The sequence below is a fragment of the Scyliorhinus canicula genome, chromosome 20, assembly GCF_902713615.1.
Source record: "Scyliorhinus canicula chromosome 20, sScyCan1.1, whole genome shotgun sequence".
NCBI classification, from domain to species: domain Eukaryota; kingdom Metazoa; phylum Chordata; class Chondrichthyes; order Carcharhiniformes; family Scyliorhinidae; genus Scyliorhinus; species Scyliorhinus canicula.
In genome coordinates, this window is record NC_052165.1 from 57330839 (window position 1) to 57619196 (window position 288358).

At 45.9% G+C, this 288358-nt stretch overlaps 2 protein-coding genes and 1 long non-coding RNA gene across 16 annotated transcripts; 2 read left to right on the forward strand and 1 right to left on the reverse strand.

Moving 5' to 3' along the window:
* Positions 1 to 3178: 3178 nt before the first annotated feature.
* LOC119954628 (protein Wnt-7b) lies at positions 3179 to 118655 on the reverse strand. Of its 4 annotated transcripts, none has more exons than XM_038779968.1 (4): positions 118617 to 118655; positions 109566 to 109792; positions 16320 to 16591; positions 3179 to 8310 (listed from the first exon to the last, which is right to left on the reverse strand). In XM_038779968.1, exons 2-4 carry the CDS (start codon positions 109660 to 109662, stop codon positions 7831 to 7833), a joined length of 849 nt encoding a protein of 282 aa, XP_038635896.1. In that variant the 5' UTR covers positions 109663 to 109792; positions 118617 to 118655; the 3' UTR covers positions 3179 to 7830. The 4 variants fall into 4 exon arrangements, with proteins under 4 accessions (XP_038635896.1, XP_038635894.1, XP_038635895.1 ...); XM_038779966.1 differs by lacking the exon at positions 118617 to 118655 and adding an exon at positions 118063 to 118578; XM_038779967.1 differs by lacking the exon at positions 118617 to 118655 and adding an exon at positions 116575 to 116627.
* A 14-nt stretch (positions 118656 to 118669) lies between these two features.
* On the forward strand, positions 118670 to 130940 carry LOC119954629. The gene is made up of 2 exons (XR_005458279.1): positions 118670 to 119174; positions 130648 to 130940. It is a non-coding gene; the product is annotated as an uncharacterized LOC119954629 (long non-coding RNA).
* Positions 130941 to 194643: 63703 nt separating this feature from the next.
* Positions 194644 to 234942, forward strand: LOC119954625 (zinc finger MYM-type protein 1-like). Of its 11 annotated transcripts, XM_038779952.1 has the most exons (5): positions 194645 to 197236; positions 197770 to 197878; positions 203858 to 203969; positions 213385 to 213478; positions 232011 to 234942. In XM_038779952.1, the coding sequence occupies exon 5, from the start codon at positions 232026 to 232028 to the stop codon at positions 234675 to 234677; it is 2652 nt and encodes an 883-aa protein (XP_038635880.1). In that variant the 5' UTR covers positions 194645 to 197236; positions 197770 to 197878; positions 203858 to 203969; positions 213385 to 213478; positions 232011 to 232025; the 3' UTR covers positions 234678 to 234942. The 11 variants fall into 11 exon arrangements, with proteins under 11 accessions (XP_038635885.1, XP_038635888.1, XP_038635880.1 ...); XM_038779957.1 differs by lacking the exon at positions 203858 to 203969 and having other exon boundaries at positions 194644 to 197236; XM_038779954.1 differs by lacking the exon at positions 197770 to 197878.
* Positions 234943 to 288358: the final 53416 nt, after the last annotated feature.

A 288358-nucleotide genomic window follows, 5' to 3' on the forward strand; every position in this document is an offset into this window, starting at 1 on the left:
TGGTGGTGATTTAATCTCAGGATCAACACACCTCAGGCGAGGGGCAAGGTTGAGAAGGCGGGGCCTTCATGAATAACCTCAGCCAGTATGGGAATTCAACCCATGCTGTTGGCCTTGCTCTGCATCACAAACCAGCTATCCAGCCAACTGAGCTAAACCAGCCAATGCTCGCCTGAGTCATAGGCAAAAGTGCATCGTCCTCATCAGAGAGTTGCTCTATGTCAATGAAGCTGTTCTGGCATTCCATAGTGTGAACGCCATCAGCAGTGAATGGACAGCCTTTCTCATGCCTGTAAAGAGTTTGGTTTTAACATCAGATGATGAGGAGACATTTCTTTTTTTTCTTACTTTATCTGAGTTACAAAGCCAGGTCTTAGAGTGTGGACAGAGGCGAACCCCTAATCCAGCTCCTTGCCTGCTCCAAAAACCAATTCAAATTGAATCCAATTCATGGTCCCCACAAAGGAGACATACCAGATCTGAGCCAAAAGGCTCAATCTACGCTCGATCTTAGCCAAAAGGCCAAGAAGCGATGAGGAGACATTTCTTCACCCAAAGAATGGTGAGCCTGTGGAATTTATTACCACAGGAAGTACATTGAATACATTCAAGAGGTGGCTATATATGGCACTTGAGATGCATGGGATCAAGGGTTATGGGGAGAAAGTAGGATTTAGGCTATTGAGTTGGATGATCAGCCATGATCCTGACTAATGGCGGATCAGGCTCGAAGGGCCGAATGGCAGATCAGGCTCGAAGGGCCGAATGGCCTCCTCCTGCTCCTATCTTCTATGTTTCTTTGTTTCAGCATCAGGAAGACATATGTTATGGTCTAGGGTGTTGCCATACTGCCATCAGCCAACATTGACAGTGTGACATTGAATTTGTTGATGATTCCACATATCTAGGCTCTACAATCTGTTACTTATGCTGAAATTAACACACATCACAAAAGCTGTAGCTATTCTGTCCAAGTTGAATTAGAGTGTGGAACAACAACAACTTTACTGAGGATACCAAACTGTTCATCTACCAAGCCTGCATCCTTAGTATTACCTCTGGTAGTGATACCTACACAGTATATGTCAGGCAGGAGAAACACCTTTGCTATTTCAGACATATTCATAGCATCTCTTGGCAGGACAAGGAACACCAACTGCAAGATCCTGAAGTGTGTTAATTCCATCAGCAGGTACACATTACTAAGCCAACAACATCTGCCCTGGCTCAACCACATTCATTAGATTGATGATGGTTGCTTACCCCAAAGACCTGTACAGTGAACTGGACACTGGGTCAGGACCTGCAGGATGTCCCTATCTCCTGCATGTGAGATATGGTGGACATTGACTCTGACAACTGGGAGATAATCACTAACGACCATTATCTCTGGAGGCTGACTGGAAGGACATTGGAAGGGATGAGCAAAAATGGAAAGCTCAGCTGACCGAGAGGACCCAGAGAAAAACAGGGGCCAGTGAATCGTGCATCTTCTCAGCCCACTGTCTCCCTCTGCAGCCAATGCAGCAAGACGGCCAATGTCAGAGTGCAGCTCTTCAGCCATACCAGGTACTGCTTAACAGAGAGTTGATGGCCAAGGCGCAAACCATCATCTCATGAGATGGAAGGCAGACAAAGAACCAGCTTTTATAACAATAAGAAGGCTTTATGGTAATTTCAATAGATATATTTTTTATTCATATTTTTTTTAACTGAATTCAGATTCCCAAACTACCATTGTGAAATTGGAACTCAGATTCCCTAGATTATTAGCCCAGTAACAAGTACTATATACTGCAGTGTTAAATGTTCTGTTTATTTTACCACAGGAGAAACAGCTCAGTAGAGCCCTTTCTGAGCGGGCCCATTGTCCACACACACATTTTCCAGCAAGGATCACTGGGCGACTTTCAGTAACTGTTTTTCCCTTCCTAATGCAGAGAGATTGAGTAAATTGGTTAACACTCCATTGTGTCAGTTTGCTGTGATGATGACCCTTTCATCTTTGGGTCAAAAGGTTCTTGGTTCAAGCTTCTTACTGGGGGAACATAACCCATGTTGATACTCCCAAGCCGTATTGAAGGAGTGCTGTATTGATGCTATCAATACAATGTTATCCTTTGAATGAAATGTTAAACTAAGTCTCTGTCTGCCTGTTCCGCTGGCTGAGGTGAATGATAAGGATCTATGTCACTCTCTGAAGAAGTGCATGGGAGTTCCCCACTGGTTAGCAGTTTTTCTTCAACCAATATCGCCAGATTGGCTGAGCCTTTATCTGATGGTTATTGTGGCATAGTGCTGGTGCAGAATGTTTGCTTACATAACAATCATGGTACTTCAACAGTTGCATTAACTGTTTACATTAGGTGTTCTGATATGATACTGTATATAAACAATTATATCCGGATCCCTGGCTGAGAGCATGGAACTAGATACCCAAACTTGTCCTCCTGTAGTTGAACCACAATTCAATGCATTTACTCACTCAGCCATTAAAAAAAAATCTTCCTTAACTCTCAGGATTAGGTCCAAATTTGTATTTTCAGTTTATTTGATTTCAAATTGACAAATCCTCATCCAACATGAATTTGGAATGAAACCTCTTGAAAGGGGCAAATCCTTCAGCTTCTGTTGTTTAAAGAAGCAGATGGGTGTATTTCCTATGAGTCACGTCAGGCAAATTGTACATGTAATCTGTATAATTATGAAGGCAACAAACTTCACATTGCTTTGTTCTTTTAGTCTTTCTCGGCTGACACGTGTTCCTCTTTTTAGAGCTGTGCAGGATTCTGCACCACGCACCGCACGAAGAGGGTTTGAGGCGTTTGTGAAAGTGAGATGTGAACGGTAGCGAATTCCTACGTGGGGAATGGTTGAGGGAGAAAGAGGCCAGGGGTGTTTTGAGGGGGCTAATTGGACTTGTTCAGGGATGAGAGATCACTGCAGATCCCTGGCTAGGAGAGCTGTGACTCTGTTTCACCAACCCTGTCACTTTTAATATCTCTCTCTCCCTCTCTCTCTTCAGTCTGGGTTTTATTTAAGCAGCAGACACGTCGTCCCCGCAGTGAATTAGACCAGAAGCATTAGCTTGCAGAATATATGCCAATGAGCTAATGATTCTGACACTTTGACAATACTAGCCTTACAGCAAAGCACCCACACAGCAAAGCCCGTTTTTGTATCTCATATTTTTTTAATGGTGAAATGTTTGTCAGAAAGAAACGGATTTATTTTCTGTCAATCCAGGCTATAATATCAGGGGTTATCCGGTTCCGGTCCTAGGGCTTCAGACAACTAACAAAACACATCTTATTTCTGCTCCGATAGTTCCCTGTTATGCCTTTCAGATACAGGGAAAGTAGTGAAAGCATAAACCAGTTGAATGTGGCAGTGCCGCCTGCCCATTGATTGCTTATGAAGCATCACGTGATATGCCTGCATTTTCGAGCAAAAAAAAAGTGTACCTGTAAAAATGGGAATAACAATTTTAAGAAAAACAAGTTACAAAGAGGTACGTGGTTATTTGCAAGTATATAAATAAAATATCAAATAGAAAAATATTCTCTTTGAAAATATATACTTAAGTTGGGGTTCTAACTGGAGGGAAGCCCATTGCTGAAGCTAGCAATGAGAAACTTTTACATGCCAGGTAAAATACTGCTGTTCAAACAAACCTGCTCTGGGTGTGAGTTAGCAGAATGCTGGAGTATCTCTTGGTTGGTCTATATGTGAGACTAAACTTTAATATCACTTAAATACACACAGTTCCAAAATGTATGATGTAAGCCTTTCACTCATTGTCAAAAGTCTATGTTTTTTTAAATCCAAAGAGCCATCACACAACGCGATCAAAAATTGCAAATCAATTTGGTAGGATTTTAATTTTATTCTGGAGGATTCCAGCTGGGAACATGAATATTCTATCCCAATATGATGGTATGAACTTCAATGACAGGCTGTCCCCTTCACAAATCACTTTAACCCAACAAATTAAATTACCAGCAAACTTGAAGCAGAATATTTGTGTCATGTTCTTTTTGGTAAATATATTTTATAGGTTTCTTTTTATTTTGCAGGTCTTCTGCCATTTCTGCTCAGGCAGGAAACACCAACCTGTTCCCAGGCCTGTGGCTCCAACAAGTCCAGCCTCTAAAGAATTTAATTGGGGTGACTTGTACACCAGTTATTTTTTTCGTCCCCAGCCCAAGTGGGAGGGAGCACGGGCCTCCCCTGAGCACTCATTCTAGATTGGCTGCTCGTGTTTGGTGAATTGGGTCTCACCACACTATGGCACTACTGATTTCATTATAAGCATTAAACTGTTGCAGAAATTCTTGACACCCATGGGGCTGCTTTCTTAACATCTGTGAATCTTGGGAATCTGATATCGTGGGAGTTTTGTAATGTAACTTATTCCCTTTACTTAGTTAAATATTGGGGGAAAAAGGGGAGAAAAATCATTGAATGTCCCTCAGTAGATCCCAAAAGCATAGAAACTAAACGTCAGAGCTTAAAGTAGGTCCAAAAGGTTAGTCTGTTATCCCAATAAATTCTATGGTTGAAGCTGAGGGCAATGTGTAATCCCCACAGCAAGACAACCTATGGAGCTTTTCCACTTAAATTGAGCAGTGCTTCTTCAAATTTACCCAAGAAACGTTAAATTTGCATTCAGAATGTGCCATGTTTTAGTGACTTTGCAACATATATTGGGGTACATTTCTGGGGTACAGTTAATTGGGTGGCTCCCTAAGTAGCTATTACTTTTATGGGAGCCTAGGCAATGGCTTTCAGCCAACAATTTCGACAGGTACAAAACTACAGTAGAGCCCATTCGCAATGTCATTTGACACATGAATTCTCGCTGCAGTTTTTAAAAATCTTTCTAAGGATGCTGAAGAAAACTGTAAAACCTGTTACTGCTCTAGGTGCCATCAACAAACCTAGATCACAAGTTCTTATATTTAGATGAGTCCTGTATCATATGGTATGTATGTGTTTGAGAAAGTATAAAGCTTTTACACAGGATTCACTAATGATTGTGAGTTGTTGCAATCTCCAGCACAAATAGGGTCACAAATATCTGAACCGAATTATTTCTTGTGAGCAAGCAACTGGAAGCAGAGAAAGGACTATTTATAATGTAATATACTTGAATTGAGTTTAGTTTGATATTATCGTTCTCTGATAAGTAGACTTTGATTTTGCAATACCTAAAATTTTTGATTGTTTGTATCTCTTGAAGAGATGCAGGCAATAAAACTCTAATCTCTGGTGCGTTAATACAGAAAGGCCTTACTTCAAATAACTTCACTAGAAAGCGACTGAATGTCTCCTTGAATCATGCTCTCAACCCAAAAGGTTCATGAAAGGTTATTTCCCATTTAGGCATGTACAATAATCCTATATCTATGGTCCAGGTTGGGGTCTACATTCAGCACTTAGTGATTCCCATACTAGATGTCTTTTTGGTCAATTAATTGAAAAGATTGAATTGTAGAAGGCATAGCTGAAGAGGCAGAACTCTGGCTACCTACAGTGGTGAATTGGGTACAAATATAGATATGACTGATGTCCATAATGCAAGAGTGCCAGTCATTTTTAGAAGCATAACCATGGAAGCAGTCTTCCTATTAGCTGACACAGTACGACACTGGCATTAATCGTGCCACTATCCATTATCTATAACAATCAGATGAAGGACAATGTCAAAAGTGAAAAATGCCAGGGATGTAATTTAAAAGAAAGGTATGCTACTTTCAAAATTGAGATTGGACAATGTTTGCACTTGGCCATTGATTAAAGTATGGAAAATGTTTAGACTAAGAGAGGAGGTATAGCTGTCAAATATTAATTTAGAGACAAAGGGCTGGCTTTTTCTGCCCCGCTCACTGCAAAAACACCATGAACGAGAGGCCGACAATGGAGAACTCCATTGACCTCGGGCAGGATTCTCCGGTCGCTAGGTGAACACAGCCGGAGTAACCCGCTCATTGAGTCATCTAATTTCAGTTTCTCAGTTATGCTGCCAGGCACAATGAGCTTCCTGCATAGTATCAAAGCTCTGGAGATGGTTTTCCAGAGAGCACCACATTCAATTCCCAGCTTTTCCTTGACCTCCCAGTTCAAGAGATTTCAATAAAGGAATCCAAACAGTGTCTTAGCAAGGCTTATCTGCTGAGGTGTAGTGCTTTGAGAGCTTATGTCTCAGGGTGAACAAACTGACTGGGTCTTTTCTACTGTCTGACCAATGCACACCTTCCATTGGCCAAACCTGAATTGGCAATTATTTTCCTCTTTGTGACTGAAGAGGCAAAATAGCAATGGGGACCAAAAGAGGGAACCATGGGAAGGATGAAATAAGTTTATCTTGTTGAACCATAGGATTTATGCAGCTTTAGAACTCGAGATTAGTTATTGAACTGTCTGCTCCCATGATGACCCTAAATTGTCAGAGGCACTGTAGGTAAAATGATAGAGCACCTACTGAAACCTACAATTCATTCTATTCCATTTAATGCATGGGGTGAGGGAACAAGCTACATATAGACCAACCAACGGGTAAATTGCATTATAGTCACTGAAATACTTATTGTAATAAAACCAACAGAGCACAATTTTCAGCTATGATCCAGGATGTCCTTTTCTGAAAAATGCAACAGGACCAGGGATAAATAGAAAAACAATACAAATCAAATTAAGTATCAATGTATTAACCAGGGTAATAAGGTTCCCTTATCTATAAAAAAAAAACATTTTTTGTCAATAATCATGGTCAGCCATACCTGTAGCATATAATATCCCTTTATCCCAGCATTCAGGAACTTCCTTTCAAAATAAATTAATTATTTTAAAGAGCATTTGAATCTATGAATACCTTGATGTAAATTTTAAAATTAATTTGTTAATGAGTCCCTCTGTATCAGTCCAGCCATGCTTCTTGTTAGACAATTGATGTATATGCAAAGTAGTGTCAGAGAAATATTGGGAAAATATCCAAATGAATGTGTTATAAGTCAGGAAAGAATCTAACATGTTTACCTTAAAAAAAATTACAAATATTACTACCCGTTAGTGCTTAGTTTTACTTTCATTCTATAACATAAATAAACTTTTCTTTAGGTCTCCAAACAGCTCCAGTGAGACTGGACAAGACACATATTTAGTCATTGTCAAACAAAATGATCTGCACTTCCTCCTGCCTTGCTCTGAATGTGAACACATCATTTCTGGGATGATGCAACTCAGTCATTTCCAGTCCTCAATAGCACTGAACAATGTTTGTGTTCCTTTGCCATCCGTTGACTCTCCTAGTACTCAGTTACTTACTTGGCTTCACACTTTTTTATGTGTGCAAGTATTGTTTTTGTTTTCTCAAAGCATTGGCTTGCGCCATAGTCGAGCAGAATTTCTTGTGGAGAATATGAAAGTGGGGAGAGATTGTAAAGTGCACAGCATTCTGGGAGTTGTAGCTTGTTCACCCACTACTTGCCACACAGATATCAATAATACTGTCCATGAGAATGGACTGCAGCTCCCAGACTGCATTGCATTTGTTGCAGACTTGCATTGGCATTAGATATGTCAAATTGCAACTGATTCCTCTTTTATGATAATCATGAGATGGAAAGGTCAGCCAACTTGTAGCATCCTTTTAAGCAAAGAGTGCATTTTTAAAAGAAGTAGCTATGATACTGATGCTGTGGTAAATTGGCATGAAATTCCATTATTCTTTTGTTGACTCCTTCTCATTTCTTTCCTCTCCATTTCTCTTTCACTGTGTCTCTTTTCCCCCTAGCGTGAAGTGTTTTATTTTCTGTTAGTATTACTTCCTCACTTGCAGGTGAAGACTTCAGTCCTTTCGCTGCACGTGTTGCACTTGACGAAGCAGCACCAATGGAACTTGCAGTTGCACTGCCACACTTTGGTATACTGGTGGGTATTGTAACCTCGACCACAGCACATCAGGTCGCAACCATCTCCATGATAAGAGGTGCGATTACATAATCTTCCCTGTGTGCCTACACTCCCCGTTGAGCTGTCCTCCTCGCAGTAGTTCGGCGATCGCTCTGTATAAACTAGATCTGTGTCCATGGGCTTTCGATAGGTCCTGGGCTTCTTGATTTTAAGAAAGGTGGGCTGTCGTAATCTGGTGGCCCTGACAGCTTCAACATGGACAGCCTCACTGTACTTTTCTTTCAAGATGTATCCAATTTCTCGAAATTTGGGAAGAGTTGTCCAACATGTCTTGGTTGTACACGAACCGGAGACGCCATGACATTTGCATTCCAACTTCATTCTTTCTTCCAAAATCTATTAAAGTTAGAATAACAAGTGTTACGTGTGAATTGTAAAACACTAACATTGCACCCTTTATCAATATCTTGACTTCAGTTTTGCTTTATTTGAGTTTTGGTTCAGTTATAATGGTTGCTCTCCAGCAAATATTGGGGATGCTATTCTTTGATGATAAGGTAACTATTTGCATAATTTGCTTGTTTGTAATTGTATAGAGCTGTAGAATATTATTCGGTTAATGTATTTAAACAAGTCTGCTCTGCCAGTGTATTGTCTTGTTTTTAACTTTGACTTTTGTGTATATTTTTTTTAAATCACCCTCCATAGTTTATCTTTCTAGTTAAGACAAGTCTGACTAATTTGCAGAAAGAAGAGCAATATAATGACCAGGGTACGAGGCATTTAGGTAGATGGATGAAGTGTTCCACTTTGGATTCCAATTACAGGCCTACAGTATTTTAATCTATCTTGTCTTTCTGATGTTGACACACCTGAATTTTCAGTTTTTCTTTAAGGTTCATTGGGAACAATGTAACGGGGAAACAGCAGATGCATTCTGGCCGGGGTTAGAGGGGTCGTTCTAGGTGGGTCAACTCCGCTATCTAACGACACTCTGCTTTTCCTCGGGCCCTGCCGAGGCAGCATCCAGTCGCATTTCCTGTACTGAGGAGCTCCGCTCAGGAAGAGACCGGGATGCCACTCGACCCTAAACTTCCCCCCCCCTCCCCCCCCCCCCCCCCTCCCCACCCCCAGTGCCCCAACTCACCTGTTGGGGGGTCCCCGAGTCCCCGCACCCCACCTCATATGGGCAGGACACCCCTGAACTCGATCCCTGGCGTGGGCAAAGTGCTACCTGGGCACCTTGGCACACTAACCTGGCACCTTGGCAGTGCCACCTGGGAACCCTGGCAGCACGTAGCACTCCCCAGATGGTACTGCCAGGGTATTAGGCTGGCACCCTGCCCAGATACCAACCATTTGGGGCCTCCGACACCTGGGAGACCCCACACAAGTGCTGTCCTTCCTGGTCCCTGTTTGTGGGGACCAGAGCTAAATGGTGCCCGGCTGGGGTCTCCTCGGGGACCAGTTTGATCTGGCATCAACAGTGATAAGCTGACTTAACTCTGCAAGTCTGGATCCCACCCACTGTGGGCGGGATCCATATCGCGACATCTTGCAAGTTCTCGTTAGACCTCGCAAGGCATAATGACCATTGGGAATCCCGGAAAAGGCCTCTCGCGGGATCTACCGGCCGTGTCCCGTCCTGCTTCCGATGGGACATGTTGGTAAATCGCATTCACTAAATCTACTTTATATCTATGAGATTGAGTTCAATCCTCAGGATGCCAGTGTACAGCCACAAGTTTTCTCCTACTTGTTGATTGAAATTCTCTATTCCATTATCACTGTACACAACAATTTCAGTGTATTTGTCCCTATTAGCCCCCTATATTATACAATTACCTGGTCACTGGAGTTTCCTTGCATACGTAATTCCTCCATTCTTTACGTTCATTATGTTAGTTGTGATAAAATGTATATTTGAAACCATCTTAATGTATGTTGGGATTTTCGGAAAAGTCCCCATGAGGGGATATTGTTTAACGGTGGTCAAATTTGATACCTTTTGAAGTTGTCTAGAGGTACCACAGCTCGACTACAAAATAAAGTTGGTTTCCTTTCCCAAACCTGTGAACGATATTCCTTACTGCACTCAGTGGAAATGGTTTTGTTTCCCGCATTAGTTTGCCCTCCATGTTGAAATGAAATGAAATGAAAATCGCTTATTGTCACGAGTAGGCTTCAATGAAGTTACTGTGAAAAGCCCCTAGTCGCCACATTCTGGCACCTGTCTGGGGAGGCTGTTACGGGAATCGAACCATGCTGCTGGCTTGCTTGGTCTGCTTTCAAAGCCAGCGATTTAGCCCAGTGTGCTAAACAGCCACTTGTAGAGTGGCAATTTCATTCTGCAGGCTCAGTGTCTGCCCACCAGCTGCTAAATAGCTACTTAACCCAGCAACAGAATCACGGATCCACAAGAAACTGGGTTTGAGATTCTGCCACTAGAGTTAAAGAGGCCTATTTATCAGTTCAAACTAATCTCCCAGAACCTGAACTAACAAGCTCCACAAGCCGTCCTGTGGTAAATGGCATCAGCAATGGGTTGATCCTTTATGTCTCAGATGTGTTGAGGTACATGATAACCAGTGAGAAAAAGTTTGCGTGCTCCAGTGACTTGACAGACATTTAGACTGCATGACGGGACAGAAAACGAACAAAAGCATGATGCTAAACCTTTAAATTAGATCAACTTGTTCTCTCACATCAAAAAAACCTGCGTCTTCTACACAAGGTGAGCCGGTTTTGCCATTTACTTCAGCGGACTAACTTCCATCTATTTCCCATCCCTTTCCCCTGTTGACAGTTAAGATGTTTCAACTGGTATTCGGAATGATACTTTTTTTTGTTTCTAATTCTTTCTGTTGACGGTCAGGAATGTGGAATATGTCTCGAGGAATGTGATGTTCTCTTTTACTCTGTTCCTTTACTGCTGATCAAGAATCGGATCTTTAATCCACTCATCTCTTTGCCAGGAACCAACGAGCCCTAACTATATTAACATGACCTAATAATACTAGTTGGAATATGTAAATTCCCACTGGAAATAATTGGGCATCTGAAAGAATGGGATAATAAGCTGGTTATACATAAGTTTATTATACATAAGCTAATAAACAGGCTACAAGACCCTTTGCATTTCTTACATATCTGTTGATTGTTTTATAACCGAGAACCTGCCCATGGTATAGTACCATCCAAACTAAATAAATCCCATTGCAAATAAATACAATAGTCAAATACCCACTGTAAAATGATACATGTCCAGTCTGTAATGGGTGTGTAAAGATTGTATTTTTAGCTATTTAAGTACTGAGTGCAAATGTTCATGCTGACATGCACTTAGCTGACATGACAAAGATTAAACAAACATCTGTACATCAGCAAATTGTAATTATAAAACTACACCACAGATCATTTCTCCCGTATCAGATATTGACATTCTGAAAGTTTGGTAAAAAATGTGAAGGTTTTGATTCCATGCTGCTGCATCCAATGTGGGCAAGTCATAATTCACATTGCACAGGGTTATTGTCACACTTGCTGGACAGCTAGCTGTAAATTCGGTTAGCTAACAGATTGACTAGCCAAACCAAAAGTACACAAGCCAAATTCCTGCAAAATCAAAGTTATGCGGCCAGTGGTGAGGAAACCCTCAGCCAAAGAGTAGGCTGGCAGCAAATAGCAATGATGGAGCATTCTATTAGGAGTTCATGAATCTTTTGGGAGGGTTTAAACTAGTATGGCAGGGAGGTGGGAACGGGGGCTGCAGGCCAGCAAGTGTAGAGACTGGGGAAGAGCTTGAGACTAAGGCAAATATAGAAAAGAGGGCGAGCAGGCAGAGGAAAGTCGCTGATCTCAGTGGGTCTGCCGTGCGTTTGCTTCAATGCAAGAAGTATAACAGGTAAGACGGCTGAACTTAGAGTTTGGATTAAAGTGGGGAATTAAGACATTGTTGCTGTTACGGAGACATGGTTAAAGGAGGAATAGGGCTGGCATCTTAACGTTCCGGGATATCGATGTTTTAGACAAGATAGAGGGGGTAGCAGAAAGGGTGGGGGAGTTGCATTACTGGTTAGGCAACATATCACAGATATGATGAGGGAGAATATCTTGGAGGGATCCTGCAGTGAGTCATCATGGGTAGAGCTCACGAAGAAGAAGGGTGCAATCACAATGTTGGGGTTGTACTATAGGCCTCCCAACAGCCAGCGGGATACAAAGGGACAAATATGTAGTCAGATCCATGAAAGATGTGAAAATCGCAGGGTTGTTCTGGTGGGTGATTTTAATTTCCCCCATATTGACTGGGAACCCCTCAGTGGATAGCAATTTGTTAGGTGTGTCCGAGAGGGGTTTTTGAAGCAGTATGTTGATAGTCCAACCAGGGAGGGACTTACTGGACCTAGTATTTGGAAATGAGCCCGGCCAGGTGACCAAAGTTTCAATTGGAGAACATTTTGGCAATAGTGATCATAAGTTTTCAAATATTCATAGATAAGGACAAGAGTGGTCCTCGTGTGAGGGTGCTAAATTGGGGGAAAGCTAACTACAACATAGAATGTGGACTGGGAATGGCTGTTTGAGGGTAAATCCACATTTAATATGTGGGAGTCCACTAAAGACCAGTGGATTAGAGTGCAGGACAGGTATGTCTCTGCGAAAATGAGGGACAGAAATGGTAGGATTAGGGAACCATGATGACAGGGGAAATGGTGATAATAAAATTATCCAGCTTCAATAAAGAAGGTTCAGAGGGGAAGTGAAGAAACAAATAAGAAAGGCAAAAAGAGACTGACAGCAAACATAAAAGGTAATCAAGAATTGTTCAATAGGCATTAACAGTAAAAGAATGTTATAAGCAAGTGGGGCTGGTTAGGGGCTTAAATGAAAATTTATGCATTCATTTTGCATCTGTCTTTAATAAGGAGGGAGGTGACTTCTTCATAAACATAGGGAAAGAAGAGGTATTTGAGACACTTGGGATAAAAATTGATACAGAGTAGGTAGTAGGGCAGCACGGTAGCATTGTGGATAGCACAATCGCTTCACAGCTCCAGGATCCCAGGTTCGATTCCAGCTTGGGTCACTGTCTGTGCGGAGTCTGCACATCCTCCCCGTGTGTGCGTGGGTTTCCTCCGGGTGCTCCGGTTTCCTCCCAAGGTCCAAAGATGTGCAGGTTAGGTGGATTGGCCATGATAAATTGCCCTTAGTGTCCAAAATTGCCCTAAGTGTTGGGTGGGGTTACTGGGTTATGGGGATAGGGTGGAGGTGTTAACCTTGGGTAGGGTGCTCCTTCCAGGAGCCGGTGCAGACTCGATGGGCCGAATGGCCTCCTTCTGCACTGTAAATTCTATGAATTCTATGAATTAGATAAGCTGGCTGTACTTTTTAAAAACTAAATTTAAAGTACCCAATAATTTTTTTCCAATTAAGGGCCAATCAAGGATAGTAGTGGAAAGTTGTGTGTGGAATCAGAGGAGATAGGGGAAGCGTTAAATGGATATTTTTCATCAGTGTTTACACTGGAGAAAGACAGTGTTGTCGAGGAGAATACTCAGGTTCAGTCGACCAGGCTAGATGGAATTGAGGTTCACAAGGAGGAGGTGTTAGCAATTTTGGAAAGTGTAAAAATAGATAAGTCCCCTGGGCCAGATGGAATTTATCCTAGGATTCTCTGGGAAGCCAGGGAGGAGATTGCAGAGCCTTTGTCCTTGATCTTTATGTCGTCTTTGTCGACAGGAATAGTGCCGGAAGACTGGAGTATAGCAAATGTTGTCCCCTTGTTCAAGAAGGGGAGTAGAGACAACCCTGGTAATTATAGACCTGTGAGCCTTACTTCGGTTGTGGGTAAATTGTTGGAAAAGGTTATAAGAGATAGGGTTTATAATCATCTTGAAAAGAACAAGTTGATTAGCAATAGTCAACTCGGTTTTGTGAAGGGTAGGTCATGCCTCACAAACCTTATTGAGTTTTTTGAGAAGGTGACCAAACAGGTGGATGAGGGTAAAGCGGTTGATGTGGTGTATATGGATTTCAGTAAGGCGTTTGATAAGGTTCCCCACGGTAGGCTATTGCAGAAAATAAGGAAGTATGGGATTGAAGGTGATTTAGCGGTTTGGATCAGTAATTGGCTGAAAGAAGACAGAGGGTGGTGGTTGATGGCAAATGTTCATCCTGGAGTTCAGTTCCTAGTGGTGTACCGCAAGGATCTGTTTTGGGGCCACTGCTGTTTGTCATTTTTATAAATGACCTGGAAGAGGGTGTAGAAGGATGGGTTAGTAAATTTGCAGATGACACGAAGGTCGGTGGAGTTGTGGATAGTGCGGAAGGATGTTATAGGATACAGAGGGACATAGATAAGCTGCAGAGCTGGGCTGAGAGGTGGCAGATGGAGTTTAATGCGGAAAAGTGTGAGGTGGTTCACTTTGGAAGGAGTAACAGGAATGCAGAGTACTGGGCTAATGGCAAGATTCTTGTTAGTGTAGATGAACAGAGAGATCTCGGCATCCAGGTACATAAATCCCTGAAAGTTGCCACCCAGGTTAATAGGGCTGTTAAGAAGGCATATTGTGTGCTAGCCTTTATCAGTAGGGGAATTGAGTTTCGGAGCCACAAGGTCATGCTGCAGCTGTACATAACTCTGGTGCGGCCGTTCCTGGAGTACTGCGTACAGTTCTGGTCACTACATTATAGGAAGGATGTGGAAGCTTTGGAAAGGGTTCAGAGGAGATTTACTAGGATGTTGCCTGGTATGGAGGGAAGGTCTTACGAGGAAAGGCTCAGGGACTTGAGATTGTTTTCGTTAGAGAGGAGAAGGCTGAGAGGTGACTTAATAGATACATAAGATAGTCAGAGGGTTAGATAGGGTGGACAGTGAGAGTCTTTTTCCTCGGATGGTGATGACCAACACGAGGGGACATAGCTTTAAATTGAGTGGTGGTAGATATAGGACAGATGTCAGAGGCAGTTTCTTTACTCAGAGAGTAGTAGGGGTGTGGAACGCCCTGCCTGCAACAGTAGTAGATTCGCCAACTTTAACGGCATTTAAGTGGCCACTGGATAGATATATGGATGAAAATGGAATAGTGTAGGTCAGATAGGCTTCAGATGGTTTCACAGGTCGGCGCAACATCAAGGGCCGAAGGGCCCGTACTGCGCTGTAATGTTCTATGTTCTATGTTCTAAGGGGCAATTTAGCGTGGCCAATCCTCCTAACCTGCACATCTTGAGGGTTGTGGGGGTGAAACCCATGCAAACACAGGGAGAATGTGCAAACTGCACACAGATAGTGTGACCTGGGGCCAGGATCAAACCTAGGTCCACAGAGCCGTAGACAGCAGTGCTAACCACTGTGCCACCGTGCCGCCCTATCTTTCTGATTTTGAGGAAAGTCAAAACAAGGTTTTCTTAATAATAATGAGAAGTCCGGCAACATCTATGGAAAGAAATTCAGAGTCAACATGTCAGGTCTGTGACCTGTTATTGAGCAAAGTCACTGAAACATTAACTCTCTATTTCTTTCTCCACAGATGCTGCCTGCCTTGTAATTTCCAGATTTTCTGTTTTTATTTCTGATTTACAGCATCTGTAATACTTTGCTTTTCTTAAATTAAGGCTTCCTTAACTATGCTATGGTGCCAGTTTAGCGGATGACACCACTGTACCAGAAGATTGTGTGTTCAAGCCCCACTTCAGCATTAAAACACGGTATCTAGGCTAAGAATCTAGTAGAGATGCCATATTGTTGGATCTTTCAGTCCTATTTTCAAATAGTTGCTTCTTCCTTGGCCAGATTCCGAACCATCTGCAGATAATTGTCTAGAAATGGCACCATCTGAGTCGCCTCCTTATATTCCTTATGTTCAAGCATTCAATCTCACTTTTTTCTTCAGTTTAAATATCTAGCAGAGATTGTTAAGGGTGGAAACGGGATTTGAAATGTTTCCTTGTTTATTTATGTTTTGGAATATTTACTGTGTCGGTTCAGGTTGTCCGGCACAGATTAACAGAGCTCAAAAGTCTCTCAAATTAGCACTGGAAGTGCTAAGTGAAACTAGTGTGGGAATTCTTAGCCTAGCTGTTGTCAGTCGGGCACCTACAGTTCAATTCTATCCTCAAAATGACTGCAATTGAGACGAATGGTGGGCATTCTCACTAAGAGAGGGCACAAAGATGGCAATGTGAAGATCATGCTGGTACAAGTTCGGAACCAACATTGCTGAAAAAAACCTGAGGGGGACTCGGAAATTTATTTAACCCATGCGTGACCTGGAGTGCAGAAATTTCATCTTAAAATATCTCACTAATTAGCACAAATACACACAAGAAAAAGTCAAGGTATTCATCAGGTGCATGGGAATTGAAGTTCTCCCTGTCCAGTGTCTCAGGTACATAGATTTTACCTTTCTCCCAGCCTCATTGTTATGCAGATTCATCAGCCTCCTGGCATTTTTTTTTATTTCCCTTGCATCTACGAATTTCCTTGAGAACTCGATTCCATATTTGATGTCTGCAGAGCAGCCTCCCCATTTCCAGCCTTCTTCTTGGTTGTAGTAGCCCTGTTTCTCTCGATCACAGCCACAGTTACTCAGGTTTCCTTGACTACACGCAGCAGTCACTGCATGAGCGACACCAGCCGCGGTGATGGCATAAGTGAATGCTGCTTCTCGGCTACCTGTAGGCACAGGATGGCAACCATTAGGACATCAGGCACCTGTGGACTTTTTTGCTGTCCATAAAATCATTTTTACAGCATTAATGAAACAGTGCGTGGGCTGACGGTTCATTTCACCACAGAATTATCAAACCACCAAACAGACCCAAAGGACAAATGGATATTCTTAGTTTGTTATTGGGGTGACCATTCATGGAAGTTCTTGGAATGCACCACCTAAAATGAAACGAAATGTTCTCATTGTTAGAAGAGCAGACATTAATTCAGCTATTTATTCATTTAGGCAAAACAGGCAGCAAGAGCAGTTGAGGCTGAGGTGATTAGGTTCTTGAATAGAAACTAGATAAGTATGTAGCTGCAAAAAGGATAATTGTTTCTCGGGATAGATATAGGCCGGAATTTTTCTGCGCCCGCTCCCCCCACAGCAGGTTTTCCCGTGGCAGAGGAAGCTTGCCGTTGGCCACTGGCAGTATCTTCCGGTTCCACTAAAGACTACAGTGTTTTGAATGGCTTGCCAGCCCTACCACCAGGGAACCTGCGGCGGGGGAGTGGGGGGAGGGGGGGGGGGGCCCACTTTGGCAGGAATGGAAAATCCCACTAACAGGAAGGGCTGCAGAATCCCATACATAGACTCAACTGATCATTCCATGAGTATAATGCATCTAGTGCTTTGGGCAGGGGTAATGTTGCCCTGAGAACAGCAGACCATTCAGTCTTATTGATTGTCAAGATGGATCAATATCCTGGAGTTATTAGCAATCCTCTATGAGGCTCAGAGAATTTTTCTGTGGAATTTCACCTCCGAAGAATAAGAATAAATCTTTGGCGCATAATCTCCAATGGGTTGCATTGTACCTAATGTACAGAAAAACACCTCTCCCCATCTCGCCGACGGCACCCATCACCAGCCCTTCCTTCCACAACCCACTGAGACAATGTGCATCACAGGCTGTACTCTTGTTCCTCCAACAGCGTGTTAAACTGGCATCTGCAAAGACAGCTGTGGTATTGGTCAGGAACATTGTGTAGTATGAAGAAAAAAAAAAAATCAAACCCATGCAAACCAAATATAACAGTAAAGTCTTTTTTGTACATGTCTGTGCAACAGCTATAAACTTGCTGCAGAGAGAACAAGACCTGATTTGCTAAAGATGATCTTGGCTGCGTTCTCACCATGGGGCGCCAATTCAAAGAAATCTCCAAGTATGTCTGCAACGGCAGAATGTCTGTGCGAAAGGAACATTCTTACAAGCTGGGCAAATGGCAACCGCAAGCTAGTGTTTTCTATCTTGCTGACTCCCAAGATTTCATTCTGAGAATACTAATTATATTCAAAAGTTGGAGAGCCTTGGCCATGCTGAAGAAAAAGCAGGTCACCATAAAATACAGAACAATGTACATGGTGGGTAGGGGGGCAAGCATAGAATATCCAATTGGTACTGTGATGAAAGTCAGAAAAGAAATGACCTTCAGTTGAGTTTGAGAGTCAGAGGTTGTGGCTCGAGGCCTTCCGCCCATGAGCTGGCCGGAGAATGTCTGCACGTGCACAGTTCAGGGTTTGCGCACCTGCGCTGGCTGAGAAAGGTTCAAGTTCATTGATTTCACCATCTTTAGGCCAGGAACTGGCCCCACGCACATGCGCAAATATATATGAAACTGCAGATCAGCTGACCTGGAACTGGAACGCAGTTCCAGAGAAGGTGTCCCGGGGAGGAGCACAGGGAGAAGGCCTAAACCAAGAAGGTTCCAAACCATGGAGTGGGACAGAAAGTCCCAGAAGAGTCTCAGGCAGAGACAAAGACAGGGATCAAGATAAATGACAAGAGAGAAGAAGACTCCAAGTTAAAGAAAGAAACAGGTAGCTAAGTGGGCTTGGGAGAAGTCCTGAAGATCCGATGAGGCAGCCGAAGGTTGGTGACTCCTTACTGCGGGCCCTTTGATGTTCTGCTTGGCATAGCTGAAGGTCTGAAATTGTGATGCAAGGTGAAGTTTGATTGAATGTGGAGGTCCAGAAGAAAGAAATCTCAGAGGACAACGTTGAAATCCTGAAGGTGGATCCCTGTTGAAGCCATCCCTGTTGGGCCATGTTTATTTCATGGGTGCCGTTGTTATAAAAGCAGCCCCATGGCTAGCGTTAGGACAAAGACGATTAGTTTGGGATATTTCTGATTAGATGGGGTATAAGGCGGGCTGACCGTGATCCCCGCTTCTATTTGCACTTGACTGTTGCACTCGGGCATCAGGAGGGTAGTCGGGTATTGTAAGGGGAGGCATGGAGCATAGAGTCTCGCTGTATGCAGATGAATTGTTGCTGTACATTTCTAATCCATTGGATTGAATGGATAGGATAATGGGCATAATAGAGAAATTTGGTGCTTTTCCGGGATAAAGATTGAATATGGCCAAAAATATAGCGTTTCCAGTGAACGCCCTGGGGAGAAGGACAGATTTGAGTGCCCTGCCATTTACGTTGGCCAGGAGAAGGTTCAGGTACTTGGGTTTCCAGGTGGCCCATGACCAGGCCGTGATGCATAAATAGAATCTGACTTGCTTGATGGAAGGGGTGAAAGTGGATCTGAAGAGGTGGTATGCCTTCCCACTATCGTTAACAGGGAGGGTGCAGACGGTCAAGATGAACTCCCTGCCGATGTTTTTGTTTGTGTTTCAGTCCCTCCCTACATTCCTGCCAAAGGGCAGCACGGTGGCACAGTGGTTAGCACTACTGTCTCACGCGCCAAGGTCCGAGGTTCGATCCCCGCTCTGGGTCACTGTTCGTGTGGAGTTTGCACATTCTCTCCGTGTTGGCATGGGTTTCACCCCCACAACCCAAAAGATGTGCATGGTAGGTGGATTGGCCACGCTAAATTGCCCCTTAATTGGAAAAAATTAATTGGGTACTCTAAAAAAAAATTTAAACGGTATCAGCTGCCATTATAGTATTTTCAACTTAATCTGGAATCAGCATTAATTTAAAATACAAAGATACCTTTTTTTTCTTTTGTTAAAGGAGCCACAGTCCTTAACACTCTGAATGTGCAATTGAATAGGAGCAACATGTCATACCTGTAGAGTAAAGATTACCCAACTAATTCATACACTTGATTCTGCTTTTGTCATCCAATCATGCAATTATCCCAGTTGTGCACGGTGGCAATGTGCTGAACAGTCGCATGAAAGGTGGCTCTCCCCTGGAAACTTTAACTTAGGTCCTGTTAACCTGAAAATCGGTCATTAAAACCAACAAACTCTCCCCCCTGCCCAACTCCACCCTCACACTGAACTAACAACCACCTGAGGAAATGCCCTCAAATCAGCCAAGGAGCCAGAAAGACAGTAAGAGCAGAAAGAGTCAGGAGAGGAAGATCCAGATCGCAGACAGAAGCAGCGAAGCGGAGCAGGACATGGCGGACCTAGAGGGACCTCCAATGCAAACGCTGGCGCACCCACTGGTAGGGCAGTGGATAGAGCTCCTTATCTAAGAGCTCCTAAAACATAGGCACTCCATTATGTAGGGCCATACTAATCGCTTTGGCCCCCTTCAAGGAGGAGTTGGAGCGGAAATTGGAGACCCAGGAGGCGACAGTGTGGGAATTGGAAAAGTGGCCACTGACCTGAGTAATAGGATCACCTTGTTGGAGGCAGAAGAGGCAAGATGGGTGGGGGGGGGGGGGGGGGGGGCAGGGAGCAGTCAAGGGGAAGGTGAAAGACCAGGAGAACAGGTCTCACCACCAGAGCCTCAGGATTTTCAGACCACCTGAGGGCACAGAGGGCAGAAACCCAACAGAATACGCAGCACAGATGCTAGGAAAGCTGGTTGAGGGAGAATGCTTCCACAACCACCCAGGAGGTGGACAGGGCCCATGGGTCACTTTGGCAGAGGTCCAAAACAGACGTACCCCCGCCGGCAATTGTTACAAAGCTTCACAAATTCCAAGATAAGGAGCGAATCCTGAAGTGGGCAAGAATCACGTGGTGCTGCAAATGGGAAGGGCATACGATCCGCATATACCAAGACATTGGAGCTCACCGGGCCAAGCGCTGGGTGGAGTTCAATGGGTCCAAGGTGGCTTTATTCAAGAACAAGGTGCAGTTCGGATGATGTACCCAACAAGACTCTGGGTGACAAACAGCAATAAGGAACATTATTTTAACATGACGGGAGAAGCAGACTGCTTCTTCCGGAAAAACGGGCTATGAAGACCGTAATAATGAACACACATAGACCATGGATAATGTTTCTTCTTTTTCTAAGCCGAATACCAGCATGTCCTGTGGGGGGGGGGGGGGGGGGGGGGGGGGGGGGGGGGGTGGGGGGGGGGGGAGTGGCATGCTGGGGAAGCACACAGCGGTATGGATGTGGTGAATGTGATTCACACCGGATTATAACCTGTATATACATGTGTCTATATTGTAAGTGCAGTTGCGCTACCTGACCTCCAGGGGGAGTAGCTCTAGGAATGCTCGAGAGTTGTACGGGGCTTCTCCCTTGGGTCCGCCCAGGACTCCTCCCCCAGGAGCTGCTGTGTAAAGATCAGTGCCACAGGGTCAGCCGGCCAGTTCACCGAAAGTTCAACGGCTAACAGGCTGGCTCTGTTGTAAGTATATTAAAACCGCTATTCTAATCCTACAAGCACGTGTCCGTAGAATTGTTGGTTCCAACAATTTAATATACTTAGGAAACAGTCGAAGAAATCATGTAAGCAGCCCTCAAGCCCGGACGCCTAGAACACGACCCACAGGATGCAGAGGCTAAGGAAATTTTTTCCCACTGGCTGAGATGTTTTTAAAGCCTACCTGGCAGAAGCCAGCACCGCCGGAACAACAGAGAAACAAAAACTCAGCCTACTGCACGCGAGGGTAAGCCACAGAACCTCCACACAGCTGAATCCGGCCGGTTCTTACACCGCAGCGCTGGCAATACTGGACAAAATGTATGTTAGGCCCATTAACGAGGTTTATGCACGCCACGTGTTTACGACTCGCCGTCAGTGGCCTACAGAAACGCTTGCCGAATTTGTAAGGAAATTGAACAACCTTTCCAATGACTGTAATTATCAAGCCGTTACCGCGGCTGAACATAGGGAGCTTGCTGTGCGGGACGTTTTCGTAGCGGGCCTTAGGTCTAACTATGTGCGCCAAAGACTGCTAGAAAAGGGGGCCCAGGACTTAGACACTACTGTGGAGGCTGCTAGCACTATGGAAGTTTCCTTCCACAGCCTCACGTCGTTTCCCGCCGACCCCGCAACCCCATGGTGGACCACCGACCAACTGTTCCCCCAGGCCTGTGCCGCACGGCCCCCCAGCTACCGCGCTGCCAAAGCCAGTTACTCTGCTGCCCCAGCCAGCTACTCAGCTGCTCCAGCCTGCCATTTCTGTGGCCAAAGCCAGCACCCGCGGCAGCACTGCCCAGCCCGATCCGCGATCTGCAGCAGCTGCGGGAAGAAAGGCCACTATGCCAGAGTGTGCCTCGCGAAAAGGGCGCCAGTTTGTAACTCCCCTGCAGAGAGAACAAATCGCTCCCAACACCAGCGGGCCCACGGGGCCCGAAACGCTGCGGCCTACGCCCGACTCCGCCCCCTCCCGCCATGTGCGATCCATGGGGGCCGCCATCTTGGCAAACCCCCACCATGCGGCCGGCCACGTGCGACTCATGGGGGCCGCCATCTTCCTCGCCGCTCACCACGTGCGATCCACGGGCCCCATCTGCATCAGCATGCTCAGAAAGCTCATCTGAAGAATACGACTTCCTCGGGCACTCACCACGCAGCCCGCAACTCAACGCGGTCACCCTGGATCAATCCCGCCCCAAGCACCTACGAAGTTCGATGGCGGAGGTCCAGATCAACGGGTACAGCACGCCATGCCTCTTTGACTCCGGGAGCACCGAGAACTTTATACATCCAGAACTGGTAAGACGCTGTTCGCTTTCTATTTTTCCGGTGAGCCAAACTATCGCCCTCGCTTCGGGCTCCCACTCAGTCCAAATCCAAGGATGCACCGTCGCTACGCTCACAATTCGAGGCGCTAGTTATTCTACACTTAAACTTTATGTCGTGCCCGACCTCTGCGCGCCACTCTTATTAGGCCTGGATTTCCAGTGCAACCTCAAGAGCCTCACCCTCAGCTTCGGCGGGCCCCTGCCCCCACTCACTATCTGCAGCCTAGCCACGCTGCGCATCTCCCCCCCCCCCCCCCCTCCTCTCTTCGCCAATCTCACTCCAGATTGCAAGCCAGTAGCTACTCGCAGCAGGCGATACAGCCTACAGAATAGGGTCTTTATCCGATCGGAGGTCCGACGGCTGCTCAGTGAGGGGATCATGGAGGCCAGTAATAGTCCCTGGAGAGCTCAGGTGGTGGTCGTCAAGACCGGGGAAAAATTTTGCATGGTCGTCGACTATAGCCAGACCATAAATCGCTTTACGCTCCTAGATGCGTATCCCCTGCCCAGAATTGCAGACATGGTTAATCAGATCGCCCAATATCGGCTATTTTCCACGGTGGATCTGAAGTCTGCATGCCACCAGCTCCCAATCCGCCCGGAGGACCGCCACTACACGGCGTTCGAGGCCGATGGCCGCCTCTTCCACTTCCTCCGGGTACCCTTCGGCATCACCAACGGGGTTTCGGTGTTCCAATGAGCAATGGACCGAATGGTAGACCAGTACGGGCTGCGGGCCACGTTTCCGTATCTGGACAATGTTACCATCTGCGGCTATGACCAGCAGGACCACGACGCCAACCTCCACCGTTTTCTCCAGACGGCACAGAAATTAAATCTCACTTATAACAAGGAGAAATGCGTTTTCCGCACAAACAGACTGGCCATCCTCGGCTACGTCGTGGAGAACGGAGTCCTGGACCCAGACCCGGACCGCATGCGCCCCCTCTTAGAACTCCCCCTCCCTCATTGCCCCAAGGCCCTCAAACGGTGCTTGGGGTTCTTTTCATACTATGCCCAGTGGGTCCCTCAATATGCGGACAAAGCCCGCCCACTCTTTAAGGCCACACGATTGTCCCTGTCTGCTGAGGCGCGCCAGGCCTTCAGCTGCATCAAGGAGGACATCGCCAAAGCAGCCATGCGGGCGGTGGATGAATCCACTCCCTTTCAGGTTGAGAGCGACGCCTCAGAGGTAGCTCTAGCAGTCACTTTAAATCAGGCAGGGAGGCCCGTTGGATTTTTCTCCCATACCCTATCCGCTTCAGAACTCCGACACTCCTCAGTCGAGAAGGAAACACAAGCCATCGTGGAGGCTGTTCGTCACTGGAGGCACTACCTCGCAGGTAGGAGGTTCACCCTCATCACCGACCAATGATCGGTTGTCTTTATGTTTGACAACTCGCAAAGGGGCAAAATAAAAAATGATAAAATCCTTCGGTGGAGGATCGAACTCTCCACCTATAGTTACGATATTAAATATCGACCGGGGAAGCTCAACGAGCCCTCGGATGCCCTATCCCGCGGGACATGCGCTAGCGCGCAGATCAGCCGTTCACCCCCTGTGAAAAAACTCGAGTACAGCGGGGGTGGTGGCTCACAGAGTTAGTCTGTCCGGTGGACGAATTGTTCTTTTCGATCCGCGGAGCACCGGGGTTGCAGCCTCTTGCGGTGGCTGGGTGGGTGTTGCGAGCTGGGGTACGATAGCAGACTCTGGGGCGGGTCTCGTCCGAACTTTATATATCTCTGGCTCGACCGGAGACTGGGGGCGCTGGGGGCAGGTTGGTTCTGGCACGTGGAACCGGTGGGGTGAGCTTGCAGAATCGGGGGCGCGAGAGGGCGGCAGCATAGGGAACGGTGAACTCTGCCATCCAGGGGTCACCCGGCTCGCCCATTACATCAGAGCTCGAAACCTGCCTTTCTCCAACGAGGAGGTAAAAGCGGTCACCAGGGACTGCCCGATCTGTGCGGAGTGCAAACCGCACTTCTATAGACCAGACAGGGCCCACCTGGTCAAGGCTTCTAGGCCCTTTGAACGCCTTGCGATCGATTTCAAAGGGCCACTCCCCTCCACTAACAAGAACATTTATTTCCTCAACATCATAGATGAGTTCTCCCGATTCCCTTTTGCCATTCCATGCCCTGACATGACCTCCCACACAGTCATTAGGGCCCTGCATAGTGTTTTCACCGTGTTCGGTTTCCCCAGCTACGTGCACAGCGACCGGGGTTCGTCCTTTACGAGCGACGAGCTGCGTCAGTACCTGCTCGACAAGGGCATCGCCTCGAGCAGGATTACCAGCTACAACCCCAGGGGGAATGGACAGGTGGAGAGGGAGAACGCGACGGTCTGGAAGACCGTCCTGCTGACCCTCCGGTCTAGAAAACTCCAAGTCTCCCAATGGCAAGAAGTTCTCCCAGACGCGCTCCACGCAATCAGATCCCTCCTCTGTACAGCTACAAATCAAACCCCTCACGAGCGACTCTTCATTTTTTCTAGGGACACTACCATGGGAGTCTCACTTCCGGCGTGGCTGAGGACACCAGGCCCGGTCCTCCTGAGGAAGCACGTCAGGGGGCACAAAACTGACCCCCTTGTTGAAAAGGTGCGCCTCCTCCATTCCAACCCCCAGTACGCATTCGTGGAGTTCCCGGACGGTCGCCAGGACACAGTATCCCTTCGGGACCTGGCACCCGCTGGATCCAGCCCCCCCTACCCCCGCTAAGGAACCCCTTACTCCGTTCCCTATGCTGCCGCCCTCTCGCGCCCCCGATTCTGCAAGCTCACCCCACCGGTTCCACGCGCCAGAACCAACCTGCCCCCAGCGCCCCCAGTCTCCGGTCGAGCCAGAGATATATAAAGTTCGGACGAGACCCGCCCCAGAGTCTGCTATCGTACCCCAGCTCTCAACACCCACCCAGCCACCGCAAGAGGCTGCAACCCCGGTGCTCCGCGGATCGAAAAGAACAATTCGTCCACCGGACAGACTAACTCTGTGAGCCACCACCCCGACTGTACTCGAGTTTTTTCACAGGGGGTGAATGTGGTGAATGTGATTCACACCGGATTATAACCTGTACATACATGTGTCTATATTGTAAGTGCAGTTGCGCTACCTGACCTCCAGGGGGAGTAGCTCTGGGAATGCTTGAGAGTTGTACGGGTCTTCTCCCTTGGCTCCGCCCAGGACTCCTCCCCCCAGGAGCTGCTGTATAAAGATCAGTGCCACAGGGTCAGCCGGCCAGTTCACCGAAAGTTCAACGGCTAACAGGCTGGCCCTGTTGTAAGTATATTAAAACCGCTATTCTAATCCTACAAGCACGTGTCCGTAGAATTGTTGGTTCCAACGATGGGAAAGGGGACGGTAAGGGCAGAGAGGTCCCAAGGGGGATCAGGGAATAAGGGGAGAAGTTAGGGTGGGTGGATAGAATGCCGGTTACAACAACACGTCGCGCATGGGGACAGCCGGAACATGTTGGCCCCAAACAAAGGGAAACCTCGGCAGGCAGGGACACTCCATAAGGTATTTATGGCTGACCCCGCAGGAGAGGGGGTAGATAATAGTCGCCTGGAACGTCAGGGGACTAGGCAGCCCGGTGAAAAGATCCAGAGTCTTCGCCCACCTGAATGGCCTGAGGCTGACATAGTCTTCCTCCAAGAGATACACCTGAGGGAGAAAGACCGACTGAGGGTAAGAAAGAGTTGGATAGGACAGACCTACTAAGCGTTCTATGGATCGAGGGCTAGGGGATTGGCCATACTGTTCAGCAAAAGGATGGCATTCACTGCGACAAAGACGGTGACAAACCTGGTTGGGGGGGGGGGGGCGCAACCCGGTTGGGGGGGTGGTATGTCATGGTAAGCGGTGTCCTGGAAGGGGCGCCGGTGGTACTTGTGAATATATATGCCTCTAACTGGGATGGCACAGACTTTTATAAAAAAGATCACGGCAGAAATCTCCAACATTATTACCCTCCCCTCCTTTTCATTGAATTTCTTTGCACCTCCTCCCTCTCTCCTTAAACCGCCTGTGTCAGTTCTGTCCTTTGGAGAATTAGAGATAAATGAATACATTCACAGTTTTCTATGATTTAATTTGTAAGACCAAAGCCACGGACTATTGTTAGGTTTGGGAAAAATATGTATTTTCTGTATAATGTCCTCTCACTGGAAGAACAGATTCGATGTGTTCACAGTATTTACCTGATAAAAAAGCAGTACTCGACTTAATGCCTGATTCCAAAGCAAAGATGGTGGGCGGAACTCTGCGGACGCCGACGCTGAAATCGCATCCGCCGATCGGCTGGAGAATCCCCATTTTCGCTGAAATCGGGGACGGTGCCGCTTTTGCAATGCTCCGCCACATCCAGAATGGAGTACTTGGGGAGTACGCTGCACACCGTATGGACGGCCTGAGGACATCACCTGAGGTCCTTCGATGGGCCGACTTCCCGATGGCGTAGGCCGCGTGTGCTCACACTGTTTGGAAACCTCGCGTCGCCAGCACCGCCACAGTCGGGGGGAGCTGTTCTGCGGGCATGGGGGGCTTTGGCGGGAGCTGGGGGCACTGGTGGGGGGTTGGTCTGGGGGTGGCGAGGGGTTGTACATGGGAGCAGTTTTTGGCAGGCCGGGTCCCGCGCGTGGCCACGTCATGTTACACGGGGCGGCACCGCAGGCCGCCACCGTGCGCATGCGCAGCCACGGACCGGGCAATCCTCCAGCCGTGTCCGGTAAAGCCGGGGCCTTTACGCTGCGCAGCTGCTAGCTCCTCACCAGACAGAGGATCGGTGCGGGGTCGGCACCGTTTTCTCTGGACTTATTCTGCAAATCGGAGAATCCAACCCAGTATGGCTAACTTGATGCTGCAAATTGCTTATTTGCACATGGAAGGAATTTCTCGTGCTGTTCATACGCAGCAAATATGTCTACACATTCCAGTTAGTTTTACATGGGAATGCTTCTGGGTGGGAACGAGTTAAAGATCTGCAAATCTTTTGCTGCAACATCTAATAATTCTGGAATGCAAACACAAGCAACAGATAGTCATCAGTGCCGATAGCATCGCCTCAGGCATCACACAAGGTGCAAGATTACAGATAAATCACTGGTTTGAAAAACACATTGAGTTTTAAATTCTAAAAATAACCCCTGGATGACCAAAAAGTAAAATATAACACTGAATTCCATGATTCTTTACAGCTCTCAGTGTTAAACATGCACTATACAAGGGGAAAGACAAAAGCTAGGAAATTACATAGCAATTAGATGACCTCAGTTGTTGGTAAACTTGATAAACATCATACAAGACATTAGTAAGCACTTTTTTTGGCATGTGTTAATTGAGTGCAGTCGGTGTTGATTGTAGAGGGCAGATCATGCTTGAATTATTTAACGACAAGTGAAGAGAAAATCATAGTGTATAGATAAAGGAAATCTAGTAGATGTTGTATATTTTGGTAAAGTGCCACGTAAGAGACTTGTTTTGAAAATTAAAATGAAAGTAACAAGGGTCAAAGGAATGATGCAGAAACAAAGCAATGAGTGGGGTAAATGATTATTCTTTTTTAGGATTGATATGATTTTCCCAGAGCTGTGTCCCCAGGGAAGTGTTCCAAAAACATCACAAGACTATGTTAAGTTCCAGATGCTTTTTTGCTTTTCAGTGTTGAAGTAACATCCTTATTTTAAATTATGAATCTTAAATTTCTTTTAGGGGACACCATCAATTTGATTGTGACTTTTCCCTTCATTCAAAGCTATCCTTCAGTCAGTGAGCAGTCCTGACAATGGAGGTTATTGGTACATCGAACAGCAGCTGACATTTCTGGTATTCATGTCGAATTGTTCACAGCGAGGTGCCATAAGCAACTGAGACGAGTAATGAGTTAATGCCTTTCGCTGATTTTGGTTGCGGGAAGGACAACAGAAAAACTTCCCCTCCTTCTTCAAGGGGTACTGGGGATCTTTCAAATCCACCTGGCACTCAGCAGATATCCCATTTATGCTGTTCACAAGCATCCTTCATCGGGCACTAACTGGTAGAATGAGCTAACACGTTTTAACCAGATTGAAGCAAGGAAAATTCTTCTAACAACTGAGAGGGTTCTGAAGAAATGAGTTTGGGTAACCCAATCAAAAAGAAAAAAACTGCCCCACATCAGCATCAAGTGGGGATAAGTTGGTGAGGTCACAAATGCAGATGAAGGAAATGGCAATGTCGACTGTAACTTTAATTATATCAATAATGTGCGTCTAAGTGTAATTAAAAGGCACAAACTTAAATTAGGCATTTAACTGGTTAATGAATATAAAATTGAATGGATATCTGAGAATGAATTAATGTGAGGAATAACTTTATTTTTTTAAATTAAGAGTACCCAATTCTTTTTTTTTTCCAATTGAGGAGCATTTTAGTGTGGCCAATCCACCTAGCCTGCACATCTTTGGGTTGTAGGGGTGAGACCCACGCAGACACGGGGAGAATGTGCAAATTCCACACAGACAGTGACCTGGGGCTGGGATCAAACCTGGGACCTTGGTGCCATGATGCAGCAGTGCTAACCACTGCGCCACCATGCCACCCAAATGTGAGGAATTTAGATGGTTTATTTATGGAACACTGGTCACCTGAATTTAAATCTCAGGGTTAAAGTTAATCAATAGATTCAGTTGATTCAAGCATGAAATAATGAAGGGTATTCTGGTTGTTTTCTGGTCCAAGGATTCTAATAGTTTATGTGCAAAATAATAGACACCAGGCAGTAAACAGATCAAAGTAATTAGATTTTTTAAAATATACATTACAATAATAGATACTTTGTGTTATGGGTAAACTTAATTAAGGGATTTATGCAGTTTTTTTTGGAATCATAAATATATGTAAGCGAATTACAGGCTACAATTTATTTTATAATTATGAATGCTGGGAAGTGAGTTGGATCAAATCATTAAAATGCATAAGCAGAGGCCATTTAATTCCCTGCACCTGCGTTGCTCACTCTTCAACTGAAGCACTGTACTATAATCCCATTGTCTTTCCTTTCCCTATTCTGACTTAGATTCTTCTTTTGAAATTCATATGGAGTTCCATTTTAATTATATCACAGTCTCTGACTTAGTATCAACTTGTTGTAACGCACATAAAAATGTAAATTTCGCCACACTCCCCTTTGAGAGCTGACTGGTGGTGATTTAACCCGAGAGTCACCATACCTCAGGCGAGGGGTAGCATTGAGAAAGCGGGGCCCTCATGAATAACATTGAGAAAGCGGGGCCCTCATGAATAACCTCGGTCGGTACAGGAATTGAACCCGCGCTGTTGACATCGCTCCGCATCACGAACCAGCTGTCTAGCCAACTGAGCTAACCGACTCCCTTGTCTGGTAATGTAGTCATCATTTTAATAAATAGTCTTGTGAAAACAAATCTTCTAATTTTCTCCTTCTTTGAATGATAACTTTTTTCTATTCTTTCCTTGCATTGAGCACCCCTGGCAAGCCCATCATTTGTTGGTCATCCCTAAATTTACTTAAAAAGGTAATAGTGAGTCACCTTCTTGAACCACTGCAGTCCATCTGCTGTAGGTACCCCCACAGTGCTGTTCGGAAGGGAGTTCCAGGATTTTGACCCAGCAACAGTGAAGGAACGGTGACATAGTTCCAAGTTAGGTTTGTGTATGGGCTGGAGGGAAACTTGCAGGTGGCGGTGTTCCCATGTGATTGCTGCCCTTGTCTTTCTTGGTGGCAGAGGTCACACATTTGGAAGATACAGTCAAAGGACCCTTGATGAAGTGCTATAGTGCATCTTGCATTTATATGGTGCACAATGCTGCCATTGTGCATTGATGGTGGAGGGAGTGAGTGTTTATGATGGTGGACGGGGTACCAATCATGCCTGCTGCTTTGTCCTGGATGGTGTGGTGCTCGAGTATTGTTGGACCTGCACTCTCAGCAACAACCATTTGCATTTATATGGTGCCTTTCTCTAGGAAAACATCTAAAGATGCTTCATGGGAACATGATCAGTCAAAATCTGACACGAAACTCAAGAAGGAGTGATTAGAATTGGTCCCTAAAAGTTCAGTTAAAGAGGTAGGGTTATGGAGGCTCTTTAGCAGGAGAGACAGATGGAAAGATTTAAAATAACAAATTGCAGGTAAATAGGCAGTTAGCATCGCAAAATGTTACTTCTGAGGAGCATTATCAAAGAAAACTTGCCATTGATTCAAATACAGAGATGTTAGAACACGTAACCAAAAGCTTGATCAAAGATGCAAGTGTTAGGGAGAAAATGTGATGAGAAGGTAGCAGTTAACAGGAAAGTAAAGATGGAATTCCACAGTTTAGGACCTGGGCAGCTGTCAGCAGTAGAAATTGGGGAGGACCCAAGATCAGAACTGGAGGAGCACAGAGAACATGGAGGGTTGTAGGGCTGGAGGAAGTCACAGAGATAGGAGGGTAGGGGTTGCAGAGCTTAGAACCTGCCATTATTAGCAGGCAAAGGGAGAGGGGGCTGAATGACAAAATAGCATCGTAAATGTTTACTGTGAGAAGAGGAAACAATTTTTCAAACCATTGCTCTTAACCATGGCCTTTCATTCCTGGTATAATTTCCAGTGAACTTTTCCTGGTGCTTTTCCATGACTCTAATATCTTTCCCTATAAGAGAATATCCAGAACTGCAGACAATGTGCCAATCATGATCAATGTCTTTATACAAAGTTCAGCTTCACTTCAAGCCTGCTTTTATTTTCAGTATCCCTTTGAATTAATTTTACCTACACTCCAACCTATAAAAATCTAATACTTGTAGCTTTCCAATTGTACTTTCTGAAGAGAGATATCTTGATATAGTTTCCAACAGCCAATTTGTCCCCACAGTATTCTCTACAAACAATCTCAGATTGCTGTCCTTTGGGATTTTTGCCTCATCAGTTTACAGCAGGAGATTGGGCCAACGACTGCAGAGGTTTTAAGCCCAACATTTTTGTGCAGTAGTGTATTCATCAGGTACCTGTAATGTGTTGCGATTGCCTTCTATGTAAAAAAGGCTCGCAATAAGTTCCAAGGGAAAAAAACCTTGACACATCAGTTGCCACATTGAAAATCTCATTCTCACCTCTGAGTCAGAAGGCTGTGAGTTGAAACTCCACTTCAGGGTCAGGACTTTTGAGATGGTGGGGATTCCCTTGCCACCATCCAAGAGTCAGTGGGAAATGCATCCTTGCCATTACTGGCTGCCCTGCATCCATTTAATGATTCAAAGAGCACTAATGGACTGGAGAAGGCCCTTCTACCCCTTACTCAGGAAGAAGTCCCACCTCAGAAAGCTGCCAGCCAATCCTTAGGTTCCAATGGTGCCAGAAGCTGCAGTGAACAGGACTGGGACTGCAAGGGATCCCCAGAGTCTAAGTCTTGGGAGTCCCGGGCCAGGTAAGTGCGAGGGCCTCAGGGTGAGGAGGTAGCAGGATGGGCAGAGGGGGAAATGGGGGTTGGTGGAAAGACGAGGGAAGGGAGAACTGGTAGAGGCCAAACCTTGTGGGTAGGGGTGGGTGGAGGGTGGGGGGGGGGGGGTAATTTTGATGGAAGCACCAACCCCCTCCCCACCCGAGGCCTGAGCAGAGTCATTTCCTGGGCTTAGCCCCACCCCTGACCCCTCCAACCACCTTGTAAATTGAGGCTGGGAGGGAAATGGCCCTTAAGTGGTCATTAATTGGTGGCTTAAGGGCCTCCATTGGGGTATGGGCAGGTGAATCAACCTAGGCTTCACCTTTCCCACTGTAAAGTTGTGGAGAGGTTGGGGTGGGTCACAGTACGATGTCAAGGCTATCCAAATAACTTTACAGCACCTCTCACCCCCACTGTGCGACCTGCAAGCCTATCAGCTGGGGAAGTAAATCATTCTGCCTCAGATTCGAACACATACATCAGCTGAGACGTCAGTAGAGGACTGAGAATGCTGTATTTTTGGAGGTGCTATTTTTGATGAGACATTAAAGTAAAGCCTCCAAAAAACAGATCAACTGGTAATTCATTCATGCACAGTGGGGAAGTTGGACAAATTGGCTGTATTTACCTTTGAACAGTGACTACAGTTCAAAAATAACCAATTGATTGCAAAGCTCTTTGAGATATCCTGAGAACGTGATAAGGTGCTTAATAAGCAACAATACTTTCTTTTTTCAAGATCCTAAGTGAACCAGCTCATACTGTTGGTATTCGACAGCCCCAGGCAGTTTTAGCTTTATAATTGACAGATTCTTGAAAGATGTATGATCATTAATTGGAAGGGATTCTGCACTCCACCTCCACTGCTGGTCAGTCCCAGACAGGTCTGATTATCAATTTCTTGGCTGACATTGCCAGTATTCACAGCCCGTCTTGAAATGGAGAATTTGCCATTGATGGATATTTTGAGCGCTTAGCAATAACCTACTTGATTTGAACTGTTCCTTGATCAATATTTACTTTCTTTTTTTTTATATAAATGTTTTTATTGTCCATTTTCACATTTTCCTTCAAAATTTACACCCCGCCCACAGACAGTAAACTGTAACAAATACAAGACCAAACCCCTTAACAATAACAATGATCCCATCCTCCCACCACCCCACACAACCACCCACCTGTCAATATATGCATCCAATAAAACAAACCATCCCACGGTGGAAATAAAAATACAAAGGAGACAAAGAAAAAGGAGTCCAGGACCACCCATAGTCACCATAGAGTCCCCCCCCCCCCCCAGCAACCCCCCCATCCCCTTCCCCCCCAGCTTCCCCCCCCCCCACTCAACGCCATGTACTGTACATGATACCCAAGAGTTGTAAACACCGCCCCCCCCCCCCCCTCCAACTCCTCCCATCCACTACCTCTTGTAAAACTCCTCCCCCAACCTCGGTTCCTTCCCCCAACTTTCCACCCCGGCTAGACCACTCGGACCCTGTTCTGCCAGGCTACGATGGCCGCAGCCCCTCCCCCCACCTCAGTCCCGTTCACTGGCCGGCTTAAACCGGTCAGCGTGGAGGCCCCCGCCCGGGTCCCTTTCCCCTTGCCCAACCCTAGGAAAGCCCAGAAATCCCCTTTTAACACACACACCCCGCATATCCACATACACCCCAAAGAGCCCTCACTTTGAGTGAAAGTCCCATCACTTCACTTGTCCAAATATATACAACATTGGCTCCTTTAGCCCATACACCCAGACGCAGTGAAACAAAAAAGAAGAAAATACAGTCATGAGGTTACATCGGCACATGGCCATTTCTCAGTTCTGCCGCAGTCCTTCTGCCTTCGCAAACCCCTCCGCTGCTTCCGCCGTTCCAAAATAAAAGTCCTTGGGCTTGTAAGTCACCCTCAGCTTCGCTGGATATACAATGTCTCACTGCACCTTGCTAATGTACAGTGCCCTCTTCACCCAGTTGAAATCAGCCCGCCTCCTCGCCAGCTCCACCGTAAAGTCCTGGTATACACGTATACCAGCTCCAGCCCACTGCACCACCTGCTTCTGCTTGGCCCAGCACAGGACCTTCTCCTTCACACTGTACTTACGGAAGCACAGAGTCACTACCCTTGGCAGCTCACTCGCCTTTGGTACAGGCCTCCATGACTGATGAGCCCGATCCAGTTCATATCGGGAGGGATCCTCCCCCTCCCCCAATAGTTTCACCAGCATTGCGGCAAAATACTCAGTCGGCCTCGGCCCTTCAACTCCTTCGGGCAGCCCCACAATCCTCAAATTCTGTCGCCTGGACCTGTTTTCCATGTCTTCCATTTTTCCTCGCAGATCCTTGTTCACCTCCATAACCTTCTGCATCTCCTTCCCCATCGAGGTAAGTTGATCACCATGCTGCAATAATGCCTCCTCCACTTCCTTCAGCGCCTCTCCTTGCTCCGCACCTCCGGCACTGCGCTCGCCACCGCTGTCATCACTGGGGAAATCGCCTCCTCCACCAGCAAACTCAAAACCTCCCTCATCTCCTTCCTCAATGTTTCCATGTATTTTGTAAATTGCCTTTCGAATTCCGCAGCCATCACCTTAGTTATTTCTTCAGCCGTAAGCAATGCGGCCTCCCCTGGGGTGCTCCAGCCTTCATTTTCCTTGGTGACCCCGCGGTGACCTTTCCACTCCCCGACGGACCTTCAGCTGTTTTTTTTTACGGCCATTTTCTTGCTCACCCTCGACATTTTCCTTCACTGTGCCTTCACTGTGCTTCCTCTGTGCCTTCTCCCTGTTTTTGCCGCCTCCGTGGACCCTGGGACCGGGCTTAATGCCCCGAAAATGCCGTTCCCGAACGGGAGCCCTCCATTGCGCGGCCGCCTCCCGCCCGCCGTCACCGGAAGTCCGATATTTTCTTTCTTGAATGAACAATGCCATCCCCTCCTTTTTGAACATCTGCATGCTGCTGTTTCCTGTCCTCACTGCTATCTTGGGAATTTTATCAACTGTGCTTCCGATTAAAACTATCCCTCATGTCTAGTGGTGTAACTCTTCCCTACCTTTGCTGGAATTTTTGCTCTCTCTATTTCTGATGATGTACTTTCTGGAGACACGTCACAAGCCCAGTGGTGCAAATGGCAGCATGCATCCCTTCCCATGAGCTAGAAACTCTGGAGTCAAGTTCCAACCCAAGACTTGATGGCCAAGGGAGGTACATTAATAATGTTGTGTATTAATGTGCAGATCTTTCCAACATATACCGATGGCGGCAGGGGGTAAAATGGGAGGGATTCCTGGTCAGCCACATGATGGAAAGAAAACTGGCACCTGTACCATTACTATTCATAGTTTTGTACTACAACATGCATGTAAAAGTGTATGTTGTCACAGCAACTTGGTCTCCCTGTGGGCTCTGGTTGGTTCAGTTGCCTGGTCCGCTGGTGTGGATCAGATTGGTGCCAATACTACATGGTTTGATCCCCTTTCCAGTTGGGACGGATTCCCAAGGAGCAGTGGGCCTGCTCCTTGCCCTATCCGTGGTGGAGATCACAGTGCTGCCTCCAGGTGGGCTGGACCTGCCTTTGTGCAGAGAACTGACGAAGGAGTTACAAGCCCACTGACCCTTAGCTTGCCTGCAGTATATGGCTTCTTACCCTCCTTCCTCAAAGGACTCTTTCTCACTTTCTTTCAGTTTCTGCATCTGAATTGCATCTGCTGTGGTGACTCTCCCTTCGCCACCAGGGCTCCTTAATATCATTGATCAACAGGGCCTTTCACTGAATGTTACATTTCCCTCCTTGCACTCCCACTCCTCCCTTCTCCTCTCAACTATGACACGTTTCTCTTGGTCCTTACATTCTACCAGAACAGCCCATGTATTGAACAGATTATTTTCCAGTATTGCTGCCATAATCAAGCATATCTTCCCTTCCTCTTGGTATCTTTATTTTATCCAAGCAGATGAATAGATAGTTGTGTTTGTTTGTGTGTGTTATACCGAGCATGGCAGACCACACACAGGTTTAAAAGGGAATCCAGTAGGGCTAAAAGACTGAGGAGTCATAGCTAAGTAAAAAGAGGCTTGCAAAGGTTATTGAGAGGGCAATGGCTGAGTGTATAACTATGTAGGAAGAATAGGGATTGAACAGCTTGGCTGAGAGGCAAGTTAAAGGGAAGGAAGCCCAATGTTGTGGGATGTTGGCAGATGAGAGTAGTATAGATCAGTGTAGGGAGAAATTCAGAGAATGTAGAAGGATTGTTAGAAGAACAAAGTGACAATATTACATCCAAATAATGACAGAAATGAATATAAATAGAGAAAAGAACAAAATCTTTTGGGAAAAGGAATTAAAAACCAGAGGTTAGAGTCACTGGTCTCAGAAAGAAAAGTCATGACGAGTGAAAATATGAATGTGGGCAAAATGTTAAAGGAACTTTTTCAGTTTAGGACTTAGTAATTTTCTCATGGGCTGTGAGCATCACTGGCTGGGCCAGTATTCGTTGCTCTTCTCTGATTGCCCTTGAAAAGGTGGTAGTTAGCCGCCACCTTGAACCACTGCTGACCCTGTGGTGTAAGTACTCACAGTGCTCTAAGGGAGTATCAGGATTTTGATCCAGTGACAGTGAAGGAACAGCGATATAGTTCCAAGTCAGGATGGCGAGTGGCTTGGGGGGTGGGGGTGGGGGTTATCCTGCAGGTGGTGGTGGTTCCCATGCGTCTGCCACCCTGGTTCTTCCAGATGGTAGAAGTCGCAGATTTGGAAGATATTATCTTCTCTAAGGAGACTTCTCAGTTGCAGAGATGGGGCCAGAGGTAGGCAGGCAATCAATTCCCATTACTGGCTGGTTTGCCGACATGGAAAATGCTGGATTCGAGAGTGCGGGTTGGGTAGTGACAGTAAACTAGTGCCTGTAAACCTCTATGTCAATGCCAACTGGTGTTTTCCAATCGGCATGCGGGCCTCTCTTTCTCCTGCCTACGTTGGCAGTGTCCACCTCTGGTGCGACAATCAATTGGCCACATCCTCCAAAAACATTTCCAGGATTTCCATCCGTAATACGTCTGGGTTCCCATGATTATTGATCACGGCTTTGGGCATGAGACCCTGGAAAGAAAATTCAACCCTCTGTGTCAAATAGCTACTTAAGGACTTCCGGTGGTGGCCATAGAGTGAGCAGTCGCACATTTGGTGACGGATTTCTTTCAGTCTTTTCCCCGCCTGAAGGGCGAAGTATTTAGAATCATAGAATTTACAGTGCAGAAGGAGGCCATTTGGCCCATCGAGTCTGCACCCGCCCTTGGAAAGAACATCCCATTTAAGCCCACACTTCCAACCTATCGCCATAACCCAGTAACCCCACCTAACCTTTTTGGACACTAAGGGCAATTTATCATGGCCAATCCACCTAACCTGCACATCTTTGGACTGTGGGAGGAAACCGGAGCACCCGGAGGAAACACGCGCAGACACGGGGAGAACATGCAGACTCCGCACAGACAGTGACCCAAGCCGGGAATTGAATCTGGGAGCCTGGAGCTGTGAAGCAACTGTGCTAACTACTGTGCTACCGTGCTGTCCTATTTGAGGGTAAGAGGGGCAGGAGTGCCTTGGGAAGGGTTTACTCCTCTGGTGTGGCTGGTATATGGATTCAAGGACTAGGAGTGGTGCGAGAGGAAAGAGCTGCAGGAGCAGGAGAGTCTTCGTGGTACACCACAGGATAAGATGGCGGAGGGAAAGGGGGCTGCTCTGCCTACCCAGTGGTCAACGGAGCAGTTGGCAGAGTTCCTCAATAATGAGTTTCAGCAGCGAGAAAGGAGGCCCTGGAAGACCTAGCCAAGATGATGAAACCACTTAAGTCTGGGATTGAGTGAGTAGAGCAGAGGCTAGAGTCCCATGGGCCTGCAGATCCAGAAATGGAATGGAGGAGGTGGGTGGGAGCACAAGGTACAGTTGGCCTCAATGGTGGCTGAGATGGGAGTGATGCGGGGGATCCAGAAGAGGCTGAGGAGAAGGTGGAAGATTTGGAGAATCACTCCAGAAGGCAGAACCTCAGGATTGTCAGGCGGCCTGAAGGTATTGGCCCATCAATTGAGGAAGCAAGAGATGGCAAGGGGGATTGGCAGCGTGAGGGATGATAAGGGTAAAGTGCTGATGGACCCGGAGGAGGTGAATGGCTTGTTGGAGGCAGTTTATAGGAGGCTATACGTGTCGGAGCCTCCGGCTGGGAGAGAGGGGATGCGGCGGTATTTGGACGGGCTGGAGTTTTTCCACAGTAAAGGAGGAGCTGGTTCAGGAACTGGGGCCTCAGTCGGATGGGTGATAGACGAGGATCAAACGGGTTTTGTGAAGGGGAGGCAGTTGACAGCGAATGTGAGGAGGCTGCTTAATGTAATCATGATGCCTTTGGAAGGGCAGGAGGTGGAGGAAGTGGTAGAGATGGATGCGGAGAAGGCATTTGATTGGGTGGAGTGGGAGTACTTATTGGAGGTGCTGGGACTTCGGTCAGGGGTTTGGTGCGGTTTCTGTATTAGCACCGGTTGCGATTGTGTGGATGAACCAAATGAGTTTGGGATTCTTTGGGTTGCATCAGGAGATGAGGCACAGGTGTCCGCTCTCTCAGTTCCTCTTCGCCTTGGCGATAGAGCCGCTGGCGCTCAGGGTGTAGGGTGGGGGGGGGGGGGTTTAGGAGAGAGATTGAGCAGCGTACAGGGCCCCATTGTATGTGGATGATCTGCTGCTGTATATTTCAGTCCCGTTGGGCAGTATCAGAGGCATCATGCAGATTTTAGGGAATTTGGCCGGTTTTCAGGATACTGGCCAGTTTTCGGGGTAAAAGTTGAATATGGGGAAGAGCGAGATGTTCCCAATTGAAGCTAGAGGGCAGGAAAGGAGGCTTGGGGAGTAGCTGTTTACGGTGGTGGGGCTAGCTTTAGATACCTGAGTATCCAGGTGATGCACGGCTGGACGCAGTGGCACAAGTTGAGCCTGGCTCGGCTGGTGGAACAGATGAAAGTGGATTTCCAGAGGTGGGATGTGCTGCCATTGTCACTGGCGGGGAAGTTGCAGACAGTAAAAATGACGGTGCTGCCACAGTTTCTGTCTGTATTCCAGAACCTCCCAATCTTCGTCCCCAAGCTGTTTTTGAAGAAGGTCAATGTGATGATTTCTGGATTCAGGTGGGCAGGGAAAACCCCACGGGTGAGGCGCGGGGGCAAGGGGGGATGGCGCTGACGAACACGGTGAATCACTACTGGGCAGCGAATATTGCTATGGATAGGAAATGGGTTGTGGGGGAGGGGTTGGCTTGGAGTCGGATGGAGACGGCATCGTGTAGGGGAACATATTTGAGGGCTTTGTTGTCGGCACGTCTGCCGTTCTCACCGGCCAGGTACTCCGTGAGCCCAGTGGGGGGTTCAACCCTAAGTGTGTGGGGCAAGTGGAGGCAGCATTTGGGACTGGAGGGTGCGTCAGTGTGGGCATCGATCTGCGACAACCATAGGTTTGCGCCGGGGGGGATTAAATGCAAGGGGCGCAATTCCCCGCTCCCCACGCCGGGTGGGAAAATCGCGGGAGGGCCGGGCGACTCACGCCATGCCCCCCCGGCGCCCCCCGCAATTCTCCCACCCCCCGCTCAGAAGAATCACCGCTCGCCGTTTTTCACGGCGACCGGCGATTCTCCGACCCGGATGGGCCAAGCGGCCTGCCGTTCGCGACCGGTTCACAATGGCGGCAAACACACCTGGTTGCTGCCGTCGTGAACATGGCACCAAACGCTGGTTTGGCGCTTGTGGGGGGTGGAGAGGGGAGTGAGCACCACGGCCGTGCTCGGGAGGGGACTGGCCCGCGATCGGTGCCCACCGATCGTCGGGCCGGCGTCTCAAAGGGACGCACTCTTTCCCCTCCGCCGCCCCGCAAGATCAAGCCGCCATGTCTTGCGGGGCGACGGAGAGGAAGACGGCAACCACGCATGCCCGGCCAAGAATAACGGAGCACCGCTCCTAGCCCCCCGGGTGGGAGTGAATAAGGTGAGAGGAGCGGCCTCCGAGGCCGTCGTGAAACTCGGCCGAGTTCACAACGGCCTTCTCGATTTTCCATGGGAGCGGAGAATTCCGCCCAAGGTTTCAGGCATGGCAGCAGGCAGGGATTGAGCGGTTTGGGAGTCTGTTTATAGGGGGCAAATTTACAAAGTTGGATGACCTGGAGAAAGAGTACAAGGGACATGGGTTTAGGTATCTGCAGGTCAGAGATTTTGTATGGAGAGAGGTGCTGTCCTTTCTTGGCTACTGCCCCTGGGGTTGCAAGACAAGGTGCTGTCGAGGGGTGAGATAGAGGAGGGGAGGGTATCCGATGTCTATAAATTGATGAATTGGGAGGGAGCCCTGCTGGGGTCATAAAGCGAGTGGGAGGAGGAACTGGGAGGGGAGGTGGGGGCCAAGACATGGGCAGAGGCCTTGCAGAGGGTGAATGCGTCCTCGTCGTGTGTGAGGCTAAGGCTTGTTAAGTTTAAAGTGATACATAGGACGCATTTGACAGTAGCAAGGGTGAGTAGATTCTGAAGATGGGGAAGGCGGGATGTTAGAAGGGGGGGTGGCATTAGGGAAGTGGGAGGGGGGGGGCGAAGTGGGTGTTGGTTGTTTATGATGTTGTTTAGTTGTTCTTCCACTTTTGGTTGTTTATATGAAAATGTTTTGCATAAAATATTTTAAACAAACAAATAGCTACTTGAGGACTAAAGCATCGAATAAAAATACTTTTTTGAAAAGGACTATCATGAGGTAGCCATGAAGTGGAGATGCCGGCGTTGGACTGGAGTCAGCACAGTTAGAAGTCTTACCCACCAGGTTGAAGTCCAACATGCTTGTTTCAAACGCTAGCTTTTGGAGCACTGCTCCTTCCTCAGGTGATTCCTCAGATTTACCTGAGGAAGGAGCAGTGCTCCGAAAGCTGGTGTTTGAAACAAACATGTTGGACTTTAACCTGGTGTTGTAAGACTTCTTACTTTGTATCATGAGGTAGACTGAGGTGGACAATAGAATGAACTTTGCTACAATACGAAGGATAAGCTGCAGAATACTGGAACTGCACAGCAAGTTAATCAGCATCTTTGAAGAAAAAAAGCACTTAATTCTGCAGGTACTCTTTATAGGCATTTTAGCAAAGCTCAGAAAAAGGATTCCCATATTCATGAAAGCATTGGAAAATAAGGCAAAAGTAGAGAAAGGGGGGAAATATAAGGTGCAAAAGCAGCAGATTTGAAATTAAAAATAAAAATGCGGTTGAAACACAATGGATTCACTAGTGGCAAATAGAAAAAAAAACAGATTTTTTACAAGCTTAGACCACAGCCAAGATTAACATTACCACTGAACTGGTAGCTGGATACTTGAATAGGTGCCAAGTAATTAAATAGCCTGAGTCAGATGGGGTACAGTCTAGAGTTCTAAAGACAAACTCGCAACACCATTAGCAGAGATACTTAGAGATTGGCTAGAAAATTGAGAAATGGCAAACGGAATGCCCTTGAAAAATAAACTGGGGATTCTGGCTGAGCACAGACCAACTTATTTGACATCAAAACCAGGTAAAATCCTGGAATCAATTATCAGTGACAAGGTGGTTCTTGGAAGTACATTAAAACATTAGCTAGAGTAAGCAAGCTAAAGGAAAACATAGTCAAAGCAATGGAAGGATTTTAAAAATAAAATATCAGAAGACTGGATATGGGGAAGAATATAGGGTTACATTTGGATTTTAGTAATGAGTTTGGTTAAATGTCTCATAAAAAGCTGGAACAAAATATCAGCACTCATGTAATTAGTGTAAGTACACCAAGACAGATGAAACCTTGTCTTAGTAAAAGGTAACAGAGTATCTGTGAATGGGAAGTGATCTGGACAGAGATGTGTGATAAATAGAGTTCCATGGGGCTTAGTGCTATGACTGGAAGTTCTGACTTTTTTAAATAACATTTTTTTTAAATAAAATCTTTATTGTCACAAGTAGGCTTACATTAACACTGCAATGAGGTTACTGTGAAAAGTCCCTCGTCGCCACATTCCAGTGCCTGTTCGGATACATTTAGGGAGAATTCACAATGTCTAAATTACCTAACAGCACATCTTTCAGGACTTGTGGGAGGAAACCGGAGCATCCGGAAGAAACCCTCGCAGACACGGGGAGAACATGTAGATTCCGCGCAGACAGCGATCCAAATCGGGAATCGAACCAGGGACCCAGGTGCTGTGAAGTAACAGTGCTAACCACTGTGCTATCGTGCTGCATTTTTATTAGTAACTTGCAAGAGGTTACTTCAGCATCTCAATGTTTGCAGTTAACTCTAAAATAACAGATGTAGTTACTGCGGTGGAGGACAGGGTGGAGAAATGGGCAGACATTTGGCAATACTAATTTGATATGGATAAAAGTAATGGATTTACGGTCAAGGAATGAATGAAATGATTTCAGCAATAGTCGGAAAATGCTAACTAAGGTATCTGAGAAAAATATCTTAGAGTCATAATAGATCCTCCAAAACATCAAGGCAATTTCTGAGAGCAGCCAAAAAAACCTAGGGGTGTAGGTCAAAAGAAGCAATTTGCCATTATGTGGAGCATTGGTCATCTAGAAAACTGTGTGCAGTTTGGAACATGTACCACAGAAAGGACATAACTGAACTAGAGACATATAAATTAAAACTGCTAAGAAAATATGGGGACATAGATTTAGGGATATGGGATTATTCTTCTTGGACAGGAGAACGGGGTGGGGTTAATATGATTGAGGTGTTCAAAATAGTGAGACTTGGGGATATAAGAGTTCAGTCAGGGTGACTTGGATTAGCATGAGACAGCTGAACAAAGGTGTGAGTTTAGGTACAACAGCATTACATTCAGCAAACAATATATTCATCAGAGTCACTGGTTATCAAATAGCTGAATGAGGGAGGATGTGGAGCAGAATAGCTAAAATATTGTCAAAGCAAAAGTGGGCAAGAGCCTTGATGGGAAACACATTATCGGATACTGCAGCTAGGTGGAGCTAGGTCTTTCCAGCTTTCAATCTCCCTAACTTTACAATGGCATGAAAAGGTTCCAAGGCAGAGAAATAGTGTCAATAACGAGAAGTTAATGGCAATACATATTGCGAGGAAAATGATCATGTGTTAGGAGGACCTTCAACAGAACGTAAGGGAAAGATTGTGGTGCATCATACAGAAACTAAGAGAGCAATAAGTCACTAATCAGTGGCTGAGGAGAAATAGGAATGTGTTTGATGGAGAGCTGCAGTTGGCTTATGCAGTGGATAATATAGAGCCCACAAAACAGAGAGTAACAGAGATTGGAGTGTGATGCACAGCAATTAACAGAGATCAAGGAACCCATTAGAAAGACGATAATAACAAACTGAAGTTACACTCAGGACAACTGACAGCAACAGGGCTGAGATAGATGATAGCTGAGAGGTGAATATGCTCCACAAAGAACAAAGCAGTAACACAAACCACAGCTGATGTTGTCAAGTGTAAATGGGAAGTGCGTAGAAGTTTACCGATGTTGGAATCCAGATATTTTCTTTCAGGCACTTTTCTCCTTCCATATGAATTATGAGCAGTAATTAATCACGCTATGTTTAATGTAATTGATTGTTTTCTGTAATATTCAATAAATGACCATATTACTGCAATATGTTGTACGGTGTAAAGTAACTTTGGATGAACCATAAGATCATGAGAAAACTTGCTTGCCAGCACTACTGATTTTTGAAAAGCAGGGAATATATTTCTGCATAAAAACCATATTAAAATATCTTGGATTCTAGTTTTACACATTACAGGAATTTTTGCTGTTTGACTACCTGGAAACACATCTGTATTATATGCTCTTTATGCAGAAATATTTGCCAGCTTAATGAAAATCAATAGTGCAAGTGGGCAAGCAAGTATTCTCATGAGCAACTGTGTCGCATGACTCATCTGGAGTTATATTATACTGCACGGCATATTGAAGTAATGTGAACGTTTACAGAATATTACAGGAAACAACCTGCCTTCTTTAGTAATTATATCAATCACAAGATGCTTAATTACTGCTCAAATAGCTCAAATGGAAGAAGAAATGTATTTGAAAGATTACTAAAAGCTGGCTGGGTACTTTGTTCTGGATTGCCAGCAGAGGAGGAGTAAGGCTGCAGGTATTGTGTATTGTTTAATGGCACGAGTGCAGTAATGCCACCAGCTGGCTGCTCCTGGCAGATCATTAGGCTCATAGAACCATATGATGTCACAAGGCCACTCAGCCCATTGACTCCATGGAGTCTTTGCCAGTATTTTCTCCACATGTGCTGCTGATGCCTTATACCAGGAGAGGGAACGCCATCAATTAAGGAAATGGGTTTCAAACACTTGTATTCAGGGGGGCTCTCTGCATGAAAAATGTTCAACAAATAGTTTTGATTTGAGCAGGGGATAATAGTGTCATTATTATCCAATGCGAGTGAAAGACTTTGCGGGGTTCATATAATCAACTGATGTTTTTGATGGACACAAGTAGTAAGGGTTACCAGACAGCTTACAAATATATGACTCCTCCACAGTTTCAAATGAACATGGATATTCCATTTGCATCTATACTTGTAGCCATCAATCTACTTTTAACAGTTCTTCACCCAGCTATTTATAATAATAATATAATCGTTATTGTCACAAGTAGGATTACATTAACACTTCAATTAAATTACTGTGAAAATCCCTCAGTTGCCACACTCTGCCGTCTGTTCGGGTACAGGGAGGGAGCATTCCGAATGTCCAATTCACCTGACAGCACGTCTTTTGGGACTTGTGGGAGGAAACCGGAGCACCCGGAGAAACTGATGCAGACACGGGGAGAATGTGCAGACTCCACACAGACAGTGACCAAACCAGGAATCAAACCTGGGACCCTGGTGCCGTGAAGCAATAGTGCTAACCACTGTGCTACTGTGTTATTGGATGTGTTAATTGATACGACATGAGTGTTACTGTAATTTTATTCTGTGCTTGGGTACTTTGATTGGGGTGGGAAGAGAGGAAATAGTTGTCTAAATTTCAGTTTACTTGGGAATGTTCACATTGAAGTTCTAGGATTCCAGTTTGATCCTCCCACAGAAATTAGTTACTGATCTCAGCCATTTAGCGATTAAAAATACTAACTGGCAGACAGAATATGCTCCCTGAAGTGAATGGAGGAACAGTCAGCAAGAGCTATCTGCTTGGGCTCTTGCCTTGTACTTCTAGTTGCCACATTCTGGCGCCTACACTGAGGGAGAATTCAGAATATCCAAATCACCTTACAAGCACGTCTTTCTGGATTTGTGGGAGGAAACTGGAGCACCCGGAGGAAACCCACAGGCACGGGGAGAACGTGCAGACTCCGCACAGACAGTGCCCAAGCCCGGAATCGAACCCAGGACCCTGGCACTGCGAAGCAACAGTTCTAACCACTGTGCTACTGTACCGCGCTGTAACCCATGTCTGCCTGGGTTTCACCCCCACAACCCAAAGATATGCAGGGTAGGTGGATTGGTCATGCTAAAATTGCCCCTTAATTGGAAAATAAATATTCTATTTACCAGAATGTCAATAAAACCCAGGATCTACTCTTTTATACGCTGATATAACTAAGAATGCAGTATCCTCCCCCTGTTTACATCATATCAGAAACCAACATCGTTTTTGATTTAGTTATGAGTAATAAAGCAACAATAGTTAACAATCTTGACAGAAAAGGAGAATTTGGAGAATACTATGCAGAATATAATTGAATATATTACACTGTCGAAAGATATGCAGGTTAGCTGGATTGGTCATGATAATGCGTGGGGTTTTTGAGATGGGGCGGGGGAGTAGGTCTAGGTAGAGTGCTTTTTCAGAGGGTCGGTGCAGACTCGATGGACTGAATGGCCTCTATCAGCACTGTAAGGATTCAATGTAAATCACTATGATTGGCTTCTGTGCTCTCGCTCTTGCCTTGTCACCTGCCATTTTTGAACACAGAGTTTGTACATTTAAAAGACCTTTTGGCTCATGGCCAACCTCCTGTAATCTCTCCTTTTTATGCCAAAGATGCTATATTCCTTTCAGTTGTTCTTTTCAATACATCTGTTAAGTTTAACAGTAAACACATTTGGATATTCCCGCATTGTTCCAACTCGCAAAGAATTGCACATTTCAACACTCATTGACAGCCACACACCTCAGCTGATTTGCAAAAGTTGCCAACTACCAGCTAAACAAAGCCAGTTCTTCAGTTAGCACCCCCTGTTCACTCGATTCCCCAAGAACACTTCGAGAGCAATTGTCCTAACGAAGGTCTGCCCTGCTTTCACAGCTCTTCATTGAGCAGTCCTGCAGATCTGAATGTACCATTAGTTGGAGGCAACCCCAGAGAGCAGCAACAGAGAAGGTAACAAACAGCAAACTTGTTTCATTAAGTCACCCTCCAGCTTCCAGATCACTGGAGATACAACAATTGAAAAATATTCTGATAAACATAGTCACGGCCTGACTGATATGTGATTCCTGCCCAAGAGCAAATTGATTGATTCTTCCTTACTCAATTAGGGATGGATGACAAAAGAGCGGTGCAGTGAGAGATACCGATAGTCATACCCATTGCTGCAACTTTAACACCACTCTGTATTGTGTGGCTCTAAAAATGAGCAGCATCAATTTGCTTCCTGTGAAAAAATGAAATGAAAATGAAATGAAAATCGCTTATTGTCACGAGTAGGCTTCAATGAAGTTACTGTGAAAAGCCCCTAGTCGCCACATTCCGGCGCCTGTTCAGGCAGGCTGTTACGGGAACAGAGTCTGTAGTAGTTACATGGTGAGTGTATTAGACAACACTGTTTTGCAAGACTAGTTGTTGGGACAATATTGACCAAAATTAATTTTCGATAAGGATGCAAAAGAGTATAAAAAGATAATTCAACAAGGACGACACGAATAGTAAAGAGAAAACAATTTTCAGGATAGTAACAAAGAATTTAAAATATCCAGGTAAAATAGGAAGGGGACTCTGTAAAAACAGATTTAGATATGGCAGTAATGGAGAAAAGGGCAAGTCAGAAATGCAAAATGAACAGTCGTGTTCAATCTTCACAGTGGAAAATAGGATACTATACCAGAGGGTCAAGGGAGGCTAGTGATTAGTGAAGAATAGGAAGTAGTATAAACAAATAATTATGCTGGTTAAAATAATGTACTGAAACGTCCAGGTACAGATGGTTTCCACCCAAAGATGTTAAAAGTAATAGTCAAGGAAATTTGAGCTGCAATATTTATAATTTATTCAGAACTCATTGGATTTGCAATTTTTTTTGAGAAAATATTTTATTGAGGCATTTATAATATTAACATTTTAAACAACAGAGAGATCCAACACACGCAAAAACCCCACGGATTTGCAACTGTATTGGAGGATTGTGAAATTGTTTTTTTTTAATTCAGTTTTATGGCTCTGGGCTTCACCTACTATGCCAACATTTGTTGCCCATCCCTCATTGCCCTTGAGACAGTGGCTTTGTGAACCGCTGCAGTCTATGTGGTGTAAGTACATCATTGTACTGATAGGGAACAAATTTCAAGATTTTGACCCAGCAACAAAAATATATATATTTCCAGGTCAGGATGCTGAGTGACTTGGAGGGGATCCTGCAGGTGGTGATGCCCCATATATCTGCTGCTCTTGTCCTTCCAGATGGTAGTGGTTATGGGTTTGGAAGATGCTGTCTAAGGAACGTTGGTGAATTCCTGCAGTGCATCTTGTAGATGGTATGTACTGCTACTACTGAACCTCAATGGTGGAGGGAGTGAATGTTTGTGGAAGGAGTGCCAATCAGGCGGGCTGCTTTGTCCTGGAGAGTGTTGAGCTTCTTGAGCGTTGTTGGAGCTGCACTCATCCAGGTAAGTGGTGAGTATTCCATCACACTCATTTATTGTGCCTTGTTGACAGTGGACAGGCTTTCGGGAGTCAGGAGGTGAGTTACTCGCTGCAGGATTCCTAGCTTCTGACCTGCTCTTGTAGCCACAGTATTTATATGGCTAGTCCAGGTCAGTTTCTGGTCAATGGTAACCCCCTGGATTTTTATGATAATGCCATTGAATGTCAAGGAACAATGATTTGATTCTCTCTTATTGGAGATGGTCATTGCCTGGCACTTGTGTGAATTGAATGTTACTTACCACTTGTCAGCCCAAGCCTGGGTATTGTCCTGGTCATAGAGTTGGACAGCACAGAAAAGGCCCTTCGGCCCATTGAGTCTGGACCGACAATAACGACCCCTAATCTCACGCTAATCCCACTTACTAACACTTGTCCCATATCCTTGGATGTGATGGTGTTTCAAGTGCTCATCCAAGTGCTTTTTACAGGTTGTGAGGTTTCCAGCCTTCACTACCTTCCCAGGTAGTGCATTCCACATTCTCATCACTAATTTATTTTCTCAAATACCCTTAGAATCTCTTGTCCTTCTCCCTAAAGCTATGCTCCCTCAACCAAGGGGAACTGCTGCCTCCTATTTACCCTGTTCAAACCTCTCATAATCTTGTATACCTCAATCATATCCCCCTCAACCTTCTCTTCTCTTAAGAAAACAGTCCAAGTTTATCCAGTCTCCCCTTATAGCTCAGATGCTCCATCCCAGGCAACATCCTGGTGAATCTTCTCTGTACCCCCTCCAATGCAAGCACCTCCTTCCTATAGTGAGGTGACCAGAACTGTACATAGTACTCCAGCTGTGGCTAACCAACATTCTGACCAGCTCCAACATGTCCTCCTTGCTCTTATATTCTATGCCATGACAATATTTGCCTTCTTAACTATCATTTTCAACTGCTCTGTTGCCTTCAGGGATCTGTGAACAAGTACCTCAAGGTCCATCTGTTCCTCTGAGGTTCCTAGTGTCCTGCCATTCATTACGTACCCTCTTGTCCTGTTTCTTCGTCCAAAGTGCATCACCTCATATTTATCATGGTTAAATCTCATCTGCCACTGCTCTGCCCATCTGATCAACCCATCTATGTCCTCCTGTAACCTCCTACCCTCTTCTTCATGGTTAACAATCATGGTGTCACCTGCAAACTTACTTATCATTCCCCCCACATTTTCATCTGTATCATTTATATATATAGAAAACAGAACAATAACGGGCCCAGCACAGATACCTGTGATATGCCGCTGGACACCGGCCTCCAGTTACTCAAACAGCCTACTACTTCTATGGCCCTTTGTGTCCTATTACTGAGCCAATTTCGGATCCATCTCGACAGGTTTCCTAGGATTCCATGTGCTTCAAACTTCTCAAATCGGTCTCCCATGTGGGACCTTGTCAAAGGTTTTGCGAAAATCAATATAAACTACATCAAATGCACTTCCTTCATCTGCACACACAGTTACTTTATCAAAAAAGTCTGTCAAATGTATTAGGCACGACCTCCCTCTGACAAAGCCATACTGATTATCCTTAATCAACCCACGCCTTTACAAGTTGAAATAAATTCTCTCCTACCGAATTTTCTCCAAATTCCCGACTACTGGCGTGAGACTCATCATTCTGTAATTCCCTGGTTTATCTCTATCACCTCTTTTGAAAAATGGAACAATATTAGCTGTTCTCCCATCCTTTGGCACTACCCCCTTGGCCAAAGTGGAATTAAAAACTTGTGTCAGAGCCCTTGCAATTTCCTGCATCGCCTCCCACTGCAGCCTGGGGATGCAATTCATCCGGGCCTGGAGATTTGTCTATTATTAAGCCCGTCAAAGCTTCCAATACCTCCTCATGTCCTACATCAAACTGTTCATGGTCCTCACTGCCCCATTCCTGAATTCTGTACCTACGTGGTCCTCTTCCTTAGTGAAGACCAATGAGAAGTATTCATTTAACACCCTGCGGCTTCACACACACATTGCCGCCTTGGTCCCGAATGACCCCTACTATTTCCCTGGTTAGCCTCTTCGCCTTAATGTATTTACAGAATATCTTAGGGTTCTCTCTAATCTTATTCGCAAGATTTTTATCATTCTCCCGTTTTGCTCTTCTAATTGCTTTCGTAAGTTCCCTCTGGTCTGTCTGCTTCTGTGTCTGAGGTGTCGCAAATGGTGCTAAACATCATGCAATTATCAGCAAACATTCCAACCTCTGACCTTATGTTGGAAGGAAGGTCATTAGTGAAGCAGCTGAAGATGGTTGGGCCTAGGATGCGACCCAAGAATCTCCTGCAGTGGTGTCCTGGGAGGGAGATGACTGACCGCCAACAGCCACAGCCATCTTCCTTTGTGCTAGGTTCCCCCTGATTCCCATTGACTCCGGTTTTGCTAGAGCTCCTTGATGCCTTACTCAATTAAATGCTGCCTTGATGTCGAGGGTAGTCAGTCTCCCCTCACCTCTGAAGTTCAGCTCTTTTGTCAATGTTTGAATCAAGGCTGTAAGGTGGTCAGGAGTTGAGTGACCCTGGCAGAAACTAAACTGAGCGGCAGTGAGTTGGTTATTGCTGAGTAAGTGCCGCTAAGATACTGCTAAGATGGAGGGTGAGAAGGTAAAATCCAACAATAGTGTTTTTTGCTTAAACAAAGGAGATTACAATGGGATGAGAGAAGAGCTAGCTAAGATAGACTGGGAGCAAAGACTTTATGGTGAAACAGTTGAGGAACAGTGGAGAACCTTCCAAGCGATTTTTCACAGTGCTCAGGAAGGGCGGTAGAAAGAGGGAAAATCGACCGTGGATATCTAATAAAATAAGGGAGAGTATCAAATTGAAAGAAAAAGCATACAAAGTGGCAAAGATTAGTGGGCGACTAGAGGACTGGGAAATCTTTAGGGGGCAATAGAAAGCTACTAAAAAAAGCTATAAAGAAGAGTAAGATTGATTATGAGAGTAAACTTGCTCAGAATATAAAAACAGACAGTAAAAGTTTCTACAAATATATAACACAAAAAAGAGTGGCTAAGGTAAATATTGGTCCTTTAAAGGATGAGAAGTGAGATTTAATAATGGGAGATGAGGAAATGGCTGAGGAACTGAACTTGTTTTTTGGGTGGGTCTTCACAGTGGAAGACACAAATAACATGCCAGTCACTGATAGAAATGAGGCTATGACAGGTGAGGACCTTGAGAGGATTGTTATCACTAAGGAGGGAGTGATGGGCAAGCTAATGGGGCTAAAGGTAGACAAGTCTCCTGGCCCTGACGGAATTCATCCCAGAGTGCTAAAAGAGATGGCTAGGGAAATTGAAAATGCACTAATGATAATTTACCAAAATTCACTAGACTCTGGGGTGGATCAGCGGATTGGAAATTGGCAAACGTGACACCACTGTTTAAAAGAGGAGGTAGGCAGAAAGCGGGTAATTATAGGCCAGTGCGCTGAACTTCGGTAGTAGGGAAGATGCTGGAATCTATCATCAAGGAAGAAATAGCGAGGCACCTGGATGGAAATTGTCCCATTGGGCAGACGCAGCATGGGTTCATAAAGGGCAGGTCGTGCCTAACAAATTTAGTGGAATTTTTTGAGGACATTACCAGTGCGGTAGATAATGGGGAGCCAATGGATGTGGTATATCTGGATTTCCAGAAAACCTTTGACAAGGTGCCACACAAAAGGTTGCTGCATAAGATAAAGATGCATGGTATTAAGGGTAAAGTAGTAGCATGGATAGAGGATTGGTTAATTAATAGAAAGCAAAGAGTGGGGATTAATGGGTGTGTCTCTGATTGGCAATCAGTAGCTAGTGGTGTCCCTCAGGGATCAGTGTTGGGCCCACAATTGTCCACAATTTACATAGATGATTTGGAGTTGGGGACCAAGTGCAATGTGTCCAAGTTTGCAGACGACGCTAAGGTGAGTGGTAAAGAAAAAAATGCAGAGGATACCGGAAGTCTGCAGTAGGATTTGGATAGGTTAAGTGAATGGGCTAGGGTCTGGCAGATGGAATACAATGTTGACAAATGTGAGGTTATCCATTTTGGTAGGAATAACAGCAAAAGGGATTATTATTTAAATGATAAAATATTAAAACATGCTGCTGTGCAGAGAGACCTGGGTGTGCTAGTGCATGAGTCGCAAAAGTTGGTTTACAGGTGCAACAGGTGATTAAGAAGGCAAATGGAATTTTGTCCTTCATTGCTAGAGGGATGGAGTTTAAGACTAGGGAGGTTATGCTGCAATTATATAAGGTGTTAGTGAGGCCACACCTGGATTATTGTGTTCAGTTTTGGTCTCCTGACCTGAGAAAGGACGTACTGGCGCAGGAGAGTGTGCAGAGGAGATTCACTAGGTTAATCCCAGATCTGAAGGGGTTGGATTACAAGGAGAGGTTGAGTAGACTGGGACTATACTCGTTGGAATTCAGAAGGATGAGGGGGCATCTTATAGAAACATATAAAATTATGAAGGGAATAGATAGGATAGATGTGGGCAGGTTGTTTCCACTGGCGGGTGAAAGCAGAAATGGGGGGCATAGCCTCAATATAAGGGAAAGTAGATTTAGGACTGAGTTTAGGAGGAACTTCTTCACCCAAAGGGTTGTGAATCTATGGAATTCCTTGCCCAGTGAAGCAGTTGAGGCTCCTTCATTAAATGTTTTTAAGATAGAGATAGATAGTTTTTTGAAGAATAAAGGGATTATGGGTTATGGTGTTCGGGCCAGAAAGTGGAGCTGAGTCCACAAAGATCAGCCATGATCTTGTTGAATGGCGTTTCAGGCCCGAGGGGCCAGATGGCCTACTCCTGCTCCTAGTTCTTATGTTCTTATGTTCTTATTACCATCATAGTGTTCTGCCAGTCAGCCATTTATAAAACATCCAGGATACTTTTTTAAAGAATGTCTTGGGGATAAAAAGTGGAAGGCTCTGAAAGATGAACAACAACCTCGGAAGGACCGTCATCTTCACTGTCTGCACCCGCCCCGCCGCTGACAGAGTGAGCGCATCACACCTCCGAAAGTACCCCCTCATCTGTTCTACCAACCGACCCAGATTCAGCTTGTGCAGCTGCTCCCATTCCCGTGCCACCTGGATACCCAAATACCGATAGCTCCCCCCATCACCTTAAACAGGATCTCTGCCAAACTTTTCTCCTGTCCCCTCGCCTGGATTGCAAAGACATCACTCTTGCCCATATTCAATTTATATTCTGAAAATCAGCCAAATTCCGCTAATATCGCCATTAATGCTTAATACGTTTTCTTAAAGTCAATTATTATTATTTTTTTAAGATTATTTTATTGTCCTCTTTTTTCACATTTTCTCCCAAATTTACACCCAACAATAATCAGTAACGAATGTAATGTCAATCCCCATATCAATAACAACGATCCCATCCTCCCACCAAACCCCCAAACATTAGCCCGCGTGTTAACACAAACAAATGACAAAGAAGAATCAGGAATCACCCATAATCACCATTAACACATACAGTACCCCTCCCCCAACCCGCCCAGCCCCCAAACCCCCTAAAGTTCGATGTGATCCAGTTCTCGAAAGCGCATAATAAATAACGCCCATGAATTGCAGAATCCCTCCATCCTTCCCCTCAGTTGAAATTTTACCTTTTCAACTGTCAAGAATTCCAGCACGTCCCCCCACCACGTCAGGGCACAGGGTGAGGAGGTTGATCTCCACACTCATAGGATCCGCCTCCAGGCGATCAACGAGGCGAAGGCTACAACATTTGCCTCCGCGCCCGTTTCCAACCCCGGCTGGTTCGACACCCCGAATATGGCCTCCCGAGGGCCCGATCCAGTTTCACGTGCACCACTTTAGAGATTACCCTAAACACCTCCTTCCAGTAATCCTCCAGCTTTGGACAGGACCAAAACATATGAATGTGATTTTTTTGGGGCCTCCCCCGTAACGTTCACACACATCTTCTACCCCCTCAAAGAGCTGGCTCATCCTCGCCCTTGTAAGGTGCGCTCTATACACCGCCTTCAGCTGTATCAGCCCCAACCTCGCACACGAGGTGGAAGTGTTTACCCTCTGGAGTACCTCACACCAGAACCCCTCCTCCATATCCTCTCCCAACTCTTCCCCCCACTTTGCCTTGATCCCTTATAGTGGCGCCTTCTCCTCCTCCAAAATCGTCCCGGAAACCGCCGATACTACACCCTTCCCCGAGAAGTCAATTATTTTTATTGGTGTTTCACACATGACTGGCACAGCTGCATTCAGGTCTTAGCAGTGCATCTCTGGGAGGATATGTGGAGAGTGCAGCACGGATTCATCAAAATATACCAGGGCTAAAGAGATGAAATTATGAGGATGGGTCACATAGATTAGGCTTGTATTTGGCTTTTATTCCTTTGCGTATGAAGGGGTTAATTAATTGAATTCTTTGTGATGATTAAACAAAAATGGAAAGCGTAGATACCAAGAAACAATTTTCTCTGATGGGGAAAGTCCAGAACAAGGGACATGGAGCTGGACTGTTCGAGGTAGTGTCAGGAAGCACTTGTTCACACACCGAGTAGTGGAATCAGACGTCCTCTCCCACCAAAGCTTGTTGAAGCAAAGTTAATTGAACATTTCAAGATTGAGAGTGATAAGTTTTGTATCCACAAGGTTGTTGAGGATAACAGTAACCAAGTCAGATAGTTGGAATGAGAATGCCGGTTAGCCATGATTTAATTGCACCACGGAAAAGGTTAAAAGGGCTGAATGGCCTCCTCCTGTTCCAGTGTTTCCATCTGCCAACTGTGACATTCCAGCAGCCTGTTTCTGATGAACAGTTTGTTTGTTTACGGTGTTATGAACGCTTCATCTGGATTACTATATCTGTGTCCCTTTGCTTCTTCATTGTTAATATTTGTACATAAGGACAAATAACAGTATCAGTTCTTCTGTTTCAGTGATTAGCCCTCAGCTTTGGGTATTCATTGATGTCTTTTGGCCAACTTCAATTGTGTATAATGTGGCTCCACACCATAAGAAGGTACGCTCCCTGGGCTGAGGAAATACAATCACAAAGAAAAGCAGGAAAATATAGGACTTTGTGTTCAAGAACACTTTGGGGTGATTTGATAGAAGTGTATAACTTTGTAAGGAGCTGGAATGTTGTGTGTACAGCAAACCCCAGGGGCTGAGGGATCTAGAACAGAGTAAATTAGATGTATGATTAAATCTAAGATTTAGGAGAAAGGGCAGCAGAAGCCCGCTGTGAATGTACTGCCAAAGTTAGTGTTTGAAACTGAGATCACATGAACATTCTGGGAATAGATTGGATAGATGGTTGAAAGAAAAGGAAATAAAGAGTTATGGATATAGAGCAGATACTAAGATGGCAGCTTGTGAGAGGAAGCACTGATCCTATTTCAGTGTTGTCCTATGTAATTGTCATTATGAATCACAAATCAACAACAACAACTTGCATTTATATTGCACCTTTAACATCCCAAGCTGCTTCAGGGAAACAGGATCAGACAAAATTGATACCAAGCCAAAGATGCAAACACTAGGACAGGTAACTAAAAGCTTGATCAAAGAGGTAGGTTTCATTTTAAAGGAGGAGAGAGAATTTATGAGGCAAAGAGGTTTAGGGAGCGAATTCAGATTTAGGACCTAGACAGATAAAGGCACTTTGAGCCGTTCCACAATCTTGTCCCAACAGCAGATGAAGGCAAAGTGGGTTTTAAAATGTAACCAAGGATCATCCATGGAAAATGCTTAAGCACTCAACATCTTAAGCAATGAATACTATTGTGACTGGGATCCATGGCTTACTCTCTGAGTAGTTCCAAATCCCGATGCCGGATGGTCAGATTGTGCTAGAGTGTTGTGACCGTTAGTTGCTTGGCCTCTACCCTTTGACCTTCCCAGTGTGGTTGACCCTTGCTGCCGGTAGAGCTCTTCATGTTACCGGCACACAAGCTCCTTCACAATGCTGAGGTTGCAGACAGCAGAATGAGACAGCAGAATATCAATGAAACCTAATACCATTTCCTAAATACCAGAATATTATGGGCACAAACTATCCAGCTGTAAAAAATGAATAAACTGCAATGCTATGAGGAATTTTTAAAATAAATCAAATGCCTTTAACAACGATGAATAAAACCCAGAGTTACCATGGGCATTGTGTTTGCTGATAAATCTTCAGCATTCAATATGAGCAGGGATGTGTACTTACACTTACCAACTTGTAATACCAGTGCCTCTGAATCAGAAGATTATCACCTCAAACCCCACTCCAGAGGCATGCACATAATCTATGATAATACCTCCGTGACATGCTGAAGGACCTCTGCACATATTTTGAATTGAGACATTCAACTAATGAGTTTTCAGGTGGGGATTACTGGACACAGAATTCCCAGAGAATCCTGGTCAATATCCATTGGCCAAGTCTGAGAGCACAAAGTGTACAAAGTGCACAAGTGCTCGTCACCTTCCTATATGGTGCTGAATTATGGGCCCCTTATCTCTGTTTTACACGCCTTCTAGAGGGCTTCCATTAAGGCTGCCTCAGTATCATCCTCAACATTCACTGGTAGGACTGCACCAAAACACCAAAGTCCTAGAAACAGCTATCCCCATCATCGAGGAGGCTATCCTTCTGCAAAGTTAATTGCATTGGGCAAGTCACATTACCCAGATGTGTATCTAAGATCATGCGGTATGGATAATTGATCACTGGCAAATGGACCGGAGGGGCCCCTCCCAAACGACCGTCATCAATGGGAAACACAAAATGGTGATGCCTGGAGACACTAGATCGGGAGTCTCTGCAGACACCTTTGAGATGGGGTGAAAAACCATCATGGCAGAGAAGGGGAGGAGAAGGAAAGATCAAATTGCCCCCAGCAATTTGACTGCATCTCCACTCGCACCCGCTATGGGAGAATCTCCGAGTCATGGTTAGGCCTCACTAGCCATCTGCAAAAGAGTCTTTTATATGATTACAGCATGGAATATGGAAATTTCCAGCTGTGTTTCCTATTTACAACAGCAACTGTATTTCATTTTGCTGAAAAGTGACATGGGACATCCTCATGATGCAATTGCCATTATAGTATCATGTGAGAGTACCTTGAAGAAATGGGGGTTTATAAAATAGCTGTAGTGAATGTCACTTTAAGAAATGTTTGTCTGCTCAAGTTACTGCAGTGATGTCAGAGTATGAATGGAGCTGTGCTGTCTGTCAGCTTTTAGTTTTGCTTTGAGAAAAGCTTGGGTGTGTCTGTTTTTGCGTTCGTTTTAGTGTTGGAGCTGCAGCCAGCCAAAGAAGGTGTAATGTTGTTCTCTCTGCCATCTATAGACTATCTCTTGATCATTTGGTGACTTCAGAGTGATAACTGTTCTCAGTAGTGAATTTAAACCTGATGTGCTTCTGTTAAAAGGTTTTTTTTGTCTGATGGATGTTAAAAGGAAAGTTTAAGAATTACTTAGTGTTGTATTCTTCGGGGGTTGTATTTGAATTGATGTTTGCTAAGATGTTCACTGTATGTTTTAAAAAGGTTAACTGAGTTCATATAATAAACATTGTTTTACTTTAAAAATTACTTTAAAATTTCTGCTGCATCATACCTGTCGAGTGGGCTGTGTGCTCCCCATGCCAGAATCTATTCAAAGTTGTGGGTCAGGTGAATACCGTGATACACTTTCGAGTCATCTAAACCCTTGCCCATAATAAATTGGGGGCTCAAGGAGGATAAAAGTCTATCTATTGGATTGGCTTAGTGAATTTAAAGACAGTGAGGGGTGAGCATATTGTGGGTGCTTTTCAGGCATAGTATTTCAGTTTAAGTAGGGAGAGTGTTGTGGACAATGGCTCTTTCAGAGGCTCTGAAGTTTTTGGGGGTGGAGACAGTCACACACAGTACCTTATGGACAGACAGTAAAAACAGGCTTTTAGAATTTGCAAAAACATTGCAGTTAACATGACCTGATAAAATGCAATAAGATGAGGTAATTATGGTGGTGGCTAAGCATTTAAAATTGCCTGAGAAACAGTTTAACTCATTGGAAATGGCAAAAATTCAGTTACAGATCATGCAACTTGAACATGAAAAAGAGTTAAAGTGGCTTGAATATGAAAGAGATAGAGAGGAAAAAGAAAAAGAGAGAGAAGGAAGGAAAAAAGAAAGAATAGCCCTAGCAGAACAAAATGAAAGAGAAAGGGAGATACAGTTCAGGGAAAAAAAAAAGAGAGAGAGAGGAAAACGAAAGAGAGAGAGAGTTTGAACTTTGGAAAATTGCCATGAAACATGACAGTCAGTTAAAATTGGCGGACGTAAAGGGAAACGTACAGTTGGAGGATTTGATGAGTATAGTGAGAAAGAGCGTCAAAGTCGAAGGCTTGGTGGGGATCTATTTAAATATGTCCAAGCATTCCCAAGATTTGATGAGAAGGAGGTGGAAGCCTTTTTAATTTCATTTGAGAAGGTAGCTAAACAAATGAAATGGCCACAGGACAAGTGGGTATTACTGATTCAAACAAAGCTGATAGGTAGAGCTAGTGAAGTGTTTGCATCACTACTGGAGGAGGTATCTGGGATGTATGAGGAGGTGAAAAAAATCAATCTTAGGTGCATATGAACTAGTGCCTGAAGCCTACAGACAAAGGTTTAGAAATTTAAGGAAAGAATTTGGTCACACATACATGGCGTTTGAAAGGATCAAACAGAGTAATTTTGATAGGTGGATAAGGGCTTTGAAAATAGACCAAACGTATGAAGCTCTGAGATAAATTATACTTTTGGAGGAGTTTAAAAATTCAATTCCTGATGTAGTGAGAACTCATGTGGAAGAGCAGAAGGTTAAAACTGCGAGGTTGGCAGCAGAAATGGCAGATGATTATGAATTAGTTCATAAATAAAAGCTTGGTTTCCGACATCAGTTTCAGCCTGTGAGGGATAGAAACTAGGGACATGAGAAATACTCAAATGGTAAAGGTAAAGGTGATCTGATGGGAGATAATAAGTAGAGTGTAACTCATATTAGAAAGGAAATCTAGGAGGGTGGAAAAGAAATGAAAAGTTTCAAATGTTTTCACTGGAATAAACTAGGCCATGTAAAGTCACAGTTTTGGTGGTTGAAGAAAAGCACTGGGAAGGCTGATGTGATAAAACAAGATAAGACAGTGGGGTTTGTTAAAGTGATAAAGGAAAGCCCAAGTGAAGTGAAGGAGGTGCAGAAGATTGTACAGCCTGATCAAGAGGTGATTGATAAGACGGTGCCTGATCTCTTTAAAGGATTTACTTGTGTGGGTAAAGTTTATTCATGTGTATCAGGAGGAGCAGATAAAGAAGTCCACAATTGTAAGTGATACGGGAGCTAGTCAATCTTTAATAGTAATAGATGAGGAGTTATGTAGTTTTGGAAGAATGTTGCCAGAAAAGGTGGTAATATGTGGAATTCAGGGTGAGAGTAGTGTTCCATTATATCAGGTAAGGTTGGAAAGTCCAGTAAAGAGTGGTGAAGTGGTAGTAGGAGTAATAGAGAAACTATCTTGTCCAGGAATACAGTTTATTTTCGGTAATGATATAGCTGGATCGCAGATGGGAGTGATGCCTACTGTGGTTGATAAACCAGTGGAAAATCAGACAATTGAATTGTTGAAGGACGAGTATCCTGGCATTTTTCCGGATTGTGTAGTAACAAGGTCGCAAAGTCACATGTTAAGATAACAGGAGAAATCAGAGAGTGAAGATAAAGGTGAAGTGTCATTATCAGAAATGATTTTTGATCGGATGGTTGGAAAAGAACAGGTGAAGGATGAGGCGGATATTTTTAGTTCAGGAAATTTGGCAGATTTACAACAGAAAGATATAGAAATAAAACGGATGTATTAGAAAGCATACACGAAAGAGAAGTCTGAGTGTATACCAGTGTTATTACCGTAAACGTGATGTCTTGATGAGAAAATGGATTCCTTTACATATGCAGGCAGATGAAAAGTGGGCAGAAGTTCATCAAGTGGTATTGCTGGTAGGGTATAGAAAGGAGGTGTTGCGAGTTGCACATGAGGTACCAGTGGGCGATCATTTGGGAGTAAGGAAAACTCAAGCTAAAATACAAAAACATTTGTATTGGCCTGGACTACATAAAGATGTAGTTAAAGTTTGTTGATCATATCACACATGTCAAGTGATAGGGAAACCTCAAGCAGTGATAAAACCAGCGCCCTTAATACCCATTCCAGCATTTGAGGAACCTTTTACAAGGGTCTTAATTGATTGCTTAGGACCGCTTCCTAAAACGAAAAGGGGGAATCAATATCTTTTGACGATAATGGATGTGTCTACTAGGTTTCCAGAGGCCATTCCAGTACGTAATATTACAGCTAAAAAGATTGTGGAGGAGTTACTTAAATTCTTTACTAGATATGGACTGCCCACAGAAATACAATCAGATCAAGGATTAAATTTTACCTCAAGGTTATTCAAAGAAGTTATGGATTGCTTAGGAATAAAACAATTTAAATCAACTGCGTACCATCCAGAATCGCAGAGAGCATTAGAAAGGTGGCATCAGACACTAAAGACAATGTTGAGGGCTTATTATCAAGATTATCCAGAGGATTGGGATAAAGGAATTCCGTTTGTACTGTTTGCAATTAGGAATGCACCTAATGAGTCAACCAAATTCAGTCCTTTTGAACTAATCTTTGGTCATAATGTCAGATTAAATTGATTAAGGAAAAATTGGTGAGTGAGAAATCAGAACTTACGTTATTGATTTACGTGTCAAATTTTAGGGAATGATTAAATAGAGCAGGTGAATTGGCTAGACAGCATTTAAAAGTTGCACAACAATCTATTCAAAGTTGTGGGTCAGGTGAACTCCATGATACATTTTGGAGTTCTCTAAACCCTGGCCCATAATAATAGGAATACAAATTCTTCCTTTACCTTAAAATTGATTCCTGCAAGTAATTCAGAGTCAGAAATGTATGTTTTAATTTGCGATAACCTCATGCTTGAACCCTGTAGAAATAAAGAGGACCTCTAATTCAGAGGAGTCCCCATAATATTTGAAAATAAATGTGTTAACCAATGGGAGGGGAGGAATTTGAACCTCCGAGGATTTTTAAAAATGAAACTGAAGTTGGGAGGGATGTTTGCTGTCGACCAAATAGGTATCACTGATTCAGTTGACGAGTAAGCAGAACCCTCAGGGTACAGTTACGTTTCATAGAATCCCTACAGTGCAGCAGAAGGGGGCCATTTGGCCCATCGACTCTGCACCTACTCTCCAAAAGAGCTCTCTATCGAGCCCCACTTTCCTGCCCACCCTGCCCTATCCCTGTAACCTGACCTGCACATACCTAGACACTAAGGGGGCAATTTAGCATGGGCAATCCATCTAACCTGCACATCTTTGGACTTGGGAATATTTTTTTAAAATGTGAAAATGAACAATGTGCTTCAAGAGTAGTCCAGATACAGTTTACATAGTCTCTCTTCATTTGTGAGAATCTCTTCATGTGTGAGAGCCGCAATGTGTGGTATGCGAGACTGAAATATATGCACAAATGTTATAGAGATGCTAAGGGGTTTGATGTTTGCTGGGGAAACTGCAATTGCTGTGTATTATATTGGAAGATGTTAGTGTCGTTTCTCAATTGCAGAGCTTTTGATAAAGTCATTGTGTGAACAGGCTATTCACTGCAACTCATTAATTCAGCGTTAATCACTATTTTTTTGTCTGTCGAGGGTCACTATCCCAAGCAGCTTTTAGCTCGAGGACCACCCTCAGTAACACTCCTAAATGCTGCTTTATACAGTGATGGGACTCAGGCCTGTGTCTGCCGTTTCTAACATGTTGAGCTATTCAACTCTGCTTCTGAGTGGAGGCCAAACACTTCTCCACAGTAACGGAGTGAAAAAAATAATCAACGCTAAAACCAGTTGTTTAAATTGAATGATTGGCTTTTATGTTGAAATGGGAGCCTTTCATTTGCTGTCTGGCTGTTTTCTCTTTTGTGCTGACTAAGGAGCAAGGGGACAGGAAACAGTACAGATTCCAGTTATGGCGATAACCAAGCGTCTAACTAGATGAAGACTCAAAGAGACAAAGAGCATCAAATCTGCAAATGGACAAGATGAAGGGGAGAGATGCTGTAAGAGGAAGAGCGACATTGTGAATGTTGATACACTGACAATTTAGCTCTTCTAATATGGATCACAAAAGCTGATCTCACACGCACCCTCACACACTCAATGACTCACACACAATCATTCACACAAACACCCAATCATTCACACATACACCCTCACACACACAATCACTCACACAAACACACAATCATTCACACAAATACACCCTCACACACAATTGTCCACGCAAACACCCTCACACACAGAATCATTCACACACACACCCAATCATTCACACATACACCCTCACACACAATCATTCACACAAACACCCAATCATTCACACATACACCCTCACACACAATGATTCACACAAACACCCAATCATTCACACATACACCCTCACACACAATCATTCACACAAACACCCAATCATTCACACATACACCCTCACACACAATGATTCACACAAACACCCAATCATTCACACATACACCCTCACACACACAATCATTCGCACACATACACCCTCACACACAATTGTCCATGCAAACACCCTCACACACAGAATCATTCACACATACACCCAATCATTCACACATACACCCTCACACACAATCATTCACACAAACACCCAATCATTCACACATACACCCTCACACACAACCATTCACACAAACACCCAATCATTCACACATACACCCTCACACACAATCATTCACACAAACACCAAATCATTCACACATACACCCTCACACACACAATCATTCACACACATACTCCCTCACACACAATTGTCCACGCAAACACCCTCACACACAGAATCATTCACACATACACCTAATCATTTACACATACACCCAATCATTCACACATACACCCTCACACACAATCATTCACGCAAACTCCCTCACACACAGAATCGTTCACACACATACACCCTCACACACACAATTATTCACACATACACCCTCAAATACACAATCATTCACACATACACCCTCACACACATACATCCTCACACAGACAATCATTCACACATACACCCTCACACACACAATCACACACATACACACTCACACACACAATCATTCACACACACAATCGTTCACACATACACCCTCACATACACAATCATTCACACATACACCCTCACACACACAATCATTCACACATACACCCTCACACACACAATCATTCACACATACACCCTCACACACATACACCCTCACACACACAATCATTCACACACACACACTCATACACACAATCATTCACACATACTCCCGCACACACACAATCATTCACACATACACCCTCACATACACAATCATTCACACATACACCCTCACACACACAATCATTCACACATACACCCTCACACACACAATCATTCACACACATACACACACAATCATTCACACATACACCCTCACACACACAATCATTCACACACACAATCGTTCACACATACACCCTCACACACATGCACCCTCACACCCACAATCATTCACACATACACCCTCACATTCACCCTCACACACACAATCATTCACACACATACATCCTCACACACACAATCATTCACACACATACACCCTCACACACACAATCATTCACACATACACCCTCACACACACAATCATTCACACATATACACACACCCTCAAGCCCAATCATTCACACACACCCTCACACAAGCATTCCCAAACATGTGCACACAATTATTCACACACTCTCACACACAATCAATTACTCACACACACACCCTCACACACTCAATCACTCACACGCATCCTCACACATCCAATCATTCACACACATACACACTCACACACATTCTTTTTTTAAATAATTTTTTAGATTAGCCAATTATTTTTTCCAATTAAGGGGCAATTTAGCATGGCCAATCCACCTACTCTGCACATTTTTGGGTTGTGGGGGCGAAACCCACGCAGACACGGGGAGAACGTGCAAACTCCACACGGACAGTGACCCAGAGCCGGGATCGAACCTGGGACCTCAGCGCCGTGAGGCGGTTGTGCTAACCACTAGGCCACCGTGCTGCCCTACTCACACACATTCTCACACACTCAGGGTGGGAGTTACCGGCTGTTCACGTCTGTGGGAAATTCTGGTCCAACGCCGGGGTATGGTAGCGAAGGGTTCAGTGCTAGGACCCCAATTGTGCGCAATATAGATTAATGATTTGGACAATGGAATTGCATGCAAAATCTCCAAATTTGCAGACGACACTAAGCTGGGTGGCAGTGTGCACTGTGAGGGGGATGCAAAGAATCTGCCGGGTGACTTGGACAGGCTGGCGGAGTGGGCAAATACTTCAAATGTGGGTAAATGTGAGGTTATCTACCTTGGTGGCAAAACCAAGAAGGCAGATTATTATCTGAATGGTGGCAGTTTAGGAAAAGGGGAAGTGCAACAAGACCTGGGTGTTATGGTGGAACCATCACTGACAGTTGGAATGCAGGTACAGCAGGCGGTGAGGAAAGATAATGGCTTGCTAGCCTACATAGCGAGTGGATTTAAGTGTAGGAGCAGGGATGGCTTGCTGCAGTTATACAGGGCCTTGGTAAGGCCACACCTTGAGTATTGTGTACAGTTTTGGTCCTAGTTTGAGGAAGGACATTCTTGCTATTGAGGGTGTCCAGCGATGGTTCACCAGACTGATTCCCGGGATGGCAGGACTGACATATGAAGAAAGACTGGATCGACTGGGCTTGTACTCACTGGAGTTCAGAAGAATGAGGGGATCTCATGGACACAAATAAAATCCGGATGTGACTGGGCAGGCTAGATGCGGGAAGAATGTTTCAGATGTTGGGGATGTCCTGAACTAGGGGTCACAGCCTAAGAATATAGGTTAAGCCATTCAGGACTGAGATGAGGAAGAACTTCTTCTCTCAGAGAGTTGTGAACTTGTGAAGTTCTCTACCACAGAAGGCTGTTGGGGCCAGTTGGTTGGAAATGTTCAAGAGGGAGCTGGACGTGGCCCTTGCAGCTAAAGGGATCAAGGGGTATGGAGAGAAAGGGGAAAATTAATTTGCATGATCAACCATGATCATATTGATCAGGCAGCACAGTAGCAAAGTGGTTAGCATTGTTGCTTCACAACTCTAGTGTCCCAGGTTCGATTCTCGGCTTGGGTCACTGTCTGTGCGGAGTCTGCACGTCCTCCCTGCGTCAGCGTGGGTTTCCTCCCACAGTCCAAAGATGTGCAGGTTAGGTGAATTGGCGATGATCAATTGCCCTTAGTGTCAAAAACGTTGATTGGGGTTACTGGGTTACAGGAATAGGGTGGAGGTGTGGGCCTAAGTGGGGTTCTCTTTCCTAAGGGCCGATGCAGACTCGATGGGTAGGATTCTCCGACCTCCCCCGCCGTGTCAGAGAATCCCCGGGGGGGCGTGAATCCAGACCCGCCGCTCCGATGATGGCTTCCGTATTCTCCGGCGCCGGTTTTCAGGTGAGGACGGGGATTACGTCACGCCGGTCGGGGGCCGTTGGCAACAGCCCCCCCCCCCCGGCAATTCTCCAGGCCCTGATAGGCCAAGCGGCCGCCGACATGGATTGGACATGGATTGGATCATTCTCACTCACACACTCAATAACTCACACACACACCCTCACAGGGCGGCACGGTAGCACAGTGCTTAGCACTGTTGCTTCACAGCGCCAGGGACCCGGTTTCAATTCCCAACTTATGTCACTGTCTGTGCGTAGTTTTCAAGTTTTCCCGGTGTCTGCGTGAATTTCCTCCGGGTGTTCTGGATTCCCCCTACAAGTCCCGAAAGATGCACTTGTTGAATTGGACATTTTGAATTCTCCCTCAGTGTACCTGAACAGGTGCCGGAGTGTGATGGCTAGGGAATTCTCACATTGCAGTGTTAATGTAGGTGTGTGTGGGGGGTGAGGGTGTGTGACAGTGTGTGTGAGTGTGTGTGGGGGGTGAGGGTGTGTGTGAGTGTGTGTGGGGGGTGAGGGTGTGTGTGAGTGTGTGTGGGGGGTGAGGGTGTGTGACAGTGTGTGTGAGTGTGTGTGGGGGGTGAGGGTGTGTGTGAGTGTGTGTGGGGGGTGAGGGTGTGTGTGAGTGTGTGTGGGGGGTGAGGGTGTGTGTGAGTGTGTGTGGCTGTGTGGGGGGTGAGGGCGTGTGACAGTGTGTGTGAGTGTGTGTGGGGGGGGGGGTGAGGGTGTGTGTGAGTGTGTGTGACTGTGTGGGCTGTCATCTATCATCGCTATATGCTAGGTTCACCTCCACCAGTCTAGCAGCAGCCTGGACTCCTGACTGTACCCACACGATTGACTGATAGTTCTGGAGGCAAATGAACACAGGAAACTTCAATTTATAGTTCAAAGCATCTACACAATAAGTACTTCTGGACTGAATGTGCTCAGGGTAAATTTTCACTGAATTTTATTGCAAACTCATTATTTTTAACCCTCAAAGATAGAGCTATTTTGAGCTGTATTTTGTGTACTCTTTATATTCTAGAATTGATTTACATTCTTGTCCAGAGCCATGGAATCCATTTCTATTTTCCAGATGAGATTCCAGTGCACCAGATGAGTAACAGTTTCCTGTCCTCCAACATTACATCCCATCCACCCCGTTCAAGTGTATGTCTTAACCAGGATTTATAATCCCATTCTGAAAAAATCTCGTGTTAACCTGGAGCTTTCTTTCGCCTGGATTGGTACTTTCTGAGAGACATTAGGGCAGGATTTTCAGCGCGCTCTCGTGATGTGTTTTGTGGAGGCAGCGCACCATTACTCAGCAGCAAGATCTTGTGATCCCGCTAATGTCAACGGGTTTCCCATTGTTCGTTCCCTCCTCCGCCGGGTAACCCACAGTGTGGGGGGTCACTGTTAGCGGTACCAGAAGATCCAGGTGGCAGGAACGACTGGAAACTCCTGCTGATTTGTCACTTGTTTCACCTGTTCTTTAACTTTGGTGAGGGGAGAGCGATAGTGCATGTTTGTTTTCACATCGTGGACCTTGTGATACAGGAGGTTTGTCCCTTCACAACAGAGGCAAAATTCTCCCCTACCCGCGGGGCAGGGGGTCCTGGCATAGTGGAGTGGCACCAACCACTCCGGCGTCGGGCCTCCCCAAAGGTGCGGAATTCTCCGCACCTTTAGGGGCTAGGCCCGCGCCGGAGTGGCTCCCGCTCCGCCGATGGCACCAAAACTGGTGCCAATGGCCTTTGGCGCTATGCCGCCTGGTGTCGGGGCTAGCCGAAAGGCCTTCGCCGGTCCGCGCATGCGCCGGCGTGTCAGCGGCCGCTAACGTCACCACCGGCGCATGCGCGGTGGAGGGGGTCTCTTCCGCCTCCGCCACGGTGGAGGCCGTGGCGGCGGCGGAAGAAAAAGTGTGCCCCCACGGAACTGGCCAGCCAGCTGATCGGTGGGCCCCGATCGCGGGCCAGGCCACCCTGGGGGCACCACCTGGGGTCCGATCACCCCACGATTGCCCCGCCAGGACCCCGGGGGCCTGTTCGTGCCGCCAATCCCGCCGGCACAGAGGTGGTTTAAACCACGTCGGTGGGATTGGCCTTTCAGCGGCGGGACTTCGGCCCATCGCGGGCCGGAGCATCACCGCAGGGGGCATGTCGATCGGCGGGGCGTGATTCCCGCTCCCGATGATTCCCGGGTGGCGGAGAATTCAGGCCACGGCGGGGGCAGGATTTACGCGGCCCCGGGCGATTCCCCGACCCTGCGGGGGGTCGGAGAATTCCGCCCCAGGAACCTGCGCATAGCCCAGATTGATGAAGTGAACATTTCTCTTTGATGCCTCTATTGTCTGAGGATAAATAAATCTGGGCAGTCTCAATGGGCCAAAGAGCCTCCTTCTGTGCTGACTGACTCTATAACCAAGTTACTCAGGTATGTCCCTGTCCTGATTGGCCAGAAACGAGTTTGTTCTTCTGGTTGGGCAGTCTTGTTGGAAGGTTGTTGCAATAAATTTGAGGCAGTACAGTGGTTAGCACTGTTGCCTCACAGCGCCAGGGACCCGGGTTTGATTCCGGCCTTGGATGACTGATGTGTGGAGTTTGCACGTTATCCCCGTGTCTGTGTGGGTTTCCTCCGGGTGCGCCAGTTTCCCTCCACAGCCTAAAGATGTGCAGGTTAGGTGGATTGGCCATGCTAACTTGCCAAAGGTTGGGTGGTGTCATTGGGTTGTGGGGGAGGGAGCCTAGTTAGGGTGCTCTTTCAGCGGCTCAGTGCAGTCTCGATGGTCCGAATGGCCTCTTTCCGCATTGTAGGGATTCTGAATGGAAACGTCACAGCAGCCCTTCTGAGGCTGGGAACATAGTTCTGTGAAAAGAAAGACTTGCATTTATACAGTGCTGTTCACAACAACCACTGTTTGAAAATAAAGGGTTGTCCATTTAAACAGACGAGGTATATTTTTGTTTCTGAGTGTTGCGTGATTTGGAACTCTCTTCCTGGAAAGATGGCTGAGGTAAAATCTTTGAATATCTTTAAGGCAGAAGCAAATTCTTGAGGAAAAGTTATGGGCAGAAGGGTAGGCAGAAATGTGACGGTGAGGTTAAAATTAAATTAGCCATGATCTTATTGAATAGCAGAGCAGAGAGGGGCTGAATGGCCTACTTTGGGCGGAATTCTCCGCTCCTCACGCCGGGTGGGAGAATTGCGGGTGGTCCGCTCTCGCACCTCCCGTGATTCTCCCACCCCCCCAAAATGGCGTGTCGCGTTTTGCGACGCACGGAGAATCGCGGGCCGCCGTTTTTCACGGCGACCGCCGATTCTCCGACCCGGATGGGCCGAGCGGCCTGCCGTTCGCGACCGTTTCACGACACCTGGTCGCTGCCATCGTGAACACGGTGTGAGATGCCCGTTTGGGGCTTGTGGGGGGCCTGGAGGAGACTGAGCACCACGACCGTGCTTGGAAGGGGACAGGCCCGCGATCGGTGCCCACCGATCGTCGGGCCGGCGTCTCAATGGGACACACTCTTTCCCCTCCGCCGCCCCGCAAGATCAAGCCGCCACATCTGGCGGGGCGGCGGAGGGGAAGACGGCAACCGCGCATGCGCGGGTTGGAGCCGGCCAACCTGCACATGCGCGGCTGTCGTCATTAGGCGCGTCGGCCGCGTCATTCTCGGCGCACCGGGCCTTGACGCCAGTGACAAGGCCCCACAGCCGAGTTTCCCGGCGCGGCCCTCCTAGCCCCCCGGCGGGGGGAGAATAGGGGGCAGGAGAGGCCTCCGACGCCGTTGTGAATCTCTCCGGGTTTCACGACGGCGTCGGGCCTTTGGGAGAATTCCGCCCTTTCTGTCTGTGACCAGACATCTGAAAGCGCTTTACAGCCAATGTATTTTTGAAGTGTGCACATTATTGTGGCGTAGCATTAAAACTGTGCTACACTTCACCTGACTTATGAGCATCTGATGATGCACAATCTTAAAAGTGGAAACCTGTTCCATGCTGAGTACAATCGCCCCTTATCTTGAACAGCCTCCTATAAATATGTTTTTAAAACAAACTATTCAGATAGTGGTTTGGACTACAATTGTATCTAGCTGCAGGACATAATATGGAAAAGTGCCAATGGTACCCTGACTGCAGAAACAAAACACCAAACCAGGCCGGCCTTGCGATCGTGTGTCTCTTCAGGTGTGAGTTCTGCTCTTGTTCACTCAAGCAGAATAAAGTTAGTGGCTGAATTATTTGGTACTTTCACTCAGTGAGATAGCTGTGTGTTTAGGCTGTGGCAGGACATTCATGTCCACAGTATAAATAGTTTGATGCCAACATGGAGGAGTGTTGTTTGACCATAAACATAGCTTTATGTTGGGGTAAAGCTGAAACCTACAATTACATTTTTTTTGAACATTAACGATGCAACTACTGAAATGAATGGAACTTTCTTAAATCAGAATCTGAATTCTTCCAGGTATGAATGGAAGCAGTGCTGAACGTTTGTCTTTAAAGCAGGAGATCAAATGGAATCTGGAAGAAAGCTCTGCACTTACTAGTGTCACGCCGAGGAAAACGGGGTAGTTGTGGTTGCTGGAGGCCAATCAACTGGGCTCTATAACGCTGTTACACAGAAGTTCCTCAGGACAATGTCCTAGGTCAAACCACCTTTAGTTTCTTCATCAACAACTTTCCCTCTATCATAAGGGCAGATGTTGGGATCTGTGTCCAATTGCAGAAGACCCTGGACAACATTTAGGCTTGGGCTGGTAAGTGACTAGTAACATTCACATCACACAAATTCCTGGCAATGACCATCTGCAGCAGGAGGGAATTTAACCATCTCCCCCTTAATATTCAACAGCAGCACCATCACTGAACCCCCACCATCAACATCCTGGGGGTTACCAGTGATCAGAAACAGATAGTATAAATACTATGGCTACAAGAATAGGTCGGAGGTTGGAGAGTCTGCAGTGACTAACTCACCTCCTGACTCCCTGAATTCTGTCCACCATTTATAAGGCACAAGTCAGGAAAGTGATGAAATATACTCTCTACTTGCCTGGATGAGTGTGGCTCTAACAAGGTTAAAGAAAGTCCGCACCATCAAGAACAAACCAACCCACTCGATCATCACCACCTTAAATATTTACTCGCTCCATTATCATTGCATAGTGGCATCAAGATGCATTGCAGCAACTCAGCAAGGCTCCTTTGACAGTACCTTAAAACCTGCAACTTCTACCGTCGTAAAGGTAGCAGATGCATGGGAGTGTCGTGTTATTTACCCTGGGGTAACACGGGCTGCAACTGGATGCAGTTGGACTGTAAAGCGTACACCAAACTTAGACGTTGGTTCAATAAGATTTATTGAACTTCTTTAACAATGCACCCAGCTTGCCACTCTACTACACTAAGTGTGCTAACCCTAACTAACTAGACCAGACTAGCTTTGATCCACGTGTAGAAGGTGCTAACTGATATATACACCCTGACTATCACTACAGTAATCACCAGTGGAAAGAGGCGGAGTGCTGATGCCTCATGTGTTTTATAGTGGGCAGCCCCCCTCTAGTGTTCTATCTGGTGAACTGGTTGTGTTCTGTCCTGTGTGTTGATTGGCTAACCTGGGTATCTGTCATGATGTGCATGGTGCATATTATGACAGGGAGCACCACCATCTTCAGGTTTCCCGCAAAGTCACACATCACGCTGGCATAGAAATATATCGCCATTCCTTCACTGTTGCTGGGACAAAATCCTGGAACTTGCTTCCTAACAGCACTGTGTATGTACCTGCACCACATGAAGTGCAGCGGTTCAAGAAGGTGGCTCACCACCACCTCCTCAAGGGCAATTAAGGATGTGAAAATGCTGGCTTTGTTTGTGACCGTCATATCCCATGAAAAAATTTAAGAAAGGAAAGGATGAACAGCCTGGAACTATTTTCTCTAGAGAAGGAAAGGCTGAGAAAGAACCTGTTCGAGGTCTTTAAAATTAGAAAGACTTTCAGTAACGTTGATGGAGAAATTATATTTCCATTTGTACAGGAGACCAAAACTAGTGACCATAAATACAAAAAAGAGGTAGTGGTGTGTCGCAGATCATGGATTCTGAGTTGCTGTGGCAACGCACACTTCTGCATGTATGTTGTAATCTGGAGCTATGGATAGTGGTGATAGAGGCTCCAACTTTCTTTCCATCACATGGCTGACTCGGAATCTCCCCTACTCTTGCCATCTGCCATTGGCATGTGTTGGAAGGATTTGTAGGTTGCCATCAACCTATTTGGGCACGTTATGAGTGCACCTTCCTAGGTATCAATTCCTGGGGATGTCATCAGAGCTGAGCTTCTGACGCAGAGTAGGGACACTACCCACTGCACACAAAACCTCCAAATATAAGAGTTACTACTAAATCCAGTAGAAAATTCAGGAGAAACCGTTTTACTCAGCGAGTGGCCAGGATGTGGAGTTTGTGATCACAAGGATTAGTTGAGATGAATAGTATAGATATAGTTAAAGGGAAGGTAGCTAAGTATTTGAGAGAGATAAGAATAGAAGGATATGCTGAGATGGTAAGTTGAATTGGAATAAGAGTCTCATATGGAGTAGAAATACTGGTACAGTCCAGTTGGGCCAAATGGCCTGTTTCTGTGCTTTAAATTCGTTATCATTCTATAGTCTTGAAAGACGGCTGTTAGGTGAATTGGACATTCTGAATTATCCGTCTGTGGACCCGAACAGGCGTCGGAATGTGGCGACTCGGGGCTTTTCACAGTAACTTCATTGCAGTGTTAATGTGAGCCTACTTGTGACAATAAAGATTATTATTAGAATGTTGGAGGAAGAATTTGCATTCTCTTTTACTATAATCATTCAATGATAGTTTACTGCTGACCCTTTGAGAAAATTTGAACTTACACTTTGAGAATTTGCAAACCTGTTCTCAAGACACAGATGGAGATTAGCACCTGTTGGCCGGCCAATTGCATAATCGGAATAAATTATCTACTGCTCTGGGAAAATACTAAAACCGCACTGAATAAACCAGTAATTTGGTGGATGTGAAAGGTCTGAAGTATTTAAAACCGGTTTTGCCACATTTATTTAGAACAAGTTTACGGCAACTCACTTTAAATCAACAAGGAAGTAGAAATTTGAAACTTGCAGATTCATGACAACTTGATCGTTTCGTGACAACACGATGGTACGGTCAGTTGTAACTGGGCAGCATTGGAACCCTTTGAGATCCACAGTGGAGTCGAACAGGGGCACCAACACTCTGACATATTTGTCTCTTTGCAGCTGTCACTTGCTTTCAAGTCGTCTGCAGAGAGTCTCTACTTACATACCAGAACTGACGGAAAGATATTCAGCCATGTTTGCCTGAGATCCAAGACAAAAGTGGGCATGTCCTCATCAGAGAGTTGCTCTATGCCAATGGTGCCACACCAGCAATCCATAATGAGGAACACTTTCAGTGTCAAATGGTCGGGCTTTCTCAGATTAAAGAGTTTAATTTGACCATGAGTATCAGGAAGTCAAATTTCATGGTCCAGGATGTTGCTGTATCACTATCTATCAGCATTGACAATGTGGTGCTGGAGATTGTTAATAGCTTCACATATCTAGGCTCCAGAATCACAAGCAATCTGTCACTTGATGCTGAAAGCAGCACACGCATCATAAAAGCTGTTATATCCCAGCTGAATAAGTGGTGGATCAACAGCAACCTGACTGGGAACATCAAACAGTGAGTGTACGAAGCCTGGGTCCTCAGTGCATTCTTCTAAGATGGTGAGACCTAGACAGGAGAAACATATGCTGGACAGGAGAAAAGACTGAACAGTTTTCATCTTTATTGTCTATGATGTATCTCTGACATCTCTTGGCAGGACAGGTTTAACAACTCAGAGGTCATGCAGAGCGCTAATTCCATCAGTATATACTCATTGCTAAGTCAACGGTGTTTGCATCAGCTTGGCCATGTTCATCAGATGGGTAACAGCTATATACGTAAAGACATGCTGTATGGTGACCTGGCCACTGGGCCATGACCTCTTGAACAGCCATACCTCCGTTACAAGGAGCTCTGCAAACAAGATATGAAGATGGCGGTCATTGACTCTGTTTCTGGGAGACAGTGACTGATGCCATGATCTCTGGAAACTGCTTGTTTGGAATGGCTTTGGAAGGGGTGCGAAGAAATGGAAATCTTAGCTGGCAAAGAAGGGGACCCAGAGAAAACAGGGGCCAGTGAATTGTGCACCTTCTCAGCCACCGTCTCCCTCTGCAGAAAATGCTGCAGAGACTGCCATGTCAGAGTGGAGCTCCTCAGCCACACCAGGTGCTGCTTAACACAGAGTTCAACACCATACAAACCAACATCTTACAAGACACAAGGCTGCCACTGCCTTGCAGATGGGGCACTGACTGGTTACACTCCCAGGGAAGCTTTGATCTTGTTCTGCCTTCACTGCTCAGGATCAAAAAAGCATGTCAGTGATTGGTGCACCGCAAAAGCAACAATACTTGGCTACTTTCCTCCCTCTGTGACATTCTTGTATTAAATGTCATGCTCCTGGTGATGGATGACCTGCTCCTGCCAATGGTTCCCCATAATAAATTGTTCTAAGTGATGCACTATGGGCAGTACTTGGCTGAGAGATTCATGCTGAAGAATCTAGCTCTACGCATCCCACATCCCCAAACCCAATGGACATCTCCCTTCAGTCCCTTCTAGACACCCAGGAACTAACAAATCCCCTAAACCCAGAGCTTCCACCACACTGTTTACCCCCACCAACCATTAACCCTGCACTTGAGTGAGTGCTGACCTATGTTAGGCTTCGGGGGTAATTAGGGATGGACAACCTAAACTGGCCTTGCCAGTGATACCACATCTCATGAAATTTTAAAAAAATACAGTGAGTGCTTCACTTTATTTCAATGCATCATTCCTCTGATTTGCGACAACATATTTTATTGTGTCTTGCTCTATTTAACATGAAGTTTTAGACAGTCTTTATGCGCTCAGACTGGGGAAGTTTCATGAAGTATACAATGGGCAAATTCCCCATTGACAAATTGCCAGTGCTGTCAATTCTGTAACAATGCAAGTCTGAACTGGTCACTAAATTGGCATTGTGTAAATCTCACATAATGGCTAGTTCTCTGACAAAGTCCAAAGGCAACATAAACAGATCCTAAAACAAACTACAGTTTATTTGTAAAATGACATAAAAGTATTATTTTTCATCATCCAAGCCAGTAAGGATATTCTGTTGTATTATGAATCTTGCTTTGCAGAGTATTTCAGTGTTTTGTGATGTTGCTGATCCAGTGAAGTTTTGGACCTATCCGTTGATGGTTGATTTACATATCAAGCTACCGAATGTGTTAACAATTGTTCCATTCAATACAAAGTTCCTAGTGTAAGGGGAAAGATCCTCCACTATTTAGAACCAGATCAGTTTTGCCATGTCTATACAACTCAACAGTCTATTCATGTGAGCAAACATCAAAATGGCTAAACTTATTTTATTTGTGTAAATTAAGAGATAAAGTAAGGCTTGTCTTTGTGTCTGGAATTTATGAGATGATCTGGAGTATCATGTTCAATTCTGGGAACCGCACTTTAGGAAGTACGTGAAGGATTTGGAGCAGGTATAAAATGGATTTCCTCGATTGGTTCCAAGGATAATGGATTACAGTTACATGGATACAAGAGTTGCTGTTGCTCTTCTTAGATCGCAAAAGGCAAAATGGTGAATTGATAGGAGTATTTAAAATCATGGAGGATTTATATGGGATAAATAAACAGAAATTGGTTCTAATGGTCGAAGGGTCAATCTTGTTCATCCTTCCAGGTGAAGATGACCACATTCATTATCTGGGATGTGTGATAGGGTTTCAGTGGATACATAGGTGTCTGCTAAGGCTGAGCTGGGGTGAATAGGAAGGAGATTGGGGACGATTACATTCTGAACAGGTTATTGGCTTGGGATTTACTCCTTCGGCGAGATTCTCCGCAAATGCGGAGAATCGTAAAGGCTGCCGTGGGACAGGCCGTGACCTTCGGCAGCCTTCACGGCCACTTCCGGAGCCGATTCTCCCCCTGGGCGGGGCTAGGAGCGCGGCCCCGTGCGTCAAGGCCGCACGTCAAGCGTCACGGCGGCTGACGCGGCCGATGACGTCAGCCGCGCATGCACAGGTTGGACAACGCCAACCCGCGCATGCGCAGTTGGCGACTTTTCCCTCAGCCGCCCAGCAAGACGTGGCGGCTTGATCTAGCCGGGCGGCGGAGGGAAAAGAGTGCGTCTGTTTTGGACGCTGGCCCGATGATCGGTGGGCACCAATCGCGGGCCTGTCCCCTCCCGAGCACAGTCGTGGTGCTCCCGTGCCAATCGGGCCTCTAGATGCCCCAAACAGGCATCTGCCGCCCGTTTCACGATGGCAGCGAGCAGGGTGAAACGGACGTGAAGGCCCGGCCACTCGGCCCATCGGCCTCGGAGAATCACCGCTCGCCATAAAAAGCGGGGAGCTGCGATTCGTGGCGTGGGTCGGGCGTTGGGGGGGGGGAGAATAGCGGGAGGGCGTGAAAAATGTTGGGAGGCCCTCCCGCTATTCTCCCACCCGGCGTGGGGGGCGGAGAATCGCGCCCCTTGTATTTTCTCTCTGTATCTGGTCAGATGGCAAAGACGATGAGACGATGATGCAACCATCAATTCACGCGAAACAGAGTGTAGATGTAAACTGTGGCTTTAATCGACTAGAAAAGTGCCTGCCTGCGACTGCTTCTGCTACTGAGAGCCGCCTACAGGGCTACTGCTCTTTATACTTCCCCTCAAGGGGAGGAGCTTGGGGCGGAGCCAACAAAGGCACCAATATGATACATCACAGGTAATACCTTACAATGGTCCATAGGTGGAGCCCTCATGGGCAACAGCGTGGTACAGTTACATATATGGTGAATGGCTACTGCAATACGTTCAGCACATTCACTCCTGGTATCGCAACTGGCCCGGGTGTCGAACTCGTCCATGCGGGCATGGGTAGTGAAGTTGCCGGTGCGGGTACAGACTTGGACTCCGGGAGCGTGTCTTCTGGAGCTTCGTTCCTGTGGGTCGGTGAAGAGGGAATGGGGGGCGGGAGGGGGTGCGGGTGCCATGTAGGGGCGGGGGCGCTGGTCAGCATAGTTTGGGCGGGGTAAGTTGGGGTGGCGGTGGTAGTGGAGTCTGCGGGTGCGAGGTCCCGGAGGGAAACCGTATCCTGTCGGCTGTCGGGTTGTTCTATGTATGCGTACTGGGGGTTGGTGTGAAGGAGCTGGACCCTCTCGACCAGGGGGTCGGACCTATGGCTCCTGACGTGTTTGCAGAGTAGGACGGGTCCCGGTGTCTTCAGCCAGGATGGAAGCGAGGCCCCAGAGGTGGATTTCCTCGGGAAAACAAACAGGCGGTCATGAGGGGTCTCATTTGTGGCCGTGCAAAGGAGGGACCTAATGGAGTGGAGTGCGTCGGGGAGGACCTCCTGCCAGTGGGAAACTGAGAGATTTCTAGACCGTAGGGCCAGGAGGATGGTCTTCCAGACCGTCGCGTTCTCCCTCTCCACCTGCCCGTTTCCCCGGGGGTTATAACTGGTAGTCCTGCTCGAGGTGATGCCCTTACTGAGCAGGTACTGACGCAGTTCGTCTCTCATGAATGACGAGCCCCGGTCACTGTGAACATACGTGGGGAAAACAAACAGGGTGAAGACACTATGTCGGGCTTTAATGATGGTGGCGGCGGTCATGTCGGGGCAAGGGATTGCAAAGGGGAAGGGGGAGAATTCGTCAATGATGTTGAAGAAATATGTGTTGTGGCTGGTGGAGGGGAGGGGCCCTTTGAAATCAATACTGAGGCGCTCAAAGGGCCGGGATGTCTTTACCAGGTGGGCCTTATCCGGACGATAGAAGCGCGGCTTACACTCCGCGCAGATTGGGCAGTCCCTGGTCATGGCTCTGACCTCCTCAGTGGAGAAGGGCAGGTTGCGGGACTTGATGTAGTGGAGAAGCCGGGTGACCCCAGGGTGGCAGAGGTCAGCGTGGATAGCCCGGAGTCGGTCCTCTTCGCGCTGGCACATGTGCCGCGGGACAGGGCATCTGGGGGCTCGTTCAGCTTCCCAGAGCAATATACTATATCATAATTATAGATGGAGAGTTCGATCCTCCACCTCAAGACCTTATCGTTCTTGATTTTGCCCCGCTGCATATTATCGAACATGAAGGCTACCGATCGTTGGTCAGTGATGAGGGTAAACTTCCTACCAGTGAGGTAGTGCCTCCAGTGCCGCAGGCCCTCCACAATGGCTTGGGCTTATTTTTCGACCGAGGAGTGTTGAATTTCAGAGATGGTGAGGATGCATGAAAAAAATGCTACTGGCCTGCCAGCCTGATTGAGGGTAGCGGCGAGGGCGACCTCTGACGCGTCGCTCTCCACCTGGAAGGGGACGGACTCATCCACCGCGTGCATTGCGGCTTTGGCGATGTCTGCCTTGATGCGGCTTCAAGGCCTGGCGGGCCTCGGCCACCAGTGGGAAGGTGGTGGCCTTGATTAGTGGGCGGGCTTTGTCCGCATAGTTGGGGACCCACTGGCCGTAATAGCAAAAGAACCCGAGGAACCTTTTCAGGGCCTTGGGGCAATGGGGAAGGGGGAGTTGCAGGAGGGGGCGCATACGGTCGGGGTCAGGTCCTAGAACCCCATTTTCCACAACGTACCTGAGGATGGCTAGTCTGGTTGTGCGGGAAATGCATTTCTTCTTGTTGTAAGTGAGGTTAAGGGTTTCGGGCGGTTCGGAGAAATCTCTGGAGGTTGGCATCGTGGTCCTGCTGATCATGGCCGCAGATGGTGATGTTGTCCAAGTACGGAAATGAGACCTCATTTGTGATGCCGAAGGGGACCCGGAGGAAGTGGAAGAGGCGGCCGTCTGCCTCAAAGGCCATGTAGTGGCTGTCCTCTGGGCGGATTGGGGGCTGGTGGTATGCAGACTTCAGATCCACCGTGGAGAACACGCGGTAATGTGCGATCTGGTTAACCATGTCTGCGATGCGGGGGAGGGGGTATGCATCAAGGTGCGTGTATCGGTTTATAGTTTGGCTGTAGTCTACAAACATCCGGTTCTTTTCCCCGGTCCTGACTACCACCAGCTCTCCAGGGGCTATTGCTGGCCTCGATGATCCCCTCCCGCAAGAGTCGCTGGACATCGGACCTGATAAAAGTCCTGTCCTGAATGCTCTACCGCCTGCTTCTGGTGGCGCCTGGCTTACAGTTGGCAGTGAGATTTGAGAAGAGCGGGGGAGGGTCGACTTTTAGTGTCGCGAGGCTACATACGATGAGTGGGGGTAGGGGCCTGCCAAATTTCAGAGTTAGGCTCTTGAGGTTACATTGGAAACCCAGTCCCAACAGGAGAGGAGCGCAGAGGTCGGAGAGTACATATAGCTTAAAATCGGCGTACTCGGTGCCCTGTATTGCAAGGGTTGCGGTAGTGCACCCTCGGATCTGCACCGAGTGCAACCCAGAAGCGAGGGAGATGGTTTGGTGCGCCGGGAAGATTGGGAGCGAGCAGGTCTTACCATGTCTGAATGAAGAAAGCTCTCCGTGCTCCCGGAGTCGAACAGGCAAGGTATTTCATGTCCATTTACCCGGATGGTCATCTCTCCGTGCTCCCGGAGTCGAACAGGCAAGGTGTTTCATGTCCATTTACCCGGATGGTCATCTCTCCGTGCTCCCGGAGTCGAACAGGCAAGGTGTTTCATGTCCATTTACCCGGATGGTCATCTCTCCGTGCTCCCGGAGTCGAACAGGCAAGGTGTTTCATGTCCATTTACCCGGATGGTCATCCTGGAGCTCCGGAGGTGTTTGGGTCGTGACTGGTCCAGGGTGGCCGCACTGAGTCGCGGGTAGCCGGCATGGCCGGAGGTGCTGGGGTGGTCCCAAGGTGGCTGCCCCGTCGGTTGCACTTGTCAGGCGCCGTTGCAGATGGCGGCCAATGTGGCGGCCCCACGAGTCGCATATGGCAGGCCGCATGGGCGAGGATGGCCAAGATGGTGGCCCCCATGAATCGCACACTTGAAGAAGCTGCCCCCACGGACAGCACGATTCCGGGGGCGGAGCCGGCAGGCAAGCTGCTACACTGCGGGATCTGTGGGCCTGTGAGTCTGAGGGTCGGGCCTGCGATTTTGAGGGTTTGGACCTGGCCAGGCAAACCTTAGCAAAATGTCCTTTTCTCCCGCAGTCACTGCAGTTCGCATTCCGGGCCAGGCAGCGCTGCCTGGGGTGCTGATGCTGGCCGCAGAAATAGCAGGGTAGCCCCCCGTGTTGGGCGGGCAGCCGCACGGCACAGGCCTGGGGTACTCTTTGGTCAGGGGTCCACGAGGAGGAATGCGTTGAGGCTTTGGAACGCTACTTCTAGGGAGGAGGCTAGCTTTCCCGTCTCTTCCAGGTCCAGGGCACCCTTCTCGAGTAGGCGCTGTCTCACGTAGTTGGACCTGACTCCAGCCACGTAGGCGTCCCGGAATGCGAGGTCCATATGTTGAGAGGCCGTAACGGCCTGGTAGTTGCAACTTCGCGCAAGGACTTTGAGGTCGCGTAGGTACTCCTCCAGCGATTCCCCGGGCGTTGGCGGCGAGTAGTGAGATGCCGCGCATACACCTCATTCACGGGTCTTACGTATAGGTGCTTCAGCATCGCGTGGGCGTCTGCATAGGTGGAAGCTTCCTTGAGTTGTGCAGAGATTTGATGGCTCACCCGGATGTGGAGGAGGCTCAGCTTCTGATCGTCGGAGACGGAAGGCGAGGAGGAGGCGACGAGGTAGGCCTCGAAACAGTGGAGCCAGTGCGATAAAATCCCTTTGGCCTCCACAGCCTGTGGGTCAAGTTCCAGTTGGTCAGGTTTGACGGCAGATTCCATAGTGGTGCTGTAGTCGATTAAATTGATGCGACCATCAATTACATAAGAACATAAGAACTAGGAGCAGGAATAGGCCCTCTGGCCCATCGAGCCTGCTCCGCCATTCAATGAGATCATGGCTGATCTTTTGTGGACTCAGCTCCACTTTCCGGCCCGAACACTATAAGCCTTAATCCCTTTATTCTTCAAAAAACTATCTATCTTTATCTTAAAAACTTTACTGAAGGAGCCTCTACTGCTTCACTGGGCAAGAATTCCATAGATTTACAACCCTTTGGGTGAAGAAGTTCCTCCTAAACTCAGTCCTAAATCTACTTCCCCTTATTTTGAGGCTATTCCCCCCATTTCTGCTTTCACCCACCAGTGGAAACAACCTGCCCACATCTATCCTATCTATTCCCTTCATAATTTTATATGTTTCTATAAGATGCCCCTCATCCTTCTGAATTCCAACGAGTATAGTCCCAGTCTACTCAACCTCTCTTTGTAAACCAACCCCTTCAGCTCTGGGATTAACCTAGTGAATCTCCTCTGCACACCCTCCAGTACATCCTTTCTCAAGTAAGGAGACCAAAACTGAATACAATACTCCAGGTGTGACTTCACGAACACCGTATACAATTGCAGCATAACCTCCCTGGTCTTAAAATCCATCCCTCTAGCAATGAAGGACAAAATTCCATTTGCCTTCTTAATCACCTGTAAACCAACTTTTTGCGACTCATGGACTGGCACACCCAGGTCTCTCTGCACAGCAGCATGTTTTAATATTTTATCATTTAAATAATAATCCCGTTTGCTGTTATTCCTACCAAAATGGATAACCTCACATTTGTCAACATTGTATTCTATCTGCCAGACCCTAGCCCATTCACTTAACCTATCCAAATCCCTCTGCAGACTTCCGGTATCCTTTGCACTTTTCGCTTTAGTGTCGTCTGCAAACTTGGACACATGGCCCTTGGTCCCCAACTCCAAATCATCTATGTAAATTGTGAACAATTGTGGACCCAACATTGGTCCCTGAGGGACACTACTAGCTACTGATTGCCAGCCAGAGAAACACCCATTAATCCCCACTCTTTGCTTTCTATTAATTAACCAATCCTCTATCCATGCTACTACTTTACCCTTAATGCCATGCATCGTTACCTTATGCAGCAACCTTTTGTGTGGCACCTTGTCAAAGGCTTTCTGGAAATCCAGATATACCACATCCATTGGCTCCCCGTAATCTACTGCACTGGTAATGTCCTCAAAAAATTCCACTGAATTAGTTAGGCACGATCTGCCCTTTATGAACCCATGCTGCGTCTGCCCAATGGGACAATTTCCATCCAGATGCTGAAACAGAGAGTAGATGTAAACTGTGGCTTTAATCGACTAGAACAGTGCCTGCCTGCAACTGCTTCTGCTACTGAGAGCCGCCTACAGGGCTACTGCTCTTTATAACTCACCTCAAGGGGAGGAGCCAGGGGCGGAGCCCACAAAGAAACCAATATGATACATCACAGGTAATACCTTACAATGGTCCATAGGTGGAGCCCTCATGGGCAACAGCATAGTACAGTTTCATATATGGTCAATGGTTACTGCAATACGTTCACCACAGACGATTGACAAAAGAACTAGATGTGACAAGGGGGAAACCTTTTCCTGTGCAATGAATGGTCATGAGCTGGAATGTACATTTAACAGGAAACACTTCCAACAGGAAATTGGATAAATATTTGTGGCAGAATGAATTGTCGGGATTATGGGGTAGGATTGGAATTATGGGACTACTAGGATTGCTCTTCAAAATGTGAACTACTACTGGGCAAGGGACATTGCTATTGTCAGGAAATTGGTCATGGGGGAGGGGCCGGCATGGGGGTGGATGGAGGCGGCTTCTTGTCGGGGAACAAGCTTAAGGGCAGACACTCCGTGAGCACAGTGGTGGGGTTGGCCTTAAGCATGTGGGGCAGTGGAGGCGGCATTTGGGACTGGAGGGTGCCTCAGTTTTGGCACCGATCTATGACAACCATAGGTTTGCGCCGGGGGAATTAGATGCGAGGTTTCGGGTTGCCGGCAGGCAGGAATTGAGTGATTCGGTGATCTGTTTGTAGGGGGCAGATTCACAAAGCTGGAAGACCTGGAGGAAGAATATGAGCTGTCCAGGGGGAATAGTTTTAGGTACCTGCAGGTCCAGGATTCAGTGAGGAGAGAGGTGCTGTCTTTTCATGGATTATCGTCCTGGAGTTGCAGGATACTGTCGAAGGAAGAGGTGAGGGGAAGGTACCCGAGGTTTACAAGGAGCCAATGGATTGAGAGGGGTCTCTGGTGGGAGATATAAAGCGTTCATGGGAGTGAGAGCTGGGAAGGGAGGTGGAGGCTCAGACGTGGGCTGAGGCCCTGCGGAGGGTGAATACATCATCGTCATATGCGAGACTAAGTCTCATTCAGTTTAAGGTAATTCATAGTGCACATATGACAGTAACACGGATGACTAGGTCTTTTGAGGGGGTAGAGGATAGGTGTGGGTGGCGCGCGGGGAGCCCTGCGAATCATGTCCACATATTTTGGGCCTGTCCGAAGCTGAAGGGATTCTGGCAGAGTATTGCAGACGTAATGTCCGAATGCTGGGGGTGAAGACGGCCCCGAGTTCAGAGGTAGCAATATTTGGGGGGGGGGGGGGGGGGGGGGGGGGGGGGCGTTGGCTCTCCCGAACCTCATGAATTCTTACTGGGCGGCGAACATAGCTATGGGGCGGAATTCTCTGCTCCCGGGAAAAATCGTGAAGGCCGTCGTGAACTCGGCCGAGTTTCACGACGGCCTCAGAGGGCGCTCCTCTCACCGTATTCACCCCCACACGGGGGGCTAGGAGCGGCGCTCCGTTATTCTCGGTGTCAAGGCGGCGCGCCGAGAATGACGCGACGGTGGTGCCTATGTGACGTCAGCCACGCATGCACAGGTTGGCCGGCTCCAACCCGCGCATGCGCGGCTGACATCACGACGGCTGACGGCTCAAACCCGCGCATGCGCGGTGGCCGTCTTCCCCTCCGCTGCCCCGCAAGACCTGGCAGCTTGATCTTGCGGGGCGGCGGAGGGGAAAGAGTGCGTCGATTTGTGACGCCGGCCCGACGAACGGTGGGCACCGATCGCGGGCCAGTGCCCTCCCGAGCACGATCGCGGGCCAGTGCTCACTCCCCTCTCCGCCCCCACAAGCTTCAAACGGGCCTTTGGCGCCCATGTTCACGACAGCAGCGACCAGGTGTGGTTGCCGCCGTCGTGAAATGGTCGCGAACGGCAGGCCACTCGGCCCATCCGGGTCGGATAATCGCCGGTCGCCGTGAAAAACGGCGAGTGGCGATTCTTCCGGGCGGGGGTGGGAGAATCGCAGGGGCGCCAGGGGGGCGTGAAATGAGTCGCCCGGCCCTCCCGCGATTCTGCCACCCAGCGTGGGGAGCGGAGAATCGCGCCCATGGTTAGGAAGTGGCTAGTGGGGGAGGGGTCGGTGTGGGATGGAGACAGCCTCTTGCAGGTATACGGGTTTGGGGGCATTGTTGACGGTGCGTCCGTTGTTCTCACCGGGGGTGGTGCGGAGAAACCCACGCAAATGTCATCTGTCCTCATATCATCTTATATGACTCTGCCAAATTAACTTTGTATATGCTTTGAAGGGAAGTATTATTATGTTAAAGGGATTACTTTAAAGGTATTATGTGAAAGGTATTATTTAATTGCAGGTTTTGTTATTAATTGAGCAAATTACTATAAACGTGACCATTCTTTTGAGAACTTTTTCTACATGAGATAGTGATTCAAATGCAACCCCAGAATTCTATGGGCAAAAACAAATGTGTCACTTGTGCAGTGCAGAAGTTTGCAAATATTGTTGATCATCTCCTGTTGATCAGTAATTTTCCAGTATTAACAGGCTCAGCAGCTACTTTTTTTTTTGTATTCTGCTCTTTAATACAGTGAATACTTTTTGTCGTGGCAACTTTCTGGGCTGGATTGGCGAATAATCAGAAAATATACACATTCCAGATTTTATGGTTCCATTTTCCTCAATTCCTGTGACATAAAAGACAACAATTTTCAAACTATAGGATTTAATACATTATTGTAAAGCTACAATTTGTTGGTGCATATTTTGGGTTGCCCAGGATCCAATAACCATAGGAGAAGGACTTTCCTGAATGGCTCCTCCCTAAACAAAATATTGAGTCCAAAAAGCTTGTTTTCAGAGGAACTAAATGTATTCTCTGAGTCAAGCAGACCTGGATACACTTCAGAAAGAAACTAATTTATTTTTAAAATTTAGAGTACCCAAATCTTTTTTTCCCAATTAAGGGGCAATGTGGCATGGCCAATCCCACTACCCTAGACGTCTTTGAGATGTGGGGGTGAGACGCACGCAGACACGAGGAGAATGTGCAAACTCCACACGGCCAGTGACCCAGGGCCGGGATCGAACCCGGGCCCTCAGCGCCATGAAACCGTAGTGCTAACCACTGTGCCACTGCCTGCCCCAGAAAGAAGCTAGTTGACCTGAAGAAATCTGCTAAGGTTTCAATGCTAAGTAACAGCCCAAGCTGAATACTACAAAGTGTAACCTGATCATCTGTAAAGCATTCTGTACTAAACCAGTCTAAGCATTCATAGAAACTGTTGTGTGAGAAACTCACTGAATGCAAATCATTCATTGTCTAACTGTAGCATAGATGAAACAAAGCAACAACTTATAATTCCAGCAATGGGTATACAGAATCTTATGAAACTGGATACAGCCAACTAGTAGCATGAGGCATGTTCATATCGCATTAGCTGGCCTGGAGAACAGACACAATCCATACTACCTATACTAGCAAAACTGGTGACCCTTTCTTACTTCTCAGTCCCCTTTATATATTTTTAAAAATTCCTTCACTGTTCTTCTCCTTAACCAGTTATATGTGCTCAGTGCAGTATTATCGTGTCAGATGCAGTATTAATGTTTAGTACATTTCTGATGCATTTGATATAGTGTCATAGTGTATTGAACATTATAATGCTGTATTTAACACTTCAATACTGTAAGTACAATAAGGCCTTAAACACTTTGTCATTTTGAACATTTATACCACACCAAAGAGCAGTAGAGCATTCCATACAATCGATGTAGTCTTGTGTTTAAAATCTTCCATACCATATAATAGTTCTTAACACAATATTGAACTCTTCCAGTGTTTGTTATTATTGGGTACTGTGCAACATAATAAGTATTTTGTGCAGTATATGAATATGAACAGTATTTCATTTGGAGAGCACAAGATCTGGTATAGTATTAGAAGGTTCTGTATATCATTATAGAGCTCCATATAGCTTCTTGCTAATATTGTAGCATTCTGGACATCATGTTAAATTTCAGTACATTTTGGTAGGTTGTTGCAAAATTGTGCTGTATTATGATTCTATATTCTTTTCTACAACATTGTAAGAATTAAGAGTTCAGTCGACATTATGGTTTAATAGTTACTTATACAATTCTATTATGTACAGCATAATAGCATTATGTGTATTTTTACAGGGTACTGTACACTGCTACTGGTTATGCACAGTATTGGAAATATTTCTACAGTGTTGTGAGACTTTGCACAGCACTATTGGATTTTGTACATTATTATGAGGGTCTACACTAAATGATAATATTTTGTATTATAAGATCTGTACATTTTAGGATTCTGTACAGTATTATATTGAATATAATCTAATTAGGGTTTCACAGGTCTGGACAATGAGCGAGTTCAGTACTACACATAGTGTGGACTTCTCAGCACTATTGCAGGGCTCAATACGGCAATGTGTTGTTTTGTACAACACCAGTGCAGTATGTGCTCTGCTGTATTCTACTGTCTGTTATGTTGTTCTATCATATTGTACTGTTATGTACAACCTGATATTTCCTTTTCGCATTTTAAATTTCTGTACATCATTATTGGGTCCTCGAGCCTTGCAAATTTCTCTTTGATATTAGAGATTTCTATACAGCACCTTAAGGTTAAGTGCACGGGGTTCTCTGGAACACTATAGATTTCTGTAAGCTGTTTTCCTTTACAGCTTTGATGTTCTGTTTAGCATTATATGCATATTGTACAGTTAATTAATGCATTATTATATCCAACACAATGTTACAGTCTCTGGTCTAATATTAAAGTACAATGCAATAATGAATACTGTATTAGGACTGCACAATATTATATTGTACAGTAGTTACAGGGATATATACAGGTTTGAATTCCTCTGAAGTATTAGTGTTCAATACAATGTTAGTGTTACAATGTTCAGTCCTATGGTGTAGAATTTTTTTGCAACAATAGAGTTAATTAAATATTTTAATCAGTTGGGGCAGCAAGGTGGCACAGTGGTTAGCACTGCTGCCTGACAGCGCCGAAGTCCCAGCTTCGATCTGGGTCACTGTCCATGTGACGTTTGCGCATTCTCCCCGTGTTTGCGTGGGTTTCACCTCCACAATCCAAAGATGTGCAGGGTAGGTGGATTGGCCAGGCTAAATTGCCCCTTAATTAGAAAAAATTGAATTGGGTACTCTAAATTAAAAATATATATATATTCTAATCAGTTTAGTGTTAGTCTACATAATATTAATTGCACATTACAGTATTACAGGAACCTGTGAAGCATTATATTCAGTGCAGTTTTCAATTTAGATATTTGTGTTTTGATCAGTCCAGTTATATAGTGTATGGTAAAGTAATATAACCCAGTTTATAATATTGCCAGAACATTCAGTATTAATGTAAATAATAGTACTGATATATAGTATGGTACTGTAGTTAAATGTAGAGCGTAAGAGTGTACATTATGATATATTCCAGTTTTCAGTGCAGCATTTAGCTCAGTTGGCTGGATAACTGGTTTGTGATGCAGAGCAAGGCCAACAGCACGGGTTGAATTCCTGTACCAGCTGAGGTTGTTCATGAAGGCCCCGTCTTATCAACTTTGCCCCTCGCCTGAGGTGTGGTTATCCTTAAGTTAAATCACCACCAGTCAGCTCTCCTCAAAGGGGAAAGCAGCCTATGGTCATCTGGGACTATGGTGACTTTACCTTCCTATATAGTACAGTACAGTATAATGTTCCATGTACCATGAGGTTGCATAAGATACAGTGTGTAGTATTTTATACAGATATAACATGGTATGCACAGCACAGTAGCACAGTGATTAGCACTGTTGCTTCACAGCGCCAAGGTCCCAGGTTCGATTCCTGGTTTGGGTCACTGTCTGTGCAGAGTCTGCACGTTCTCTCCGTGTCTGCGTGGGTTTCCTCTGGTGCTCCAGTTTACTCCCACAGTCCCGAAAGATGTGTTATTTGGTCATTTGGACATTCTGAATTTTTCCTCTGTGTACTCGAACAGGCGCCAGAATGTGGTGACCAGGGGTTTTCACAGTAACTTCATTGCAGTGTTAATGCAAGCCTACTTGTGACAATAAAGATTATTACTATTATTATGTGGGTATACCTTTTAGCTTCACCGATTGGTAGTAAATGATGGAAAAGTGAAAATGAGAATTACCCTCAGATTATGTTGTATGATATAAAATATATACTGTATAGAAGCTTAGAATGTGACATACATGTGATAAATTAAACTAATAGTGATGTTACAAATTTTATTCACTTAACCATTCTACTCTCTGATTAATTTTGACTGCTGTATAAAGTTTGGCGAGCAGGTATTAATTGCAATTACAGCACTCTAAAAGCAATTACATAGCTATTATGCCCACAGTGTTCTTATGCCATCTGCTTCTTTACACATTGCAATGCAGTGTATCAAATATTTTTTAAATGATTTTTAAAATAAAGGACCTTTAGAGGAATTTCTGCTCAGTTTGTTGCCAAATGGTTTCTGTGTCATTTGTAAGTATATTAAAACTTGAGTGTTAGTACCTGGTGAGAGAGTTTTTACTGCTAATTAACAGTGCTCGTCACATTGATTACCAAAAGTACTTGACCCCAGTGCCTGCTGAGGTGAAAAAGATTCTGAAATTTCACTGAATTTGTTACTCGATGATTCTCACACCTACACAAGAATACTTGGGATGGATTGGATTTAGCTAGATAGTATATACCGGTAATGCAACAAGAGAAAGAAAATTCAATTCAGTTGATTTCCATTCACCGAGAGCCAAAGATACACATACTAATCTGAAAACTTTTTTCAATGGCTGAAATTTCCCTGTAATTGATCTTGAATTGTGCATTTTTACAGCAAATATTTACAGTCTTTGGGCGCGAGTTACCGGCCTTGACCTCCCAGAATTGGACGCCTGGTAGATCCTGCGAGAGGCCTCTTAAAGACTCCTAATGGTCGTTACATCCTGTGAGATCTAACGAGATCTTGTGAGATGTCGCAACCTGGATCCCATAACTGCTCACTTAATGAACCGCCCCCGAGATCTATCGGCTAGCTGGGCGGCATATAGCACTGGTCCCCACAAAGGAGGACCAGGTGGAACTGAACTTGGGGATGGTCTCTCAGTACCCTGGGTGGTTGGAATCTGGGTATGGGGGTACTGCCAGGCTGGCAGTGCCAAGGTGCCCAGATGGCATTTTTCCCACATCGGAGATCGGGTTAGTGGGAGCCCTACCCATATGAGGGGGATGTGGGGGCTCAAGGACCCCCTAAAAGGTGAGTTGGGGCATTGTGGGTGTCTGGGGGTCGTGTCAGTGGGAGGTCGAGAGATTGGGGCACCGATTCCTCAGTGCAGGAAATGCGACAAGTGCGGCCTTGGCATGGAACTTCACGTTGAGCCAGGAAAAAAATAACAGAATGCCATTCAATAGTGGGGTCCCTCCCACCGCGACAAGCGCTGGAATGACCCCGCTAATCCTGTCCAGAATTCCCGTCAGGAATTTCATGCACATCGTAAAGTTGAAAATTAATTCATTAGGACTACTGGTGCAAAAGAGATTGTTAACACGTGGTTGGGGACGTGATACTTTATCTGATATCTGACCCAGGAAACACTTGACAAGCGTTTGATCCTGATATCAGAGTAGTAAGTGGAAAGATACGTCATTCCCCAGCTCTGACACCCTCACTCTGCCAAGCACTAAGTTGATAGCTCACAAGTAAAACATATGTATCCAGGACTCTGCTTTACTTATGATAGATCGTGCCCTTTGTGACTTTATAGGGACAGATAAAGTTAAATAGATGCACATTAGTGGCAGAGTATATGATATATGTAAAGACAATCCAATTTGCTGTAAGCACCCATAGAAGATCCGTTTGCATTATGTAATGTTCAGTATGTTTTAGCAATTTACTCTTTCAGGTGTTGTATATTTTCCTGTATTGAGTTATTACTGAAATCAGTCAAGTTGCAATAATTTATCTAACCTTCACTTTTATTACACTTGCCTTTGTTACACTCAGCTAGCTGCTGAAAAATATCTATAGAAATTGGGGATCAATACTGTTAACAATTTAAATGTTTCCAATTATTTAAAGTCATGAAATAACTTGGGCCCTGAAATTATTCTGTTGGACCTTGGTACGTGAATGTTTAATGTTTGTGCCTGAACTTCCTGTCTTGCTATTGAACATAATTAGATTAACAGCTCTGATAAAGTAAGGCAAGTTAAATTTCAGACAAGTACATTTAGTCTCAGTGCATGATTATCCCATGGTATAATGTAAGGGTCCTTAAATTTTACCCAGCTGGCAAAACAGTGTAAACCATCCAGCTTCACTGTGGTTTATATGTCCCCATACAGTATCAGGTATATTGTGAGTGTTAGAAAGTGGCAGCCAGTTTCCAATCTAGACTGTTGAGATGAAAATCCCTTCCACAGTTGTTGGGTGCCAGGATTTTCAGTGAAATTATTTTGTCATAATCTCATCACATCTCTTTGTGGAATTTCATGCACATCGTAAAGTTGAAAATTAATTCATTAGGACTACTGGTGCAGTAGAGATTGTTAACATGTGGTTGGGGACGTGATATTTTATCTGGTATCTAACCCAGGAAACACTTGACAAGTGTTTGATCCTGATATCAGAGTTGTAAGTGGAAAGATATGTCATTCCCCAGCACTGACATCCCTCACTCTGCCAAGCATTAAGTTGATAGCTCACAGGTAAAACATATGTATCGGTAAAACCATCTTTATCTGTCAGATTAACTTAAGATAGCCCTGGCCGGCATCATAATCTTGCAGAGCATCTCTTCTTGTCACATTATATAGAGTTGCACAGCAGTAGCTGATTAACAATTGTAAAGGAAGATAGAAGACAGTTAACAAAACTCTAATAAGAATGGTACATTAAAAACTTGATATCTTTGAAGAATCACCACTTTCTGGACAAGGAGAAGATCCTTCGATGGGCGAGGCAGACCAGGAAATGTACCTGAGAAGGGAATGAGCTGCGGGTGTACCAGGACCTGGGAGCCGAGGTGGGTAAAACATATGTATCGGTAAAACCATCTTTATCTGTCAGATTAACTTAAGATAGCCCTGGCCGGCATCATAATCTTGCAGAGCATCTCTTCTTGTCACATTATATAGAGTTGCACAGCAGTAGCTGATTAACAATTGTAAAGGAAGATAGAAGACAGTTAACAAAACTCTAATAAGAATGGTACATTAAAAACTTGATATCTTTGAAGAATCACCACTTTCTGGACAAGGAGAAGATCCTTCGATGGGCGAGGCAGACCAGGAAATGTACCTGAGAAGGGAATGAGCTGCGGGTGTACCAGGACCTGGGAGCCGAGGTGGCGACGAGGAGGGTCAGGTTTAACTGGATTAAGGCTGCCATCTTCAAAAAGGGGGTGAGGTTTGGGGTGTTATACCTGGCCCGCCTGTGGGTTTTTCATAGATTTTCATAGAATTTACAGTGCAGAAGGAGGCCATTCAGCCCATCGAGTCTGCACCGGCTCTTGGCAAGAGCACCCTACCCAAGGTCAACAACTCCACTCTATCCCCATAACCCAGTAACCCCACCCAACACCAAGGGCAATTTTAGAACATAGAACATAGAACAGTACAGCACAGAACAGGCCCTTCGGCCCTCAATGTTGTGCCGAGCCATGATCACCCTACTCAAACCCACGTATCCACCCTATACCCGTAACCCAACAACCCCCCCCTTAACCTTACTTTTTTATTAGGACACTATGGGCAATTTAGCATGGCCAATCCACCTAACCCGCACATCTTTGGACTGTGGGAGGAAACCGGAGCACCCGGAGGAAACCCACGCACACAGGGGGAGGACGTGCAGACTCCACACAGACAGTGACCCAAGCCGGAATCGAACCTGGGACCCTGAGCTGTGAAGCGATTGTGCTATCCACAATGCTACCGTTGCTTTCCAGAAGCGAGAGTTTTATTTCAACATGCCAGAGGAGGTGATGGAATTTATGTGGGACAATGGACTGGGAGGAAGGTGAGGACACAGAACTTTGGGGGAGTTTTGTGTGTTTTTGAAAGTGTTTGGTATTGGGTTTTCAGGGGCAGGTTCTCATGGGAGAGCAACGATGGTGAGCGTGCCTGTTGTTCCTCTTTAGGGATGGATGGCTGGGTTGGTCGGGAGGTAGAGGGGAACTAGAGGGAGGAAGGGCAGTTGGGCATGGACCCCCATGCTAGCTGTGCGGGCTAGTTAATTAAAGTGAGGTGGGGGTTCCCAGGAGGAAGGGCTTGGTTCCTTGTTTCAGGGCTGAGGGGGAGGGTTGCTGCTATGGGTGTGGTTGCTCTGGCGTAGTTGGGAACATATCAATAATGGTGGACATCCAAGGCTGGGCCTGGAAGGTTGCGTGATGCAGGCCAGGGGCTGGCTCAAAAAAGGGATATAGCCGATCGGCACGGGAAGGGGGCTGGTCACATGGAATGTGAGGGGGTTGAATGGGCCTTTAAACTGTCGCGTGTGTTCGCGCATCTGAGAGTTTGAAGGTGGATGTGGCTATTTTGCAGGAGGTGCATCTGAAGTTGGGGAATGAGGTTGAGAAAGGGATGGGTGGGTCAGGTGTTTTATTCAGGGCTGAATATGAAGATGGAGGGGTGGTGGTGTTGGTTAATAAGTGGGTAGCGTTCGGGTTGGGGAGTATTGTGACCGATCCAGGGGAGAGATGCATGATGGTTAGTGGGACGTTGGAGAGGATCCCGATGGTTCGTATAACGTCTTTGCCCCGAATTGGGGTGATGTGGATTTTATGAGGGAGGTGTTAGGGAAGATCCTGGACTTGGACTTGCATCAGCTGATTATGGGGAGGGATTTTAAAATGGTTATAGATCCGAGCTTGGACCGGTCGAGTCCCAAGTCATCAAGGGTGTTGGCAGTGGGAGGCAGCTGAAGGGGTTTATGGAATGCATGAGGGGGGTGGACCCGTGGAGGTTCGGGAGGCCGAGGACAAAGGAGTTTTCAAACTTCTCCCATGTGTACTGTGTGTACTCCCGGATTGATCTCTTTCCGTGCTGGACAAGGCATTGCTGGCGGAGGTGGCCAACTCGCCGTATTCGGCGATTGTGATTTCAAACCATGGGTGGATTTGTGGGTGGTCTGGGAGAGGCGGGGCGTTGTTTGCGGATGAGGAGGTGTGTGAATGGGTGAAAGCAGCCATTTGGGGCTATGTGGAGCTAAATGATACGGTGGGGGGTGGGGTTCCCTCAAGAGTTCTGTAAAACGTCTGGGGCGGACCTGGGGCCACTGCTGGTGAGGGTCTATAATGAAGCAAGGGAGAGGGGACGGCACTTCACCCCACATTGCCGCAAGCTTCCAGCTCCCTATTTTAAAAAAGGGTAAGGATTCAATCATTATTGAATGTGGCGTCAAGCTGTTGGCGAAGGTGTTGGCATCATGAATTGAGGTCTGGACCCGGGGGTGATAGGTGAAAATCAAACGTTTTGTGAAGGACAGGCAGTTGCCGGCGAATGTGGCGACTAGGGGATTTTCACAGTAACTTCATTGTAGTGTTAATGTGCAAGCATACTTGTGACAATAAAGATTATTATTACGATACCTTCGGACGGGAAGTTGGAGGTAGCCGTAGCAATGGACCCGGAGAAAGCATTTGATTGGGTGGAGTGGCCGTATCTGTTGGAGATGCTGGGCGATTCGGGTTCAGGCAGGGTTTATAGATTGGGGCCGGTTGCTGTATAAGGTGGCGGTTGCGAGTGTGCGGACGAACCAAGTGAGTTTCGGATACTTTGGGCTAAATCGGGGGATAAGGCAGAGGTGCCCACTCTCCCCGTCGCTCTTCACTTTGGTGATAGAGCCGCTGGCAATGGCGCTTAGGGTGTCGAAGGACTGAAAGAGGATTGAGTGGGGTGGTGGTGGTGGTGGTGGGGGGGGGGGGGGGGGGGGAGCGTCGAGCACAGGGTCTCATTGTATGCATACTTCTGACCCGGTGGGCAGCATCAGAGACATCATGGGAATCCTGGGAGAGTTTGGCCGGTTCTTGGGCCACAAATTGAATATGGGGAAAAGCCAGGTGTTCCCGATTGAGACTAGAGGGCAGGAAATAGGTTGGGGGAGTTGCCATTTAGGGTGTGGGGGCAAGTTTGTGATATTTTGTATCCAGGTGGCACGGAGCTGGGCGCAGCTGCACAAGCTGTACCTGGCTCGGTTGGTGGATGTGGGTGGATTTTAAGAGGTGGGATATGTTGTCACTGTCGCTGGCAAGGCGGGCGCTGCCAGTAAAAATGACGGTGCTGACAATTTTTCTGTTTGTGTTTCAGAACCTCCCAATCTTCGTCCCCAAGTCATTACAAAGTCCCGAACCTGCAGGTACCTAAAGCCATTCTCCCTGGCTAACTCATACTCTTCCTTCAGGTCCTTTGATTTCACAAATTCTCCCCTATGAACAGATCACCAAAACGCTTAATCCCCTCCTGCCAATATCCCTGAAACCTCGCATCCAGCCCTGCCGGTGCAAACCAATGGTTATTACAAATCGGCGGCCACACCAATTCACCCTCCAGCGGCAGATGCTGCCGCCACTGCCCCCAGCCCCCAGATGCCTACAAGGAGTTGATGCAGTGGGAGGGAGCCCTGGTGGGGGATAGTAAACATAAGTGGAGGGAGGAGCTGGGAGGGATGGGCGGCGAGACATGGGCGGAGGCCTTGTGGAGGTTGAACGTGTTCTCGTCATGTGCGAGGCAAAGCCTCACCCAGTTTAAGATGGTATAAAGGGCTCCTATGACGGTGGCGAGGGTGAGTAGGTTCTGTGTGGGGAAGAGGATAGAAAAAAAGAAAAAGGAGACCCAGCAGCTTACAAGCTTAGGGCAAGACCAAACCATATGCGTATGGTTCGCCAGCCCCTTAGGGCACCATTCACACCTCTCCTCCACCCCTCAAGAAGAACTCATTCATATGTGCCCTGGTCACGTACACTCTGTGCATCACCTTGAACTGGATCAAGCATAACGTTGCACATGAGGAAGTGAAGTTGACCCTGTGAAGAGCCTCACGCCCCATCCCTCCTTCAAAATCTACACCCAGTTCACCCTCCATTTCCCCTTTATTTCTTCCAGCTCTGTCAACAGCATCTACTCATAAATATCCTAAACCTTATCCTCCCCTAACTCAGCCAAAGACAGGGCCCTGTCTGAGAGTGAGGGTGACGTCCCAGGGGATATAAAGAAAGTTGTGAAACTGCAAGTACCTGAATACGTTAACTCTCGGGAGTTGGAACTTCACTAAGACAGAGGGAGGTCATCCCACCTTTTCAAATCAGCCTTCACCCCATCCACCAGGCTGGCAAAGTTAAGTTTATAGAACAAGGCCCAATATGGGCCACCCGGATTTCCAGATAACAGAAGCTAGTCCTGGCTGGGTAAAATGGCAATCTCCCCAGATCAGCTCCTCTCCCTGGGGGTGGGGCTTCCCTGAAAAATATTCACTTGTGCCCAGATTTAGCTTTATCCCAAGAAGGAGCCAAAACTCCTGAACAGCTTCATTATCTCCTCCACATTGGAGAGTGAGTCCATGATATATAGTAACAAATCATCTCCATATGAGGACACTCTGTACTCCCTCCCCCATGCTCTATCCCCCTCCATCTAGTGGATGACCTCAACGCAATGGATAGCAGCGTAATTTCTAAGACAAACAAAAGCGGGCACAATGGAGGACTTCCAGTGGCCGTATATGAGGGGGGGTCGCTCACTAGGTAGCTCTGACCAGAATCCACGTTTAATCCCCCGGGCAGAGGAGCACACCTGGGGGTATTGCCTTTTAGTCTTGCCAGAGGTAGTTTCCGGTGTCTGGGTATCCAAGTGGTCCATGATTGGCTCTTGCTTCATAGGTAAAACTAGACAAGTTTGTGAGTAGGGTGAGGTCTGATTAACAGAAGTGGGATAACCTTCCACTGTTCTTGATGGGCAGAGTCCAGACTGTTGAGATGAACATTCTCCCAACGTTTTTATTTCTGTTTCAATGACTTCCTATTTTCCTTGCTAAGTCTTTCTTTGCCAAGATTAACAATTTAATCACTTCTTTTATTTGGCCGAGTAAGTCACCAAGAATTTGTAGGGTATTCCTTCAGAGGGATCGGCAGTCGAGGTGGGCGGCATTACCCAATTTACTCGCTTATTATTGGGCGGCCGATATTGAGAAGGAGCTGGCGTGGTTGGAGGAGTCAGGTGCCATATGGAGGCAGGTGGAGGCAAGTTTGTGTAAGGGCTCGGGTTTACGAGCTTTGGTTACGGCTTTGTTCTTGTTCTCCCCAGGGAGGTATTACTCAAACTCGGTGGTGCTCCCTACTTTAAGGATATTGAAGCAATTTAGGCAGTATTACAAGCTGAGTGCATAGTCACCATTGGCTCAATCTGCGACAACCAATTGTTTGTGTCCATGGGTTTGGATACAACGTTTAAGTCATGGGAAGGAAAGGGCCTTGAATATTTGGGGGATGTGTTCATGGATTTGGAAGAGCTTACGGCACATTTCAACTGTCAAGGGCATAGCATGTGTCCCGTTCTCCCCCCCCCCCCCCCCCCCCCCAACCCCACCGAGGCTCGAGGGACTTCAGAGTCTGACAACGATCCCTTGTCCGACTTCTGCCTTGTATTGTACTTGCTGGCATTACCACTGTGAGGGGACCCTATCCCATCAAACTGAATGAATTTCCCCTAAAACAATCACCCATAAACTGGGCAAAAGTGGCCAAAATCAAAGTACCACAGTGGGAGGCACTGCATGTATATACCTATATCACCATATATCTACCACCGGAAGTACAACCCTGATGTGTTTTGAAGGGTGAAAAATATGCATGAACTTGGGTATTGCAATTTGTAACATCATCTGAATCCCAGGACTATATTACAGTAAATGATACCTGGGCTACAGGGGTTGAGCTACGAGGAGAGGTTACTCAAATTAGACCTGTTTTCACTAGAATTTAGAAGGTTAAGGGGTGATCTGATCAAAATATTCAACTAACATGGAAAGACAGGGTAGATTATTAAAAAAACTATTTCCACTGATTGATGATTCTCAAACTAGGGGGTGTTGTCTAGAAACTAGGGCGAGACCATTCAGGAGACCACTCAAAGGGCGATAAGAGTTTTGGAACTCTCTCCCACAAACAGCAGTTGAAGCTAGATCAGTTGTTAATATTAAATCTGAGATAGAGATTTCTGTTGAGCAAAAATATTAAGGGACCTGCGCCAAAGGCAAGTATCTGGAGTTTGGTCAATGAGAGCAGCCATGATCTCATTAGCTTTCCAATCACCATTTAGTGTCTGTAGAACTCTTTATTTCCCTTTCCTTCGGACTGAAAGGGATTATGATGCAGTATGAATTTTAAGGACATCATGATCTTTCATCACATTTTCATCTTCCAAGTTACGCTTCCTTGCTATTGGGTTCACTTTTTCTTTATTTATCTCATTACTAACCTTATTTGGAATAATCTGTTTGTAACCTGTTCTTTCTTCCCCCCACTTGTCTTCACCTTTCCAATGTTTTTAATTCATCTGCATTTATGTATTTACAGCAAAAACGTGAGCTACAAATGCTCCTTTAACATAGTGAAACATCCCAACTTGCCTCACAAGTGTGTTAGAAAAATTGACACTAAGAAACATTTGGTGATATTTGGGCAGATGGCCAAAAACTTGGTCAAAGAGGTAGGTCTTTAAGGAGCAACTGAAAGGGGAGAGAGAGCTGGAGAGCTGGGGATGTTTAGGGAGGAAATTCCAGGACCTCTGCAATTGAAGCCGCAGCCAACACTGGTGGAGCATTTAAAATTGGGGATCTCTAGAGGCCAGGGGAGTGCAGGTATTTTGGAGGGTTGCTTGCCGACGGAGATTACAGAGCAGGGAAAGGCCATGGCAAGGGTGATGAATTTAAAATTGAGACATTGCTTGATGAGGAACCAGTGTTCAGCAAGCACAGGGGTGATGGTTGAACAGGACTTGGTGCAAATAAAGATATGGACCACAGATGTTTATAAGGTCTTAATTTATAGAGGATTAAATGTGGAAGTTTGGCTGTGAATGTGTTTGAGTGGTCAAATCTAGAGGTAATAAAGGCATGATGAAGGTTTTTTTTGCAACAGCTAAGCTAAGGCAAGGGTGAAGTTGGATGCAGTTACAGAGATGGATTAGCCAGAGTTAATTATGGCACAGATGTATGATCAGAAACTCATCTCAGGGTCACTTGTGCTGCCAAGGTTGGAAAGAACCTGGTTTAACCTCAGACAGTTGTCAAGGCTAGGGATAGAGTTGGTAGCTCGGGAGTGGAGTGAGGTCTCAAGACATTGACATTGATCTTGCAAATATTTAATTAGAGGAAATTTCTGCTCACCCAATTCTGAATGTTAAACAAGCAGTCTAATAATTTAGCAAAAATTTTTTTTTTTACATAATTTTTATTCAAGTTTTTTAATAACAATAACAATAAAAATATTTCTCCCCGCAATTTAAAACAAACAAGGCGTGTTTCCACACCAAAACAAGAAAATAACTCTCCCCTGCAAAATAAATGATAACAAATAGCAATACGAGAAAGAAGAAAATAACATAACAAACCCACCGCCGCAAAAACAAACCCCCCAACCATCCCCAAACCCCCCCCCCGCCAGTTGCTGCCGAGACCGACCACTCTCTACCCCTTCGCCAGGAAATCGAGAAAGGGCTGCCACCGCCGAAAGAACCCCTGTACCGACCCCCTCAGGGCAAACTTCATCCTCTCCAACTTGATGAACCCAGCCATGTCGTTGACCCAGGTCTCCGAACTCGGGGGGCCGCGTATCCGTCCACTGTAACAGAATCCTGCGCCGGGCTACTAGAGACGCAAAGGCCAGAATGCCGGCCTCTCTCGCCTCCTGCACTCCCGGCTCTGAAGCTACCCCAAAGATTGCGAGCCCCCAGCCCGGCCTGACCCTAGATGTAACCACTCCCGACACAATCCCCGCCACCCCCTTCCAAAACCCTTCCAGAGCCGGACATGCCCAAAACATATGGGTGTGGTTCGCCGGGCCACCCGAACACCTCCCACACCTGTCTTCCCCTCCAAAGAACCGGCTCATGCTTGCCCCGTCATGTGAGCCCTGTACAGCACCTTCAGCTGAATTAGGCTGAGCCGTGCGCAAGAGGAGGAGGAATTCACCCTCCCCAGGGCGTCCGACCACGTCCCATCCTCAATCTCTTCCCCTAGCTCTTCCTCCCATTTCGCTTTGAGCTCATCTACTGAGGCCTCCTCCTCCTTCATCAATTGGTAAATAGCCGAGATCTTCCCTTCCCCGACCCACGTCCTCGAAAGCACCCTGTCCTGCACCCCACTTGGCGGAGCCGCGGAAACTCCTCCATCTGCCTCTTAACAAAGTCCCTGACCTGCATATACCTAAAAGCGTTCCCGGGGGGAGGTTCCACTTCCCCACCAGCTCCTCCAGAGTCGCAAACTTCCCATCCAAGAAGAGGTCCCCAAACTGTGCCAACTCCCAAATTCCCCACCCGTTCTCCCTGGCGCAAAACGGTGATTGCCCCGTATCGGGGCCCAAACTGAGGCCTTCACTTCCCCCCTATGCCGCCTCCACTGCCCCCAGATTTTGAGGGACGCAACCACCATCGGACTCGGGGAATACTTTGCCGGGGGGAGTGGAAGTGGAGCCGTCACCAAGGCCTCCAGACTCATACCCGCACAGGATGCCACCTCCAGTCTCTTCCATGCGTCACCCTCCCCTTCCGTCACCCACCTGCGAATAATCGCCACGTTCGCCGCCCAATAATATCCACACAGGTTGGGCATCCCCAGGCCCCCTACCTCCCTTCTTCGCTCCAAAAATGCCCTCCTTACTCTCGGGGCCTTCCGCGCCCACACAAACCCCAGAATCGACTTATTCACCCTTCTGAAAAAAGCCTTCGGGATCAACATGGGGAGGCACTGGAAAAGAAACAAAAACCCCGGGAGCACCGTCATTTTAACCGACTGGACCCTGCCCGCCAACGAAAGCGGCAGGGCATCCCACCTCCTGAACTCCTCCTCCATCTGCCCCACCAGCCTCGAAAGGTTAAGCCTAAGCATGGCCCCCCAGGTCCTAGCCACGTGGACCCCAAGATACCCAAAGCTCCTCTCAGCCCTCCTCAACGGGAGTTCCCCTATCTCCCTCTCCTGACCCCCCGGGTGCAGGACAAACAGCTTGCTTTTCCCCACATTGAGCTTATATCCCAAAAAGTCCCCAAACTCCTCAAGTATCCTCAGCACCTCTGACATCCCCTCAGCCGGGTCCGTGACATACAGCAGCAGGTCATCTGCATACAGCGACAACCGGTGCTTCCCCCCCCCGCCCCACACAATCCCCCTCCAACCCTTCGATTCCCTCAGCGCCATGGCCAGGGGCTCAATTGCTAACGCGAAGAGCAGGGGAGACAAGGGGCACCCCTGCCTCGTCCCTCTGGAAAGCCGAAAGTCCTCTGACCTCCTCCCATTTGTCACCACACTCGCCACCTGGGAGCTGTACAGCAACCTCACCCAGCTGATGAATCCCTCACCAAACCCAAACCTCCGCAACTCCTCCCACAGGTAACTCCACTCCGCCCTATCAAAAGCTTTCTCCGCATCCATGGACGCCACTATTTCTGACTCCCCAGCCACCGGTGCCATCATCATAACATTCAGGAGCCTCCGCACGTTGGCATTCAATTGTCTCCCCTTTACAAACCCCATTTGGTCCACATGAATCACCGTCGGGGCCACATCCTCCACCCTCCTGGACAGCACCTTTGCCAACAACTTGATCGTCGGGGGCAGAGCCCCCCCCCCCCCCCCCCCCCCCCCCCTCCCTAGCCTCATTCAGGGTCCTCACCAGCAGCGGGCCCAGCAAATCTGAAAATTTCTTATAAAATTCCACCGGGAACCTGTCAGGCCCCGGTGCTTTCCCTGTCTGCATGCTTCCCAACGCCTCCACCAGCTCCTCCAACTCAATTGGGGCCCCCAAACCCTCCACCCGCTCGTCCCCTACTCTTGGGAACTCCAGCTTATCCAAAAAGCGGTCCATCCCGCCTGCTTCCCCAGGGGGTACCGCCCGGTACAGCCCCTCATAAAAGGATCTGAACACCCCATTGATGTCCTTTCCACCCCGCACTAAGTTCCCACCTGCATCCGTGGCTCCCCCAATTTCTCTAGCTGTCTGCCGCTTCCGGAGCTGGTGAGCCAACATCCGACTTGCCTTCTCCCCGTACTCATACACCGCCCCCTGTGCCCTCCTCCACTGCGCCTCCGCCTTACGGGTGGTTAAAATGTCAAACTCCGCCTGGAGACTGCGCCGCTCCCTCAGAAGCCCCTCCTCCGGGGTGTCTGCATATCTCCTATCCACCCTGACCATCTCCTCTACCAGCCTCTCCCTCTCGACCCTCTCCCCCCCTCTTCCTGTGCGCCCGAATAGATATCAGCTCCCCTCTAACTACTGCCTTTAGCGCTTCCCAAACCATCCCAACCTGCATCTCCCCGTTGTCATTGGTTTCCAGATACCCCTCTATACCCCTACGGATCCGCCCGCCCACATACCTCCTCCTCTGCCAAAAGCCCCACATCCAACCTCCACAGCGGGCGCTGATCCTTCCCCTCCCCCAGCTCCAGGTCCACCAAATGTGGAGCATGATCAGAAATGGTTATCGCCGAATACTCTGCCCCCAGCACTCTCGGGATCAGCGCCCTGCTAAGCACGGAAAAGTCAATCCGGGAGTATGTCTTATGAACATGGGAGAAAAAGGAGAACTCCCTACCCACCGCTTCAAAAACCTCCAAGGGTCCACCCCCCCCCCCCCCCCCCCCCCCCCATCTGATCCATGAACCCCCTCAGCACCGAGGCCGCTGCCGGCCTCCTGCCCGTCCTAGACTTCGAGCGGTCCAGAGCCGGATCCAGCACCGTGTTAAAGTCCCCACCCAGAATCAATCCCCCTGTCTCCGGGGGATCAGGCCCAGCATACGCCGCATGAAGCCCGCATCATCCCAGTTGGGGGCATAAACATTAACCAAGACCACCCGTTCCCCTTGAAGTCTCCCACTCACCATCACATATCGACCTGCACTATCCGCCACCACTTTGGACGCGACGAACGACAGGCTCTTACCCACCAAAATTGCCACCCCACGGTTCTTTGCATCAAGCCCCGAGTGAAACACCTGTCCCACCCAACTTTTTCTTAGCCTCACCTGATCCGTAACCCTGAGGTGCGTCTCCTGGAGCATAGCCACATCCGCTCCCAGCCCCCTCAAGTGAGCCAAGACCCGGGATCGCTTCACCGGACCATTCAGCCCCCTCACGTTCCATGTGACCAACCGAACCCGAGGGGCCATCCCCTTCCCTCTACGCCGATCAGCCATAGCCCTTCCTCAACCCACCACATGCCCAGGGAACCCCCCCAAGCCCACTCCCCACGGTGGCAAAACCACCTTCACCATCCATTCCCTCACAGTCCCTGCAGCAACAACCCGGCACCCCCCCCCCCCAAACCCCCCCACCCCCATCCCCAAGCTAAGGCCCCCCTAGCTGTGTTACCCCCAACATTATGCTTCCATGAGTCAGCTGACTTCTGCTGACCCCGGCTACTCCCGCCATAACCACGACCCCCCCCCCCCGGATGCAACACAGCCGCCAATCCCTCCCTCCTAGCGCCGGCCCCGCCCCCAGTTCCTCGGCGCGGGAAGAAAGCCTGCGCTTCCAACCCGAGCCCCGCCCCTCGACCCAACACGCGGGAAAAAGACGGACACATGACCCATCGGGATCCCAAACTACTCCCCAACCCACCAGTGGAAAAAACAAAAACAAACACCACAACAAATAACCAACAGCCCCAAAGAAACCCTGAAAGAACCCAAATAACCATAACTAAAATAGCGAAAACAGCGAAAACAAACAGGAAACAACCATCAGCAAACACAGCCAATATAGGCGAAAGGATACCTAAGAGGGCAAAGCCTCCAAACAAAGTACATTTCCCTCCAGCCCCCCAGTCCTCAGTCTGAATCCAAGTTCTCAGCCTGGACAAAAGCCCAGGCCTCCACCGGAGAGTCAAAATAGAGCTGGCAGTCCTTGTACGTGACCCAGAGGCGAGCCGGCTGTAGAAGGCCAAACTTCACCCCCTTCCTGTGGAGCACTCCCTTCGCTCGATTGAAGCCAGCTCTTCTCCTTGCCACCTCCGCGCTCCAGTCCTGAAAAATCCGAACATCCGTGTTCTCCCACCTGCTGCTCCTCTCCTTCTTCGCCCATCTCAACACGCACTCCCGGTCAACCAAGCGGTGAAAACTGACCAGCACCACCCTGGGCGGTTCGTTCAGCCTGGGCTTCCGCTGCATCACTCGATGGGTGCCTTCCAGCTCCAGGGGACCACGAAACGACCCCGCACCCATCAACGAGTTTAACATTAGGACCACATAGGCCACCAAATCCGAACCTTCCAGCCCCTCTGAGAGGCCCAAAATCCATAGATTCTTCCAGCGGGAGCGGTTCTCCATCTCCTCCATCCTCGCCTGCCATCTCTTGTGCAGTGCCTCGTGCGACTCCACTTTCACTGCCAGGCCCAAAAGCTTATCCTCATTCTCCGAAGCCTTGTGCCGCAGCTCCCGAATCTCCCCAGCCTGAGCCGTCTCAGTCACCACCAGCTTGTCCAGCAAGGCCTTAAACGGCTCCAAAATCTCGGCTTTGAGCTCCTTGAAGGAGCGCTGAAGCAGCTCCTGCTGCTCCCGCGCCCACAGCTGCCACGCTGCTGCTGCTTCCCCGCCTGCCACCATCTTGTTTTTTCTGCCTCTCGCCTTTCTCTGTGGTAATACCGATTTCTGGATCGCTCCACTGTGAGTCCAGTCCATCCACCGGCCGCTGGGCACACTGGCTGTGTTTCCCCCCCGGGGGAAAAGTCGAAACAGCGCTGTTGTGGGCTCTTAAAAGAGTTCGAAAGTCCAAAAAAAGCGGGAGCTGCCGAAAGTGCGGCTTAGCTCCACGTTGCCGCCACCGCAAGTCCCAATTTAGCAACAATTGAGGAGTTAAGAGAAGTGTTCATGAGGTACAGGCTGGGTGTCATTGGTGTATGTGTCAAAACGACTGCTATATTTTGGGATAATGTCGTGAATAGGAAATAGGAAGGGGCCGTGGAGGACATCGGAGGTAATGGTGCAAACATGGGAAGAGAAATCATTCTAAGTGATATTCTGGCTATGATTAATGGAACCACGTGACTGCAGTCTCACCCAGCTGAATGATAATGTTAGAGGCATTGGAGTAGGATGGTGTGTTTGTCAACAGTGTCAAAGGCAGGCAACACGGTGGCGCAGTGGTTAGCACTACTGTCTCACGGCACTGAGGTCCCAGGTTTGACCCCAGCCCTGGGTCACTGTCTGTGTGGAGTTTGCACATTCTCCCTGTGTTTGCATGGGTTTCGCCTCCACAACCCAAAGATGTGTAGAGTAGGTGGATTGGCCACACTAAATTGTCCCTTAATTGGAAAAAATGAATTGAGTACTCTAATTTTTTTCAAAAACAGTGTCAAAGGCTGCATTCAGGTCGTCAAGGATGAGGAGGGTTAGGTTACCTCTGATAGGATGCCATTTATGACTTTGATAAGACAATGATGTGAGTGGAACCTAGATTGGAGGGATTCAAACACGAAGTTCCAGAAAATAAGTGACAACATGTTCAAGGTTTTGGAGAGGGAAAGGAGGTTGGGATGTGGCAGTATTTGCAAGGACAATAGGGTGACCTACATCAGCTATTATCTAATTAGAGAAAAGTTTTGAGCACATCCATCACACTCAAGAGATCAAAATATCAAAAGTATAAAGAAAGGTTTGTTATTTTCTGACTTTGAATTGGGTTTTTTAGCCATTTGTTAATCAGCAAACTTCCCTCGTAATTCAATTATACTGACCACAGAGCTACTTAAACCACTTCATCATAGGGAGTGCCTGAACAGTAGTCTGGAACAGACTACCTGTGAATGGTACCATGGGGAGATAGGTTGATTAAAGAACTGATGCTTTATTATATAGGTTTTGTGGGTCAAATGATTCATAGGTAATCAACCTGAAACATTAGCTATACCCCCTTCTCTGCACACATGGTGCCAGACCTACTGAATATCACCATTATTTTCTGTTTAATTTTCAGATTTCCAGCTCTTGCTGTGTTTTGTTTTTGTTTTTCATGTTTTCTAAGAATGGAAATAAAATACAAGAGAGATGTAAAATGGTCTGCTGATTTGTGGAAAATACGGGAATCTGCATGGACTAAGTAATGCAAGCAAAAATAAGTTCGCATATAAAACCCTTAGCTGGAGATTCCCAAGACACCGTTCTCCGAGTGGCACAGTGTGAGGGATTTTCCATTCATCTGCACATCAAATAAATGTGCTATTGTGCACACACTGGAGTGACTGGAATGCAAAGACCTGCTCGTGCAGAAATTCCTGACTAACACTACCTGGAGGATATTTTGTCATTGATGGTGAGACAAAGCTGCTCTTTCATGAGTGTGTCTCATGTCTCCTCTTTTTAAATGAGAAAAATAACCTGAAGCTGAGCATCAGTGGTGTGACAGAACTGGAAGTTCTGTTTACTCTCTGAGCGTGTGACTCCTGGTGGCACCTTATTATGCCTTTAGATCAATTCCAGGAACCCTGCATGCTACTGAAAGGAAAGGAGAAAGCACAAATTGTGCACCTTTCCATGTTAATGCCCCCTTTTATTTGTTTTTTTCAATGAGAACTTCAAAGGATAATAAAATATTCACCTTATTTATTTTAATGTTAGTAACAGGACTCCAGCTGCCACCAGTTAGTCTAACGACATCCTACTGCTGACATTCAATGTGGCAAAGTGAGAATAAAGCTCTCCTGAATGATGTGTTAAGAGTGTAGTGGAAAGCAGCTGTCCCTGCCAGTTTTGTCACTCGTGGGCTGTTAACATCTCCGTAACATCGTCAAGTGACATGGCGACAACCAGGAATCTGCTCTGAATATAAAAAGTTGCTCTTCATTCAGAAAGTATATTTGTTTAATTAAAATCACCAATGTAACCCGCCCCCCCACCACCATTTACAGACATTCACGTGAGGCAATGGCCTTTTACTTGAGTGTTTAATGTATTGGACTTTAAAAAAGATAATAAGTATCAAATGTTGCATTCTTGTCTTGCATTGAATAACCACAATTATCATTGCCTGATGCTCCTGAGCTCCTATATGTGCAGCAGAGGTTACTTGGAACGAAGACTAAGAGCAGAGATTGATGTTTCAGTGTTCATCTTTGGAAAGGTGTCAGCTTCAATTGGGTGGGCAAATGTTTTAAGTTATTTGCAGGAGGTATCTGTGGTAAATACTTGAGTGTAACCACTGTTTGGCTTTCTTCCAGTGTAGATCTTTCAAAGGGAATGTTTCTGTGAGAACAGAATAGAACATTTCTTGCACATTCACATCAATTTCTTATGATTCATGAGTCAATGAGGCTGACTATTGTGTTAGTTTGAGCAATCTTTTTCCATTTGTTTACCAAATATAGATGCCGCATCTGATATCTTACTTTTATGGTTTTTTTGCAATACTTCTTTAAGCAATTACTCAGCTCAAAGTTTTGCTCTGCAGACACACCAGAAAAACATTTCATTCCTGTCAATGCTCTCTGCTGACACCAGTCAAAGCTGTTCAGTCTTGTGAAATGGAACAGAATAACAACACTAAAATCCAATCTGCATGTTCACAGCACTCACTGTAACCCATGAACATAATTTTAGTAGACGTTAATTGCAAACAATGAAGGCGTTCTGTCAGAATGAAGCTTTGGGACATACAAAGTGCAAAGGAATGGCTTGTATCCCACACTTGTGACACATCTGACATTTTGTATTTGCATATTTCCATTGTTCAAATTTCAATTCTGGCAAAATTATTTCCAAACCCCTCCTCCACTGAATTATAAATAGCTGACAAGAATGGAAGTTCTAATATAATATTAGTGACATCATAAACATCAGGATAAAACAAGTTTCTATCCTTCACCCAACTCCTGCAACGGGTACCACCCCCTGCTCCAGCATTAGAGTGCAACTTCAATTACTCCAGCATATCAATCTTTTTCATAATTTATACTCTTTATTTTACAGGGTAGATTTGTCCAATTAAACCTCCAAACATTGTTTGACCCCTATTAACTGGTGTTAACACATTCCATGGCTGGATGTTACAGAGGGGCAGAGTCTGGCCCACCTGCCACTTCCCAGCAATTCATGGAAGTGGAGGCAAATTCAGGTCCTTAATTACCAATTAATTGGACAGTTAAAGGCCTCAATAGGCCTAAGGGCAGACGGCTTAGTGGGAACTTACCCATCAACTCCCCCCCCCCCCCCCCCCCCCCCCACTTCTTTATTACGGGGAACAGGTCAGGGGTGGGTGGGAAAGAGGTGGGCAGGGCACCTGACATATTTTACATGCCCCCTCTACCCCACACCAGAAACATGCTTGACGGGGAGTTGTAAAATCCAGCACCATGTTTTTAAGTGTAATGATGTCTGCATTGAAATATTCTGACTATTGCAACTTTGTCAGGAACTAATTTTCCATTTACAAATTCTCTACATTCTTAGAAGAGTTTTATGTTTAAACAGAATGTAATATGATAATGGAGGAGCTCTTCTGTTACAAAACAAACAAGATTCACATAAGATATACAAGGTATGATCCTCTCTCTTTGATCAGAAATTGAATACTAATATTAGTCGCATTGTGGTGATTCAGTCAATGGGTGCATTTAACCCGTGACAACAAAAATCAAACACTTTAAGCAATTGTAAATATCATACAAATAAAGCGCACTTGTGGAATATATTTCAAAGCAGTAACATCACATTGGCATAAGGAAAATACATGGTGGAAACAAATTGAAAGAGATGAAAGCTTTATATTGTCTCAACACAACTATACATTGCTGTTTTGCAACACACCACAAGGTCTGACATAAACTACATTTCATTGCACCTGATGCAAATGAAATCTTCCCAAACAGAAACTTCACAACATCAAAAATGCTTTTGCAGTTATTCTTGGAGGTGAGCAACAACCTCTAGTCATCATAGCAGGGAAGGCTGGACATCTATCAGCAGTACAGGAACAGTAGCATGTTTGTGCTGGTATAAAAGAATGTAACCATTTTATTATTATGCCCTGTACAAGGTTAACAAGGTTTAGTCAATACTTTGTTTTGAGTTTTCAGGCCCCTTGTCTAGTTGGATTGGATTTGTTTATTGTCACGTGTACCAAGGTACATTGAAAAGTATTTTTCTGTGAGCAGCTCAACAGATCATTAAGTACATGAAAAGAAAAGGTAATAAAAGAAAATACATAATAGGGCATAATAGTTTTCAGAAGCTTCATTTTTCTTCCTCGCAATTAACACAATGGCAAAGGTAACAGATTATCCTCAGTAACATGAAATCCTGTACACTTGGTGTTCTGTGTTTATGGGGATTTATTTGCAAGAATGGGATTTATATCTGGAATGAGTGTTTACATCATTGGCCTATTGTGCTAATGTCAACTTGAATTGTGGGCATAAACTCAGAGCCTAGATATTAATATTTGATGAATTACCTTCATGATGTTGCAATTTAAGGTTCAAAGAGTTTGTTATTCTTTTGATCACAATAATTGGTATCCGGTCTCCAAACTGATTAATGATGTGCAGGTTAGGTCGATTGGCCATGCTAAATTGCCCCTTAGTGTCCAAAGGGTTAGGTGGGGTTACTGGGTTATGGGGATAGGGTGGAGGTGTGGTCTTAAATAGAGTGCTCTTTCCAAGGGCTGGTGCAGACTGGATGGGCCGAATGGCCTCCTTCTGCACTGTAAATTCTATACAACAATGCTGTGCTGTCTGTGGCAATGCTGAAGTACATTCAGAAATACCGAACTCTTTAAGCAGGTTTACACATTAGGGTCAGAAATTGGAATTTCAGAGGAAGTAGCTGGGAAATTGTAAATGTAGGTGTTGTAAATTGGTGCTGTGTGTGTTATCTGTCTGCATTTTTTGTTTTTCTGAATAATCTTATTGCAAATGTAATTTAGTTAGCACTGCAGCCGATGAGTAATTTTAGTCTGTTCAAAAGTAGATGTGGTATTTGATATTTTCTGCCTTTGAAATGACAGGAGACAGAAACCTGGGAATTACCTCTGACAATATCAGCAGTAAAATGCCCAACACATTTATCCTTACAACTTTAAATCAAACATTAATCTGCTGGTGTTAAAAGATGTATATTTCATTTAAGTGACATTGAAAGCAGTTTCGTAGCAACATGCTAATATTGTCATGGTAATTTTGTAGTCTACAGCTGGTATCATATAATTTCTCGTGCAAGATGAGTGCTAAATTAGATCATTGATAGCAGCATAAGCTGTATAACATAAAATGGATCACTTACTTAATTCCCCAGACCATTTCTGGATACCAGGTAAAAGCTGAGCAATGACTCCCGAGGACAGATGTATGCAGATGTGCAATGAGGGCAGGCTATCTACCAGGGCCGCTCACACTGCAGTGATTTACTGGGAGTCCGGGACATCGCGGGCCTACATCGCAAAGTTGCTCCCTAGTCTGATATGAAAAGTTTACATTGGCACCGAGCTTCATGTTGTTTTTGACTCACCCACTCTGAGCTCCTGCCCGAAGACGGTTTTCTCTCCGAGAGCTGAGCAGTTCCAGCGGCCGTACCTGAACTGATACTGACACTCGTTGATGCCCATCTGCGCCCCTTCCCCGATCACGATGATGGCATCCGGGCGGCTCTGACAGATCGCCCGCTGCCGGGGCGCCAGACCTGGGATCTTGTTGCAAATGATATTCGCTCCCAAGGCGACCACCGAGGACAACGCTCTGAAACAGAGAGAGAGAGAGGGAAAAAAACAAATCACAAACCAGCACAAAGAGTTGACTCAAGTCAAATCGCAACTGAAGCATTAACTCGTGTGACCCCTGCGCAAAATCTTCTCTGCGGTGTTCGCTGGGCTAAATTGGCACCCTCCCACTTCCTGACCTGTTGCAATGGGCGTAAAGCGGCTCAGTTTCCATTCGGGTGATCCTTTTACGGGCGGCCAGAATACGAACGGGTTAAAGGAGAGAACACGTTTCCACCACAATGCTGAGGTTTCCATTCGCTCCCGTCTCAGGAAACTCGTATTCTATCCAATTCCCCGAAGAAAAATAAGCAACCAGTGATATTCTAAAGGATTTGGGTAAATATATAATTAGGCCAGAGAGAGAGAGAGAGAGAGCACATGTGGATTAAGTTTAAACGGATGAAATTGAGAGTGAGATTTCTAACACAAGGAGGGGTGGGACAATGAATATCAGATCCGGAGGTTACAGTGCACCGTGTACCTGCCGCAAACCGGGGCTCAGGCAAACCCTCCCAGTTTAGAGCAATGTGCTTTTTGCTCGTTTCCTCCCTTCTCTGGCGCACAGACATCCAACTTCCTAGTTGGCGGTGTGAATAACATAACCGCAAGTAAGTAGCAGCTAAACCGCAGAGCGGTGCACAGGTAAGGCCAGGCGTCTGAGGAAGACCCATGGACAGAAACATTGCAACCCACAGCACCTTCTCTCCCCAAATGTTCGAACTCTCAGGCTACTCGACGGAGCTACGGTGTAAATCTGAAGTCATCAAAAAAAAAACAATTGTTCTGACTTACAGGTAACTTCCGCTGGTGAGGATAAGAAACATCTGCGGATAATAAACTGATAGGAGCACACTGCGCGATAGAAAGATGATCATGCTCGCTCTCTGCGTCAGCTCCTATCGGTGTTGTTGGTTTTATTAGAGAGATGTTAGATGCTATTTGTGAGCAGGATCCTTGTCCAACTCCCCGGTAATTAGTCTTGACCAGTGTCTTGTCGCTAGATTGGTGTTTTTGCCTCTCTTTCATGACGGAGCAGTTGTTGGGAGTTGCAGTTCGAATGGTTGAGTGTTTTGTGAGAGTTCATCTGCTCTCAGGAGACCGCCTGTTGCAATTGGACAGACAGGCTAATCCCAGCCACTGCAATCCGCCCACTCCCTCTCAAATCACAATGGGGCAAAAATGACAATGGAAATCACTCCGGTCTGCTTATAGGCAGCGAGACAAGCCCCGCAACCTCCGGACTCAACATTTTAAAGGGGGGAAATTAAGAGATTAGACTTGGCTACGGGATACAACTCAGTGAAATTGACTATTTTAAGAGGCAATCGGTTTCAACCTTATTATGGTGACAGAAGTGGAAATTAGAACAGCCATGCGTTATTCCAAAGAATAAGTGACAAAGCAATAGGTCATGCGGGCATATCCCTCGCGCTAACATGGCAGCCCCCAATCTAATTCAGTTATCTGGTTTTGTTTCTGTTTTAAATCTTAGATTGGACGCATTTTGTTTTAAAGAGATAAAGCAAATGCCACCGTTCTGTATGTGAATCCATCGCCACAGGGTTTTTGCCGGCCATTGGGGAAGCAGCATCCAGCTGACGTGCCTCACACTGGGAGACAGCTTTCCAGTCTGCTGGCATCATAATACGCACTGGATCCGTGAAGTCCAGGATGCACTTGAGACGTGGGTTATGACGATGGGGAAATTCTCCAGGTATAACTATTGCCTTAAGCTTACTGTCTACATTTGATAATATGTCTGTGGTTTCAATATGTAATAATAGACTTGTTTGAACCATTTCCCGTTGACTGTGCTGATTGATGTAGGTGGACGAGGAGTAAGCATCATAATGCACGACCTGTAAGATACAGGACAGCAGGTGTAACAGTACCTTCAAAATGTTCAGATGTAACTGGATTGGTGAGGAAAAGGGCTTCTGATGGCGATTACAAGCAAGCAAGGGATGTATAGTGTCTAGAAAATATCCAGTGGAGAGCAATAGGATATGTAATGTATGATCAGTTTGAGGGAAAGAGTGCAAAGTCTCAAACAATAAATGTGCCCTCAAGACAAGGACTGGCTCTTCTATTGTCATTGGGGAGAGATTTCATCAAGTTTTTAAATGAATAAACTCAATCCTTTAATTTGCAAGTATGCTCTTGGTACAGGTAAGGGAAATACGCATTTTAATGAAAATGTTGAGAATTGTGACTGGGTCCTGACAGCACATGCCGAATGTCACTAAAGTGCATCGATACAACTAAAGCTGGGGATTTTACAATTGTGTACTTTGTTTTCCTTTCTCTTCAAAAAAAAGTCGATTTAAATGTTTAAACGAAATCAAGTAGGAAATGTATTTGAACTGCCAAGGTGATGTAAAAACAATTACCACATTTTAAAGAATGGCGCCTTCTTTCTGCTTCATTTCATAAGGAACCTATCTTACAGCAGCACCTAGTTAAAATACCCACCCCACTCGAACTGCTTTCAGCTTTGCGGTAAGCAGAATCCCATAAGAGACACGTAAAAGCTGATTGTAATCCTGGCTCTCTACTGAAGCTAGAAAAAAGGTGTTATACCACTCGAGTTTTGTAAACTGACGCACCAAATATTAAAACGGTTCATTTCACACCAGTTCCAGTTTTGCTCCAGCCAATATAAATCCAAGCTGGCCTCATCAGCAAGCTCTACTTTATTTATGGTGAGCCCACAGTTGCCTCGTTCCCTGAGACGCAGGGATATTGTCACTTCTGCATCACCATAAGAAAGCCGTTTGATCCTGGCAGTCATGCAAACGTCCAGCATCGCCCTGAATGTGATGTTCTGATCTGACTCGATTAAGCTCAGACACCCGCACCTTAGCTAGGATTGCACACTGTGGAGTTTGAAAGCACGTGGGAGTGTAACTTCAGGAAGTCACACACACACACACAAAGGGATACTGACAGAGAAGGGGCACGCACTCCATAAACTGTTGAAATATTTTGAGCTGGTGGCACGCTCCGCCCATATGCCATTAACGCCGAAAATCGCCGAGTATTTGGAACAAGTTTAAGGCAGGGATGCTCAGAGCTACTTGGCCAGTGAAGCCCCTGGGGGAGTGGTTTCCAGACCAGCAGTGCGGTGCAACCCCCCCGACCCAGGGGTGTTCGCAGCTGAAAAACATGGGCTGCTCAACACCATCTGTAAGAAAGATCTCGACAAGGTGAGCAGCTAGCGGTCTGCATCGATCACATTCTACTCCAGGATTTAATCGTTGAGTTGCAGCCGAAACAGAAAGGAGTGCCAAGAGTTGGGGTTACCAGTGGTAACGGCGCGGCGGCACCTTGGTGATGTGGGTTCCATTTCCTCTATTTACTCTTCACGCCAGCCAGTCAACGGTTCGCGCGCTGCCACGTGGCCATGGCAACGCAGGGCGCAATGTAACTGGTTTGGAAGGGTCGATGGGAACCAATTACAATTGTGGTGGGGATTGTGAGGTCATCCCGAGGGGGCGGGGCCATCCGGAACTTCAGCTTCACGTTGGCGGAGGAATGCCTGGCAGGAAGCCAGCTTTCAGAAAGGCAACAGACTGCCTTTCTATAATAACATTATAGTTAATAACATTAATAATTTTAATAACATTAACAGACCTTGTTAATGTTATTGGGCTCTTCGCGGAGGCTTTCTTTTGAAGCAGCATTGGGACCGCCACTGAGCAGAGCTCACCTGCATTCACTGTGCTGCTTGAAATGTATAACCCACTACTCTAAAGCCATCTATGGTGTCATGGTAATGTTATCCCACCTCTTCATTAAATGATGGGCTTTACCCCGCGGTTTAGATGGCTGGATTAATGAGGGTCAACGTACTGCAGTACATAGAACATATAGAACATACAGTGCAGAAGGAGGCCATTCGGCCCCTCGTGTCTGCACCGACCCACTTAAGCCCTATCCCCGTAACCCAACAACCCCTCCCAACCTTTTTTGGTCACTAAAGATGTTAAAAATCTGTGTTTCTATCTGTGACCAACGCGCGGTGTGTTTCAGTTTCCCTGTGTGCTCAGACACTGTCTCTTGATCAGTGTCTATATGTGTGTTTCGGTGCTTGACTGGAGCTGGAGGGTTAACAAATGTTGCCTCCTAAAACTGAGCTACCATTCGTTCAGAAAGACTAACTGCAAAATGAAGGGCTGGAGTCAGATTAGTTGGTGGCATCATTTGAGTATGATATAGGCGCTTCAAGTTGTGATGTTTCAAAAATCATTTCTATTATTAACCTTTTGCTCTGTTGGTGTAAAGTCAACAAACGGCGCAATACAATGATAACAATACAAATAAATGTTTGATTAGACGCATCTGAATTATACGTCAAAGGCCGTAGAAATAAAAGCAAATTATAGCGGATGCTGCAATCTGAAACAAAAGCTGAAAATGCTGGAGAATCTCAGCAGGTCTGACAGCATCTGTGGAGAGAGAAAGGAGCTAACGTATCGAGTCTAAGTGACTGTCAAAGCTTTGACAAAGGGTCACCACCCACTGACTCGAAATGTTAGCTCCCTTCTCTCCCCACAGATGCTGTGTCGTAAAAATAATATACTTGAAATATAACCAATGTGCAATCACAATTTATATTGCTAACAGAATGATAAAACTCGAGATTTGGGTAGGACACAAGTTTCAGACAAAAGAACAGAACGTCAAACGTTAATGTTAGTGAGTGAGCTCCAGTGATTTCTTAATTCCGAACACTGACAATCATGAATTTACTGCGATTGAGGTTACGAGGACATAATGGATCGGTGCCCTTGCAATCTGCAGTCAGGTTTGTAATGTAGGTACGTTTCGTAGGACCACCGAAAGTCACCAATGCAGTTGGCCTCATCAGTAGTTCAGACAGTCAAGGCTCTGCCCACTGTCATTGCTTCACCCAGTCCTGAATATAACCATTAGGTGTAACTGCCCGCTGAACTGGCCGTTAAAGGAACATAGATTTTGCTCCCAAATAACACACGTCTTCCTGTTCATTCTTGTTGCTGGAAAGCCTTGGGGACTTAAGGCATAGTTTTTGGAATGACTGGCACCCAGGTGCAATTGCAGCTGCATTTAACGAATATCTTGTAGTTGATTACTTCTTAGGAGCTGGGCCAGTGATATGTTACTGAATAATATATAGTGGAATGGTTGAAACGACCTTAATTGTTGTACGTCTGAAAACTGACCAGCACCTACAGCTTGCATCTTACTATCCATTTCCCTTAACAATGAAGCCTATTAAAATATTTTTACAGTTTGTAAATGATCGACGTTTTCCAGGTATTGCCCAGAGTGAAACACCTGCAGGTGAGAGACACTGAGCTTTCTGTCCAACAGCCAGAGTACCTGAGGTGCTGTATATGTGTCTGATCTAATTGCTAGTTTAATCTGCACCGTTTAACTGATCTCTTGTCAAGCACAGAATCAATGTTTGGGCCCATTATCACCAATACATAGTTTTAGTAACACGTCTATTAAAACAGATTAAGAACACTTTAAAAACAGTTCAGCAGACCAGGTTATTGCCGTACACTGCCTCTGAAAAGAACAAGTTTAAATGGACTCATAAATAAAGGCTTTTAATTAAACTGCAACAGGTACATCGGTTCAGCATCCTGTTCGTTATGACCTAACCCGGCTAAAACTGGCACAAGTCCCGCAGACTGTCTTTGCTGGGGTGAAGGGGGGGGGGGGGGGGGATTTAATATCTGTTAATTAATATATATTAATTATCCACCAGCCTCCCAGAACAGGCGCCGGAATGTGGCGACTAGGGGCTTTTCACAGTAACTTCATTTGAAGCCTACTTGTGACAATGAGCGATTTTCATTTCATTTCATAATAGCAAATGCGCTTCCGGCGGTGTCAATCGGCGTCAAATAGTAAACTTTATGTCCCAAATGCTGCGCAAACTTGAAATAAAACATAAAATGCTGGAAACACTTAAGGGTCAGGGACGTTCATGTCTATTTTTGTTCACTAAGCCCCGCAACATCCGATCTCGTTATAAAGTTTGAGGTTTGGACGGAAATTAGCGGTATGTCTGCAAACACAACTAAGGTATGTGTTGTTCGTTAAAAAGGCAGTTCTGCGGGTAATCTTTCCTGGGCTGGAGAGTTGTGCCAATCGGTTGAACTCTGTGGACACGAACATATGTGAATGATGAGACTGTCACTGTCCGTGAATCTGTAAACTGCGCGTTTAATGCAAAGTGCACTTGTCCCTCCTAAAGGGGGCTTTCTGATTAATAAGCCGAGTGTGAAGCTAGAAGTCCCTAAATGTGATGCACTTGTCTGACCATCGGACACCAGATCTCTGGACAGAAATCGTGTGCCGCCCGTTGATGGTTACCAAGTGGATGTAAAGTCAGAGCAGATGGTTGAGGAATAGTGTGGGTGCGGCATCATTTGGACACACGCGTGTTACCTGCGCTCAGTGTTTTCTAACGTGTGAGAATTGCGGAACCGGAGGGCATCCCGCCCGAGAAAGCACCAAACGGGGCAAGCTCGCCCCGTGCCCCCTGTGGGCAGAACGTGCTTTCTGGATAGATGCTGGCTCACATTCTACCTGGTGAAGTGACTCCAGGCACCATTGCGGGGGAAAGACTTCACACAAAACGAAATATTTCAACACAACTCTTTAAGGGGCTGGCTCACCCATTCGAAGTGTGCAGTCAGGTTATCTAACCCGGTGCGGTGCACTAAACCCACCGCTGAAAACTCCCAACTATCTTTCAAATACCTCGGGAAGGGAAATGAAGGTAAATGATCCTGCGAGAAGCCGACGACCGAACCACAAATGGAATCGCGTCCTCCGCAAATCGGGCGCAATTGTACCTGCCTCTGCGCTTCTCAAAGCCCTGTGCCAACGACCAACTTCCCTGGTGTGTAAAACACGTGTTAAAATCGCCCACACTGCCGCACTGCGTCATTCAGCCACATCCGCGGCTAGTTGGTGCCTCAATGCTGCTATCAGATTAGACGGAGAGCGAGTGGACACCTTATTGCGGCTCCGAGCTGCCACGGGCAAGGGTTAGCTTTGCGATCAGAAGGCAGTTGTGTTGTCCAGGTGAGAGGAGAGGGGGGGGGGGGGGGAGCGCACACACACACACACACACTCAGGAAGCAACACCTCCCTGGTACCATGGCGAGTGCGCAAACCCCCAACAACTGCCCCCTTCCCCAACCCCAATCATTGCCGGTGCCACGTGGAGTGGCCATTCCAGCTGAAAGTTGGTGCTTTTTGGTTCTAATGTTGAACCGGTTTGCTATACCGAGCGTGGCTCCTTCCTCTCATTTGTTTGGATTGTGAGGGACTGACCCATTCTCACTGTTATTCGCAGAGTCCAGTTACCAGCTGCATCGCCAAGTCGTTTTAAGAGATGGGATTGAGCAGACTCTTCAAAAAAAAAGTTATGCATTCTTCATACAAAATCCCACAACTATGCAGCGGCCGAAAGTATTTGAGTTCAGGGGGGTAACAGGTAGCAGCGCATTCTAACAACCCGGGACTGTTGGGTTAGTGCTGAGGAATGTGGAAATACAACTTAGCCGTGCAACTAATAAGGGCATAGAGGTAAGAAAGTTGGCAAATATTCATAAACGCACAACCTGTTTACTGGGAGTAAAATCTCCGCGTCGAAGTGATTAAACCCCAAAGTCTCATTTGCCAATAGCTGGTATTGTGGTTTGCGGGCACGTTTCCACCACTTTGACCGAGGTTTTAAACAAAATACATTCTGCTCGCTCTTCTGCCTGTCCGCGTTAAACTCCCACTTTGCTCCAATCTGTTGCATCAGAGGAGGGCAGACAAACCAGTTGTCAAATAATTTCAACACGTATCTATGATGGATAGCATCGAAGATTCTGCCCAGGCCTGTAAATTCGTTATGCTTTGGAAACTGGCTGTTGGAGATTTCTTATCAAGCAATTCATTTTTTTCTTCTAATTTTGTTTTGAAAGAGATCCGATATAAAACTCATTCGGTGACGAATGTCACATTTGGAGGGGTTGTGTGTGTGTGTGTGTGTGGGGGGGGGGGGGGGGTCATTACACGTGTGTCACCCAGACACCCCGATATATTTATTGAGATACGGAATGTTTCTATACTAGATAGAAAACACCGCCGTTTGAACAACCCATGACATTGAAGCATCTGGCTGTAATCTGTTTTTCGAACAATGTCAAAATTAATTGCCCCCCTCTCCAAGTTGTCAATTTCTCTACTTACCCTAACTTGACGTAGATGAAGCCCAGACAGAGAAAGACATACAGAATCCACCGTCGAAAGTTCCTGTGCATGTTCTAGAATCAGGGTTTCGCCGGAAAGCCCAAATTGTGCGATCGTGTTGAAATGAAACACCCCCACCCCCCCAAAAAAACACACACTCAAACTCTCAGAACCAGTCTCCCAGTTTGAGCGGTCGGGCGAGACTCAGATCACTGTATAACCTGCTCTCGTGCGCAGTGCCAATGATGGGCCGTTTAGATCCTTCCAATTCCATGAGGATCTCTCTTCCCCATTTGTATTCAGTTCACATAAAGAGAGGGAAACAGACTGACTCCACAGTGTGAGCAAGAGAGGAGAGCAGCGGGTTATTCCAGGTCTGTTCAGGCATTGCATTGCATGTGTTGTTACTTGTCCCGAATTCTCCAGTAACTCTGCTACCTACGATCTGTGTCGAACTGCTGGGCTAGTTGCAGACGGTGGCCGGTTGCCCTTCAGTTTTAAAATATCTCCTCAACTCGCGTCGCGTCGACCTCCGCCTGGCGACATCCATTTACCTGCTGATGGAGGTTGGAACAGAGCAGAGCGACACGGTCGTCACAAAGGAGCGAAATGAGGGAGATGCAGACAAGAGATACGCCTCTAATAAATCAAGATAGGAAAACGGTGTCTAAGCAAGCTGCTGCCCATAGCTCACCAAAACACGTGCTACTTCTCTTCCAAAACCCCTTCGCTGCCAACTAAAAAGATAGAATGTGACAGGTTGTGTTGAGATAAAGGCTATTCTACTGACAAGCGATTCCTGGGATTTCTCCTTCTCCCAGATTTAATTGATTTCATTTAATGCGTTATGGAAACGCCCAAACTACATTTTTAAATTGAAGATGCGGCTTTTTCTCTGAAGTTTCGTAATCGAGTGCAGCAAACCTGGATCTGACATCACAGAGCAACATTTCTGCCTTCAGAGCAGATGCAGAGCGAGACAAAAAGACAAGAAATGTGTGTCCTGGATGGGAATGTCTTACAATCGTCTCACGTCGATTCTCAACACCAAATCATTCCCCAAAGTCAGCACAAGCCTTTTATTAGCGGGGAAGCATCATTTTATTTTGAATGTAAGCTGCACATTTTGTTTCTGTTATTCAGCGAATTTCAGCCCCAAATAAGAGCATTCTGAATGTGACAGGCTGTTTTGTAAAGTGGTGCTGGTGAGGATGTCATTCTCCGAGAGGAATGAATGTCCACAATTGCCCTTGTCCGAAATCAGCAACTTAAATCTACAGCTTGTGTGACGTTGATGTATGGGGGCTTGGGCCAGGACACTCCATATACTTAAATAATCAAGCATAAATTTGACCTAGTCTAAATTTGAGTAGTTTTCCATTAACTACACTTAGAATTCCCTCGCCCCCCCAAAAAAAAACTATCACCGTCTCTGAGAAACAAGTGAGAATCGGACTAAACTGGAGGGAAGCGCATTTGTGGCGAGCTATATTCGTTCAACAATGTGGCACAACCTGGTAACATTGGCATCATTCTCGTGTGGTCGAGATGAAATGGAGGAAGTATTGTTCAAAACCACGCCCCCCCCCCCCCCCCCCCCCCCCCCCAGCTCGCCTTTCCCTATTGATCACGAGGAGGCGGCTCTCCTTATCCAAATGTCTCCTCTTTTCGCAGGTACAGACGGTGAAGGACTTCCTGTGTTCGGCACACACCTTTCCAGAACACCCATTCTCAAGTGGCTTCACAAAGAGAGCTGTGAGGGTGCCAAATATTTCTTAGCCTGTTACTGTCCATCATCTCGTCAGTCTAATGAAAGGTGTCAGTCTGAATACAGACACATGCGTTCTTGCAATTTCTTGAGTGTTGACACACAAATTTCCTGCTAAGAAAAGAGCAAGACCCAATTTCTACCTGGGAGTAAATAATGCCGTCACCTAGGGAACATTATACAATCGTATTGCGTGAAGCAGATAAACCTGCGGATATATTGTGAGAGTCGCCTTATTACGCGCGTGTGCTCGTATCTGTGTGTCTGTGCCTGTATGTGTTTGCCTGAACATAGAACATAGAACATAGAACATAGAACAGTACAGCACAGAACAGGCCCTTCGGCCCTCGATGTTGTGCCAAGCAATGATCACCCTACTCAAACCCACGTATCCACCCTATACCCGTAACCCAACGACCCCCCCCCCCCCCCCCCCCACCTTACTTTTTAGGACACTACGGGCAATTTAGCATGGCCAATCCACCTAACCCGCACATCTTTGGACTGTGGGAGGAAACCAGAGCACCCGGTACCAGGTACCAGGCACCGAGCCTGTGTGTGAGCAAGGCCGTGTTTGTATCTCTGTGTGTGCCTGTATCTGTGTGTGTGCTTGTATCACTGTGTCTACCTGTGCCTGCTGTGTGCCTGTATCTTAGTGTGCGTGCCTGTATATGCCTGTGAATGTGTGCGTCTGCATCTGTGTGAGAATGTGTGTGCTTGTATGAATTTCTGTGCACCTCTACCTGTCTGCATGTCTGTATCTGTGCCTATTTTTGAATGTGTCTGTGCACCTCTGTGTGTGAATGTGTGTCTGTATCTGTGTGTTTGTCAGTATCTCTGTGTGTGTCTGTGTGCATGAATGTGTGTGTACCTCTATCTGTCTGTGTAAATGTGTATCTGTGTGTGAATTAGTGTACCTGTATCTGTTAGTGTGCCTGTATCTAATAATAATAATTGCTTATTGTCACAAGTAGGCTTCAATGAAGTTACTGTGAAAAGCCCCAAGGCGCCACATTCCGGTACCTGTTTGGGGAGGCCGGTACGGGAACTGAGCCCACGCTGCTGGCCATGTCCTGCATTACAAGCCAGCTGTTTAGCCCACTGTGCTAAACCAGCCCCCGTGTGTATGGATGTGTGTGTGTGCAAGTGTGTGTCTGTATCTGTGTGTGTGTCTGTATCTGTGTGTGTGCCTGTATCTCTGTGTCTACCTGTGTCTGCTGTGTGCCTATATCTGTGAGAGCCTGTATCTGCGTGTGCATGTTTGTATATGCATGTTTGAATGAGTGTCTGTATCAGTCTACGTGTGTGTGAGAATGTGTGCTTGTATCTGTGTATGAATTTCTGTGCATCTGTATCTGTGTGAGTGTGTGCCTGTATCTGTATGAATGTGCGTATGTGTGAATGTGTGCACCTCTATCTGTATGAATGTGTACGCCTGTATCTGTGTGTGACTATGTGTCTGCACCTGTGTGTGCATGAGTGTGTGTGGATACCTGTATCAGCCTGTGTAAATGTGTGTGCCTGTATCTGTGTGTGAATGTTTGTGTACCTGTTTCTGTTAGTGTGCCTGTATCAGTGTGTGTGTTTGTATGTATGGATGTGTGTGTGTGCAAGGATGTGTCTGTATCTGTGTGTATGTGAGAATGTGTATGTTGTATCTATGTATGAATTCATGTGCATCTGTACCTGTGTGGATGTGTGTACACCTCTATCTGTGTGCGAATGTGTGTCTGTATCTGTGTGTTTGTCAGTATCTGTGTGTGTGTGTGTGTGTGAATGTGTGTGTACCTCTATCTGCCTATGTAAATGTGTATCTCTGTGTGAATTAGTGTACCTGTATCTTTTAGTGTGCCTGTATCAAATAATAATAATTGCTTATTGTCACAAGTAGATTTCAATGAAGTTACTGTGAAAAGCCCCTAGTCGCCACATTCCGGCGCCTGTTCGGGAGGGCCGGTATGGGAATTGAACCTGCGCTGCTGGCCTTGTCCTGCATTACAAACCAGCTGTTTAGCCCACTGTTTAGCTATGTGCCTATATCTGTGAGAGCCTGTATCTGCATGTGTGTGTCTGTATATGTGTGTGAATGTGTACCTGTGTTTTTGTGTGTGTATGGATGTGTGTGTCTGTATCTGTGTGTATGCCTGTATCTGTGTGTGTGCATGTATCACTGTGTCTACCTGTGTCTGCTGTGTGCCTATATATGTGAGTGCCTGTATCTGCATGTGCATGTTTGTATATTTGTGTTTGTATGTATGTCTATCTGTCTATGTGTGTGAGAATGTGTGTGCTTGTATCTGTGTATGAATTTCTGTGTACCTGTATCTGTGTGAGTGTGTGCCTGTATCTGTGTCTCTGTATGAATGTGCATGTGTGTGAATGTGTGCACCTCTATCTGTGTGAATGTGTATGCCGTTATCTGTATGTGACTGTGTGTCTGCACCTGTGTGTGCGTGTGTGCATGAGTGTGTGTGGATACCTGTATCTGCCTGTGTAAACGTGTGCCTGTATCTGTCTGTGAATGTTTATGTACCTGTATCTGTTAGTGTGCCTGTATCAGTGTGTGTGTTTGTGTGTATGGGTGTGTGTGTGTGTGTGTGCAAGGGTGTGACTGTATCTCTGTGTGTGCCTGTATCCATGTGTGTGCCTGTATCTCTGTGTCTCCCTGTGTCTGCTGTCTGCCTATATCTGTGAGAGCCTGTATCTGCATGTGTGTGTCTGTATATGTGTGTGAATGTGTGTCTGTATCTTTGTGAGTGTGAGAATGTGCATGCTTGTATCTGTGTATGAATTCATGCGCATCTGTACCTGTGTGCATGTGTGCCAACATTGCGTCTCTGTATGAATGCGTGCACACCTCTATCTGTGTGTGAATGTGTGTCTGTATCTGTGTGTGAATGTGTGTCTGTATCTGTGTGTGTGTGTCAGTATCTGTGTGTGTGTGTGTGTGTGTGTGTGCCTGTTTGTCTGAAATCAGTGACTTTGGCCGACCTGTTTCCTACACTGCGTTTCTCTGATTGTACCAGTTACCACTCACTCATTCAAGTCATTTGTATCTGATGTAGGTAAATATCACGCCATCATCTAGCTGTTATCGTAAATTGTTGATCAACTTGAACCTGTAATGCATATCTAACATTTTATACTAGAAACAAAATAGGAACTTGGGCCCCACACATTTTGTCTACCTCAGGTTTACACTTGTTTTTAAAGTATTTATCGCTTCCTTTACTTCAATATTAGTCTGTGTTTGGTCACTCCTTCGCTCTCAGCCTTTACTCTTCTTTCCTTCACACTTTATCTCATTGTTCACCTCCATCATTTTCTCCCCCCCCCCCTTTTCATTTCCTCGCAGCCCTACAATATATTTTATTCGCTTTTTAATCTTTTATTCTTTTCAATGTCTTCACGCCTTCTTGTTTCTCACTAGCTATCCTTTATTCTCTTTCCTCTATCACTGACCTCTTAAGCCATCTCCTTTTCCATCCCACCCAGTTCTTGATTCCCCCCACCCCCCGCCGTTATTTTGCTATTGCTGTGATGACGATTGTGGTGTCAGAATGGTGGGTTTCTTGGGGCCCGGTCTGTCTGCATTCCGAATAATTAATTGATTCATTGATTTCTTTAAATTCTCCTAGTTCTGTTTTCGCACCATATTTACGCAATTCACTAACCCTACTAACATGCACAGTCACACCTGATGCATTATTAAGTAAAAGGGAAGATATGTCTATCAAATATAATTCATTAATAGGTTAGACTCTATCTTCGCATCTGTTCAATCGAAACATGGATGCAAATACTTAAACGTGCTTTGAACTTGGGGAAAGGTCTTCAGCCAGAAGGAGGATTTCTTTTCACACTGGGGCAGGAGAAGACGGTAAGTTTTCTGAAATAACATTTTTGAAATGAAAGGTAATTGAACCGTCTAATGTGCTGTGACAGATCTGTTGTTTGCTCAGATATAAAATGTATCCAGGGATCTAATTTCCCATACAAGCCAAACTCCAGTAACCGCGTTTTGATGTTGGTGGGGGGTTACGAAGAGGATGGAAATTGTTAACTGGAAGTAACACCCTCCTGTGGTGAGCGAACATAATTGCAGCAATCGCACAGTTGACAATTCCACCTGATAGCTCTAACTGTAGGTCAATACTGCCATCTAGCAAACAAGTCACTGAACAGTTTCAATCTCGCCTGACTTCAGTCAGGTGCTTCCTTCAGTAGCTGATTTTAGTCCCAGTCAGAGCAGTACAGTCAGCAGACTGACTGATTAAACGTGTCTCTGTCTGTCTATCGGCTCTGCCAGCAATAGCTTAGTGTTCTCCCCTGACATTTAAAAATGTTGCAGGTTCATGCCCCGCTCCAGGATTCGAGCACAAAAAAAATAAAGGTTGGCCCTCCAGCGCTATGCTATCAAGTGTCCTGTCGTTTAGATGGGACTTTGAATTGGGGCCGGGTCTGCTCTTTCGGGTGAATATAGGAGCCCCCTCCCCCCTCCAACCCCTTCCCCCCAGGGCATTATTTTGAACATGAGCGGGAGAGTTATCCGCAGTGTCCTCGCCAATATCAATCCCTCACCGAACATCCCAGAATGCTGTGTCTGGGGACTTGCTCTGCGCAAATTGGCTGACACATTTCCTTCACGTAAAGCACTATATATGATGTGTTAGGCAGGTTGGTTCCATGTGGACTGCACTCGATGCAGGAAAGCTAGAAACAGATGTCTAACACTGGAGAAGATCCAACACTGTTTTATTCAAGGGTAGAACTGATAAACATATTCAGCTGTGGGTCGACACTATACTGAACTGACTTACTAGCTACCGCATGGTATTTGCACTTGCTAGCTCGTGGACTCTGACTGTCTCAGTGGCTGGGTCCAGAGAGAGCGGGAAACCTAGTGCCCTCTGGCTTTATAGTGGTCGTGTCCTGTCTGGTGATTGGCTGCACTGTGTTGTGTGCTTACTGGTCATCCTGTGTGTCAATCACTGCCTGTCTGCACCTCATTATATACATGAGTGGATATTATGACAATATAAATGCAACTATTTCTTTCTCTGATAGTTGGGAGACCTACTTGCCCCCTACTTACCAGTTACTGCACAGCTGGGTAGGATCAATCCGTCCTCTCAATCTCATTACGATCAGCAACATGTCTCCACAGTACATCGTTTTTCATTGAAAAGTCTCACCACTTCTCTTTCAGAAACCCTGGTGTTACTAATGTTCTTTATCCAAATAATTTTAGACATTTGTTTTGAGCACAGTGACACAAGCCCCCTTCGCCCCTTAACAAAAGCAAAATACTGTGAATGCTGGAGATCTTAAATGTGAACAGAAAATGCAGGAAGAGCTCAGCAGATCTGTGGAGAGAGAAACAGAGTTAACAAGTTCTATTTGACTTCTTCAGAACTGTTTGTTCCTTGCTTCAGCGTTGAAAGACCAGTTTTTCCATCTTCACAGGGCTGCTGAGCACAGGTAACACTTAAACATTTCACTTATTACCAGAGTGGTTTTGTGATTGCACAGACATATCTTCATGAGGGGCAGCAGGGTAGCATGGTGGTTAGCATAAATGCTTCACAGCTCCAGGGTCCCAGGTTCGATTCCCGGCTGGGTCACTGTCTGTGTGGAGTCTGCACGTCCTCCCCCTGTGTGCGTGGGTTTCCTCCGGGTGCTCCGGTTTCCTCCCACAGTCCAAAGATGTGCGGGTTAGGTGGATTGGCCATGCTAAATTGCCCGTAGTGTCCTAATAAAAGTAAGGTTAAGGGGGGGATTGTTGGGTTGCGGGTATGGGGTGGATACTTGGGTTTGAGTAGGGTGATCATGGCTCAGCACAACATTGGGGGCCGAGGGGCCTGTTCTGTGCTGTACTGTTCTATGTTCTATGATATCAAATGCCTTCATTAAAAAAGTTGTGCCCACTTAATTTATTTGCTTTGGGTGCTATTAAGCAATTTCGTCAATTCAAAATTGTTCAGGGACAGTTTTTGAAATGTTCCATTTGTGTGTTGCAACTATTGATTTTGGTGTTTAAATGTTTGAGGATTTGGTGCAAAACTGGAATAGGTGGTCCAGCAGGAAGATGGGCATGCATTTAAAAATAGCATCTTACATTTTTCTAAGACATCCCAAAAATGGCACAATGACCAGATTTGAAGTGCATTGCCTATTCCTATGTAAGCTGGCAAATTCTGGGCAACACAATTCCTTCAGCAGCAATTGGACGAATGGACTGTGAATTTGTTTTTGGTCCTGTTGGTTTGAGAAAAGAATGTTGGTCAGAACACTGAAGAATTTTATCCTCCTCTTCAAATAATGTCAACATTCATCAACTGGAAGCGTCAGAAAAGGCTCAATTTAATGTCTCATCCAAAGAATACCACCAAGACATTCATAGACGTTACAACATGGAAACTGACCATTCTGCTCAACAAGCCTGTGTTGGTGTTTACCCTCCAATTACAAAAATAGTTGTAATCATGTTTACCCATCATGTCCTAATGTTATTTCTACACCTCTTTCTTTATCCATTTACCCAACCTAATGTTGAATGTTACCATAATTTATGTCTTAATTACTAACCTCGGAAGTGAATTCCACAGCTTTATAATTGCATGTGTGAATAAGTTTCTACTGCTCTCCATTCTATCTCTTACATTTAAACTTATTCTTGGTCCCTCAACTACTGAAAACAGTTTCCTTCTATCTACCCAGTCCCATACCCAAATAAGTTCAAATACCTCTATCATATCTCCTGTTAAATGGTAATACAGCAGTTCTTCAACTTAATTTATCTGCTCAGGTTTTATGTGTGAATCATGGTTTCGCCTCTAATTCTTGCCTCTAATTCAGAAGGCTCCCGGATTCAAGTCCCACTCCAGGACTTCAGCACAAAAATCTAGGCTGATGTGCAAGTGCTCAAGGTGCTGCACCTTCAGAGGTGTTCTGTGGGATTCTCCGTCGGCGGATTTATCCGCCCTGCTGGCAGGGCACCCACGTCCGCGCTTTTCCCGATGGCGTGGGGTGGCCCACAATGGGAAGCCCCATTAGCTGGCTGTGGGAACAGAGAATCCTGCTGCTGGCGCGGGTGAAACACTCAGGAAGCGGGGCTGTCTTCCAGGTGAAATATTAAACTGAGAGCCTGTGTGCCCCCTCATGTGGATATAAATGGTATTATCACACTATTTTGAAGAGCAGGAGAGTTATGGATGGTGTCCTGGCCAATATGTATCCATTCATCAACACCACCCACTTGTCTCTTTGCAGGGGTGACTGGCTGTTGTCTCTTCTTGTTCCTGTGTCACACACACACAGACACCCGAGCACCAGCACACACAGATCCAGTCTGCAGTTAGCTTATCTTATTTCCTTGTGTATTCATGAAGGGAACAAACAACATGTCTTTTGCCCCAGAGTCAGTTGTCTAAAATCAGAGAATTTCCAAATTCTCAGAGACAAATCAACAGGAGATGGGCTTTGGGTGTCTGCTGAGATGTGACAATAAGTCTCCGGTGTCTCCCCAATCACAAGAGATTAAAGTTCAGTCTTTTGCATCTTTTCTATCTCCCCTTTCAAGTGTCTCTGCCTGAAGTAGACCTTGACACCCTTCAGATGTGACATTCCATGGTCTCTCTTGGGATCAGTCGGTCAAGTAGAATCACTAGCTACATTTCAAATGTATCTCATTGGTTGTAAAACTTTGGGATGTCCTGAGGTTATAACAGGTGCTTTATAAATACAAGTCTTCACTTTTTTTGAAAGTGAGGCTTGAAAGTAAAACCTTCTGCCTGAGAGGCAAGAGTTCCACAAAGTGAGGTGAATTAATATTTAATACTTGGACAATTGGTACTTTCTGGGAGAGGACTGTGTTTTAAAGCCCAAGGTCTGAGTGCAATGTACATTTCAAACACTGTGAGGGGGTCACATGATGAGCGTAGGAGCAGCTGCATTTTCGCGAGTTCAGGTACTGCCCATCTTTTAATCTTTTTTTATCCTGATGAACATTCCAATATTACTTGTTATTGGAGTGTATGTATGTGCTATATCACTGGAAGATCCTGCCTAGATTTTTGCGATGAAGAGCCGAGTTAAGTCAAAAAATCCTCGATTGAATGAGGCAATCTGAGGCGGCTGGACTGGGGCCCAGGTTATAGTGGTAGTTTTGCTGGTGAGTGAACCTATGCCTCAGTGATGTCAGCATTGTGATGATGGCTGCCATTGTGAATGACGTTTGGAATGATAGTCTCAGCTCTGTGGCACAGGTTGTTGGTGCTCACATTCATGAACAACAAAATATCCTTGAGAGAATAGCAGAAGTGGAGAAGAGAATCCTGTTGCTCGATAGGGGAATCTCCATGGTGAGCTCTCGGTCCTTGGAAAGTCTGTTGTTTATCCTGACCGATTTGGGGAGTTGGAGCCGGACGGAGAGTGTTCATGTGCCTGGCCGAATTTGAGAATCAGCTGCCATGCTTTCGTAATCTTGACTTGAAGGCTGGGCATTTTGTGTTTGACGGAGCACATTGTATCCGGTCTTTGAGGCTTGGGGTTTGTCGGAGACCTGCGTTGTCTTATCATCGATGTTCACTGAGGGGAGTTAAAGGCAGCTGGACACATCGGGTCATCGCCTATATCAGGGCGTAGGTTTATCGGTAACTGGGTGTCGGGACGATGGCATGGCAGAGGTGAAATCACTTCTTTCAATGGGGCTTTGGGAGGATCCTGAATGCTGCTCGGCAATCCAGTCATGGCTTAGAGGATTCCAGATTCCATGGATGTGTTATCATCCTGCAGTTCATTAATAATGCTGAACTTCATTCCCTTGTGATGTGCCATTAATTTTATGTTATTGTCTTTCTTCCTGACAGGGATGTAAGTCATATATGACCACCGAGGCGGTGGTAGCCTGTTGTCCTGTTATGGCAAAAACCATATTGAGTTGGCAATGTGATAGGAAATTTGTGCATAGTCATGCCTTTTTAAAATTCTTTTATGTGCCATAATCCTTGTATTTACAAAGAAGGTGTACATTTTAGATACCTACCCCTCACCTTGTTTTCAGAAAAGTTGAGTGGTATGCCAGCAGAGTGGCGGGTTGGTGTAGTGGTGGGTGGTATACATATGTAAGTTCTCACTACAGATGAGGAAAACTGCAGTTAGAACTATCTGCATCGTGTTTTTAAAATTTTGTTGTTGTTTTGGGTTTAAGGAATCCATGCTTATTTCCTATGAAAGTCCGGACAGGTCATGTATCCGAGAGAGGATGGGGTTCCTTCTGATTCTTCCATGTGGTTGAAGTTGTTGGAGTACAGGGAACTGTGGAATGTTGCTCACCTGGGTGTGGTCCGTTAATCCTTGTTTGACTTTTCTTCAATATTCCTTTGGCTGCATAGGTTGTCACTTGATCGGGTAGGTTAAGGCTGGAGTAACTGTGATTACCTGGGTTGGGCGGAAGATTTGTTGGGTGGAGGAGTGAGTTTCCCTTCCCCGAGTTGTCCTCTTTTTGGGGTTCCTGGTCTGCCACCCCTCTGAGGTAAAGTTCCACTGGAGAGGTAGTGGAGAGCTTGAGTACTGTGGATCGGCACTTTTGGAGTCCTTCTTTCAGTTGGAGGTTAGGCTGAGGAGGGGAAATAGATGCCCAAGTTGACTTCCAGATTGCCCTCCTTTTTGAAGCTGGTGCTCCCCCGGGGAGGCAGTGTTATGTCTGAAATGAGGCTACCCTGCTCTGCCCCAGTATCCATTTTTGTCATGGTGCTGGTCCTTGTCTGGCATCCTTTGGCTAATCCTTGTGTTCCTCTCTTTTGGCGATTAATTTTTCTTTAATTTGGGTAGATAGCGTGCTGATGTAGGTCCCAATTTGGTATATTGTGCCTTTGGGAGGGGTTTCCCTTGCCGTGACTGGAGATGGGGGAGGATCATACCCCTCCTGATTTGATGGGTGTCTCAATGAATATTCCTCTCCTTGTGGTGGGGTCTCCTTGGTCGAGGACAGTGTGAATCTTCTAGTGTTGACAGGGATGGTGTGCTGCCTCTGATGTGTTCAGAGAGGAACGAGGTCGGGAGTGTAGTGAATCCTGGCATGGTGTGGTTTTCCTTGGTTTCTTGCCTCCTGTGTGAGAGGGTGTACACTCCCGAGCCAGGTCTTGTACTGTGGTCGGTATCTTGTTGTTCCCTTTAGCTTGGGAGGTTCCTTCTGGACCGGGATGTCCTGAGAGGTTGAGTGAGGTTTCGAATGAACTGTTTTTTCCCGTCTTGTCTTGTGGTGCGAGGTATGCGCCAGGGAACTTTGTGCTCATGGCTGTATCTTGGTTCCTGTTTCCCTGAGAGCCTCTGCTTTTGGCAGTATTTTTTAAATAATCCTGCCATTGCTAGTCTGTTGGGAGGTGCTGACCACATCGATTATAATCCAAACCAACTGCATGAATACTTGCTGATCTTCTCTGTGTAATTGTGTGGAATTTTGATTATTCTGTGCTGTGCCGGAGATGGGGGTTTGTTGTATCTGGTCTTTATATGTAATATATCCTTTTAGAACTAATCTTCGTGAATTGTTTCTGTAGTTATTGTCTCTGTTATTTGGGGGTTAAAGAATCATTGACTGGTTTCTGCAAAGGTACACACAGGTCTGTATCTGAGAGGGGAACATAGGCATGTGTTATTAATGCCTCTGGTATGACTGGAGCTGGTTGAGATGTGGTCTGGCGCGCTCTTGAGCATGGCCCAAAGATCTTATCCTGGACTCTCGTGGGCGCTGCAGCTGCAGCTTTGGACGTATCCTGACTTGTAGTCTAACACACAATGCTTTGTGCCCTTAGATCTGGTGAAGTGTCGCATTCAGATGGATCCTGGAAAATACCAGAGCATCTTCAAAGGGTTTTCTGGCAGTGTGAAAGAAGATGGTATTCGTGGCCTTGGGAAAGGCTGGGCTCCAACCTTCATTGGCTATTCAATGCAATGGCTGTGCAAATTTGGTTTCTCTGAAGTTTTCAAGAGCGTCCTCTTCTGTTTTTATGTATGCTGAGACATTTATGCTGTATTGTACCAATCTTGATGTTTTGTTGCATTATTTATTATAACGGGAAAAACGTCAATAAAATTTAAAAACAAATTGTGGGGGAATCTGACACGAATGTCTGCTGCTCTGGGTCATGCTGGGGGAGGAACTGCAAGGTGCAGAAGATGAAAGAGGGGAGACTGTGGACTACAACTCGCAGCATGCCCCCAGCTCTGGCATAAAGCGCAGCAAAGGGACAAATGCTTGGTTCCAGGTTCTCCTTGACAGCTGGGGAGATGGTGCAAAAATGTTGCCCATGGGACTGGTTGTGCAGCACGAAACCTGTCCATGGGAGCTGGGGCAGCACGATAAGCCTCAGTGATTCTGGAGCTGAACAGGTAACTGCTCTAGTGCTGTATTTAGCTCCATGCAGCTGGGGCTCTGAAATTTTCCTGGATGTGCTGGGCTTTAGAGAAGCCCAGGTGCAATTGGTAGCTCCATGCAGCTGAGGAGATTGGGGCTCAGAGAAGCCCTGGGGCAAATGTCAGCTCAGTGAAGCTGAAGTGAAGCTGTCTGCTCCATAAAGCTGTCAGTTGGGGCAGAGAGAAGTCCTTGGTGAGCAGTGGCTGTCATCTCAGTACAGCCAGATCGTTGGGATCATGCAGGTGGTTAGATGCTGGGGTGCAGCCTGGCCAACCCAGTAGGATGTAGTCTTGGATAAAATAATTGAGGGGATGGAAGGGAAGCAGTCTTTGGGGATATTTAAGATGGAGTCCAGTTGCCCGACAACTCATTGCAACCAGAAGAAGCAAGAGAACATTCGGGCCAATTTGGGACTGCTGTTGAGGAAGGTCCTTGAAATAGAGGAGCTGAAATCCTAATGAGGAAAATAGGGCGCAATTCTCCGCCCCCCACGACGGGTCGGAGAATAGAGGGAGGGCCTTCCCGACATTTTTCCCACCCTCCCGCTATTCTCCCTCCCCCCCCCCCCCCCCGCCCAACTCACGACACGAATCGCTGCCGCCGTTTTTTTTACGGCCGGCAGCGATTCACAGCTGTTCGATGGGCCGAAGTCCCAGCCCTTTACGCTGTTTTTACGAATGGCAAACACACCTGGTCTGGCCGTTCGTAAAAACGGTGGGAACAACTCGCTTTTTATAACCATGGCACCGATTGGCACGGCCGTGCCAAGGGTGCCATGGGCCCGCGATCGGTGGGCACCGATCGCGGGCAGCGGGCCCGATGCCCGCGCACTATTTGTCCTTCCGCCGCCCCGCAGTATCCATTCGCGGGGCGGCTGAGGGGCATCCCGGCCCGCGCATGCGCGGGTTTCGCGCAAATACGCGATGACGTCATCCGCGCATGCGCGGGTTGGAGTCTTCCAATCCGCGCATGCGCGGCTGACGTCATATGACGCGTCAGCCGGCGCTAACTCCGGCAAGCGGGCTTAACAAAATTCGTTAAGCCCGTGATGCCGGAGCTTACGGCGTCGGGCTGCTAGCCCCGACCGGGGACCAGAATCGGTTCCCGGTCGGGAAGGGGCGCGCTGGCGTCAAACCCGCCCGGGTTTGACGCCAGCCTTACGATTTCTCCCGTTTTGGGAGAATCGCGCCCATAGTGTTTTAAAGAATTGTTGTGACACACCGTGAACACTAATATCTAGGTAGGTTGCTGAGAACACTTGTGAGATCTGTCCTGGTTGTGTCAATCTTTTAATGTGAAGTTTATGGTGTGTCGACCACAGGTTGCCTGTTAATTCATGTTTACCTCATGTTAATTCTATATGTTTTTGTGTTAGATAGATAGTATTGACAGTTTTCTTTGTTGACTCTTGTATAACAAACTTTATTTTGCTTGTTTAAAACTGTGGAATCCTGTGGCTTTATCGCTTTGTAAGTATTTGGGATTTAAAATTGTGTCTACTTTACAAAACCATCCCTCACCAGATTCTAACAATATTGCCTGTCTCGCCGGGATTGTTACAATATATACATTACTCCTTGCACCTGCCTCCTCTCCCCATTCTACTTACCCTTTATATTGATGACTCCACTCCACACAGAAGATCCATTCTACCTACCTTCATGACTTTGCTAAAAATAACATTTAAAATTGTGAAAACAAGGTAAAAATGTTTAAAAATTAGCGTAAGTAACTATTCTATTGTACAGTTAGGAAGAAAATGGTTGGTTTCCCTGAAGACCCCAAATGCTCTTGTCCTCTTGCACTGCATTCTGCTCCTCATACCGTGTCTTTTTGGCTTCTTATTCTTTAGCTACATTTAATTTAAGTTCCCCGTCAACTAGTAAAGAAGAAGGAAAACTGCTGAGGATGCATTAATTATGGGAGGTCAGGAGAAAGTGGACTGCGGGCAAACATTTCTTCCTCTACCCACTGGCCTGCAAAATTGTCTTTAATGCCAATGGGAAATCTTAAGAGTCAGAAAGATTATTTCATCTGGTCACATCCCAATGCTGAAAGCAATGTTGAATGGGCCATATGAGTCTCTTGATTCAATCTCTAGCTGTACCTAGAGAAACAGACAGAGCCCCCATCATTCTACTTCAGGCAGAGTAAAAATATATCTGCACATATTGAGAGGGAAGAAGAATCAGCAATGCTTCTCTTGCAGCCTGACCAAATGGCGTTCCAAGCAAAACAAAAAGTTACTCACTTTTACAAGGTGACTTCCTATATGCTTCCTGTTCTAGTGTTTCTAGTGTTTATCATTCTCTGCCCAACATATTGAGTGCGTGTACTTTCCAGCGTCTGCCCGTTTCTTTTGAGCTGGTGCATGGCATTCTTCCTCCATTCAAAGCTTCTCATTGGTGAGTTGGACAAGATTGGAGACTTACTCTGTGCTTATTTTTTTAAAAATTGGTTTAATTAGTGACATACCAGGTTTTTGAAAGATCCACTAAATAAAGGAAAATGTATGTGGACAGATTAGAGTAAAACACAGAAACCAACAGAACAATGGTAATGGGTAACTTGTATTAACTAAATATGGACTGGGGTAAGGGTCATGGAAATGGAAAAGAAGGAGAAATGTTTCTACAATTGCCCAGTACTGCTTCCTAGAGCAGTATATTTTGTCTATCATGGAAAGGGGCAGTGTTAGATAAAGTTCTAGGAAATTAATGGAACAACTAGATAATTTAAGGGTTGGGAACATCTGGAACACAGTGACCATAACATATTAGATTTAATGTAAAAGTTGAAAAGGAGAGGGAACAATCAAAGAAAAAGACACAACAGCAACAGAAATTACTGAGGGAAAAATGTAATAAATTCAGGAAGGAGTTGTCAAAGAAATTAATGCGGCAGCAATTTCAATACTTCAAACTGGTCCCAGGTTTGATTCCCGGCTTGGGTCATTGCCTGTGCAGAGTCTGCACGTTCTCCCCATGTGTGCGTGGGTTTCCTCTGGGTGCTCCGGTTTCCTCCCACAGTCCAAAGATGTCCAGGTTAGGTGGATTGGCCATCCTAAATTGCCCTTAGTGTCCAAAATTGCATTTGTGTTGGGTGGGGTTATGGGGATACGGTGGAGGTGTGGGCTTGGGTAGGGTGCTTTTTCCCAGAGCTGGTGCAGACTCGATGGGTTGAATGGCCTCCTTCTGCACTGTAAATTCTATGAAGATAAACAAGATACAGAATTGGCAAAAAGAAGGAAATGTATCGCAGCAAAAGTTGCCATTATTTGGATGAGGAGTGAATTTAAAATTAATTTGAGAGTTAAAGGAAGAACTTTATGGCATTTAGGACTGATACAATAGAGCATTGAGCAAAATATGGAAGGGCTGAGGAACTGCAATGAAAGAATGACATAAAAATGATACATGCAGACTAACCCGCCTAACATCAGTGTTGGTTAGTTTCTAAAGGCAATCATTTTGGTTAAAATTAACACTCACGCAGTGAAATAGTAGTTCATTATAGAAACATAGAAAAAGTTAATTAGAGTTAATTGAAGTTAATTAAAGTTAAAAGAGAGTTAATTAAAGATGGAAAAAAAATAATATTTTATGGAACATGAAGAATTGTGCTCAGAGAAGGTTACAGTGTGAAGTGTAAATAGAAGTAAGTTGCTACTTAGCAACAGGGGATCACTATCCAGAGCGGAGGGCTTTCCTTTGTTCTTTTTAAAATGTATTTTATTCCAAACATACTCAAAATTACAAAAACATATATATTCTGGGGAACATTCTTCTCAACTCACGATTTTACAGTCTGTACATGTTTTTCCTCTTTTTCAACCCCTCCTAAATGGCAACACTCCTAAATTAGCTCCCCAACCCATCTCGTTCACCGGAAACACCTTGCTTTTTCCCACGTTTGTGTTATAAACTGAGAAAGTCCCGAAACTCTCTCATAAGCCCATAATTCTCCCCATATTCTCTAGCAGTCTGACACATACAGCAGGTCGTCTGCATACAATGATACTCAGTGCTCCCTAATCTCCCTTATATTTCCCTGCCACTCTAATGACCCCCTAAGAGCCATCGCCAAGGGCTCTATCGCTAGCGCAAAGAACAGCAGCAACAGCGGACATCCCTGCCTTGTTCCTCTATGCAACCCTAAACTCCGTGAGCTCATTTTGGTTGTCCATACACTTGCCACGGGAGCTATGTATGGCAGATGCACCCTTACCACAAACTTCGGCCCAAATCCAAACCTTCCCAGAACCTCGAACAGGTACCACCACCACCCAATCAAAAACCTTCTTGGTTGTTGGAGGTCCCTGGTTATAGATGTTTCAACAAGATTAGGGAGGATGGTAAAAGAGGTGGGGGGGTGGCATTGTTAATTAGAGATAGTATAACAGCTGCAGAAAGGCAGTTCGAGGGGGATCTGCCTACTGAGGTAATATGGGTTGAAGTCAGAAATAGGAAAGGAGCAGTCACCTTGTTGGGAGTTTTCTATAGGCCCCCCAATAGCAGCAGAGATGTGGAGGAACAGATTGGGAAACAGATTTTGGAAAGGTGCAGAAGTCACAGGGTAGTAGTCATGGTGACTTCAACTTCCCAAACATTGAGTGGAAACTCTTTAGATCAAATAGTTTGGATGAGGTAGTGTTTGTGCAGTGTGTCCAGGAAGCTTTTCTAACACAGTATGTAGATTGTCCGACCAGAGGGGAGGCCATATTGGATTTAGTACTTGGTAATGAACCAGGGCAGGTGGTAGATTTGTTAGTGGGGGAGCATTTTGGAGGTAGTGACCACAATTCTGTGACTTTCACTTTAGTTATGGAGAGGGATAGGTGCGTGCAACAGGGCAAGGTTTATAATTGGGGGAAGGGTAAATACAATGCTGTCAGACAAGAATTGAAGTGCAGAAGTTGGGAACATAGGCTGTCAGGGAAGGACACAAGTGAAATGTGGAACTTGTTCAAGGAACAGGTACTGCGTGTCTTTGATATGTATGTCCCTGTCAGGCAGGGAAGAGATGGTCGAGTGAGGGAACCATGGTTGACAAGAGAGGTTGAATGTCTTGTTAAGAGGAAGAAGGAGACTTATGTAAGGCTGAAGAAACAAGGTTCAGACAGGGCGCTGGAGGGATACAAGATAGCCAGGAGGGAACTGAAGAAAGGGATTAGGAGAGCTAAGAGAGGGCATGAAAAATCTGTGGCGGGTAGGATCAAGGAAAACCCCAAGGCCTTTTACACATATGTGAGAAATATGAGAATGACTAGAGCGAGGGTAGGTCCGATGAAGGACAGTAGCGGGAGATTGTGTATTGAGTCTGAAGAGATAGGAGAGGTCTTGAACAAGTATTTTTCTTCAGTATTTACAAACGAGAGGGGCCATATTGTTGGAGAGGACAGCGTGAAGCAGACTGATAAGCTTGAGGAGATACTTGTCAGTAAGGAAGATGTGTTGCGCGTTTTGAAAAACTTGAGGATAGACAAGTCCCCCGGGCCTGACGGGATATATCCAAGGATTCTATGGGAAGCAAGAAATGAAATTGCAGAACCGTTGGCAATTATCTTTTCATCCTCGCTGTAAACAGGGGTGGTACCAGAGGACTGGAGAGTGGCGAATGTCGTGCCCCTGTTCAAAAAAGGGAATAGGGATAACCCTGGGAATTACAGGCCAGTTAGTCTTACTTCGGTGGTAGGCAAAGTAATGGAAAGGGTACTGAGGGATAGGATTTCTGAGCATCTGGAAAGGCATTGCTTGATTAGGGATAGTCATCACGGATTTGTATGGGGTAGGTCTTGCCTTACAAGTCTTATTGACTTCTTTGAGGAGGTGACCAAGCATGTGGATGAAGGTAAAGCAGTGGATGTAGTGTACATGGATTTTAGTAAGGCATTTGATAAGGTTCCCCATGGTAGGCTTATGCAGAAAGTAAGGAGGCATGGGATAGTGGGAAATTTGGCCAGTTGGATAACAAACTGGCTAACCGATAGAAGACAGAGAGTGGTGGTGGATGGCAAATATTCAGCCTGGAGCCCAGTTATCAGTGGTGTACCGCAGGGATCAGTTCTGGGTCCTCTGCTGTTTGTGATTTTCATTAACGACTTGGATGAGGGAGTTTTTAAAAAAAAAAATTTTAAATTTAGATTACCCAATTATTTTTTCTAATTAAGGGGCAATTTAGCGTGGCCAATCCACCTACTCTGCACATTTTTGGGTTGTGGGGGCGAAACCCACGCAGACACGGGAAGAATGTGCAAACTCCACACGGACAGTGACCCAGAGCCGGGATCGAACCTGGGACCTCAGCGCCGTGAGGCGGTTGTGCTAACCACTAGGCCACCATGCTGCCCTTGGATGAGGGAGTTGAAGGGTGGGTCAGTAAATTTGCAGATAATACGAAGATTGGTGGAGTTGTGGATAGTGAGGAGGGCTGTTGTCGGCTTCAAAGAGACATAGATAGAATGCAGAGCTGGGCTGAGAAGTGGCAGATGGAGTTTAACCCTGACAAGTGTGAGGTTGTCCATTTTGGAAGGACAAATATGAATGCGGAATACAGGGTTAATGGTAGGATTCTTGGCAATGTGGAGGAGCAGAGAGATCTTGGGGTCTATGTTCATAGATCTTTGAAAGTTGCCACTCAAGTGGATAGAGCTGTGAAGAAGGCCTATGGTGTGCTAGCGTTCATTAGCAGAGGGATTGAATTTAGGAGCCGTGAGGTGATGATGCAGCTGTACAAAACCTTGGCCAGGCCACATTTGGAGTACTGTGTGCAGTTCTGGTCACCTCATTTTAGGAAGGATGTGGAAGCTTTGGAAAAGGTGCAAAGGAGATTTACCAGGATGTTGCCTGGAATGGAGAGTAGGTCATACGAGGAAAGGTTGAGGGTGCTAGGCCTTTTCTCATTAGAACGGAGAAGGATGAGGGGCGACTTGATAGAGGTTTATAAGATGATTAGGGGAATAGATAGAGTAGACAGTCAGAGACTTTTTCCCCGGGTGGAACACACCATTACAAGGGGACATAAATTTAAGATAAATGGTGGAAGATATAGAGGGGATGTCAGAGGTAGGTTCTTTACCCAGAGAGTAGTGGAAGCATGGAATGCACTGCCTGTGGAAGTAGTTGAGTCGGAACAGTTAGGGACCTTCAAGCGGCTATTGGATAGGTACATGGATTAGGGTAGAATAATAGAGTGTAGGTTAACTTCTTAAGGGCAGCACGGTAGCATTGTGGATAGCATAATTGCTTCACAGCTCCAGGGTCCGAAGTTCGATTTCGACTTGGGTCGCTGTCTGTGTGGAGTCTGCACATCCTCCCCGTGAATGCGTGGGTTTCCTCCGGGTACTCCGGTTTCCTCCCACAGTCCAAAGATGTGCAGGTTGGGTGGATTGGCCATGAAAAATTGTCCAAAATTCTATGATTAACCTAGGACAAAAGTTCGGCGCAACATCGTGGGCGCATGGAGATAGGAATAGGAGTGTAGATGATTACTGGGTGAGATAGTCGAAGTGGGCAGGGATTATTTGAGGGCCCCCATCGTGAAGGGATTGTAGAAGAGGTAGAAGTTACAGGGGCAGTTCGATAGGGTGACGTTGAGAAGGGCTGTTGGGTGGCTACAAAGGGTGAAGGAGGTGTGCAGTATGAATTTGGAGAGAAGGCGCACTGCATGCTAGCTCATCAGCACTGTTCTGTGCTGTATTTCTCTATCTATTCTCTGCATCCATAGACACCACTACCACCATTACCCGTCCTGTCAACGGGGTCAGGATCACATTCAATAACTGCCTAATATTACTAGAGAGTTGCCTACCCTTCACGAAGCCTGTTTGATCCTCTGCAACCAGCCCCGGAACGCATATGCCACTTACTTAGCCAACACTTTCACGTCTGTATTCAACAGTGATATGGGCCTGTATGATCCACACTCCAGCAGGTCCTTCCCTTTCTTTGGTATTAGCCTGTGTTATTGTCACTGGCAGCTCCCCCTTCTCCAGCACCTTGCTAAATGCCCCCAGAAAATGTGGTGCTAAATCTGCCGCAAACCCCTTATAAAACTCTGCCGGGTAACCCTCCTATGCTTTCCATCACCTCTCTCAACCCTAATGGCTCCTCTAGCGCCTGCCTCCTCTCCTCATTGAGCGGTGGAAATTCCAACCTATCCAAAAACCATCCCATATCGCCTTCCTCACCTCCCTGGATCGGCCCAATACAAATTCTCTGCTACCTCCACTTCCCTGTCCGTACCCTCAGGATTTCTCTGGAAGAGGCCTGCCACCATAGCTGATGAGCTAGCATGCAGTGCGCCTTCTCTCCAAATTCATACTGCACACCTCCTTCACCCTTTGTAGCCACCCAACAGCCCTTCTCAACGTCACCCTATCGAACTGCCCCTGTAACTCCTACCTCTTCTACAATCCCTTCACGATGGGGGCCCTCAAATAATCCCTGCCCACTTCGACTATCTCACCCAGTAATCATCTACACTCCTCTTCCTATCTCCATGCGCCTTGATTGAGATAATCTGCCCCCCCCCCCCCGCCCCCTCGAACCACCGCATTCCAGAATATGGCCACCGATACCGCCCCATTTTGGTTCAGCTCCACGTAGTCCTTAATCACCGAACGCACCTTATCGCAGAATCCTCTGTCCGCTAACAGCTCCGTGTCTAACCTCCATCCTGGCCTCTTTTTCTACATTGAGCTAAGTTAAACCTCCAGCCAGTGTGGCGCATGCTCCGAGATTCCAATTCCCGCGCGCTCTGCCCCACCACCCCCACCAACACCTCTCGGTTTACCACAAAAAAAATCAGTTCTGGAGTATACTTTGTATACGTTCGAGAAGAAGGAGTACTCCCTCTCCCCCGGGTTCTTAAATCTCCGCGGGTCAACCATACCCATTCTTTCCATAAACCCTTCCAGCTCCTTTGCCATCCACAGCCTTCCCATTGACCTGGGGCTTGGCCTGGGACAGGACAAATAATTTGCAGGTTTCCTCAGGAACAAGATGAAATCCAAATAACCAGTGAATTGGGGTAGAAAACATGTTTAAGGTGACTGGACTGACATTCTCCCCGTGTCTGCGTGGGTCTCACTCCCCACAACCCAAAGATGTGCAGGGTAGGTAGATTGGCGACATTAAATTGCCCATTAATTGGAGGGGGGGGGGAAATTGGGTACTCAAAAGTTTCTAAAACAAAGAAGATGGCTGGAGTTAAGAGTACAGAGACCACGGTATTCTTCAAAAGAATTAGAGAAAAGTAAACAGAGGGTTATGAGTTAAAAAGACAATTGCATTAACCAGATTTAAATTGGGAAAGCAGACTTCAGGGGGTAAATCAAAACTGATGCCATTTGACTTCAGTTTGGGAATCAAGAGTTAAAGCAATTGTGAACAGTTTGTCTAGCACTCAAGACAAAGCAACGCTAAAGGGGCTGTTGTAAATCCTGGATGGGATTTCATGTTAAAAGTGGAATGGAAGCTCTGTTTAAAAGCCATTTGTATAACCTGGACTGGATTTTGGAATGCAAACCGCAAAGGAAAAACATTATTGTGAGACAAGATTTTAAAGCGTGTTTTTGGGGGTTGGAGTTTGGAAGCTCATGAGGAGAAACCCACAGACACTGACTTGAGTTCAGAGAGGAGTGTGTCTTACACAGTCATGTGTGCTCAAAAGGGACATTGTGTGTTAATGAGACATAAGGCCCTTAAAGTCTGCTCCACCATTTAATAGGGCCATGGCTGATCCAACATCCCTTACATCCACTTTCCTGCCCTTTCCCCATAACTCTTGATTCCTTTACTGATCAAGAATCTATCCATCTCAGCCTTAAATATGCACAAGGGCTTTGCCCCCACAGCTCTCTGTGGCAAGGAGTTCCAAAGATTCACAACCCTCTGAGAGAAGAAATTATCCTCATCTCAGTCTTAAATGGAGCACCCCTTTATTCTGAGACTATGCTCTCTGGTCCAATACTCTCCCATGAGAGGGAACATCCTCTCAGCATTTACCCTGCCAAGCCCCTTAAGAACCCTATATGTTTCAATTAGATCACTTCTCATTCTTATAAATTCCAATCAGTGGAACCCCAACCTATTTAACCTTGGCTCTTAAGACAATCCCACCATATAAAGGGTCATCCTAGTGAACCTTCTCTGAACCATCTCCAGTGAAATAATGGGCGCGATTCTCCGCCCCCCACGACGGGTCGGAGAATAGCGGGAGGGCCTTCCCGACATTTTTCCCGCCCTCCCGCTATTCTCCCCCCCCGCCCAACTCCCGACACGAATCGCTGCCGCCGTTTTTTTACGGCCGGCAGCGATTCACAGCTGATAGATGGGCCGAAGTCCCAGCCCTTTACGCTGTTTTTACGAACGGCAAACAGACCTGGTCTGGCCATTCGTAAAAACGGCGGGAACAACTCGCTTTTTAAACCATGGCACCGATTGGCACGGCAGTACCACGGCCGTGCCAAGGGTGCCATGGGCCCGCGATCGGTGGGCACCGATCGCGGGCAGCGGGCCCGATGCCCGCGCACTATTTCTCCTTCCGCCGCCCCGCAGTATCCATTCGCGGGGCGGCTGAGGGGCATCCCGGCCTGCGCATGCGCGGGTTTCGCGCAAATACGCGATGACGTCATCCGCGCATGCGCGGGTTGGAGTCTTCCAATCCGCGCATGCGCGGCTGACGTCATATGACGCGTCAGCTGGCGCTAACTCCGGCAAGCGCGCTAACTCCGGGCAAGCGGGCAGAATCGGTTCCCGGTCGGGAAGGGGCGCGCTGGCGTCAAACCCGCCCGGGTTTGACGCCAGCCTTACGATTTCTCCCGTTTTGGGAGAATCGCGCCCAATATCTTTCCTTAAATAAGGGGATCAAAACTGTTCTCAGTACTCCAGATGTGGTTTCATCAGTACCTTGCACAGTAGCAGCAAGACTTCCCTGCTCTTATACTCCAATATCCTTGAAATATGGGCCAATATTCCATTAGCCTCCCTGATTATCTGCTGCACCTGTGTGCTAGTTTTCTTTGTTTCATACACAAGTACCCCCAAATGTTACAGCTTTCTGCAGCTTTTCTCCATTTAAGTCATGCTTTGTTTTTTTCTTCCTTCCAAAATGAACAACCTCACATTTTCCCACATTTGCCAACATTTGTCCACTTACTTAACCTATTAATATCTCTTTGCAAACTGTCTGTATCCCTCTCGCAAATTGCCCTTCCACGTATTTTTGTGTCATCTGTGAATCTGGCTCCAGTACATTTGCTTCCTTCCTCCAAGTAATTAATATATATTGTAAACAGTTGCGATCCTTGCACTGATTCCTGTGGAACCCCACTGGTTACAGGTCACCAATCTGAAAAAGAACCCCTTATCTCCACTCGCTGCCCATTTGCTAATTCTTTATCCATACCAATATACTGCCTCCCTAGGACCTTATCATATGATTAAACCTTTGGTGAGGTGCCTTGTCAAATACCTTCAGGAAGTCCAAATACAACACATCTACTGGTTCCCCTGTTTGGGACATCTAGGGGCCTGATTTGGACGGGAGCACCACGACTGTGCTCCGGAGGGGACAGGCCCGCGATCAGTGCCCACCGATTGTCGGGCCAGTGTCCAAAACGGACGCACTCTTTCCCCTCCGCCGCCCGGCAAGATCAAGCCGCCACGTCTTGCTGGGCGGCGGTGGAGAAAGACGGCACCGCGCATGCGCGGGTCATGCCATTCGCGCGTCATTTCTGGCGGCCGAGGTCGTGGCCGGGAACGATGGGGGCCCGCTCCTAGCCCCGCGGGTGGGGGTGAATTAGGTGCGGGGAGCGGGCCCTGAGGCCGTCGTGAACCTCGGCCGAGTTCACGACGGCCTCCGCGATTTTTGGCCTCAGCGGAGAATACCGCCCCATCTTTATAATGCTTTGTTCTTGTTTTCAGCTTCTTCTTCATGGGTTGTTCACCAGTGGTCCTGGAGCTGACACCAGCACTGTTGGCAGCTACAAAATGGAGGAATCTCTCTTGCGCTCAGAGCACGTAACGTCAGTATGCTGGGTGCATCACTGCTCTGCCACTGCTTCTGGAGAGAAGACTCCATCGATTTTTTAAAAAGAATTTGCTCCTGGACCAGCATGCTGACATCAGAAGGAGGCGTTCTGCCTCGCTGGGATCCGGGCCTGCGCACTGCTGAGGGGATACGCATGTGCGGAATGGCTGGCATTCTGAAAGTCAGTTGCAGCCGGCATTTTTAAAAGCCTGTCATGGCCGATGGGAACCTCTTCCCGCAATCAGGAATGCCACGACCGATAGCCCCCCGACCCTCCAGGCACCCACCCATGACCCACCCGTGGGTTGCTACCCTGACTTTGTAAATGACTGCATTACCATATCCAAGATAACTTGTTCCCTGGTTAGCTCCATGACATATTGCTCTAATAAACTATCCCTAAGTCAATTAATGAATTTGCTGTCGTAGCTACTCTTACCAACTTCATTAACCTAATCACATGAAGCTTCAAATCACACATAATTATTGTTCTATTATTTTTACATGCTCCTATTATTTGTTGATTTATAATTTCCTACAGTGTGGCTACTGTTTGGGGACCCATACACCACTCCTACCAATATCTTCTTTCCCCTGCTGTTTTTTACCTCCATCAAAATGGACTTTGCATCATATGAGTCTAGATCAGTGTTTTTCAAACTTTTTTACCGGGGACCCATTTTTACCAACTGGCCAAACTTCGGGATCCAACACGGCCGACCATCGCGACCCACACCGGCCACCTTCGCGACCCACGCTGGCCGACCTTCGTGACCCACGCCGGACGACCTGCGCAACCCACCATTTTCTCTTACCTTGTTTGTTGCTGACAAAAATGAGGGAAATTGTTTTGGGTCCCTTTGACCCAATGTTCCCTTTGTCCCTATTGTCCGTTTGGCCTCCTGAACTTGAAAACAAAAGGCTGCGAGCATATTAAAAAATGCGGCTGCACTGCGCATGCGTGCCCGATCATCAATGAGCATGCGCATGCGCACCGAAGATCGGGCACACATGCACAGTGCAGCAGTATATTTTTTATCTGTTCCTGGCCATTTTGAAGGCCGCTTTCAGCCGGCATTATTAAAAGCCGGTTGCTGCGGCTGTTGCGTGCGGATTTGAGCGATCGGGAGCGCCGTGATGGACGGCTCCCGCCCCTCCCGACACCCGCTCGTGACCCACCCGCAGGTCGCGCCCCTGAGTTTGACAATGTCTGGTCTAGATTGCCTCTCACAACTGTCCTTATTTCATCTCTTTTTAACTGTGCTACCCCACCACCTTTTTTCTTCCCTCCTATTATTCTGAAAGGTCAAATATCCCTAAATGTTGGGCAGCACGGTGGCCTAGTGGTTAGCACAGCTGCTTCACGGCGCTGAGGTCCCAGGTTCGATCCCGGCTCTGGGTCACTGTCCGTGTGGAGTTTGCACATTCTCCCCGTGTCTGCTTGGGTTTCGCCCCCACAACCCAAAAATGTGCAGATAGGTGGATTGGCCACGCTAAATTGGCCCTTCATTGGAAAAAATAATTGGGTAATCTAAATTTAAAAAAAAAAAGAAAAAAAAAAATATCCCTAAATGTTAAGTTCCTAGTTTTGATTTCCTTGTAACCATGTTGCCATAATAGCTAGGAGATCATATTGATTTATCGTGATTTGAGGCATCAGTTCATCTACCTTATTCCGAATGCTTCATGCATTATAGGTGTTCCATTTTTGGCATTTTTAATCATCATAACGTTGCTTTGTACTGTGGTCATATTTGCCTCTCACTCTTGATTATCGTGTCTACTGTTTTTGCATTATCTGTTCTTTCTTTTACTTCTGTCTTTGTTTCTCTTTCCCTTGTCACCCTGATTAGGTTCCCATCACCCTGCCATTCTAGTTTAAATCCCCCCCCCCAACTATACAAGCAAACATTCACCCCAGGATACCAGGTCCTGCCAGAGTGTAACCCGTCCAATTTGTACTGGTCCCATGTCCCCCAGAACCAGTCCCAATATTCCAGCAATCTAAAACTCGCCACCCTGCGTCATCTTTCCAGCCAAATATTCATCCAAAATATCCTGCTATTTCTACTCTGGCTAGCACATGGCGCTGGTAGTAATCCTGAGATCATTACCTTGTGATCCCACTTTTCAACTTGCTTCCTAATGTTCTATATTGGTCTTTTAGGAGCTCATCCCTTTTTTTAACCTATGTCATTGGTACCATGACCACTGGCTGTTCACCCTCCCCTTCCAGAATGTCCTGTAGCCGCCCTGAGACAACCTTTATCCTAGTACTAGGGAGGAAATTTGCCATACAGTTTCATTTGCGGCCACAGAAATGCCTATCTATTCCCTTGACAATTATATCCAGACTCCTTCAGGGGTGAAATATGTTATCTTATTCAATAGATAGTATGGCAGGGAAAATAGAACTGAGGCTGCTGGCAAGAATCTTCTTCCTTGCTCAACATGTTGGGAAGTAATAGATTTAATCAGTAGCAGTACTCCTGAGATTATACATCTTACTTCTATATGGGAACCATAGAACGTCACAGGACAGATGGAAACTATTTGGTCCAACATTGTCACTGCGCAGCTGTCAGGATGAACTATTTCCATCATCCTATTTCCCGTACTTTTTTAAGTCTCAGGTCTGAAACAAATGATGGGGTCTATTCCTGCCACCGTTTCTGATGGGACCGTTCTATGTCCTAACAATCCCTCAATTCATATCAATAGTTATTGCATCATCATATTTAATTTGATTGAGAACATTACTGCTGCAGACAGCCTGGTACCTGCTGTAAGAATCGGTTCAATTTTCAGGTATAAAGAAAGGATTCAAAAATGAAGTTTAGGGTGTACTTGTTGATGGAAAAAATTTGCAGAGAAAAATAAAGTTATTTCCAAAATAGTCAGCAAATAGCCTTGAAAATAAATATTTCACAAAGTATAAAACAATGGCAAGATTGCATGCACAGGTATCAGATACAGCTGAAGTTAACTAAAGCCACACTTAAATGCCAAAAATGCATTGGAAAGAGACAGTTGATCAGGTGGCATTCCTATGGTAAAGTTTTAGAAGTTGTATGAGTGAACAGAAAAGCTGCATAGATCCTTTAAAAGATTTAGCCTGGTGGTTAGGATAAAGGAGTAGGATATGGCTGAAATGTAACTATATATGTTTCGTATTCATTTTCACAATTCAAGATGATACAGTGATGGATATAAATGCTTTAGATATTGATTCCTTGCATTAAATGCATACATGGCCTTAGTTTGGTTTGAGGCACTCACTGTAGATTAATCAGGTTGCTGGAACTGATAACATTGAACCTCGAATGCTGGAGAAAATCAAAAAGGTACTTTGTGAGCTGAGCCATTGGTTTAGCTGTTTGATAGTCATTTGGGATCTGAATTAGATTGAATTGACTAAAGCTTTATGCATGAATGCTTGCACAAATGTGCCAAGCCGTATTAATATCTAGGTAGGAACGCAGGAACAAGAGTAGGCCATTCAGCCCCTTGAGCTTGTTCTGCTGGTCTGGCTGATCTTTTTCTGAACTCTATTTACCCAGTTTTCATCCATATCTTGTTGGTAAAGCTCTATAACTCATATTTTAATAGACTTGAAATACATTATTAAACTGTTTCATAAGTAATTTTTAGCTATGCTAATGATTCAATGATTCATGGTTTGAAATAAAATGCCAACCGGCACTAATATTTTTCACTTAACAAGCATAGTTTTACTGACATTTGAGCACTTAAATGATTAATACAAAAGAAAACAACATATCAGAATATTGAGAAAATATAAGGCCAACACATGGTGTGAAGGGAGGGTGTCAAAAAGAGAGAATGTGCGCAAGGGGTGGAGCAAAGAGTGAGTGCGTGAAGAGTGGGGGGATATATGGAAGTGTGTGGGGGCTAGCGAGGAACTAGGAGTATGTGCGAGAGGTAGGGAGGAAGAGAGAGTTTGTGCAAGAAGTGGAGAGGGACTGAGAGTGTGTGCATGGAGTAGAAAGGAAGCAGAAGTGCGTGCATGGGGTGGAGAGAAAGTGAGAATGTGTGTGTAGGGTGGAGAGGAAGGAGGAGTGCGTACATGGGGTGGAGAGGAAGCAATAGTGTATGCATGGGATGGAGAGGAAGCAGGAGTGTTTCAGTGTGCGGTGGAGAAGTAGGAGGTGTGCGTGCAAGGGGTGGGAGGAATAGAGAGAGTGTGCAAGGAGTGGGGAGGAGAAGAGATTGTGTGCAAGGGATTGGGGGAAAGAGTATGTGCAAGGGGTTGGGGGAAAAAGAGAATTTGTGCAAGGGGTGGAGGAAGAGAGAGTATAAGGGGTGGGGGGAAAGAGTGTACAAGGGGCAGGAAGGAAGAAAGAGTGTGTACAATGGGTACGGAGGAAATGAGATGTGCAAGGGGTTGGGGGGGAGGAGTGTGTGAAAGGGGTTGGAGGGAGGTGAGAGTTTGTGTAAGGGGTGGGGGAAGAGAGAACATGTGCAAGGGGTGGAGGAAAGAGTGTGCAAGGGGCGGGAAGGAAGATTGTGTGTATGCAATGGGCAGGGAGGAAGAGAGTGTGAGCAAGGGATTGGGTGGAAAAGTGTGTAAAGGGTTACCATATCTAACCAGGGGAATCTAACCAGCTCGCCAGCAAGACGTCCTGTGAGCTCCAATTAGTACTGGCCTACGCGAACGAGGCGGCACAGCACCTGGAGGGTCTCCCAAGGCCCTGGTGGTCAGGGACAGGGTGGCCCTCTGTCTCTCCCCCTGGCATCAAAACACCTTGGCACTGCCCAGTCGGCACCTTAGCCAAGGTGCCAGGATGGCACCCAGGCTGGCAGGAGCATTGCCAGCATGTCAGTGTACAGGTGCCCAGTTGGGGTGGCATGAGTCAGGACCTGAGGGGAGCGATGCCCATGAAAGGAGGGCTGAGGGGGGCATATGGAGGGTGGGGGGAGAGTGAAGGGGCCTCCAGAAAGTTTAGGGGTGAAGGGTGGGAGTCCTGGAAAGGGGAGGCCTGAAAGCGGGTGTGGGACAGCATTAAAAATGGGTGCCTCAGTGATCCCACAGTAGGGTGTCTTCACCTGGGGGCTGTGGGGTATGTCACTTCAATCCCAGAGGGGTCAAGGACAGTATTTATTTGACTCGAGCTAAGAAATAACAGATGCACCATCACATTGTTGGATATATTCTCTTGGCCACCTGCCAGTGGAAAATACATAGAGTAACAGAGTAAGTTCCGGAGAATTTCCGGCATCAGTATGTTTCTAGTCCAACAGGAAGGAGGTGATGCTGGGTAGTTTGGGGAATGAGGTGGATCAAGTGTCAGTAAATTTAGACATCAGTGATCATTGTATCATGAAGTTTAGGTTGGCCTGTGGAAAAGGTCAAGGAGCAATCCAGAGTATAAATAATTAATTGGGGCAAGTGTGACGACTGGAAAGCTTTATGAATATTGGATTCTAAGTATTGTGCAATTTAAGGGTTAAATGTCTGGAGTTAGAGTGTGTGAGACTGCAGTGGTCATGTTTGTTTAAAAATAATTCTGTTTTGCAGGGTCTGGGTGCTTTTAGCAGCTAGAAGGTAAAATTGACAAAGGGACTTGTTTTCAGTCTGGACTAATGAACTGTGGTTTGACTGGGAAAGTCTCTAGGGAATTAATGTGCTTTACAGCCTGCAGAGGTAAGTTGCTTTTCAGCTTGGGGCGATGTGGCCATTGCTGGGTGGAGCCAAGAAATGCAGAGAAAACATTTTGAAAAACTTTAGGGAGGCAGTTTTTGGAGAACGTCTTGGAGAGAGGAATTGAATTCTGATCTGCCTGACGCTGAGTCAACAATTCTCCCACAATAAGATAGATTGAGAGCTGTATGTTTGTTTTCTGGTTGTTTAATGGGAAATTGAGTGGTAGTGTTCAAGGAGTAATTGTAAATTTTTATTTTCAGGTGTGAAGTTAAAAAAGTTAATATTGCATTCATGATAAAGTTTTGTTTTTAAAAATACCTAAGCTGTATTTTTTTAAGCAATCACTCCTGGTGTGAATCATTCTTTTCACTCAGTCTTACAAATAAACTAAAATATTGGGGCTTCGGTCCAGTATCCCAGCTACTTTTGGGGTCTGATCTGGGATTATAATCGGGATGCGAATAGATCTGGCCCAGATAAATTGGGATCAAAGGTTGGCAGGCAAACCTGAAACAGGTGGCACGGTGGCACAGTGGTTAGCACTGCTGCCTCACAGCTTCAGGTTCAATTCCAGCCTCGGGTGACTGTGTGGAGTTTGCACTTTCTCCCGTGTCTGCGTGGGTTTCCTCCGGGTCCTCTGGTTTCCTCCCACTGTCCAAAGAAGTGAAGGTTAGGTGAATTGGTCATGCTAAATTGCACCTTAGTGTCCAAAAGGTTAGGTGGTGTTACTGGGTTACGGGGATAGGGTGGGGGCATGAGCTTGGGTAGGGTGCTCTTTCCAAGGGCCGGTGCAGACCCAATGGGCCAAATGGGCTCTTTCTGCACTGTACATTCTATCATCTATGATCTAACAATGATAGGCTGCCTTTAAAGAGGAGGTAGTTTGGGTATAGTCAAGGTGCATTCCCACGAGGTAAAAAAGAAAGGCAAACTAATCCCTGTGTGGTTAACAAAATACATAGAGATTCAGAAGAAAAAGGGTGCAGATAACAGGTGAATAACACAAGTGAGAACCAGGCTCAATGTAATAGTTTCAGAGTGGGTATGAAAAACAAATGAGGGAAGCACGAATGTCTGAGAGCCAACATAAAAGGAAATCGTAAAGTCTTCAAGAGGTACACAAACAGTCAAAAAGGTCCGAAAAGGTGAAGTGGTGTCAATTATGGATCCAAAAAGTGAAGTGAGGGTAGCACTGGTCAGAATTTTCCAATCCTCCTTACTGGCAGAAGACTGAAGATTGCAAATGTTACATCCTTGTAAGGATGAGCCCAGCAACTCCAAGTCAATCTAATCTTGGTTGTGGGGAAGGTTTTAGAAATGATAATTTGGGGAAAACATTAATGGCGAATTCTCCGCTCCCGGGAAAAATCGGGAAGGCCGTCGTGAACTCGGCCGAGTTTCACGACGGCCTCGGAGGCCGCTCCTCTCACTGTATGCACCCTCCCCTGGGGGGCTAGGAGCGGCGCTCCGTTTTTTTCGGCGGCCGGGCCTTGATGCAGAGCGCCGAGAATGACGTGACGGCAGCGCCTATGTGACGTCAGCCGCACATGCGCGGGTTGGCCTGCTCCAACCCGCGCATGCGCGGCTGACGTCACGACGGCTGACGTCACGACGGCTGACGGCTCAAACCCGAGCGTGCGCGGTGGCCATCTTCCCCTCCGCTGCCCCGCAAGACATGGCGGCTTGATCTTGCGGGACGGCGGAGGGGCAAGAATGCGTCGCTTTGAGACGCGGCCCGACGATCAGTGGGCACCAATCGCGGGCCAGTGCCCTCCCGAGCACGGCCATGGTGCTCACTCCCCTCTCCGCCCCCCCACAAGCTTCAAACGGGCCTTTGGCACCCATGTTCACGACGGCAGCGACCAGGTGTGGTTGTCGCCATCGTGAAACGGTCGCGAACGGCAGGCCGCTCGGCCCATCCGGGTCGGAGAATCGGCAGTCGCGTGAAAAACATTCCACAAATTTATTTTCTTGGGATCCACTGGCAACCTGATTTTCCCAGTCCACGTGCATATTGAAGTCCCCCATGATTATTGTGATATTGCTTTTTTTACATGCTTTCTCTATCTCTTGATTTATTTTCTGCCCCACATCCTGACTACTGCTAGGGGGCCTGTACATAACCCCCAACGGGGTCTTTTTACCTTTGCAATTCCTGAACTCTACCCACAGAGATTCTATGCCTTCTGATTCTACATTGCTCCTTGCTATCGATTTAACTTCATTCCTTACTAACAACGCAACCCCGCCCCCTTTGCAAATCTGCCTGTCCTTTCGATAGCACACATATCCTTGCATATTTAGGTCCCAGCCTGATCCCCTTGCAGCCACGTCTCTGTGATGCCCACAACATCGTACCGGCCAATTTCAATGTGCGTAACAAGCTTATTTCCGTTCTGTATACTGCGCTCATTAAGGTACAATACCCTCAGTCGTGCATTGACCACCTCTCTTCTCACACTTGTCACCTTTTTTGCTCTCCCTGAGGGTGATGTTGTTCTCTTATTTTTGTTCTCTGTTTCCCCTTCAGTTATGACACCTTCTAAGCCAACGCTCTGGTTCCACCCCTCCTGCCATCTTAGTTTAAAGCGCTTCCTTTGTCCTTCTCTTGCTTGGGCGCCTTGTGCTGGGTGAAGAAGATTTGCTTTGGCAGTCAGGACTCTGGCATCCCAAGTACGTAGCCGATCCAGCGGAGTTGATTTCGGACGATCACAGTCACACAGCAATATTTAAGTTTGAATTATTTTGTCCCCAGCCTATTATTGACAAAACACGCAACATTGTATTGAAGTGAGCTTGGTACAAACTACGGTACTGCTATAATTTTATGAACTGTTTATGTTCTTTGACGATTTGAAAAAGAAACTATCAAATTAAATTAAAAAATTTTTGTCATAATACGATATGTTAATATAACCTTTCTTGGCATATTTTATTTCAAGAAGTTATTTTTGGAATTTTTCCAAATACCCGTAGTTAGCACTGCTGCCTCACAGCGCCAGGGACCCGGGTTCAATTCTAACCTTGGGTGACTGTTTAGAGTTTGCACCTTCTCCCCGTATCTGTGTACGTTTCCCCTGGGTGCCCTGGAAACAAAACTACTCCGAGAAGTTGCAAGGTTTTTGTAAAGATTTTGGAAAATAGAATTTCAAAATGAGGAACATTCACCAGGGCCTTTCCCTTATTTCAGTACAATAATTCTTCAATATTAAGGTTGCACAGTCCAAAGATGTGCAGGTTAGGTGATTGGCCATGCTAAATTGTCCTCAAGTGTCCAATAGGTTAGGTGGGGTTGCATGGAAAGGGCAGGGGATTGGGCTTATGTAGGGTGATCTTTTGTTGGGTCGGTGCAGACTCGATGAGCCAAATGGCCTCCTTCAGCACTGTAAGGATTCTATGATTCTAAGGGACAATTTAGCGTGGCCAATCCACCTACCCTGCACATCTGTGGGTTGTGGGGATGAGACCCACACAGACACGGGGAGAATGTGCAAACTCCACACGGACAGTGACCTGGGGCCGGGTTCAATCCCGGTTCTCAGCGCCATGAGGCAGCAGTGCTAACCACCACGTCACTGTGCTGCCTTTAAGGAGATTTTTGGACATGGTTGTCGGGAGCATATCTGATGCCGTGACACCTACCAAAGTGACTGATCAGGAGAAAATGGCACCTCACATAACATAGGCTGCTATTGATTCTAGCCATCCAAAAGTGAAGAATGCTATGCATTTTAGAAAGCCTCCCTTAAATAAATTGAAATCTCGTGCTCTTGTACCAACATCAAGAATGCAGTTCATCAATTGTACTGGTTAATTCAGCTTTTCCCACATTGAACAGAAAATGTATAAATCGCAATGTTTCAACTTCTGAAAAAATTGCCAGTTTCCTGGAGATGACAAGATATTGAGGCAACCACTGGGGGATGAAGCTAAAGTCAGCCTTGATAGTTTTGTATGTAGCTATACCTCCAATACCAAAAGGAAGTACCTTTTTAACAGCTTAAGTTGTAGTTGTGGATTTGTGTGTTTGACTTTGCCCACAATGAGGTATTTCTAGCCCTTTAGGATGGCCATCAAACTAGTCTCTTCTGAGCAATAACATTCGAGTAATTAATATGATATACCAATATTCACTTCCATCAGCAGAGATCAGCTGGGCAGGTAAGTTCCATCTGGTGATGCACTCCGGCAACAATGAGATAATGATTAATCTCTAAATGTTAACTGGGGGTTTTAGGTGGTTGTATAAATCAGAAGCCTAAGGATCTCCAACTCCATGCCTTTAAAGTTCAAACTTAACATTGAAGAATTATTGTACTGAAATAGGGCAAGGTCCTGGTGAATGTTCCTCATTTTGTAATTCTCTTATGCCAAAACCTTTACAACAACCTCGGAGTGGTTTTGTTTCCAGTTTAATTCACTTCACCAGACATGTTTTATTTGTAGGAGGTATTCATGGAAATGTCTGGCAACTTCTCAGCACTATTTATTCTGTGTCAGGTGAATCTATCCTCGTTTTCACTTTGACTCATTTAGAAAAGGCGTTTCACAGGATGAAATGATATTTCCTACAAAGGGTGTTATAAGTAAGTAAAGTCGCCAGATGACCATAGGCTGCTTTCCCCTATGAAGGGGAGAGCTGACTTGTGGTGATTTAACCTGAGAATCAAGTAAATTGATTAAATTCAAGGCCACACTTGGAATATAGTGTTCAATTCTGGTCGCCACACTACCAGAAGAATGTGGAGGCTTTGGAGGGGGTACAGAAAAGATTTACCAGGGTGTTGCCTGGTATGGAAGGCTTTGGCTATGAGGAGAGGTTGAAGAAACTTGGTTTGTTCTTATTGGAACAACGGAGGTTGAGGGGCGACCTGATAGAAGTCTACAAGAATATATGGGGCATGGACAGAGTGGATAGTCAGAAGCTTTTTCCCAGGGTGGAAGAGTCAATTACTAGGGGGCATAGGTTTAAGATGCGAGGGGCAAGGTTTAAAAGCGATATACGAGGCACGTTTTTACACAGAGGGTGGTGAGAGTCTTGACAAATATATGAATAGGATGGGAATAGATAGGTATGGCTTTAGTTCAGGCGGGCAGCATGGTTGGTGCAAGCTTGGAGGGCCGAAGGGCGTGTTCCTGTGCTGTAATTTAATTTTCTTTGTTCTTTGTTCAATGAGCTGTGCTTGGAGTAAGCATGTTTGAGAAGCCAGTTGTCTCTAACCCAAGTCGGAAGCAATTCCAAATGATATAGGTCTCTCATGTAGTAACTATTGCAAGGTTTTGCTTATAGTTTTAAAACCTGTGGGATGTTGTTTGGGAATGTTTAACTCGGTGGTTTGGAAAATAGAGGGATTTGGAGTTGGGTAAATTTCATGATTCCACGTATGTAGTTACGTGTATTTTTAGTTGACCTTCTTGTGTGTTTTACTGTTTAATAATCTTTTTTTTTCAGAATCATCACAAAAACATCTGGGACATATTTCACTGGTCTTCACATCTTTCTTCACATTGTACCAAATATCGAAATACAATTGAGAGCAGGCATTGCAATTTTCCCTTCTGGAATTTGGAATACCCTAGCATTTAACATCATTCATGCTCTTAACCCAATTGGGAGCTCTTGGCAGGATATTAAAAGCATAAATAATTCCTTGATTATATTGGAATTAGTGATTTTTTAAAGTAACAAGTGATAGATGTATTAAACCAGAAGGGGTATTGTGAGATTTTAAAATGGGTGACTGTAAAGTGGGTGACTGCAAAATGGCTTTGGCAATTGCTGTTTGGTAGCAGAGGATAGAACCTTGGAGGGTGTAACTAAAGCTAAACAGAATTGGCAGATAACTTGCAATTGGGATTGCCCATAGGGATATGGAAAGCAAATATAATTGAAAATATAGTTAAGTTTTTGAATTAGAAAGGGATGCCTAAGAGACCAAGTTTTCCAATTGAATTGGCTAAAATTCAGTTACAAATTGAACAGTTAGATATGTAAAGAGAAATAGAAATGAAGAGACTTGAAATGTAGGGAAGGGAGACAGAAGGCAGGAAGGGGAATTGGAAATGGAGACGTTAACAAAGGAAGGAAGAGAAAGGGAGAGAGAGAGAGACAGAGAATTTCAGCTTATAATGCTGGCAGTTTAGAGAGATGTTTAAATTCATACAAGTTCTTCCAAAATCTGATTTGGAAGCATTTTCCAATTAATTTGAGAAAATAGCTAAACAGATGAATTGGCTGCAAGGAAACTGGACATTATTTTTACAGAGTAGACTAATAGGTAGGGCTAGTGTGTGCATCTCTGTCAGAAGAGATATCTGGGGAATATGATGCAGTGAAGAAAGCTTTACTTAGTGTTCATGTGTTGGTACCAGGGGCATATAGACAGAAGTTTTGAAATACAAGAAAACAGTCTGGACAATCTTATATTGAATTTAAAAGAGTGAAACAAAGTAATTTTAATAAGTGGACAAAAACATTAAAGATAGTAGGAACTTATGAAGCCCTTAGAGAAATTATTCTTTTAGAAGAATTTAAAGATTCACTGCCTGCAGTGATTAAAATCTCATGTCAAAGAACAAAAAATGAAAACTGCCAGACAGGCAGCTGAGTTAGCAGATGACTACGAATTAGTACATAGAGCAAAGCCTTTTGTTCCATCACCTGTTAGGTCAGAGAGTGATAGAAAATGGGAAGGTGGAAAAAGGGTAGGAGGTCAGGTAAGAGAAGGCATAGTTGGAGATTCCACCTCAGAATAAAAGGGAAGGCGATAAAAGGGATATGAAAAAGATTGAGGGATTTTCTACTCAACCCGTCGCGTGTCTTTCAGCAGTGGAGGCGGCCTGCCAGCGGGAACTTCTGGTCCCGCCTTTGTCAATGGGATGTCCCGTTCAATGCATCCCTCATCGTTGGGAAACCCGACGCAAGGGTGCGCCGTCAGTGGGACCGGAATATCCCACCAGCGTGAACAGTCGGTAAATTCTACACAAATATTCATTGCAATAAAATGGGCCACACCAAGTCGTTATGCTGAAGATTCATGGGCACATCAATCAGTATTTCCTTACAGAAGTCCCACAATTCCAAGACAGAGACTATAGAACAAGAGAAACTGGTAGGACTTATTCACAAAGAAAAACAAACAATAGGACTAGATGGAGGTATGAAAGTGTGGGCACAGCCTATCAAGGTCAGGGTGAACAACAGGTAGCAATTATATTTAAGGAGTTTGTTTGTGAGGGAAAAGTCTTTTCATATTTACAAAATGAAATTGGTAAAGATGTTAAACTTTTAAGAGATACTGGAGCAAGTCAGTCATTAATGTTGTGGGATAAGGTTATCTGCTGTCCAGAGGGGATTTTAGTACGTGATATTCATGGAGAAGCAAAGAAAATTCCATTGTTTAAAGTAAACTTGAAAAGAAGTTTGTAGACAGGTGAAGTGATTGTAGTAGTAGAGAAATTGCCTATTGCAGGGGTTCAATTTATTTTAGGGAATGATATAGCTGGGTCACAGATGATAGTGATGTCTACTTTAGTCGAACAACCTGCACAAACCCAATCTACCGAAGTATTAAAGATAGAGAAACCAGGTTGTTTCCTGGTTGTGTGATAATGAGATCACAGGCAAATAAGATGAAACAGTTGTATAGAAATACAACTAGCTGATACTATCTTTAGTGAGATGATTCAAGGTGAAAGGTGGGAAGATAAGGGAGTTGAAGTGTTCCATTCAGAGAAATTGTAAAGAGTTGCAGAAAGTAGATGGAAAGATAAAACAAGTATATCAAATGTGTGTTCTGAATTAGGATTGCTGTGAATTATTTGAAGAATAATATATTATTGAGAAAGCGGAGACCGTTGCATGTTCAAGTGGATGGGAAATGGGTAGAACTATGTCAAATTGTAATACCACTTGGGTATAGGAATGAATTTCAGCAAATTACTCATGAGATCCCATTAGGGGACATTTAAGAATAAGGAAAACTCAAGCTAAGGAACAGAAACAGTTTCACTGGTCTGGGCTACACAAAGATGTAATTAGCTTTTTCCCAACATGTCAAGTGATAGGAAAACCACAAGCTGTGATAAAACAGCCACCTTTAATTTCTGTTCCAGCCTTCAAGAGGAGTTCTGGTAGATTGTTTGGGACCTCTTCCTAAAATGAAAAGTGGAAATCAGTACAATCAGGATGAGCATTAGTGCTCCTTTGGGCTGTACAATGAATCCTTGGACCTCATCTGCCTCAGGCTTCCTGGAATTACATTGGACCCAGCATCCCCATCCAACGCCAGCTCACCCCCTTCATTTGTTTTGCTGGGAGCATTCCCATGTCGTGTTGTGTGTAGGCTAGGCTCTTGTCGACTTGTCTGATGTCAGATTAAGGAGGGCTTGGTCTGTTTAAATGAGGCTCAGGAGTTTAAATAGCTCAGGCAAAAAAGGACATGTGTGATGCTCACTCTGCTGATCCCTCACTCCCTGCTTGCCCAGAGTTCAAATTTGCACTTCAGTTTTGGACTGGCAGAAAGAAATAAACCAAACAACTTGGCATCAGGGCAGATTTATTTTCCCAGAACTAGTTTCATCCAAAAACGGATCCTTCGCCATAAAACTGTATTTTCCCCATCGATCACAATGCCTCTCAATTTTAGACCTGTTTCAATTACATCTTTTAAAAATCTAACTGATGGGTTAACTGAGATTTTCCATAGTTTTGATAATTAAGTATATTCAGATAAATACCGTTTCATTTTTAATCTCGTCTGTAATGCCCTGAAATCATTGTATGATTTTGTTCAACATGGGTTGATCCGATTGGATACTTCCGGGCCAGAATTCAAATAAATACAAGCAAAAGTATTCCAATGAATATTTCTGAATACTTTGAAAGTTTTCTTTTTTAAGTTATTGCATTAAAAATTATTTTCAGGCTAGTAACAAAGATAGCCTGAGTAATATCCTTAAATCAGCTAAGGACGTACTGGCGCTGGAGAGTGTGCAGAGGAGATTCAGTAGGTTAATCCCAGAGCTAAAGGGGTTGGATTATGAGGAGAGGTTGAGTAGACTGGGACTGTACTCGTTGGAATTTAGAAGGATGAGGGGGGATCTTATAGAAACATTTAAAATTATGAAGGGAATAGATAGGATAGATGCGGGCAGGTTGTTTCCACTGGCGGGTGACAGCAGAACTAGGGGGCATAGCCTCAAAATAAGGGGAAGTAGATTTAGGACTGAGTTTAGGAGGAACTTCTTCACCCAAAGGGTTGTGAATCTATGGAATTCCTTGCCCAGTGAAGCAGTTGAGGCTCCTTCATTACATGTTTTTAAGGTAAAGATAGATAGTTTTTTGAAGAAAAAAGGGATTAAGGGTTATGGTGTTCGGGCCGGAAAGTGGAGCTGAGTCCACAAAAGATCAGCCATGATCTAATTGAATGGCGGAGCAGGCTCGAGGGGCCAGATGGCCTACTCCTGCTCCTAGTTCTTATGTTCTTATGTTCTTATGTTCTTATGTAAGTACAATTAGCAAGTAACTGCTGGTCATACTGTAATAGAGTCCTACGGCACAGAAAAGGTCCTTCCCCTTGCATCTGCGTTGGTCAAAAACAACCACCTAACTATTCTAATCCCTGGTAAATCCATTTAAATTCAGTAATTAATGCCACAGTATAAAAGAACTGCAGTAATGTGACCATGCAGAAAAGAACAGACAGGACTACATTTATAGTAAATGGCATAGCTGAAGAAATGTTCTTAAAGAATAACTGCAGTCAATAAAGAGGAAACAATTGTGAGTGGGGGAGGAGAGAAACAGAGTGATGGGGAGGGGATGGAAGAGCAATGTCGGGAGGTGTGTGGAGGGGTGATGGGGAGAAGAGCTTTTTTAATTCTATCAGGGGATGTGGACAAGGCTGGCTAAGCATTTGCTTCCTATTCCTTATTGCCTTTGAGAAGGTGGTAGTGGGCTGCCTTCTTGAACCACTGCAGTCCATGTGCTGTAGCCACAGTGCTGTTGAAGAGGGAGTTACAGGATTTCAATACAGTGATGGTGAATCTACAGTGATATAGGCCCAAGTCAGGCTGGCGTGTGGCTTGGAGGGGAACTTCCAGGTGGTGTTCCCATGTCTGCTCCCTTGTCCTTCTAGGTGGAAGAGGTCAAGAGTTTGGAAGGTGCTGTTGATGGAACCGTGGTGAGTTGCTGCACTGCAACTTGTATAGTACACTCTTCTGCCACTGTGCACCGGTGGTGGAGGGAGTGAATGTTTAAGGTGGTGGATGGAGTGCTGATCAAGTGGGGTGCTTTGGCCTGGATGGTGTCAAGTTTACTGAGTGTTGTTGGACCTGCACTCATGCAAACAAGTGGCGAGAATTCCATCACACTCCTTATTTTTGACTTGCAGATGGTGGATAGGATTTGGGGAAATCAGGAAGTGAATTAGTCACCTCAGAGTTCCCAGTATCTGACATGGGTTTTTAAAAATTGGATACTCCAATTCAGTCTCTGGTCAATGGTAACCTTCAGGGTGAGAGAGGAAAGGTGGGGAAAAGCATTAGAAAAGAATGTGATCAGCAGAAATGGAACATGTTGGGCAGGAAAGGCGGTCAGGATAGTGAGAAGTAATGCGGGAGGGGGGTGGGGAAAGAGTGGCTGGGAGGAGGAAGTGACCTCAAGAAGGCCGAATTTGGCTTGCAATGGTTCTCTGTACTGCAATGAAACTCAGAGGAGCATTCCTCTTCCATCAGGCTGCACAAGAATGCATTTTTTTCTTAAGTATTTTTATTCCAAATTTTTAACATTTTAACATTTACAGCATACACCAGTACAAAGTAAAACCAACACAAAACCCCAAACCCGTCCCCACCACACTATCCAACCATCCCACCTCACCCCCTCATAGCGCCCCCCCATCTCCTCTCCCCCCCCCCCCCCCCCCCCCCCCCCCACATTGTCGCAAGTGTCCATTTCCCTAATTTTGAAGATAAGGACCCGGAGCATGTGGGCCATACCTCCTGATATTGCTGCTTAATATTGATGTGAAGTTGTTAGCGAAGGTGTTAGCGAAGATGTTAGTGCCGTGGATAGAGGATGGCATGCTGGGGGTGATAGGGGAGGACCAGACGGGATTTGTGAAGGGGTGGCATTGTAGGCAAATGTGCGTAGGTTGCTAAATGTTACTATGATGTCCTAGGAGGGGCACGAGGTAGTAGTGATGGCAATGGATGTCGAGGAGGCCTTCGATCGGGTGGAGTAGGCATATATGTTGAGATGCTGGGTCGGTTTGGGTTTGGCCAGGGGTTCGTGGATTGAGTTCTGTTACCGAACAGGGTGCCGATGGCAAGTGTCTGGACAAACAGGACGCGTTTGGGGTACTTCGAGCTACATCGTGGGATGAGGGTTGCCCGCTCTTCCTGTTGCTTTTCGCTTTGGCAATAGAACCGCTGGCAATGGCACTTAAGGCGTTGTCTAGTTGGAAAGGGATCGACTGGGGCGGGGGGGGGGAGAGGAGATGAACACAAGAGTCTCGCTGTATGTAGATGATTTGTTGTAATAGTAATCTTTATTGTCACAAGTAGGCTTACATTAACACTGCAATGAAGTTACTGTGAAAAGCTCCTCATTGCCACATTCTGGCGCCTGTTCTGGTACACGGAGGGAGAATTCAGAATGTCCAAGTTACCTAACAGCACGTCTTTCGGAACCCGGTTTGTATATTTCAGATCCGGTCGGCAGCTTTGAAAGGATCATGTAGATCTTAAGGGGATTTGACCAGTTTTCGGGGTATAAATTGAAAGTAGGGAAGAGCAAGGTGTCCCGATTAATGTTAGAGCACAGGAGAGGAGGTTTGGGAAGTTGCCTTTCCAGGTGATGGGGGTGAGTTTTCGGTATCTAGAGTTTCAGGTGCCGCGGAGCTGGGCACAGCTGCATAAATTGAATTTGGCACGACTGGTGGAAGGAATAAAAGGGGATTTCAAGAGGTGGGATGTGTTGCTGCTGTCACTGGCTTGGCGCGTGCAGACGGTTAAAATGACGATGTTGCCCAGTTTCTTGTTCGAGTTCCAGAACTTCACCATCTTTGTTCATAAGTCCTTTTTTAGGAAATGGGATAATTTTGAGGTTTATCTGGGCGGGTGAGGAGACTGTTTTTGGAGAGGGGGTGAGGGGGGAGCTGGCATTGCCAAATTTGATGAATTATTACTGGGCAGCGAACATCGCAATGGTGAGGAAATGGGCTGTGGAGAAGAGATCTGTGCGGGGGCGAATCGAGGCAGTGTCGTGAGGGGAACGTGTCTGAGGGTACAGTTGTTGGCATCCCTTCCCGGTAGCACAGCGGTTAGCACTGTTGCTTCACAGCGCCAGGGACCCGGATTTGATTCCCGGTTTGGGTCACTGTCTGTGCGGAGTCTGCACGTTCGCCCCATGTCTGCGTGGGTTTCCTCCGGGTGCTCCGATTTCCTTCCACAAGTCCCGAAAGACGTGCTTGTTAGGTGAATTGGACATTCTGAATTCTCCTTCGGTGTACCTGAACAGGCGCCAGATTGTGGTAACTAGGGGATTTTCACATTCATTGCAAAACATTCACAACTTCATTGCAGTGTTAATATAAGCCTACTTGTGACACTAATAAATATTATTATTATTCCATTCTCGTAGGGAAGGTGGCCAGAATTAAAAGATGCTACTACAGAGAGGAAGGCAGGCAGGGGGTTTGGGTCTTCCGAACCTGATGTATTATTACTGGGCAGGAAATGTGGAGAAGGTAGGGAGCTGGGTCAGAGGGGTTGACTCGCAATGGGTCAGAATGGAGGAGAGTTTGGGTAGGGGGTCGGGATTGAAGGCGCTAACGACAGCGCCCCCCCCCCCCCCCCCCCCCCCGACGGCCCCGGAGAGATACTCAGGGATTCCGGTAGTAATAGCGCCATTGAGAATTTGGAAGCAGTTTTGACAGCAGTTTGGGTTGGGGGCAGGGTCAAGGGAAATGTCGATTCGAGGGAACCATAGATTTGAGTCAGGGAAGTGGGATGGAAATTTTCGGAGATGGGAGGAGAAAGGACTTAGGACACTAAAAGATTTGTTTCTTGGTGGTCGGGATTGAAGAACCTGGGAGCAAAGTATGGGCTGGAGAAGGGGGAAATATTTAGATACATGCAGGTTCGAGACTTTGCCAGAAAGGAGATACAGACCTTCCCCGTAGATCCGGCTTCCACATTACTGGAGGAGGTGTTGACGACAGTGGGACTGGGGGTAGTATCGGCGGCTTACGGGGCTATTTTGGAGGAGGAGAAGGCGCCGCTAGAAGGGATCAAGGCAAAGTGGGAGGAAGAGTTGGGAGAGGGTATGGAGGAGGGGTTCTAGTGTGAGATGCTCCGGAGGATGAACGCCTCCACCTCGTGTGCGAGGTTGGGGCTGATACAGCTGAAGGCGGTGTATAGAGCACACCTTACAAGGGCGAGGATGAACCGGCTCTTTGAGGGGGTAGTAGATGTGTGTGAATGTTGTGGGGTGGAGGGGGGTGGTGCAAACCATGTTCATATGTTTTGGTCCTGTCCAAAGCTAGAGGATTACTGGAAGGAGGTGTTTAGGATAATCTCTAAAATGGTGCACGTGAAACTGGACCCGGGCACTCGGGAGGCCATATCCGGGGTATAAAACGGGCGCGGAGGCAGATGTTGTAGCCTTCGCCTCGTTGATCGCCTGAAGGCGTATCCTGTTAGGGTGGAGATCAACCTCCTCACCCTGTGCTCTGGCGTGGCGGGGGGACCTGCTGGAATTCTTGACGCTTGGAAAGGTCAAATTTGAACTGAGGGCAAGGATGGAGGGGTTCCACAATTCATGGGCGTTATTCATGATGCACTTTCGAGAATTGGATCACACTGAACATTAGGGAGGGTGGGGCCTGGGAGGGTTGGAGGGAGAGGGACTGTATGTGTTAATGGTGACTATGGGTGATTCCTGATTCCTTTTTGTCATTTGTTTATGTTAACATGCGGGCTAATGTCTGGGGTTTGGTGGGAGGATGGGATCGCTGTTGTTGATATGGGGATTGACATTACATTCATTATTGATTATTGTTGGGTGTAAATTTGGGAGAAAATGTGAAAAAGGAGGAGAATAAAAAATATATTTTTGTTTAATTATTCCGTTCTCGGGGTCCTGTACTCTGTGAGCTCAGTGGTGGTTTCAGCGTTGTGGGTGTGGAGCCAGAGCAGGAAACATTTTGGGATGGAGCACACGTTGTTGTGGTAATCACAGGTTTGTGATGGCAGGGCTGGATGCGAGGTTTTGGGGGTGGCGGCAGGTAGGGATAGAGTACTTTATGGGCTTGTTTATCGGGGCAAGTTTGCAGGTCTGGAGGAGTTGGAGGAAATGTATGAGTTGCCCCAAGGGAATGGTTTTAGGTACCTGCAGATGAGGGATTTAGTGAGGAGAGAGGTGCCATCCTTCCCGGGGCTGCCGCCTCCGGTGTTGCAGAAGAAGCTGTTGTCGGAGGATGATATTGGGGAGGGGTGACATCTACAGTGTTGATGGAGAGGGAGGGTGGTCCAGTGGAGGAGATTAAGTGTGAATGTGAGGAGGAGTTGGGTGGGGTGGTGCGAGCCGGTACATGGAAAGAGGCCCTGCAGAGGATAGACGCGCCCTCCTCGCGTGCGAGGTTAAGCCTCATCCAGTTTAAGGTGGTACATAGGGCCACATGACGGTTGCAAGGATGAATCGGTTCTTTGCAGGGGTGGGGGATAGGTGTGTGCGGAGGGGGCAGGGGATCCCACAAATCACATCCACATGTTCTGGGTCTAGGCAAGCAGCACCAAATGCTGCACCACTTGCAGCCTGAAACAAGAAGGCACTGTTTAAACAAGGCCCAGGAGTTCAAATACCTCAGCCATCTTTTTTGCTGCTGCAAGTGAGTTTTGAGGCAACATCAAAACTCAATTCTGAAAACTCATCTATTAAGATCCCAATCTTGGTGTCAAATTTGTTTCATTATGCCTCTTCAATGCAAGTTATTTTTATAGCAAGAACCTAATTTGACCCATGCTGCCTTCAGACCCTTGCACCCATTCCTGTTACCGCTGCCTCTGGACATATGCAATCGCTCCCTGCTGCCTTGAGTCTGATTACTGATTTTCACTGGTTTCCCAGCACTGAGTTGAAGGAGTGATAGAACGGAGAGGTGATAGAGGGGCAAAAAGAGAGGAGAAGGAAATTGGGAGAGGGGTGTTGATGGAAACCTTCACCAGGAAATAGAGGGCTTGGGAAATGGGAAACAATGGATTAGAGCAGTGTTTTTCAAAGTGGGGGTCGAGACCCGCAGGTGGGTCGTGGGATGATGTGAAATGGGTCGCCAAAAGATCTCCGAAAATGATTCCTGAGGATCACCTGACCTTTTTTCCTATTTTCTCCCTGGGTGAATCCTGGCTGCAGTACAGTGTGTGGCCACATGGCGCTGATGTAGCGGCCGATGCCGTGGACTTTCTGCCTACTTGGGTCACTATTATCGTCACCATCACCGACACAGCCTCCAGTAGCCACTCCCATTTCTGCAGCAGCTGGTCAGGTTAGTCAGCACCTGCACCTACAACCGAGGAGTTTAAAAGAAAAAAAATCAATTATCTTTACATTTATTTCCTGCAGATACTCCTCCTGCAGAGTTAGTTTCCAGCAGTGCCTCGCTCTCTTATTTTTCCAGGCCTGCATCACCCACCCAAAACCAAGTGACTGCCGACTGGAATATATTTCTACAAGTACCGCAGTCAGTAACTCGTAGCTGGAGCACTGCCATGTACAGAATTTCACAGATAATTCTTGTGTAGCCTGTGGGGATCTTCCCACATTTTAATTGGTCCATTGTCACAAAGCTCCATCCATGTCAGTCAGGGGGGGAAATGCACATACAGCTCGTAGGAAGCACAGAGTCAATGATCACACAAGGAGGCCGACTTCAGGGTTAACGTTCTGAATCGGACGCATGTTTAATGTCTGCCACTGTTATTATTGTCACTTAAGCTTGAATTTTTGTTACCATTAACGTTGTCAGTGTTGCTTCAATTTTTGCGACAGTTAATCTTGTTGATATCTGTTGAGTTTCAGTTACTCTTAACCTTGTCAATCAGACCTATGTTTAAAGTTGTGCTCTGTGTGCATAAGAGTTTGATGTTTATTTAAAATGAGGAACCACTCTCTGCTCACTTTCTGAGATCAGTCGCTCGCTCAGTGAGACTGACTTTGCGATCAATGGTCCCCATCAGCCCAAATGCCAGGTGTGTTTCCCAAAATTTCCTCATTCCCCCTTCAAATAGCTTAGGAGTGTGCGATCAAAAGACTTGCGCACTGAACTGTGCAAAGATTTTTATTACAAGGTATTTAGATCTCCAAATAACAACAAAAACTAGAAAATGTATTTTCATTTACAAATTTTTACATTTGATAATACAGAAGTGCCAACAATCAACGTGATGTTTTAAAGAGTAACGATGGAGAATCTATTGTGAATTTGGCGTGGGTCACTTGACGTGGCCATTTTGTAAAAATGGGTCGCCGGGAAAAAAGGTTGAAAAACACTGGATTAGGGAGTGGAGGATGGGAGGCAAACAGGCCATGGAAGGTGGAGACACATGGGCAAGTGAATAAGTGAGAAGATTTATTCAGAATTAGCGTAGGTTTGCAAGCATGATTTAGAGCTCCACCTCCTAGGGCAGCAGGTAGCACAGTGGTTAGCACTGTTGCTTCACAGCTCCAGGATCCCAGGTTCAATTCCAAGCTTGGGTCACTGTCTGTGCGGAGTCTGCACGTTCTCCCCGTGTGTGCGTGGGTTTCTTCCGGGTGCTCCGGTTTCCTCCCACAGTCCAAAGATGTGCAGGTTAGGTGGATTGCCCATTCTAAATTTCCCTTAGTGCCCAAAAAGTATAGGCGGGGCAACTGGGTTATGGGGAAAGAGTGGAGGTGTGGGCTTTAGTAGGGTGCACTAACCAAGGGCCGGAGCAGACTCGATGGGCCAAATGGCCTCCTTCTGCACTGTAAATTGTATGATTCCTTCACACTACTTCCCAATGCTGCCCAGCACAGAGGGCAGTCTCATTCCCTTACCAACAACTTGAAGCCTGACTGTGGCCCTGGATGGAACCCTCCTCCAATTGATAACCTGAAAATTTGCCTGCAATCGAGACAAGATCTCTCTCTGCCACCTCTGACAGCTGCCACCCACTAACTGCGCCCCAGAAGTCATGCTGCAACCCATATCCCAAAGCAAGCCTGCAGTCTGAAAGAGATTTATCCCTTCACCTCAGACCCTCACCCCTTCCACCACAACCACTTGATCTGTAAGACTGTCACTAGTACCTTGCAAAATGTGGTTTGTGGCTATCTGTAGCTCCCTTCCTTGATTTCCTTGAAAGCTTTCAGACAAACTTCAAAATGCCACCTGCTTATGCTACTTATTTTCCTAAATACGGAATAAACTGTGAACATCACACTCAGAAAGCCTCTCTGTTACTGGCAAAATGCTGATGAAATACAGGCTGGTTTAACACAGTGGGCTAAACAGCTGGCTTGCATGCAGAGCAATGCCAGCAATATGGGTTCAATTCCTATACCGGCCTCCCTGAACAGGCGCTAGAATGTGGTGACTAGGGGCTTTTCACAGTAACTTCATTGAAGCCTAATTGTGACAATAAGCGATTTAAAAAATATATACATTTAAATGCAATTGTGGATACCTCCCTCGGCCACACACTAACCCTAAAATCACAGATTTGGTACAGTGCAGAAGGAGGCCCTTTGGTCCTACATTTCTGTACCGGCTCTCCAAAAGAGCAATTCATTTAGTTCCATTCTCCCATTTTCTCCCTTTAACTTTGCGCATTCTTCAGATAACAGTCTGATTCCCTTCTAAATGTCTCGATTGAATCTGTCGCCATCACACTCTCAGGCTGCCAGATTCTTTTAATAATCTTTACTATTGTCACAAGTAGGCAATGAAGTTACTGTGAAAATCGCCACACTCCGGCTGAGGGAGATTTCAGAATGTCCAATTCACCTAACAAGCACATCTTTCAGGACTTGTGGGAGGAAACCGGAGCGCCCGGAGGAAACCCACGCAGACACGGGAAGAATAGAACATAGAACATAGAACAGTACAGCACAGAACAGGCCCTTCGGCCCTCAATGTTGTGCCGAGCCATGATCACCCTACTCAAACTCACGTATCCACCCTATACCCGTAACCCAACAACCCCCCCCCCCTTAACCTTACTTTTATTAGGACACTACGGGCAATTTAGCATGGCCAATCCACCTAACCCGCACATCTTTGGACTGTGGGAGGAAACCGGAGCACCCGGAGGAAACCCACGCACACAGGGGGAGGACGTGCAGACTCCGCAAGACAGTGACCCAAGCGGGAATTGAACGCGGGACTCTGGCTCTGTGAAGCAACATTGCTAACCACTGCGCTACCGTGCCACACACCACTGCCTTTTGCAGAAATCTCAGGGCCAACAAAAGAACAACCAAAAGTCGCCAGTTACATTTGTTGGTTTAGTTGGTAGCTCTCTCACCTCTGACGTGAGGTTTGTGGATGGAAGATCCAGACAAGGATATGAATGGATAACCGTCTGAATTTTAAACGCAATCCTGAAGTGGTGCTGTATTGGTGAAAGAGTTTCTGTTAAAACCAAGACTCCATGATAATGTTCAAAAATGACAGCAACAAATTCCAAGTGAACCATTGATTGTATGTCACAGGCCTGAACTTCCTCGGACTGGAAATCAGCATCAGATTACCTTTCCCTGCCCAATTTCTTACCTTAATTTTTTTCAATCCTACCTTGCACAACCTGCCGGGTCAGAGTTTTTTATAGAACATAGAACACTACAGCGCAGTACGGGCCCTTCGGCCCTCGGTGTTGCGCCGACCTGTGAAACCATCTGAAGCCTATCTGACCTACACTATTCCATTTTCATCCATATGTCTATCCAGTGACCACTTAAATGCCCTTAAAGTTGGCGAGTCTACTACTGTTGCAGGCAGGGCGTTCCACACCCCTACTACTCTCTGAGTAAAGAAACTGCCTCTGACATCTGTCCTATATCTATCACCCCTCAATTTAAAGCTATGTCCCCTCCTGTTGGTCATCACCATCTGAGGAAAAAGACTGTCCACCCTATCTAACCCTCTGACTATCTTATATGTCTCTATTAAGTCACCTCTCAGCCTTCTCCTCTCTAACGAAAACAACCTCAATTCCCTGAGCCTTTCCTCGTAAGACCTTCCCTCCATACCAGGCAACATCCTAGTAAATCTCCTCTGAACCCTTTCCAAAGCTTCCACATCCTTCATATAATGTGGTGACCAGAACTGCACGCAGTACTCCAGGTGCGGCCGCACCAGAGTTATGTACAGCTGCAGCATGACCTTGTGGTTCCGAAACTCAATCCCCCTGCTTATAAAGGCTAGCACACCATATGCCTGCTTAACAGCCCTATTAACCTGGGTGGCAACTTTCAGGGATTTATGTACCTGGATGCCGAGATCTCTCTGTTCATCTACACTACCAAGAATCTTGCCATTAGCCCAGTACTCTGCATTCCTGTTACTCTTTCCAAAGTGAACCACCTCACACTTTTCCGCATTAAACTCCATCTGCCACCTCTCAGCCCAGCTCTGCAGCTTATCTATGTCCCTCTGTATCCTATAACATCCTTCAGCACTATCCACAACTCCACCGACCTTCGTGTCATCTGCAAATTTACTAACCCATCCTTCTACACCCTCTTCCAGGTCATTTATAAAAATGACAAACAGCAGTGGCCCCAAAACAGATCCTTGCGGTACACCACTAGTAACTGAACTCTAGGATGAACATTTGCCATCAACCACCACCCTCTGTCTTCTTTCAGCTAGCCAATTACTGATCCAAACCGCTAAATCACCTTCAATTCCATACTTCCTTATTTTCTGCAATAGCCTACCGTGGGGAACCTTATCAAACGCCTTACTGAAATCCATATACACCACATCAACAGCTTTACCCTGATCCACCTGTTTGGTCACCTTCTCAAAAAACTCAATAAGGTTTGTGAGGCATGACCTACCCTTCACAAAACCGTGTTGACTATCGCTAATCAACTTGTTCTTTTCAAGATGATTATAAACCCTATCTTTTATAACCTTTTCCAACATTTTACCCACAACCGAAGTAAGGCTCACAGGTCTATAATTACCAGGGTTGTCTCTACTCCCCTTCTTGAACAAGGGGACAACATTTGCTATCCTCCAGTCTTCCGGCACTATTCCTGTCGACAAAGACGACATAAAGATCAAGGACAAAGGCTCTGCAATCTCCTCCCTGGCTTCCCAGAGAATCCTAGGATAAATCCCATCTGGCCCAGGGGACTTATCTATTTTGACATTTTCTAAAATTGCTAACACCTCCTCCTTTTGAACCTCAATTCCATCTAGCCTGGTCGACTGAACCTGAGTGTTCTCCTCGACAACATTGTCTTTCTCCAGTGTAAACACTGACGAAAAATATCCATTTAACGCTTCCCCTATCTCCTCTGATTCCACACACAACTTTCCACTACTATCCTTGATTGGCCCTAATCTTACTCTAGTCATTCTTTTGTTCCTGATATACCTATAGAAAGCTTTAGGGTTTTCCTTGATCCTATCCGCCAACGACTTTTCGTGTCCTCTCCTCGCTCTTCTTAACTCTCCCTTTAGGTCCTTCCTGGCTAACTTGTAACTCTCAAATGCCCTAACTGAGCCTTCATGTCTCATCCTAACATAAGCCTTCTTCTTCCTCTTGACAAGTGCTTCAACTTCCTTAGTAAACCACGGTTCCCTTGCTCGACAACTTCCTCCCTGCCTGACAGGTACATACTTATCAAGGACACGCAGTAGCTGTTCCTTGAAAAAGTTCCACATTTCGATTGTACCCATCCCCTGCAGTTTCCTTCCCCATCCTATACATCCTAAATCTTGCCGAATAGCATCATAATTGCCTTTCCCCCAGCTATAATTCTTGCCTTGGGGTATATACCTATCCCTGCCCATTGCTAAAGTAAACATAACCGAGTTGTGATCACTATCACCAAAGTGCTCACCTACATCTAAATCTAACACCTGGCCGGGTTCATTACCCAGTATCAAATCCAATGTGGCCTCGCCCCTTGTTGGCCTGTCTACATACTGTGTCAGAAAACCCTCCTGCACACACTGCACAAAAACTGACCCATCTATAGTACTCGAGCTATAGTATTTCCAGTCAATATTTGGAAAGTTAAAGTCCCCCATAACAACTACCCTGTTACTCTCGCTCCTGTCGAGAATCATCTTTGCAATCCTTTCCTCTACATCTCTGGAACTATTCGGAGGTCTATAGACAACTCCCAACAGGGTGACCTCTCCTCTACTGTTCCTAACCTCGGCCCATACTACCTCAGTAGACGAGTCCTCAAGCGTCCTTTCTACCGCCGTAATACTTTCCTTGATTAACAATGCCACACCCCTCCCTCTTTTACCATCTTCTCTGTTCTTACAGAAACATCTAAATCCTGGAACCTGCAACAACCATTCCTGTCCCTGCTCTACCCATGTCTCCGAAATTGCCACAACATCGAGATAGAACATAGAACAGTACAGCACAGAACAGGCCCTTCGGCCCTCAATGTTGTGCCGAGCCATGATCACCCTACTCAAACCCACGTATCCACCCTATACCCGTAACCCAACAACCCCCCCCCCCCCCCCCTTAACCTTACTTTTTTATTTGGACACTACGGGCAATTTAGCATGGCCAATCCACCTAACCCGCACATCTTTGGACTGTGGGAGGAAACCGGAGCACCCGGAGGAAACCCACGCACACAGGGGGAGGACGTGCAGACTCCACACAGACAGTGACCCAGCCGGGAATCGAACCTGGGACCCTGGAGCTGTGAAGCATTTATGCTAACCACCATGCTACCCTGCTGCCCATAACCCAGGTACCAACCCATGCTGCAAGCTCACCCACCTTATTCTGGATGCTCCTGGCGTTGAAATAGACACACTTCAAACCAGCGTCCTGCTTGTCGGTGCCCTCTTTCGAACTTTTAACCCTATCCCTGACCTCACTACTCTCAACATCCTGTACACTGGGACTACAATTTAGGTTCCCATCCCCCTGCTGAATTAGTTTAAACCCCCCCCCCCCCCCCGAAGAGCACTAGCAAATCTCCCCTCCAGGATGGGGACGTCAATCCCTGGAGAGGGAGGATGCGGTGTCCACAGGCATCCTCAGGGTCTTCCATGCTGGATGGGCACCGCAGGGGTTGGATTGCTTTATCGATTCCTCTTATCATATTTAGATTTGATGTTTCGTAAGTTTCCGTTGCTCCTGTTATTTTTGACCAGTGCTTCGTCCAGGAACGGCCCCTTTTAATTTATCCCTGAGTTTGTTCTTTTATCAAGATGATTAACATTAAAAGACTGGTTGGTGAAGTTGGGGTGGTTAGTTGGAGGAAATTGATGATGGGGGGGGGGGGGTCAGAGGCGGGGTGACAAAGTGGTCAGAGGTCAGGGTAGTCGGAGTGGAGGGGTAGCAAGGAGCAAAATAGGATCAGAAGGCATAGAATCTCTGTGGGTAGAGTTGAGGAATCACACAGGAAGACCTGAATGGCATTTACGTACAGGCCCCCTAGCAGTATTCAGGATGTGGGGCGGAAAATAAATCAGGAGATAGAAAAGGCATGCAAAAAAGGCAATATTACAATAATTATGGGGGACTTCAATATGCAGGTGGACTGGGAAAATCAGGTTGATAGTGGATCCCACTATCAACTAAGAAAAGGAATTTGTGGAATGTCTAAGAGATGTTTTTTTTGAGCAGCTTGTGACAGAGCCCACTCGGGAACAAGCAATTCTGGATTTAGTGATGTGTAATGAGGCAGACTTGATTAAGGAACTTAAGGTGAAGGAACCCTAACGGTATTACAATTATGAAAAATTAAATGAAATGAAAATCGCTTATTGTCACGAGTAGGCTTCAATGAAGTTACTGTGAAAAGCCCCTAGTCGCCACATTCCGGCGCCTGTCCGAGGAGGCTGGTCCGGGAATTAAATAAGGGTAACTACAAAGACATGAGGGAGGAGCTGGCCAGAGTTGATTGGAAAAGGAGCCTAGCAAGGAAGACAGTGGAACAGCAATGGCAGGAGTTTTTGGGGGTTATTCGGAAGGCACAACAGAAATTCATCCCAAGGAGGAGGAAACATGCTAAAGGCTTACGAGGGAAGTCAAGGACAGCATAAAAGCTAAAGAAAAAGCATACAAAGTGGTGAGGATTGTTGGGATGCCTTTAAAAGCGAGCAGATAACAACTTAAAAAGCAATGAGGGGGGCGAAGATGAAGTATGAGTGCAAGCTAGCTGGTAATATAAACAGAAGATATTAAGAGTTTTTTTCAATATATAAAAGGTAAGAGAGAGGCAAAAATAGACATTGCACCACTGGAAAGTATGGCTTGAGAAGTAATAATAGGAAACAAAGAAATGGCAGACGAACTGAATAGTTACTTTGCCTCAGTCTTTGCAGTGGAAGGCACTGGTGGGGTGCCAGAGCTCGAGGAGAACCAGGGAGCAGTGACCATTACTAAGGAGAAGGTTCTGGGGAAACTGAAAGGTCTGAAGGTGGATAAGTCACCTGGACTGGATGGACTACACCCCAGGGTCCTAAAAGAGATAGCTGAGGAGATTGTGGAGGCATTGATGATGATCTTTCAGGAATCACTGGAGGCAGGAAGGGTTCCAGAGCACTAGTAAGTGGTTAATGGAGCACCACTGTTTAAGAAGGGAGGGAGGCAGGAGACGGGAAATTATTGGCCAGTTAGCCTGACTTCGGTCATTGATAACATTTTAGAGTTCATTATTAAAGATGAGATTGCGGAGTACTTGGGAGTGCATGATAAAATAGGACTGAGTCAGCACGGCTTCGTCAAGGAGAAGCAGTGGACGGGATTTATTTCGGGCAGCACGGTAGCATGGTGGTTAGCATAAATGCTTCACAGCTCCAGGGTCCCAGGTTCGATTCCCGGTTGGGTCACTGTCTGTGCGGAGTCTGCACGTCCTCCCCGTGTGTGCGTGGGTTTCCTCCGGGTGCTCCGGTTTCCTCCCACAGTCCAAAGATGTGCGGGTTATGTGGATTGGCCATGCTCAATTGCCCGTAGTGTCCTAAAAAATAAGGTTAGGAGAGGGGCGGGGGGGGGGGGGGGGGGGGGGGGGGGGGGGTCGTGGGTTTGAGTAGGGTGATCATTGCTCGGCACAACATCGAGGGCCGAAGGGCCTGTTCTGTGCTGTACTGTTCTATGTTCTATGTTCTAGATTTCCAGAAGGCCTTTGACAAGGTGCCACAAAGGAGACTGTTAAATAAGTTATAAGCCCATGGTGTTAAGGGTAAGATCCTGGCATGGATAGAGGATTGGCTGACTGGCAGAAGGCAGAGAGTGGGGATAAAGGGGTCTTTTTCAGGATGGCAGCCGGTGTCTAGTGGTGTGACTCAGGGGTCGGTGCTGGGACCACAACTATTCACAATATACATTAATCTTTTTCTATTTTTTCTTTTTTTTTTTAATTTAGTGTACCCAATTATTTTTTTCCAATTAAAGGGCAATTTAGCGTGTTCAATCAATCTACGTTGCACATCTTTCGGTTGTGGGGGCAAAACCCATGCAAACAGGGGGAGAATATGCAAACTCGACACAGACAGTGACCCAGAGCCGGGATCGAACCTGGGACCTCGGCGCCGTGAGGCAGCAGAGCTAACACACTGCACCACCGTGCTGCCCACAATATACATTAATGATCTGGAAGAAGGAACTGAAGGCACTGTTGCTAAATTTGCAGATGATACAAAGATCTGTAGAGGGGCAGGTAGTATTGAGGAAGCAGGCGGGCTGCAGAAGGACTTGGACAGGCTAGGAGAGTGGGCAATCAAGTGGCAGATGGAATACAATGTGGAGAAGTGTGAGGTTATGCACTTTGGAAGGAGAAATGGAGGCATAGATTATGTTTTAAATGGGAGGAAGGCTTAGGAAATCAGAAGCATAAAGGGACTTGGGAGTCCTTGTTCACGATTCTCTTAAGGTTAACGTACAGGTTCAGTCAGCAGTTAGGAACGCAAATGCAATGTTAGCATTCATGTCGAGAGGGCTAGAATATAAGACCAGGGATGTACTTCTGAGGCTATGTAAGGCTCTGGTCAGACCCCATTTGGAGGATTGTGAGTATTTTTGGACTTAGTATCTAAGGAAGGATGTGGCGGCCTTGGAAAGGGTCCAGAGGATGTTGACAAGAATGATCCCTGGAATGAAGAGCTTGTTGAATGAGGAACAGTTGAGGACTCTGGTTCTGTACTCGTTGGAGTTTAGAAGGGTGAGGGGGGGATCTTATTGAAACTTACAGGATACTGCGAGGCCTGGATAGAGTGGATGTGGCAAGGATGTTTCCGCATGTAGGAAAAACTAGAAGCAGAGGACACAATCTCAGACTAAAGGGACGATCCTTTAAAACAGAGATGAGGAGGAATTTCTTCAGGCAGAGGGTGGTGGATCTGTGGAACTCTTTGCCGCAGAAGGCTGTGGAGGCCAAATAAATGAGTGTCTTTAAGACAGAGATAGAGAGGTTTTTGGTCAATGGGCTTCCAGTAGCGGCCATGTCCGACTAGGTCGCATACACGGCAGCTCCCGCCAGGATCGGGGTTTTGGGCCTTTATACGGGGTGGCATCGGCACTTGGAAGGTGAATACCGGCGTGGGATAGGATGCTGGAGACGTTCCCCTCAATGCTGTATGGAGGGAACTAGGAGCGGGGCCGTTAAACGAGCGATTGCGGGGAAGAGAGCGGAGCGTGTCCGGGAGGACAAAATGGCGGCCACCGCGGACTATGAAGCGTGGGCCCAGTGGTCGAGAAAGCAGCAAGACTTTCTGAGGAGCTGCTTCACAGAGCTGAAGACGGAGATGCTGGCCCCTATATAGGCCTCCATGGAAAAGATGGTGGAGGTTCAGAAGGTACAGGAGAAGGCGATCAAAGAGGTGGAAAGGAAGGTATCCGAGAATGAGGACGAGATCCTGGGCCTGGCGGTCAGGGTGGAGGCGTACGAGGCGTCTCGGAGGCACAACCTGCGGATCCTGGGCCTCCCTGAAGGTGTGGAGGGGCGGGCGCAAGCACGTATGTGAATACAATGCAGGGGACGCTGATGGGCGCGGGGGCCTTCCCGTGGCCCTTAGAACTGGACGGGGCGCATAGAGTCCTTGCGAGGAAGCCTAGGGCGAACGAACCACCGAGGGCAATGGTGATAAGGTTCCACCGCTTCACAGACAGGGAGCATGTCCTGCGTTGGGTAAAGAAGGAGCGGAGCAGTAAGTGGGAGAACTGTGAGATTCGGATATACCAGGACCTGGGGTCTGAACTGGCGAGGAGGTGTGCGGGATTCAACCGGGCTAAGGCGGTCCTCCACAGCAAAGGGGTGAAGTTTGGGCTCCTGCACCCGGCGAGACTTTGGGTAACGTACCAGGACAGGCACCATTATTTTGATACACCGGATGAGGCGTGGACATTCATTCAGCACGAAAATCTGGACTTGAACTAAGGGGCAGCTGCACATGGGGGAAATGCGCTGGCGGGGATGTGTAACCGGGTGTTGGCCTGGTGTAAGTTTGTTAGTAGAATTTAAGTTTGTTTGCTTTTCTTTTGCTGTTTTTTGTTTCAGGGGGCGGGGTAACGCCCGGGTTATGTTGTCCGGTGCAGGGGAAGGATCCGGGTGGCACTTGCCCTCTTACCCTGTGGGAGAGGGGGGGGTTGGGGGCCCGAAGGAGGAGACAATAGTAAGGTTGGAGATAGAGGCGGAAGCGGCCGGGGTCAGCATGGGTCAATGGTGGGGAAATCAGTGCTAAGCAGATACTTGGCATGGGGGTGTTGGGATTGGGGGGCTGGGGTGGGGGAAGGGGTGCTGCTTTGCTGACTGAAGGGGAACCAACTGTTGGGGACAGATGGAGAGTCGGGTTTGGGGGCCACCGGCTGGAGGGCTGGGGTGAGCAGGGGGTGTGGGCACGTGGCTGGCTGAAAAAGGGAGATGGCTAGTCGGCAGGGAGGGGGGGGGGGGGGGGGGGGGGGGGATCCAGGCTGATCACGTGGAATGTGAGGGGCCTGGACGGGCCGGTCAAGAGGTCCTGCGTGTTCTCGCATTTAAAGGGGTTGAAGGCGGACGTAGCCATGCTGCAGGAGACACACTTAAAACTCGCTGACTAAACGAGGTTAATGAGGGGATGGGTGGGCCAGGTGTTCCACTCGGGGCTAGACTCAAAGACCAGAAGGGTGGCAATTCTGGTTAGTAAACGGGTGGCGTTTGAGGCAGGGAGCATCGTGGTGGACAAGGTGGGCAGGTACATAATGGTGAGTGGCAAGCTACAGGGGGCCCGGGTGGTGTTGGTGAACGTATATGCCCCGAACTGGGATGATGTGGAATTCATGAGGCGCATGTTGGGTAAAGTCCCGGACTTGGAGTCAAGTAACTTGATCATGGGGGGGGCGGGACTTTAATACGGTCTTGAATTCCGGCGCTAGACCGGCCTAAGTTCAGGTCGGGAGAGAGACCGGCGGCGGACAAGGCCCTGAGGGAGTTCATGGATCAGATGGGAGGCGTGGACCCGTGGAGATTCGCACGGCCAAGGGCGAAGGAGTTCACAAAGTCTACTCGCGGATTGCCTTTTTTGTATTGAGCAGGCCGTTAATCCCAAGGGTGGAGGGGGTTGAGTATTCCGCCATTGTGGTCTCAGACCCTGCCCCGCACTGGGTGCACCTGCGACTGGGGGCGGAGCGGGGACAGCTCCCTCTCCGCTGGATGTGGGTCTGCTGGCGGATGAAGAATTGGGTGGGCTGATAAGGAGGAACATTCAGAACTACGTGATAACGAATGACACAGGGGAGGTAACAGCAGACGGTCATCAGAGAGGAGTTAATCTCTATTAGGTCCCACAGAGAGAAGAGGCAGAGGGAAGAGAGGGAGAGGCTGATGGGAGAGATGCTTAGGGTAGACAGGAAGTACGCGGAGGCCCCCGAGGGGGGCTGCTAAAGGAGAGCCGGAGATTACAGGCGGAGTTCGATTTTCTGACCAAGGGGAAGGCGGAGGCACAGTTGAGGATAGTGAAAGGGGCAGTCTACGCGTATGGGGAGAAAGCAAGTAGGATGCTGGCGCACCAACTTTGCAGGAGAGAGGCGGCCAGGGAGATCGGAGGAGTGAGGGATAAGGAAGATAATACGGTGTTGAGCCCAGAGAGGATCAATTAAGTCTTCAAGGAGTTTTATGGGAAGCTGTATGAGTCAGAACCCCTGAGGGGAGGGAAGGTATGAAGTAATTTATGGATCGATTGAGGTTCCCATGCGTTAACGAGGATCGGGTGGAGGGACTGGGGGCCCGATTGAGTTGGAGGAGATAGTTAAGGGACTGGCTAGTATGCAGTCGGGCAAGGCCCCTGGTCCAGACAGCTTCCCTGTAGAATTTTCTAAGAAGTTCTCGGAGCTGCTGAGCCCACTCCTGCTAAGAACCTTGAACGAGCCCTCCCCCCGACGATGTCGCAGGCATTGATCTCGCTCATTTTGAAGAGGGCGAAGGATCCGCTTCACTGTGGGTCCTACAGGCCGATATCGCTCCTGAATGTAGATGCCAAATTGTTGGCAAAAATTCTGGCTACCAGAATAGAGGAGTGCTTTAAGGAGGACCAGACGGGTTTCGTTAAGGGCATAGAACATAGAACAGTACAGCACAGAACAGGCCCTTCGGCCCTCGATGTTGTGCCGAGCAATGATCACCCTACTCAAGCCAACGTGTCCACCTTATACCAGTAACCCCCCCCATCATTAACCTTATTTTTTAGGACACTAAGGGCAATTTAGCATGGCCAATCCACCTAACCCGCACATCTTTGGACTGTGGGAGGAAACCGGAGCACCCGGAGGAAACCCACGCACACACGGGGAGGACATGCAGACTCTGCACAGACAGTGACCCAGCCGGGAACTGAACCTGGGACCCTGGAGCTGTGAAGCATTTATGCTAACCACCATGCTACCGTGCTGCCCTCTACAGGCAGGCAACTGAACACAAATGTGAGGAGGCTCCTGAATATTATTATGATGCCCTCGGAGGGAGGGGATGCAGAAGTAGTGGCTGCAATAGATGCAGAGAAGGCCTTTGACAGGGTGGAGTGGGAGTACCTGTGGGAAGTGCTAGGTAGGTTTGGATTCAGGGAGGGATTCATAGGGTGGGTCAAGCTACTATATCAGTCCCCCGTAGCAAGTGTATCCACGAGCCGGCTGAGGTCGGAGTATTTTAGACTGCATCGTGGGACGATGCATGGGTACCCCCTATCCCCGTTACTATCTGCTTTGAGCCGTTGGCCATAGCGCTGAGGACTTTGAGGAACTGGAGGGGGCTGGTCCGGTGGTGGGAAAGAGCACCGGGTTTCCCTCTATGCGGTTGACCTGCTATTGTATATTTCAGACCCGCTAGAGGGGATGGGGGAGTTCATGCAGATCCTGGGGTACTTTGGGAGCTTCTCGGGGTACACGTTAAACATGAGGAAAAGTGAGCTGTTTGTAATCCACGCGAGGGGCCAGGAGGAGAGACTGGGGGAGCTCCCGCTCAAGATGGTGGAGAGGAGCATTCGATATTTAGGTGTACAGGTGGCTAGGAACTGGGATGCCCTACACAGGTTCAATCTATCTCAGCTTGTAGAACAGATGGAGGGACACTTTAAAAGGTGGGACATGCTCCCGCTTTCACTGGCGGAAAGAGTGTGGACTGTGAAGATGACGGTTCTTCCCAGATTCCTGTTCATCTTACAGTGCCTCCCCATTTTCATCCCCAAATCCTTCTTTAAGCGGGTGAACAGGATTATCATGGGATTTGTGTGGGAAAACAAGACCCCGCGAGTCAAAAGACTGTTCTTGGAGCGTACCGGGGGGTGGGGGGGGGGGGGGGGGGGGGGATGGTTGGCACTGTCGAACTTCTGTAGCTACTATTAGGGCAGCTAATGTGGCCATGATTAGGAAATGGGTAATGGAGGAGTGGGCGGCGTGGGGGCGGCTAGAGGCGGTGCCATGCAAAGGCACCAGCCTAGGGGCACTAGTAACGACACCGCTGCCGTTCTCGCCGGCACGTAACACCACAAGCCCGGTGGTGACGGCAGCACTGAGGGTCTGGGGTCAGTGGAGAAGGCACAGGAAGGAGGAGGGGGCTTCAGTTTGGACGCCGATATGGAACAACCATAGATTTGCTCCGGGCAAGATAGACGTGGGGGGTTCCAAGGCTGGTATAGGGCAGGTATTAGAAGGATGAGAGACCTGTTTGTAGATAGGACTTTCCATAGCTTGAAGGCGCTGGAGGAGAAGTTCGGCCTGCCCCCGGGAAATGCTTTCAGATACCTCCAGGTCCGGGACTTTCTCAAAAAACAGATGGGGACATTTCCGCGGCTACCCCATCGAAGGATACAGGACAGGGTAGTGTCTGGCATCTGGGTAGGAGAGGAGAAGGTGTTGGACATATACCAGGAGCTGCAGGAGGCGGAGGAAGCCTCAGTGGAGGGGTTGAAGGGCAAATGGGAGGAGGAGCAGGCGAGGTGCTAGATGAGGGCCTGTGGGCTGATGCCCTGGACAGGGTGAATTCGTCTGCATCATGTGCCAGGCTCAATTTAATTCAGTTTAAGGTGGTGCACCGGGCTCACATGATGACGGCGAGAATGAGCAAGTTCTTTGGGGTGGAGGACAGGTGCACGATATGTGCAGGGAGTCCGACAGACCATGTTTTGGGCATGCCCGGCGCTTAAAGAATTCTGGAAGGGCTTTGCGAGGGCTATGTCCAGGATTTTGGACACGCGGGTGAAGCAGAGTCCAGGAATAGCGATATTTGGGGTGTTGGAGGATCCGGGAGTGCAGGAAACGAAAGAGGCCGAAGTATTGGCCATGCCTCCCTGGTAGCCCGGAGATGGATCTTGTTAATGTGGAGGGACTCGAAACCCCCAAGCGTGGAGAACTGGGTTAGTGATATGGCTGGGTTCCTCAGCATGGAGCGAATAAAGTTCGCCTTGAGAGGGTCCTTGCTGGGGTTCTCCAGGCAGTGGCAACCTTTCCTTGACTTTCTAGGGGACTGGTAAAATGTCAGCAGCAGCAGCAACTGGACGGGGTGGGGGGGGGGGGGGTGGGAGTGGAAGGGGGTTCAGGTGGGGGGGAATTGTCTATTTAACGTATATTTGAGTTTTGTATAATGATAACAGCCACCTAGTTTTGTGAAATATTTTTTGTTTATTTTTCTGTTGTGTAAAAATTTTGGTTGAAAAAACCTTTAATAAAAACAATTTTTTAAAAATGTTTTTTGGTCAATAAGGGTATCAGGGGTTATGGGGAGAAGGCAGGAGAATAGGTATGAGAAAAATATCAGTCATGATTGAATGGCGGAGCAGTCGATGGGCCGAGTGGCCTAATTCTGCTCCTATGTGTTATGTTGGTGGGTGAGGTCAGCGGGTTGGGAGGTTGGGTTGTGTAATGCCTGGGGTGTGGTGGGGGGATCAGAAGTTTGTGTGGGATTGGAGATTGTCAGGCCTCAGTGTGTAGGACTCGGGTGAGATCCAGGGTGCGGTTGGGGAGGTTATGGAGGACTGGAGATTGGGTCGGACCTCAGAGGTGCAGATACATGTTGGGGGCAGGGGGGGGGGGGCGCGGGTAAGAGCCCCTATGGGGGGGGGGGGAAGGGAAGGATCCCGTGGTTGGGTAGTTCCTGTCGTGGGTTGTAGTCCCCTTGGGTGGGGTGGAGTCCTGTGATGGTGGGTAGTTGGGGTGAGTGAGGGAGCCCCGTGGTGGTTCAAGGTATGGGGGGGGGGGGGGGGGTTTAGTCTGGATTAACATAATAGCCAGAATTTATACTTTGTTTTAATCCTAATTTTTTCTGATTACCTATTAATGTGCAGCACAGTAGCACAAGTAGATAGCACTGTGGCTTCACAGCGCCAGGATCCCAGGTTTGATTCCCCGCTGGGTCGCTGTCTGTGGCGAGTCTGCACATTCTCCCTGTGTCTGCGTGGGTTTCCTCCGGGTGCTCCGGTTTCCTCCCACAGTCCAAAGATGTGCAGGTTAGGTGGATTGGCCGTGATAAATTGCCCTTCGTGACCAAAAAGGTTGGGAGGGGTTATTGGGTTACGGGAATAGGGGGGGGGGGGGGCTTAAGTGGGTCGGTGCAGACTAGATGGTTCGAATTTCCCCGTTGGGTCACTGTCCGTGCGGCGTCTGCACGTTCTCCCCGAGTCTGCGTGGGTTTCCTCCACGTGCTCCGGTTTCCTCCCACAGTCCAAAGACGTGCAGGGTAGGTGGATTGGCCATGATAAATTGGCCTTAGTGTCCAATGAAAGTTAACCCACAACCCCTCCTAACTCTTTTTGGGTCGGTGTTGACTCGATGGGCCGAATGGCTTCCTTCTGCACTGTATGTTCTATGTATGTTCTAACGCAGTCGCAACCATCCAAGTTATCGATTCGAGTCTAATTTTTATATGGTTCCTAGTGCACGGCAATGCCCGGGGAAATGTTATTACTTCCGAGTAATTGCTGCGTAAACATTAGCAGAGGATTCTCCAACGCATCTTTCCCTCCCACCCCGGAAACTCGCACGTTCTCGGGCACGGTATTTTCCTAATTACAGCGGCAGTTATCTGCAATCACCAGCAGAGGGAGTCCGATCTCTTTTTAAAAAGTCCAGGAAAACAACACAACTGGAAACTGCCAACTTGGAATAAAACCCAGAGGAAAGGTATAGAAAAGCAGAGGATTTTTTTTTTTAGGAATTAGCACGTGTTCGAAGCTCCGATTTGAGTGACGGACATGGATGCAGCGTGACAACATCACGTGATCCCGCCCAACGTTGCTACTCCACATTCCAACGTCACGTGCCCCTGCCGCTGTACGGTGATTGGCCTAGACCCGGGCTCGGGGGTCTCGTGCTCTCCCGGGGTCGGCTTGTTCATTTCTGCTCAGAATTCAGCGCCGCTTTTCAGCCGTATTTATTGTTGCTACCCTTTACTCCATTCGATTCGGGCAAGGCAGAGTTTCAACAAGCACCGCATTAAATTCCAATAAAAAGGAGAAAATTAAAATATACTCGCCCTCCACCAACTTCCAATCATTCCGCGGCCGCTTTCTGTAGATGACAAATAACCGGGTGAATTTCACATGCCAGGCGAGGCTGGCTGAGGGCTATGCTACATAGCGGTGCTTGCTGCACTGTCAGGGTGCTCGGAAGTGGAGACGGTGTTATTTTCCGAACTGAAATAGCAATATTTTCTAGTGCACATTTCGTTACCTTCCCAACTGTATTTGATCGGTCACGAATATCATTTCGTGAAAGTCCACCTTTTGCGAAGTGCCCTTTATCATGGCTTTTGTTCTTTTTAAGTTTCTGTTTCCCAACAACACATAAATCCCCCCCCCCCCCCCCCCTCCGCAAAAAAAACATGTTTCTAATTCATTGTAACGGTAATTTCTGATCCAACCCGGTCTTTCATCTAGCGAGTTTAAATATATAAAAACATATTTTCAGATAGGCTGTTCACTTCGCTCTTTGAAATGTATCTATCGTGTTTCCAGATCACGTAAGTGTTGCTAAACACAAAATCACAGGAGAAAGTCAGTTTCCAAGTTAATTGCGAGGCTTCACACAAAGCATTAACTAATTATGTAGATACACATACAATCTTTTCCAGATTTTTATCTACGTCTTAGATGAAGATAACTGTTAGCTTCTGATTACTTTCTGCTTCACTATACTTGAAATTATAAATACATTATTTTACATGCATTTTTTTAAAAAGAAGAGTGTTTTTTTAAATCGGCGGAGCTGAATTCGCTGTTTTAGAGCCGGTAATTAATGAAGACAGAATGAAGACAGCATTCCAGCTTCAAAATGAACAATGCTTCATTTTAAAGTTTTGTAAATCAGCCACGAATTACTCCAATGAAACAAAAAAGTAACTTTAAATATTAAAAATAAGTTTCAGAGGCGAAATGGTCGACCTTGTTTGAATTGTATTTTTGATTACTCGTCCATTCTTAGCATATAAAATCGTTACACTTCGAACTACATATACCACTCAATCCTCATTTATAAAGACATTCCTTTGCAGTTATGCTGCATTTTAGACTGTTGTCTATTGATCCGCTTGCCAAATACTACGGGATACTACGGCAATTGTGTCTGGACTTCAAAAAGCTTTAAACATGCAATGTGCGATATTGCGGAGCTGCATAATGTAGGTAACTGAAATAAATTCCAATATACATTGTTTTTTAAACCTGTCAATCCAGTAACCCATATATGCTCTAATAATGATCCATGAATCAGAATAGACTGTATTAAACAAAACATTCCATAACTAAAACGCCTATTTACTGTATATTCAGATGTAAAGTGGGAGGTAATGAAGCCATGGCTGTGTTAAACTGGGTGTTGTGTAGAACATTGAGTCCGATAAGAATGCACTTTCCAATGGAGTCTACATTGATTCACAATCTGTATCGGGGACTTTTTCCTTTATGTGTAAAATACGGCAATCAAATATTGCAAGGCGATTTAATTTCAGAGAGTGATATGAAGGCACCCAAGAATTCCCGTGTCATTTGAGGTCAATGAAGGCAGTAAGCAGTATCTCTTCTCTCTCTCTCGAACGGATTCTGTTTATTGCCACATCACAGGTTCTACCTTCATCTGTTTATACTGTGATTATTTGTTCTCAGAAAAATCCTTAAAAGTAAATCGAGACCCCCCCCCCAAACAAAAAAATGACTGCTTCAACGAAGAATTTGTTGGCATTCTGCTCTGTGAAATGAGGTTGGTTACTCACTATTGCAAATTAAGAGAGGAATGTGACCGTTCCGAGGATTGTTGCTAGCTAGCAATAGTACTATTTAAAATGTGGATTTGACCTTTTAAGGTGTCTTTATATTTCGTACGTTCCCAAACAGACAGCTGAAAAGATGCAGAAAGTAGTCCTGTAGCTTACTGAAATAAAATCCAGTGTATATTTTTGGAAACTTTGTGTGTCAAAAATCCATATGCTTGTGGTGCATTTAAAAATATATATATAACATGGAGGTCTTTTTTATTTCAAAGTGTTTGTCCTTTAACATAAACGATTTCTAAGGTGCAAATTACAATAAAAAAATAAAATAACTTATTTTTCCTGAGCTTCTTCCCCATGGACCATGGAAGGGGGGGGAGGGGGGGGGGAGATGTTCCCCGCCTCCCGCCCGCCAACTCATCTGAACTCCTTAATGAATTTAGAAATTGGTCAACACGGTGCCTTAAAGGTGAACTCGCCAAGTACCGACTGCTGATCAGAAACTGGCCCGGCACGGACAAAGCGACAGGCTGTCATTCCAAGCAGCCAGTGCTTCCTCATTAACCCTGTGGCTTTACAGAAAGCTGCGATATTTAATGTTAATATTCACATCAAATAATGCAGTTGTATTTGAAAACAATACTAAACAGTGTTGTCCCCAGACTCTACCACATATGGGTAATATTGAAATACTTGGGAGGCACAAAATATATATGCAAAAAGAATGAAAAAGGCTAAACAAAACTTCCGAGGTCCTCATTCTTCCCGAGTTGCTATTAACAGTCAGTCAGTTCCTCTTGCTTCAAACCAAGTCATATCATCTGGGATTTCTTTCAGGGTCAACGGTAGAAGACAGGACCAACATTATTTAATCCTCTGATAGAAACAGACAATTCTGGAAATATTCAGCAAGTCCGGCAGCATTTGTAGGCAGAGGAAAACAGAGTTAACGTTCACCTCTCCACAGATGCGGACAGGCCTGCTGAATATTTCCACCATTTTCTGTTCCCAGATTTTCAGATTCCTAAGTATTTTGTGTTTGCATCTTATCCCGTGGAAATAAAACGGGGAAACTACTGATACAATTCCGTGGCAGAAATAATACCTTTACATACAACATAACCCCTGCTTATGGGATTTTTGAATACAAGAAGTTCCGGTTTTCAATCCTTTCACATTGTACATTTTTCTCACTTTGCTAAAAGGGAGATTGGCTATATTTCAGCTGAGCCCACTACAGTAGTAAAGATTCCTTTCATTTTTCTCCCTAACTTTCGTTCTAACACGTGGTTCTCCAGCAAGAAGTCAGGAATAAAGTGCCCCTCCCCAAAAAAAATTCCCAAAGTTTATTTTACTTTCATCGTAAATTTCACTGAGGGGGGTAAACGCGTATAACCAGAACACGATTGGTCTTTGCAGAAGTTATAGGGGGAAAGCTTTCCTGAAGGATTATTCCAGTATAGGAAAGCGAACAATGACCGACATTCCGGGATGAAATTGTTATACTTTGTCTCATCAAAGTTTGGAGTTGGATAATTTTATTAGATCGGGAACAAGAGAAAGACAGGATTTTTTAAACATCTAAATGATCCGGCACTGTGGGCTGTGGTTGCTTTTTAAATATGATGTTGTGATTAATGCACCAGATAATTTTCTAGTCAAATCATTCATTAACAGTGTTAGAAATTAACAAGTGTGAGCCGAAAACGGACTTCGCTATAATACAGTAACACAATTGTGTTGTAGTAGAAACTGATCTGAAGAACAGGCTGGAGAAAGATCAAGCATCTGGAACATCATATGGAAACCCGACAGATTTTTTAATAAAGTGGTTTAGGGAAGTGGTTTAAGTCAACGCGTTCTTACATAATGCCCTTATAACATCTGGGATTTATTTTAACTGCTTTAAATATTTAAACCTTCATTTCTTTCCTTGGTGAAATCAGCACTTTACAAGTGACCACCGGAATCACAGCCAGGAATAATTCGGGGAATTAAACTGTACATTCGGTCTCCTTAAAGTGGTTGAAAATATACAAATTTAAACATGCTCCTCCAGCACTGAATTACACCCATTGTGCAAAAGGTGGAATTTAATTTCCGATTGATAACCCAGCAGCAAACAATGCACACGTAATAAAAATCTAATCCAAGGACTATTACATTTTCCCTCCAGGCTCCAAGTTTTCGTTCGTTTTGCTGCACTCCAGACTTGTGATATATTGTAAAAGTATAATCTCGAGTGGGGAAAGTTGCCTTCTTAAATATTTAATTTTGCCAATATATTTGGCCGGGCTGGGGTGTGAATAGTATTTATTTCCACGTACAAACAAAGGCTGAAGTTAGTCCACGGTATTTCTGAGTTATGCCTGGCTGACCTTGGCCGCATCAAATCCCTGGCTTGTTTCTGAAGCATTTGCACTTTACTCTTTTAATACTTCATTTTGCCTGAAAGCCTTTCACCAACATACTTCAACTTTTGACATTAAACGCTGCAAGTCCCAAACTGATCTCAATCGAATGATGTTTCTTGCGCTTGCTTTGTGTTTTATTAACCCTTTCTCTGTACACTTGGATATTCAGGGCCAAAGGCACACAGCAGGGATGATACAAAATGTTCCGGTGGTTTGACTTCTTGCAATCTTTGAGTTCTAAAGACTAAAGGCAAACGTTGAAACGTTTCAACAGGCAATCTCCAGGGAGTTTAATTAACTCAAGACAAAAATAAATCTTTTTTTTAATAAGATTACTTTCGTAGTGATACCGCTCTGCTGGGGGAAGCAAATCTACTACAGTCACATCAGAAAATGTATTCTCATTCGGACTCAGGCCAGTGAAACATTCCATTTATTTATTTCGGAGCTATATATGATACACAGTCCCTAACTTTGGATTACTATATTTCGAAATAAGTATTACTCCATGTGTTAAGCATCAAGGATTATGTTAAACTACACGGAGTCGTCTACTTAACATTATATAAATTGATTTGTAAATGCAATGGTTGCCTAGTCTCGAAATGTGTTAAATAATGTTGATTCTTTTAATTCAGAAAATTAAATGTTGCGCCAATTCAACTGAGTGCTGGAGGTTAATGCATTTAATCATTGAACTTTAATTGTGAAACGGAGGAATGAAAGCAATTTGGAACTCAAAGCGTCCCAAGTATTTAATACAAACGGTACCGTTTACTTTCTGCCCTTTTGAAATGAAAGATTGTCTAGGTATTGTCGGTGTACAAACATCTGTGTAGCCACATTATATTGAGTGTGAATTGTTGTCCTGGATACCATAAACACCTTTTCAGTTTTTCTATAGTTGTGTGTTCCTTCGAAGCAATTTTATTTCTGTTAGTCATATTAATGGATATTTGGCTTGGTTTAAAAAATACATCCAGGTAGAATTATGAAATTAATGTTACATTTTTTAGTGCAGAGGGAATTGCGGCTACATTTTTTTGGATGGTTATAGGATAACTGTTATTACATTTTACTGGTGGGGTGCATAGGGATTAATGTTGCATTTTCAAAGGAAATCAGGAAATTAATACTAGATTACGTTTTCAGGGCGAGAATGTGGGAATTGGATGTTAATTCTTTAGAGGGATTGATGTGATATTTTCTGGTGAGAACAGGCAAATTAATATAATATTTTCTGATCAAAAAGGAGAATTAACATATATTTGGTGTATTTTATGGGCCGGAATAAAAATAAATCAATGCTACATTTTCTGATTAAAGTGGAATGATTAATGCTACATTTGGAAAAATTTAAATTACATTTCTGCAAAAGAATGGGGAAATTGATGTTACATTTGTGGTGAGACTGGGAGAATTAAATGTACAATTTTCTGGCAGGAAATGAGGGAATAATGTTACATTTCTGGGTGAGGATTAAGGTAATTACTGTTACTTTTTGGATGAGAATTAATGATATAATGCACTGATTTAGAATAGGGTAGTTGGTCTTAGATTTCAGGATTATAACAAGGAATGAATGTTGTGTTTCCTGATGGGAACTGGAGGAAATTATGGACATTCTTTGAGTCGGCTTGGAAAACTGTGTGTTACCCTTTCTGGGTGGAAATGGAGGAACCAATGTTACATTTACAGAATGAGAATGGGAGAATTACAGTTACAGTATCTGAGATGGAATGGGGAAATTAATGTTACATTTTCTGCGTGAGAATGAGGAATTCATATTTCGTTTCTAGGTGAAAATAGAATAATTAAAGTTACATTTTCTGGTTGAGAATGGGGAAATTAATGTTACATTTTCTGTGTGAGAATGAAGAATTCATATTTCGTTTCTAGGTGAAAATGGATTAATTAAAGTTACATTTTCTGGTTGAGAATGGGGAAATTAATGTTACATTTTCTGGATGAAAATAGCAGAATTCCAGTTATGGGTATGGGAAAATTAATATTATGCTTATGGGTGAGCATTGTGGAATTAATGTTACATTTCCTGGGTATGAATGGGGGAATTAATGTTACACCTATTTACACCATGGGTAAATATTGGGTAATTTATGTTACATTTTCTGTGTGGGAATGGGGGAATTAAATATTACATTTCTGATTGTCAATTAATATTATATTTTCTATTATCCTGTCTGCATAAATGTCATATAATTTGGGTAAGAATGTAGGAATTAATTTTCTGGTTGGGAATGGGGAATTGCTAGGTTTTATGAGTGGGTGAGAATGCGAAAAAAAATCATGTGACAGAAAAAAACTGATTTTCAGTGACCCTGTCTTTAATGATTATAATTAAATATTTTCATTTAACAAACTTTACAAAATCAGTAAAATGGTTAAAACCTGTTAGTTGTTTTTCAAAACAATCTAACAGTAGAATGGGGATCCAAACCCATGTAAATTTGAATTTAGCTGAAAATTACTTGGAATTAGTTTCCCAGTTTGTCCAGGCACAGCAAAGAAAATATTTGGTAGAAAAGAACAGGAAAATTGTGGACAGACCGGGAACCTCCGTTTGGGAAGTGTAAATTATTGGTGCAGAATGGTAAATTATTCACCATACTAATTTGTTTCTTGATGATATTGTACAGAGAAAAGAAGAGTAAACATTTTTAGCACATAATATATTGTCTCCGTGTGGAGAGGGAAGAAGCGACATGAATAATTATGTGGTTTTTAAAAAATGACTTCAAGAAATTACAGAAGTTAGCACACCTATCAGTTTTGTGTAAAAAATAGTGAAAACTAAATAAATGTATTTTTAAACCATTGCGAAAATGGTGATAATTGAAGATGGGGAACTTTCAGAGTTGTATAAATCACATCCGGGTTCTCTTTTGTTGAGGCACATGTAACTAAATGTAGAATTGTTTTGCTGATTTGGTATTTCTAATTTTTTCTAAATTAGAATGTATTAGATTATATCATATTTTATATTAAATCATGTTTTATAAAAACTTTGTGTCCAGCAATTTAATTTTTATTTTATTCATTTTTCTGTATATTCATTCTTTAGCATTCTCACACAGAAAATGTAATTTTAACTTTGCAATTAAACCCAGAAAATAAATCATTTTCCAAGTTTAATGACTTTTCTAATATTGTAGTGTAGCCAGAGAATTCCTGGTTTGGCTGTTTAATGTTAGTCAACAACAGATCATACGGGGTTAAAGTCTTTCAGGTGGAAATTTGTTTTGTCTGGTTTCATACCAGATATAGACAGCGTGTTAAGATTGCACACTAGAAGTCAGTGACCTGAGGCTCACCTGAAATTTGGCCTTGAGCCTTGTCAGCATATTTCCAATGAGAGACAGATGTAATTTGGGCACCCAGAGGCAATACGCCCATTCTATGAGGACAAAGTTAGATTAGGTGCCGAGGAATGGGTTGAAGGCAATCAGGAGGAAAGAGAAAGTCAGGTGTTTAAGCAAGTGCTGCCATTGTGGAGGTGGGAGGAGCAGGAGGGTTCCTCCTGGATCCATGTTGAGCTAAGTATCTGTTTTGAATTTCCTTTTATAAAAATTTTTATTGCCACAAGTAGGCTTACATTAACACTGCATTGAAGTTACTGTGAAAAGCCCCTAGTCGCCACATTCCGGCGCCTGTTTGGGTACACGGAGGGAGAATTCAGAATGTCCAAATTACCTAACAGGACGTCTTTTGGGATTTGTGGAAGGAAACCGGAGCAGCCGGAGGAAACTCACGCAGACATGGGAGAACATGTAGACTCCGCACAGACAGTAACCCAAGCGGAAAACGGATCTGGGACCCTGGTGCTGTGAAGCAGCAGTGCTAACCACTGTGCTATCGTGTAGCCCTTTTAATGGAAGCCTTCTGAATCCTTTAAAGCATGCTTATGCTACTCGGCCTGGCACAGGGTTTGTTTCAATACACCTAATTTTGGAAAGGGCATCTAAAGCAAGTGTTACTCCACTGCCCTCACTGCCACCATTTGCGTAGTGGAAAGGGACTAATGCCTCTTTGGAAATAAGTCCTGGATGCCTAACACTAGAGCATTTACCAATATATGGTGAGTACTGCTGGCACAGAACGCATACACACACACAACCATATTATTGGATGATTTGGTGCCAATTTTACACCTATAATGTAGGCACTGTGCCAATTAATTTCCAAGACTTAATATTGTTCCTTATGTTATAAGACATGATCTAACGGCAATACCATACTGAATCAAAACAGTGTGACCTGCAATAAAATCAAAATATGCAGATGCTAGAAATCAGAGATAAAAAACAGAAAATGCTGAAAAACTTCAGCGAACAAGTTCTGAAGAGTACTTTGAACTCAAAATGTTACCTCTGTTTCTCTCTCCACAAATGCTGCCAAATCTGCTTTTTCCAGCATTTTCTGTTCTTATTTCAGTTTTGCCATCTCCCAGAATAATCTCTGGAATGGTAAAAATCCAATCAATGAATATCCCAGTAAAATTGCCACAGAATCAATAAACAATCAGGACCTGATTACCATGTGTGGTACAATGTTGGAATTCTTACTCAAGCTGTTGGTTTGATTACACACAATGTTTTTCAGCATTCCACTGATGTGGACTGTGTCATGTCATTTAGTCACCTGAATTGCTCTTAGGCAACATAGCAAAGGTCATCGCTAAAAGGTAGCTTTGGTCTGCTATTTTGCTTTTCTGCTACTATCTCCTGAAGATATTCAGGACCTGTTTGACTTTAGTTTCAGGGCTGCTACGTGCAATTTGTCATCTTATACAATTGGCCAATATTTATACCTGACCCCTTGCCAGTGGTTTTTAACAGACTATTCGACCCAAAGGAAGTCAGAGCCCAACTAGATACTATCCTCATTTGACTCCACACACGCGCACAGCTGGGATTTCTATCAATAGTGAATGCTGTGGCCAAAAGTTTCCATTTTTAGTCCAAGGTTACTGAGGCCAATTGTAGCTCCACAATTGCTGGAATCAGTTAACTCAGTGCAGACCAAATCAGGAACTTTCCCACAAATGCAAAATACTGCAGGTCGCTGGAAATCTGAAATAAAAACAGAAGTGCCAGGAAAAACTTAGCATGTCTGGACAAAATGTGGAGAGAGAAACAGGGATAACATTCTGAAGAAGAATCATGTTGACTTGTAACACTGGGCGCGATTTTCCCACGTGTTGCACCCGGTGTCGATTCCAGTCTTCAGTGAAAAGCAGAAAAGGCCAAAAACGGGTTTTGTGCCGGGCGCCGAGCCCAGTGTGATGCACCTGACCCGCTACACTCGGCATGATCTGGATCCCGCTCCCCCCCCCCCCCCGGGCGTGGTCCTGATTTACATATTTAAATGAACAACTAAGCTCATTTACATATGCAAAGCCTGTTCCAAGGCTGCAGTCTCCCAGCTTCCGGTATTCAACTGGTCTGCCAGCAAACGCGAATAAATACTGGTCTCCAAAAACAAACCTGACATGACGGCCATGCCGGGAGGCTTCGAGACCATTTGCGCTCGCAGGTGATCGGGGACAAGGCAGGGGAATGCCCTTAGCCCCCAGACATGCCAACCTGGCACATTGGCAGTGCCAACCAGGCACTTACTAGTTGCCAGGTTGGCACTGCCTGGGTGCTGGGGCAGTGCCCAGGTGCCAAGCGGCACTGCCAAGGGACGGGGCCTGAGGGGGCCATGCCCATGAAAGGGGGTGAGGGAGAGCATGAAAGGGGTGCATATGGGGGGGGGGGGGCTGAAGGGGTGTATGAAGGGTGGGAGTGTGAAGGATGGGTATAAAGGGGGAGGGCTTGAACTGTGCTCATGGGGGGCGGTCTGAAAGGGGGGAACCAAAATGATGGGGGATAGCATAAAGGGCTGTAGCCTTAAAGGTAGGGGAAGGGCCTCAGCGACCCCGTAGTGGGGTAAGCTCACTTGGTTGAGAGGGAGATGTTCCAATGCCGACGAATATGGATGGATGTGGGGCCGGGTCACCCTCATGTCTGGGGGGGGGGGGGGGGGGGGGACATGGACATTTAATGATGGACCGGTTGCCCCCCTGAGGTCGTGGGTTGGGGGTGTTGCCCATGTCCGCGTGGGGTCATGATGTCCGTGGGCGAGGATGTGGGGGACCATCAACCTAACGGTTCAAAAATGATGCCCGATCTCTGACTGAGGAGCCGGTCTTGCCGGCGTCTTTAGTTCGCCACTACAGGAAACATTCGAATTGTGGGAGGATTCAGCGAGAATCTCCCCAAGCTCCTAAAAATGACTCAGTGTGGGTGAACAGTGATCTGGAATGTGCCTGAACACCCGGCGGCAATCAGCCTGCCAAACCCACCCAAAATGACACTTGGTCATGTCTTTGGGCGAATCGCGCCCATTAACTCGGATTCCATCTGTACAAAGCTGCCACACCAGCTGAGAACTGCACTCTCCGTTCATTCCCAAAATTCAAACTTGACCAGCTCTTGGGGAGGCCATTTGCTCCCCAAAAGGGTCAATTAAAATTTGTCAGACTAAGATTGATAACAATCTTGCTAGGCAAAGGTATCAGGGGATATGGAACGCAACTGGGCAAATGGAGTTAAGGTCCACCATGATTTTATTGAATGGCAGAAGAAGCTCAAGGGGTTGAATGGCCTGATTTTGTTCCTATCTAGATATCAATGAATGGGGTTTGGCACATCTGTGCAAGCATTCATGCATCAAGCTATTTCTCCAGTCAATGAGTAATGTAGGTGTTTTCAGTAACTTAGATCTGTCAATCTGCATTGTATTCGACAAATATCAATGTGACATGTAGAATAACAAAGTTCCTAAGAGTTCTGTTTTTCCCGCTGTTGTACTTTTATATTCTTCTGACAATTGGCACCAATAATTTAATTCCAAACTTTTCTTACTGTGTTGAGAGTAAAGAACCTTTTGAATTTTTAGTTTGGAGAGATTTTTTTTTATAACCACGCCAGTATTTATGTTATGATTTATCTTTGTCTTAGGCCACATAAGCAACTGCACTGGTGACCCCACAATATACACATGTCATTACATTGTCCAATTTGTCGCGCCAGAATAAAATTCGGTAATGTCTGTTTTCCTCTTGATTTGCCATTTTAAAGCCGTTAACACAGTCAGAGCCATTTTATAGAATGAAAATAACTGCATTTCCGCTGTAAATTACTTCATATAAGCAAATGATTAAACTTTTTAATGTTAGTAATTATTTTTTTATGTGACCGTGAGATATCATTAATAAAGACATTTCCAACACGAGGAACAAAAAAGAAACAGGCAGATAGATGATCGACCTACAGTTGCCAGTACCTTGCTGAAGCAGAGAGAAAAAAATCTTCTAAATCGGGCTGAATTTACTAGGTCCAAGTTGTCAGAAAATGAATTCAGTAGTAATTTATTGAACAGTATTTTCCAAGGTACCATTTTCTTTGTCAATGACCATGGACCTATTTATTTACAAAAAATATTTTTTTCACATGCCTTTTTTTAGTAATGTTACATTTTTTAATATAATGGCAACGTAAATTACTTTTATAGATTGTTAATCTGATTTGCCAAACAGCCAACCCCACCAGCTCAACTTGTTTTATAGGAAATTATCCTGCATGTTTCCACACTGCATCAACAAGGTGGGCTATTACAGATTAACACTCAACATTTGTGTCAATTCAGTCCCTTTCCAGGGTGAAGGACTGACTACTTTAAAGAGCCAGTAAAAGGCAAAATGGGCCAAATGTCCTCATTCTATACTTCGAAATGGTTGCAGGTTGCTCCAGCTTTGTACCAGCTGCAGTCTTGCAGTCAGTTGAGGTTTGGAATTTAACGTAATGATATTCGTTGGAAATGCCTGAATTTAAAAGAGAGAATTTACACAGTGGCGCATTAATGCACTAGGTTTAATGCGCTTGTTTCAAATTCCACTCTTTCTTGTTTTAGTGGATATGCTAACTCCCGCCCCCCTCCCCTACCAAAGCAGCTCCGCGAATATCGTGGAGAAAGGAATTTCAGACAAATTCGTTAAGCATCCCACAGCGTGACTGAAGCGCCGAATAACTGACATATGCCAATGGAGGAGTTTCTGTAGCAGTTGGAAGCCATTGTGAAGGGTGTGTTGAAGAACACACACACACAGCAATCCTCCTTTTCCAAATGGACAGTGAGCATGTAGAGGGCAGCTACAAAAACAGTGGTAAATTGACAAAAGATGTCCACTAATATAACCTAACTTGTTTAGCTCGATGCTAAATTCCATATTGCTCCCCTGCCCTGTTAGTGATGTCAGGTCCCAAGTGCCAGTAACCGGAGCGGATTGGGGATTTAAAATGTTATATTAAGATTCCAGAATTGAACCAAACGCTGACAGGATTTTAAAGCTTCATGGAATATTTGCTTGCAATAATTTATAACAGGGATTTCCAAGACTAAACTCGAAAATAAAACTGAGGCTCTGAGAATGTCAATACAAACAAGGCCTTGCATTTAATGTCTAATCCGTGTTTAATACGAACTGTGATCGATAGTCTTGTGTTTCTTATTTTTAATAAATGGCCATCTTGTCAGCGCTGAGCCACAACTGCAGGTGAGAAATGAATGTAGCAGCTGCTGGAAGTGAGCCTGTCAAGCGGTCACATCTCAACCCGTTTGCAGAGATGTGTGCACTTTACAAGGACTCCTACTCTGCCTGTGCGACCATTTACTGCAATGACATGGAACTACAGAAGAGAACGGAAACCGTCTCAACATGTGGGGGTCGCACAACTGCTCAATATTAAACCTACAGATTTACCAATTTCGAACAGTGACCAATAGGGCAGGTTGGAATTCTGCATTCAGCTCCCGCCTTACCTAACTAAGCTTGGACAGTAATCCATCCCCTTCCCGTTAACTGAGAGCACATAAATCAAGTTTCACTTAATCAGAAATGATCAATCCCGATTATTGATTGAGCGGTGCATTTATTTGTTCCTCAATGGTCGAGGGGGAATCCAAGACTTCCAGCAGCTCGAGTACAATGTGTTCACCTCCGCACGGGGCTGAGCCACAATGGGAACCCCCTCCCGTCTTTAGGGACAGGGAATGCTACTTTTTTTGCACATGGTGGATGACATGCAAAAACATCGCGGTTCAGTGGGCGACAGGGATACCGTCTCCAACACAACCCACGTTTGCACCATTTGTTGGAGGAGCTATCCTCGATATCGCAGTCTAATTCTCAGACCCACGGTACAGTCACACACTCCACAACAGTGCAACTTTAGAAAAAGCCAGACCTGCCATTTTAAATGGCTGGTGAATTGGACATCGCGAAATAACTTCAATTATTATTTTATTTGAACTGATGAGTTTGATTTGTTGAATAAATTACACTAATTTGGAGACAGGGCAAAGAAACTCCAAGGACGACAGGATGTTTCGAAGTTCTAGTCTCCTGTTGAAAATTCAAGGATATGCTCCCCCTGTGCATGTGGATAGCAAAGATAATTAAGCATTGCTACACAACTCCGCAGTACACCCTCGCTTCTGTCTTTTCAAGTCGATAGAATGTGTTGAGAGATGATCCTTTAAATATTGAGGTCAGGCTATTTTAGTCGCTGCTTTGATATTTCGCGTGCAACATCAGAAACAAACCGGGACAGCTGGAATCTTACAGCTGCCACTGAGATACCGACTCTGGGATGTGTTCTCTCTCTCGCTCTCTCCAGCTCGTCATTCCCCCAGCAGTCCATGTGGAGAGTTAAAGTTTCATCCAGCATCCAACCCCGCAGCCCAAAGTCCGCTTCAAACAACCGCACTGCACTGTGATATTGTTATTATAAAATACACATTCTTAGACTGTTCACTGAAATGGTTTCTATTCTGCTATTTTGCTGCTGGCGGTTACAGAATGCTTTGCGTGCTCTTTGTGTCTCTCTTTCCCTACGCTCTAATTAAAGTATCGGGTGTAACCATTCGGAACAGCGAAAATTGCAGAATAGCAACTATTTCCATTCATCTTAAGAATGTGCATTTTATGTTAAACTGTATAAGAAGACCGTGCAGATTATGTGAAGGTGGCTTTGGACTCCGGGAGGGACTGGCGTGGGGTAAAATCAGCGTCCCATGTTGGACGAAAATGAAACTGCTGTCTGCTTGGATCGATCACACAGCGCGATTGAGCAGTAGAAAGAGACAGGGTTGATTATCTGATTTCTGGTCTATCGGGTGTGACGATACAAGAGTAGTGACCACTTCGGTTTCTCCGGAGATCGTCAGCAAATGGTTTACATTTTACGCGCAAATTAATGCTTTTACAATTCTACGAATATTACTGAACAATAACACAAATGATCCAACGATCCAGCAGTCTCCCTGTTCCCTAACCGGCGCGCTGAATGGAAAAATCATTTTGTGTGACACACAGAAAAAGAGGAAATATGGTTGCTTGTGTTTGAAATGACAGAAAATGAAATGTGGGGGTTTCTTCAAATCTTGGAACCTATTGAATTTTGGATGGTGCCGATGCTGCCGTGTGTGTTGTGCAAACATTTCAATTTTACTAACTGGGACAAGATCCCTGAGCATGCGTGCCCACATCTAAAACTAATTGCTGCAGTATAAATGCCGCTTTCCAGCACAGAATAGCTACTCTGCTATTTGGGAGAATCTAATATTGCAAAACTGGAATTTTCCAAAACTAACTGGGTATTACTTGAAGTTTGGGAGGAAGGTGTTACTTTAGTGACAAAACATGTCCTTTATTAAATGTACTTGAGTGATCAACTTGCTGCAAGATGGACCAACATACCTGCATAGTCGAATGTATATATACATTTCACTGTGGATACTGCAGACAGATTTTGCTGCAGGGTTCGATGTATGTATACACTTGCATATATGGTTAAGTGAAGATTTTCCTAAGTGTCTGCAATCTACCTGCATATATTACCTTTGGCACGTGAGTATATATTTTCTTGCATAGTTGAATATCTCTGATTTGTCTGTAAAGTTAAGTGTGTGCTAAATAGAGTTATTGTGTGAATTAGCTCTGGAATTCAAACTGTTTGCCGATATGCCTGCACTGTTTTGTATGTCGAGCATGTACATGTAGAACAACGGTTTTATAATTTATCAGTAGATCACCTCTTCAGATTTATTTTTAAATTTATATGTTGTTTTTTCTTGTAGAGAATACCCAGTGCTCACCTTTAAAGTACACATCTTTTTGTGTTGATATATTAATTACTCACTATTAGTAGTAAAAATAACTAGTACTATGTAATGCCTTTCATAACCTCAGGATGTTTAAAACTGCCTCACAGACAACGATGTACTGTACTTTTGAAATGCAGTCACTGTTTCGGTGTAGAGAAAAGCAGGAACCAATTTGCATAGGGCAATGTTTCACACACAACAATGAATAAAATGACTGGCTAATCTGCTTTCATGACATTGTCAACGATTATATGTTGTCTTATTTTTTTCAAATAGTGTCATGGGATATTTTACATACATGCAAAAGGACCAACAAGGCCTTGATGTAAAATCTCATCAGAAAGACAACACTCCAACAGTGCAGCACTCTTTCATTACTACATTGGTATGAATTTAGATTATATGCTCAAATCTTTGGATGTGAGCTGGAACCCATAACTTTGTGATCAAATGCTGGCAAAGGTTAACATCTTACATTTGTAAATGCAATTCTCTAAACTAGCTACATATTGCTGATACAATAGTAGCAAATGCATACATGAGCACGTATTCCATAATGTTATATGTCCACTTGGCTGTCTGTTATTATCTAAACTCTTGTTTGTTTAGTCTGCTTATTTGCATATATATTAACAATGCAAATTAATGTTAGATTATCAAAACTCATCATTCATTTGCCTCTACACTGTATCTTGGATTTCATTTTTTGAATAGTGTGTATGTGGAATCCAGTTTCAGTGGGGATTTGTCCATAGTCTGGTGTTGCATAATTTGATTACATTTACACCATATTAGAGAAATGAATAGGCTGCATAAGGAGATTAATACATTATTAAAAATTCCAATTATTGATTATACAAAAAATATCACAAGCAGATCCAAGTAGTATTTGCCCATTTCATGATATTGACTATATGTGCTATTCTCTAAACTGACTATTTGCTACACTCTGCTAGATTTAATTGTACTGCATGCATAATCCAGTTACTTGACAGATTTCATTGAGCAGCATGTATGTTGTATTCCATGTTATATATAGGCTCTCTACAGTGTATACATGCTTTTCTGTGCTGTGTGGATATTGGTATACTGCGGGTATATGTTTCCAGAACGGAAGAGTCCAGCTTTGTTTCCTTTTTAAGATTGTGTTAAGACTGTGGTGAAGTATGTGAGCAGAACGGTGGACACTTGTTAGATACAATACATAATATATTAAAATATTTTATGTTTTTGGACACCATCTGTCAACTTTTTTCAAAATAAATTGCCATGCTTACATTTATTATAGAAGCGACCTTTTGTAATTTTGTCACACTATAATTAATTACACCATTGAAGGCACAGCAGCACCATCACAGACAGAAAGTGTAACTGCAGCACAGGTTTTTGCAGAAACGAAAATGAGGGACTATTACACTACCAAATATAATTACATTGTGACTGGTTTACAGAGGTAGTTTCTGTAGAAAAGTGGACATAGAAATTAATAGAGAAGAAAATCAGAGATTATGCATATAGATATATTTTCCATGTTATAAATAAATAAATATTGCAATTTTTACATGGGTTTGTATTGGAAATTATCATGCAAACATTTCTTATGGAGATTCTCGCATTTAAATGTGTATAAAGAACAATACAGCACAGGAACAGGCCCTCCGGCCCTCCAAGCCTGTACCAGTCATAACAACTTTGGTCAAAACCCTCAGCACTTCCTTGTGCCGTATTCCTCTATACCCATCCTATCCATGTATTTGTCAAGATGCCTTTTGAACACCATTAATGTATCTTCTTCCACAACCTCCCCTGGCAATGCATTCCAGGCACTCACCACCCTCTGTGTACATTTGCATGTTATACTTTCCTGTGATGACACGCTAATGGGTATTTCATTATTTTATGTCGCAGCATCCTTTTTACACTACTATATTAGTGTACCCACAAAAACACCCAAAATGGTTCTTGAATAGCTTTCCCATCAATTTTTCTCTGTAACTGTAATTTCTAATGCTCAATATTAGGCTTTAAATACATATTTCACAATGACGTGCAAAAACTAATCAATTGAATTCTATTTTGTTTATTTTAATACATTTTTAAAAAAATTTACGTGAAGGCCCAAACCTCCCCCAAAGACATGAGACTTGATATTTTTACTCAGAGTTGTGATTCTGTTAGCTGGATGCATTATACAGTCTGAGCATATGCAATGTACCCAATTTCCTGGTTATATCAGCATTATTGTCAGATGAATTGTTAGAATATTTTTTCATTTCTAGCAGTTTGTATTGAAATTAATTAAAGCTAGAGGCTAAATTGTGAAAGCTTGAATTCAGTTAGTGTTTGTTTTGAATGCTTGTGGTTTGACGGATATCTGATGATGAAATGGAATGAATGATTCATGTATGTGAGGATCGAATGGTGGCAAGTGTTTGGCTTGGAGTTTTCGGTTCACGACAAAAAAACTTCATGTTTGTTGAGATGGTTTGCATGGTCTGGCCACTTAAAAGAGCTGCACATTGAGAATGAATGTACAGCACGAGAGCGGAAGAGGAGGAGGCAGAGTGGCTGAAGATTTAACCGACACCTCCGTGTACCATAGGAGAGGCATTTCTGGGGCAGGATGGTATTAGTATTGGAAGTAGAATCGTATGGTGAATCAATGTTAATTTAATGAAATTGTCTGATGTGCAGTGCAAAAAGAGTACGGAAAGAGTTGACAGAAACTCTGGTTATTGTTTCGATTAAATATATCATAGTTGGATGGGGTGGATACAGAAAAAGTGAGTTTCTGAAAACAATCCACACTGTGTGATGGTAATTGTAATCTTAAGCGTCCTGTGTATGTGTTTGTGGGTAGACGTGCAGCAATATTCAGCTGCGAACTCCCCTCCTCGTGCAGACTGAACCTCACACACAGGTCAGCAAACGGCACGCGCACTGAGTGACGCAGCCGCGTAACTATTGGTTAGCAGCGCCAGCTATGCGCGACGACCCGCCCATTTCCGCTTCCGCTTGCCAGGTGAGTGAGAAAGAAGAAGTTACAAAATGGCGCCGCGTTTATCGTCGCCTCCTGGAAGCAGCTGCAAGCCCCCCCCCCCCTCCTGACATCTTATCCTCCAAACAGCAGTTTAAAACTATAGACACGGAAAACATTTGTCTCTTTGAGAGATCTGTCCGAATCCCTAAACTTAACACCTTTCAGCTTTTCTCACCTCCCAAACAAAAAAAAGTCAAGTTCAAGTTTAAGAGCGGATTTAAATAAGCCACAACATGAATCCTGGGAAATATACCATTTTTTAATCGTACCTTTCGTGTGAAGGGAGCGATTGCAACAATGTAAGAAGTGGTCTACTGACGATATTCAGTTGGCGGTTTTAGGAATTTATTTTGTTTTTTAAACGGCGAATCGAAGCTATTCAGTTTTTCGGAAGCAGCGTCTATCTCATGCGCTTGGGCTCTGTTTTTGGCGGAGGGCAAAAATAAATGGAAATGTCAAGTTTGAGGCTGATTTTTAAAAAAATACATGGGGGAGAAGACACGAAATCTCAACACGGAATTAAATCCAACTTCAGATATGAATCAGATCACTTACGGTTGCGTAACATGAACTTCTGAAGGAAACTAACGTGAACACTTTTCATTTTTCACTTCCGCCCCCCCTCCCCCTAAGATAAAAAGTAGATATTTTTTCGGAGCCACACGCATGGTGTTTAAAAACTTTTTTCCCTGATGGTTCCGCACTCTCCGTCCCGCCGCCATTTTCAAGTTAGGATGGGTTTTTTTTTAAAGTTCAAGTGCACCGCGGCTAGACTCTGCAAACAGGACGGTGGTGTTGAATGAAACTTTTAGATGTCTGTTCCCAAAACGAGAGGATGTCGACACATTTTCAAAGAACGAATCTTTACACTAAACAAACTGGGCGACTTTCCCCCTTCCGCTGTACTGCAAAGCGGTTTAAGCCAATAACTGAATTCCTGCCCGTTTGCAGTTAATAATCATGCCGACCGCAAGACAGAGCAAAACAGATTAAAATAACTCCGAAGTGTTACCCTAATTTTTTTTTTCGTATCGCATGTGCATGCGTGAAGCACCTCACATCGGAAACGGGAAGAGTTAGTTGCGCGCGGAAAAGGAAGCCGCAAAATCGTGATTTAAAAATTGTTACTTAATTAAACTTAAAATCACATTGTACATCTAAAAAGGGGGGGGGGGGGGGGGATGAATCGCAAAGTGTCGTGAAGCCGGCAGCTGCCTGTCTGCTCTTTTGCTTTTATTTGTGGCACCAAGCTAAACATAAACACTTAACTGGTTCAACATCAAGGAGTGCGTGAATTCGTAAGATTAAATATTGATTTCTCTTTGTTGATTTCTACAAACGGTAAGGCGATATAATTTTGGCATAGCTTGAGAGGGGTAGTTCTATATCTGGTTTTAAAAACTAATTTGTTCCAAAATCTACTACTGCACCTTTCTCTCAAGGTCGATCAGCACATGTCATCATGGTTTTGTTTTAATCTTTTCCCCAAATTATACCACAAACGTAGGCTCCTAACTTTTAATGTTTATTGGCCAATATACACGAGGATACAGTGGTCTTTCAGAGGTTTTTCTTTACGGTTTTGACTAATACATTTTATATGGAGATTAGTAGTCACAATTGACAACTTTTGATTCATAAACAAATTTGTTATAACTGCAAGGATATAAAACGAATGGTAAGGTACATATTGATGAAGAACATGATTGGAGAGATAATACTGACAACCGTTTTGAAAATGAATAATACTGATACCATCTGCAATTTCTATTGTGGTTTTATAACTCATAATTGTGTAGTCGCTCTCTGTACTGGTTTTTGGTTTTGAAGAAGTGAGGTAGTGCAAAGCATTTTCAAGTTAGTGTCTTTTCAAATGAAGTGCATTTCCTTACTTTATGTCTAGAAATGGTAATCAATATTTTGATATGTTAATAGACCAATATATTTTCTAGGGAACACAAGTAACACATTTTGAGTGTGGAATGAAATAACTGACTAAAGATTTTTTTTTGTTTTAAAAAAAAATCTGCTCAGCTTCCTCTCGCTATCTTTATCCTTCCTTACCATCCCTCACTTTGAACGAGCGTAACAGTTAAAGTCATGAATTTCTCTCTATTCTCAATATAGATTGACAAGAGTTGCCTTTAATGGGTAGGAGTTTGCTGCATTTCTTGTAAAAATAACCCTGGTCCATGGATTATTCATCTATTGAGATTTGCAGCAAAATTTGCTGAAATGAGCTTGCTGAAATGTCGTGACTTGTCTGTCCTCAAATGTGGATTGAGACTGGTGTAAACATAAACCCACTGAATAGAAGACTGAATTAGATCAAGGCACTGCAGTACTTGTCATTGGGAAGTCTTGATTATAGTCAATGTAAATTGACCTACCATTGTTTATTGCATGTTGGATTGGGAGTAGAAAAAAACAGCATTGCTTAAAAATTATGTACAAAACTCATTTTAATAGAATTTAGTTCAAAAATCTGTCAGAATGTGACTGAAATTCAATTCTTGGTTGAAGGAACTTAAAGGTTTCACAAAGAAAAAATGAAAAAGTATGTTGCCACAATTTTAGCAAATTTTTCATCTCTAGCATGGGGAAGTTGTTTCTGTCGTTGCGTATAAATGATTGTACTTGCTTTACTATTATATGTTTGTCTTTTTGTGCCTATGTAAGTGAAACAAATTACTGATAAAACATCAGAAATTGTTAAATTACAAGCATAAAATAAATTAATACTTTCTGGGCTTTTAGTTCTGCAGTCAGAGGACAGCATGTGGCGCAGTGGTTAGCACTGGAACTGCGGCGCTGAGGATTCGGGTTCGAATCCCGGCCCTGGGTCACTGTCCGTGTGGAGTTTGCACATTTTCCCCATGTCAGCGTGGGTTTCACCTCACAACCCAAAGATATGCAGGTTAGGTGGATTGGCCATGCTAAATTGACCCTTAATTGGAAAAAAAATAATTGGGTACTCTAAATTTATTTTTTTTAAAGTTCTGCAGTCAGAATTTAGAGAACTAGGTGAAAATTAACAAACAGGACATCAAAAATTGTAGTCTCTGGATTATTCCCAGCATATGCAGGTCAGCATAGAAATAGGAGGATAAAGCATATGAATGCTTTGAATGTAGGAGAGAGAACTTTACATTCTTAGGACACTCGTCCTCACCTGGGTTAGATGGGACCTGTTCAGGCCAGACAGGTACCTAATCACAGCCGAAACTGAGTTCATGTGGGCCATTTTGTTAGTGCTATTGGAGAGTGTTTAAATTCTTCTAAACTTTAGAAAATATAATCCTAACTGACTCAATCTCTCCTCAGATGTCAGTCCCGCCATCCCAGGAATTAGTCTGGTAAACCTGCACTGTACTCTCTCTATAGCAAGAACATCCTTCCTCAGTTAAGGAGACCAGAACTGTACACAATGTTCCAGGTATGATCTCATCAAGGACTTTTTATAATTGCATTAAGACATCCCTGCTCCTGTACTCAAATCCTCTCGCTATGAAGGCAAACAAACCATTTGTCTTCTTTATCCCCTGCTGCACCTGCATAGTCATTTTCAGAACCTGGTGTACAAGGACTCCCAGGTCTTGTTGCACATTCCCCACTCCCCGTCTATAGCCATTCAGATAGTCTACCTTCCTGTTTTTGCTACCAAAGTGGATAACCTCACTTTATCCACATTATACTGCATCTGCCATGTATTTTCCCACTCACTCAACTTGTCCAAATCACACTGAAGTATCTCTGCATGGTCCTCACAGCTCACCCCCCCCCCCCCTTTTCCCACCTAGGTTTGTGTCATCTTTACAATATAACATTTAATTCCCTCATCTAAATCATTAATATATATTGGGAATAGCTAGGATGCGAGCATTGATCCCTGCAGTTCCCCACTAGTCCATTTGGAAAATGACCTGTTTATTCCTGCTCTTTATTTCCTGTCTACAAACATGTTTTCTATCCCTGTACCTTTTAATCAGTTTTAGAAAGTTTTCTATCCATTTCAATACACTACTCTCGATCCTTTGTGCTTTAATTTTTAATCTCTTATGTGGGATTTTACGAAAGCCTTCTGAAAGTCCAAATAAACCACATCATTGACTCTCTCATCAGCTCTACTAGTAGAAAAATTCCAGTATATTTGTCAAGCATGATTTAACTTTTGTAAATCCACGTTTACTCTGTCCACTCTTGCTACTGTTTTCCAAGTGTTCTGTTATTGAATGTTTTTTAATGGACTCTAGCATTTTCCCCACTATTGACGTCAGGTTGACTGGTCAATAATTCCCTGCTTTCTCTCTACCTCCCTCTTTAAATAGAGGGGTTACATTGGCTATTGTCCAATCTGTAGGAACTGTTCCAGAAATATGAAGATAAATTGGATAAGTTATTCCATGGAGAAAAGAAGGCCGAGGGGAGATTTGATGGTGCTATTTAAAATCATGAGAAGTCGGGACAGAATAGGTAGGGGAAACTGTTCACATCCTGAAAGGATTGAGAATGAGAGGGCATAGATTAAAGTAATTGGTTAAAAAAAATTTTGGGTGGCGATATGTAAGAGGGAGGAAGCACTTTTGGTAGCTCCAACCAGGAGCCTTGATTTTTTATGCATTTTAGAAAACATTCCAGACCGGTACAACAAGTTCCCCCCATGCCAAATTCATGCCCAAAAGGAAACACAAGGAAACCAGGAAACCCAGACAAGATATTCCTTTGAACAGACTTGGGGGGGCACCTTGGAACTCCTCAATAGCTAAAATGGCGACGGCAGAGCTGCAGTTAGAGACAGTCCTGATTACAATGGATATGCTCTCTGATGCGCGGGCTAAGAAATTTAATATTTACACTTTGAGAGGCAGTAAGTCAATTGAAAAAGTGTTAGGGCTGGTCCGGATGGAGCTTGATAAAGCAGTCGGGACGGTGAAAAAACATGGTGAGATTCCAGAAGATGTTGAGGAGGCGCTCACAAGGCATGATGAGCAGCTTGCATCGTTCGAAGCCGAGTCAGCAGTGGTGACTGATGACAAAAAAAGGTTGACGGTGAAAGTCGAAAACTGGAAAATCGATCAAGGAAGCAGAATCTAAGTTGGAACAGAATTAATCCTTTGGCACGAGAGTCCGGTTGCTCCCAGCGACCACCATGGAGTTTGGATATGGCATTATTAGCGGACAAGAGATTCTGTGAATGCATGTCCACCGCCATTGGTGAATATATTAAATTGAATAAAATGAGTCTATCTCGCCTTCTACACTTTGGGAAGTCCTTAAAGTGGTTATAGGTTAGGGAGATAATTTTCTGCAAAGTACACATAGAAAAGACTGCGAGGGCGGAGCGGGAGTGGCTGTTGGAGTCCATCCTTGAGATAGACCATCAGTACTCATTTTCCCCAACCCCAGAGTTACTGGCAAGTAGGAAAAAAGCTACAGATGCAATTTGAATTACTATCAACGGATAAGGCGGTTGGCCAGTTGTTCAAGGGGTGCATTTGGGAGAATACCAGCCGCCTTTTTGCTCACCAGCTGAGGTGAAAGGCGGCTTTCATGAGGTTGTGCAGATACAGGACTCGAATGGCAACCTGGTTTCCGCCCGGCCTCGGGTTAATGCGGCTTTGGAAACATTTTATCAGGATCCCTTTAGATTCGAGACCCTGGTGGAGAGTATTATCATGACAGATTTGTTGGATGGGTTATCCATCCCAGTGGTGGAGAAGGAGAGGTGGAAAGAATTGGAATCCCCGTTGGACGCAGAGGAAATTAGGAAATGCATTGGGTTGATGCAGACGGTTAAAGCCTCTGGCCCTGTCAGTTCCCCCATTGAGTTTTATAAGAAGTTTGTGGAATAATTTGTCCTTCTAATTTTAGATATGTTTAACGACTCCTTGTTCTGGAGTTTGTTGCCCATTGCACATGCGCAGGCCTCTATTTCCTTGATCCTTAAGAAAGACATTTACCCTACAAAATGTGGGTTGTACCGACCTATTTTACTTTTAAGTGCATATGCTAAGTTACTTACAAAAGTGGTGGCATTGCAGTTGGAGCCATGCCGGCCAGAGTGGTCTCGGAAGATCAGGCAGGCTTCATAAAGTGTTGGCAATTGTCGGCTAATATATATTGTCTATTAAATGTTGTCCTCTCCCCCACTACAGTGCCCGATCCGGAGGTAATTGTTTCCCTAGATGCTGAAAGGCATTTGATAGGGTGGAGTGGGGATATCTCTTCGAGACTCTTGGGAGGTTTTGTTTCGGACAAAACTTTATCTCCACTGCTAGTGTTCGCACAAATGCTTTAAATTTGTGCTATTTTCCATTGAATAAGGGCACAAGGCAGGGATGGCCATTGTCTCTGTTCCTGTTTGCTCTGGCAATAGCGCTTGGATCTTCCTGTAAGTGGAGCGGGATAAATCAGGGATGGGTGGAGCATAAGGTGCCCCTGTACGTAATGATCTACTTCTTTATATTATGGTCCCTGTATCCTCTATGGATGAGATAATGAAACTGTTTGGGAGCTTTGGCTCCTTTCTGTGAGTATACGTTGAATTTGGATCGGAAAAAATGCTTCCAGGTTAACCCCGTGGGGAGGGGAGCCCATCTGGGGATGATTCCTTTTCATCTGGCCAGACCTAGCTTTTGCTACCTAGGAATCTGGTGACCCTTGATTGGCCCTTGTTTCATAAATTAAGTTACACTAGTCTGGTTAGTGGGGTCAAATCTGACTTACAGAAGCTATTAAGATGAATGTGCTCCGAGATTTTTTATTTCTTTTTCAATGTTTCCCCACTTTTCTCCCTTTGTCACAATTAATAAAATAATGTTTTCTTTTATTTGGGCAGATAAGACTCCAAGGATCAGTAGGGAGTTCCTTCAGAGATGTAGGCAATCAGGAGATTTGACTCTACCCAATTTATTATTTTATTATTTGGCAGCCAATATTGAAATGTGATCTGGATTCCATATGAGGGCTAATGGGGTCAAGTTCCTGTAAGGATTCCAGACTAGGTGCATTAGCAATTGCATCACTACCATTTACTCCAGCAAGATTTTCCTCAAATCCGGTAGTTGTGTCCAACCCTGAGAATCCGAAAGCAATTCAGACAGCATTTTAAACTTAGTTCCATGTCCTTGTTGGCCCCTATCTGCAATAATCACCACTTTTGGCCAGTGGGTTTGGACTCAACGTTTAGGTGATGTGAGAGGAAGGGTTTGGAGAGGTTTGGGGACTTGTGGAGGGAAGGTTTGCCAGCTTTAAGGAGCTATCATGGAAATTTCAATTCCCTGGTTCCAATCTGTTTATATACTTTCAGATTCGTGATTTTTCACATAAGGCTTTTACCTCTTTCCCCTTGGCACCACCTTCCTCCCTGTTTAAGAGGATTTTGTCTTTGGCCAAGTCTGGTGGGGGGATTATTTCGAGCACATACGTCCAGATCCAATCAGTAGAGTTTGCTCTGTTGAATGAGGTGAAAGTGAAATGGGAGGGTCTTATTCTGGGTGATGTAGTGTGGAGAGAGAGGCTCCTCACAGGGTCAACGTTACATCCTCTTGTGTTCAGCTTGGTCTGATCCAGTTCAAGATGGTGCTCATCTGACGAAGGCGAGGATGAGGGTTTTTTGTCTCCGGAGGGAGGACAGGTGTGAGCATTGTTCTCAGGAGATGGCTAACCACACTCATATGTCTAGTCTTGTCCCAAGTTAGTAAGCTTTTGGGTCTCTTTTTCTCCCACCACGTTAGAGATACTTAATATTGATCTGGAGCCATGTCCACTGATGGCCATTTTTGGGATCTCAGACTCGTTGGTGCTGCAGACAAATGTCCTCACCATTACCTCGTTCATAGCCCGGAGGCAGGTTCTTCTTGGTGTAGGTCTCCTACTCCGCCCAATGCCTTGGCTTTCTTGGGTGACCTCATGTCATTCTTACATTTGGAGACTATCAAGTACACCATAAGGGGTTCGGTAGAAGGGCTCTACCTAAAATGGCAGCCATTCATTTCCTTTTTTAAAGAGCTAGTCACTGTCGGTTGTGAAGGAGTTTAATGTTATTAGTGCTTTTGATTGTTTGTCATGTTCTTTGTCGTCTAAACTTGAAATAATTGTTTTACATTATTTTGTTTATAATGAAACATTTTTCAAAAAACATACTTTACATTTAAAAAACTCACCCTTGACCCCTACTTCCTGTAACCAATCTTGAATGATTTTGTCACTTACGTTTTTGAATGTGTTGTTGTCTCCCAAATCTGTGACTATATTTTGTGTAACTCGATGTTTAAATGACTCCAATCAGGTTTTTGTCCCTGCCACAGCTCTAAAATAACTCCAAGTAAAGTCAGAATCAACATTCCTGTGACCATAGTGCATAATCCTTCCTGTCTTTCTCGACCAGTTTCCTCCATTGTCTCTCCAGTTTTCCGGCTTGCAATCATTTGAGTCTACTATTGCCTGTTTGATTGTGACCAGAACATGCTGAGCAATAGCTTTTTTTCTTGTCTCTGCACTGTTACCACTGGAATATTCCAATAATCTATCCTTGGCTTCCTCCTTTTAGTAATCTACTTGCTGTTCTTTGCCAACATCATCCGCAGGTATTGGGTCAATGCTCAATACACACAGTTCAGTTCCATCACTTGTCTCCTCCACTGCTTGTCTGACATCCGGTCATGGATGAGCCAATTTGCTCCTGTTAAACAATAGAAAGATTGAAGTCACTGGCTTTAGCCCCAGCAACAAACACCTTGTAACTTCATCTCTTCTTCATCCATTGCATCATTCATTCGGCTGCAATACTGGCATCTTATTTGACGCTATCTTAAATGAATGATCCCAAATCTCAAAGACCACCTTGTTTTTGTAATGTCATCTATCTCTGCTGCACTTCAGTCTCTCTGCTGTTCAAATCCTCATTCATGTCATTGCAATCCAAGATTCAGCTAGGCCAGTGCTCTTCAGACTGGCCTCCGCTGTTCCACCTTCACCATTTCTAGTCATCCAAAACTCTGATATCCATATTCTCTTTTTAAAAATATTTTTATTTTACGATATACATAACACTAATTCAACTTTATACAGTTCATAATAAACAAACAACCCACAAGCCCTCCCTGTATGCCCGTTTTATTTTTTACAAATCACTCCCCCACCTACCCCCCTCCATATTTGCTGACAACTACCAATTTCTGAAGAAGGAGATAAACAGCCTCCACCTTGAATAGAACCCCTCCTCTGACCCCCTTATGAAATGAAATGAAATGAAAATCGCTTATTGTCACAAGTAGGCTTCAACGAAGTTACTTTGAAAAGCCCCTAGTCGCCACATTCCGGCGCCTGTTCGGGGAGGCTGGTGCGGGAATTCAACCGTGCTGCTGGCTTGCTTTGGTCTGCTTTAAAAGCCAGCGATTTAGCCCAGTGTGCTAACCAGCCCCTATACAAAAACTCCGACAGATCTCCTTCCCACGCTGTTGCCCTTGGTAGCTCCGGAGCCCGCCACTCCAGCAAAATCCTTCTCCAGGTTATCAGGGAGGCAAAGGCCAACACATTGGCCTTTATCCCCTCCTGCACTCCCTACTCATCCGATACCCCAAATATGGGCTCAGTGCCAACCTCACCCCTAAAACCTCTTGACATTATCTTGAAAAATAACTCCCAGAACGACCCCAATTTCAGACAGGACCAGAACATGTGTGTGGTTCGACTGTCCCCTTGAACACCACTCGCATCTATTCTCCACCTCTGCGTGGTGTTTTGGTCATATGTGCACTAATTTAAACTAAACCAGGCTCAGTCTCGCACATGAGGAGGTAGAGTTTATCCCTGGAAAGGCCTCATCTGCTATCCATATTCAATCCACACGTATATCTAACAACCATCACCTCCTGTCCATATTGACCTATATTGGTTCCTAGTCCCACCGTGTTTAAATTCCTTTATGGCCCTGCCTTAAACAATTTAACATCCTCCAGCCTTACAACCCCCAGAAGTCTCCATTCCTTAACTTTGGCCTCTTGCACACACTCCCTGCTTTAATTTTACCATTGGCAGTTGTGCTTTCAGCCCCAAAGACCCCACCCTGCAGTTCCCTCATTATTCGCTTTTGCTTTGCCACCTTGCTTTCCTCCTTCAATGTCTTTCCTAAAGTTCCATTTTTTCAACAAAGTTTGGTTATCTCCATTCTAATACTGTAGCTTGTTTTAACTTGTTTGACCATGCTTTTGTGAACTGCCATAGAGCATTTTTCTTTCCAAAGGTACCATGTAAGTGGTTGTTATCCACATTAATTAGCATCTGCCGCTCAACTTCTCTCTATAGTTTAGGCTTAAAAATCAATATCTAGATCCAGAGTTGTAACACTGTTAACTGTAACCCAATAAATCTGAGTAAGTGCAAAAATTCCCTATCCTGCATCATTATCATTCTGCCAATGTCAATTGCAGATTATTTTAATTGGCAGGAAATATCTTCCCATTGTATGATACATTAGATTTATTACCCAGTTTCTTTCTATTTGAAAATAAGCTCCAATGAGAGATTCATGTGTTCCTAACTGTTTAAATTTTGGTTTAGAGAGAAAGCAGAAATAGAAATAGTGAGTCAGTTGGGTCAATATTCAGCTTAATTCATTGGGTGGAGTCAATGGAATACCAACCTGATGTTGCCAGCTAACTTGTAGCTGATTCATTTTGGTGCTTCAACCTCTTTCAGATTCTGTTGACAAAGTGCTTATTGTTTTGAGATAATAGTAAAACCAGTGCGGCAACACATAACCTGAACCTATAGCAACATGTTAAAAAGGAGAGATAGGCCAATGGAGGAGGGAGGGATTTGATGGAAACCACTACTAAAGGTGTCAGAGTTGGGTTAAGAGTCAGGGAGAACAATTTAAGCCACAAAACTTCCAAACACCTTACTTGTGTCATGATATTGCGATCTTGGATCCAGAAATGGGGTCTGAGATGTAGCTGGGAATTTAGGGGTTAAACAGACTGAGGGAAAAAACTGCTAACAGCAGAGTCAGAGGTATACACCCACGCGTGAGTTACCTTTTCCCTTTCAGGCATAACCTCATTAATGGGAACACCAGGTGCCCCAGTTCAGCCAGGATGATCCACATAGATCCATTGTCATCATAGAGTCTGATGACTTATTTGTCCATCAATGGAAGGTTAATTGCATATGAATGGCATAGCTTTGTTCTTGTGTAGAAACGGGAGTGGAAAAACGTACATCCAAGATAATGATAATGGATTTAGGTCTGGCCACCTCAGGGGAGAACCTGTGTGTGAGGGGGTGTGCAGATCTTAGAGAAGAGCAAGAAAAAGAATGCTTCTTTTTCCAGTATCTTTTTTGCATAACTATTACTTAACTTCATTTTCCAAAAAATGCACTTTATTCATAAAATTTGAAGAAGTACTTTACAATTGCAGTTCAAATTTGATGTTGCATAGAGTGCAATATGGTTCAATTTCAGTAGAGTATGTGGCACTCATTGTGGTGCCTCATTGAAATTACAATGTAGATAATATTTACAATATATGTTTTCTGTCAAATATTCTATAGTGCATATAACCTGAGGAGTTTTACATGAGTTTCAGTTCCTCAGTGTACTATGACATGAGGGTTTGGACTATGGTCTTTCCCCATTGAGCCTTAGTGGCCACTGCCTCAAGATTTATTGCGCCCCTGAGCACATACTCCTGGACCTTGGAATGTGCCGGTCTGCAAAACTCAGATATGAACAGCTTCTTGCACCAGGAAGACCAGGAAGCCTTGGGGAGACTAAAGAATGTCTTTCACTGAGTTGATGATCCTCTAGCAGCAGTTGATATTTATCTCGGTGTGCATCTTTGAAAACAACCCAGAGAGTGCAGAATGCTATCTCACAGAGCTGCTTGGGACGAAGCCTGATGAAAATCACTGCTTTTCTTTCCAAACCTTCTGTGCAAAGGCACGGGTAGGACATGGGTTATGGCCTCTTCCCCACCACAGCTGCCTCAAGGGTACTGCGACTCTTGATGTGCAAGAAGGATCTGGTGGGGAGGCCCCTTTCCAACAAGCTTTGTCTCAGTGCTTGTTTGAAAGTTCTGGCAGTGAGACATTCTGCCAAATCGACTTTGATAGTCTTGTCAGGAAACCATCCTCTGGATCCACCATCTTCTTTCCTCATAGGACCTTGAGGGCATTCTGTGGATACCACTGCCTGATGAACTTGGGGGTCATGTTTTTTTTGTATACAAGGGTCAGGTGGTATGACATGATCCAAGTAAATGGTGCATTCTGCAGCAGCATGGTAGGGTCATCCTTTGCCACACTGGGAACAGATAGAATCTTAGCACATAGTGATAATTATTACAAATAAGGTCCACTGAATATACCCTCCCTGGTTCAATAGCATCAGTTATTCCTATACGAGATCTGACTATTTTATCAGAGTTGGCACACCCTGTTGTTCATCAATTTACACAGTGGTGGAACCCTTGAATGTATCAATAACATCTCCTTATAATCTCAATTTGATATCAATGTCCTTCGCATAAATGCCTCTTTAGTCTCTCTGAAAGCAATCTGAACAAACCCTTGGTGAGACAAGGCCTGATGTGAATCCATAAGTTGCATTAATTCACAGTAAGGTGAACATACATAATGCAGTATGATTGGATTTGATTCAAACAGCACAAGTTATCTACACATATCAGTACAAAATATAGCTAATGATGTTTCCTTGTATTGTGGGTTTAAATAAGGTAAACTCTGACTATTCATGACAGCAACCATCTCACAGCTTTTTGCAGATGACTCTTGCAACATTCTTGACTGGTTGACTATGTTGTCTATTTTTCATTTCTCACACACAGAAAAGGAAGGACTGCCAGATCTCCTGCCAAGCATCTGAGACCAGTCATTCCTTAACGCAACTGCTGTGAGATATTTATTGATTACTGTGATAAGGTAAATACATTCTTCATTATTTACACCGTATAATAAATCAATATCAAAAGCATCCTAACTACCTATTGTTTCAAATCTCTCATTTACATAAATATACTTTGCTTTTAAATATAACATTTAACATTAATGCTTCTAAAATCTGTTCTGTGGAAAAATTGTATAAAGATTCCAAAATACAACCAAAGCGTTTGTTGAATTTACATTGTATCCTGCCAATTACTGTAGGTAATGACACAGTGGAGCCACCAGCGATTTACAATGAATAAATTAAATTGACAAGCTACTTTATCTCATACTGTGAAATAAATGTTAGAAACACTAAATTCTGGACTTTTCTAAGGAATTTGTGGACTGTCATCTTGATTATCGATTAATATTTTTTTTAAATGTGGAGAACATGGAAACATTCCAAGGGATTTCAGATATAAATTTTGGTACAATGACAATATTGGCTGTGCTAGTCAACCATTAAATTATTTAAGCTGTTGAAGACTGTTTAATATTGAACTTTCACATTTATTCTTGTTGACACCAGGTTATTTACTATGGAAATTATCTTCTATATATTTAGAGAGAGAGATTATTCTGCGTGCAATAATAAGACAATGTTAGGATTGTTTGAATAACTCAGAGTAATGCTTAACAGGGCCAGACTATAATGAATGAATCATTAAACTAATTTTCATTTACAGTTGCAAATGTGGGATTTGTTGTTTTCCTGCACTGTGACTGACCACTAGGCATCTCTCTTTCTTTCTAGTTCTTAATAAACTATAATCAATTCAGTGGATTAAACACACTCTTGGACATGATTCAAATCTATCCCATACAGATAAGATGAACATTTCTGTTGATTGTTAGGGCTGAATACAAAATAAATTTCAGCATTACCAATCAGATTAATTGACCTGCAGTAGAAAACTGTCGTAATTCAGAATTGTTTCATTCTCTGTTAAAGAAGCTACAAGACGGCCAGTGTTGGAAATGGAAAACAATGCTATGTTGTTACATTCGCAGATGCTCTACTGAGGTTGGAGCAGAATAGAGTGAATAATATTCTACAATTGACTGTACAATATTTTATTGATGAGTAGTTGATGTTGTCACTAGCGACTTAAAATAGCATGGATTCTGTCCCTCAATATGCTCTTATCCCTCACTTCCATGAGAACAAAATTGAAGAAATGAAATGAAAATCGCTTATCGTCACGAGTAGGCTTCAATGAAGTTACTGTGAAAAGCCCCTAGTCGTCACATTCCGGCGCCTGTCTGGGGAGGCTGGTACGGGAATTGAACCGTGCTGCTGGCCTGCTTGGTCTGCTTTAAAAGCCAGCGATTTAGCTCAGTGAGCTAAGAAAAATGTGTGTTGAAAATCTTTGGGTCTTTCACGCATTCTTGCTGCCATTTTGGAAGCAGTATGTTGTAAGGATCATGACTGGAAACTGAATGCACTGGATTTCAACCTTATGGTGAGGATTTTGCAGGCCAGGCCTTCTAAGGGGCAGAGCTCTGTTCACCCAAACGAAGTGGCAGTGTCAGGAGCAGGAACTCAAAATTTTCTGAGACCACATCCTCCCAAAGACTTGGGGGATTAATGCTGGTCAACATGCCAAATGAAACCAACAGTTGATGCCCCAGCCAAAGTGAGACAAGCTCCCACTGTCCCGTGAAAGTCTGTTTCAAAGGTTTTAGTGGTCAGATTTGGACGCTAATGCTAGGAAGTGGTCACTGCAGATTTTTGGCTCTGTGTAGTGAACATTGACTACTTTTTATTGCCCCAGATTTTGTCAGTGCTGCTCCGAAGTGAATTACTAAGCACCAAGGGATGGTGCAGGCAACTTTACTGCTGATTTTACTTCTTGTTAAGTGATGGCTTGACTCAGTTGCAGAAATCTTGCTTCTGAGTCAGGTAAGTGAGGGCTTGAGCACATAAACTTGGCTGACTCTTCAGTGCTACACTGAGGGGTCCCTCATTTTAAAACTGTCACTTTTATGAATGGAATATAAACTACAGCCTCATCCGTTTCTTCAGGAGGATGTGAAAGACTCCATGGTATTTGAAGAACAGCAGAAAAGTTCTCTCAATTTCTTGCCAACATTTAATCCACAAACAGCACCACAAAATACATATTGTCTTTTTGTTTATCTCATTGCTCTTTATGGGACTTAACAGTGTGCAAATTCATTGTCCACCTGGCAGTTTCTACACTTCAAAAGTAATTCATTAACTGTGAATTGCATTGGGACATGAAATAAGTGAAATCATTTTTTTTCTTTGCTTTGGGAACTGGGTGATGGAAGAAGTTTGACTTTGAGCTGATTCTTTGCTGTGGATTATGATTTTAACAGCACAGCAGGGATCCAGAACTTGTTATGTGCGAACGTTAACAGCACAGCAGGGATCCAGAACTTGTTATATGCGAAAGTTCTCGTCATTAATCTGCAGGATACTAGTGTGTTCTACAGAACCTTGGTAGGCTAATGAGATAACCCACAAAAATGCAAGATCACAAATGTTTTTAGTTGATATCAGAGAACTCATAGTTCTTTATATTACCATCTAAAATTTAAAGCAACTTTAAATTTAAAGGGCATACTATGCATGAAAGAAAATTATTTTAATGTAACAGGAAGAGAGAGGGGAGAAACATAAAAAAACATAAGAACTAGGAGCAGGAGTAGGCCACCTGCCCCTCGAGTCTGCTCCGCCATTCAATGAGATCATGGCTGATCTTTTGTGGACTCAGCTCCACTTTTCGACCCGAACACCATAACCCTTAATCCCTTTATTCTTCAAAAAACTATCTATCTTTATCTTAAAAACATTTAATGAAGGAGCCTCAACTGCTTCACTGGGCAAGGAATTTGATAGATTCACAACCTTTTGGGTGAAGAAGTTCCTCCTAAACTCAGCTCCTCCTTATCTTATGCAGCAACCTTTTGTGTGGCACCTTGTCAAAGGCTTTCTGGAAATCCAGATATACTACATACATTGGCTCCCCATTATCTACCGCACTGGTAATGTCCTCAAAAAATTCCACTAAATTACTTAGGCACGACCTGCCCTTTATGAACCCATGCTGCGTCAGCCCAATGGGACAATTTCTATCCAGATGCCTCGCTATTTCTTCCTTGATGATAGATTCCAGCATCTTCCCTACTACCGAAGTTAAGCTCACTGGCCTATAATTACCCACTTTCTGCCTACCTCCTTTTTTAAACAGTGGTGTCACGTTTGCCAATTTCCAATCCGCCGGGACCACTCCAGAGTCTAGTGAATTTTGGTAAATTATCACTCGTGCATTTTCAATTTCCCTAGCCATCTCTTTTAGCACTCTGGGATGCATTCCATCAGGCCAAGGAGGTGTGCCCTGAAAATCTTGTACACTGTACTGCGAAGTGAATGGGCAGTAGTTTATACTTGTGATTTCCTAGCAGTCCCAGTCTTCACTATCAGAGGAACTCAAATGAAGAGCAAGACACTGGACAAAGGTGAAGAATTTTATTGGGCTGCTCGCTAATCTACCAACAAAATATCAGGTTTAGGGCTTGCAGCAAAATCATCTTGTTACTTCAAGACTGATGCGTGGAAGGTGGGGAAAAATAAACATCTAAAATAGGAGGATAACGTATAAAACACTTTAAAGTTTTTAGATAAAATTATATTTCAACAACAGATTTTAACTTAAATTACAGAATTGTAGATCTAGAATAATTACTATTTACTATAGTTCACTTTATTATTCTGGGTATAACAACACTGGATTAATATCCACCTGGGCATCATGTCCTTGATGTTAATCTTCCTTTGTTTAATATGGACCATAAATCGAAGATTTTTTTTTTGTAAATCATTTTTATTGAAATTTTTGAAAAATGTATAACAACAAAACAATAATAATAACAATCAGCACCCCCGGACCCGTAACAACGCATATAACGAACCCCCCCCCCCCCCCCCCCCCCCCCCCCAAACCCGATGAACAACAAAATAAATTAAAGATAAATTAAATTAACATAAACAATACCCCCCCTCCCCCTCGGGTTGCCGCTGCTGCTGACCTATTTCCCTATCGTTGAGCCAGAAAGTCGAGGAAAGGCTGCCACCGCCTAAAGAACCCTTGTACCGACCCCCTCAGGGCGAATTTGACCTTCTCCAGCTTAATGAATCCCGCCATGTCATTGATCCAGGTCTCCACGCTTGGGGGTCTCGCATCTTTCCATTGCAACAAGGTCCTCCGTCGGGCTACTAGGGACGCAAAGGCCAAAACACCGGCCTCTTTCGCCTCCTGCACTCCTGGCTCCACCCCAACCCAGATATCGCGAGTCCCCAGCCTGGCTTGACTCTGGATCCTACCACCCCCGACACGGTCCTCGCCTCCCACTGCCAGAATTCCCCCAGTGCCGGGCATGCCCAAAACATATGGGCATGGTTCGCTGGGCTCCCCGAACACCTAATGCACCTGTCCTCACCCCCAAAAAACCTGCTCATCCTCGTCCTGGACAATTGAGCCCTGTGCAGTTCCTTGAACTGGATGAGGCTAAGCCTCGCACATGAAGAGGAGGAGTTCACCCTCTCCAGGGTGTTCTGCCATGTCCCCTCCTCAATCTGCTCCCCCAGCTCCACTTCCCACTTAGCCTTCAGCTCCTCTACCGACGCCTCCTCCACCTCCTGCATTACCTGGTAGATGGCAGACACCTTCCCATCCCCGACCCACACCCCCGAAAGCACCCTATCCCTTACCCCCCGTGGGAGCAGCACAGGGAACCCCTCCACCTGCCGCCTAGCAAACGCCTTGACCTGAAGGTACCTGAACATATTCCCCGGGGGGGAGCTCAAACTTCTCCTCCAGCTCACCCAGGCTCGCAAACCTCCCGTCAATGAACAGGTCTCCCAACTTCCTTATGCCCGCCCTGTGCCATCCCAGGAACCCGCCATCAATGTTCCCTGGGACAAACCGGTGGTTCCCCCGCAGCGGGGCCTCCACCGAGCCCCCCACTTCCCCCCTGTGTCGCCTCCACTGCCCCCAAATCTTGAGGGTAGCCGCCACCACCGGGCTCGTGGTGTAACACGTTGGAGGGAGCAGCAACGGTGCCGTTACCAGTGCCTTCAGGCTCGTGCCTCTGCAGGACGCCATCTCCATTCTTTTCCATGCTACCCCCTCCCCATCCATTACCCACTTGCGTACCATCGAGACATTAGCCGCCCAATAGTACTCAGAGAGGTTGGGCAGCGCCAGCCCCCCTCCATCTCTGCCCCGCTCCAGAAAGACCCTCCTCACCCTCGGAGTCCCATGCGCCCAAACAAATCCCGTGATGCTGCTGTTCACCCTCCTAAAAAAGGCCCTCGGAATAAGGATGGGGAGGCACTGGAACAAAAACAAAAACCTCGGGAGCACCGTCATTTTAACGGACTGTACTCTACCCGCCAACGTTAGCGGCAGCATATCCCACCATTTGAACTCCTCCTCCATCTGTTCCACCAACCTAGTAACATTAAGCTTATGCAAAGTCCCCCAACTCCTAGCCACCTGAACCCCCAGGTACCTAAAACTCCTCACTGCCCTTTTTAGCGGGAGCCTACCAATCCCCTCCTGATCACCCGGGTGTACAACAAACAGCTCGCTCTTGCCCAGGTTCAACTTGTAGCCCGAGAAACTCCCAAACTCAGGAAGAATTTCCATCACCTCCGGCATTCCCCCCACCGGGTCTGCTACATACAGCAACAAGTCATCTGCATAAAGTGACACTCGGTGCTCCTCCCCACCCCGCACCAGATCCCTCCACCTCCCCGACTCCCTGAGCGCCATGGCCAACGCCAACGCCAATTGTCAACGCAAAAAGCAAGGGGGACAGGGGGCACCCCTGCCTCGTCCCACGGTAGAGCCTGAAGTACCCGGACCTCCTCCCATTTGTCGCTACGCTCGACATCGGGGCCTCGTACAGCAACCTCACCCGTTTAATAAACCCCTCCACGAACCCGAACCTCTCTTAACACCTCCTATAAGTACCCCCACTCCACCCTATCAAAGGCCTTCTCCGCATCTAATGCCACCACAATCTCCGTCTCTCCTTCTGCCGCCGGCATCATTATCACATTTAGCAGCCTTCGCACGTTAGTGTTCAGCTGCCTCCCCTTCACAAATCCCGTCTGATCTTCATGTATCACCCCCGGCACACAGTCCTCTACTCTAGTGGCCAGGATCTTTGCCAGCAACTTGGCGTCCACGTTCAACAGTGAAATTGGCCTATATGATCCACACTGCAGGGGGTCCTTATCTCGCTTCAGGATCAGGGAAATTAGCGCCCGTGACATCGTCGGGGGCAAAACTCCCCCCTCCCATGCCTTGTTAAAGGTCCGAACCAACAGGGGGCCCAACAGGTCCGCATATTTTTTATAAAATTCAACCGGGAACCCATCCGGTCCGCGGGGGTTCATTCGCCTTAGTCTGGCCAGTACTCTGTGGGCCCCGTCCAGCTCCAGGGGCAGATGGAAAGATCCTGCCCCCACCAGCGAGTTCAGCATCACGGCCACATAAGCCGGCAGGTCCGACCCCTCCAGCCCCTCTGCGAGGCACAGGATCCGCAAGTTCTTCCTCCTCGACCGAAACTCCATCTCCTCAAAACGATCTTGCCACTTTTTGTGGAGCGCCTCGTGCATCTCCACCTTCCCCACGAGGGCCAAGATCTCATCCTCATGCTCAGAGGCCTGCTGCTGCAACTCAAGGATCACTGCACCCTAGGTTGTCTGGGTCTCCAGCAGCTTACTTGTAGTAACTTTCAAAGAGTCCAGCAACTCCACTTTCAGCTTCGTAAAGTAGCGCAGAAGGGCCGCTTGCTGCCTCCACTCCTCGGGGGCTCCACCGGCCGCCATTTTGTCCACCTTCCCCCGCTTTTCCAGGGGAGCTGCTGCCGTTTTTTCCTCGCCCCACTCCGGGTCCGCACCATAAATCCCGGGGGATATTACTCCAGACACCTTCACACACCGGGAATCGTTGAACCAGCGGCGTTTGGGGCCCTTAAAAGAGCCCAAAAGTCCTACGATAGCGGGAGCTGCCGACGTGCGGCTTAGCTCCGCATTGCCGCCACCGGAAGTCAAATCGAAGATTTTTAATGACTATACAGTTGCAGAACAATTTATTACTCCATTTTCCCTAGATTATGTTAAATTATCAGTTTATCAGCTAATATAGCCGTGATTAGGAAGTTGGGGGGGGGGGGTAGGCATGGTTGCGTATGGAGGCACTTCTTGCAGGGGCACAAGTCTGGGGGCGCTGATAACTGCGCCTCTGCCGTTCCCACCGGCGCGGTAATCCAGCCCCATGGTGATGGCGACCTTGAGAGTCTGGGGGCAGTGGAGGAGACATGTGGGTGCAGTGGGAGCATTGGTCTGGTCCCCAATCTGCGAAAATCACCGGTTTGCCTCGGGGAGGATGGACGGGGGGTTCCGAATTTGGCGGAGAGCGGGAATTGAGAGGCTGTGGGACTTGTTTATAGAGGGGAACTTTCCAAGTATGAGGGCGCCGGAGGAGAAGTTTGCATTGGCGGGGGGAAATGAATTTCGATATCTGCAGGTGCGGGACTTTCTGCGTAGACGGGTACCAACCTTCCCACTCCTGCCGCTCAGGGGGATTCAGGATAGGGTGGTTTCTAGAGGATGGATAGGAGAGGGGAGCGTTTTGGACATTTATAAGGAGCTTATGGGATCAGAGGAGACGCAGACCGAGGAGCTGAAGCGAAAGTGGGAGGAGGAGCTATGGGGAGAGTTAGAGGAGGGCCTTTGGGCGGACGCATTTAGTGGAGTCAATGCGACCGCGACGTGTGCCAGGCTCAGCCTGATTCAATTCAAGATTGTGCACCGGGCTACTATGACAGTGGCCCGGATGAGCAGATTCTTTGTGGTGGAGGATATGGCTGGAGTACCGCGCCGGTGGGAACGGCAGAGGTGCAAAATGTGCTGGAGGACCAGCGAACCATGTCCACATATTCTGGGCATGTCCAAAGCTGAGGGGATTTTGGTAGGGGTTTGCTGATGTCATGTCCAAGGTATTAAATACAAGGGTGGCATTGAGTCCAGAGGTGGCGATTTTCAGGGTGTCGCAGGATCCGGGAATCCAGGAGGAGAAAGAAGCAGATGTTCTGGCCTTTGCTTCCCTGGTAGCCCGGAGGTGGATATTACTAGCATGCAGGGACTCAAAGACCCCGAAGTCGGAGATCTGGCTATTGGACATGGCTGGCTTTCTCTGCCTGGAGAAAATTAAGTTCGCTATGAGAGGGTCATTGGTAGGGTTCGCCCGGAGGTGGCAACCATTCATCGCTTCTTTGTAGAGAATTAATCGTTAGCAGAAGGGGGGGTAAAGTAATGGGGCCTGTGGGGGAGGGAGGTTTATATTTTTATGTATATTGTTTATATTGCTGCTGTTACAATGCCAAAAAAATACCTCAATAAAATATTTATCAAAAAAAGGTTATCAGTTTATGGTTTGTGTGTTTACGCACGAGCCGTGGGTGAATGAAACTGATAATAGCGTGGATGTGTAATTACGTGGCATTTGGGCAGCACGGTGGCGCAGTGGTAGCACTGCAGTCTCACAGCGCCGAGGTTCCAGGTTCAATCCTGGCTCTGGGTCACTATCCGTGTGGAGTTTGTACATTCTCCCCGTGTTTGCGTCAGATCTCAAAACCTGGCCTTTTAACTTCGTAATGGTTAGAGCATGTTATCAACCAGATCTCTGCATTCGAAATTTATGCAGAATTTTTGGGTATGTAATCTGGAATTAGAGATTGTATTACTTTATCCTGTGAGAAGTTCAGGTTTACTCTGCTTTGTCCAAAAAATCTATGATAAATACTGGAGACTGAATTCTCAATGCTTTATTACAGTCAAATTTGTTAAGAATCTTTTTCTGTTATAAACGATTCACACAGGAAATGTCCATGAAAGGCTACAGATTTGAACAAAACTGTAATTGTGATTTCTTTGTTGGTCATAAAGGACACTGATTTTTGTAGTGAATGGATAGCTGTTTATTGCTACTGAAAATGCGGTTAAAAGTGTTTCTGTCTTTTAAATAATTTCGACCCTTAAAATAATCTTTGGGAAATATGTAAACAATGAACCTTTGAGAATTTTATGAGGTAATCTATTTGTTTATGGAAGTCTGTGTTTATTGAGGACTGTAAATCAGCAAACTCGCTTATCATGCACTAAATTTTCTGCTCGCGTGTTGTTGGAATATCCGGTAATTGTGCTGTGCTAACCTGTCAATATCCATCCATTCATTTTAAGAACTAGAAAATTCATGTTAAAGTGCCGAAGGGAAATGCAGATAAAAACTGGCCTTGTTGAAAGTCGCAGTGGTGAAAGGGTGGCAAAGGAGCTGCTGATGGGATGACAATGCAGGAAGAGAGTGGGGTGGTTGATCAATCTCAAAATGATTGCCGGTGTGATAATCACCCCTACTGTCTCCACCACTGGCCCTTGATCTAAGTCCACACAAGAAGTCAAATCTGATGGTAGCACTTACAATTCTGCAGGGAGATGTTGCTCCAAAGTATTTGGAAGCAGTTTTTGATTGTTACCCCCAAAACCTGAGGGTCAGTGGTGACAAAATTCAGTTTGGCTGCACTGAATTTTCTGGAGTCCATACTATCAGAGGACAAATCGGGGGAACTTCCTGGTGCTAGTGGCATTGCAATAATTTTAATCTTTTATCAGATATTACACTGAAGATATCACAAGACTGTTGTGTCCTTGCCAGCTGTTTGAAGTGCTTTGAGTTGGTGCTTTGTGCCTCTGTGTTATGCATGTGCAGTATTTTTGTTTTTAAGAGCAAAATCCCGGAGATGTGAGTCCACAGGTTTGGGAACTAGGAATTGACCAGATAGTTTAGTAGTGAGGTCAGTGCCACTACATGCAGACAGACATCCGGTTCTGCCTCAGTTGTTACCAAGAACCCTGTACTTTGGGTTCCTAGTGTTTTAATCTCTGACTCTGTAGTCATTTTTATTGCTCTACTTACCATTAGCCAATCAAGAAGCTTGACAATGAACCTATTCCCAAGCGTCTTTGAATAAGGCATGAAAATGGTCATTGAGTAAGAGATGTTCGTCCTGGAGAATACACTTTCTTACCTTTCAATCAACTACAACATTGTCAGTGCAAGTAAATCTCCCAACTGCCCAACACCAAAGCTCAACTTCAACTTCAGGAGAGCACTTTATTGTACTATTGCAACATTTCTATTTGCAATATTAGCTTTACCAGGGCCTCTATTCAATTCGAATTAACACCAGGCCATAAATTGTTTAGTTCTTATTTTCATTAGAAAGGAAGCACATTTACAATTTTGAAAAGATCTGAGGTGAGTGAACATTGTATTACCAGTAGAGCCATTCAAAGGTTTGAGTAGTTAACACCTAATTCTTTGTGGTTAGGAATTTCAAAAAAGTCAACCACAATTTATCAGTAATTGTGATAAATTGGAAATCTCATGGAGAAATTCTGCAAGGATAGATTTGTACTAAAGGAACACGTCTCATTGATCAGATGCTTTTCTTAAATTGAAGTTAAAGTAATGTAGTTTTGATTTTTCTTTTAAACAAATTGTTTAGTATTTTGTTTAACAGACAATTTACAACACAGAAACAGGCCACGTTTGGGGATATGCAACATGTAATTATTATCATAGTAATATCATAGACAAGGAACATTGATATTTCAGGCTGTCATTTACAATATTAAGCCAATTAAGTGATTTTCAACTACACGAGGGGGATAGATAGAGTGGACGTTCAGAGACTATTTCCTCGGGTGGATGTAACTGTTACAAGAGGGCATAACTATAAGGTTCAGGGTGGGAGATATAGGAGGGATGTCCGAGGTAGGTTCTTTACTCAGAGAGTGGTTAGAGTGTGGAATGGACTGCCGGCTGTGATAGTGGAGTCGGACACTTTAGGAACTTTCAACTGGTTATTCGATAGGCACATGGAGCACACCAGAATGACAGGGAGTGAGATAGCTTGATCTCGGACAAAGCTCGGCACAACATCGAGGGCCGAAGGGCCTGTTATGTGCTGTACCGTTCTATGTTCTATGTACACATTTCCTCAATAATTAAAATGTATCTTTAGCTGTAACATCATTTAAAATGTTGAAGTTTTGTGGAGGCAAAGTTTTGGTTGTGTCGTAATGATGAAAAATAGCTTTAGCTAGATTGTTGCATGAATGATATCCTATGCCGGATGGCAAGTAATGGAACTCATTTTACAATTCAGAAAGATTTGTAAGTCCTGAACACTTTTGTGAACCTGATTTATAAACCTTGATTTTACAAGGCTATTAAGACAGCCGGCCTGTGTCAGACATTTGCATGCCTGACTCCTCACACCCAATTTTCTGACAGTAATTTGAGACAAATAATGAGGTCATGTTACTGGCATGCATAACCTCATTTCAGTACATAACTAGAAGGGAATAAGATCCCACGTGGAATTTTATGTCCTTGGGCAAGGCTCTCGATTCTTTTCTGCAATTTAAATGAAGTTTTTGCAGCTTTTTTCTCAGCGCATGTTTTTCTGGGCTGTCATTTTTTGTACTTTTTTTCTGTCAATTCTGTGCTCCATTATTGTGTTATTGGTGACATTAGACTGTGCAAAGAGATGAAGATGGCTATTCCTTTGAGGTTTATGAAAGTACTGGGCAATTTAGATGAGGAAGAGAAATCCAGGAGGGACAATTGAATGAAGGTGCAATGACTTCAAGTGGTGTTTTGATGTAATCAATATTGGAGCATACGTTTATTGATCCCCTCCACATATACTTGGACATGACACTGGAGACCTGTTCACTGACTCACCTTCATAGATGGGCTTGAGCCACTTGCTGTACATTGAGCTGTATATAATATCTTGAGCAGGGATAGCTCTTAGAGACTGAATGGGGGGGGGGGGGGGGGGGACGACACTATTTTCACCAGGTGGCCTGGTTCCTTGGGTGAAAAGTATTGCACATGACAAAAACAAATTGCACTTGATCAGTGTGCAGATGGTGTCTGACCACAGAAACATTGTTTTATATGTTTTGGAAACAGCCGTGGTGGATACTGCAATGGCTGCGGGCCCTGACAATATGACTGAAGACTTGTGCTCCAGAACTGCCCGCACTCCTAGCCAAGCTTATCCAGTACAGCTACAAAACTGGCTTCTACAATGTGGAAGATTGCCCAGGTGTTTCCTGTACACAAGGAACAGGACAAATCTAACAAAGGTAATTACCACCCTCTCAGTCTACTCTCCATCTTCAGCAAAATGACAGAAGGAGTCATCAACAATGTTTACTCAGCAAAACATGCACACGGACACTCAGTTTGGGTTCCGCCACGGTCACTCAGCTCCTGATCTCATTATACCCTTGGTTGAAACATGGACAAAAGAGCTGAATGTCAGAGGTGAGAGTGACTGCACTTGACATCAAGGCAGCATTTGACCGAGTATGGCATCAAGGAGCCCTAGCTAAACTGGAGTCAATGGGAATCAGGGGGAAAACTCTCCATTGGTTAGAGTCATACCTGGCACAATGGAAAGTCAGTCATCTTAGCTCCAGGATATTACTGCAGGAGTTCCTCAGTGTAATGTCCTAGGTCCAACCATCTTCAGCTACTTCGTCAATGACCTCACTTCGTTCATAAGGTTAGAAGTGGGGATGATTGTGGATGACTGCGCAATATTCAGCACCATTTGCGGCTCCTCGGATAATGAAGCAGTCCATGTCCAAATGCAGCAATGCCTGGACAATATCCAGGCTTGGGCTGACAAGTGGCAAGTTACATTTGCGCCACAAGTGCCAGGCGATGACTTCTGGTTGCGGCTATGCGGAGCTAAGCCGCACGTTCGGCAGCCCCCGCCAGGAACAGACTTTTGGGCTCTTTTAAGGGCCCCCAGCGGTACTTGCTCGACGGTTCCCGACGTGGGAAGGTGTGTGCAACGGATCCCCAGTGGTCTATGGTCTTGACCAGGAGCGGGGCCAGCAGAATAGCGGTGGCAGCGCCTAAGAAAAAGCGGGAGAAGAGAATCAAGATGGCGGCTGGCAGAGGCCTCGAGGAATGGAGGCAGTGGGCGTAGGTGCAGCAGGAGACTCTCCAGCGATGTTTTCAGGAGCTAAAAGTGGAGCTGCTAGACTCGCTGAAGGCGAATGCGGACAAGCTGCCAGCCCAGGGGGTGGAGATCCGGGAGCTCCGACAACAAGCCTCTGAAAGAGAGGATGAGGCCGCGGCCCTCGCGGTAAAGGTGGAGATGCATGAGGCGCTCCATAAGAAGTGGCAGGACCGGTTCGAGGAGATGGAGAACCGGTCGAGGCGGAAAAATTTGCGGATCCTGGGCCTCACGGAGGGGCTGGAGGGGTCAGACCTGGGGGCCTCTGTGGTCATTTTGTTGAACTCGCTGATGGGAGCTGGGTCCTTCCAGGGGCCCCTGGAGCTGGAGGGGGCCCACAGAATACTAACCAGGAGGCCCAAGCCGAATGAGCCGCCACGGGCGGTGCTGGTGCGGTTCCACCAGTTCGCTGACCGAGAGTGCGTGCTTAGGTGGGCCAAAAAGGAGCGGAGCAGCAAGTGGGAGAACACGGTAGTGCGGATCTGGACTGGAGTGTGGAGGTGGCTAAGCGGAGGGCTGCGTACAACCGGACGAAGGAGGTGCTCCACAGAAAGAGTGTGAAGTTTGTCATGTTACAGCCGGCGCGTCTGTGGGTCACTTTCAAGGACCGGCACTTTTATTTTGAGTCCCCGGAGGAGGCGTGGGCCTTTGTGCAGGCCGAGAAGTTGGACTCTGACTGAGGGTCGGGGGTTTGTAAATAACTGTGTTAACGTTTGGTGGGAAGGGTCTCTGTTTTATGCTGTTTTAAGCTGGTTGTGTGTTGGATCTTGGGCGGGTAGGATGCTGTCTTTTTTCTGTGGGCGGGGTCGGGCAGAGGGAAAGCGCGGGCTTTTCTTCTATTTCCCACGCTGAGGATGGATGGGGGCGGGGTCGGAGCTGAGAAGCGCGGGCTTTTTTCCCAGAGCGGGAGGGGGAGGAGGAGGGTCTGCTGATGGGTCTGGGGGAGGAGGAGTAGCCCCACGGGGTGGGGTGGGGGGGGGGGGGTCGGAGGTGTGGCGGGAGTCGCCGGGGTCAGCAGAAGTTAGCTGGCTCACGGGAGTGTTACTGAGGGAGTAACGCGGCTGGGAGGGGTCCTAGCCTGGGGGGGAATGGGGGGGGGGGTACTGGGTTGCTGCTGAAATGGCCAGGAAGGAGCTGGAGTATGCAGGGGGGGCCGGGGTGTGGGTTTGCCACCGTGGGGAACGGGCCGAGCGGGGGGTGCTGGCCTGGGGCGGGCAGGGGACAGGTTCATAGAATTTACAGTGCAGAAGGAGGCCATTCAGCCCATCGAGTCTGCACCGGCTCTTGGAAAGAGCACCCTACCCAAGGTTAACATCTCCAACCTATCCCCATAACCCAGCAACCCCACCCACACTAAGGGCAATTTTGGACACTAAGGGCAATTTATCATGGCCAATCCACCTAACCTGCACATCTTTGGACTGTGGGAGGAAACCGGAGCACCCGGAGGAAACCCACGCAGACACGGGGAGGATGTGTAGACTCCACACAGACAGTGACCCAAGCCGGAATCGAACCTGGGACCCTGGAGCTGTGAAGCGATTGTGCTATCCACAATGCTACCGTGCTGCCCCGTTATGGCTAGTCGGCAGGGGAGGGGGGCAGGGAGCCCTCTAATCCAGCTGATAACTTGGAATGTGAGGGGGCTGAATGGACCGGTCAAACGGGCCCGGGTGTTTACGCACCTGAAGGGGCTGAAGGCGGACGTGGCTATGCTCCAGGAGACGCACCTGAAGGTGGCGGACCAGGTTAGACTGAGGTAGGGCTGGGTAGGCCAGGTGTTTTATTCGAGGCTGGATGCAAAAAATCGGGTGGTAGCGATTCTGGTGGGAAAAAGGGTATTGTTTGAGGCGTCAAAGGTGGCGGCTGACAGTGGAGGGAGGTATGTGATGGTGAGCGGCAAGTTGCAAGGGGAGCGGGTGGTGCTGGTGAATGTCTATGCCCCAATTTGGGACGATGCGGGTTTTATGTGGCGCATCCTGGGCCGCATTCCGGATCTAGAGACGGGGGGCCTGATACTGGGGGGGGGACTTTAACACAGTGCTGGATCCCCCATTGGATCGATCCATGTCCAGGACGGGCAGGAGGCCCACGGCGGCTAAGGTGTTGAGGGGTTTATGGACCAGATGGGAGGGGTGGATCCTTGGAGGTTCGCGAGGTCGAGGGCCAGGGAGTATTCATTTTTTTCCCATGTGCATAAAGCCTATTCCCGGATCGATTTTTTATGTCCTGAGCAGGGGGCTGATTTCGAGGGTAAAGGATTCCGAGTATTCGGCCATAGTCATTTCGGACCATGCCCCGCACTGTGTAGACCTTGAGCTGGGGGAGGAGAGAGGGACCAGCGCCCGCTCTGGCGCCAGGAGGTGGGACTGCTGGCGGATGAGAAGGTGGGCGGGCTGGTTCGGGGGTGTATCAAGAGGTACTTAGAGGCCAATGATAATGGGGAGGTCCAGCTGGGGATGGTTTGGGAGGCATTGAAGGCGGTGATTAGAGGGGAGTTGATTTCCATCCGAGCCCATAGGGAGAGGGGAGAGCAAAGAGAGAGGGAGAGGTTGGTGGGGGAGATGGTGAGGGTGGACAGGAGATACGCGGAGGCTCCGGAGGAGGGATTGCTGGGGGAACGGCGTAATCTTCAGGCCAAGTTCGACTTGCTGACCACCGGAAAGGCGGAAGCTCAGTGGAGGAAGGCACAGGGAGCGGTGTACGAATATGGGGAGAAAGCGAGTAGGATGCTGGCGCATCAGCTACGTAAGCGAGACGTGGCCAGGGAGATTGGTGAAGTGAGGGATAGGGGAGGCAATGTGGTGCAAAGGGGGGTGGACATTAATGGGGTCTTCAGGGACTTTTATGGGGAATTGTACCGGTCCAAGCCCCCGGTGGGGGGGGGGGGGGGGGGGGGATAGGCTGAGATTTCCGACGGTGGAGGAGGTACAGGTGGAGGGGCTGGCGGCGCCGATCGAGCTGGAGGAGCTGGTCAAAGGGATAGGCAGCATGCAGTCGGGGAAGGCGCAGGGGACGGATGAGTTTCCGGTCGAATTTTACAAAATGTATGCAGACCTGTTGGGCCCCCTGTTGGTTAGGACCTTTAACGAGGCAAGGTAGGGGGGGGGGGGGGGGGGTGGCTTTGCCCCCGACTATGTCACGGACGCTGATTTCCTTGATCCTTAAACGGGACAAGGACCCCCAACAGTGTGGATCATATAGGCCGATCTCGTTGTTAAATGTGGATGCCAAGCTGTTGGCGAAGATCTTGGTCACAAGGATAGAGGACTGTGTACCGGGGGTCATTCATGAGGACCAGACAGGGTTTGTGAAGGGAAGGCTTTGGGTTCGGGGAGGGGTTTGTCAGTTGGGTGAGGCTGTTATATGAGGCCCCGATGGCGAGCGTAGCCACGAATAGGAGCAGATCGGAGTACTTTTGGTTGTACCGGGGGATGAGGCAGGGGTGTCCCGTGTCCTCTTTGCTCTTTGCGTTGGCAATTGAGCCTCTGGCCATGGCGTTGAGGGAGTCGAGGAATTGGAGGGGTCTGGTGTGGGGTGGGGAGGAGCACCGAGTGTCATTATACGCAGATGACTTGTTGCTTTATGTGGCAGACCCAGTGGGGGGAATGCCGGAGGTGATGCAGATCCTTAGGGAATTTGGGGGCTTTTCTGGGTACAAGCTTAACCTGGGTAAGAGTGAACTGTTCGTCGTGCACCCGGGGGATCAGGAGTAGGGGATTGGTAGGCTCCCGCTGAAAAGGACGGGGAGGAGCTTTCGGTACCTGGGCGTCCAGGTGGCTAGGAGCTGGGGGCCCTTCACAAGCTTAACCTCACTAGGCTGGTGGAGCAAATGGAGAAGGAGTTCAAAAGATGGGACTTGTTGCCGCTGTTGCTGGCGAGCAGGGTGCAATCCGTCAAGGTGACGGTGCTCCTAAGGTTTTTGTTCCTGTTCCAGTGCCTCCCCATCCTTATCCCGAAGGCCTTTTTTAGGAGGGCCAACAGGAGTAAAACGGGATTTGTATGGGCGCATGGGACTCCGAGGGTGAGAAAGGTGTTTTTGGAGCGGGGCAGGGATGGTGGGGGCTGGCGTTGCCCAACCTCTGTGGGTACTATTGGGCTGCCAACGCAGCAAAGGTGCATAAGTGGGTAATGGACGGAGCAGGGGCAGCATGGAAGAGGATGGAGATGGCGTCCTGCGTGGACACGAGCCTGGAGGCGCTGGTAACGGCGCCGTTGCCGCTCCCTCCAATGAGGTATACCACGAGCCCGGTGGTGGCGGCTACCCTCAAAATTTGGGGCTCAATGGAGTCCCCGCTACGGGGGAACCACCGGTTTGTTCCAGGGAGCATCGATGGCGGGTTTCTTGGCTGGCACAGGGTAGGTATTAGGAGGTTGTGGGACCTGTTTGTGGATGGGAGGTTTGTGAGCCTGGGTGAGTTAGATGGGAAGTTTGGGCTTCCCCTGGGCAGGGGTGGATTAACCATTAAGCAAAATAAGCACGTGCTAAGGGCATCAAGGGAAGGGGGCACCACAGAAATTTTCCATAGCCGAATTTACCATGGTCCATGGGCCATATGGTGCAGTACTGCAAATGGTGCAGCTGAACCAGGATCCGCAAAAAGGGCCCCCCACATTAAATGAAAAAATTACATACAGATATACAATAATAACAAGAGCACTCAGAGAGTGCAGACCTCCGCCAAGGGTTATGAAATCGAAGGGAAAAAAATCCCCCCCCCCCCATAAATGAAAGCAGGGGAAACTTTGTATGCAGTCTGTGAAATTTGTATACAATCTGTACAACGTCTGTGGAAAAAAAACAAACACACACATACTCCGACAAAAACATAACCTCCTTGGCGGAAGTAAAAATAATAGTAATGATAGAGGTTAATGATGTACATTAATCTTGGGAATACAACAAAATTAGAACCTGGTAACTGCCCCACGGTCCACGGAGGCACACGTGATCGTTCTTGTCTAAGTCTTGTTCATGTCGGCTGTCCCGTTCAGTCGTCCACTGAGAATGAGACTGTGCAGGGGCGCTAGTAGCTCACTCAGCGTCCAGCGTGCCAACAGGCAACAACACACGTGCCAACATTGTAACTTTGTAAGTAAGCTGATTCCTTTTTTTTATGACACTGACAACAAATAATGTAATTAATGTTTCATAATTTTGTGGAAGTGCTTATGAAATGTCGTGAAACTCGTGAAAATGGCCAAATGGTGTATAGTGCTGCTTTTGACTGTGCATGTATTTTCTATTTATCGCATGGTGGTGGACTGGTGGTGATAACTGAGTTTGTATTTCATTATGTCTGTCAATGATATGTGTAACTGTGTTGATTGCCGCATAATAATTCAAACAAAATATTCTTTTTATTTCTGTATTTTACAGACCCCAAGAACCAAGATGAAACGTGTTCAGTTAAGTGGTGCACAAAAGCGAAAACTATCAAAAAAGAAACAAGAGAAGACTTTGGATTTAGAGTCCAAGACTGCAAAGCTGACTGATTTCTTCACACAAGTTCCACAACATGATATACCGATTCCGGGTCAAAACCAATCTCCGTCATCAGAAGTGGACACAAATACGGTAAATACCACTTTGATCACTTCAGAATCAAAATATGATGATGTTAGAATCACCGAGGTGTCACAAGCAGGTTCATCTAGCACATGTCTCATTACTGATCTCACTTTGCCTGTAAATTCTCTTGATACCTCTACTGCAAATGTTGATTCAAGTTACTTTACAATACATTCTGGGGTTGAAATAATTGCTGAAAATGAAAGTTTAGTGGACCATGGTGATGGTGGTGAAATTATTCTGTCTGCAAAAGATGAAGTAAATCACAATGTAGCAAAGGATCCAGGGTTGTGGCTTGATTTCTCTGCTGATGATGTGGCTTATTGGATTGCTTGTGGACCCAGTGACTGTCAACACCACAATGTCAAACCAGTAAGGTATTGTTCGCAGAAACTTCTTGTTGGGACAAAAGCCAATGGTGAGAAATACAAGAGAGAGTGGTTACTGTATTCACCATCAACAGGATCAGTTTATTGTTTTGTTTGTAAACTGTTTGCTCCTAAAAATTTCTCTAATTTTGTTATAAGAGAAGGGTTCAGTGACTGGCGAAATACTATTGTAATTGATAATCATGAAAAAAGCACTACTCACCGAGATTCTATGCTAACATACTTAACTCACAGACAAGGTGCGGGGTTGGGGCATCAGTTGGAGAAACAAATTCAGGAAGAGTGTGATTACTGGGAACATGTCTTGAGGCGTGTCATAGCTGTTATTCGTACGTTAGCTGAACGTGGCTTGGCTTTTCGAGGAACAGAAGAAAGGTTTGGATCATTGCAAAATGGGAATTTTTTAGGGCTGCTTGAGCTCATAAGCCAGTTTAATCCATTTTTAGCAGGCCACATTTCGAAATATGGAAATTCTGGCAAAGGAAATCCTTCTTACCTGTCCAAAACCACCTGTGAGGAACTCATTCAACTAATAGCACAAAAGGTCCATGCGCTCATTGTTGACGAAGTAAAATCTTCTGGTTATTTTAGTTTGTCAGTTGATTCAACACCAGATCTATCACATATCGATCAGTTAAGTGTTGTACTTAGGTACTTAAAAGATGGACAGCCTATTGAACGCTTTTTAACCTTTCTGGAAATGAAAAGCCATACCGGTGAGGAAATGGCAAATCAGGTGTTGCAGTACTTACGTGAAGCTCGTAGGATAAACTTTTCAAAATGTAGGGGTCAGTCTTATGACAACGCTGCTAACATGTCTGGGCGTTATAAGGGGATGCAGCAAAAATTTTTAGAAACAAACAAGTTTGCTATATATGTGCCCTGTGCAGCTCATTCACTAAATCTGGTAGGCCGAAGTGCTGTTGACTGCTGTCAAGAGGCAGTTAATTTCTTCTCTACTGTGCAGTTACTCTATACCTTTTTTTCAGCCTCAAACAGCCGGTGGAAAATTCTTAAAGGTTGTATTGGAAATGAAAGTGTCTTAAAATCCCTCTCTGATACCAGATGGGAGGCACATGCTATGGCAACAGCAGCAATTTTGAAATCTTTCCTTAAAATTTTAGAAGCATTAGAATATATAGCCGAACACCAGTCACAAAAGGGAGACGCTAGAAGAGAAGCAAATAATATTGCAGATAAGATGCAAGAGCTAGAATTCGTTTTTATGTTGAATTTTTGGAATGAGATTTTGCAGAATTTTCACAGAGTAAGCCAAGTTCTACAAAATGAGGATGTGAACTTAAAAACATGTGCAGATCTGTATGTATCATTAGCTGACCAACTGTGCACTTCACAAGATGAATTTGAAAGATATGAAGCAGCTACAAAGGAAATGCTACCAGATGTTGATTACAAGGCAGCTACAACTCGCAAACGTATCAGAAAGAAGGTACCCAATGACGGAGATGCACCAGAAGTATATCTGAATGCCAGAGATAGATTTCGTATCACCATCTTTTACACAATTGTTGACAAACTTGAAACTGAGATGAAAAGAAGAGGAGAGATATACAAAGAAATAGCAGAGAGATTTTCTTTTCTAAGTGATGTGCCACATAATGTCACTTCATCATCTACTAACATTGAAAGGTATTCTCAGTGCTGTCAAAAGCTGATTGATGCTTACCCAGAGGACTTCAACAGTAATTTCTCAGCTGAGCTTCAGCAGTTTCATTCATATGTACGCCATAAGTTCAGTGCAACAAAAAATGTAAAAACAAGATTCAGTCATGCTGAACTTTATAAAATAATTGTAGAAGACAATATTGAGTGTGCCTTTCCAAATGTAGACATTGGCTTTCGTATATTTTTTACATTAATGGTCACAAATTGCTCAGCTGAGCGTTCATTTTCTCAGTTGAAGTATATTAAAAATCCCATCAGAACAACTATGCAACAAGGCAGGCTGGATGCCTTATCTCTATTAAGTATAGAAGCAGATGTGTTACATAAGATTAGTTTTGAGGGTCTGATCAAAGACTTTGCAATTAAAAAAAGTAGGAGAAAACTTTTCAAATATAAATAAAGTGGAGGTATACAAAAATAAACATTATTTTCCATCTTACTGTAAGTTTTGTTTAATTTCAATAAATAAAATTTTATTTTATGGTTTATTATTGTTTATATTTTGAATGACATATATATGGGGGTACCAAAATCTTTTAAGTGCTTAGTGCCTCTAAGGGTCTTAATCCGGCCCTGCCCCTGGGGAACATGTTTAGGTACATGCAGGTTAGGGTGTTTGCCAGGCGGCAGGTGGAGGGGTTCCCTCTGCTGCCCCTGCGTGGGGTACGGGACAAGGTTCTCTCGGGGGTGTGGGTTGGAGGGGGGAGGATTTCGGACGTGTACCACGTCATGCAGGAGGTGGATGAGGCCTCCGTGGAGGAGCTGAAGGGTAAATGGGAAGAGGAGCTGGGTGAGGAGATTGAGGAGGGGACGTGGGCAGATGCCCTGGAAAAAGTGAATTCCTCCTCTTCCTGTGCGAGGCTTAGCCTCATACAGTTCACGGTGCTGCACAGGGCTCACATGACTGGGATGAGGATGAATAGGTTTTTCGGGGGCGAAGACAGGTGTGCTAGGTGCTCGGGGAGCCCAGCGAACCACGCCCATATGTTCTGGGCATGCCCAGCGCTGGGGGATATTTGGAAGGGGGTAGCAAGGACGGTGTCGAGGGTGGTGGGATCCAGGGTCAAGCCAGGCTGGGGACTCGCAATGTTTGGGGTTGCAGTGAAGCCGGGAGTGCAGGAGGCGAAAGAGGCCGGTGTTCTGGCCTTTGCGCCCCTAGTAGCCCGGCGGAGGATCTTGCTTCAATGGAAGGATGTGAGGCCCCCAAGCGTGGAGGCCTGGATCAATGATATGGCGAGGTTCATCAAATTGGAGAAGGTGAAATTTGCCCTGAGGGGATCAATACAGGGGTTCTTTAGGTGGTGGCAGCCTTTCCTGGACTTCCTGGCAGAACGGTAGGAAAATATGCCGGCAGCAGCAGCAACCGGAGGGGAGGGGGGAGGGAGAGGGAGGGGAGAGGGAGGGAGAGGGAGGGGAGGGAGAGGGGGGGAGGGAGGGGAGACGGGGAGGGAGGGAGGGAGGGGAGACGGGGAGGGAGGGAGGGAGAGGGGGAGGGAGGGAGAGAGGGGAGGGGGGGGTTGTTTCGGAGGAAGGGAGAAATGTGTATATGTGTTTTATAGAATATGCCTGGTGTTTATCTGTTTCTTCGTTTTGTAGTTACTGGGGGGGGGGGGGGGGGGGTTGGTTTTGGGGGTTAGTGTGTTTTTCTTTTTGTTGTTAATACTGTTTTCTTGATTCTTTGGGGGTGAGGACAGGTGCACCAGGTGTTCGGGGAGTCCAGCGAATCATGCCCATATGTTCTGGGCATGCCCGGCACTGGAAGAATTCTGGAAGGGGGTGGCGGGAACGGTGTCGAGGGTGGTTGGATCCAGGGTCAAACCAGGTTGGGGACTCGCGATTTTTGGAGTTGCGGCGGAGCCGGAGTGCAGGAGTTGAAAGAGGCCGGTGTTCTGGCCTTTGCGTCCCTAGTAGCCCGGTGGAGGATCTTGATGCGTGGAAAGATGCGAGGCCCCCAAGTGTGGAGACCTGGATCAGTGACATGGCGGGATTTATAAAATTGGAGAGGGTCAATTTTGCCCTGAGAGGATCGATACAAGGGTTCTATAAACGGTGGCAGCCTTTTCTGGACTTTCTGGCTCAAAGATAGGTATCTTGGTCAATAGCAGCAGCAACCGGCGGGGGGGGGGGGGGGGGGGGGGGGGTGATCTTTATTGTTTCTACTGTTTATATTTTTTATTTCTTTTTCTATGGTTATTTAACTTAATATTGTGTTAATTTAAGTTGTTAATATGTTTTGTTGTTCATTGAGGATGGGCGAATGTTTATGACTGTTATCATTATTGTTATTGTTGGTATTTTATTGCGGTTCGTTGTTATATAAATACAAAATTTTTCAATAAAAATAATTTTTAAAAAATAAAAAAATACTGTTTTCTTGTTATTTTCTGTTTTTGAAAATCTCAATAAAAATTATTTAAAAAAAAACAAGTGCCAGGCGATGCCCATCTCCTGCAAGAGAGGATCTAACCACCGACCCTTGACATTCAATGACATTACCAATGCTGAATTCCCCACAATTAACATCCCGGGGTTTACCATTGATCAGAAACTGAACTGAACTAGCCATATTGATACTGTGGCTACCAGGGTAGGTCAAAGGCTTGGAATCCTGCACCGAGTAACTCATCTCCTGAAACCCCCCCCCCCCCCCCCCCCCCCACCTCTCCAAAAAAGCCACCATCTACAAGGATGAGTGCGGCTCCAACAACACTCAAGAAGCTCAACACCATCCAGGACAAAGCAGCCGCTTGATTGCTAACCCTTCCAGAAACATTTAAACCCTCCACCACCGACGTGTACCATCTACAAGATGCAGTGAAGTAACTCACCAAGTTTCATTAGACAGCACCTTGCAAGCCCACGACCACTACCATTTAGAAGGACAAGAGCAGCGTATACCTGGGAACCCCACGACCTGGATGCTCCCCTCAAAGTCATTCACCACCCTGACTTGGAAATATATCGCCATTCCTTAACTGTCGCTGGGGCAACATCTTGAACTCACTCCCTAACGGCACAGTGGGTGTATTTACACCTCAAGGACTGCAGCGGGTCACCACCACCTTCTGAGGGCAACTAGGGATCGGCAATAATTGCTGACCTAACCAGTGACAAACACATCCCGTTAATTAATTTTTTTTTAAAAATCATTGCATAGCATTCCACCTTACTTGCATTATTGAAGGAGAATCATGAGCCACCCGGATTCCCAGATACCAAAAGCTAATCTTGGCCAGGTGAAACATATCAACTCCCCTCTTCAGAAGAGTCCACCAGAAAATATTTAGTTTTGCCCAATTCGGCTTGTACCCCGAGAAAGAGCGAAAACTCCTGAGCAGCTTCATTATCTCCGCCACTTTGGAGAGTAGGTCCGTGATATACAGTAACAAATCATCCGCATATAAGGACACTCTATGCTCCCATAAAAAACAATAATTCCTTTGCTACTCATGATGAACTCAGAGATTTGGGAGTCAACCTATCTATCCTCAGATCCAGAACACAATTTAAGTCACCCCCATAATTAGCTGATGTAAATCCAGATTTGGAATAGAAGCCAGCATCTTATTAATGAATGCCATGTCATCCCAGTTCAGTGCATACACATTGACCAAAAGCACCTCCCACCTCGGACTGCTAATATATTAACCGCAGAAAATTTCATCCTCTCATTGTTCAACATGAGGCCCCCGTGCCCCACAATCAAAATCCGAGTGATATACCTGACCCACCCAACCCTTCTGAAACCTTACTTGATCCTTGATTCTCAAATGTGTCTCCTGTAAAAAAAATCATGTCAACCTTCTAACTTCTCAGGCGCACAAACACATGGGACCTTTTTCCTCGGCTGTTTAATCTTACAGTCCAATTTATCAGGGGACCTCTTACCCCCACAATCCAGGATCAGCCATAGCCACCATGTGAGGTAATCCAGCAGTGCCTCAGCCTGCGCCAGCTCCGGGCCCATCTAAGGTGGCTGCTGTACCTTCCCCCCCCCCCCCATAACTCCAGCCTAAAAACAAAAATACAGTCAGCGTCAGCAGTCTACCTCTTCCCCCTTCTTTCTCCACCCCCTCCTCACCTCACAGCCCAATCCCACCCAATTCCGAAACAATCAACAGAAGAACAAAAGGTCCCCTTCCCTATTCCCAATCCCAAACAAAGCAGAAGCAAAAAACCTAAGATCATGAGCTTTAAAATACGCAACAAAATGGTAACAAGCTGCACATATGCCCCCTTCTCTGCTCCCGTTAACCAACTTTGCAGCTAGCAGGGTGACTCCTGCACAGGATAAAATCAAAGGCAGCAGAACAGAATACCAGCAATCAGCCCATACCAAACTTTAATACATTACAGTAGAGGAAAATAAACACCCAACTCCCACCCCAGAAACAAGTCTCAACAGGTAAGCGTGAACACAAATCGAAAACGAAACTGTATATACATTGGTTATCTTTCATTATTTACATCAGCTGTTTTCATTATTTACAACAGTTAAGGCTTCTTGTTTTACTTTCTCCAGTAAGCAATCATTTCTAGCTGGGTCCCCTGCCTCCTTTTCCCCCTTTTCTTCCTGATTCCCCCTCCCCTTCTGGTCTTCTCTCATCAGTTCTTATGTCCTGTTCCTGTTTGTTTGGCATGATGCCATATTATGTTGTTTGCTGGGCATGGTGCATGTTCATTATTTTCCCCCCTCTTTCGTTTGAGTTCATTGTTGGACCGTGGCTTCCTGCTCCCTACTTTTGGCTGTTGGCTACCAAAAGGTCTTGGAATAACTGGGTGAATGGCTCCTATATTTGTGGAAGCCTTTTTTTTAAATTTAGAGTACCCAATTTTTTTTTCCAATTAAGGGGCAATTTAACGTGGCCAATACACCTACCCTGCACATCTTTGGGTTGTGGGGGCGGAACCCACGCAAACACAGGGAGAATGTGCAAACTCTTTTTTTAAAAGTATTTTTATTAAGGTTTTGCAGAATTTTTCATAATAAAATAGTAGTAACCATAATAACAAAACAAACTAGAGTGAACGTTAACATAGTGCAAAAAGAGAATATACAATAACAATTAAATAGACATTACCCCTCGCAACCCAGTTTTCCCACACCATCCCAATAAAGCACTCACACCCCCCCCCCCCCAAAACACGGATTGCTGCTGTTGTTGACATTTTTATTTTCCCCGAGAAAGTCGGTGAATGGCTGCCACCTCCGAGAGAACCCTAGCATAGACTCTCTTAAGGCAAACTTTATTTTCTCGAGGCTGAGAAACCCAGCCATGCCGGTAACCCAAATCTCTACATTCGGGGGGCTTTGAGTCCCTCCACATGAATAAAATCAGTCTCCGGGCTACTAGGGAGGCAAAGGCCAAGACGTCGGCCTCTTTTGCCCCCTGAACCCCCGGATCTTCTGACACTCCAAAGATCGCTGTCTCTGGACTCGGCACCACCTGTGTGTTGAACACCTTAGACATTGCCCTCGTGAACCCTTGCCAGAACACTCTAAGCTCCGGGCATACCCAAAACATGTGGACATGGTTTGCAGGGCTGCCCTTGCACCTTATACAACTGTCTTCTACCCCAAAAAACTTGCTCATTCTCGCTGCCATCATGTGTGCCCGGTGGACCACCTTAAATTGAATTAGACTGAAAGAGGAAGGAACTACAGGTGAGCTTCGACTGACTATCCACCAGGAAGACGGTGCGCCAACTGAGACGAGCAAGGGGTGCAGTTTATGAACATGGAGATAAGGCGGTGCTGATACAGAGGGGAAGGCAGGCAGGGGGTTTGGGTCTCCCGAACCTGATGTACTACTACTGGGCGGCGAATGTGGAGAAGGTGCGGAGCTGGGTCAGAGGGGTTGATTCCCAGTGGGTCAGAATGGAGGAGAGTTTGTGCAGGGGGCGGGGCTGAAAGCACTAGCAACGGCCCCGCTCCCGATAGCTCCGGGGAAATACTCAGGGAGTCCGGCAATAATAGCTTCATTGAAAATCTGGAGGCAGTTTCGCCAACACTTCGGGTTGGGGGCAGGGTCAAGGGAAATGCCGATTCGGGAGAATCACAGATTTGAGCCAGGGAGGTGGGATGGAAGCTTTCGGAAATGGGAAGAGAAGGGGATTAAGACGCTAAAAGATTTGTTTCTTCGGGGTCAATTTGCAGCATTGAGGGAGCTGGAAGCGAAGAATGGGCTGGAGCAGGGAGAAGTGTTCAGATATATGCAGGTTTGGGACTTTGCCAGGAAGGAAAATGAAAAATGAAAATCGCTTATTGTCACGAGTAGGCTTCAATGAAGTTACTGTGAAAAGCCCCTAGTCGCCACATTCCGGCGCCTGTCCGGGGAGGCTGGTACGGCCCCGGAGGAACCGGCTGCCACGTTGCTGGAGGAGGTGTTGAAGGCAAGGGGAATGGAGAAGGGGGCAGTGTCAGCAGTGTACGGAGCTATGTTGGAAAAGGATAAAGCACCACTCGAGGAGATTAAAGCAAAGTGGGAGGAAGAGTTGGGAGAGGTAATAGAGGAGGGGGTCTGGTGTGAGGCGCTCCGGAGAGTGAATGCCTCCACCACATGTGCGAGGTTGGGGCTGATACAGCTGAAGGTGGTGTACAGAGCACACCTCACGAGGGCGAGGATGAGCCAATTCTTTGAAGGGGCAGAAGATGTGTGTGAACGTTGCGGGAGGGGGGGCGCTAATCACGTTGACATGTTTTGGGCCTGTCCAAAGCTAGGGGAGTACTGGAAGGAGGTGTTTAGGGTAATTTCCAAGGTGGTGCACGTGAAACTAGACCCGGGTCCCCGGGAGGCCACATTCGGGGTGTCGGACCAGCTAGGGTTGGAAACGGGTGCGGAGGCAGATATTCTAGCCGTCGCCTCGTTGATCGCCCAAAGGCAGATCCTGCTGGGATGGGGAGCAGCCTCTCCACCCTGTGCCCTGGCGTGGCGGGGGGACCTGTTGGAATACGACCCTTGAGAAGGTTAAGTTCGAACTGAGGGGAAGCTCGGAGGGGTTCGACAAGTCATGGGCACTATTTGTTATGCACTTTCAAGAACTGGATAACATCGAACATTAGTTGGGGGGGGGGGATGGGTGGGTTGGTTTGGGGCTAGGGGGGGCTGTGTATATTAAAGATGGCTATGGGTAATCCCTGATTCCTTTTTTTGTCATTTGTTTGTTAACATGCGGGCTGATGTTTGGGGGTTGGTGGGAGGATGGGATCGTTGCTATTGTTATGGGGATTGACATATTTGTTGTTGATTATTGTTTGTTGTTGGTGGGTGTAAATTCGGGAGAAAAATTGTGAAAAAGGATATTGTGAAAAATATTTCAAAAAAAAAAATGAATTAGACTGAGCTTGGCACATGATGAGGAGGAATTAACCCTGCCCAGGACCTCAGCCCTCAGCTGAGCTTCCAACTCCACACCTAGCTCCTCCTCCCACTTGCCCTTGAGCTCCTCCACCGGGGTTTCCTCCGCCTCCTGTAGTTCCTGGTAGATATCCAACACCCTCCCCTCCCCCACCCAGGTGCCGGAGACCACCCTGTCCTGTATCCTCAGCAGCGGCGGAAAGGCCACTACCTTTTTTCAGGAAGGCTCGTACTTGCAGATATGTAAAGGTGTTTCCTGGCAAACTGGAAAAGCTTCCGTCTAGGAACAGATCTCCCATCCTTCTGATGCCTGCCCTCTGCCAGCTCTGGAACCCACCATCCATCCTACCCGGGACAAACCTGTGATTGTTGCATTTCGGGGTCCAGTCCGACGCTCCCTCAACCCTCTTGTACCTCCTCCACTGTCCCCAGATCCGCAGTGTCGCCACCACCACCGGACTTGTGGAGTAACGGGTCGGCGAGAACGGCAAAGGAGCTGTTATCTAAGCTCCCAGTCTAGTACCTTTACATGACGCCACCTCCAGCTGCCCCCCCCCCCCCCCCCCATCGCCCACTTCCTAATCATAGCTATATTGGCCGCCCAGTAGTAGTTGCGAAAGTTCGGCAGCGCCAACCACCCCACCCTACCCCCACCATCTGCGCTCCAACAGTGATCTCCTTATCCGTCGGGTCTTATTCACCCACACAAAGCCCGCAATGATCCTACTCACCCACTTAAAAAAGGCCTTAGGGATGAAGATTGGGAGGCACTGAAAGACAAATAAAAATCTGGGGAGGCCGGTCATTTTCAGGGTCTGCACCCTCCCTGCCAGTAACAGCAGGAGCATGTCCCACCTTTTAAAGTCCCCTTCCATTTGCTCCACCAACCGGGCCAGGCTGAGCCTGTGCAGGGCATCCCATTTCCTGGCCACCTGTATACCCAGGTAACCATCTGAGCAGCAGCTCTTTCATTCTGGATCACAAACAACTCACTCTTTCCCATGTTCAGTTTGTACCCTGAAAAACTACCAAAATCGCTCAGGATCCGCAGAACCTCTCCCATCCCATCCCCTCCACAGGTGTACAGGAGCAAATCATCCGCGTATAGCAAGACCCGATGTTCCACCCCCCCCCCCCCCCCCCCCCCCCCCAAACCAGTCCCCGCCATTTCCTCAAGGCTCTCAGCGCCTTAGCTAGTAGTTCTATAGCTAGGGCAAATAGTAACGATGAGAGGGGACACCCATGCCTCGTTCCCCGGTGAAGCTCGAAGCACCCCGACTTCAGCCGGTTTGTTAATAGACTTGCTACAGGCGCCTGGTCCAGCAATTTCACCCAGCCAATAAAGCCCTCACTAAACCGGAACTTCCCCAGCATTTCCCAGAGGTACTCCCATTCCACCCGGTCAAAGGCTTTCTCAGCGTCCATCGCTGTTACCAGCTCCGCCTCCCCTCCCTCTGAGGGCATCATAATAATATTCAAAAGTCTCCGGACATTGGTATTGAGTTGTCTGCCTTTAACAAACCCAGTCTGGTCTTCCTCTATCACCCCTGGGACGCAATCCTCAATTCTTGTGGCCAGAATCTTAGCTAGCAATTTGGCATCCATGTTTAAAAGCGAAATCGGCCTGTATGACCCGTAATGTTCCGGGTCCTTCCCTCATTTAAGAATGAGTGCGATCAAAGCCTGTGACATTGTTGGGGGGGGGTTCCTTTCGCTCTAGCCTCATTGAAGATCCTCATCAGGAGCAGGCTCAATATTTCAAAATATTTCTTATAGAATTCTACCTGGTAACCATCCGGCCCCGGGGCATTACCCGATTGCATGCCCTCTATACCCTTGACAATCTCCTCCAATTCAATCGGGGCCCCCAGCCCCTCCACCAGGTCCTCTTCCACCTTTGGAAACATCAATTGGTCCAAAAATTGCCTCATCCCTTCCGCTCCCGTCAGGGGCTCCGACTCGTATAGTTTACTGCAGAATTCCTTAAAGACTATGTTCATCCGCCCTGGATCCAAGACCTTGTTACCTTCCTTATTCTTTACTCCCCCGATTTTCCTGGCCGCCTCCCTCTTTCGCAGTTGGTGTGAGAATGTGCAAACTCCACACGGTGTCAGGTGGATGTATCTTTAAGAAATGGGTGTTTATCAAATAGCGGCAGTGATGTCAGTGTGTGGGTGGAGCTGGGCTGTCTGTCTGTCTTTTTACTTTCGTTTTCAGCTGGGAGTTGCATATGCCTTAGTTTCGCGTTTAGTTGGAGAGCTGCATTTGAACCAAGTAGATGTATTTTGGTCTCTCTCTCTGCATGAAAAAGAATGTCTCCAGATCACTTGATGATTTCATAGTAATACCTGTTTCTGTAAGGAATGCAAATCTACTGTTTGTTAAAAAGGGTTTTTTGACTCATGGATGTTGTTAGGAAAGTTATTAAGGGTTACCTATAGAATATTGTATCTGTGAGGATTATCAGTGTTGGTAGTTGGTAAGATGTTTACTGTGGGTTTATAAAATGTTAACTGGATCCACAGAATAAACATTGTTTTTGTTTAAAAATACTTTTAGTTCTCTGTTGCATCACACTTGTAAAGTGGGTCCTTGTGCTCCCCGTAACCAAAGTCTATTAAAAGTTGTGGGTCAGGTGAACTCCATAATATACTTTGGTGTTCTCTAAACCCTGGCCCATAATAAATGACAATGACCCAGAGCCGGAATCGAACCTGGGACCTCGGCGCCGTGAGACAGCAGCGCTAACCACTGCGCCACCGTGCTGCCTGTGGAAGCCTTCTTCTGACCCCTAGATGGTGAGTTGAATTTTCTCCATATGTGAGAAATTCCTGTAGGTCAGCCAGCCAGTCTGCAGCTTTGGATGGTGCTGCTGATCACCAGCCAAGCAGGATTTTCCAGCGAGTGATTAGGGAGGCAAGGGTGTCTGCCCTCCTCCCCATGAAGCGATCTGGCTGTTCTGGTACCATGAAGACTGCCATTCTTGGACATGGCTCCACCCTCAACCCCACCACCATGAACATTGACTCGAGAAAGGCTGTCCAGAACCCGACAAGTCTGGGGCAAGACCAGAACTTGTGGGCGTGGTTGGCCGAGCATTCTTGGCACCATTCACATTTGTTCTCCACCACCAGGAAGAACCTGCTCATTCGGGTTCTGATTAAGTGGGCTCTGTATATATACACGTGCGCATGCGCACACACACAAACAAATACCATGCTCAGTTTTCCTAATGAGTTGAAGAAGGGGATGAGATCGGTATGGATCTGAACAGAAAGAGAAACCGGCAGTATGTTCATCCTGACCGTCTGCACTCTCTCTGCCAGGAAGAGTGGGTGTGTGTCTCACCTCTGCAGGTCCTTTTTTACTTCCTCCATCAGACTGGTTAGGTCCCATTTGTGTCCAATCATGGGCGGTTTGGATCCCCAGATAGCAGAATTTGTGTTGGTCATGTTTAAATAGCAGCTCCTCCGCTCTGCCCCTTCCCCTTGCGGGTTCACAGGGAAGATGTCACTTTTGCTCAGGTTGAGTTTGAACCCAAGAAGGCTCTAAACTCTTTTAGGAGCTTCATGATCCCTTCCATGCTGCTTTGTGGGTTTGAGATGTCGAGCGCAGGGCATTTGCATAGAGTGCGACTGTGCACTCTGTCTCCTTTCCAATTCTTCGGCGCCCTGAGCGCGATCGCTATTTGTTCAAGCACCTAGGGTGGACAGCAGCGGGGACAGCGGGCATCCCTGCCTTGTGCCTCTGTGCAGCTAGAAGTATTTAGAGCTGGTGATATTTAGCTGTGTGCTCGCCGTAGGAGTGCTGTGCAGCAGTTTCACCCATACGATAAACCCTGTTCTCCTCTGTGGGGTACTTCCATTCGACTCTGTCGAAGGCCTTTTCTACGTCCAGAGAGATGATCTCCTCTGGTGTTCTCTCCCCGGATGGGGTCATTATCACATTCAGCAGGCTCCTGATGTTAGCTGTCAACCCTTGACAAAGTCCGTTTGGTCCTTGCTACCACCTCTGGTACACAGCCCTCCAGCCTCCTGGCTAGGATTTTGGCCAGTATTTTTGTGTCCATGTTTAGCAACAAAATGGGTCTGTAGATCCCTCATTCTGTTGGGTCTTTGTCTTTCTTGGATATCAATGAGATTGAGGCATGTGGTAATGTAGCAGCAGGGTGCCACTCATCAGCGAGTCTGCAAACATCTCCCGCAGGTGTGGGGCCAGTGCCGTCGCAAATTTGTTGCGGAAGTCCCCCTGGAATCTGTCTGGTTCTGGCGTCTTCCCGGCTATATGGAGCTGATGTTCTCCATGACGTCTCCCAATTCCTGTGGTGCTTCCGTATCCTGTTTTCTATCTTCCCCCACAACTGGCATGTCCAGTCCAGCCCTATGGGGGATTTGGAGATGTACAGACTCCGGCAGAAGGTCTTGACTGCCTTGTTGACCTTTTCAGGCTCTGCTACTAGTTTTCCTTAGTTTTCCCCAATCAACTGGTGAGTCAGCAGGCGGTTGGCTTTGTTTCCGTATTCGCAGAGGGTCCCCCGTGCCTGGCAGAGTTGGTGCACTGCTTTCCCCGTGGATAGCAGATCAAAGATCATTTGTAGCTTTTTCCTCTCTACTGTCGGGGCCTCGGAGTATCGCCGCTCTACTTCCAGTATGGAGTCGACTAGCTGTTGCCTAGCCACCCTCTCTTCCCTATCTCTACATGTCGTATAGGCAATTATTTCACCCCTGATCACAGTCTTCAGAGCCTCCCAGAACGTAGAATGCGAGACGTCCCCATTCTGGTTGTTAGTAGTATACTCGTCTGTGATATTTTCAGGCAGAAAGCCTTATCGGCCAGGATGGCCATGTCGAACCTCCATGATGGGTGTTGGGCACAGCCTGTCTCCAACCTCACATCCACGTAATGTGGAATGTGGTCGAAGATTACAATCACGGAATATTCCGTTCTTAATAACCCTGGATTCACGGATTTTCCCCACTACAAAGAAGTTGATCCATGTATCTACATTGTGTACCTGGGAGAAGAAGGAGAACTCCTTCTCTCCTGAGTGGGTGAACCGCCAAGAGTCCATCGCATCCATCTGTTCCATGAATAAGCCGAGTCCTTTTGCCATGTTGGAGGTCTTCCCCGTTTTGGGGTTGTCCTGTATGCAGTTAAAGTCTTCCCCCCCCCCCATGATAAGTTGGTGCATATCTATGTCGAGGATTTCACCATTGTCTTTTTTATAAACTCTGTGCCATCCCAGTTTGGCTCATACACGTTCACTAGGACTACCGGTGCCTCGTCCAGGACTCTGTTAACCATGACATCCCTTACCCCTGGGGCCGTAACTGTCCTCGTCCTCTTATTTAACAGTATGGCTATTCCCTAGCCCCTGTCCCATCCAGTTCAGAGCTATAAGAACATAAGAACATAAGAACTAGGAGCAGGAGTAGGCCATCTGGCCCCTCGAGCCTGCTCCGCCATTCAATTAGATCATGGCTGATCTTTTGTGGACTCAGCTCCACTTTCCGGCCCGAACACCATAACCCTTAATCCCTTTATTCTTCAAAAAACTATCTATCTTTACCTTAAAAACATGTAATGAAGGAGCCTCAACTGCTTCACTGGGCAAGGAATTCCATAGATTCACAACCCTTTGGGTGAAGAAGTTCCTCCTAAACTCAGTCCTAAATCTACTTCCCCTTATTTTGAGGCTATGCCCCCTAGTTCTGCTGTCACCCGCCAGTGGAAACAACCTGCCCGCATCTATATTCCCTTCATAATTTTAAATGTTTCTATAAGATCCCCCCTCACCCTTCTAAATTCCAACGAGTACAGTCCCAGTCTACTCAACCTCTCCTCATAATCCAACCCCTTCAGCTCTGGGATTAACCTAGTGAATGACCTCCTTGTAACCATGTCTCTGTAATGGCTATGAAATCATATCTATTTACCTCAATTTGCGCCATCAGTTTGTCGAGCTAATTCTGAATACTTTGTGCATTGAGATTCAAAGCCTTTAGGCTTCCCTTTTTGACATTTTTAATCATCCTAACTTTTCTTTGTACTGTTGTTTTTGGCTCTTCCCTTCGATTACCCTGTCTACTGCGTTTGCATTTTACTGTTCTTTCTTTTATTACTGTCCTTGTTTCTCTTTCTTTTGTACCCTGTTTAGGTTTCCATCATCCTACCATTCTAGTTTGAACCCTCCCCAACCACACTAGCAAACACTCTCCCTCGGGCATCAGCCCTGGTCCTGCCCAGGTGTAATCCGTCTAGTTTGTACTGGTCGCACCTCTACCTCTCCCAGAACCTGTCCCAATGTCCAAGGAATCTCAAACCCTCCCACTGGATCATCTTTCCAGACACGTATTCATCCAATATATACTGCTATTTCTACTCTGGCCAGCATGTGGCACTAGTAGTAATCCTGAAATCATTACCTTTGAGGTCCTACTTTTCAACTTGCTTCCTAACTTCATATATTCGGCTTTTAGGGCCTCATCCCGTGTTTTGCCTTTTCCATTGGTACCGATATGTACCATGACCACCAGCTGTTCATCATCCCTCTACAGAATGTCCTGTAGCCACTTTAAGACATCCTTGCCCCTGGCACCAGAAAGGCAACATATCATCCAAGACTCTCAATTGTGGCCACAGAAAGGCCTATCAATTCCTCTTACAATTGAATCCCCAACAACTATTGCATTTCCACGCTTTTCATCGCTCCCGGGGAGCCAACCGTGGTGCAACAAAATTGGCTGTTGCCGCTTTCCCCTGAGAGGCCTCAACAATATGTAACGCGGTATGTCCAGGGAATAGCCAGAGGAGATTCTTTCACTGCCTTCTTAGTCCTTTTTCTCTGCCTGGTGGTCACCCATTCCCTTACTGCCTGTGGACTCTTAACCTGTGGTGTGACCACCTCTCTATACGTGCTACTCATGATACTCTCCACCTCACGGATGCTGCACAGCATCCCCAGCCGTCACTCCAGCTCCAAAACCTGGGCTTCCAGGAGTTGCAGCTGGAGACACTTCCTGCACACATGCTGGCCCCGGGCACTGGAATGTTCCAGGCTTCCCACATGGAGGGCGAGGAGCATACCACAGCTGCCGTGATTGAACCCTTTAAATTAAATCTTTGGAAGATACTCAATATCAGATTATATCCAGTTCTCTAGGGCCCTTCTTCCCTAGTCCTAGCTGCTACAGAATATAGCCCTTTCAAACTATAAACCACAAAAGACCTTACAGACTAAGTGATAAAAGTAATAAATACTTACCTGACCTTACTCACTACTTACCATTCAGCTCCTCTGTAGCCTTTATTGCTGCATCAGGGCAAGATCACTCTCTGAAGATTTTAAAACTTAACAAGGGAAAAGAAACACCTCTGTTTCCTCTGCACCAAATTCCTACTATGCTCCAAATTCCCGATACCCATACTTACTCTGTCTGTTTCTCACTCAGCAAATGTTTTCTCCCACTGCTCGTGTGCAAAGCTCACTGGTCAGGCTATCTGAATGTATCATCACTACAACGGGATGGTTAGATGGCTTAATATCAATTAATTATTTAATTCTGGTATGTATAGGATTCTGTGTGGAATTGATTTTAAAAATTTAATGCTTTGTAACTGGATTTGAAATGTAAATGCTTATTCAGATATATTATTTTCGGAATGGAGTGTTTACAAAATTATTTGGAAATGTCGAGTTTCTTTGGCCACCCTGTTGATTATGCAGTCTTTAAAATGAGAATAAGTCCGAACAGTGTATGAAAAGACGTGGCAACATGTGGCTACAACAATAACTCACTGGTTAACGTTTGATAACAAGATACCGAAACCCATTGGTTCAGAGGAATCATAAATTATATTAGCAGAGTTTGTGCCATTTATCAGTTTTATCTGAACCCCCAACATGTGTTATTTAAAATAAACATTGTACTATATTATTGTAGTCTTCAGTTGGAGCATGGACAAATTTTGTGAGGTTCTTTTTTGGCAGCTGCGTGCATCATTATGGACGGCTAAGGAACACAGGCATTTGTGGTCAAATCACATGATTTGACTTGAACTGCCACTGTGATTTGGATTGGAGAGAAATCTGATTTAATGGTTTCTCCTCATCACTGCACTGTAGCATAAATGCCAAACCCTATTATTTAATAGATTAACAGATACTGTATGTACACTGATTTGTGGTTAATTGTGTTGTGTGTACCTCATGTACATTGCTTGTTAAATTGAGGGTTAAGATGAAGGACATGATGCCTCAGGCAGTGTGTGCTGATATTAGTCCGAGGTCAGTGTAACCAGAAAAAAAAAGTGCAGTATTTTGAATGACTGTTTCATTTATAAAATATTTAAAGTTAACATTTTAGCAATGCTTCCATTTTTGTCCTTTTACCAATTTGCGCATAACACACTATCACCTCCTCTGGTGTAAAATTACAGACAGTTCAGAATTCTCTAAGATGGTGCAGGAATTTCATCTGATATAAAGGGACCTGTTTATGTCCATAACATAGTTGTTCTCAAGCTCTCACTTCACTTGATGCTGTCCATTCAATCCTAACGTTTATTTTTTAAAAATATTAATTATTGCATTTAAACTTAAATGTTTTCTCAAGACCTCGACCAACACCAATTGGGAGAATAAGTAGGGAGTATTTTTCTAGATATCTTCCAGTGTTACTCTTTATCTGCATTAGTAGCTGTATGAGAGAAGTGAATATATTCCCTGTGTCCTTCCTCACAACTTTGATGATGTTGTTGGTGGTCACCTTTTTGCCAAAGCGCGGACAACAGTTTAAGTGATGCAGCTTAATTCTCTGAATTTGGTATATGCAGTGAAATGGATATGTCGCAGATTATTTGCAAAAAATATCCATGCAGCTATTAGAGAATTATAAAAGCCAAATGTTAACTGCAGTCAAGATGACCACAGCAATAACCTAAGGATTGCAGAAGTGTATACTGCTGAATTCATACAACAGTTACTGATTCATAATGGTACCACTTTGAATAGAGTATTACCGCATGCTTCATATTGTAGTTTTACATAGAGCAGTGCCAACTGGCATTTCAAATTTGGGATCATTTTAAATAAGAACTTAATGTGTTATTAGGTTATTGATTTTTAAATTTAAAGTTAGTCTACATTACTGCCTATTAAAGTTGAAGCAATTGATTCTGTACCAGTTCATGTTATGTTGCATAGCTTTTCAGTAGATTAGTGAATAGAATATAAGAGAGTAGAATAGTAGTTTTCTTACTATTCTTGTGTTATCTGGGGATGCAATAGGTACTTCACTGGAGCTTTGTATGAAAACAGTTTAGAAGAAATATTCAAAAGAGATCATCTTCAGAGATTAGGCTTTATTATATAATTGGCTAAATGTTTTGTGCCTTGTATTATTCTGCACTTTTTATTTGTTTATCCTAGATCCCAGCATATATGTTGACCTTTGAAGCATGGAAAGTTTTTCCTGAAATAGGACTGGCACGCCAAGTATAAAATGAGAACCACCAATATTGGTTTAGGTAACTGCTGTTGTTAGCATGTTAAATATAAGAATTTAAATAAATGTTTATGCTAATATGCATGTCATCACAGGACATGATGCAATATAATCACAGGAAATTATTCCGTTTTCTTGCACAATAGTTACCACATGTAAGCTGAAACAACAAGTCGGATAAAGCGCTGTGTTCAACCTCATGGCTGCCCTTCAACAATGTTTATATTAACCTAGAAAGAGATAATACAACTTGATGCAAGCAGTACATAGAACCGTACAGCACAGAACAGGCCCTTCGGCCCTCGATGTTGTGCCGAGCTTTGTCCGAAACCAAGATCAAGCTATCCCATTCCCTGTCATTCTGGTGTGCTCCATGTGCCTATCCAATAACCGCTTGAAAGTTCCTAAAGTGTCCGACTGCACTATCACAGCAGGCATCCCTCCTATATCTCCCACCCTGAACCTTATAGTTATGAGACCCACGGAGACAAGGGGAGAACTTGCATCCGCACGAACAGTGACCCGCGGCAGGATTGAACATTGGACCTCAGCTCCGTGAGGCAGCAGTGCTAACCACTGTACCACCCTATATATTAGCAGTGAGTTGACAGCATGTATTAGCCACTGCAAATGACAATTTAAGTAAGAAGTCCTGTATGGAGCTTGGCTGTCACATTGGGAGTGCAATAGTGTGAGTAGAGATTGTAGGTGTTTTGGGCGGTTTTGCCCTGAGCCAGCAAGACAAAAAAAATCAATGGCAGTCTCAGCTGTAGTAAGCAGTGTAGCATTTTGTTTGGATTCCTTCCTGCTGTCGCCATACTTTTCTTTATTCGTTCATGGGATGTGGGCATTGCTGGCTGGGCCAGCAATTATTGCGTCCCGCCCTCGTCCCCCCAATTGCCCTTGAGAATGTTGTGGTGAGCTGCCTTCTTGAACTACTGCAGTCCATGTGTTATAGAAACAACCACTGTGCAGTTAGCAAGGAAGTTCTAGGTTTTGACCCAGCGACTGAAGGAGCGGCAATATAGTTCTAGATCAGGATGGTGTGAGACTTTGAGGGGAACTTGCAGGTGGTGCTGTTCCCATGAATCTGCTAGCCTTTGTTAAGAACCCCACAGATGTTACCTGCGAGAGTGTCTCAAAACCCCAAAGGATTACTTGAAACACTGGTTCTTAATGGTGTATATTTGTTTGGAACAATGTGAGGAACAAGGTACAACCCAGTGAGGAACCAGACCAGTCATTTTGTAAACACAATAAAGAATATTTATTATAGTAAAATAAACAGTCACAATACAAAACACTAATATACACTATGACACTTAAGTATATTAATAACTAAACTAATAACTGTTTTATCTGGTTACCTCCTGTTCCCAAAATATACCCACTTTCCCTGAACTGACAGAGACACCACTTTTCCCAAACAACATTCAATTTTAGTAACTCTATACAGGTCAAATCCAGCTAATAATTACCACACAGTACTGCTTAGGTGACCATGTCTGGAGAACGTCTCTTCCTGGTTCAGCGAAGGCACAAAACTGTGTCTTTTAAAGGAGAATATCTGCAATCTGTTGTGGCTCTAAATGTTAGGTAGAACAGGCCTTCCTTACTCTGATCATAGATGGAACTGTTATTTCTGACTGTTGGGTGGAGAATTGGCTTGCTTCCCTAATGAGGGTGCTAACAAATGTACCGTTCAGGCACTTTGATGTCCTCCATGTGGATTCAGCTGTCTACATATCTCAGATTCCTTGCTTTTAGAAGTTATCAGTTTCATATCTCTACTGAACTCTGGTACACAAGATTTCTGATATGGCCATTCTCACCTCAATATCTCTAAATACCTGCTAATCTTGTTATTGGGCAAATTGCATTTCATTATTCCTTTAGATGCCTGTTAGTTTTCTTACTTGTCTATTATTTTGTTTTCTTCTCAAGTTCACTTGTTAATAATGTCCAAAATTCCTAACACTTGGCGTTCGAGGTGATTGAGGTTACGGTTTTAGAAGGTGCTGTTGAAGGAGCCTTGGTGATTTGCTGCTGCAGATGGTACACACCGCTGCCACTGTGCATTGGTGGTGGAGGGAGTGAGCGAATGTTGAACGTGATGGATAGGGTGCCAGTCAAGCGGGCTCTTTTGTCCTGGATGGTGTAAAGCTTCTTGAGTGTTGTTGGAGCTGCACTCGTTCAAGCAATAGGAGAGTATTCCATTAGACTCCTGACTTGTGCCTGGTAGATGGTTGCAGCACCTTTCAAGCCCACGACTGCCACCATCTAGAACAGGGGTGGGCAAACTTTTCCGTGCAAGGGCCACATTCAGAAATTCACAATTTTAAAGGGCCGCATAGTATATTAAGTAAAACAATTACTTCACCCGGTTATGATTCTGGGCGCCTCATATAGAACATAGAACAGTACAGCACAGAACAGGCCCTTCGGCCCTCAACGTTGTGCCGAGCAATGATCACCCTACTCAAGTCAACGTATCCACCCTATACCAGTAAGTAACCCAACAGCCCCCCCCCCCCCCCCCATTAACCTTAAAAAAAAAATAATTAAAAATAAAAATAAAATTTTTTTTTTTTAAATTTTCTTTTTTTTAAAAAAATGACTTGGTGGGCCGCATTAAGTCATGCGGCCCGCGGGCCGTAGTTTGCCCACCCCTGATCTAGAAGGACAAGATCAGCAGACCATTACCTTGCAGTTCCCCTCCAAGTCATTCACCATCCTGACACTCTTTGCTACCACTGGGTTAAAATCCTGGAACTCCCTCCCTGGCAGCATTATGCATGTAACTACATCTCAGAGACTGCAGCAGTTCAAAAAGGCAACTTACTACCACTTTCTCCAGGGCAATTGGGGATAGGCGATAAATGTTAGCCTAGCCAGCGACACACACATCCTATAAATTAATTTTTAAAACATGCTTGAGCAGTCAGGAGATCAGTTACTCTCACATGCCATTAGCTGTCCGTGTCTGAGCCCAAACTGCCTGAAAGCTCAAAGCCCATGCCGCAGCAACACAGCTCAGGGTGTAGGGTGTGACTCCTGGTCAGATTTGCAGACATTGTGGCTTGCTGCAACTTAGAAAATATCTATTTTTATTCAAACGTTTTCCATTTTATATATAACACCAAAAACATCCCACTCAAACAACATCCAAATGACAAACCCCTCCCCCCCCCCTCCCGCAACTCCTCTTTAGCAACTAACGGTGACCAGCTCTTTGAAATACATAATAAACAACTGCCATTTTTGTTAAAGTTGGAACCAACAATTCTACGTGCTTGTAGGATTAGAATAGCGGTTTTAATATACTCACAACAGAGCCAGCCTGTTAGCCATTGAACTTTCGGTGAACTGCCCGGCTGACCATGTGGCACTGATCTTTATACAGCAGCTCCAGGGGGAGGAGTCCTGGGCGGAGCCAAGGGAGAAGCCCAGTACAATTCTCGAGCATTCCCAGAGCGACTCCCCCTGGTGGTCAGGTAGTGCAACTGCACTTACAATATAGACACATTTATATACAGATTATAATCCGGTGTGAATCACATTCACCACATTCACCCCCTGTGAAAATAATCGAGTCCAGGGGGGGCGGTGGCTCACAGAGTTAGTCTGTCCGGTGAATGAATTGTTCTTTTCGATCTGCGGAGCACCGGGGTTGCAGCCTCTTGTGGTGGCTGGGTGGGTGTTGAGAGCTGGGGTACGATGGCAGACGAGGGCAAGTCTCGTCCGAACTTTATACACCTCTGGCTCGACCGGAGACTGGGGGCGCTGGGGGCGGGCTGGTTCTGGCACGTGGAACCAGTGGGGTGAGCTTGCGGAATCTGGGGCACGAGGGGGTGGCAGCATAGGGAACGGAGTAAGGGGTACCTCAGCGGGGGTAGGGGGGGCTGGATCCAGCGGGTGCCAGGTCCCGAAGGGATACTGTGTCCTGGCGACCGTCCGGGAACTCCACGAATGCGTACTGGAGGTTGGAATGGAGGAGGCGCACCTTTTCAAGAAGGGGGTCAGTTTTGTGCCCCCTGACGTGCTTCCTCAGGAGGACCGGGCCTGGTGTCCTCAGCCCCGCCGGAAGTGAGACTCCCGTGTAGTGCCCTGAGAGAAAACGAAGAGTCGCTCGTGAGGGGTTTGATTTGTAGCTGTACAGAGGAGGGATCTGATTGCGTGGAGCGCGTCTGGGAGGACTTCTTGCCATTGGGAGACTTGGAGTTTTCTAGACCGGAGGGTCAGTAGGACGGTCTTCCAGACCGTCGTGTTCTCCCTCTCCACCTGTCCGTTCCCCCTGGGGTTGTAGCTGGTAGTCCTGCTCGAGGCGATGCCCTTGTCGAGCAGGTACTGACGCAGCTCGTCGCTCATAAAGGACGAACCCCGGTCGCTGTGCACGTAGCTGGGGAAACCGAACAGGGTGAAGACACTATGCAGGGCCCTAATGACTGTGTGGGAGGTCATATCAGGGCATGGAATGGCAAAAGGGAATCGGGAGAACTCATCGATGATGTTGAGGAAATAAATGTTCTTGTTAGTGGAGGGGAGTGGCCCTTTGAAATCGATCGCAAGGCGTTCAAAGGGCCTAGAAGCCTTGACCAGATGCGCCCTGTCTGGTCTATAGAAGTGCGGTTTGCACTCTGCACAGATCGGGCATTCCCTGGTGACCGCTTTTACCTCCTCGTTGGAGAAAGGCAGGTTTCGAGCTCTGATGTAGTGGCCAAGCCGGGTGACCCCTGGATGGCAGAGGTCAACATGGATGGCTTTCAGACAGCTGATCTGCGCGCTGGCGCATGTCCCGCGGGATAGGGCATCCGAGGGCTCGTTGAGCTTCCCCGGTCAATATTTAATATCGTAACCATAGGTGGAGAGTTCGATCCTCCACCGAAGGATTTTATCATTTTTTATTTTGCCCCTTTGCGAGTTGTCAAACATAAAGGCAACCGATCGTTGGTCAGTGATGAGGGTGAACCTCCTACCTGCGAGATAGTGCCTCCAGTGACGAACAGCCTCCACGATAGCTTGCGCTTCCTTCTCGACTGAGGAGTGTCAGAGTTCTGAAGCGGATAGGGTACGGGAGAAAAATGCGACGGGCCTCCCTGCCTGATTTAAAGTGGCTGCTAGAGCTACCTCTGAGGCGTCGCTCTCAACCTGAAAGGGAGTGGATTCATCCACCGCCCGCATGGCTGCTTTGGTGATGTCCTCCTTGATGCAGCTGAAGGCCTGGCGCGCCTCAGCAGACAGGGGAAATCGTGTGGCCTTAAAGAGTGGGCGGGCTTTATCCACATATTGATTGACCCACTGGGCGTAGTATGAGAAGAACCCCAAGCACCGTTTGAGGGTCTTGGGGCAATGGGGGAGGGGGAGTTCTAAGAGGGGGCACATGCGGTCCGGGTCTGGGCCCAGGACTCCATTCTCCACGACGTAGCCGAAGATGGCCAATCTGTTTGTGCGGAAAACGCATTTCTCCTTGTTATAAGTGAGATTTAATTTCTGTGCCGTTTGGAGAAAATGGTGGAGGTTGGCGTCGTGGTCCTGCTGGTCATAGCCGCAGATGGTAACACTGTCCAGATACGGAAACGTAGCCCGCAGCCCGTACTGGTCTACCATTCGATCTATTGCTCGTTGGAACACCGAAACCCCGTTAGTGACGCCGAAAGGGACCCGGAGGAAGTGGAAAAGGTGGCCATCGGCCTCGAATGCCGTGTAGTGGCGGTCCTCCGGGCGGATTGGGAGCTGGTGGTATGCAGACTTCAGATCCACCGTGGAAAATAGCTGATATTGGGCGATCTGATTAACCATGTCTGCAATTCTGGGGAGGGGATACGCGTCTAGGAGCGTAAAGCGATTGATGGTCTGGCTATAGTCGACGGCCATGCAAAGTCTTTCCCCGGTCTTGACCACCACCACCTGAGCTCTCCAGGGACTATTACTGGCCTCTATGATCCCCTCACTGAGCAGCCTTCGGACCTCCGATCGGATAAAGACCCTATTCTGTAGGCTGTATCGCCTGCTGCGAGTAGCTACTGGCTTGCAATCTGGAGTGAGATTGGCGAAAAGAGGAGGGGGTGGGGGGGGGGGGAGATGCGCAGCGTGGCTAGGCTGCAGATAGTGAGTGGGGGCAGGGGCCCGCCGAAGCTGAGGGTGAGGCTCTTGAGGTTGCACTGGAAATCCAGGCCTAATAAGAGTGGCGCGCAGAGGTCGGGCAGGACATAAAGTTTAACTTTCGAATAACTAGCGCCTCGAATTGTGAGCGTAGCAACGGTGCATCCTTGGATTTGGACTGAGTGGGAGCCCGAAGCGAGGGCGATAGTTTGGCTCACCGGAAGAATAGAAAGCGAACAGTGTCTTCCCAGCTCTGGATGTATAAAGCTCTCGGTGCTCCCGGAGTCAAAGAGGCATGGCGTGCTGTACCCGTTGATCTGGACCTCCGCCATCGAACTTCGTAGGTGCTTGGGGCGGGATTGATCCAGGGTGACTGCACTGAGTTGCGGGTAGTCGGCGGCTCGATCAGCTGTGCTGGAATGGCCCCGTGATGACTGCCCTCTGAGTTCTTAGTCATCGAGGTGAGTTTCAGAGTTTGAAGGGGATGGATTCCAAGATGGCCGCCCCCATGAGTCGCACATGGCCGGCCGCATGGAGGAGGATTGCCAAGATGGCTGCCCCCATGAGTCACACATGGCCGGCCGCATGGAGGAGGATTGCGAAGATGGCCGCCCCCATGAGTCGCACATGTCGGGTGGGGGCGGAGTCGGCATACAGGCTGCAGCATTTTGGGGGCTGCAGGCCTGTGAATTCAGGGAACGAGTGCTTTGAGCCGTGGGAGGGTTAGAGGCTGGGGCGGAACAAGTGCTTTGAGCCGTGGGAGAGTTGGAGGCTGGGGCTTTCTTCGCCAGACACACTCTGGCATAGTGTCCTTTTCGCCCGCAGCTGCTGCAGGTCGCGTTACGGGCTGGGCAGTGCTGCGCGGGTGCTGGCTTTGGCCATAGAAATGGCAGGCTGGAGCAGCCGAGTGGCAGGCTGGAGCAGCCGAGTGGCAGGCTGGAGCAGCCGAGTAGCTGGCTGGGGCAGCAGAGTAACTGGCTGGGGCAGCAGAGTAACTGGCTTTGGCAGCGCGGTAGCTGGGGGGGGGGGGGGGGGGGGGGGGCCGTGCGGCACAGGCCTGGGGGGGACTGTTGGTCGGGAGTCCACGATGAGGTCGCGGGGTCCGCGGGAAACGAGGTGAGGCTGCGGAAGGAAACTTCCATAGTGGTAGCAGCCTCCACAGTAGTGTCTAAGTCCTGGCCCCCTTTTCTAGCAGTCTTTGGCGCACATAGTTAGACCTAAGGCCCGCCACGAAAACGTCCCGCACTGCAAGCTCCCTATGTTCAGCCGCGGTAACGGCTTGATAATTGCAGTCATTGGAAAGATTGTTCAATTCCCTTACAAACTCGGCTAGCGTTTCTGTAGGCCGCTGACAGCGAGTCGTAAACACGTGGCGTGCATAAACCTCGTTAATGGGCCTAACGTACATTTTGTCCAATATTGCCAGCGCTGTGGTGTAAGAACCGGCCGGATTCAGCTGTGTGGAGATTCTGTGGCTTACCCTCGCGTGCAGTAGGCTGAGTTTTTGTTCCTCCGTTGTTCCGACTTCTGTCAGGTAGGCTTTAAAACATCTCAGCCAGTGGGAAAAAATTTCCTTAGCCTCTGCATCCTGTGGGTCGAGTTCTAGGCGTCCGGGCTTGAGGGCTGCTTCCATGATTTCTTCGACTGTTTCCTGAGTATATTAAATTGTTGGAACCAACAATTCTACGGACACGTGCTTGTAGGATTAGAATAGCGGTTTTAATATACTCACAACAGAGCCAGCCTGTTAGCCATTGAACTTTTGGTGAACTGGCCGGCTGACCATGTGGCAACTCCAGGGGGAGGAGTCCTGGGCGGAGCCAAGGGAGAAGCCCAGTACAATTCTCGAGCATTCCCAGAGCGACTCCCCCTGGTGGTCAGGTAGTGCAACTGCACTTACAATATAGACACATTTATATACAGATTATAATCCGGTGTGAATCACATTCACCACAGTTAAAGCCCCTCAATTTCTCGCCTCACGGTGTACTTGTCTTTCTTAAGGTATAGGAACACCAACCAATCTCCCAGCCACACTGTGGTACTGGATGGAGAGACTGGCTTCCATCCCATCAGTACTCGCTTCCGAGTAATCAATGTTGCGAAGGCTAGGACATCGGCCCCCACATCCATCTGCAGCTCAAGCAAGTCTGACACCCCAAATATGGCCACTGAAGGACAGCTCTACAGCTCAATTTTCAGAATCGGCAACATGGTGCTAAATAAGGAGACCCAGAACCCCACAAGCTTAGAACGCGACCAGAATATGTGCACGTGGTTGGCCGGGTACCCTCCACAGCGCTCACCTTATCCTCTACTCCCGCAAAACACCGACTAATCCTGGACCTAGTCAGATGAGCCATATACACTAGTTTAAGCTGTATTAAGTCAAGCCTCGCACATGAGGACATGGATTTCACCCTCCTTGGGTCCACACTCCATCCTCCAAAACCAGCCCCAACTCTTCCTCCCACTTGGCCTTAACTCCCCTCCACCGAGACTGTGTCTTCAGACATGATTCTTCCATAGATACCTGAGCTAGTCCCCTCCTCCGACTCTCCGAGCGAAAGAACCCTCTCCATTAATGAGGTTGGTGGCGCCACAGAAAGATCTGTTTTGCAAAATTGTAAACTTGTAGGCATCTGAACGAGTCAGACCGCGAGAGCTCAAATTTCTCCGGCAACTCCTCCAAACTCCCAAACTGACCCTACAAGAACAGATTCCCCCATTCCTTCCAATGCCTTCTGTTCCTCCCCCCCCCCAGCCGAACGTGGGATCCAACCTTGCTAGTTCAAACATGATTCGTGAAGATTGGAGCCAGCTTCGACACCGTCCCAATTTAAATTGCTGCTGAAATTGTCTCCATATATTCAGGGTGGAGTCAACCACCGGATTTGCTGAATATTTCACCGGTGAGAACGGCCTCACTAGTGTCCTCAACCCAGACCCACTACATGGTTTTGACTCCATCCGTATCCAGATGGCTTCTGGAGGCGGTGGTGTAGTGGAATTAGACTAGTAGTGTCATTAAACTAGTAATCCAGAGACCCAGGGTAATGCTCTGCGGTCCTGGGTTTGAATCCCACCAGGACAGATGGTGATATTTGAATTCAATAAAAATCTGGAATCTAAAGTATAATGGTGACCATGAAACTATTGGCGATTGTCAGAAAAGCCCATCTGGTTCACTAATGTCCTTCAGGGAAGGAAATCTGCCATCCTTACACAGTCTGGCCTACATGTGACTCCTGAACCATCCAGCAATGCAGTTGACTCTTAACTGCCGCCTTCTGAAATGGCCGAGCAAACCACTCAGTTCAAGGGCAATTAGGGATGGGAAACAAATGCTGGCCCAGCCAGCGATGCCCACATTCCAAGAACGAATTTTAAAAAAGAATCCCCACATCAACCCAACACGTTCTCCACATTCGTCACCCAGTAGTAATATATCAGGCTCGGCAAAGCCAAGCCCCTGACTGTCGGGCCCTGTGAAGGACTATCCTTCAAATCCTCGCCACTCTACCTGCCCAAATAAAGGACAGAATCAATTTCTCGACTCCCCCAAAAAAGGACTTTGAAAGAAAAACCAGCAAACATTAGTACAAGAACAGAAATCTTGGTAAAATCTTAACCTTGACCAACTGAATTCTGCCCACCAAGGACAGAGAGAGACTATCTCACCTCTGCAAATCGGTCCTGTCTCTTCCCATCAAGCTCATATAGTTCAACTTATGGAGCCGGGCCCAATCCCGAGCCACCTGAACCCCAGATATCTGAAGTGAGAACCTGCTAAGCGGAATGTAACACCCCAAGATTGAATCCCCTCTCCGGAAGATTAAACGGGGAGCATTCACTTTTCTCCAGGTTCAATTTGTACCCATTTGTATGGGCGGCGTGGTGTCACAGTGGTTAGCACTGCAGCCTCACAGCTGAAGGGTCCCGGGTTCAATTCCAGTCTCGGGTGACTGTGTTCTCTCTGTATATGTGTAGGTTTCCTCCAAGAGCTCTTTACAAGGGCCATTGCAGACTCGATGGGCCGAATGGCCTCCTTCTGCACTGTAAATTCTATCTATTTAAAGTAAAACAGTCAAAGCAACTCAACTCGGCAACCATTATGTCACCCTACTGCAACTTTTAAAGCAAGGTTAATGTCTAGAATGCACTGCCTGGGAGTGTGTTGGAGGCAGATTGAATTGAAACATTCAAAAGGGAATTAGACAGTTATCTAAAAAGAAAGAATGTGTAGGGTTACGGGGAGAAGGGAGAAGTTAATTGCTCATTTAGAAATTGACACAGACAAGGGCTGAATGGCCTCCTTTCTGAACTGTAATATTTCAGCAGTTGTGTGTTTGTACTGCAGGGGGAGAAAAGAGTTGGGCAGTGGTAGTCAGGTTTCCAGAGATGGACTGGTAAGCATCGTTGGGGCGGGAGTCTCCGTCAGCTGATCGGGAAACGTGATTGGATGGAGAATAGGTTCCGATGCCAAAATCGCGGCAGGCGCTGATTTGACACCAAATCGTAATTCTCCGTCACCTCAACAGTGGCATCAACGCGGTCTGTAATACACTTACAGTAAACGCCCTTTGCATGCCATTAACGGGCCTGACCCAGTATTCTCTGCGTATCTCCACCTCCGATGAGCCGAGTTCACAAAGGCATGGTTCACATGTGCTTTTAAAAATCATGATACCAGCATAGTGGCTGCTTAGAGCGAGAAAGGGGGTACGAAATGTATCCAGTTGTGGCCCTGGTCAAGGGGCTTCTGCCAGGGCTGGGGGAAGTAGCAGAGGGGTGGCCAGGAGGTGGGCTGTGGGGCCGGGACGAACAGGCATTGCCACAGTCGAAAAGGCAGCCATGCAGCTGCGCACTCCGCTGACAGCCCACTGTGAAATTAGGGCCATGGATCATATGGGTATCCCCCTAGGCCACACCCCCCTAGATACCTTCTGGCCCCAGCCGACCCATCAGCTGTATGGGCCCACTCCAGCACAACCAGTGTCATCTTGTTGGCTGGAATGAGTGTGTGGGGGGATTGTAATGTGTACATGCGGCTGCAGCTCGTTCAGCCTCCTGAGTGACAATCATAGACCTGGTGAATCCCGCGCCATTTTTCATTGGAATTGATTGTGTTCCACGTGACGTCGGTGCTAGCCCCTCCACAGTTGCTGAATTGGTCCAGGTTTGGCGCCGGTTTTGTTGTCGTAAAAAAGCCCATGAATTCTGTACCAGCGTCAACACCTAGTCTCAGAAACGGAGAATCCCGCCCCTGATGTCCCAGGCAAATCAAACTTTAGCCAGAGATTAGAAATATGCTTCCTGGTTTACGAGGCTGTGGATGCAGAGAAAGAGGCTATAAAAAGTCTGATTGTCATGGAAAATGAAAGTCTGTGCAGAATCAATATCTCTGGTATATCTGCTGATCCATCAAAGCTGAGGGCAATATTAGAGAATCAGCTTAGAATTTAAGTCAATTTCAGAGTGCACTATTTGGAACTCGGTATAGACACAAAGCTGATGAGAGCTTGTTATTGTTAACTTTGTTAGCCGATGCAGAGGGAATGCAAAAGAATGTGACTTCTCTGATGCTGAACTCTTGGAATGAATAATGGAGTTGCTTATCACCTCCACTGCTATTGAGGTGTTCCAGAAAGAGCTGAAAGAGGGGTGCAGCATCAAAAGTACAGGACAGACACAGATACAAGGCCATTTGGCTGGGAGACAGTGCTTGCAAGCCTTAGGGTCTGGAATGTCTGTCAATACAATATTCAAGGCATGTAAACAAAGCAAGATGTGCAGTAATGCAGACTCTCCTGCAAACTGTGTGGCTCCCCTGCGTGTGCAAATACATGTGATGCCTGTGGAATAGAAGGCATTGGGCCAATCTTTGTAGAAGGTCCTGCAGCAGGAATACCAAGAGAAGCTAGAGCAAACAGCGTTCAAATTGCAGAAGTATGCTGGCCAGAGGTGAAGGGAGGCAAGACACTTGCAGGATAGATCCATCCATGAAATCCGGGAATCCCTGACCAAAATGAATGAGGGATTGAGGTGAAGGCACTAAAGGTGAACAACAAACATGCCTGATAAATTTAAGGTACTGGGTATATCCTATTCCTCCACAGGATCTTACTCCAGTCTTTAAAAGCAATTGTGTCTGACTTGGTTTAAGTTTAAACTGTTTAGCAAATTTATTAAACAAAAGCAGACAAGCTCATAAGCAACAGTCATATGGTTATGATAGAGATCGTTCCAGCTAACTCCTTGAGTGGAGAAAAATAATAAGATTGCAACTTAGATAACTCAGCTAACTCTTTGTAAGTAACTTTTAAATAATGCAATGTTCTTACTACTATGGGAACCTAATTAAGTTTCAATCTTCTTGAAAATTGAAATGGATTTTCAGGAGTTTCAAGTTGGCTCCTTGATTTTTTATCTCCGTAAAGAATAACTTTGACTTCCTTGATTATTAATATTTTACTATTTAGGTTGTGATGTATGTCAGTGATGTATGAACAGTACCAATCATAAAACATTATTTAAGTTTGAATTATTTCTTTCTTCAACCTGTAACTGACCAAACTTGCAACATTCAATCAATTTAAGTTTATTATGGAAGTCTGAACTGTAATTGCATTGTAAACTTTTTCCATATAATGGTTGGATTTGAAGTGGATAGCCACTAAATCAAAACTGGACAAAAATACCTCCAATGCTGGGACATTTATCATTTTACCAGAAACTTGTTTCTGCGGGGAAGGTAATAGCCAGTCTCAGATTTCATGTCTTGTCTGACAGTGAATAATGGCTGCCTGAATTCAAAGCACTAAAAATGCCAGAGGCACCTGAACCTGAACTAGTTTGGAAAGAAAGAGATTTAATTTGCCTGACGAGCTGAAACCCAGAGTCACATACACACCACAATAAATCTCAAAAGTTAGCTCAGACGATAACAAAAGATACATTGTTGTAGAATGAGAAGAGGTGAATACTAATTAGAAGACATCTGAAAATGAGTTATAAGTCACGTTTATATTACCAGGTTTCCTAATTCTTATATAAAACATGTTAAGGATTTAATACCTTAATTTACTACCCCAGTTGCTGGTCACAAATTTGTATGGAGTAGTGTAGATCAACTCTCATAATTTTCAGGGACTAATCTATAAGATACTTTCTTGATTTTCATTTGCGAAGTATTCTCAAAAATACATTTTATAAGAGTGGCATGCCCATTATTTTCATGGTTGCTGAGTACTTTTTTTTGCTAAGTTGGTGTAAATGTACACAAAAATGAAACTTTGTTGGATCATTTTTCATATATAATTGTATTTCAGAAAAATACCAATCATGTGATACTTCCAAAATTTCTTGATCCATTTTAAACCCTGGCTACAGAGGTAAAAAAGACATTGTACAATGCAGTATTTTATAGAGGATAATTTTGTTTCCTTTTAATGCTAATCCTACTGTTATAAATCAACAATATTTTGCATTATGAAGAAAATATATAGTACTGATTGATATATTTATGATTATTTTCTATCTTGTTTGTATTGGCTATTGGCTCCACAGGGCTGTATCTATTTTATTTCTAGATTGGAATGAGCACCAAGTTTATTGCACAGTGGAATGTGCGAAGTTCAAATAGTAATCGTTTTACATCAAAATGCTTTCTGAAACATATGTTTGTCTGTTGTGGTTGAACTCATCTCTGAGCAGTAAATTTATTATGTGGCTTGTACCATACTTTATGAAAAAAAAGAGTGAATTTTTATAGTGTCTTTCACAACCACTGGACATTGCAAAGAGCTTTATAATCAAAGAAGTACTTTTGAAACGTAGGCACAACTGTAATATAGAAAACATGGCAGCCAGCAGACTCCAGCAAATATTGGTCAGGACACTGGGATAAATCCACTGCTCTTCATTGAGATAGTATTGTGGGACCTTTTGCCTCCATCTGAGAGAAGAGGCTTGATTTAACATTTCATCCAAAAGATACCACCTCCGACTGTGGAACATTGTCTCAGTACTATACTGCAATGGGGGTGTCAAGCCTAGATTTTTGTACGCAAGTCGGGAATGGGAGTTGATCCCACAACTTTCTGGCTCAGAGGCATGAGTGCTGCCAACTGAGCCATGGCTGACACAAATCTCAACCTTAAACAAAATTATGTCAAATCTCAATTTAGAAAGTAAAATTATCCATTTTGTTTTTACACTGCAAAGACCTAATACTGCAGTGAGAGAGCCATAAAACTCATTTCCAGAAATTAAAGGTCAAATCAAAGAATAGTGGGAACATAATGTCCCCGGGGTCAAATAAAGAAAGCCATTTCAGACATTCTGTCTATCTTCTCCAAACACATCTGATTGGAATTCCCACATGAATAGCACAGCTTTACAGTTGTACAATACAGTATCGTATGAGCACTCTTTAGTTCAAAGATATCTGTGCTAGAAGAAGTTATCGAAACTCCAAAATTGGAGATGGCCTCAAAATTATTCTGGGGTGACTATTATGTGAGGGTAACATACTATAGCATTTAAGGACTGAACTCTTCAATTGTGTGACATGACTTGTTTTGTAAATTCCAGTGCATGTTCTATTGAAAAATGTTTTTATTTGTAACATGTTAAACTTACAAATATTTCTTGAACAGAGCACTACATTGCTTAAAGAGGGTATTTCTGTCCTAACTCCTTCTCTTTGCTTTTTGGTCAATTGCATAATTTATAGAAAACATGCATTCTAAATTTGTTACATAACACTGGGCTTCCTAAAAAAAAGTTAAATATTTAAATATTTATTCTTATGTTTACAAAACTACACTTCAATAAACTTGGAGTGTTAGTCATATATTTTGTAAAGTTATTCCTATAAGATTGCTGAGAAATTTGACAGGCCATATAGGTTCAGTAATAAGTATGTGATAATGAGTTAAAGGTTACATTTTAGAAAATGGATAACTAAACTTATTCCATAAATTTCTTTTAATTCTTGTGCAGATACCTGCTATACTTATGGGGAAGATCTCAATGAGATAAATAATTAATAGCCTGATCTTTGGGGATTTAAAATGTTTCTGATGTATTGTATTTAGGTGCTGTAGGCAGTAGAAGTACACTAAAAAGTAATAGAGCCTACAAAACTTTGTAACATTTTAATATGATAAGTTTCTGTCTAAATTTCAGTATCTTTATAAACACTTATAATAAATGATGGTATTAATAGAAAACCCCACTGCAGGATTTGAGCATAATATCCAGGTACTGCTGAGGGAATGTTGCACCATTGGAGGTGTTCATAAGACCAGAGGACGTAAGAGCAGAAGTAGGCCATTCAGCCCATCGAGCCCACCTTCTGCACTGTAAATTCTATGAAACTATGAGTCTGCTCCGCCATTCAATGTGACCATGACTGATCTGATATGATAATCCTCAATTCCACTTTCTCGCCTTATCCCCTTGATTTCCTTGCTGATTAAAAATTTGTTTATCTCAGCCTTGAACATACTTAATGACCCAGATTAAGATTTCCACAGATTCAGTACCCTCTGAGAGAAGAAATTGTTCCTCATCTCTGTCTTAAATGGGTGACCCCTTACTCTGAGATTATGCCCTGTGGTCCTAGACTCTTCCACAAGCAGAAACATCCGTTACCCTGTCAGTCTCCCTGATAATCCGAGATGTCTCAATAATGTCGCTCCTCATTCTTCTAATGAGTACAGGACAACCTGCTCAACCTCTCCTCATAAGAAAACCCCTCCACACCCGGGATCAACCTAGTGAGCCTTCAAGGACTATCTCCAATGCCAATATATCTTTAAGGGGACCAAAACTTTTCACAGTGTTCCAGATGTGGTCTAACTCAGGGCTTTTCAAACTCAGGGTCACGACCCGCGTGTGGGTTGCGGGCAGGTTTTGGGAGGATCACGGCGTTCCCGATCGCGGGAGGAACACCCACTGGTCGTGACTGGCTTTTAAAAATGCAGCCGTGATGGACTTTTGAGATTGCCGGTCATCCTGCACATGCGTGCCGGATCAAGCAGTGCGCAGGCCCATAGCCCAGGGGGGGTGGGCCGCCGCCTCCTGATGTCAGCGCGCTGTCCAGGTTTTTTCAGCAAACAACGGTATCCCATACGCTGAAGTCACGTGTTTTGAGCACAAGAGTGATCTCTCCATTATGCAGCTGCCAGCAGTGCTGGTGTGAACTCCTGGGCACCTGGTGAACAACCCATGAAGAAGAAGCTGAAAACAAGAACAAAGCAGCATAAAGATGATTACTTGAGGTACTTGAGGTACCGACTGCGCTACTGCAAATCAGGGTTCAGAGTTCACATAAGTTATATGCAGGGAAACTGGCCAATGAAAGTTTAAATCCCTCAAAACTTCAAAGACATTTGAAGACTGAACATGGCGCGTTTGAGGATAAACCTCTTTATTTTTTTCAATGGATACAGCTGAAGTCATTATCAGAAATGTGACATCGAGTAGCAAAGCAAGTTAAATCGTGAGGACCAAGCAGGTTCACCTGTCACATTTAAAGTGAAAATTGTGGGTCGCGAAGGTCGGCCAATGAAGGACACGAGGGTCAGCCGACGTAGGTTGCGAAGGTCAGCCGGTGTGGGTCCTGAAGGATGGCAGGTTCGTAAAAATGGGTCCCGGGCAAAAAGGTTTGAAAAACACTGGTCTAACTAATGTCTAGTATAATGTTAGGAAAACAAAGGTAGTTTTAAGGGATTTATATTTGTATTGGTAAACATTAGAAGTAAGATATAGTTTTAGGCGGGTTAATTTAATGTTCTGTGCCTGGAAGTAGAAGCGGATTCACAGTTTGTGGGGCCCCATGCTCACCTTCATTTCTGCTCTCCCCACAACCTCACGTCCCTCCCGACCCCACCCACGCTCACTCCACAGAATGCAAAGACAGAGCCACAAAAATATACAAATTGATCACGGTTTTTTAACTTGTAAAAACACTCCCAAATGAATAATTGCTGAATTGAAATCCAAGCCTACCTCTTGTTAGAATGATGGTAACGATGGTCAATATTGAAGGGCAGCACAGTGGATAGCACTGCAGCCTCACGGCGCCGAGGTCCAAGTTTTGTTCCCAGCTCTGGGTCAGTGTCCGTATGGAGCTTGCACATTCTCACCGTGTCTGCGTGGGTTTCACCCCAGAACCCAAAAAGATGTGCAGGGTAGGTGGATTGGCCACGCTAAATTGCCCCTTAATTGGAAAAATGAATTGGGTACTCTAAATTTTTTTTTTTAAAGATGGTCAATATTGTGATGTGTGAGTCTTAAGGCAAGCAAACATGGAACTTGCTGAACAACAAGATGGAAAAATCAGCATAGGCCAATGCAGGACAGAATGAGCCAGTCCAGTGCAGGGGAAATAATCCAATCAACAAGATGCATATGCTGCCAATTAGTATATTTCACAGAGGCTCATTCAGTTTCAAAAATAAAAACTAACTTTTCTTACTTCCTCTCATAAAGCAAAGTATTTATTGCCATAAATTCATCTGAGTGGAGGGGAGGGGGGTGGGAATGATGGGGTGGTGTGGGAGTGAAGTTGGTGTGGCGGTGAAAGTGGAAAGTGGTGTGAGTGATGCTTGATGCCGACCTCCACCCCGGCGACTGCCCTTTACTCGGGGGGGGGGGGGGGGGGGGGGGGGCAACTTTGTCCAGGATCCCGCTGATCTGCCGCAGTGAGGGGCCGCAGGGCTAGTGGTCCCTCTCCTGTCTTTTTCAGCTTATAGTGGTTCTGGGCCGCCTTCTCCTTTGTTGGGGGGCGGACACACACACACACACACAAACAACAGAAAACACACAGTGTTAGACAGTCTGACGCATGCAGCCTAGGGGGTGGGTAGCTGGTGGCTTCAGTGGCCAGGGCACCCTGTCATGGTACTCGGTCATGGCGGGCAGTATGGGTGCTGGCATTTGGTGCAAGGTTGGTGTTAGGCCGCCCTCCTAGTGAGGGGGATAAGGGTTACGGATGTATAGGATGGGGGTTGGTGCTAGGGGCACAGTGCTCTCTACTCACCCTGACCGCCCTGAGGAGATTGTGCAATTTCTTGCGGCACTGCTCGCCAGTCCGGACAGTGTTGCTCACGGCACTTACAGCCTCTTCCACCTGCACCCAAGCATGGCGGTGGCTGGCATCCTCCTTCCCTGGCCAGGGTACAGAGTTGCCCGCCTCTCCTTCACTGAGTCTAGCAGGGTCTCGAGCTCGGCCTCCATAAAACAGGATGCTGCTTTCCTCGCTGTCATCTAGTTGGCTGGGATGGTACATGTGGGGAGTGAAGAGTGTATATGCGACTGCAGGTTGCCGGCCACCTGAGTGTCAATTGCAAAATGACGAATCCCGCAATGCTTCTCATTAGAATTGATTGTGTTCCACGTGGTGCCAGTGCTGGCCCCTGAATGGTTGTTGAATTGGTCCAGGTATGGCACAGGTTTTGGTGTCGTAGAACTCCACAAATCCTGCCCCAGCATCAACACTTAGTCTCAGGAATGGAGAATTCCGCCGATGATGTATCATGCTTCAATCATTGAAATCCTTGAGAGATCCTGAGGAGTGCTCACTGATCTTAATCTTGCCCCATCCTTGATTTTTGCTTTCTTCATATGCCAGGGAAGAAGGCTTCAACCTGACCACTGCCCTGCATCTCTGTGGTTATCCTGGACTTGCCTCCCTGTTGACCATATTGTTGACTACTTGATGTTGTCAGTTTTTTCTTCTTACACGCTAGTGTGTATTGTAGGCGTGATGACTTGTACCATAGGTTATCCTGATTTAATAAGTTCACATCATGTTAAGCTGAATATTAGATGTGGAATTTGTGCACAGTTTTTATCCAAAGTGTATTTGGGCCTTATAATATCTGATAATCCTCGTGCTGGAGAGAGGGGTATGCTTTTGTCTCCCCCCCCCCTGTCTCATTTGAAGGGAAAATGAGCAGAGCCAGAACGGGGTGAGGGGTGGAAGGTTGAGGTTGTAAGGGTTAGTTTGTCCTCGCTGTGATCGAGGAAGCCTCCCCCCACCCCCCTCCCCTCGCCCCACAGTTCAAGCTAATCAGTCTTAGGTGTTTTTCTCCTTTTAATTTTGTTTGTGAGTATCTGTGCTTTAAAGCTACTTGTTATCCTGATGAAGACTGGGTTTTATCTGACTTCCCTTAGGTCAAGTTAGTAGTTTCTCCTGATATGGGTCTCTCTCTTTGCCTGTGCTAACCTAGGGGCAGAGCCTGGCAACTCGGGGCTTTATTTCTCACTTCTTGCTCTTTTCATGATTCTCTATGGGAGATCCAAGGTCCGAGCTTGAGATCTGAGTTTTACTTGGACGTGTAACAGCAAGTCATCTTTTTGTAGTATTGTAGTCATATGATGATTGTTCTGTCCTGGGCCATGATGGCCATAATTCCCCCGAGCACTGCGCTAGGTCTCATGTTTTTTTTCCCTCTGTTTTTCAGTGATGGGTAAGATGTAAATTTTTGTTGTTGATGGTATTCGGTTATGGTGCAGACTAGTCCGTGAAGGAAACATGTTGGGGATAATGTTCCTGGCTCATCCTGTCGTGTTTGTTCCTATGTTTGCAATGGTCCCTGTTACGTGCTTACCTGCTTCCTAACATTGATATCTGTGGCTTTTTTCTCTTTCTTTGTTTCACTGCAATGTTTGTAAAAATGTAAAAATTGAAATAAAAATACATTAAAAAAAATTCCTTAATTTCTTACCACAGTGGCTTTTAGCATTTTCATCCAAAATCCTGTCAAAAAGCACACAAAATAAATCAACAGTTTTCTTCAGAAATTCAATTCTCCTCTGCAATTACACCATTATTATGTCACAAATAACATTGGGGGTCTCAACAATGACCTTATATTTTTTAAAGTGATTTAATTTTCTTTAGTTTCAATGAAGGTACATTAGTTGGCATAGCATAGTGTAAATTATTTAATTATTTTCCTATTAAAGGGCAATTTAGCCTGTCCAATCCACCTACCCTGCCCATCTTTGGGTTATGGAGGTGAGGCCCATGCAGACAATGGGAGAATGTGCGAACTCCACACGTACAGGACCCAGAGCCGGATCGAACCTGGGACCTCGACGCCGTGAGAATAGTGTAAATTATAATGGGTTTCTATGTTTCTTTTCAGTTGACTTTGTGTATGTAGAGATCCAGAAGAACGGTTTGTTGAGGTGCATTTTCATGGAAACTTTATCTGTATTTAATTTAGCCTCCTAGGATATTAAGTAGGAGGTGGGTGGGTAGTGTTTAAAACAATGTAAGCTCTATGCATGGCATTGGAAAGAGTGGGCTCAGTGGGGCAAGCACCTTTCCTTATTCCATTTATTTTTATATTCTTTGCATAAGAAAATATGTTCAGAACTGACAAAAGTCCAGTGTGCCAAGGAACTCAATAACTTGTTAATTCTAGCTGTTAGACCTGTAGACGTACGCAAAAGAAAACCAGGCACAGATTATAATAATACTTAGTGTACAGAAAATCAGCTAAATTGTTAAGAGGAGAATGTTACTATTAGTTCAAAGCCGAAGTGCACCGTCCCTGACTTCAGTCGTAATGAAGTGCTTCGAGAGGTTGGTCCTGAAGCGCATCATCTTCATACTCCCAGAACGCCTTGATCTACTGCAATTCGCGTACCGCTGCAACCAGTCCACAGCAGATGCCATCTCCCTGGTCCTATACCTGTACTCATCCCTGGAGCATCTCGACAACAAGGACTCCTACATCAGACTCCTATTTATTGACGACAGCTCCGTCTTCAACACCATAACCCCAGCCAAGCTCATATCAAAGCTCTAAAACCTAGGACTTGGCTCCTCACTCTGCAACTGGATTCTTGACTTTCTGACCCACAGACCACAATCAGTAAGAATAAAGAACAACACCTCCTCCACAATAGTCCTCAGCATCGGGGCCCCGCAGGGCTGCATGCTTAGCCCCCTATTATACTCCCTGTACACGCACGACTGCATGGCAAAATTTGGTTCCAATTCCACCTACAAGTTTGCTGAGGATATGACCAAAGTGGACTGGATCTCGAACGACGAATCAGAATACAGGAGGGAAATAGAGAATCTAGTGGAGTGGTGCAGCGACAACAATCTATCCCTCAATGCCAGCAAAACTAAAGAGATGGTCATTGACTTCAGGAAACAAAGTACTGTACACACCCCTGTCAGCATCAAAGAACAAAGAAAAGTACAGCACAGGAACAGGCCCTTCAGCCCTCCAAGCCTGCACCGACCATGCTGCCCTTCTAAACAAAAATCTTCTACACTTCTGGGGTCCGTATCCCTCTATTCATCAATGGGGCCGAGGTGGAGGTGGTTAGCAGCTTCAAATTCCTAGGGGTACACATCTCCAAAAATCTGGTCCACCCATGTCGACGCTCCCACCAAGAAAGCACAACAGCGCCTATTCTTCCTCAGGAAACTAAGGAAATTCAGCATGTCCACATTAACTCTTATCAACTTTTACAGATGCACCAAAGAAAGCATCCTATCTGGCTGCATCACAGCCTGGTATGGCAACTGCTCGGCCCAAGACCGCAAGATACTTCAGAGAGTCATGAACACAGCCCAATCCATCACACAAACATGCCTCCCATCCATTGACTCCATCTACACCTCCCGCTACCTGAGGAAAGCGGGCAGCGTAATCAAAAACCCCTCCCACCCGGCTTACTCACTCTTTAAACTTCTTCCATCGGGCAGGAGATACAGAAGTCTGAGAACACGCACAAACAGACTCAAAAAACAGCTTCTTCCCCACTGTTACCAGTCTTAAATGAACCTCTTATGGATTGGCCTGATTTAACACTACACCCCCGTGGAACATTATGTGTACCTTGTGTTGCCCTATTATTTATTTTCTTTTTTTCATGTACTTAATGATCTGTGTGTGCTGCTCGCAGAAAAATACTTTTCACAGTACCTCAGTACATGTGACAATAAACAAAATCCAAATTCAAATCCAAACATTAATCCTCTGTGATTTTTTTGCACTTGATCTTATACAGTGAGATTCCCTCTTTGTGTTGTGTCCTATTCTTTGCAATTTTCTCTCCTTGGGAAAACCAGGAATTTAGTTTCAAGGATGGTTTACTGGCTTGCCTTGTCTTTTGTCAACTTGGTTTATCGGGTTTGAGTGTTTGTGAACATTCACATAGTCACAACTGGTCAATCAAAGATTGTTTTCTTCAGACCATCTTTATACCATACTGAAGTACTGGAGACGGAACTTTCTGCTCTAAAGTACATTCATAACAAACCTTTCTAAACAAAAAACCATAACATTTGTTCACTTATTTTACTATACTTTGTTTATACTATGAATTTTTCATGATCTAATACAATTATTTTATAGAGCCCTATCCCAGATTACTGATCTCAGCTTATTGCTTTACATACTTTTTCAAGTGATAGAAGAAGGATGAAAAATTAGTGAGGTGTACTTGTTATTACATTTCCAACAATTAGTTTAAGCATCATTGGCAGCGCTTTGGGAACATACTCTCTTGGCCAAGAAACCATCTGTTCTGTGGGAGAAGAAGAGAATAATTAAATAGAAAAATTGAGGGAGGAAGAACACAATAAAAAAAATTCTGCCAAAGCCACCTTAAATAAGTTTAACTTCTGTAATTGATCAGCTTGTTAAGCTAGTGAGTAGCTGAGCCATATAGACAAACAAGATCTCGGGTTTAATCTGGCCAGTGCTGTTTGAGCTGATTTGTCAGTGTTCCTGATATTGTGCTGATAACTTGTGATAATTGTTGAAATATGGTCAAATGTAATCCCATTTTACCAACAGTATTAAGCTTGTTTAATATTGCTGCTGGCCTGTGGCTTTATTTAGTTTTATTTCTCCTTGGTTAGAATTAGGGAAAAATAAATATTTAACTTTCAGGGTTTAAATTACAGTTAGAACTCCTGTCTTCAAGGTTCATGGGTGAGTCATCAATTGTGCAAACAGAAAATACTTGTGCTAGGGCTGAAAGCAGATAAGGAAAGTTTGTGGTCTTGGCCACAGAACGAGTTGCTGAGCATGCAATTGGATGGAATTTTCTGCACTTTTAATTTCTGGGGTATTTCTTCAGGGATTTGGGTCATTCTTCATGTAGAGGTGCCAAGGGTGGCACAGTGGTTAGCACTGCTGCCTCAGCGGCGGGTTAAATTCCAGCCTTGGGTCACTGTCTGTGTGGAGTTTGTAAGTCCTCCCCGTGTCAGTGTAGGTTTCTTCTAGGTGCTCTGCTTTCCTCCCACAACCCAAAGATGTGCAGTTGGATTGACCATGCTAAATTGCTCCTTAGTGTCCAACGGTGGGGTTACTGGGTTACAGGGATAGGGTAGGGGCATGGGCCTAGGTAGAGTCGGTGCAGACTCGATGGGCCGAATGGCCTCCTTCTGCACTGTAGTAATTCTATGATTCCAAGAAACCAGACAGGTGTACAAACTTATGTGAGGGGGAATGGTCTATGCTTTCAACCTAAAGATCAATTAAATAATATAATTCTCAATTATTCTTTGTAATGTTCTCTATTCTAAACTGCTGCTTAAATACTATGATTCATTTCACATATGCTTAAATAAAAGTCATAGCTGGTTCCAAATTGGAACTATTGGACAAAAAACTTAAAGGGACTCCAAATTTATTACAATGGTGTACTCTGCCATTTGTTGCACATCTTCATTTCTTGCATTGCCTTTGAATGGTTCTGTTGGACTGCAAGCATTTATTTTTCATGGCATGACCCTTAAGATCATCAACCATATGCACAATAGCCAGAGTTTGATAACTCCTAAGTCTCCAATTAGGTATATCACGCTGCACCAACCATAGCTTGTATGGCTTCCGGTGAATTGTGAATCACCTTTTGTCAATTTCTGATCTAGATTATCTATATCATCCAAAATTAGCCAATTAAATGATTGAAAGTGATAGGCTTCTTGATAAAACGGTGATTTTTTACTGGCAGTGAAGATTCTGGCATTGGTTCTTCCTCTCTTCCTCCCACTGTCCTTGCATTCAGCTTCTTTGGAAACTAGAGGAGCAAGGAATGCAATTCCTTGATGTACATTTTCTCCTTCCCATTAGATGTATTGAAGGGTCTCCGCACAGGATGAGCTTCACAAAAGAGAAAGCATTTCAGATTATTTACTATTAACACAATCATGTTTGTGGATTCAAGCACCCATCTCTTATTACACCATTATAGATTGAGTTTATAGGATTTCATTTGCCTCCTCCTTCTGCGATCCTGCCCTTCCCAGGAAATATGAGCAATCTTTACCTGCACAAGAAAATAATTATTGTGTTTGTCAGTCACAGAGTTTGGGTTCTTGCAGTGCCCAGTTTCACTTTGAATACTACTCTCATGACTCTGAAAATGTTCAGCTTCTTATCTTCCTGATTTATTTTTAATCAATGCTTTAAAACACGCTTGCAGAGAGTTGAGGATCAGGAGTTATATGATTAATTTGTGATCACAAAGAAGTTGGCCACTTTTTCATTCAGCTATGACAAATTGGAGGAGACTTTTGGGATGTGTGTGATGTGCCTCCCCAATACAGCAGTCGGATGGCCAAACTATGTTGAGATTGGGACCTTGTTAACAATTTTCTTTTCACTTAACTACTGCTGCATTGTAACCTGTCTTTCAGTTCAGGAGCAAAATCTGTCGGCTGCCTGAATTCAAAGGCGCAAGAATGGATCAGTTAGGACAGAAGCTTTTTGTGGGTCCTGAAGGAGCACGTCTGCCTCAGGAAGCCCCTGGAGACCACTGATGGCTTCTGGAACTCCCATCTAAGTCATCACAAGCCAAGTCAGCCAAATTTGATGTTTGAACCCAGTTAATAATTTAATTTTAATTCCATTTCCTGCTTTTAAATCACTGTACTTCATGCTGGTAGAACTTTAAGAGTAGTTACTTTTAAAGGCAAATGTTCCATCCTTACAAGAGCTTCCACTCCAGCCTCCCCTCTCCATCGTTTCAGATAGTCAACCTACCCAAACACCTTTGTTATTTTTTATGAGTACCTAATTCAATTTTTCCAATTAAGGGGAAATTTAGCTTGATTTTGATAAGATTCTGGTGTTATCAGGATAGAACCTCTTAATTAATTCTGGCATGAGGATAGAATCTAAAACCCCAAAAGAATACCCTCCATTACCTAGCCACTGCTTGCTTGGAAAATTACTTTACTTTTTCTACATTTACTGGTTATTTATTCTCCCAACTTCTGCCTTTAACTGAACAATGTGAGTTAATTTTTTTTCTCATTGTTATTTGACTGGATGTTTTCCTGTAATTGATTGTTTAATTTTGAATTAAGTTTATTGGGAACTAAATTAGACAACATTGTTGGTCCCAATTTTCTTCCAAGAAGTTGGAGGCGAAGCTGCAGACAACTAATCACAAACGGCAAGTCAGCACTGTGTTGTTCCTTGTGTCTTAATAAAGCTCGTAGTCTCAAATGTGGAGAAGATGCTTTATTGTGAATTCGTTCTCTCTTCAGAGCTTAACTTACGGCTACCTCCAATGCAGCCTGCCTGTGTGTCCGTGTCCTGCTACGAGTTCTGCCTTCCGTGAAGTGTGTCCTCACTTCCTGTCCCGGTGTATTTATAGCTCCCCCGTGCTCCCTCTAGTGTTTGCTCAGTTGTATTGTATCTAGTCAAATCTACGATCACCACATCCCCCTTTTTCTCTTTACATATTTTCTGTAATGTAATGTAATGGAACCTACGAGGGAACAAGCGGTCCTAGATCTTGTCCTGTGTAATGAGACAGGATTGATTCATGATCTTATAGTTAGGGATCCTCTCGGAAGGAGCGATCACAATATGGTGGAATTTAAAATACAGATGGAGGGTGAGAAAGTAAAATCAAATACTAGTGTATTGTGTTTAAACAAAGGAGAGTACAAGGGGATGAGAGAAGAACTAGCTAAGGTAGACTGGGAGCTAAGACTTTATGGTGGAACAGTTGAACAGTGGAGAACCTTCCAAGCGATTTTTCACAGTGCTCAGCAAAGGTTTATACCAACAAAAAGGAAGGACGGTAGAAAGAGGGAAAATCGACCGTGGATATCTAAGGAAATAAGGGAGAGTATCAAATTGAAGGAAAAAGCATATAAAGTGGCAAACATTGCTGGGAGATTAGAGGACTGGGAAATCTTTAGGGGGCAACAGAAAGCTACTAAAAAAGCTATAAAGAAGAGTGAGGTAGAGTATGAGAGTAAACTTGCTCAGAATATAAAAACAGACAGTAAAGGTTTTTACAAATATATAGAACAAAAAAGAGTGGCTAAGGTAAATATTGGTCCTTTAGAGGATGAGAAGGGAGTTTTAATAATGGGAAATGAAGAAATGGCTGAGGAACTGAACAGGTTTTTTGGGTCGGTCTTCACAGTGGAAGACACAAATAACATGCCAGCGACTGATAGAAATGAGGCTATGACAGGTGAGGACCTTGAGAGGATTGTTATCGCTAAGGAGGTAGTGATGGGCAAGCTAATGGGGCTAAAGGTAGACAAGGCTCCAGGCCCTGATGGAATGCATCCCAGAGTGCTAAAAGAGATGGCTAGGGAAATTGTAGATGCACTAGTGATAATTTACCGAAATTCACTAGACTCTGGGGTGGTCCCGGTGGATTGGAAATTAGCAAACGTGACGCCACTGTTTAAAAAAGGAGGTAGGCAGAAAGCAGGAAATTATAGGCCAGTGAGCTTAACTTCGGTAGTAGGGAAGATGCTGGAATCTATCATCAAGGAAGAAATTGCGAGGCATCTGGATAGAAATTGTCCCATTGGGCAGACGCAGCATGGGTTCGTAAAGGGCAGGTCATGCCTAACTAATTTAGTGGAATTTTTTGAGGACATTACCAGTGCAGTAGATAACGGGGAGCCAATGGATGTGGTATATCTGGATTTCCAGAAAGCCTTTGACAAGGTGCCACACAAAAGGTTGCTGCATAAGATAAAGATGCATGGCATTAAGGGTAAAGTAGTAGCATGGATAGAGGATTGGTTAATTAATAGAAAGCAAAGAGTTGGGATAAATGGGTGTTTCTCTGGTTGGCAATCAGTAGCTAGTGGTGTCCCTCAGGGATCCGTGTTGGGCCCACAATTGTTCACAATTTACATAGATGATTTGGAGTTGGGGATCAAGGGCAATGTGTCCAAGTTTGCAGGTGACACTAAGATGAGTGGTAAAGCGAAAAGTGCAGAGGATACTGGAAGTCTGCAGAGGGATTTGGATAGGTTAAGTGAATGGGCTAGGGTCTGGCAGATGGAATACAATGTTGACAAATGTAAGGTTATCCATTTTGGTAGGAATAACAGCAAACGGGATTATTATTTAAACGATAAAATATTAAAGCATGCCGCTGTTCAGAGAGACTTGGGTGTGCTAGTGCATGAGTCACAGAAGGTTGGTTTACAAGTGCAACAGGTGATTAAGAAGGCAAATGGAATTTTGTCCTTCATTGCTAGAGGGATGGAGTTTAAGACTAGGGAGGTTATGTTGCAATTGTATAAGGTGTTAGTGAGGCCACACCTGGAGTATTGTGTTCAGTTTTGGTCTCCTTACTTGAGAAAGGACGTACTGGCGCTGGAGGGTGTGCAGAGGAGATTCACTAGGTTAATCCCAGAGCTGAAGGGGTTGGATTATGAGGAGAGGTTGAGTAGACTGGGACTGTACTCATTGGAATTTAGAAGGATGAGGGGGGATCTTATAGAAACATTTAAAATTATGAAGGGAATAGATAGGATAGATGCGGGCAGGTTGTTTCCACTGGCGGGTGACAGCAGAACTAGGGAACATAGCCTCAAAATAAGGGGAAGTAGATTTAGGACTGAGTTTAGGAGGAACTTCTTCACCCAAAGGGTTGTGAATCTATGGAATTCCTTGCCCAGTGAATCAGTTGAGGCTCCTTCATTACATGCTTTTAAGGTAAAGATAGATAGTTTTTTGAAGAATAAAGGGATTAAGGGTTATGGTGTTCGGTCCGGAAAGTGGAGCTGAGTCCACAAAAGATCAGCCATGATCTAATTGAATGGCGGAGCAGGCTCGAGGGGCCAGATGGCCTACTCCTGCTCCTAGTTCTTATGTTCTTATGTACATCGTTAAAGAAAATTGTACAAAACAGTTACTTATGATATGTGTATCTATACAAGTAATGGTGCTATTGCATATTTTACAAAGCCAATTTGTATTTATGAGTCCAATCTTAATAAAAACATTTATGAGTCCAAACTTGATGAATTTGTTCAGAGTTTTCTTTTGTTGTTGTTGTTGTTGACGTGGTGATATTGATATTGCAACTCCGTTGTGAATGTTGTTGGTGTTCCTTGTTATTTTAAGTAACCAATGCGGCATCCCGAGGTGTTTCCATGGTCGAACCACTGATGTTGACTGACATGGACATTTTTCTGTGCTTGTGGTATCGATTTATTATCTCATCCGCCTTGAATGCTGGTGTGCTTGCTTGTTCTGGAGCAGATGTGAGTTTGTGCGATTCGTTGTCATCCCATGGCATGTTTGTAGTCTTGTCATTGTTTTGCAGTGTGCTGTGGCATTGTCCTTCATGTGCAGAGTTGTACCATTGTGTACAAGTCGTTGTTTCATTGCTGTTGTTTCTGTCGTTCCTTTCTTTGTTGTTTTCGTTGCCGTTCTTGTTGCTGTTTTTGTCATTTCTGTTGTTGTTGTTGTCGCTATCTACGTTCCTGTCTTTGTTGTTTTCGTTGCCGTTCTTGTTGCTGTTTTTGTCGTTTCTGTCTTTGTTGTTGTCGCTATCTTTGTTATGCTTCTTGTTGGTTTTGGTGTTCTTTTTGTAGTTTTTGTCGTTGTTGTTGTAGTTTTTGTTGGTGCTGTTGTTGTTCTTGTTTCTGCAGTGCTTCTTGCGATTTTTGTTCTTGTCGCGCTTCATGTTGCTTTTGTTCTTGCTGTTGTTCTCGTTTCTGCTGTGCTTCTTGCTATTGTTGTTGTTCTTGTCGCGCTTCATGTTGCTTTTGTTCTTGCTGTTGTTATTCTCGTTTCTGCTGTGCTTCTTGCTATTGTTGTTGTTCTTGTCGCGCTTCATGTTGCTTTTGTTCTTGCTGTTGTTGTTCTCGTTTCTGCTGTGCTTCTTTTGGCTTTTGTTTTTCTTGTTATGCTCAATGAGTGTCCCGTGTGGATAATTTGAGTCATTGAACGTTTTGTCTCGAGAATGGTGAGAATGATCTGATGTTGCATCGATGCTGGTGACATCAATCATTTGTGGAGGATTTGATTCCTCATCTTTGCTTTCTTGGTGCTCCTCTTCTGGAGTCAAATTCTTCTCGATTTCATTTGACACGGTCTCTCTGGATTCTTGGCGCTCCTCTTCCGGAGTCAAAATCTTCATGGTTTTTGTTGATGTTGTCTCACTGGACTCTTGGCGCTCCTCTTCTGGAGTCAAAATCTGCATGATTTCACTTGACGTGGTCTCTCTGGACTCTTGGCGCTCCTCTTCTGGAGTCAAAATCTTCATGGTTTCTGTTGATGTTGTCTCACTGGACTCTTGGTGCTCCTCTTCTGGAGTCAAAATCTGCATGGTTTCTTTTGGCGTTGTCTCTCTGGACTCTTGGGTGGCCCGACTCTGTGCTTCTGTACAGACAAGCTGAGAACTGTCAGTCTCGCTGTGATCCTGTACGTTGAGTGTGATCACCTTGTCACTGTTTTCGCATGCAGTGGGTAGATGTACGTTGTCTTTTTCTTGTTCATGTGAGCTTGGTAGACTTTCATAGTCTGCTTGCGGTTGCTCAGATACAGCGGGTTGACCTTCATGGTCTTGTTCATGCATGGTGTTCGCCAGGGAGTGTTTGCTTGCTTCCCTTTTGGAGTCTTTCATCACTCGCACTGTGGAGCCTGTCATCGCTCGCTCTGTGGAGTCTTTCTGTGCTCTCTGTGTGGCGTCGTCTTCGTCTTGGGTATTGCTGTCATCCAATGTATCGACGATCTGCCATGGCATCATGGTGTTGGATTCATCTACCACGAGTAGATACGTGTTGAGCTTTGCGACCGTGTCGCTGATGCTGTGATCAGCATATCCGAATAACTCAGCCATGTCTGAGTAGTATTCTTTGAAAACCAAATCATCTTGGTTGGATTCTTCTACCACGAGTTGATTTGTGTTGAACTTTGCGACCGTGTCGCTGATGCTGTGATTAGCATATCCGACTAACTCAACCATGTCTGAGTAGTATTCTTCGAAAACCAAATCATCTTGGTTGGATTCATCTACCACGAGTAGATTCGTGTTGAACTTTGCGACCGTGTCACTGATGCTGTGATCATCATATCCGAATAACTCATCCATGTCTGAGTAGTACTCTTTGAAAAACAAATCATTTTTTGTTGTTTCGGAAATCTTTTTGTTCTCTTCACTTTGGGTTGTGCAGACTGCTTTTTCCAGGGTGTTGTGCGAGTTGTTTTTAACTGCTGGTTTAAGTTTTTCTGTGTTCTGAGGCAAGAAAATATGGTTTTACCACTTTAAGTATCTTGTTTTCAATTTTCGGGCATTTCCCTTTTAAGTAGGCGTGGTCCGGATGCTCAGACGTCATGACGCTCGTGACGTCATGCGTAGGAATGAATTGCGCATGCGCAAATCGGCCTTCCTTCACTGTGCGGTTTTGTGTCCATTGCGCATGCGCGGCTTGAGCATGCGCATAACGATCCGTGACCAAAACTTTTTGAGACTGCGCATAACAATCGGCAACGCAAACTTTTTTACACTGCGCATGTGCAGAACGATAAACGGATGGTTGGAACTGTGCATGCGCGGCTTCCGGTTCCTGCGCACGCGCAGACGCAGTTTGTAGTTCTTTGCTTGCCCGAGACTGCAAAATGTGGTCGGACGCCATTTTATCGCGGATTTCAGCGTTTTTCTTTCTGAAAGTTGTAAGTTACCTTTTCTTTTCGATCTGGACTGGATTTCAGCGTTTTGGCTTTGTGAAAAATTCATGTTATTCCTTCTTTTTGATCTGTACTTTTCACTCGCGATTTGTTGTTCTTTTAGCGAATTTTTAAGTTTTGCATCACTCAGTCTCTGTGCAGTTTGGCCTCTGAGCATGCCTTGCTGTTCAAATTTCTTACAGTACTCTTCAAATTTGTTTAGTATTGTTTGTAAGCTGTTGCGGTCTTCATCTTTTGAGTATTTAAATCCATTATAAACTTTCCTAGCTTCATGCCCTGTGATGAGCATTGCTATTTTAATTTCGTCTGAGGCTGCTGCTACATCATTAGCTATGATATAAATATCGAGCATTTGTTTAAACATTTTCCAGACATTTCTTACATTGCCAGTCGTGTCCAGCTGAGGTGGGGTTCCAAGCCACATCCTTGAATAAGCGATGTCTTCCCAAGTCCAATGTCCAGTAGGGGATTTCTATGCCATTTTGTTCTTTCTGTATCTGCAGCTGAGTTGTCCTGTAGTAAGCGTCTGAAGCCCAGCCTGGTACCATGTGTTGTTCCTCGTATCTTAATAAAGCTCGTAGTCTCAAATGTGGAGAAGATGCTTTATTGTGAATTCGTTCTCTCTTCAGAGCTTAACTTACGGCTACCTCCAATGCTGCCTGCTTGTGTGTCTGTGTTCTGCTACGAGTTCTGCCTTCCGTGAAGTGTGTCCTCACTTCCTGTCCCGGTGTATTTTTAGCTCTCCCGTGCTCCCTCTCGTGTTTGCTCAGTTGTATTGCATCTAGTCAAATCTACGATCACCACAAGCACGATTTGCATATTATCCGAATGCACCTACTTGCTTCTCACACATACTGGTTATGTCCCAGAAACATGCATCTAACTCAAATGGGGTGGTGACGTGCCTGGCATTCAAGATAGATGAATGCAAAAGTATAACTTCGGTTAAAGTAGACACCAACGTTCCACCCCCCCAACCCTCCAAGGGGGCATCTCCCCAGGCAACCCCCAACCTTCCCTCCATCCCCTCCTCCTTCAGCACTCCCTCCACCCACCCCTTCAACCCTCCTTCCACCCCAACCTTCCCTTCACACACACCTTCCCACAACTATGAACCACGCTTGTGGCTAACGATGCCCTCTCTATGTCTCCTCAGGAAAAGCTCTCCCATAATCGGCGGGAGAGAGTCCAGACGGGGGTGGGGTGCCGGACTTGAGAATCCTCACCTCCTTCAAGGAGCGGGTCTTGGAAGTGACTGGTGTGGCCAAGGTCAGGGCTGTCACCAACACGAGGCTGGTGGATGCCGCAGAGGTGAGGAACCAGCAGCTCCACCCAGACAGAGGACCTGTGAAACAGTGAGAGCATCACCACGATGGTGCAGACCATGTGGAGCCGCCAGTGCTGGCAGAGTCAGATGATGCAGGGGCAGCCGGGGCTCGAACCATTATCTTCACCTGGTGGTCACACACGAGCAGTATGTGGAAGGAGTGGAAGCCCTTTCGGTTAACATAGGGCACCCCCATATGGCATGGTGAGCGCAGGGCAACATGCGTGGCACCTATGACTCTCTGGACCTGGGCATCCCAGCGATGACAGAGAAACCTGCTTCCTGGGCATCCTGTTGGGCCTGGTCCATGTCAAAAACGATGTAGCCTTCCGCCCGGGTATACAGGGCATTTGTGACCTGCCGCATGCACCTGTGGGTTGTGGCCTGTGAGACACAGGTCCCCGCTCGAGCCCTGGAATGATCTCATGGCACAAACATTCAGGGCTGTAGTGACCTTGACGGCCACCCGGATCAGGTGTCCTCCTCCTCCACGTGGTGCCAGGTCCATGAGGATACGGCACAGGTATTGCACCGTCTCCTTGTTGCGATGGAGCCTCCTGTGGCACAAGCTGTCCGTCATTTGTTCGAATTACCAGTGAAGCCTGTACACCCTGGGCCATCCCGAGACTCCCCCCACTGGGTCCCTCCCTAGCCTGACGGATGGCCGAATCCTCAGGGTGTGGGGCAGGGTACGGCACATGGGCCGCTGCCTCGAGCATCTGCAGCCGCTGCAGCCTTCTCCGGTGTCTGGCCACATCACGTAGCACCAGCATCACCAGGACAACCTCTGCGTCTAACGTCCCTGCCATAGCGTTCAATATATGTAAGATATTGGGAGAGGGTGTTAGACCGACAAACTGCTGTAGCTCCCACTCCAGGACACTTCATACCCCCCATTGATTTTCTCTTCCCCGCCCCCCAGGATGCCCTCCCCACGTACTCCAGGTCGCAGCGGGCCCCCCTCACTGGGATCCAGACCCTGTACACTGGACACCCGCTTATAACATCATCCGGACTGTGCACTGGCCCCTTCCCGTGGCACTCAGCTACCCTCCGGCTGCGGACATGTTGCTGGAGCTGTGTCACACCATGTATGGTGTTGACTCCTGCAGTGTTAGGGTTCGCTGTTCAGGCATCACAGTCTAATTGGGATGTTAGGCTATCACAACCACATGCTGAATGGTCCGTCCATCTACAGGCATACACTAGGCATGTGTGAAATGCTCACTTAACCGCGACTGCCAATTCCCTATTAGTAATAGCCTTCAGATGCACAGCCAGATGCCTCGACAATCAGTGGGGTTTTGGGTGGTCCGGGAGCAGATGGGCAGAGACAAGGGTTTCCCCCGCATCGGGTACATACAATCCAGGGATTGGCATCAATGGTGACATCAGCGGTTGCCCTCACACCCCCCTCACTCCCATGGCAGCCCACCCCTGCAGAGAGTTCCCCCACCCCCAGCCGAGGGTCCCCAATCACCAACCAAGCACTGGGGCAGCAAGCCCAGTGCCCCCAGGCTCTTTGCCAGCGCCGGCCCTAGGGTTGCTGGCGCCCCGGGCAAGCTGAACTTCGGCGCCCTTTGGGGGGGGGGGGGGGGGGGGGGGGGGGGGGGCGAGAGGGGGGGCGGGGCTGAGGGGGTGGCGTGGCCGAGGGGGGGGAGGGGGGTGGCGAGAGGGGGGCGGGGCCAAGAGGGGGGCAGGGCCGAGAGGGGGGGGCGGACCCGGGGGGGGAGACCCGAGGGGGGGGGGGGGGAGCGGACCGAGCGGGGGGGGCGCGGACCCGGGGGGGGGGGGGTGCGGACCCGGGGGGGGGGGCGGACCCGAGGCGGGGGGGGGGGGAGCGGACCGAGGGGGCGGACCGGGGGCGGGGGGGGCGGACAGAGGGGGGGGGGCCGCCCTGGGGGAGTGCGGCCACCCTGGAGGAGTGCGGCCACCGCGCATGCGCTGGTTGGCACCGGCCCAACTGCGCATGCGCGGGACCCGAGTCTCTGGCGCCCCCTAGCACATGGCGCCCCGGGCGACTGCCCGAGTTGCCGGTGCCTTGAGCCGGCCCTGCTCTTTGCCTGAGAGTATAAATGGCTACTCACCTCCTTGGATCCCCGCAGAAGCCCTTCCATCAGGTTCACGTTTTAAAAAAGGAGTACTAATCGGCCCCAGCATGATCACTTGCCGGGAAGGGCTGCTGAATCACGGGAGGCCAATGGATAAGGGGTGGTTCTTGTTAACTGCATGAAAATGGGGTTTGTGGTGATAATTGGCTATGGGAGCAGGCCAGTTGAATCGCAAACTGTTTGGCACCTGCCGTGGTTCACATTTTTGGTCTCCCGCTATTCACCGGCCTCGTTACGCTTGAGCAAGGCCAGAACATCGTGCTCATAGAATTTACAGTGCAGAAAGACCATTTGGCCCATCGAGTCTGCACCGGCCCTTGGAAAGAGCACCTTACTTAAGCCCACACCACCACCCTATCCCACATAACTAAGGAAATTTGGCATGTCCATTAACCCTTACCAACTTTTAGAGATGCACCATAGAAAGCATCCTATCTGGCTGCATCACAGCCTGGTATAGCAGCTGCTTGGCCCAGGACCGCAAAAACCGTCAGAGAGTCGTGAACACCGCCCAGTCCATCACACAAATCTGCCTACCATCCATTGACTCCACCTACACCTCCCGCTGCCTGGAGAAAGCGGGCAGCATAATCAAAGACCCCTCCCACCCGGCTTACTCACTCTTCCAACTTCTTCCATCGGGCAGGAGATACAGAAGTCTGAGAACACACAAGAACAGACTCAAAACCTGCTTCTTCCCCGTTGTTACCAGACTCCTAAATAATCCTCTTATGGACTGACCTCATTAACATTACACCCTGTATGCTTCAACCGATGCTGGTGCTTATGTAGTTACATTGTATACCTTGTGCTGCCCTATTATGTATTTTCTTTTATTCCCTTTTCTTCCCATGTACTTAATGATCTTTTGAGCTGTTCGCAGAAAAATACTTTTCAATGTACTTCAGTACACGTGACAATAAACAAATCAAATCCAAATAACCTTTTGGACACTAAGGGGTAATTTCTTTTTATCATGGCCAATCCACCTAACCCGCAAATGTTTGGACACCTGGAAGAAACCCACGCAGACATGGGGAGAAAATGCAAACTCCACACACAGCAACCCGAGACCGGAACTGAACCTGAGTCCCTGGAGCTGTGAGGCAGCAGTGCTAACCACTATACCACCAACACTTCACTCTTCCTCGCTCTCAAGTCCTCTTTTTCTCTGCAGAAAGCATTTAACTGCCTTTGCCGTGGTCTTAGAGCTGTCAATCATAGCTAGATGTTTATAAATGTTGTAGTTAGTTTCACAGATGGCTACTTGAAATCCACTCAAATGTGGGGAAATAAGATTTTAAAACCGAGACAGTGTGTTTGGGTCTTTCTCAGGGTACAAAATAAATCTAGACAAGAACGAGTATTTTGTGGTGTCTCAGCCAGGGGTGGGAGGCTGCCATTCCGTTGGGCAGGGACTCACTTTAGGTACCTGGGGTGCAGGTTGCCTGGGAGTTGGAGGGGGGGGGGGGCTCCGCAGGTACAACATTTGGTGTGGAGAGTGAAAGCTGATCTGGCAAAGTGGGATGGTCTGCCTCTGTCAGTGGCGGGCCGGGTACAGGCGGTTAAAATGAACGCATTGACGCGATTTCTGTTTATTTTTCAATGCCTGACGATTTTCCTGCCAAAGGCTTTTTTCAGAGATTGCGGGAAGGATTACTTTGTTCATATGGGGAGAGAAGGTGGCCAGAGTTAGAAAGGTGCTGCTACAGAGGGGAAGGCAGGCAGGGGGTTTGGGTCTTCCGAACCTGATGTATGAAATGAAAAATGAAATGAAAATCGCTTATTGTCACGAGTAGGCTTCAAATTAAGTTACTGTGAAAAGCCCCTAGTCGCCACATTCCGGCGCCTGCTCGGGGAGGCTGTTACGGGAATCGAACCGTGCTGCTGCCCTGCTTGGTCTGCTTCCACAGCCAGCGATTTAGCCCTGTGCTAAACAGCCCCTGTTACTACTGGGCAGTGAATGTGGAAAAGGTGCGGAGCTGGGTCAGAGGGGTTGATTCCCAGTGGGTCAGAATGGAGGAAAGTTTGTGCAGGGGGTCGGGATTGAAAGAACTAGCAACAGCGCCGCTCCCGATAGCTCCGGGGAAATACTCAGGGAGTCCGGTAATAATAGCTTCATTGAGAATTTGGAGGCAGTTTCGGCAACACCGGGTTGGGGCAGGGTCAAGGGAAAATGCCGATTCGGGGGAACCACAGATTTGAGCCAGGGAAATGGGATGGAAATTTTTGGAAATGGGAGGGGAAGGGGATTAAGACACAAAAAGATTTGTTTCTTAGGGGTCGGTTTGCAGGATTGAAGGAGCTGGAAGCGAAGTATGGGCTGGAGCAGGGGGAAATGTTCAGATACATGCAGGTTTGAAATTTTGCCAGAAAGGAGATACAGAGCTTCCTGGTGGAGCAGGTCTCCACATTACTGGAGGAGGTGCTGATGACAGGGGGAATGGAGAAGGGGGTAGTGTCGGTGGTTTACGGAGCTATTTTGGATGAGGATAAGGCACCACTGGAAGGGATCAAAGCAAAGTGGGAGGAAGAGTTGGGAGAGGATATGGAGGGAGGGGTTCTGGTGTAAGGTGCTGCATAGAGTGAATGCCTCCACCTCGTGCGCGAGGTTGGGGCTGATACAGCTGAAGGTGGTATGCAGAGCACACCTCACCGATTCTTTGAAGGAGTAGAAGATGTGTGTGAACGTTGCCGGGGGGGGGGGGGGGG

What these genes read in the sequence shown, in the direction of transcription:
- LOC119954628 (XM_038779965.1), bottom strand. Translation starts at nt 110,690, where the DNA reads ATGATCATCTTTCTATCGCGCAGTGTGCTCCTATCAGTTTATTATCCG. An exon ending in CTCACCAGCGGAAGTTACCT is followed by an intron (nt 109,793 to 110,607) that starts GTAAGTCAGAAC and finishes TCTCTGTTTCAG; the next exon opens with AGCGTTGTCCTCGGTGGTCG. An exon ending in ACAATGAGGCTGGGAGAAAG is followed by an intron (nt 8,311 to 16,319) that starts GTAAAATCTATG and finishes TAACTTTAATAG; the next exon opens with ATTTTGGAAGAAAGAATGAA.
- LOC119954625 (XM_038779957.1), top strand. Translation starts at nt 232,026, where the DNA reads ATGAAACGTGTTCAGTTAAGTGGTGCACAAAAGCGAAAACTATCAAAA.